This window comes from Marmota monax, unplaced genomic scaffold, assembly GCF_021218885.2.
Source record: "Marmota monax isolate L192 unplaced genomic scaffold, Marmota_monax_Labrador192_F-V1.1 WCK01_AAM20220418_F8-fsc00159, whole genome shotgun sequence".
NCBI classification, from domain to species: domain Eukaryota; kingdom Metazoa; phylum Chordata; class Mammalia; order Rodentia; family Sciuridae; genus Marmota; species Marmota monax.
Window position 1 is genome coordinate 3,468,985 of NW_026694999.1, and position 243,793 is coordinate 3,712,777.

Below are 243,793 nucleotides of genomic sequence, written 5' to 3' on the forward strand. Positions count from 1 at the left end.
GTAAGACACGAATTGGTGTGAATATACTTTGTATAGAACCAGAGATATGAAAAATTGTGTTCTATATGTGTGATAAGAACTGTAAGGCATTCAGCTGTCATATATAAATTAAAAAAGGGAAAAAAAGAAATAATCTAATACAAAAAAAAAACTTTAAGTCCAAACCAAATGCTAAATATTTTTTCTGATATAAGGATGCTGATTCATAATGGGGTTGGTAGGGGTGGGGGAGCATAAGAGGATTAGATGAACACTAGACAGGGCAAAGGACTAGGAGGGGAAGGGAAGAGGCATGAGGGTGGGAAAGATGGTAAATGAGATGGACATCATTACCCTAAGTACATGTATGAAGACACAAATGGTTTGATTCTACTTTGTGTACAACCAGAGATATGAATAATTGTGCTCTATGTGTGTAATAGGAGTTGTGATGCATTCGGCTGTCATATATAACAAATTAGGACTTAAAAACTTTATTTCTAGAAAAAATAGAAATTGATTAACCCTCCATTTCCATCTCTCCCTGCCCCTCACAACCACCATTTCACTCTTTGCTTCAATGAATTTAGACTCAAATCTATGACTATTTTTTTGTTATCTCATGTTAAGTGGAATCATGTAGTATTTGTCTGTGACTTGGCTGAGTGTTCTCAGAATTCATCCATGTTGTCACATATGGAGATTTCTTTCTTAAGGTGGCATGGTATTCTATTATATGTATAAACCACAGTTTCTTTTCCCTTCATCTGTTATTGACATCCAATTCATCTCCAGATCTTGGCTATTGTGAATACTACTGAAATTAATAAAGGGATATTGGTATCTCTTTAAGACTCTCATCTCAATGATATTGGATAAATACCCAGAAGTGAGATTGCTAGTTCATGTGGTAATTGTTTCTACTTTTTTGAGGAATCTCCCACCAATAGTTCACGAGGGTTCCCATTTCTCCACATCTTTGCAAATGCTTCCGTTTTGTTTTCTGTTTGTTGTTTTGGGGTTTTTCCTCTTTTTTCCCTTATTTGTTATTAGTGCATGATGATTGTGCATAATGGTGGGATTTGTTGCACACTACTTAACAATAGAATTTGCCCAATATCATTCCCCAGTATTTCCGCTTTCCCTTTTCTCCTTCCCCCTGGTTTATTTCCTCTACTCTACTGATCTCTTTTCAATATTCATGAGATTGGGCTCTTTTTAAAAAATAATAATAATAAGTTCTTGACAAGTGTGAAGTGATATCTGATTGTGGTTTTGATTCACATTTTCCTGATGATTAATGATGTGGAGCATTTTTTCACATGCCTTTGGATATTTGTATGTCTTCTCTGGGAAAATATCTATTAAAGTCCTTAGTCCATTTTTAATTGAATTAATAGATTTAAGTTTCAAGTTGTTTGAATGCCTTGTATATTTTGAAGGTTAACACCTATTTTAGGCTTAAATAGGTGGTGTCCCCCAAAAGCTTATGTGTGAGATGTGCAAGAAAGTTTAGAGGTGCAATGATTGGGTCATGAGATCTTACCTAATCCGTGCATTAACCACTGCATAGGAATTAACTGGGTGGTAACTGTAGGCAGGTAGGGTGTGACTGGAGGAGGTGAGTCACTGGAAGCACGCTTTTGGGGTTTATATTTTGTCCTTTGTGAGGAGGCTTTCTTTCTCTCTGTGCTTCCTGATTGTCATGTCCTGAACTGCTTTCCTCCCTCACGCCATCTATAGACTAAGACCTCTGAAACCATGATCCCCAAAATAAACTTTTCCTCCTCTAAAATTGTGCTTAGCAAAACACTGACTAAAACACCACCTTTCCAGAATATGGTATGCAGGGAATGATACTGGCTAAATTATATTGTTGTATTGTGTGCATGTATGAATATGTAACAACAAATCCATCAATATGTACAACTATAATGCACAAATTAAAAAACGTGGGGGAAAAAAGCCTGCCACAGATAATGTGTAAGCAAATGGACATTGACTGTGTGCTAATAAAACTTTATTTACAAAAATTATATAAAATGTAAACAGTGTATCACTTCCACAAGTTCTTTTTTTTTTTTTTTCTGTTGATTGTTTCCTTTGCTATGCAGGAGCTTTTTAGTTTGATGTAACACCTCTTGTTTTGTTTTTGGTTTGGTTGTCTGTGCTTTTGGTGTCCTATTGATGAAACTATTGCCAAAACCAATGTCATGAAGCTTTTCTCTTCAGTTTTCTTCTAGAAGATTTACAATTTCAGGTCTTATGTTTAAGGTTTTGTTGTATCGTTTGTTTTTTTCATTTTGAGTTTCTTTTTGGTGTATGATATAGAATAGAGATTCTATTTCATTCTTTTGCATATGGATATAAAATTTTCCAAACACCAATTGTTGAAGGTACTATGCTTTCTCCATTGTGTATTCTTAGTACTTTGATAGCTGATCAATTGACTGAACAGGTATGGCCTTACTTCTTGTTCTCCAGTCTTTTCCATTGGCCTATACATCCATCTTTATGCAAATGCCATGATGTTTTGATTACTGTATCTTTGTCATATAGTTTGAAAGCTAGAAGTGAGATAACTCAGGGTTGGGGATGCAGAGTGTTTGCCTACTATGCAGGAAGCATGGGTTCAAGTACTAGAAAAAAGAAAAAAAGGAACAGAAAAGAAATATGATGCCTTCAGCTCAGCTTTTTATTTTCAGAGTCAAATTGACTATTTGTGGTCTTTTATTATTTATTCCATTTATTATCATTATCATACTGCATTATTGTTATAATATTGCAACAGAAAATTAAACAAATAAATAAAAGAGAAACTATTGATAAATATGTCATGAGCCAAAGATTTTGGTTAACATAATTTGGTGTCCCTGAGATTCAAAAAAATTTTATTTTTATAAAGGATCTTCAGAAGATAAACTCCATAAAGAGTAGCAGAACCCAACCCAGAATCCTTTGAGAGAGATAATTATAAAGTAGAGAAAACAAATGGGCCCGTGATTCAAATAAGCCTGGCCCTGAGTTCTAGCTCTTCGGCTTGCAAACTCAGTGACACAGAGTCACCCATTTAACTTCACTGAGCTCTTATTTTCTCATCTGACAAATGGGAATAATGCTGTTTATCTGGCAGGATATTGTGAGACTTAGATGATAACAAGATTTTAAGAAATAAAGAAGAGATAAATTTAAAATCATAATCAGAGATTTCAACAATCATTTCTCAGTAATTTATGAAATCAGTAAACAGGAAATTAGTGAGGATGTAGAAGAGACTGAATAACGTTATAAACCAATTTGACCTAGTGGATATTTACAAAGAATACCCGTGACAGATACACATTCTTTCCAAAAATACGTGGAGCACTTTTCAAGACAGACCATATTCTGGACCTCAAAACATGTCTCCAAAAATGTAAGAGAATTCAAACCATATAGAGTAAATACTCTGAATATAATGAAATTAGGTTAAAAATCAATAAAAGGAATATATATGGGAAACCCTCAAATATATTGAAATTAAACAATGTACTTTTAAATAATCCACAAATAAAAGGCTAAAGGAAATTGGCGATTACATTGGACTGAAAAAAAAACATAAAACACATTATAAATTCTTTGAGATTCAATGAAAGCAATGTATAGAGGTAGATCCACAACACTAAATACCTGTATCAGGACAAATAAAAGTTCCCAAGTCAGTGACTCCAACTTCTATCTTAAGAAACTAAATATAAAGGAACCAATTGACATCAGGTAAAAGAAAAGTAATGATAAAAATCAGAATAGAGATCAATGAAATAATCTGGAGAAAAAAATTATAAACTCCAAAGCAGCTTCTTTTTTTTTTTTTTTTTGGTACCAGAGATTGAACTCAGGGACACTCAACCACTGAGCCACATCCCCAGCCCTATTTCCTATTTTATTTAGAGACAGGGTCTCCCTGAGTCGCTTAGTAACTTACTTTTGCTGAGTTTGGCTTTGAACTCTCCATCCTCCTGCCTCAGACTCCCGAGTCGCTGGGATTACAGGCCTGCACCACTGTTGCCTGGCTTCAAAGCCGCTTCTTTAAGAAGATGAATAAAGTTATAGATCAGCCATAATAATCAGGGAAGAAAAATGAGAAAACACCCAAATTTCCAATATCGGGAAATGATAGAAGTTGACATCACTACCTACTCTTCAAATATAAAAGGAAAATAATAAATATTATAAAGAACATTATGGCGTTAAGTTTGACAATTTAGATAAAAGACAATTTGTGTGTGTGTGTGGTAGACAGAAGTCATAACAAATTTCTCAAATGACACAAACTATCCGATTCACACAAGTACAATGATTTAATTTATATGGAATCTAATGAAACCCTAAATACTCAAAATGACCTGAAAGGGGGAATATAGTAGAAGGTCTCACATTTCCTGGTTTTAATACTTCCTACAGCTACAGTAATTTAAAACAAAAAAAGTGTGCTATTAGGAAAAAATAGATAGCCTGTTAAATAAATTGAATTTGTAATTGAAAGCTTCCCACAAAAGAAAAAAAAGAAAAGAAAAGATCTCCAGGTACAGTTTGCTTCATGGAGAATTCCACCAAATATTTAAGGAAAACAATTATGGCAAACTCCACCAGAGAATTGAAGAGGAACTCCAATTCATTCCATCAGGCCAGTAAGCATAGGCTTACATTATAAGAAAACAAAAACTATCCTCCACGTTCATTGATACAAAAATTCTGCACAATCTTTTAGCAAATCAAATCCAGAAACATATAAAATGAATATGCAATGTGAACAAACAGAGTCCAATCAAGAAAAACAAAAATGGTTTAACATTCAAAAATTTGTCAATGCAAATCACCCTATTACCAAACTAAAAAGAAAAATCACATGATCATCTCAACGAGCCTAGAAAAAGTACTTGACAAAAATTCAAAAAATATTTCTGCTAAAAACTCTTAGTGAAACAAGAATAGAACTTCCTCAATTTCAGGGAGGATAACAAAAGCTTACCACTAGTATCATACTTAATGGAGAAAGACTGACTGCTTTCCCCCACGACCGGAAAAAAGGCAATGATATCCCCCACTCACTGCATTTATTCCCATTGGAGTGGAAGTTCTAGCCAGCAAGGAAAAGAAATAAAAGCCATCCAAACTTAAAGGGAAAAAAAAAGGCCTCCATTTAGTGACAAAATCATCATCCATGTAGAAAGTCCTTCAGAAATTACACAAACAAATGATGAGAATTAATCAGAGAGTTTAGCAAGATGTCAGGATATAAGATCAATATACAAAAATCAATTTTACTTATATATACTAGTAATAAATAATTAGATATTGGAATACAAATAGCAATACACAAAAAAGAACTTTGACCCATACTAAATGCAAACACAAAAATTAATTCAAAACGAATTATATTTCCATATGTAAAACTTAAAACTATAAAACCCCTTAAAAAATCTTCATGATCTTGTATTAAGAGAATATTTCTTATAAATGGATACCAAAAGCGCAATCCATTAAAAAAAGTTAATTAATTATATTTCATCAAGAATGGATAAAAAAAATATGGCATTTATACACAATGGAGTATTACGCAGAACGAAAAAATGACAAAATCATGGAATTTGCAGGGAAATGGATGGCATTAGAGCAGATTATGCTAAGCGAAGCTAGCCAATCCTTAAAAAACAAATGCCAAATGTCTTCCTTGATATAAAGAGAGCAACTAAGAACAGAACAGGGAGGAAGAGCATGAGGAAAAGATTAACATTAAACAGAGACCAGTGGAGGGAGAGAAAGGGAGAGAGAAGGGAGATCATATGGAAATGGGAGGAGACCCTCAATGTTACACAAAATTACATATAAGAGGTTGTGAGGGGAAAGGGGGGGGGGAACAAGGGAGAGAATTGAACAACAGCAGATGAGGTAGAGAGAGAAGATGGGAGGGGAGGGGATGGGGGATAGTAGGGGATAGGAAAGGTAGCAAAATACAACAGTCACTATTATGCCATTATGGAAAAATGTGAATGTGTAACCAATGTGATTCTGCAATTTGTATTTGGGGTAAAAATGGGAGTTCATAACCCACTTGAGTCAAATGTATGAAAGATGATATGTCATGAGCTTTGTAATGTTTTGAACAACCAATAAAAAAATTATATTTCATCAAAATTAAGAATTTTCATTCTTAAAAAAAGACTATTAAGATAAAAAAAAGCTACGGACCATGAAGAAATGTTTGCAAATTGTACATGGAAAAAAAGATTATTATCTAGAATGTAGAAATAACTCTCAAAATCCAATATTAAGAAACCAAGCAACCCAATGGGAAAAATGAGGGGAGCAAAAGATCCAAACAAAAGCTCTTGTAAAGAAGACATACACCCAGGCTCTATAATCCCAGCAGCTCTGGAGGCTAAGGCAGGACGATCATGAGTTCAAAGCTAGCCCCAGTAAGACTGGGGTGCTAAGCAAGTCAGTGAGACCCTGTCTCTAAATAAAATACAAAATAGGGCCAGGAATGTGACCTCCATGGTCAAGTACCCCTGAGTTCAATGCCTGGTACCCACTCCGCCAAAAAAAGAAGACATACATATGGGAAAAAACACATGAAAAGATGTTCAAATCATTGCCATAATGAACACCACTATATGCACACCTATTAGAATATCTAAAATTAAAACCACTGACCAAGTGGAGCACCAAAGATGTGGAGCATCTGGAACTCTGATACAGTTGTGGTATGTAAAATAGTGCAACCATTTTAGAAGACTGTTTGACAATCTTTTTTAAAGTTGAACATCTAAGGGCTGGGGATGTGGCTCAAGCAGTAGCATGCTTGCCTGACATGTGCGGGGCTCTGGGTTCAATCCTCAGCACCACATAAAAATAAAATAAAGATGTTGCGTCCACCGAAAACTAAAAAATAAATATAAAAAAAAAGTTGAACATCTACCCATTCCACTTGTAAACACTTATTCAAGATAAATAAAGGTATGTGTCTTATAATATGGAAATTCATAGACTTATTTATAATAACCAAAAATTAGAAACAACAAACTTTTTTCCATATTTTTATTGGTGCATTATAGTTGTACATAATGGTGATATTTGCTGTTACATATTGGAAATACCAAATGTATTAATGTTTAATAGTTTCAAGTATGTTTTTTTAAATGGTTATGGATACTGAATGTTTGTATATCCCCAAATTCACATGGTGGCTCCCTAACCCACAGTGAGATGAAGTTCAGAGATGGGGCCTTTGAGAGGTGACTAAGCTCATCAGTAGGGCTCCATGGGATGAGTGGCCTATAAGGGGAGGAAACTCTGGACATGCACAGAGAAAAAGCCATATGAGGTCATGGCTGAAGGAGGCTGCAAGCCAAGAATATAGAGCTCACTAGAGGTCTTTAATCATAATGGCACCCTGATCTTGGACTTCCCAGTCTCCAGAATGGTGAGAAATAAATTTCTGTTGGTTAAGCCACGCAAGCTACTGGAATTTTATTATGGTAGCCCAAGAAGACTAATATATTCATACAATAGAATTTTAGCTAAAAAAAAAAAAAGGAATGAGTTGCTGATAGATGCAACATGAAGAAAAAATCTGAAAAAAAAAATTACATTGAATGAAAGAAGTTGGGAGGGAAAAAAGTACATATGTATGAATCCCTTCCTAAATTTCTAGGAAATGCCAACTAATCTCTTAGGAATAGAGGCAAAAGGAAGGAGCAGGAAGGAGAGACTTCAAAGAGCCACAATGAAACTTTTGGTGATCATAAATATGTTCATTAAATTGACTATGTGTATACCTATGCCAAAATTAATCAAATTGTTCAATTTAAACATCAATAGTCTATCATATGTCAATTACCACAATGAAGGTTCTAAAAATAAAAAGAATAATCAGGAAAAATCTGACAAAGAAGAATGAGCAATTACATCTTGCCAGATATTACACAAAACTAAAAATATTTTTTAAACTGTGGTAAAACATTACATGGATTAATAGATCTATGAAATAGAACAGAAAGTTTATGGGTAGAATTGTTTATAAATGAGAATTTAGTGTATAATAAAGGTGAAATTCATATTAATGGGAAAAAGTTGGATTATAAAATATGGAAGGTTGAAATGTAAAGTCAGTGGTGCCGCAGTCCGGCTGCAGCAAAATAACGGGGGGGTGGGGGGGGGGGGTGACGAGCAACTTGTGTACGTTGATACAGCAGAAGTGGGAGCCGTTTATTGTAGGACAACAGAGGTATTTATACATTCCACACAGCTTATCTTAATTAGCATAAACTCGATATAGCAGTCAACCAATAAGGAATCTCCACACTTAATGGCTCGCTGGCGTTACTTCACAAACCACTCCCTCTGGCATTTTGCCAGGCGCCATCTAGACTTGTTTACAGACTCTAACATTTCTCTGGCAAAATGCCAGGTGCCATCCTGACTTGTTTACAGACTCTAACACAGTGGTATTTTCAAAGAGTAGATTGAGTCCTAATCTTACTCCTTACTGCCAAATAAATCCAAATGGGGAAAAGATTCAAGTGAGGAAAGTGAAGCCATAAAATTAACAAGAAAATTAGAATTTTAAAAATAATCTTGTAAAAAGGAATCTCTAACTCTACCAAAAGCCGGAGCTATAAGATAAAAATACAACATATTTAACCAAATAAAATATAATGTGTGAAAAATGCTATAAATGAAGTCAAAAACCAAATTAAGATAAAGTGTTTTCAACTCCTATCACAAGGGATAATATTTTAACATATTAACAGATCTCCACTGAGAGAAGCTGCAAGACAGGATGACGGCTCTGGATTTTTCCACATGAGAAATGCTTAAAGGCATTCAATTCCTTTGGCCCAATAAAGAAACTAAAATCTAAGGAATTAAATTCTTCACCTTTCTCAAGGGCCACCACAGCAGGGGATGGGAGGGGTGTGGAGGAAAACCATCTCTTTCCTAGAGGAACTAATACTAAAAGGTGATGTTACATGAAAAGATCGAAAGCAGCTCACCTAAAAAAAAAAAATCCTTTATCAGAGACCAGAGATGGCACATCCTGCCACTTAAAGTGAAGTCCAAAGTAGTCTAATTTTGAGAGGAAGTGAGGGGAAAGGGGAAAAAAAGAGAGAGAGAAATGAATTACAGTAGATGGGGTAGGGAGAGAAGATGGGAAGGGAGGGGAGGGGAGGGGAAGGAAGGGGAGGGGAGGGGGGATAGTAGAGGATAGGAAAGGCAGCAGAATACAACATACACTAGTATGGCAGTAGGTAAAAAAGTGGATGTGTAACCGATGTGAATCTGCAATATGTATACAGGGTAAAAATGGGAGTTCATAATCCGCTTGAATCAAATGTATGAAATATGATATGTCAAGAACTTTGTAATGTTTTGAACAACTAATAATAAAAAAAAAAGTAGTCTAAAGCTGCTTCCTAACTTGGGCACTTAGGATCTTTATAATAAATAATATCCTGACAAACAACAGTTCATAAGTTGACTCCGGAGAATAGTTTTAGATTTTTGTTTTTCCTGATGCAATCCAAGAACATGGCAAACTATGCACCTTCTAAAAAACAGTTTCATTAATGCATTCCATAATCAGCCCCTTCCTTAACCCCCAGGAATCAGGGATTCTATGACACTTGATACCTATCAATTAATCCTCCTTTCAAAGCAAGGATACATTTGTCAAGGAGCAACAAATCCATGGGTTTACATTTCAGATGGAATGGAACAGTTTGGTACATCAGCAACAAAAACAAATGAATATTCAGAGCTGTGATAGTAGGAGCAAATGTGACTCCATTTTGTTTTATGACTTCATCCTGTAAAACAACCATGCCAAGTAGAAGAGTCATGACTGGAGCAAGGTGTTCTTTTCCTTTTGCTATAGAAACCTTTAAGAACACTGAACTACCTAATGGGGTATTGTTTCTGTAACTAGGGTAACGGGGCTCTGTTTTTGTAACTGGGGTGACTGGGCTAACTGTGATGGGTTAGGCTTCCCTCCGCTTGACTGCACTGTCCCGCTTCTGTAACCTGGCTTGCTTGCATTGGCCAGACCCCCTGAACATCCCTTTTGCGGTTTTCAGGCTTATAAGGGGAACAGCTTTATGTTCTGGTCAGCCGCCACCGGTGTGCTTCAATAAAGGCTTGATTCGATTATACGTGAGTGGTCTGGAAGTCAGTTAATGAAACCCTGGGACAAAGCTTTAACTATAACAGAGCCACACTTGAAGTGGGACAGTTTCTTTTGACTGAAGTATTGGGAAATTCTGGGAGGTGATTTCTTCAGTGGGTTCCTAAGACTGTGCCCAATCACAGGACTCTTTAACCTGATCATAATCTCCCATACATCTACAATAAACTACCTCATTTTGAACTTTGGGCAAAGGGGATGCAGAAGAGGAGAGGGGGAATGGGGGCAGGAAAGGTGGTGAATAAGATGGACATCATTACTGTATGATTGCACATGTGGTACGAGACTACATTGTGTACAAACAGAAATGAAAAGTTGTGCTGCAATTGTGTACAATGAATCAAAATGCATTTTGCTGTCATAAATACCTAATTTTAATAAATAAATTTTTAAAAAAATTTCTAAAAACTCATTTTAATGGTGCCTTATGGTTCAAGAAACATTCTAACATACATTATTTCACATGACTAAATAATATTTAACAATATTATTTCACAATAATATTGTGTGAAAGACCAGATAAGGGTTATCACCCCTTCCTTATAAGAATCCACTAGCTAACAAGGAGTGATGTCTGACCTCAGGTGTGGCCTCCTGACCCTTGCCTCTAAGCCAAAGCGATGTTTGTGTGGGGGAGGGTATACTGGGGATTGAACCCAAAGACCTTTTACCATCACCACACCCCCAGCCCTTTTTCATTTTATTTTGAGATGCAGTCTCCCTAAATTGCCAAGACTGGTCTTGAACTTGAGATCCTCCTTCCTCAGCCTCCTAACTAGCTGGGGTCACAGGTATATACCACCATGTCTGACCAAATTGATGATTCTTAATATTTTCCTGTTAGATGTCAATCCATGGCAAAATTGTCATATGAACAAGAAATAAATATAATACAATTACTCCTTTACTAGTTAAGTTGCCTTTATTAAAAGCACTGTTCTTCATTCAAAGACTATAATTTTGGTGTTAAAATGCACTAGTTATTAAATAATAAAGGACATTTTTTTGGGGGGAGTACCAGGGATTGAACTCAGGGGCACTCACCCCTGAGCTAAAACCCCTGCCCCATTTTGTATTTTATTTTATTTTTTTTTAATTTATTATTTTTTTTTATTGTTGGTCGTTCAAAACATTACATAGTTCTTGATATATCATCTTTCACACTTTGCTTCAAGTGGGTTATGAACTCCCATTTTTAGCCCATATACAGATTGCAGAATCACATCAATTACACCTTCATTGATTTACATATTGCCATACTAGTGACTGTCATGTTCTGCTACCTTTCCTATCCTCTACTATCCCCCCTCCTCTCCCCTCCCCTCCCCTCTTCTCTCTCTACCCCCTCTACTGACCTTCATTTCTCCCCATTGTATTATTTTTCCCTTTCCCCTCATTTCCTCTTGTATGTTCTTTTGTATAGCCCTGAGGGTCTCCTTCCATTTCCATGCAATTTCCCTTTTCTCTCCCTTTCCCTCCCACCTCTCATCCCTATTTAATGTTAATCTTCTTCTCATGCTCTTCGACCCTACTCTGTTCTTAGTTACTCTCCCTATATCAAAGAAGACATTTGGCATTTGTTTTTTAGAGATTGGCTAGCTTCACTTAGCATAATCTGCTCTAGTGCCATCCATTTCCCTGCAAATTCTATGATTTTGTCATTTTTTAATGCAGAGTAATACTCCATTGTGTATAAATGCCACATTTTTTTAATCCATTCGTCTATTGAAGGGCATCTAGGTTGGTTCCACAGTCTTGCTATTGTGAATTGTGCTGCTATGAACATCGATGTAGCAGTGTCCCTGTAGCATGCTCTTTTTAGGTCTTTAGGGAATAGACCAAGAAGGGGAATAGCTGGGTCAAATGGTGGCTCCATTCCCACCTTTCCAAGAAATCTCCATATTGCTTTCCAAATTGGCTACACCAATTTGCAGTCCCACCAGCAATGTACAAGTGTACCCTTTTCCCCACATCCTCGCCAGCACTTGTTGTTGTTTGACTTCATAATGGCTGCCAATCTTACTGGAGTGAGATGGTATCTTTTTTTTTTTTAATTTTTTATTGTTGGCTGTTCAAAACATTACATAGTTCTTGATATATCATATTTCACAATTTGATTCAAGTGGGTTATGAGCTCCCATTTTTACCCCATATACAGATTGCAGAATCACATCAGTTACACATCCATTGATTTACATATTGCCATACTAGTGTCTGTTGTATTCTGCTGCCTTTCCTATCCTCTACTATCCCTCCTCCCCTCCCCTCCCCTCCCCTCCCCTCCCCTCCCCTCTTCTCTCTCTGCCCCCTCTACTGACATTCGTTTGTCCCCCTTATATTATTTTTCCCCTTCCCCTCACTTCCTCTTGTATGTTCTTTTGTATAACTCTGAGGGTCTCCTTCCATTTCCATGCATTTTCCCTTCTCTCTCCCTTTCCCTCCCACCTCTCATCCCTGTTTAATGTTAATCTTCTTCTCATGCTCTTCGACCCTACTCTGTTCTTAGTTACTCTCCTTATATCAAAGAAGACATTTGGCATTTGTTTTTTAGGGATTGGCTAGCTTCACTTAGCATAATCTGCTCTAATGCCATCCATTTCCCTGTAAATTCTATGATTTTGTCATTTTTTAATGCAGAGTAATACTCCATTGTGTATAAATGCCACATTTTTTTATCCATTCATCCATTGAAGGGCATCTAGGTTGGTTCCACAGTCTAGCTATTGTGAATTGTGCTGCTATGAACATCGATGTAGCAGTGTCCCTGTAGCATGCTCTTTTTAGGTCTTTAGGGAATAGACCGAGAAGGGGAATAGCTGGGTCAAATGGTGGCTCCATTCCCAGCTTTCCAAGAAATCTCCATACTGCTTTCCAAATTGGCTGCACCAATTTGCAGTCCCACCAGCAATGTACAAGTGTACCCTTTTCCCCACATCCTCGCCAGCACTTGTTGTTGTTTGACTTCATAATGGCTGCCAATCTAACTGGAGTGAGATGGTATCTTAGGGTGGTTTTGATTTGCATTTCTCTGACAGCTAGAGATGGTGAGCATTTTTTCATGTACTTGGTGATTGATTGTATGTCCTCCTCTGAGAAGTGTCTGTTCAGGTCCTTGGCCCATTTGTTGATTGGGTTGTTTGTTCTCTTATTGTCTAATTTTTTGAGTTCTTTGTATACTCTGGATATTAGGGCTCTATCTGAAGTGTGAGGAGTAAAGATTTGTTCCCAGGATGTAGGCTCTCTATTTACCTCTCTTATTGTTTCATTAGCTGAGAAAAAACTTTTTAGTTTGAGTAAGTCCCATTTGTTGATTCTAGTTATTAACTTTTGTGCTATGGGTGTCCTATTGAGGAATTTGGAGCCTGACCCCACAGTATGTAGATCGTAGCCAACTTTGTCTTCTATCAGATGGCGTGTCTCTGATTTGATATCAAGCTCCTTGATCCATTTTGAATTAACTTTTGTGCATGGCGAGAGAAAGGGATTCAGTTTCATTTTGTTGCATATGGATTTCCAGTTTTCCCAGCACCATTTGTTGAAGATGCTATCCTTCCTCCATTGCATGCTTTTAGCCCCTTCATCAAATATAAGATAGTTGTAGTTTTGTGGATTGGTTTCTGTGTCCTCTATTCTGTACCATTGGTCCACCCGCCTGTTTTGGTACCAGTACCATGCTGTTTTTGTTACTATTGCTCTGTAGTATAGTTTGAAGTCTGGTATCGCTATACCGCCTGATTCACACTTCCTGCTTAGCATTGTTTTTGCTATTCTGGGTCTTTTATTTTTCCATATGAATTTCATCATTGCTTTCTCTATTTCTACAAGAAATGCCGTTGGGATTTTGATTGGCATTGCATTAAACCTATAGAGAACTTTTGGTAATATCACCATTTTGATGATGTTAGTTCTGCCTATCCATGAACAGGGTATATTTTTCCATCTTCTAAGATCTTCTTCTAGTTCTCTCTTTAGGGTTCTGTAGTTTTCATTGTATAAGTCTTTCACCTCTTTTGTTAGGTTGATTCCCAAGTATTTTATTTTTTTGAAGATATTGTGAATGGAGTGGTTGTCCTCATTTCCATTTCAGAGGATTTGTCGCTGATATACAGGAATGCCTTTGATTTATGCGTGTTGATTTTATATCCTGCCACTTTGCTGAATTCATTTATTAGCTCTAATAGTTTCTTTGTAGACCCTTTTGGGTCTGCTAGGTATAGAATCATATCATCTGCAAATAGTGATAATTTAAGTTCTTCTTTTCCTATTTTTATGCCTTTAATTTCTTTCGTCTGTCTAATTGCTCTGGCCAGTGTTTCGAGAACTATGTTGAACAGAAGTGGAGAGAGAGGGCATCCCTGTCTTGTTCCAGATTTTAGAGGGAATGCCTTCAGTTTTTCTCCATTCAGAATGATGCTAGCCTGAGGCTTAGCATAGATTGCTTTTACAATATTGAGGTATGTTCCTGTTATCCCTAGTTTTTCTAGAGTTTTGAACATAAAGGGATGCTGTACTTTGTCGAATGCTTTTTCCGCATCTATCGAGATGATCATATGGTTCTTATTTTTAAGTCTATTGATGTGGTGAATAACATTTATTGATTTCCGTATATTGAACCAGCCTTGCATCCCAGGGATGAATCCTACTTGATCATGGTGTACAATTTTTTTGATATGTTTTTGTATCCGATTTGCCAGAATTTTGTTGAGGATTTTTGCATCTAGGTTCATTAGAGATATTGGTCTGTAGTTTTCTTTCTTTGAAGTGTCTTTGTCTGGTTTAGGTATCAGGGTGATTTTGGCCTCGTAGAATGAATTTGGAAGTTCTCCCTCTTTTTCTACTTCCTGAAGTAGCTTGAAAAGTATTGGTATTAGTTCTTCTTTAAAGGTTTTGTAAAATTCTGCTGTATACCCATCCGGTCCTGGGCTTTTCTTAGTTGGTAGTCTTTTTATGTTTTCTTCTATTTCCTCAAATGATATTGGTCTGTTTAGGTTGTCTATATCCTCCTGACTCAATCTGGGCAGATCATATGACTTAAGAAATTTATCTATGCCTTCACTATCTTCTAATTTATTGGAGTATAAGGATTCAAAATAGTGTTTGATTATCTTCTGTATTTCTGAAGTGTCTGTTGTTATATTGCCTTTTTCATCCCGTATGCTAGTAATTTGAGTTCTCTCTCTTCTTCTCTTCGCTAGCATCGCTAAGGGTCTGTCGATTTTGTTTATTTTTTCAAAGAACCAACTTTTAGTTTTGTCAATTTTTTCAATTGTTTCTTTTGTTTCGATTTCATTAATTTCAGCTCTGATTTTAATTATTTCTTGCCTTCTACTTCTTTTGCTGTTGTTTTGCTCTTCTTTTTCAAGGATTTTGAGATGAAGTATGAGATCATTTATTTGTTGGTTTTTTCTTTTTTTAAGGAATGAACTCCAAGCAATGAATTTTCCTCTTAGAACTGCTTTCAATGTGTCCCATAGATTCCGATATGTTGTGTCTGTGTTTTCATTAATCTCTAAGAATTTTTTAATTTCCTCCTTGATGTCTTCTATAACCCATTGATCATTCAGTAACCTATTGTTCATTCTCCAAGTGATGTATGCTTTTTCCTTCCTTCTTTTATCGTTGATTTTCAGTTTCATTCCATTATGATCAGATAGGATGCATGGTATTATCTCTACTCCTTTATATTGTCTAAGAGTTGCCCTGTGACATAATATATGATCTATTTTTGAGAAGGATCCATGTGCTGCTGAGAAAAAAGTGTAACTTCTTGATGTTGGGTGGTATATTCTATATATGTCAATTAAGTCTAGGTTATTAATTGTGTTATTGAGTTCTATAGTTTCCTTATTCAACTTTTGTTTGGAAGATCTGTCCAGTGGCGAGAGAGGTGTGTTGAAGTCTCCCATGATTATTGTATGGTGGTCTATTAGACTCTTGAACTTGAGAAGAGTTTGTTTGATGAACATAGCTGCACCATTGTTTGGGGCATATATATTTATGATTGTTATGTCTTGTTGGTGTATGGTTCCCTTAAGCAGTATGTAGTGTCCCTCTTTATCCCTTTTGATTAACTTGGGCTTGAAATCTATTTTATTTGATATGAGTATGGACACTCCTGCTTGTTTCCGAAGTCCATATGAGTGATATGATTTTTCCCAACCTTTCACCTTCAGCCTATGTATGTCTTTTCCTATCAAATGCGTCTCCTGTAGGCAGCATATTGTTGGGTCTTGTTTTGTGATCCATTCTACTAGCCTGTGTCTCTTAATTGGTGAGTTTAAGCCATTAACATTTAGGGTTATTATTGAGATATGGGTTGTTGTTCCAGCCATATTTGTTTATTTATGTTACTAAACATGGTTTGTTTTCCTCTTTGATTATTCCCCCCCCCTTTACTGTCCTACCTCCCACTGTTGGTTTTCATTGTTATTTTCCATTTCCTCTTCCTGTAATGTTTTGCCAAGGATGTTTTGAAGAGATGGTTTTCTAGCTGCATATTCTTTTAACTTTTGTTTGTCGTGGAAGGTTTTAATTTCATCTTCCATCCTGAAGCTTAATTTCGCTGGATACACAATTCTTGGTTGGAACCCATTTTCTTTCAGTGTTTGAAATATGTTATTCCAGGATCTTCTAGCTTTCAGAGTCTGTGTTGAAAGATCAGCTGTTATCCTGATTGGCTTGCCCCTAAATGTAATCTGCTTCCTTTCTCTTGTAGCTTTTAAAATTCTCTCCTTATTCTGTATGTTGGGCATCTTCATTATAATGTGTCTAGGTGTGGATCTCTTATAATTTTGCACATTCAGCATCCTGTAGGCTTCTAGAATTTGGGATTCTGTCTCATTCTTCAAGTCTGGGAAGTTTTCTCATATTATTTCATTGAATAAATTGCTCATTCCTTTGGTATGGAGTTCTATACCTTCCTGTATCCCAATGACTCTTAAGTTTGGTCTCTTAATGTTATCCCATATTTCTTGGATGTTCTGCTCATGGTTTCTTAACAGTCTTGCTGAGCTGTCTATGTTCTTTTCAAGTTGAAATACTTTGTCTTCATTGTCTGATGTTCTATCTTCTAAGTGTTCTACTCTGCTGGTAGTATTCTCCATTGAGTTTTTAAGTTGGTTTATTGCTTCCTGCATTTCTAGGATTTCTGTTTGTTTGTTTTTTATAACCTCTATCTCCCTGTATAGTTGATCCTTTGCTTCCTGGATTTGTTTGTGTAATTCCTTGTCGAAGTGATCTTTCATTGTCTGATTTTGCTGTCTAATGTCTTCCTTGATACTCCAGATCATCTGAAGCATATATATCCTGAATTCTTTATCTGACATTCCATCTGCTGCAGCTGTTACCTCTTCTAAAGTTGAGTTGACCTGCATTGCTTGTAGTCCTTTCTTTCCTTGTCTTTTCATACTGCTTGCGTTTCTTTCTTCTTGGTGAAACTGTTGTGTTTTTTAAATTTCCCCCCCCCCATATATTTATATTGCTCTTGTATAGTTGAAAAGTCTCCCTTGCAGGTGCGGGCGGGGGCTCTGCTCTGCCCCTCCTCCAATTGGTGTGAGGTGTCTACCACACCCGCGGACCCCTGGGCCTGATCCGCCGTTCTGTCGCAGGTCTGCCTACCTTGCAGGTGGGGGCGAAGGCTCTGCCCTGCCCCTCCTACCACGCCCGGGGACCGCTAGGCCTGATCTGTAGGTTGGTCGCCGGTCTGCCCACCTTGCGGGCACGGGTGTCAGTTCCGCTCCGCCCCCACTCCAATTGGGGTCACTTGACCACCACACAGGCGGGCCGCTGGGCCTGATCTGGGCGTGGGCGAAGGCTCTGCTCTGCCCCTACTCCAGTTGGGGTGAAGTGAGTACCACGCTGGCAGGCCGCTGGGCCTGATCCGCCGGTCTGTCGCAGGTCTGCTTACCTTGCCAGCGCGGGCGGTGGCTCTGCCCTGCCCCTCCTACCACGCCTGCAGACCGCTGGGCCTGATCTGCAGGTTGGTCGCAGGTCTGCCTACCTTGCGGGCGCGGGCAGCGGCCCCGCTCCTCCCCTCTGGCTCGACGACAAAGCGAGAGAGACTCGGGTATCTGTGACTCACCCTCCCTACCAGGAGACCAACTGTTTCGGTCGCCGCTGGCACCGATGAAGTTCTCTCCTCGGCCGCTCTCCAATGACATCAGATCTCTGCCATGCTGGCATCCCCTGTTCTATGGCTGAATCCCATTTTCTTCTCTTCCAATAGGCGGAGCTGTGCCCTCTGAGCCGAGCTTCTGCCCTCTATGTGCTGACAGAAATCCCTGTAAGGTGGCTCCTGGGAGTCTCTCAATCCTGTTAGTCCAGAGCCCTTTCACTTATCCGGCCCCTCCCCCTGTTCCTCCTCCCAGCCAGCCAGCCAGGTCCTGTTCACCAGAGGTGGTTCCCCAAGGATCTGATTACACTTGCGGCCCCACCGCGTGTCCTATATCCCAAACGATGAACACCCTCTCTGTCATTCATCTAAGCCCCAGTGCTATGGTGGGGTGATCTGGGAACCAACAGTTTAATTTTTCCGGACCCCTTTGGTGGGCATGCCCCCAGAAACTGGCGGCTAAGATCTTGGGTGTCGCCGCTGGTGTTAAGGGGAGGTGGGGATCTGGAATCCCCTCTGCTTCCCTACAGACATGCCCCCAGAGAGATTCCCGAGGTTTCCTGGCTGCTTGTATCTGGAGGGGGTGGGAGTCACACAACTGCTAACGTGGATTCCGCTGGGAAGGAATCTGTCGGCGGAACTCCGGTGATGTCACCTCTCTGCTATGGCGGGCCCCAGGCTCCTTGCCGGAGTGTCCAAAGGGAGGGGTGGGACTGGTCTGTCTCTGGTTGGTTTCAGCTCCCGGTTCGCTATTTCATGAAGGCTTGGCGAGAGACCTCTTCCTAGAGTCCCTGCACCGCTCCTGCTGCGCTGCGCCTCGGAGGCTATCCGCCCTGACGCGGGGGCCGCGTGCAGGCAGCCGACAGTCGCCGAGTCGCGCGGGCAGCGGCTGGCGGGTCTGGACCTCTGCGCTGCGTGGCGGAGATTCACTCGTCTAGCGCAAACTGTCACCTCCAAAAATCCTACCGATTCCCAGCCGGTCTCTCTTTAGTGGAATTTTGCTAGGAGTTTCTCAGCAGGTCGAATCTAAGCGTATCCATGCGTCTCTCTGACCCCGTTGTTGAGGAGGTACTGAAAGCGCTGCCTCCCCTCTCGCCGCCATGTTGGATCCCTTAATATTTTTTTTTAGTTTTCGGCGGACACAATATCTTTGTTTGTATGTGGTGCTGAGGATCGAACCCGGGCTGCACGCATGCCAAACGAGTGCGCTACAGCTTGAGCCACATCCCCAGCCCCCTGGTCTCCTCTTAACACTGGGTTTTCCTGACCTTGTAGTCCATGCTTAGCTGCCCTGGATGCCCATGCTCAAAGATAGCTCCAGGACTAAGCCCCATTTTGTATTTTATTTCGAAACAGGGTCTCACTGAGTTGCTTTATGCCTCCCTTTTGCTTTGAACTCATGATCCTCCTGCCTCAGCCTCCCAGGCAGCTGGGATTACAAGCATGCACCACCATGCCTGGCAAAATGTAATTATTTTTTCATATCCATAATTAGTAAAATTGAAAAATGACCACCAAGCATGGTGGCACACACCTGTATTCCCAGTGGCTTAGGAGGCTGAGGCAGGAGGATGGGGAGCCAGCCTCAGCAACTTAGTGAGGCACTAAGCAACTGATCAAGACCCTGTCTCAAAATAAAAAGGGCTGAGGATATAGCTCAGTGTTCAATCACCAGTACTGAAAAAAATTATTGAAAACTGACCATCATATAGAGCCCCCAAATGTTTTTCAGGAGACTTTTCATATCTATTCAATACCAAATTCTGGAAACCACCTGAAGGGGATATAGGTTAAAATGGAGTTTATGGGTCTGGCTACAGCAATTAAGGAAAATATTAGTATTCAGTGAATAACACAGTAGATGATTGAACAAGTACAGACTATTCCAGAAGCATCAGACAAAATTGTAAATACCATCCCACATACACATTCCCACCACACCCAGCCATTCAGGGGAGGGAGGTGATTCTCTGAAGCAATGAGGTATCTGAAGTCTGCATCCATTGATACTTCCCATGTGTATTCCCAGAAATAACCGTGATTTAGGGCCCATCTAGAAGTCAAAAAGAAACCTAATTGTGTGAGAACAAACCACAGGGTAGAAATTACCATCAAAAGTTCCTTGCTATTTCTACACAAGGCACAGTTTCTAACTGGATATTCACATACCCTAAATGCATTGAAAGAACTTAGAAAATAACTAAGACAAAGTGAGCCATCCCGCGCTATCACAGCCAAGTGTGGTTTCACTTCTAACTCAGCTTTTACCGAGTTTTAATTTTCCTGAGGTTTGATCTGGCAGTGTGTGAAACCAATTGATTCCTCTCTTTTCTTTCTAACTTCGAGCCACAAATCCCTGGAGACACACCGCATTTATTTCCCCCACTTTCCCTCCAAAACAAACAGACCAGAGCACAACTTATTTTAACAATGTGGATTACGGAATGGTTAAGTCAATCACCACAAGGAGAGGCGAGGGCGAGGACTGCTGAAATGAGTCGATCCGGCTCACCCTCGGCATATGGGCACGGTGAGACTTCAGCAGCAGGCTAAGTTAATGGCAAGGGCTGACCATGCTGAAACCAGAGCCCTGCCTCTGCACTCCATTCACAAAACTGAACTGATGGCAATTAATTCATGATTAGTTCATTTCAGCTAATATAGGAACCTAAACTTTGGCTGAGTGATGTAATATTTCAAAGGTGGGACTGGGCAAGGGAATTTATGGACTTCCTGAAATCACCAATGTAATTGTTTTTGCTGTTCACATATTAGGGACAGTCTCAGGGGGAAAGGCTGATTCTTCTCATATAATACTCTTTCCCCAAAGCTTGAAAGTCTGTCATCTTTCTCAATATACTCACTTCGTTAAATAGTTTATGGCTTGCAAGAGGGTCACAAAGTCTGAGTAACAAAATGACTGTCCTGACAGATTTAGACAATAAAACCACCAGATTGTTACAAATGTTTTTCTCAGAGGCTGTTTCTGAAACACGTACTAAATGCAAATATTGAAACACCTGCATGCCAAGCACAACTCTTTTAACAGATGTTAATCCCTGTGCATTTAACCAATGGATTTAGATCACATGAATGTAACTTGCCCCCTTTCGGCTATCTTGGAAAAGTACCAATTACTTTATTTCAGTTTGACAAAGAAACTGTTACTCCCTGTATTATAGTTTCAGTTGTATACTTGATAATAAGAATATCTAAATAAATAAATAAGAATATCTAAAAAGTAAGCCATATATATATATATATATATATATATATATATATATATATATATATATATATATAAAAAGACAACCAGAAACTCAGGCAAAGACTTTATACTACATCAGAAGTAATCACATAGATTGTCTACTTGAAGCCTGGCAAACTTACAGAGATCAATATAGTTACAAAACTTTTTAAATCTATCTCCATGGCCCTGAAAATTGAGAGCTTTGATTTAATCCATCACTAAAAAGGAGCCCAAGGAAAAGCAGTCACCTGTTTTTCCTTCATTTCGAAGGCTTAGTGGGTGTCTTGGCTCAGAGTTAAAATCTGTCCCAGACCCTTAGGTTATTTCCTGGTTAGGAGGCTTACCATACATCTTTCCAGCCATGAATCATCCTTATGAGTCAATAGTTTAATCATAACAGAAGTTATCATAGTGGTGCCAGACCCTGTGCTGGGTGCTGAACATACATTATTTCACTTAATTCCCAAATAGCCTAAGAACCGGGTTTTATTTTCCAAATTTACTGATAACTCAGCAAGTTTCATCAACCATGAAACTTAACCTAACTCACACAGTGAATAAGTGGTACAGGTGAGATTTTAATATTATGTAGAGGAGTCTTCCATTACCCTTCTAAAACTGACTTTGTTCTTTCTTTTATAGAAACAAAGCGAAAAAATATTTACTTAGGTTGCCAAAATATTTCAAATACATAGGCTGGTCTCAATCTTGGCTTCTGCACCAGGAGCTAGACTGACATGGCTTTCACAAAGCATACTCCTACTTGGTTTTCAGTAATGATGAATTGTTGCTTGATTAATTCAAAGCTACAATTTTGCCTTCCACCTTGCTACCACCTGTCTTTGGCACACTGCAAGGGCCTATTTGTCCAAAAATTTCTGGATAAAAAATATAGCCCACCTTGTCTCCCAAGGGTCCTTCCCATTCCTTTTATTTAATCAGAGATAAATTAACACGTTACTAACACACCAAGATTAAACTTCAGGAAGGTCAAGTCTTGAGTTGGCCGTGGAATCCCAGATGCCACAGGTATGAGGTCATAAAAACTTTCAGATTCTTAGCCTATAATCTCTGTTTCCTTAGCCAGGATATCTTGACAAATTGGAAGTATGGCCAATTTTCATTTTGTTACCATGAACATACTTCAAATTTTGGCCTTTTCTCCTAGTCATCTAGATTCTCTGCATACCATCTATAGTATTAAGTACTACAGTGAATACAAAATGAGTTCTAATGCTGTTTCTGACCTCCTTTAAAATACTGACTTACATGAAACCATTAGAAACATAGAGGTATACATTAGAAAATAAATAATAATAACTTGGTAGAGGCTATAATTACAATGAAAAATCAAAAAGTGAAAAGATTTCACAAAAATGTAGGCACCAAGAAGGCTGAAAGTGGTAGTTTCAGGGATGGATAGTATTTGAATTGATATAAAAGAGTGAGGGTATTGGGAGATTGCTCTTCTTAGGTATCTCACATTCCTGCATTTCTTGCAAAAGAGGCACAGACTAATATTTCAAACTATTTCTCCCAAGATGTTTGTAGATAAAGAAAACTCATTCTTATCCCTACCCCAGGCAGATATGCCTATTGCCCATTATAAAACATTTAGGTTCCTTAAGCTCAGGGTTCCTCTCCTATAATGCAACCTATTGTTTGTACAGGTGTCACCTGGCTCTTTGTGTCACCTGTTGCTGCTGGAGTGTAGGGTGCTGACCCAAATGCTCATACTCTGGCTACTGCTCTGGCTGAGCTGTGAAACTATGGCAGGCTAGCTTGAAGGATAATATATCAGACGCTTAAAATTCTTAACAGGTATATTTGAAACAGAGACCACAGATTGAATAAAGGTATAGAAACAAGAAAAGGCAGGGACAAAACCAGGAAAGATACAATATCTCCATGTAGTTCTAGACAGTATCACTGGAATTGGTTCTTATAACAAATGAAGAATACAACCAATGAGAGCTAATTATAATCCACAGGGATTGATTGATTATAGTCCAAATTTAAATTGATTACATTGTGAGAAAAATTATTTTTTACTTTCCAGGTACTTTTAAGGTAGTGAAATAATACATTTAGTTATGTTATCTCCAGCAAGAAAGAATTAATAACTTCCCTAAAATGACCAACACATCAGTCTGGGACTTAAGTTTTGACTCACCTGAACTTCAGTTCAGGCTGCTATAAAAAATTTCTATAAATTGAACAGCTTATAAATAATATTATTTCTCACAGCTATGGAGATTGGAAGTCTGAGATCCAGGTGCCAACATGGTCAGATGCTTGTGGTGAGAGCCCTCTTTTTGATGGCAAGTGGCTGAATTCTCCTTATATCCCCACTCTGCAGAAAGAAGGTAAGTCCCTTTCATTAAAGCCATTACTCCCATTCATGAGAGCACCATTCTCCTGACATTAACTACCTTCAAAGGCTTTACCTCCTAATCACCTAGGGGATTCAGATTTTAACAATGAATTTAGTAGTGGGGGAACGCAAACATTCAGGCCACAACACCCACCGTGGTTTTGACAGCTCAACATAATGGGGGATAAAAGCACTGAAATATTTGTGGAGTTTCATTTCAGTTAATCAAATTTAGATTTCACCAATTATGTTTCCCCTTCTACCTTAGTCATCAGAAATTCAGAACCAAATAGACCTCAGCTTTACTCACATGGTCTGAGTCATCCTATTGTAATTCTTCCTGGCTTTGACCTTCACATTATATTTCCTCTGGTCTTGACTTTCTATTTATGCATACTCATAATCGTTTTGTAGATAGTAATGTGTATCATCTCAAGTGTTTTCTGGAATGAGTAGTCTACTAATTAGTCAATGGTAGGTCATTGATCATTTAAGTAGTTAAACAAGCTTTGATAACTCTATTAAATACTTGCCCAAACTTACCTCCTTCTCTCAATAGCTTTCTAAAGGTAGAAGAGGAAAATCCAGTGAACTATACATTAAGCAGGCAAGGTAACTATGATTTTCAACTTCAAGATGCTGCATAATAATTTCCTGCTTATTTAACAAACTATCCAGGAGCTGGGAGAAAGAGAAAGTCAAAGCAAAACAATTTAGGTTTTTCCCAGTCATGGGGCTTCATTGAGAAGAAGATTACCATCCAGATTGAGTCTAGATACCATAATGATTGGCTGTACATAAAAGCATACACAGAGTATGCTTACAGATCACCATGCACGAAGATCACCTTCACATACCCAAGCTAGCTGCATCATATCCATAATGTGCATTCCCACTAAATCGTACTTTTTGCCTTCAAGTCTCTTTACCAGATTCTCTCAAATCTGTTGACACAAAGTACCACATGGCTTAATTAAGTTGAAATAAATCAGGGCAGGGAATGGTGCCTGGACAATTGGACAATTGGAAGATGCTTTCCAAATGTTATTCTTCCAATGGAAGGATGTAGAATCCACAAAATAACAATAATTATTTCAGCACCATAAATCAAGCTAACAGTCCAGAACTGTCCAGTAGAATGAACACCTTCCAGAACTAAGTCATCTCAACAAAATACAGCTGTCTGGAACAACACTGGAATTTCTGTGTTTTTCTTTTATTCCCTTTTTTTTAAATAAGAAAGTACATCTTGAATCATGGCTAATCAGTGAGATTGATGACATTTTATTTAAGAATCAAAGGAAAGGACACATAAGAGAAAGGTAACTTAATACTTAGAAAAAAATGGTTCTTATTTTTATTTGTAAAGGATCTTCTATAAAAGGCAATTAAGTATGCAAATATAAAGGATTTGGGGTTGAAACTTGCAAGACATAATAGAAGATAGCAAAGAATGTTGTTTTTAACCAAACTGTGCTAAACATGAAAACAGATGAAAAGATAAGATCCATTTAAGTATCTCCCTCCATTGTGGTCAACTGAAATTACACTTAGAGTGGTGGAATGCTGCAGAGGTTAAGAGCTGGACTTCAGGACTAAACACATTGTCTAGATTGGTCAAAGCCTAGTTCTGTCACTTCCTCTTTCTATGTTCGTATTCAGTTTCCTGGGTTTCCTAATCAGCAAACTGAGGACAGATAGAAAGAAAAGATGTTTGTGAAGAACAAGTGAGACAATGCCCAGGAAGAACACAGAACAGTACCTGGCACAAATAAGGTTCTATATGGGATAGATTTATTGTTATTGTTGTTGTTGTTGTTGTTACATTTTGATGTAACAATAGATTTTATTAAAACAGAGCAGTGCCAAATGCACTGTTATTTGTGATTTAAAGGCTTCATAGATAAGCCTGTTTTGTGTGCAGTCTACTCAGCTATCTAAAGTGCTAAGTAAATCTGACTGTAATGTGCTCACAAAGACATGAACTTCTTCCAACCACTGAATCGCGTGTAACATTAAAAATGTCATATGTCCTTGTATTTTCCAGTAAATATCAGAAAGCTTGACACTTTGTACTATACTAAGGTGAAAAGTATTCTGAATACAGCCCTCTGGAGATTACAAAATGTGAATAACACATTCTGAAAGCTTCTTAAATGTTAAACACAATTCTTAATTTTGGTTACTTATCACACATCTCAAAGGGCATCTCAATATAACCTATATTGATGATCCAGAAATATGACAGGACATTAAATCTATAGGTGCAGGTGTTGTCTGTGTTTTAAGAAAATTCAAAATACAAGTTGATTCTATAAAACCTGATGTGGTGAACAAATTAACTATAGTATTAAAGTTACCCATTTTTATACTGTGAAATAGTTATATTTAAAAAGTTTTAATTAAAACTAATCACTGTAACAGGGCCTATTTGTAACAGGGCCTATTTGCAACAGATTTCAATCATATATAAAAAACACACATATAAAACAGGTAAATAAAAGAATAATTTAAGTTATAAAATCAGTGTTACTTATAACATAGCACTTGATCTAAAAAGCTGTAGAAGAACACCAAATTAGTGGCAGAAATCACTGTTACTTGAAAAGCCAATCTCAAACTAAAATAAAACAGATCTGAATTTCAATACATTGATGAAGGTAAATGGTTTTATTAAGAAAACTTATATTTACAAATAATGTAACAGGTCTGAAAATTGTACAAACAGAAAAAAATGTAATTATTTATTATCTTAGGAAAAAGTATCTGTTCTGTAGATTATCACACACCTTTGTTTTACTCTCTTCCATATGGCTAACTGCAATTTTGTTGGACTCTCCAACTTAAATTGGTTACAATCTAATGTCAGGGTCCATAAATTCTTCTGTACAGAGCCAGATAGTAAATATTAGCTTTGAAAGCCACATTGTCTCTACTGCAATTACTCAACTCTACCATTTAAGCACGAAAGCAGGCATATCAATATCTACAGATAATGTATAATAACCAAATAGACAAGGTTTGGTTCCAATAAAGTTTCATTTAAAACATGTAGCAAGGTAAATTTGTTGAAACACTGTCCATTCTTTCTGCAGACAAAAAAAAATCTTTTCTTACTCCCTTACTTTAAGTCAAATTTTTTTTTAAAAAAAAGGAAATATAAGCAGTCGTTATCCATCTGACCCAAAGTTTTATAAAATATCTGAAAATCAAGATGAAGAACAGAGTTAGAAATGCAGTCACAACACACTTCAATTGTAAAATAGCCAAATACTTGGTATTACTAAAATATTTCTTTTCTCTTTGAATATGTAAAAGACAGACAGACAGACACACACACACACACACACAGTCTATTTAAAAGCTATTTTTGAATATTTCCTCAAAAGAAATATTTCTGGAAAGCCAGCCAATTTTTCAATTTCTAATGGAAGTGACTCTTGCAAATGTGAGAAAAGTCAAATATTACAAAACTTTCAATCCTTTCAGCTAGAAAAGACAAAATTCAAACTGAATGTTATGGCATGTGACAAGTAAAAAACATACGCAATTGTGTGGTTGCTTCTTTTCACTCAGATGAAAACTAAGTGATGTTCTAACTAAATTTTGGAGTGGGACTAGTCTAAGAAAAATAACATAAGATAGGATAAGATCCTTCTTCTTATGCACTTGTGTATTTATATATTGACCATCTACCACATACCAGTAGCATTCAGGCACTAGAAACAAAGTGTGAAAACTAAGAGTTCACAGACTTTAAATTCTAATTGTGGGACAGAGAATAGACAAGGTAAAAGCTTTATATAATATGTCAGGTGACAATAAATAATATACAAAAAAATAAAGTCAGAAAAAAGGAGTAGTAGGAATATTTTTTAATATGAAATTGTGGCCATTACAATTTTAAAGCAGCAAGAGAAATCCTCATTGAGAATGTGACATTTATGTATAGAACTGATCATATGAGGAAATAAGCCAGAAGTAGTGTGAAGAATGGAACAGTCAGAGGTCCAAGTGCAAATGCTCTGAGGTGAGAGCATGGCTGATGTGTTGACAGGCAAGGACAGAAGCAGAGAAACCTGTTAGAAGAATATGCAATCACCAGGTAAGATGCTTCGGTTTGGACTGAGGTAAAAAGCAGTAGAAATTTCACTATTTCTACTTATTCCTCAGAATCAATATATCCTAGAGAAGACCTGTAAAGAAACAGGGAGATGGTTTTAAATACAGTCTTTCAGCAATTCCTCAGCCATTTCTTAATGAGAGATTCCAGAGAGACTGGGCAAGGAGAATGCAATCTGAGAGCCATATCCAATATCTCATAGGGTTTTTCTCTGGAATATCATAAATTCTAGATTGATTCAAGGGTGTCTCGTGGAAAGTGTGGTGCCCTCCACAATGCCTAATATAGGCATCAACAATTATTTGCTGAATCAAATTTGAGTTACAAGACAAGTTCTATTTAAGCCTAGATAGCAGGCAAGTTGATTCTTACAGTTTTGATGCTTTCTTGTTTCTGGTTGCTGGTTCCCAAATTTAACATCCTTCAAAACTATGATATATTAGTTTGATATGATTCTTCTACTGCATTTGTACTTTATTGAAACAGATGAAGCAGCAATACATTGCATATGGCCCTCCAATAGTTGATGTAAACACTAGGGTGAAGTTACAAAGTTTAAGGTAAATATAAACAAAACACTATACAAGCAAAGTTAAATTATTTTCCAATAGATTAATAACATGGCATGGTCAGATAATGTCTTGATCCTTGTAGGCACTCAAATGTTTGATAATTGGTTAACAGGTATTCTCAGAGGTTCCAACATTTAGACCTTTATGGTTGGCTCATCCACATTCAGGGCAACTCAGATATTTCTGGAACTCTGTATTGCAACTCTAGTAATAAAAACAAATCTTGTTTATCTGAGAAGACTCATTCGCCAGGATCTCTGTGGAAAACGTTTAGTGTAGTTGACCTAATGTAGTTCTCTATTTGTATAGGAGAGGAAAGTGTGATGCTGAGAGCCATCTCAGGAAAATAATATGAAAAACACAATAGGACAGATGGACCGAGGTCAAGTGCAAATTATATTATATGCCATGAAGGGTGGACACTAACAGTCCAGTCATAGTATTAGTGGTTCCCTGGAGCCCTGTGCTCTCATGACCCCATGCCTCTGTAAATGCCCTTCCATCTCACAGGATGGCCTTTTCTTGGCCATCACAATCATCTCACAGGTGTCACTCAGCATAAGCATGGCCTCATTGAAAGCTCCCTGCAGTCAGTCAATTTTTCTTTTATACTCCCTTACTAGCCACCTGGGATGTGATATAATGATTGTTGATATACCTGATTCCTCCAATAGACTGAGAGTCCTTCAAAAGCAGAGGCTGGCTCTTGTTATATTTTGGATTATGAGTGTCTAGCATGAAGCCTGATTAATGGTAGAGACTTAAACATCACTTGTCACTATAAATGGGCATGGTGGTGAGTAGGTAGTTTTGCCTTCCCACCTCCTTCCTCTGTATCTCACACACCTGAATATTGCCTTCTCACCCCGTCCTCAGTGGCCTTTAGGACACGCAGAGCTCTTTTTTTTTTTTTAAATAGACAAATACAAATTGTATATATTTGTGGTACACAACATGATGTTTTGAAGTTTGTATGCATTGTGGAATGGCTAAATCAAACTGTGATTGGCACATATTTATTTGTGATGAGAACACTTAAAATCTATTCTCTTAGCAATTTTCCAAGTATAGAATTATTAACTATAGTCACTACATTGTATAACAGATCTCTTGAAATTTGTCCTCCTGTCTTAAAGAAATGTTCTACCTTTTGACCAACATCTCCACAACAACTCTCATTCCCAGCCCCTAGCAACAACATTCTTCTCTCTGCTTTTGTAAGTTGACTTTTTTGGAGTCCACATGCAATCCATTCTTTAAATGGCAGAATTTCATTCTTTTTATGGCTGAATAGTAAGTATTCCATCATGTGTATAGACCACACCTTCTTTCTCCATTCATTCATGGAGGGACACTTATGTTACTGTGGGTCCTCATAACAATGTCACACTGAAGTCTCTCCTCCAAATATCTCCAGGTGCAGAACTGTCCCTTCACTCTGCCCCTTGAGACCTGTTCTTTGCTTTCCAAGTAGTAAAGCTAATCACTAGCTAAACTAATTCATGTTGAATATCAATGACTCAATTTTTCTTTTTGAACATAGTTGCTAAAATCTCAAGAGAAAAAAAAAAAAAAACTAATGGCTAAATTGCAAGCACAGTGGCCGACCAGCAGGGACAAGAAAGAAAGACATTTTTCTGTCATGATGTATAGCCCATGGTTCCTAAAATCACATTCTGACTGCAGTTATCTATACCATCTACAGGTGAACATAGAAAAATGGACAAAAATATTTTATTTAATAAAAGCATGGTTATTTTAGCACTCTGCCAGCATATATATATATATATATATATATATATATATATATATATATATATTTAAATGTACATTTGAGTTTTCCTTTTCAAAATGACTATAACTTATTGGTTTTTTTAATGTGATTGAAATGATATTTTCCACTTATAAAGAAAAAAATCAGATACACATTGATATGAGCAAGTCTCCAAAACATAAGCAAAAAGAAAGTAACAGAAGAACACATCCAATATGAGTGCATTTATTTAAAGTTCAAAAAGGATCAAAATAAAATATGGCTTATGGACACTTTCATAGGTGACTAACCTGCGTAGGAAGGCAAAGAAATAATCAGTACAAGTTTCAGGCAAATAGTTACCCCCTTGATAGAAACAGGAGCAGAAGGCTTGCCTTCTAGAACAACATTTTACTTTTTTAGCTAGGCAGTGGGTATTTGGGATATTTTTATTCCTTAAACTGTACATATGTCTTCTTTCAAATGTATGGCACCTTTCACAATAACAAAAAGAAAATCTAGCACTATAAAAAAACATACAAAGAAAATAATAATTACTCAAAACCTACCATGAGGAGTTAACTATTAACAACCTTCATGACATCTTTCTTTCCACACACATGCCCATGCACACATAAAATTTTATGTGTATGCAGGATCATATTCCATAAATACTGTTTGCAGCCTGCTTTTTATTCAACAATAGGCCAAATGCTTTGTCATTGGATGAACTTCACAACATACAATTGAGGTAAAAACATTGAGAGCTTGTTAAGAACCCCACAATAAAAAGGAATGCTCTCACCCAAAATGAATAAGTATTCCCTCAGAGTCCCAGAATTCGTACAATGAGAATTTTACATGTTGCAAACAAATTTCCAGAGAATACCACACAAAACTGACTTTTCCTAAGAAAGTCAACTTAGCTATACAGCATTTCTTTAATCCACAGTTAAAGCCAGACTTTTTCACTTGTAAGCTAAGTATTCCCTTACTATGGAACAAATGTGCCAGAAACGATATTCATAATTTTCAACATAGAAGAAAATAACTGTATTACATCAGAGCCTATAAAATGTCAAATGTGGAGGAGTGGTTTTCTCACTTCTGATATTCATTTCATGTGTAAGACAGAGAAATATACAGCTTTTTAATTCTGTTCTCTTCATAACCGAGTTGTTCCAGTCCAAGAGCCCAGATTATGTCTTGGTCATGGCAACATTTATGAATCCTAATTGCCCATTACAATTAAGTTAGTAAACTATTGTTTTAAACTGACATGCCTTCTGGACCAAATTGTTCCCTTGGACAAACTGCTTGCTAGCCAGAGCCTCCGTGAGTATTCCCCATGAACTTGAGTTTTTCAATACAGCAAAGCTGCAACTGGTAATCATACACTTCACACTCATGGCTTTCTATAAATGTTTTAGTTTGAAATAATAAATGCTTTTAAAAATACCTCCACTTTGATAGGAAAACCCTCTTCACCTCACAGCTCATTCCCACTTTTTAGTAATTTTTCTCTCATCAAGTTGGCTCAAATTGAAAACATATCACCAAGAACTAAGCCACATAACAGCCTGACATCGGTTCCAGAATTGGGGGCAGGGGGCCAATGAATGGGACCTGAGAACTTGTAGAGAAAGGGATTTTTCTTATCAAAACATGATCGTGGGTTTGGGAATGTGCTCACAAAAATAATTTTGGCTGAAGCAATTCCATGCAGTTCCAACCATCCCCCAAACCATGCTTTTATCGGTCTGAAAGATTGTAAGACTCCACAGCTACAATTCAGGTCTCTCATTTCCTCCTAAATAAACTAAATTGAATTTCTGTAGCTATAGCTGTTTAAAAGGATTTGCCCTTTTTAAGTGAATGCAATGTGCAAGGATACTCCCAATTCATTAAATAGGTTGCTCACAAAGCAGGAGACTTTCAGAACAGCAGTAACACACAGGGCTTTATGAGATTTGAGGCACACACTGTGATGGGAGCAAATAAAAAAATGTCTCTGCAATCAAGAAAGCTCTAATAAGGAATTAGAAATGGAATAAATTCATGTCTAAACCCAGATGAGAATTTTAACATTTAGATGACTTTCTTGGCTGTGTTTTCATTGGCATGAGCCTTTGATATCTGCCCCTAATGAACCAATTTGTCAAATGGTACATCATCTAGGAAAATGCAAGACTGTTTACAGAATCCATGCAAAATAACTGCCCTGCTTGCATACAAAATCTATGCATGAGCCGGATGTAATGGCGCATGCCTGTAATCCCAGCAACTCGGGAGGCTGAGGCAGGAGGATCACAAGTTCAAAGCCAGCCTCAGCAACTTAGCAAGTCTCTAAGCAACTCAGTGAGACTCTGTCTCTAAATAAAATACCCCCCCCAAAAAAAATGCTGAGGATGTGTCTCAGTGGTTGAGCACCGCTGAGTTCAATCCCTGGTACAAAAAAAAAAAAAAAAGAAGAGGAAAAAGAAAAAAGAGAGAAAGATACCCATGAGTGGGTCCAAAGCAGGTGAAGCATTGAACAAAATAGAAAGCCTGTCACCTTCATGCTGTTTTATTAGACTTGCCTCCCTAAATGTCAACTTCCATCTCCATTCATGTGTGTGGCAAAGGCTGGTCACACTGATATTTTGTAGATTCTGCATGTGATGATTAAAGATTAACAAGACATCTATGAACTTGCTGTGCCTTTAATACATCTCTCCACTCCATGATTTCCTAAGAACCACACCACACGAGACAAACATTAATAATGGATCTTCAAACCAAAGGAAAAGATGGCACCCTACTTGGGATATATGCTCAAAGAAAAGAGACAAACTTGAATTATGAAACCCTTGAAGGCATCGACTCACGTATCTGGTGTGGTTATAACAATCCCTTGCTTAGCCAGATATGATGGGGCACACCTGTAATCCTAGAAACACTGGGATTTAGGCTGAGGCAAGAGGGTCACAAGTTTGAGGCTAGCCTGGGCAACTTAGCAAGACCCTGGCTAAAAATAAAAAATAAAACCAGCCCGGGATTGGGCTCAGTGGTGAAATGCCATTAGGTTCAATCTCCATTACTGAGGGGGCACAATAAAATTGCCTTCTTGAGAAGGATGCCAAGGGACCAGGGCGGGTTGTTCTAATTCACTATCCCAGGAAAATGTTACTATGATCATACCAAGATTTCACCTTAAAGTTTTTTTGTCCATTAGATTTTTTGCTTTGCATTTTTTTATTTGTGAACTCCACCACCTTCCAACAAAATGATCGGTTTTCATCTGAAACATTTTTAGAGCACAAACTTAAGAACACTTGGCTCTAGATTTACTCACACTTTGCTCTCACTTTCTCATTTTCTGCTTTCATCCTAACAATGCTGTTAAATAAATATTCCTAAAATTCTTGTTGCTTTACTTGTGTGCTCAAAATCACCAGTGTTTTCCCATTGCCTATGAAATAAGGTCAGTGTTCCTAATCTGCTATTCAAGGATTCAGTAATATGTCCCAATCCTTTTTCTTTATTCTCCTCCTACAAAAATCATTTGCATAGGCTAAATTCACTTTTTTTTTTCTTTTGGCGCCTCCTCAAACATATTACTCTGTCTCATACATTCATTCAACTTGTGTTCTCTCCCTATATTAGCCCATTGCAATAACAAACATTTCCAAAATTTCAGCAGTTTATATTAATTTCTCATTAACATTATGTATAGGCTTTTAGTGCATTGGAACCCTGCTCCAAGTTCCAACTCTATGTGTCACTTCATTTTGGAACTCATATCCAAGAAGTGGCCATTAACTGGGACATACTGTACTCATGGCAGAGGGAAGAAACAAAACATGCAGTCACATTTATTTTTATTTGTTCATGATAGTTGTACATAGTGATGGAATATGTTGATACATATTCAGAATGTATGATATAACAATATAATTTGGCCAATGTCATTCCTCTTCCCTCCTCTGATCCTTTTTCTCCACTCAATTTTCCTGAGATTTCTCTCCCTCCCAACCTTTCTATTTCTTTTTCCCCTTTAGCTTCTACATATGAGAGAAAACACCTGACCCTTGCCCTTCGGACCTTGGTTTATTTTGCTTGATACAATGTTCTCATTTTCCTGCAAATGACATAATTTCAACTTTCTTTATGGTTGAATAAAACTCGATTGTGTATAGATAGCACATTTTCATTAACATTCATCTGTGGATGGACATCCAGGCTGGTTCCATAGTTTGGCTATTGTGAATTGTGCTGTTATAAACATGGATATGCATGTATCACTATAGTAGGATGATCTTAATTCTTTAGAATAAATACTAAGGAGTCATGTGGTGCTTCCATGCCTCGTCTTTTGAGGAACCTTCATACTGATTTCCATGGTGGTTGTACTACCGTCCCATGAAGAGCATTAAAGTGTTCCTTTTTCTGCTCATCTTCTCCAGCATTTATTATTGTTTGTATTCTTGGTGGCTACCATTCTGACTGGAGTGAAATGAAATTTTAGTGTAGTTTTGATTTGCATTTCCCTAATTACAAATGATGTTGAACATTTTTTCATATATTTGTTGGCCATTTTGCATTTCTCCTTTTGAGAAGTTTATTTTTAGTACATTCGTCCATTTACTAATTAAATTTTTTGGTTTTTGGTTCTTTATGTATTCTGAACATTAATCCTATGTCAGAAGAATAGCTAGCAAAGATTTTCTCCCATTCTGTAGATTCTCTCTTCACATTCCTAATTGTTTCTTTTGCTGTGCTGAAGTTTTTAATTTGATGTCATCTCTTTTATTAACTCTTGGTATTATTTCCTGAGTTTTAGGGGTCCTGTTGAGAAAGTTGTTGAGAGTGCCTATATGCTGGAGTGTTGACCCTTTATTTTCTTCTAGGAGTTGCATAGCTTCTGGTCATATTCTTAGGTCTTTGATCCATTTTAAGTTCACTTTTGTGCAGGGTGAGAGGTAAGAGTCTAGTTTCATTCTACATATGAATAACTAGTATTCCCAGCACCATTTGTTAAAGAGGCTATCTTTTCTACAATGTATCTTTTTGGCTCCTTTGTCAAGAATCAGATGACTATATTTGCCTGAGTTTGTCTCTAAGTCTTCTATTCTGTACCATTGGTTTATGTCTGTTTTTATGCTAGTACCATGCAGTTTTTGTTACTATAGCTCTGCAGTATAATTTAAATTCAGGTATTGTGATGCCTCTGACATTGCTTTTCTGGCTTAGAATTCCTGTGGCTATTTCTGGGTCTTTTGTTTTTTCCAAATGAATTTTAGGATTTTTTTTTTAGTTCTGTGAAGAATGTCATTGGTATTTTGACAAAGAATCTGTGTATTGCTTTTGGTAATACAGCCATTTTAACAATATTAAATCTGCCTATCCATGAGCATAAGAGATCTTTATATCTTCTTTTATCTTCTTAAATTTCTTCTTCACTGAAGAAGTTTTCATTGCAGAGGTCTTTCACCTCTTTGGTTACATTTATTTCTAGGGGTTTTTTTTTGTGTGTGTGGGGGGTCTTGTGGGGTACAGTGAATGGGATTGTTTCCCTGATTTCTTACTCAGAAGATTCATTACTGATATTTAGGAAAGCTACTGATTTTTGTTTGTTGATTTTGCAACCTGCAATTTTGCCTGCAGTCACATTGAAAGTTTGTTCTTTGCCATGTCATATGTCAGGATTCACTCATATTTTATTGAGCAGAGAAAGTCACACAGGCAAGCCCAACATTAATGGGCCAAGAACACAAACTTTTCTGCAAGCAGTCATTACAAATCACTTTGTAACTATCAAACCTATTCCATCTTCTTTCAAGAAGGAAATCTCTTCCTCTGTCTAAATCAGTCTGAATTATCTTTCCCACTCTGGTGCTAGTGGGTCTGCCCTCTGTTCAAGCCTTGGTTCAAGTCCCAGTGCTTATCCACCTGTCTGTCTTAAATACCACTGCTTCTCCTGGAGTGGTGCTTTTAGTATTACATGGTTGATGTTTATGTTATGTCACCATCTACAACCAGTCCCCCACCATCTTCATTCCTGAGTGGACCATAACCTTCCTGAAGGTAAGATTCAATCCCATACCTTTTAGTATACACTGACTGTATAAGCTACATTCATGCGTGATTGTTCGTTTCTTGCTGAAGGAGATGTGGATGATCACATTTTTCTGTTATGACAGAAAGTTTCACCTTGAAAGAACAGATTTAATCCAAAGGAGTATTACTGCCAAATTTTAATGTATTCTCTCCATTATTTATGGCACTACCACAACAACTACATGGAGATACAGCATGTTTACACATGCACCTGGGGTCTAGCCACTTATTAAATAAAGCATTGCAGGATGAATTAGAGCCATGACTATGGTGAAACAGAAGAGGTACCCGGTACCTCTCATACTTGATGATAACCCTGCCCCTGGCATGAAAGCAGGAACCTAGACAGGCAAAAATGGAATGACTTATTTTATGGAAAATAGCTGTGCTAAAAATGGGAATTTTTAAAATATACCTTTGCATTCTAAAATAGTTCTCTTTCAATTTTTATAACATTTACAGTCATAGAGTCAACTTTACATGTCACATAATTTAATAAGATTTTCTCAAAAAGAATCCTTGCAACAAATCAACAGGAGGTATATAGTTCCAGTTAGGGTATATTTCTGCAAATATTTTTCAATGTTTTATCACCTTTCTCCCAGTTAATCAGTACTCAGTAACTCATCTCGAATGTTACATATTCATTTTGCTATGTCACACAGTAATGTAATGCCTTCCATATTTCTTTGTCAGCTATACATTTTTTAAATCACCACTCAAACACAACTCTAATATCAGGAGGTGACTTCTGTCACGTAAGATACAGTATCTCCATTCAACGGCTGATCAGAATCTCCCAGCACCTCCTCAGACACACCTTCCTGAGGATCACATCTATTCTCACATTCCTGCCTTATTTGAAGTGATGCTTATGACTCTGAGCAATGCAACCATTACCTCTCCCACCCACAAATAGAATCCATTAAGAGAAAATTCATTCCAGACTCATTTTAGGGTAGTGAGGAAGACTGGGTAAACCCCCAAAGGTCTAGAGGTTGAATTTCATTTGGAAAAGTACCCAGAAGTTCAACGGCTTATCCAGTCCTTATCCAAACTGTAAGAGTGGACTAGAGATGTGCTGACAGGGAGGAATTAAGGTTCCACCAGGCACCAGTGAAAACCAGTTGTGTAGCCCACTGCTTCTGAGAAGGAGCGAGGAGAGCAAGAGGCGGTGACAAGGGAAGAATAGATCAAGACACCTCACTCCTATCTTTTCAGGAGCCTCAGAGAACAATGATTCATGTTGTGTCTCAAACTAGGAAGTTCCAGTATACTTAATAAAATTGCTCCTGACAAATGGAGAGCTCATTCATCTAAAAATATGCCTCATTATTTTCTGACTTGAAGACCAAAAAGCTTTGAAAAGCAGGGAGGCATCATTGTTTCTTTAGACTTAAAATGTGATGTTTAAAAATGAAGAAAATTATATTTGAAAAAAGAAATAAGCTAAGAGGGCTTTATTACAGATTCACAAGGATACTTATCAGGAACTTAGGCCATTAGGGTATGGAGCTGAAATAGTTCATAAATTTAACCACTCAGTGGAAAACAGAGATTTCCCTGATTTTTTTTTTAATTAGTGTGATTGGTATCTTGATCTGAGCCTTAGCAAAAAAATAAAATTACTCAGATCACTGTTTAATTAAACTAAGTCAATACAGGGAGTTAAGGAATTCAACCTAGAAATAACAATTTCTTTTAAGAGATCAGTGTTTTAGTCAGCTTTTTCATTGCTGTGACTAAAAGATCTGACCAGCACAACTGTAGGGGAGGAAAAGTTTATTTGAGGGCTCATGGTTTCAGAGGTCTTAGTCCAGAGAAGGCCGTTTCCATTCCTTGGGACTCAAGATGAGGCAGAACATTATGGCAGAAGGGTGTGGCAGAGGGAAGCAGCTCACATCACCGTGATCATGAAGCAGAGAGTGAGAGTCCACTCTCTAGATACAAAATACATACCACATAGCCACGCCCCCAATTAGCCACTTCCTCCAGCCACACCCCACCTGCCTCTAGTTACCACTCAGTTAATCAAATCAGGGATTAATTCACTGGTTAGGTTAAGACTTTCAGAATCCACTCATTTCTCCTCTGAAACTTCTTGCATTGTCTCACACATAAGATTTGGGGTGACACCTCCTATCAAACCATAACAATCAGCTAACCCACTTTTTCCTCCTCAGAGCTTCATTTAAATTATTTAAGAGAAAAAATAACTTTCATTTTTAAGCACAGCCATAGGGAAAACAAAATGTATCCCATCTCATTACTGATGACACTCATCAAAACTGGTAAACTGTCTCTTACGTATGATCCAAAGGAAAAGAAAAAATCAAAGGTTCTAGTCCATCCCTCACCGAGACTGACAACTTAACTTTGAGGCCTAATCCCATTCATCGACCTTTCCATAAACCCTTTCCAGAATAGGTATACGGTGCACTAAGAAGCTTCCATACAACTTTTCCAGAACAGGCATATGGGGCAAGGTCTTTCAGATATGTTCTTACCCTTCCTGAAAGCCATGCTTTCCTAGAAGAAAAGAAAAATCTGTTTCAACAATGATATATCTTTTTAAATCTCACAAAAATCTGAAAAAAATAAGATTTTCATAAGGTCAACATTAGTCATTTCATTGATAAACTGCATAAGAAAGAATAAAAAGAAAAGAAACTGATTGTCAGAAAAAGAAACTTACATTTTTATATGTGTGCTTTTCTAGGATTTAAGAACACTAAACACATCCATGAAAACCCATATCCCTGGGGGCAAAAAGGAAAACACTCCAAAAGAGGAAAAATTCTGGACTTCTTTTTTGAACGTGAAGTACCAAGTAATATAATGCCTGCTTACATTACATAATTGTCTACAGGAAGTTGCCACATTTAAAAAAAAAAAAAAAGGTTGTTACATCTCCAGGGTTTTATTTTGGTATGGAGAGTAGGTGGGGTCTTAATTTGCCAAAATAATACTTCTGTAGCATTTTATCTCATTTGGATAGAAAACCAAGAATCTCCTAGAGCTTCCAGGAAGCAATTTTGTGTAAGTGATAGGAAACTAGTCTTCTGAAACTAGTCTTCTGAAACAAGACTCTTGTAATTCTTTCTCCTTTAGAATCATAGAAACCCAAGAAGCCATCTGGAAAGTGAGAAGAACCATTTGCAACAGTAAAATATATAATGCTCAACATGGAGGGAAATAGTAATACATGATTCAGAAATAGGGACAGTTTCAATTCAAGAAGCGCCATAGCAACCTCTTCATGGCAGGAACAGCATCCTCTCCCATCAACACAGAAACAGCTGAGCGTCTGCCTCATTTATTCTGTCCAAAGGTTCAAGAACATGAGCTCTGGAGTCAAATGGCCTCTGTTCATATTCCAGCTCCACCATTTATGACCTTCATGACCTTGAACAAATTTCTGGACTTCCCTGCCTCAACTTCCCCATGTGGAAAATGGAAAAAAATTAAATACCAACATTACAAACTCACTCGCATATGTGTGTGTATGCGTGTGTGTATACATAGATACATACACTCATAAAATATATACACAATTCAATGTCTTGAGAGACTTGGGAAGTCCATGAAATCCAGGTGAGGAAAACCCATTCAAAAGTGCCTGGAGGCCATCAAAGATGGTGATGACCTGTAATGCCAGCTATTCAGGAGGCTGAGTAGGAAGGCCAAAAATCCAAGGCCAGCCTGGGCAACTTAGCAAGTCCAGGGCTGAGTGTGTGGCTCAGTAATAGAACCTTGGTTTACCATGTACAAGATCCTGGGTAGAATCACTGGTAGTTTTGTCGGGAAGAAAGAGGAGCAATACCCTGACCCTGTCTCAAAATAAAAAATTAAAAGGGCTGGGGATGTGGCTCAGTAGTATAACACCCCAGTTTCAAACCCCAATACCCCAAAAAAAAGGAGGAAGAGGAGGGGAAGGGGAATAGGAAGGGGAAGAAGAAGAAGAAGAAAAGTGCCTGAATGCAATTCATTTACAAGGATGCTATTTTTCTATCCAGTTATCACCTTCCTGCTTTGTTCTGCTTTGTTTCTTCTATTTTCTCTTCCTCTCTGACTCTCTCTTTTTACCTCTCTTATTCTTCCTCCTCTATTCTCTAGCTCCTCCTGCCTTGGCGATCTTATAAAGCCTCTATCAGAATCCCTTCTCCCTCCTGTTCCCTCCCCTCTGTATCCTTCCTGACCAGCTGATTCCGGAGAGGAATCTGATAACTTATCAATAGGCATTCCCCACAGAATATTGGCCAGCCTAGGAAATAGTCTTTATTTGAAGGATAGCAGATCAGAACTTCTGACTCCATCAGGGACTGATTTCTCCTACTTCTCCTAAATGCACATAAATATGGCCAGATTCGCTGTGTCCTGTTTTCAAGGAAACAGATTCACTAACCAGTTAACAGTGCTGGTATAGATATCTGTGTACTCATTTGTCCTTTTATATCTGTGACTCTTTTTTATGGTGCCCATCAACTTAGTAGTTAAACGCTCAGAAAAAGATATATTGGAAACAGATACAGTCTTCATTTAAGTATTAAATGTGTCTCTCTTGCATTAAAATGTGTCTGTTCAGTTCCTCATGTCCCTTCACTGTGCAAGTGAACTTCATTTGCACAAGTTTTATTTTAGTCTTTTAAAAACTCATAATGTAATCCTTTAAAATTTTTGTCCAACTTTTATTATCACATATATAGGTTTTTATATCCATTCTGTATAAAGTTAAGTAATTATAAAAATGGAAAGCCTCAAATTGAAATGCAATGTAAAATTCTAGACTAAAATATCTAAATAAAATCTCATTCAAAAGCATTTACCTTATCATTTGTCCTTTGATGCATTTTATACCTTTATAATATTGCACCATCAAAAATCTATAAAGTCAATATTCCCACTCCTAAGCAAATAAAAACATTTTATCTATACCCAAGAATTTTCTGTACAGATGAGTTTCAAAAGAATAGTCCTTTGTGTTTTCCATATGGAAGTTTCCACAAAAACCAACCAAGATACAATGACCATGTTTTTAATAAGTCAAATTTACCATCATAAATGTGCCTCAAATTATAAACAGGACAATTTGTGAACTTCTGGGCATGCAAAATTCAAGGAAAGGAACAAATGCTTTATATATGAACATTACACACTTAGAACGAGTTTTCTAAATACTTCATAGCAATTTCATTGGCCTTTCTGACTGCTATAATGATCATTTAAGCTTCTATGACTGTGAAGTCATTCCCTGGATGGAAACACTTTTTTTTTAATTTGGAAAGAAAAAAAACTGAATAAAATGAATAACATTGGCAAATGTTTCTAATCATTTCCTTAAAATACCAAACCACCAAACAATCTTTTTATTTACTACGTTTTGCTTAGGTATATAAATCAAAGGACAATAACAAGCCTAATGTCAAAGAAACTTTTTGACACTTCATACATTTGAGCGAGCTTAGCCGATAAACAGTTTAGATGAAGTTATGGTTTGAAATATGTTTCCCAGGAGTACTGTGGTTCATAAATTGCTATCAGGCTACCTCTGTCATTATTGATTTGAGAGGTGCTCAAAGTACCATAGCTATTACTAAGTCGAGTATTACTTGACCTGCCTTTTCAGAGAATGATACTTGGTTATACAAAGACAACTAACCATCCATCTCATACAATGGGCAACCATGAAGTTTGTTCATCATTGCATATATAGAATATCACATTCTATTTGAAATCTTCACCAACAATTAAAAGAAGAGATAATATAACACTTTCTTACAGATTAAACAGGCTTACAACCATTTACATGATTCTAAAATGGTATTAAATCATCTGTTGTGTAACAACTCTACTAGAATATCACAGAAGAATGAGAAATTTTTAAAACATAAAATACATCAAACAACAGAAATTTGCATCTTGACATTTTGCAATTATATGATTATTTAATACATATGTGCTCTCAAATTTCCTTTGTAGATAAATGTTTTTGATAAGCATATTAAAAATAAACCCACAGACAAATCAAATATTAGTTGCATAAAATGTGTGGGTATTCCTTTCCCCACCTGTGAAACACGACTCACCAGTGATCCTCCGTGAAAGCAAAGAGGTCATAACAGTATTTCTCTAACCCAGCACTGTGCCCTCGGCCTCGTGGATTTGGGAAATGTCAGAAAAGATCAGAGCAAGGATCCTGCTACTTTTTATCCAGATCCTCCAGTCTTAACCTTTAAGGAAACACTTAAAGGTTAGTTATGACTTGATCACCCTGCATTAGGTCTGTCATCAGTGACCTGGTTTTGCAAAAGCGCAGAACCAAAGAGTTTTAGAAACGGACTTGATGAGTGTCATCAACTGCCAGAGATGTGATAAATTTATGAATTTTATCAGGCTTGCTTCTAAAAGTCCTGGTAAATTAAACAGTCAGAGGTGGAGGTTTCCTGTGAGCCCTCTTAATCATCCCAGTGGCTGCATGACTGCACGTTTGAGGAGAGCTATACAAATAAAATCTCAGCCATATCACTTTCACACAAAGAAACCTGCCAAACATAGGAAAATGTTGGTTTTCTTAAAAAAAAAAAAAAAAAAAAAAAAACTCTCTGGAACCTGCTGATTTAAAGACTTTGAATAACTCATTCAAGGAAATACCAGTTGAGCTACTATCTCCTACACCTTCAGAAAACTTTCCTACTTTCCTAATGTTTCTATAGTAAACCTCTGCTAATTTTATACAGTCATCTACTCAACTATCCAAATAAGAAAACAAGTTCTACTTACATGAACTTAAATTTACCTCAGTTCTGACCTTTCAACTGGAGTGCTCAGGAATGAGAAGACTGAGAAAAGATCATTTTTATCATTCATAATTTACAGAGCTAAATGGCACTTGAACTTGTAGAAACAGTACAGATGTGGGTAAACAATTAAAAGGCTCCCCAGATCAGCTACCCACCCTGTGCATTCACCCATCCTGTGCACCCCAGAATAAAAATAAAATGTTTGTTTTGAATAATTTTAAATATGAAACACCAGACCTCTTCCAGTTTGTTGTTATTTCTGTTATAACAGACCCTCTAGATGCAGAATATCTTTTGAGGAGAGGTTATAAACCATAGAACTCTTCTTTTATAAGAACCTTGGGAAAATTCAACTGAAATTGGTTTACTACTCTAAAAAGTATCTAAAAAAGCACAGGCCTTTTACTCTGATAAAGCACTTCTGACACGTAACTATTAACCTCTGAATAAAGGGTCTCCATCTACTTTTTTCTCTTGACCTCCTTGTCCCACAATCCTTTGCTGCAGTTCTGGACTCACTTCAAAGACCTGCAGGCAGGAGGCTGTGCTTATTCTATTTCCTTCCTCCTCCCCCACTTCTTCCCTGTGGTGTGTTTTTTTTCTCTCTCTCTCTCTTTCTCTCTCTCTCTCTCTCTCTCTCTCTCTCTCTCATCTACTCTTACAACCTTCTTGCCCTTGGTGAATATATTTAAAAAGTCTAATTTCTCCCTCTTCCCCAAATGTCACACCTTGACTGGCCATGTTCCTAGCTCTCTTATTTCCTTTCTTCAGGGAAAATTTTCAAATTCACCTGTGAGCATTTAAAATGGAAAAATTAGTCTCAATTTTGGAACTATCTCTATAACTTGGAATCATATTTTAGACACAATAAAGAAAAGTTAACCTCAAATTACTAGACAAATTGGATCATTATTCCCAAAGCACGGCTTCTTTGAATCAAAGATTGTAAGAGCTGGGAAGAACTTTGCAGGTCTTGCCTACCTCCTCTTTCGAAGATAACAGATCCACAGAGACTATGTAATTTGTTCAAAACCTTGGGGCTGCTTATAAGGAGGCAGAAACCACCTCTTCAATCTAGCACTTTCTATTTTGACACTGTGATTTCCATGTGGTATAAAGAGACTTATTCTTTGTCCTGGACAATGTTCACTAGAACAATGCCTCCCACCTGTCATTTTTAGACCGGAAGGATGTGAACTAGTGGATTTCCACATTCCCAAATCCACCCAGAGGCCAGGCACTTTGGATTACACTGCTTGACATCACATTTCTTCCTGTTCCTTTTCTCCTCCGAGCTAAAAGAAGAGACGCATAATCAAACAATTACACAAAAGATTAATCTTATTAAGAGATTATACTTAGGACTATGGAATTTCAGAGCTGATGGAAGTTTGGACTCTTGTAGGGTATGCTTTCACTTTACACTTGAGGAAACTGGCCTCAGGTTAGTCAGTTGGTTAGGAAAGAATCGGGAGCAGAAGGCCAGGTTTACGATTTGACTTTGTATTCACATATGATGGAGAATCTGAGTATTACTCTACATCACTCACTAGTAATGCATTTAATTTACTGTGTTCGTGTGAATCTCACCTAATTACTTTCGTATTTCAAGGACCTATGATATGTAATAATCAGGACGTCTCATAAATTCACTTTCAATCACTTAATTACTCCTAAAATCTTTTATAATTACAACTTCTCATGCAATGCCTACAACGGTTTCACATATCAAATATCAAATTTATCACTCTTCTGGGCAATGGCCTAAACATGCAAAATTTTCTTTTGTGCTGTATTTTAAGGAAAATATCCACTTTGGCTTTTTAACTTGTTTTTTTCCTGTGCTAACCATGAGGCAATATTGGTTTAGTTTTATTTTAAGAAATTTTCTGATAAATGGTTTTGACTAAAGGTTTAAGAATTTTTAAGGAAAACAACTTGTCTCCTACTCATGTTTGTTTTCACCTTTGAGAACAAAGTCCCACGAGTCAAAGTTTATAGTCAATCAAAAAAGGGCACATTACTTTCCCATTTTAATGGTAGAACAGGGACCTTTAACTTTCCTGGAGGTTTTGCTTGGGGGGTTTATACAGAGCAGAACTTCCTTAACACTAGTAATCAGACCCACAGGACACGTGTTAATTGTTCCTGACATGTAAAACTATCTACAGTATCTCAGCTAATAATGCTGTTGCAGACATTTCACTTTTGAAAAGCACAGTATTGAAATCAATTATGTGTCTGTTGATTAACCCTCCCCTACCTCCCCAAGACACTAGAATGGCTCATTCCAATAATGTCAAAGTTCTAATTCCAAAATCACAGAAAAATGCTGAAACTCATAACCCATCTGCAGTGCATGCCAGCCCTGGCTGACTCGAGATGACTATCAAACCAAACTGAATTAAGGTTAAGTCTTACTTTTGAAAACCTACGGAAGTATATAATTGATACAGTTTCATAATAGCTTGAAGCTATTTAAAGGTTAAGTTACCTTGAAACTGGTTGCCATTGCTTGTACTGATAACTCAGTGTAAAATGTAGCATTTCTTATACCCAGACTTTGAGATTTGTTGTATCAACAAATAACATGGACAGACAAAACTTAATTATAAATGTGTTAGTTTGATTTGGTTTTTAAAAGACTTTGGATTTAGAAACTAATTTTCCACTTCTGACAAAGTTCACTTTGAGCTTTAAAGATTTAAGGCCCTGGATGGGACAAAATATTAGTGTCTTTGGTGCAGCAAGTTAGATCATAAAATGCTTCCTGGGTTTTGCCTAACTCCATTCATAGAAAGAGACATGGTTATAACAGAGAGCAAAATAGTCTATCCTGAGGTCTTTGACCCTCATGCCATAAAAAAGATCCAGTGATTTCCCAACTAAAAAGAACATCTTCAAAGTGGACTCCAATTTTGGTGAGCTTAAGTCAGGTCTTTTCCATTTGTTACTTGAGGTGATTCCTATCACTCTATAGTTTCTTTTCTTTGTATAAGGTATGACTCATAAAAGCAGTATGTGCACATAAACATTCCACTAAATAATGGTAAAAGTGCTATTCAACATGGAAGTTTGTTCTTCACGATACTTTTACCATTTGAATAAAATCAAGATCAACCTTTTTTAAAAGGTCAAATAATGCTTCATTGCATATTTGATTACTAAATTCCAGATGCTACTCTATAAATGAAAAAAAAAAAGTGTTCCTACTAAGAATTTCACCATATCTGAGCACAGTTTTCATCAGATGCTAAATCTTCAAAAAGTAACCCTTACTATGGGGACAGAAATAGTAAGAACTTAAAATCAGATTTATTTCCGTGAAGAATTATTTCCCACAAATATAATAACAGTAATACAGAAAGCTGGGCATATTAGAAGATGCTTAATAATAAAATTCTTATTAGATATTCACTAATTTAATGAATAATAATTGAATTCATATAGCACTACCCATGCCAGGCACTGTTTTCATCATTTAATCCTTGCAATAGCATAATGATCTAGGTATCAGTCTTATACCCATTTGACTGATGAGAAAGCTGAGGGGTAGAATAGTTAAATAATTTTACTTGTGAAAGGTTTCACAGTTAATCTAAAAGATCTGGCTCCAGATCTGTTTTTCGAAGTAAGTTATAATTCCTTTCTTACTACAATTTTCAAGAAAGATAATGGAAGATCTCCCACTGATGTGATTTAAAGATAAACTATGTAATCAGTCTGGATCATTGAAATATCCTTCCACCTGTGCCAAAGTTTGGATCAAAAGGTATTACAATTTCATCTCCACATATTATAGCACATAAATCTAGAATAGAGAACCTCTTCCCAAAATGGACATGTTTATGTATAAAGTAATTATACATTCCTTATCCCATAACCAAGTATGTGAGTTTCCTCCTCTATTTTATGCTTATCAAGATATGACCTCTGAGGGTTTTGCTCAGGGAGTGGAGATTGCTCCATGTAACACAGTTCCAACTACTGCTGTCCCTTGGTACTCTTTGGGGCATTGATTCCAGGATCCCTTAAAGGAACCAAAATCTGCAAATCTTCAAGTTTCTTATATAACATAGCATAGTATTTGTATATAGCCTGCAAAAAGGTTCCCATCAACTTTTAATCTCTCTAGATTACTTACCATACATGAAACTGACATGTGAAGAGTTGTTATACTGTATTGCTTAGGGAATAATGACATGATTTTTTATTTAGAATGTTTCAGTCTGTGGATACAAGAATTCACAAACAGATAAGTACAATTTGATGCTTTGGGGTGTCGGGTTTATTTTTTGTGGCCTAAGAATGAAGCCATCTGAAAAGATGTCAAATTTACAACCAGAGAAAAAGCATAATGAGTTAAAGAATGAAATCCTTGATGTGTGCTGAACTGTATATTAATTGTATATCAAATTGTATATTATAGGGGGTCCAAACAGCCAATCTTTTAGGTGACAAATGTGTGTGTTTTGGGAAGTGGCTGAACAGCATTAAAGAGCAACAGCAATTACTAAAAAGGTTCCCAAGCACACTAGAGTTATTGGACCCTGTTATGAACTCTTACTTCCACCATCAGTTACTGTGTTCATTTGTGCCATTGAAGCCTACGCTCAGAGCAACTGGAACAAAAAATGGTGTTTACATTCTACCAGTGTTTCATTTTCAATTAAACATCTTGGCTGCTATTTACATAGTTGAATGGCATGGCATTTATACCATGCAATTTGATGTTATTTCTTTGTAAATATTTCTACAACGAAAGACCTAAGTTCAAATTAGTTGTGAAAATGTCACTAAAAATAAAATAAACTTTAATTTAACCTTGATCACAAATTATTGTTAAACTGACACTAAAAACCTATAAAAATTAAAAATGAAAGGCCCAAGGAATTAACTGAGATGCTAATATCCAAGGAAGTGACTTGCTTTTACTCTGCCTGTGCCTTTGAGGACATAGGCTGACTTAACCAAGGTCAGGTCAAAGACAGTGGACAGAGACACTGCAGAGGCACGTGTGAGAAGATGGCCAGGCTGTAGCTCTGTGCTTTCACCTCTCAGGCTTGCAGTCCCATTCTGAAATAGGTCACAACTGGAATCGGTCATGTTTCTCACTCATAGCTGCTGTTCCCAGATGGAGTTTTTTTGTCTGTGATCACTCATCATGTCTGGAAACCTCCACTATCTATATCGGAAATTTCCAGGGCCAGGTTGGTCAGCATCCAATTCCAAATGAAAATTAAAGTGCAAAAATGTCTGCCTTGCTTTCTTCTTTTCTATCCCAGAACAATCTCTTCCATTTGGCATCTTCCTGTGTGCTTTCATACAGAGAAGCCTAAGTAAATAAACAATATTTCAGAACTATCATTTTTATCACTGAATTTTTAACATCTTCCCATTTTTCTAGATTCTGACATAGAAATCTGAATTTAGGAGAAATAGTGTTGGGGTAAGCTTTGCTTTCTACATACACAGTATAAAAGGCAATAATTGCAATCATTAATGATTTGAGACATTCCACTCATGCCAACAACAACAACAACAACAAAAGGCTACGTACGGTTCCCCCCACCAAATAATCTCCCTGGGTTTAGCAGATACCAGAGAAGCAGGCGCAGTTGCCATCTTCTTTCAAACTTCCAGCTGGCAAAATCAGTTACATTCAATGTTGCTTTCTTTATTAGATTACTTGCCTTTGAGAATGTCAAATATAATAAAAGAATAAGAATTTGATGGAGAAAGGGAAGAGGTATTTTGGGGGCAGGAGTGAGATGATGATGTCAGAGAAATTAACCAATTTTGCCAATTTACCAAATTTCCCTTGGTTTGGGGGAAACAAGGAACTCTTTCCCTTCTCTGTTTAGTTCAATAAACTCAAATGCCTTCAACAGTGAAACAGGTAACATAAACGACACAGAATCAACACTGTAAAGCAAAAGAGCACTGTGGGTCTATGACAAACTAAGGAGATGTTAGTTTTTGACCCCTGAATGTAGTCCAATCTGCATGAGGTTCTAGGCAAGAATGGAGTGAATCAGGAATTAAATGAGAACACAATTCAGTACCTAATTAATGCTTGCTAAACCAAGAGGTCCTAGATAGTATCCTACTGAAAGGCAATCACTAGTTGGATTCTCTCTAGTTTTCATACATTTTTTTCTGATAATGGTGGTGATTCATTGGCTGCTTGAAAAGTCCCTGGTATGAGGAATGATTGGCAGGGTCTGAGGGGATGCAGAGAAAGCCACAGAGGCCAAGTGCCAGCTTAGACATTTGGGAGCTCAGAACCAGAAAGCAAAGTGTTCATCATCAACATTCAAATGAACATAACTTGAAGTTATTTTCTTTTGTTTCCACTTCTTTGAAAAAAATACAGCACTTCCAGTGCCTACCTCAGAGCGGTATTATGAGAATGAATCATGTTAGTGCCTTACAGGTGCTTTGAAGATGAAAAGGACTAATTAGTATCAAACCACGAAGTGGCAGCCAAGACATCCATAACAATTAGAGGAAAACAGGAAGGAGGCACTCCTGAGGACCTTGGAAGCAGTACAGCAATGTGTTCATGTTTGTGCAAACCTTTTAATAATGAAAGCCTGTGAACTCCTCTTCAAATAATAAGAGGCTCAACTGTGGCTTTAATTAGATCATCCTACTGGAGCACAATATAGTGATAAAGAAGATTTAATAAAGCATTTTGTCTTTTTATTACTTTGATTTGATGCAACATATCTGCTCATCCAAGCAAGATGTTTAACTTCAAAAGAGGTTTTGTCCACCCTCCCCTTTGGCCAATAAATAACTCCAAGGAGGGGAGACCCATATATTTGGAGCATCCCTATGCTGCTGAGTGATGAAAGATTCATTTTTTTTCTACTGTGGACACAGGTCTTTGGTTAGTCTTTTACTTTTCTCCTATAACTAGCAGAATTTGTGAGAGTTTAACGGCTGCTGATGATTAGTTAAAACACATGGTAAAGTTTTGAAAAAAAAAATATAGTTACTCAACAACCACAGTAAGTAAGAATTCCCTAGTTGACAAGATCCTGGATATATCCATAGATTACAATGGAAATCTCAGGAATAAACAAAATTAAGTCATAAAACTGTTGGCATACAATTCTCTGTATCATAGTTCCAAATACCTTTTTTATCCATAGATCTGTAATTAGGTTCTGTACTTGACTTTAAGATTATAGCCAGACTATGCCTGGAAACACATAAATAGAATATTTGGGAGGTCAAGGAATTGATTTTTTAGAATTTGTTTGCCTTTTTTTTTAAGTCATCTTAAAGGTAATATGAGCATAGATGATTAGATTGGCCAGACAACCATCCTCAGTCTATACGTGAGAAAACTTGAGACACAATCATCCAAATAAATTGGCAGACACTGAGTGAGTAGCCTGGACAAAGATGAGAAGAAAAAGACAAATAAACAGAGGGAGGAAACCAAAAGAGCATCAGCAAGGATGGAAGAGAGAACAAGCAATCCACTCAATTAATTTTCCAAACTACACCAGATCTAAAAGCCATTTTGACATTTTTTTCTTTAGCAAAAATTTGTCTATATTAAGGAACCCATGGGATCTCTTGAAAGCTGGCTTCGATCCTTAAAGTAAACAGAAAAGAGAAAGAACTATCTCAGATGACCCTATAAGTCACAATCACTAAGTAATATAATGGAATTTCTAAGTGACTTTCTAGAAACTACTTATTGGCATGATATGTATTCAAGATTACATCTGATAAACTGCACATATCAGGTTAAATTATTTCATTATCTATTATAAATTATTTCATTATCTATCATAAATTCTCCCAGTGCACTTGTCCATTTATTTGGGGAACTTTAACTGGATGTTTGAAAGTATGTACACACAGCTTAGAGCTGCAGATATCTAGAGTGTAGTGCATGTCACATTGAAGAATATGACCTGAATCACCCTGTTTTCTTGCAACGAGAAGGGTGAGGACAAGCTCCTAGTCACTAATGTTGGACAGCTCCTAGAAGTCACTCTCCACTGCAGATGATAAAGGAGGTATCCTGCCCGCAGGCAAAGTATGACAGCCACCAGTGGGTTCCATCCACTGTTCAGCCCATCTGTGCATTGGTGTGGGCAAGACCAGAACTCAATGAAGGTCAGGTGTCAAGACTGAGCCAAGTTACCAGAAGAGGGACTTGGAAAATAGGGACTTAGTCAAATTCCTTCCGGTTACACGTAACAGAAACCAAACTCAATCCAGCTTAAGCAAACAGAACTTTTTGGAAGGAACTAAGGTATCTGATGGAAGCCAGAGATCTTTCCAGGTCCTGAAAAACCATCAGGAACCCAGGCAGGGGGCTGGGGATATAGCTCAATGGCAGAGCATGCACATACAAGGCACTGGATTCAATCCCCAGCATTAAAACCAAAAAAGTACCCAGGCAGATCCCTCTCTTCTCCTCTCTTATCCTCCCCTCCCCTCCCCAACTCTCCTCCTCCTCCTCCTCCTCCTTCTTCTTCTTTCTCTCTCTCCCCCCCCCTCTCTCTCTCCTTCCTTTCTGGTGAAAGACAGCTGTCCAACAGCAGCACTCATATTTACAGCATTGAATTACAACCACTCTCATAGACTAATTCTGTACATCAGTCCCAAACTGTCTGGAAGAGATTCTGAAGGCCTCTACTTGGATCAAATGATGCCAGTAGTTTATCAGAGTCCCAAACCTGAATTAAAGGTAAAATCCTCAGGAAAAGACATCATTATGAGGATCATCACCATAAGTATTTCAGCTACAAAAATAGATCACAAACTCTGGAACGAACTAGTAACCAAAACAAACTGGTGCTAAGCTTCAGCACATGGCCTATGTGGCAACAGAGACATTCATAAACCATCTGCCTTAAATAAAGGTGAGCTGGTTAGGACAGAGCCTGAAAGATGCAGACCAAGTAACCACAGCCACTGGGAGGAAAAGATACAGAGTCTTGGAAATCTAAAAGGCAGACTCATCCCTACCATTTGTGGGGCCCAGAGCAAAACTGAAAACAAAATCCCACATACCATATGTCTAAATGTTTAAGGTTATAAATTGAGCTTATAAACTGTTAATAAGGTGTTTTATTCTCTGACCTTGACAAAAGTACTTTCATAACAACTTGGAAGGCCAGGTTTTGATTCAGAATCCTCAGTCTCCTCCAAGTTCCACAGTGGCACACGGTGACAGGAGAGAGCCAGCCCCAGAATCACTTCCCTTTTCTTCCCCACCCCTGGCATTTGAGAGAAGCCTCACACAAGCTTGTGGACACCCCATCTCCCATATCTAGGCTTTACTTCATCCCTCCCAAATAAATAGTCACCACTTCAGACAAGGTTTGAGAAGCACAGCACTGGAAAGCGGTTGTTGGAGAAAAGAATTTCAGAGTCCTGGAGACCCAGGCAGGTCCAGGGAAGGATTTCTCAACCTTTGGACTATTGACCTTTGGCACTGGGTGTCTTTCTTACTGAGGGGAAAGGAAGAGGTTTTCTTGTGCATTCTAGATCATTTAGCAGCATCCCTGGTCTCTATCTACAAGATGCCAGCACTGCCCCCAAGCTCACAAGGTCGTAACAACCAGAACAGTCTCCTGGCATTGCCAGATATCTCCTGGAAGGCCAAATTGCACCCAATTTAGAACCACTCCTAGAAGTGAAAAGTTTGTGCTGTGAAGAGAGTCAGAGCTGGAAAAAATCCAGAGATGGGATATTGAGGGGGCTCTTTAAAATGTGGGACCAATACAAGGATTACAGTGTACCAGGCTTTATGTTGACCACAATTATTTTCTCTGATCCTTCTAACTCAACAAAGTAAGTACAATCAACCCATCTTTTAGATGAGGAAACTGAGACTGTGGGAATTAAACATTTTGCTGCATTTCACACATCCAGAAACTAGCAGCACCAACTGTCCAACTCAGGTTTTTTGAGCACCATCCTAAACTGGGATTAACTTAATACAAAAACAAACTAAAATATTGTTCTTAAGATGGTCCTAATAGTAAAGTGACCTACTCTGTCAGATGTGGAATGAATTTCTTGGTGTTCAAGAAGTGGTATGCAGTGATAAAGAATATAGCAGGAAGTGTTTTCTTCTGTTTAGGAAAATTTCCAAGAGATAAAGAAAAGGTTATTCTTGTCTTTAATGCCAATTCTAATTTTTTAAAAACTCATATCTATGTGGAAAATATTCATATCCCTAATCTCAAATTCATTAGTTAATATAACTAACTGAAATAAGAATCTGCATTTTGAAACCAGTAAAGATTTTGTACATGCAAATAGGCAAAGACTAAAATAAGAGCTTATAAATAAAGGTGCATAATTATGTAAGAAGAACCATAGAGTCACATAGTTGTATTTCATTAAAAGCAAGAGACACATCTCTATTTTGGATCTAGCACAGTATATGATATGTTAGAAGCCCTTAAGAATTCTGTTGAATGAATGAATGACTTTGAATCACTCTATATAACTTTAGTTCATGAAAACATTTTCTCACCCATAGGAAGGTTTTTGGATAACTGACGTAACTTTTTGTCCAGCTTTAGCTAGACAAAAACAATCCAAGAAAGAACCTTGGAATATATTGCATTTAAAAGTTTTAAAACAAATTTTGTGTTCAGTGCACACTTAACATAAAGCAACATATCTATCCAAACTAAATAAGCATGTGGCATCAGAAAGCTGAAATGCATTAATAAGTACATTTGCATGCACTGGACCAAGGGTAATAGTACACAAGGGCAAAGGTTAAACAGTTGGAGGCCCTGGTTTAATAGCAGACCTCAACTGTTATTTAAATGTCACAAATGTCAGTGTTCGTCTTCAAATGGTATTACAGTAGGATTAGTGTCCTAAGCCTTGTTCCAATTTATGGAGAATCAGGGAGAATGATTCTCGTCAACTTGGTCCAAACCAGGGGAAGATTGATTTTCCTTTACCACTCAGTCTGCTTTTATGAGTTTTCCAGACCCTACCTTTCCCAGCCTGCATCATAGATAGAAACTGCCAGATCTGCTTGGAGGCCATATGTGAACAGTGAATCTGAAAGAGTTATGGCTCATTGAGAAACCAATGGAGAAAATCCTACCAGTCTCGGCTGCCTTCCCCCAGCCAGAGCTCCCTGCAATTGTCAGAACCAGCAGTGACTTAAACCACACAACAGGTGTAGGAGCAGCCAGTCCAATCCTTCCACCCAGCATGCGAAAGGCAGAAACAGGGTAGGGGAGCTCATCCTGCATCTCCATTGTCTTTGCTCAATGAGGAAAAAGCTACCTGATCCTGAAGCTCTTCTGGTCCTTATTGAAACTTATTTTTGTTAGCATTATTAGTCACCAAACATATGTATTTGAAAACCTACAAGGTGCCTACAAAGAATCTCCTCTCACTAATGTTCACAAAACTGCATGAGGCAGATATTATCATGCCCATTTTAAATAATGAACATAAGACTAAAGGTCACATGACTTAGCAAGGGTTACCTGATTTCAGGCACCTCCCTCTTAACATTTAGTAAATGAAAAAAAAAAAATGCAGAGAAACAGTTCTCAAAGGCACTGAGTTTCATCCCTTAAAGTATTGCCTATGATGGACATAAATGAGACAATATGGGTCAAGGGATTGAAGCATTTAAGGTCTCAGCCTCTGTCAGGGCACCAAAAGGGAAGGGATATGCCATACAAATATGGAACATCCTCCAAGTGAGAATAGGGTCTGTCCCTTACGAAGCGCTCTCCTTTTGGAGCTGTGGATATATCACAGAAGTGATCTTCAAATAGAAGGTGGAACCTTTCCTTCCACAAAGAGGACACGAGGGATGTCAGAGGAGGTCATGGCAGCCATGTTGTCAGTCTCTTTAACTTCTCCAGGGGGAACGGTGGGGAATAACAAGGAGGTGAAAAGAGGAAATCCACCATTTCTCCATTCTGGCCCTTTCAATCTCCCAGCCCACTGAGATTTACTGTAATTTTAGAAAGGAAATGAACTCTGGTTGTGCTGGGGATTATGGGTGTTGTGCGGGTGGTGTGGGACGATTGCGTGAGTCTCCAGAGAGTCCACAATAAAAATATTTGAGAAAATAGTTACTGTAAGATAAAGAATTAAACACCCATTAAGATCTCCAGAAAGAGAACACTCAAGATAGCCTGCCTCTCTCCACCAAGCTTTAAAAGTACCATCTAATCTGCCTTTCTTCATTTGAGTTTGATCAGATGACACAAACATTAATATAGAACATTAATATAGATACCAGGTGTTGAGCCAAATAGACTATAATGAGACAGTATAAAACTATAATAAAATTGATGCCACACTGCAAGAGTGTTTAATCCATAACTTATCCTTATACTATAGGCATGAAATATGCTTAGTACTTACTACATGCCAGATATCATTAGGCACTTTCACATATCTAATTTTTTTCCTCACATGGCCCTTAAAGGTGGTGATATTATTAACTCCTTTTATAGAACTAATGGTCAGAGAGAAGCTAAATGACTTTTCCAAAGTCCCCCCAATAACTTAAATACTAGTTTACTAAGGTCTTTTGACTCTAATACTCTGGTTTTTTTTTTTATTTCAGCACCCTGATTGTTCAACAAAACAAATCAATAACATGAACAGCTGCAAAGAAGCAGATGAGAAAAAAAAGTCATTATTAGGCATAGATTTTGATCCTGACAAAACTTTGCATGGGCAGGTGTAGGTTGCTAATGTTAGTAGTACCCAATGCCTCTATGCTTTTAGGCTACATAGAAGAATTAAAAATTTATCATCTCTTATTTTTAAATCATGGATGAAGCAATTGGAATTTGGTACAAAGATTAACTGTTAGGTCATTCTTTACTATCCACATAAACGTAATAATTTGGTTTTATTCACTATGATCATTTCTTTCATAAGATTTCTAGTTTCAACAGTTCATGCATACACACCAATCCTACAGACACACACACACACACACACACACACCAACAAAGTGGATTTGAACAGAAGTAAAGAAGAACAGTAGAATTTAGAATTTAAGGCCAACCCTCATTTTGTCTTTTTAAGGTTAGAATTAGTCCAAACTAGTTTTTTTATATTATTTTCCAAGTTGAATCAAACTTTGAACCTCTCCTGCTAAAAATTTTTGCACAAAGATAAATAAAAATAATAACAGCAGCAACCTACAGCACCCAGACGTGGAGAATTAAATAAACAACAAATTTTAAAAGGCTTTGATATGGATTTTACACTAACTATGGACATTGAAAAAGAACCTAATGTATATTACCACCTGAATTGATGTTTCAGAAAAAAATACAAGAGTTCAAATTTATACTGTAAGTGACCATATCTTTATTCTGATATCCATGAAAAAAAAATGAGGGGCTCTCATCAGGCTTTCTCTTTGCTAGCATATTGAACATCTGCATCCCCCCTAAAGTGTTTGGGAAACAACTGGTCCTGAAGAGGGAGAGGGCACTATCTGAGAGAGTAACTGCCATGCTGGATTAGAAATAGAAATGAAGGAATGGTGAAGTCTCATTTGAGGGCAGTGGGCACAGAGGGAGTGGGTGGTCAGAATAGAGTCCAGGGGAAAACATGGTCTTAGTCTACAAAAAGGCTTTTCAGTTGATAACAAAAATCCAATTCAAGCTACAAATTAACCTTTTCTTACTTCACTAATAATCTGAAAATAATGTCTACATTAAGCTAGGAAGTAAAACCATTCAATTAAGAAATTTAAAATATCAATATGAACTAAGAACTTGCTGATGGTAAATGTACAATAGCTCTTTTGTTCAACTGTAAAGTAAGTCCAGGAAATATTTTGATAGATTAATACTCAAATAAGCAGCAAGTTAAATTTTTCCCGCACAGTCATACAATCTGCTTTATTGAGCGCCAAACAGAAAGTTGCAAAAAATATCCACACGACAACAATCTGTACACTGTTAAACTTTAGCAGGTGGAATTTCAGCTTGCCAAAGATTCAAGATTAGGAAACTGCTCTTCCAGCCATAGTCAGACTGCTAATTCTTTATTTGGTGAACCGAAAACTGTAGGAAGATTGTCCTTAAGTATGTGATCAGATCTTGAAACAATCTTTTGTTTTCTACTACATTCCAAAGAAGTCTTTATGCAGAGCAAATAACTCAACAGTGCATTGTAAAATGGATGAAGGAACGATGGAACATCAGTAAACAATGAGCATGAGATTTATGAAGACTGAATCTTGCTGCTTTGTATTCATCCAGTTTATCCAAAAGTCAGTAGTGAGAATCACTAGTTACATCAAAGAGAGGAGGCCCTCTTGTTGGATAAAATTAAGTGAAATAAGCAACATGTGTAGATTTACTTCACTATAATTATTTTTTTCTACTAAGATATCTTAAAATGTTTTTTTTAATTTGATTACTACATGCCATTAAATGCTCTAAAGAATCTTTTATCCTTCTTGGACACAAAAATAGCCATAAGTGTTATATTAACTCAGTGAGCTATGAAGAGATCGGCTGTAAAACCTTTACTATAGGACCACGGTGGTTATTCACAACTGAATAATGAATTGCATGTCACACAATGCATGATAGTTATCTATGTTGCTGAAGTTATAGCTGAGGAATTATTGGTCTCCTTATCTGAAAGACCAAATGTAGTGTGAGATCAAAGGAGGCAATAATTGTGCAGGAAAGAACATCTTTAAAAATTCCTCTGAGAATGAGAAACTGATTTATAAAGTTTGAGATCAGTAAGTACTGAGTATCATTTTAGATATTCTAAGTTGGATCAAATATTTTGGGCAATATCTTAAATAGACGATTCATGGCAGAAACAAACACTAGAAAAACTACCAAATTGACAAGCCAGGAAGCCCTCCTTAGGACTAAACAAAACAGAAGAAAAAGGCACACAAAGTTATTTTCAACCATTTACGTGGCACAGGGAAAGTCCAAAAAATAAAAACAGCATGATTACATAAATTTCTTTCATTGAAAAGAGAAGATGACCCTTGAAATCTACTCCAGAAGCCCCCGCCCCAGAACAAATTAAATCTCCATAAACAAAGCCAACAGGAGAGGGGTGTCTGGTCCTGGCCAACTGGTGATGCACAATGCTTGCTCAATTGGCAGCTCTGACAACTCAAGCACAGGAGGCACTGGAAGCAGACAGGTATAGGGTTCACATCAACAGCTATTCACTGAATCAGGTGCCAAGCTAGATTACTGTACCTCCTTCCCAAAGCACACCAACAAAGCAAACTTTTGGAATTTGTTAACAACGGACTACAAGACATGTTTTGCTCTCATCCTTAAAGATCTACAGAGGCAGAAAATGCCACATAGCTTTGCATCTTGCATAGGTTTCCCTAACAAGTTTTTCCCTCAAAAAATTCTTCATTTAAAACTTAATTAAGGGCTGGGTTATGGCTCAATGATAGAGCGCTTGTCTAGCACATATGAGGCACTGGGTTCAATCCTCAGCACCACATAAAAATAAATAACTAAAAAAAGTTTAAATTTTTTTAAAAATTCAATTAAAAGTAAATGGAAAACTACCATACAAAGCTCTAGCCATTATTATCTAAACATTCAAAACTGGATAGTTGTAAAAAAATGAAAAGAAAGATTAACAATGGTTCTATATGAGATGAAGAGGGATTTTTAGTTGCTTCCTCATCTTTTATTTTCCTAAATGCTTACAATAAAAATGTATCATCGGGGCTGGGGCTGTGGCTTGGTGGTGGAGCGCTCGCTTAGCACATGGGAGGCACTGGGTTCAAACCTCAGCACCACATAAAAATGAAATAAAGCTTAAAAAAAAGAATGTATCATATTTTCTGATTATAAAAGCAAAAGATTACTGGGCACAGTGGTGCACACCTGTAATTCCTACAGCTGGGGAGATTGAGAGGAGGATCGCAAGTTCAAAGCCAGCCTCAACCACAGCGAGGTGCTAAGCAACTTAGTGAGACTGTCTCTAAATAAAATACAAAATAGGGCTAGGGATGTGGCTCAGGATGTGGCTCAGTTGAGTGCCTCTGAGTTCAATCCCTAGTACCCAAAATAAAACAAAAGATTTTTGTAGGGAGGGTTTTTGGCTTGGTGGTAAAGTGCTTGATTGGCATGTGTGAGGCCCTGGGTTCAACCCCCAAACCACAAAAAATAAATAAATAAAAGCAAAATATTTTAAGGAACATCTACAAAGAGAATTTGAAGTATAGATAATAGAGGATTTTTTTGTTCCCCATTTTACTTACATTTATGTCTCCCTTACCAAACACAATCAAATTTCTAATACTTTCCATTTCTCTCTGTTGACTCTGGAATGTTCCATGAGCACTTGTGTCTTATTTGTTTTGCCATTGATGGAGAAAAGTATGTCTGGCAATATTGTCATGCAGTATTAAGTTAAGACTTTAGTAAGCTAAGTGAAAATTTGATCTCCCAGTTATGCCTACAGGATAATAATAGCCAATATGTTTTTTCTGGTTTAAAAACATAGTGCAATATGACCATTTACCTTTATGACCTAATAATACAAACACAAATTTAATGCTGATTAACTCTCTATATATAATTTCTACCCTGAAAACAATCCTTAAACAAACTGGTTTCATATTTTAAAACTTCAGGGACAATAGAACTGATTGTGATGTATAAATAAATGTGTAATTAATACAGGAGGCAAGATCAGAAAATCGACTGTGCGGCAAAGGTTTACTTCATTATATACCACTGCTGAATTTGAATGACATTATGTCATCTTTTACCTCCTATGTTAGACACTTACATATATGTTAAGATTTCATATGACCCAGCTATCCCCTCCTGTGTATTTATTCAAAAGAACCAGAATCAGCATACTTATAGTGAAAAATACACACCAATGTTTACATCAGTACAATCTACAATCACCAAGTTATGGAACCAGCCTAGATAACCCATCAATAGATGAATGGATAAAGAAAATGTGATGTATATACACAGAGGAGTTTTACTTAGTCATAAAGAAGAATGAAATTATGGCATTTGCTGGTAAATGACTGGAACTGGAGAACATCACACTAAATGAAATAAGACAGACCCAGAAAGCCAAGAGTCAAATGTTTTCTCTCATATGCAAAAGCTAGACAGAAAAAAGAAATTAAAAAGGGGATGTTTCATGAAAATAGATGGGAGACCAGAAGAGTAAAAGTGGAGAACTAAGGAAGGAAGGGGAAGAGGCAGAACTAGGGAATGAAGTTGACCAAATTATGCTCTGTGCATGTATGAATACATCACAATTCATTTTAATTTATATATAACTATAATGCACCAAGAAAAACCAGTAGAGTAGAAGAAGAGAATCAAGAGGTGGAGACAGAGAGGAGGGGAGGGAAAGAGGAAGCTCTGGGGAGATATAGATATAGATATAGATATAGATATAGATATAGATATATATCTCCTTATCTTGTCTCTGAAGCTCTCTCTGACCACTTACCCATAGTTATCACCCTAAATTTCTATAACCCTGTCTGGAATTTTTCTCATATGGTCCGTGGACTATCTAGTACCACATGGTGTGTGTGTGTGTGTGTGTGTGTGTGTGGTTGTGTGTGTGAACACAATTACATACACATATGAAATGGAAATATATGAATACATACACGTGTGTACATGTATGTGTGTGAATTCATTGAGAAAAACTATTTAGAGATCTATCTATCTGCATCCTGTTTTCCTCAAAGGACTGTGGTTTCTTTATGTTATTTTGCAGTCCTTTCTATCCAACAACCGCCCTCCTGACCTCAGTGCTTGATATCATGTCCAGCAAATATCCCTTGGTTGGTTGATTTGAAGTACTAAGTTTGGTGTTACTTTCTCAATCTATCAACCAACCATCATTAACTGGGTAAAGCCACAGCCCTACTGGCATAACTAGGGAGAAAAGCATGGTAGGATCCAAAGTCCTCCAAGCTAGGTAAAGTCAGAACATCAAAAGTCCAGGTTTCAATTCTACTGCCCTTGGACAAAGTGTTTCACCTTCTGGGCTTCAGTTTTTCTATTTGTAAAATTATAATACCAAGGGCTGGGGTTGTGGCTCAGTGGCAGAGTGCTTGCCTAGCATGTGTGAGGCACTGGGTTCAGTTCTCAGCATCATATAAAAAATAAATAAAATAAAGATATCATGTCCATCTACAACTAAAAATATTTTTTAAAAAATCACACTACCAGATGAGGTAAACTTTAAGCTCTCTCCCAGCTCTTAAATGTTATGATTCTATACAATCAAAACCTTTGTTCATAGCTATACTGTCCAATATGGTAGCCATTCACTCACATAGAGCCATCTAAATTCAAATTTAAAATAACTAAAATTAAACAAAATTTAAAATTCAGTTCTTTATTTACATTACACCCATTTCAAGGGCTCAATAGCTACATGTGACTGTGTGTTAGACAACAGATATGAAACATTTATATAAATGCCAAAACTGATGTGGAAAATTTATCATTGCCAGGATAGATCTGGTCTAGAGTGCTATCTTAAACATCATAGTTGTCCTTGTGATATGCCAACAGATCCAATCAACTTCAGTTAAGTATATTATTCTTACTGCATTGCCCGATTAAAGTGTCACAATTCATGTATAACAGATACAATATGTCATTTTTAAATGATATTAATTTGCATATGAATTTCTTTCTTAGAAAAAAATATAGCAACAAGAATCCTGATTACAGCAGCAAGCTGAAAAACAGAAACCTAAAATATACCTTTCTCACGAAAAAATGAAAATTTCTTGTGTGCACAGCTTTGCTTGTCATATTTCTTCATTTTAGAGAGATTTCTCTTTCCCCCCTGCATCTTTCTCTAACTCCAAATTCATCAAGATCTTTTCCATAGTTTTACTGTTGCAAAACTGGTAAGAACTACATCCAGAAGCAGCCATGGGAGTCAGAATGAGTTGTTTAAAGAGACTGCATAAGAAAACATGCCCAGGTACCACGCTTGCTTGCACTTTCAAATACACTAAAGCCAGTTAGGGTTTTTTGTTTTTTGGGTTTTTGTTGTTGTTGTTTGTTTGTTTGTTTGTTTGTTTGTTTTTAAGCTAGCACTGCTTTAAAAGGTAGTAGTAAAGCTCACCAAAATATGCACCAAAATGAGAGTATATAATAAATTGTGAAAGAAAGATTCTTTGGGCCATTAACAAACTGAGGCAATCTTTCCCCTCATGTTGAATCTAGAAAAATACTGAAATCCTCTGCTCAATAGCCCATACAGCCCCAGGGACAGCAGGGAAACATATTATGGAAGTGTGTAAATTGTCACTCATAGTCCCAAGGAAAGGTGGGCAGCTGGCAGAGTAGTAGACCTTTCATCAGCTTCTGTCAGACAGTTTCCAGCAGTGAACTACCAGTGTAACCTTTTACTACATCTCTGCATTGGAAATTAAATCTATTCTGTTGGGGGGTTTTGCTTGTTTGTTTTTTGGTTTGGGGGTTTTTTTGGTACCAGGGATTGAACTCAGGGGCACTCGACCACTGAGCCACATCCCCAGCCCTATTTTGTGTTTTATTTAGAGGCAAGGTCTCACTGAGTTGCTTAGCACCTTGCTGTTGCTGAGGTTGGCTTTAAATTCGTGATCCTCATGCCTCAATCTCCCAAGCCACTAGGATTATAGGCTCTATGTATGGCTTATTGTATTGTTTTAATACTCTAATTGCCTTATATTCCAGGACACCATCTTTTTTTTTTTTTTTTTTTTTTTTTTTTGATACAAGAAATTGAACCCAGAGTGCTTAAGCACCAAGCTACACCACCAATTCATTTTACTTTTTATTTTGAAAGAGTGTCTCACTAAGTTGCTTAGGGCCATATTAAGTTGCCAAGGTTGGTTTCAAGCTCAAGATCATCCAGCCTCCGTCTGAGGGTGTGTCATCACATCCAGCACATCATCTTTTCTTGTCTCCTGAAAGTAAGGTCTTCTTCCTTGAAACTAGTGTAGCACTTCATACTATTAATTACCATGCACTCTTATTGTATCTTATCCATTGCTTACTTCCCCTGCAAGACTTTAAGATATGATCTGCACTTGTACTTCTTATATTTTCTAACATCTTAGCATAATAAGTAGCATACTAGCAACCCAATAAATATAAAATCTAATAAGAAACAGAAGAATCAAGGCAGTGAATGAATAGATCTATGAATAAATGCTCTATAGTAAGTCTGACTGCTATAACCCCAAAATAACCCAGGCTTATAGTGTCCTACCTTGATCCTTTCTTTCTTCATGACTTAATTTAATCTCCTTACTTTAAAAGGAAGTGTCATACTGGTCACACATAACAGTGAATGTCCAGGAACAATGTTAGCTATAAGGACGTGTTGTTGATGTATAGAACAGGTTGAGAACCACTAAGGAATATTGATCACATTCTTTCATTTGTCCCTTTTTTTCTACCTGTTGTTTCTTCATCTAAAACAGTTGTTACAGTTCTTCATATTATACTTCATTGACTTCAAATAAAATTATCTATATGTAGTATTTGTATATTATTGATGTCAATATTAAGAATTACTAGTACTTACTTATTTTCTCATAAGATTTCTAATTCAATGAAAGAATCGTTTCCCCCTTTACCCAAAGATAATCATAAATATATCTGAAAATTATCTATAACTGGAAAATCCAAATATTTCACTTAAGCTGGTGTCATGGACTCACACTTCTCGTATGAGTAATTTTCTATCATTGTAAGTAGGCTACACAAATTTTTCTAATTATAAAAGTGTTATATGGCTCTGACATCACCTGAGGACAATTATGACCCCTGGTAACAGGTCACTAAAGTTTCTTTGTTGTATTTCTCTTAACTTCAAAATTTTATTACAGTGGATGGTGGAAGGAGACCCTCATCGTTATACAAAATACATGTATGAAGATGTGAGAGAAAAAAAAGAACAGTGTTACCTTAGATTAGGCAGAAAGAAGTTACTGGAGAGGAAGGGAGAGGATGGGGAGATAGGAAGGATAATAGAATGAAACACACATTATTATTACTGTGTGTATATATGTGAATGCATGACCAGTATGATTTTGCAACCTGTACACTCAGAAAAATGAAAAATTATATCCCATCTGATTCAAATGTATGATATGTCAAGGTCATTGTACTGTCATGTGTAACTAATTAAAACAAATTTAAAAAAAGAAAAAAATTTTATTACAGCTTAAGAATCAATATCTTTCAAGCCCAGTGAGGTGGTACAAGCCTGTAGTTACAGCAATTCAGGACCCTGAGGCAAGACAACCGGAAGTTCAAGGCCAGCCTGGGCAACTTAGCTAGACCCTGTATCAAAATAAAGAAAACAAAAAGGACTGGGGATATGGCTCAGTGGTAGAGTCCCCCTGAGTTCAATCTCCAGTACCACAAAAAGAAATTTTTTAAATATCTTTCAAATGTCTATATTATGATATCAAGTGGAAAAAGCAAAAGAATTTATACTCTACTACCAGAAAAAAAAACAGCTTGAGAGAGCTTGAAAGCGAAGCTATTTGACTGTATAATGTGATATGTGTTTGATGACTTTTACTTCATTAAAATTTCCATTTTTACCTGAAGCTCTGACTTCTAGGAATTAATCCCATATATTTGTTTGCATTTAGGTAATAGAATACACATAAAGGTTATTTATTGTGACATTATCTATAAAAATAAACACTTGGCAACTTAATGTCCATCAGTAGAGAAATAGACATGCAAATTACAATACAGATATCGTATCAATAGGCAAATGTAAAAAAAGAATGAAGATACTTTCTGCATGCTGCCTTCCAAAGTAATTCATTATGTGGAAAAATCTCTGAGATAAATTGGTAAGTAGGAAAATTAAAGTTAAGAACTACATTTATGTTGTTTTTTGTTATTAAAAGAGGGAGAGTTTAAGATATTTTGACACAAAGAAATTCTGGGAAATGCACCAAAAAAACTGATAAAAATGGCTATACAAGGGAGGTCGAATTGGATATTTGGAGGACAGGAGAGGAACCAAAACTTTTCACAATACCATTTTATATTTTCAGTTTTTCCCTTATGAATATGTTGCCTATTTAAAGAATTTTATTTCTATTATCATGGATACAATGTTTAATAAATGAACTTTAAAAGAATTCTCATTAGATAATTTTCTTGCCAAATTTTCCTTCTGTTCTCTGCCCTTCTCTTTCTACATCAAATGACCTGCGGCACTCACAAAGACTCAGCTGAGGACACAGCTAAGGCAGAGCACTCTGGAATGGAATTGTATTTGATCCAATTTGAAATCCAACAAGATCTGATGCTAAATAATGAAGTAGTTTAGGGAACATATTTTCCTAAAAATGAAAGTTGGGATGTGCTGGCAGAGTAATGGCCAAGAAATTGAAGGGTACAAAATTAACTGTACCTAATTCTTGCTCATATTTCATGGTCTACTTATCAGAAAATTTAATTAAAATGTTTTAATTATTGAGCTGAGGATGTAGCTCAGTGGTAGAGCATTTGTCTAGCACGTGTGAGGCCCTGAATTTGATTCCCAGAACCACAAATAAAGGAAAACAAATACAATGTTTTCATTCTTGAATGAAAACAGTCATTATAAACTCTCTGTGAAGAATTAATGTATTTTCATTTCACTATCCTAAACATAGTTTTTAAAAAATGGAAGGTTACCAAATGGCCATACTGAACTTTCTTTTCTTAACGTTAAATCAACTCATTAAATATTTAAGTCATTAGGGGGCTGGGGTTGTGGCTCAGTGGTAAAGCACTTGCCTAGCACGTGTGAGGCACTGAGTTTTGTCCCCAGCACCACAGAAAAATAAATAAAATAAAGGTGCTGTATCCATCTACAACTAAAAATATATTTTAAAATATATATATTTAAGTCATCAATGCATATTTGGGAACCTGTACTCCTCTGAGATCTTGTACAGCTTTCCATTTATTAGCAATGAATCCACACAAAAAAGCATCAATGTTTAAATTTGGTGTTCAAAAGACCCTCTCAGCAAGAGGTAATAAAATGTCAACCTCATTTAAATGAGACATTATTGACCCCCATTAGTAGGACACATGCTTGGCTTGACTTTTTCTAATGGTGGTGATGGATTTGCTCTTGTCCATCCACAGCCTCCTACCCTGTCCTCTTATGACCCGGGGCAGACATATGCTAGACAGCTGGCTGGACCAGGTCTGTGGCCACTGAACAAAGCAAACCTTGCTGGCCCACACAAAGACTGAACCTGTGACCTTGTTCTCATTAGTTCAGTCCCCTGACCACCTGAGCTAAATAGCCACCAAAAAGGAGTAAATTGAATACTGTGTAGATAGATGTCTATGTATAGGTGTCCCAGCCAACCATAACTTATACCTAACAACAGGCATAAAGCTGGTGCTTAAGTATTAAAGTAAGTGTTGTCTAAGAATTCATCTCACAACAGTCAGAATGGCAATTAACAAGAATACAAATACTAATAAATGCTGGTGAGGATGTGGAGAAAAATGTATACTCATATATTGTTGGTGGAACAGCAAATAGTACAATCACTCTGGAAAGCAGTATAAAGATTCCTTGAATAACTAGGAATGGGAACTACCATATCCCAGATATCCCACTCCTCAATATGTATATCCAAAAGATCTAAAATCAGCATGAGATAGCATGTAGCTGCTTTATCAATGTTTAGAGCAGCACAATTCACAATAACCAAATTATGAAACTAGCCAAGCTGTCAATATATAGATTAAGAAAATGTGGTACACAATGGAATTGTACTCAGCCATAAAGAAGAATGAAATTATGGCATTTGCTGGTAAATGGGTAGAAATAGAGTGAAATAAGCCAGACTCAGAAAATCAAGTATCAAATGTTTTCTTTCACATGTGGAAGCTAGACCTAAATAAAGAAAAAGGGGGATGGGGATTGGGGATCAGATATCATAAAGATATAGGGAAGATCAGTGAAGTAGAAGGGAGAGATCAAGAGGAAGGGAGGAGGCACAGGAATGGAGAGGAAATACAAAAAGAATTTAACAAAATCATGCTAAGTGCATGTATAAATGTACAGGAAATTCAACTTTTATATACATTTAAGCACAAATCAAAAATAAATAAATGAGTGAGTGAAAGGAAGAACAGTAGAGGGAGGAGAATAAAGAGAGAGGAGGGTAGGTAAAGGTTGAGGGAATGGGGATACAAATGGGGAAAATCAAATCCCAAGTATGTATGACTTTGTCAAAACCCAACTACTATGTATAACTATAATGCTCTAATTTTTAAAAAGTGCTTTTTAAAGTAGGATGTTTTGTCCTTCTATAAATTATATATGTTGTATCTCATGTTCCAGTGACATTTTCTAAGCTTAAAATCAAAATATGATCACCTCAAGAGGGTTGTTCTGACTTCAGTTCAGAAACACAATTCATATGGTACCAACTCGGAAATAAATATGTTAACCACTGAAATTACTACTTAGTGAGATGTATCACTATTTGGCGTGGGTTCTCCAGAGCCTGGGGTTAAAAAGGGAAGTAGAGAGAAGAGCAGTTGATAGAACCAGAGTAAGAACAAGAGCCAGAGTTTGTGAGTAGAAGATCCAGAAGCTGTTTGTCCAAGTAAAGCTTCATGAGGGAAAAAGAATCTACAGTCAGCCAGCCAATCTAAAATTTTCACTGAGTATCTGGTGTGTTTTGTATGTCTCAGGACCTCTGGTTACAGAGTTCTACCAACAGGGAGGACATTCCAATCAGAACACACATTCATGGATTAAGTCACTGATATCCAGAAACCTAGATCCCTAAGTCTCTTTTCTTTTTAGCCTTGAAATAGACAATTATTATGTTGCCAACTTCTAAGAATGGACAAATTTGTAGACTTGTGCCAACTCATCCTATGTGGAAAAGCCTAGAGTAGATGAGAAATTCAACCACAAGGGCAATATGAGTTGTTTCAAAGTCGATTTTTTATTTCAAGGGATGAGATGAAGTTCTACACATAAGCCCCTTCTTCTCATTCACTTGAATTACCCTCTATCCCATAGTAGTTGGGCCCTTTTTAACTTAGCTTCACTAACTCCCTGTGTTAGATAACCATTAATCATGGCCTGCCTCCACACTGTTATTCCTTTCATATGTTCCCTTTTGACTCTTCATTGATCTGTGAACTAATAGATTCATATATTTTTCCAAAGTCTTGAATTATTAAACTTCTGGGGCATCTCTGCTCCTGAGAAGTCTACCACAGCAATGTTAGTGAGATCATCTTGTTAACATTTCCCTTGTTTCTTCAAATACCTCCGTTTCTAAAGGTTAATTATGTGGTTTAAAAGGGCACTCCAGAATGAAACTTAACCTATGAATTCTCCATTTTGAGATGAATATTCTCGGCAGTATTCTTTTTCAAAAATAGAAAGCCATCTGTTTAACCAATTTAAATACATACTTACAGAAGAATGAAAAATAGGAATATAGAGGTTCATGGATTTTAAGCACTTTTGAGTCTTTGTGAAACACATTATGACTTTGATGCTTGGAAAAAAATATGAAGTGGTGCTTTTGGCTATAAATCAGCACCAGCAACTAAGGCTGGGCTAGAAGTGGGGATACCTTTAGGACAAAATTTTTCTGATCATCCAAAATCTTGGTCATTTGTGGCCCATAGAAAAGAAGGATTTGTTATTTTGAATGGTTCTATTTCTTAAAAAGATAAAGAATACATAATTGTGGAGAACATCAAACAAAACGTGATTCTTATTAATAGCACATAGCCTTTCTCCAGCATAGTTCCCATTAGAATGAAACTAAACATGTTGACAGCTACAAGTTAGGAAGGTGTTAGGCCAGTGGTCTTACCTTTAGAGAAATGAGATGATTAATTCAATATCACTTTACCAGTTTTCTTCCTGAACTAAATAGCTGGGGACAGACTGTATTCTGCAGGGTTTAATCACCCACAAGAGCAAAAACCCACAGAACACAGCTCCTCACACAGGTGGGCCTGCAACATTGGATTTGCTATATGCATATATCACTCCCATTATCCTTAGTATGAGTAACTCTGACATTACACATTCAGACAAGGCTGGATCTCACTGTTCATGATTTGGTATGTTCTCACAAAAATTATGTTGTCTCATTACCAAAAGTGCAAATGTGTTTCTACATATCAGCTTGTTTTAGAATTAAATATTCTCCTCCAGAGCAGAATAAGTCATGAATTATTTTCTTGCACAATCTTTGAATCACTGTTTTTCTTTCCTATCTTGAATACTAACATAAATCTAAAGTTTCCATTTTCCTTTTTAGAATTTTTTTTAAAAGTCAGAGAACTTCAAAATCTCAAGTTTACTTTATTTTTAGGTCTCAAAGAAAAAAAAAATTTATTGAAGAATAAATGAAGGAATTTCCAACCACCCAAAATGCCCAACCCAAAATTATAAAGAGGTTACTCTACAGGAGAGCCCAGACAAAATTCAAGATAATTGTCTTGAAAACTAAGTTCTTATCTTCCGCATGTAGGTAGCCCACTGAATTCTGAGTTTAAATTCCATGAAAAAAATAGCCTTAAGGTTTTCAAAAGATCCAGACAGTTATGGGGATGTAGCTCAGTGACAGAGTGCCGCAGTCTGGCTGGGCACAAATCACGAGCCACTCAAGCAGGAACAAACTTTATTTCTGAACTCCACCAGCACACTCCACACACGCTCCCCCGGAACGCTCCCTAATGCCATGGGGCTCCTCCCAGAACCACACACTGGAAATTCCTCCTCCAGCACTTCCCCAACCAATGGGAACTCTCTGGGAATCGCCGTGAGAACTCCAAAGTAGCAGCAAAAACTCCAAAGTGGCAGGCCCAGGGGGATAGCAGGGGTCTAATATTACAATTGAATACACAGCTTAACATAACCATTATCATCTCAATGGCTTGCTGGCGTCTCCGTTCTGGCAAAAATGTCATCCCAACTCGGCTGTGGCCCTCAACAACAGAGCACTTACCTAGTTTGCAAAAGGCCCTGGGTTCAACTCCCAGCACTACAAAAATATCATCATCACATCGCCACCATCATCATCATCCAGAAAGAAATGGTTAAGAAGAAGTCAAAGATAGTAGATATGACTGTATCTTTTTTTTTTTTTTTAAGAAGTAGCTTAGATCTTCCTATATATAAAAGAAGAAAGCTGTTGGGGCAGTCTTCTCAATTCTCTCCTGAGGCAATCCTTGAATTAGTAAACCCAGAATCATACCAGTGTTGCACAGGTGGGCACCAAAACAAAGCAAAAAGGACTTAACATCAAGAGTACATTTAAGATCACCCACCATCAACTCCCATCCCTACTGTGTATAGGTACATCTATTGCCACTTGCACCATCATACCCAGGTGAGAATCCTGTTCATGTAGCTTGTAACCTGAAACACCAGCAGAAAACAAAGAAGGAACATGACATTGAAGATTCATATTTTTGTAACTATCAAGTTTATTTATGTTTATTGGTTCATAATAATTATACAGAATAGTGGGTTCGTTGTAGCATATTCATATATGCACATAGCATGCTGAAATGAGCCAATCTTCCTACTCTCAACCAAGTCTGTACAGGACGCAGGCTCTCTCTATTTTTACTAAGTAACTTATACCAAAGTGGGCTTACATACAAATATTGATAGATACCTTCTCACACATCAAGTTCCTTTTACATTGAGTCATTAGCCTTTACTAAGCCAAATAAGCTGTAAGTTCAAAGAAGGCAAAGACATCTCTCTGGATTCACTATAGTTTTTTGGCATAAAGTCCAATGACTTTTGCATATTATATGCTTAATAAATATGTGATGAATGAATGAATGAATGAGAACAGAAAAGAGAACACATCAGGGGGCCAGTCGTGTGGCTTTCATTCCTGCCTGCTGCTATGCCACCCTCATCACTTCTTTGTGCCTCAGTTTTTCATCTATTGTGAAAAAATAATGAATTAATATGAGAAATGCATTTAGAACAGAGTCCAGCACATAGAAAGCACTAGTGTCATTACTATTATTATTATTATTATTAACTCTAATGTCTAGTATAGGGTCGAGCAAACTTTGACCAACTTCTGGAAATTCATGCAATCCCATACAGGTGCTCAACAGCCAGCAAGCACATTTGTCTCTAACATAGATCATCCTCCTTTTGTGAATGAAAAGACAGAGCTCACTCAATAAAATGAATTCTCCAAAATGTCTAATGTTTTGCATTGTTCAAAAAGATCTTCTGGAGTGAGAAGTTACTCTTGCTCTTAAGTATTAAAAAAAATAATTGGTGTCTATGTTACTTTTCAAATTCCATTGATGTTAAACATCAAAAAATAACTTTTCAAACCTGGTGTGGTAGCACATACCTGAAATCCCAGTGACTTAGGAAGCTGAAAGAGGAGGATTGCAAGTTCAAGGCCAGCCTCTGAAACTTAGTGAGGCCTTAAGCAACTTAGTAAGACCTTGTCTCAAAATAAAAATAAATAAATAAAAAGGACTGGGGATGTTGCTCAGTGGTCAAGCTCCCCTAGGTTAAATCCCTAGTACCCAACAAATAAATACATAGATTCTCATGTTGTCCCCATAGTGCACACCTATAAACCCAGTGACTCAGAAAACTGAGGCAGGAAGACCAAGAGTTCAAGGCCAGCCTCAGAAAATCACCAAGATGCTGTCTCATTTAAAATTATTTATATATATATATATATATATATATATATATATATATATATATATATATTTTTTTTTTTTTTTTTTTTTTAAGGGCTGGGCATGTAGATCAGTGGCAAAGCACCACTGGGTTCAATCCCCATTACCAAAATTAAATTAAATTTTAAATTTTTTTAAAATGAATTAAATTTTCAAAGGATTGGGGGTGTAGTCCAATAGGAAAGCCCCTCTAGGTTCAGTACCTACTGCTATCAAAAACATTTTAAAAATAACTTCCCTACACATATAATTTGTACAAAATGTCATCAGTACATTTTGACAGATACAAGAGATTCCCAGTATTGCTAATTGTTCACTGGGCCTAACTTCTGACAATGATTCAGCTTGATGCTATATTGGATTTCAACATTTCCACTTCCCTTGCCCTGACCATAACTCTCTGAAGGCTTTATGGCCATCGAGAGTGGCCCGCGTGCCTGGGAGTGTGCACCTGGGTCACCGTGGAGGGCTGTGTGAGTGGAATAGGAACAGGAACATCGTAAAATGAAACAGCTGCATCAGAAGTGGCCAAGGCTGAGGCGCAATCTGATAGCTGCTATTAAACCCCACTTTGAGCTTCTCTTGGCTTTGATGATTTCCTCCTTCCTCTCAAAACTTTATCATTCTTTTCCTGACTTCAACTCAATCTCATAATAAAACTAGTCAAATTTTTGTCTGGTTTCATCTTAAAGTTTGGGCAATATTGTTGTTAATTTCAAGAATTTGATTGGTTTTGTTTTTGTTCTGTGTTTCCTTTTTCTGTTTAGTCTGGGAAAACTATAAAGTGAAGCCATACTACATTCACCCGAATAGACATGGAATTGGGAATTTTTGTCCCCCAGTGTCCACCTGTTTCATAGCCCCTGCTGTACAAGGCACTTCCTCTTGGTGAGCACCTGGAAATGCCCATAAGTGCTGGATACTTTTTTCAGGCTTTGGGATACCAGTTTCCCCTCCCAACACCTCTCATTTCATTGTAAGTTAGTTGAGTGGAAATGCTGCATTCTTACATCCATGAGGCATTCATGAAAAAAGTTCATCAGCCACCATTGTGAAAGAGTTTAAACACCTTGTGGGAATGAAAAAAAAATTATTTTTCTTTTTGGCAGTTCAGAATTAATGGGGGCTGGGGTTGTGGCTCAGTAGTAGAACACTTGCTTGACATGGGTAAGACACTGGGTTCAATTCTCAACACCACATATAAATAAACAAATTAAATGAAAGTCGATCAATGACTAATATATATATATATATATATATATATATATATTTTTTTTTTTTTTAAACAAAAGAATGAGAGCTGGGGATGTGGCTCAAGTGGTAGCGCGCTCACCTGGCATGTGCAGGGCACTGAGTTCAATCCTCAGCACCACATAAAATAAAGATGTTGTGTCCACCAAAAACTAAAAAATAAATATTAAAAAAAATTCTCTCTCTCTCTCTAAAAAAAAAAAAAAAAGAATTAATGCCCTTTAAGTTCCTTGAAGTAGTTCTAGAGCCTTCCAGTGTTCCTGTTAGGGTAATCATTGAAAGCCAATGGTCCCTAAATGAATACACCTTAATTCTACCATTCTTTTGAGCATAATCTTTTCTTAGGGCAACAATTAATATACCATCACTTAAGGATTATTTAATGATGCTGAAATGAAGCTGTGCAGTCAGCCAACTCATTGGGACTTCTTCCAACTCCCAACAACCACCTGGGATTCATCTCAATTCTCTGATTCTGTGTTTCAAATCAGTCATTCAAAGACACTATTTGCTGTCAGCAAGTCCTCTGATTTATTTAATCCTTCCCCCAAATACGTCCTGAAATTCTATCAATTTAACCCCTATTTGTCATGATGGCAGCTCCCCTGCAATGGCTAAATCACTCTCCAGCCCTGTCAGGTGTTTGCACTGGGTTTATAATTGCACCAATGGCCTGGAGAAATGAGACCAACCCTCTTCACTGTGGCTGCTACTTTGTCTTCTCAACAAACCATCAGCAAATTCATTAAATAACTTTTATAATCTCCACTACTCCTCTCTTAAAATAAGAACACCCAAGTATACGGCAAACTATGATAATGTGTGGCATTGCTAATTTAATCAATAAGCATGCTTACTGGTTTTTAGATTAAATGGTAGTGTATGAGGGAATGTGAATTCAAATAGAATAGGGAACAACAGAAGAAATGGAAATAAGACAGGAAGAAACCAAATAATATTTAGTCAGCTTTTTCTATGGTTTGTAACCAAAAGTACCTACAAGAAAAATTTTAGAGGAGGAAAAGTCTATTTGGAACTCACAGTTTCAGAAGTTTCTACCCATAGATGGCCAATTCCATGGCTCTGGGCCTGAGATGAGGCAGAACATCATGATGGGAGAGTACGACAGAGGAAAGGAGCTGGGGACATGCGACCAGGAAGCAGAGAGAGAGACTGCTCTACTCAACAAGGACAAAATATAAGCACCAAATGCAAATCCTCAGTGACCCACCCTACCTACCTACACTTACCCTACCTCAGCCACACCCTACCTGCCTACAGTTACCTCCCAGTTAATGCACTATCTCACACATGAGCTTTTGGAGGAAAACTCATACCTAAACCATAATAAATGAAAATTTATAACTCCTCTCCAATTGACTTTAAAGATAGATTGTGACAGATCTATCTATGTAATCTAGTTTCATTTTCTAATGTGTAAATCAATCGGCTGATGGCTTTTAAAAATCCTATAGAAAGCCAAAGTTCTCTGAAAGGCGGCATTTTTCTTTCTTCTTCCTCAAAATAGCACTAGAATCCACAATAAAAATCAGAGGGAGCCAGGCCCAGTGGCGCACACCTGTAAACCCAGACTTAGGAGGCTAACATAGGAGGACTGCAACTTTGAGGCCAGCTTCAGCAACTTAGTGAAACCCTGTCTCAAAATAAAAAATAAAAAGGGCAGGGGATGTGGCTCAGAGGCTAGTGCCACTGGGCTCAATCCCTGGTATCCTCAAAAAAAAATTAGAGGGGCTGGGGTTGTGGATCAGCGGTAGAACACTCGCCTAGCATGTGCAAGGTCCTGGGTTCGATCTTCAGCAGGACATATAAATAAATAAAATAAAGGTATTGTGTCTAACTACAACTAAAAAATAAATTTAAAAAAAAAATTACGGGGCTGGGGATGTGGCTCAAGTGGTTGCGCGCTCGCCTGGCATGCGTGCGGCCTGGGTTCGATCCTCAGCACCACATACAAAGATGTTGTGTCCGCCGAAAACTAAGAAATAAATATTAAAAAATTCTCTCTTTAAAAAATAAATAAATAAATAAATAATAAAAAAATTACAACCTATAATCCCAGTGGCTCGGGAGTCTGAGGCAGGAGCATCATGGTTTCAAAGCCAGCCTCAGCCAAAGTGAGACACTTGCAACTCAGTGAGACCCTGTCTCTAAATAAAATTCAAAATAGGGCTGGGGATATGGCTCAGTGGTCTAGTACCCCTGAGTTCAATCCCTGGTGTCCCCGCAAAAAAAATTAAAGGGATAAAAATTCAGAAGAGTTTGAGTAGTATGTTGAAAATCATTCTTAAAGTTTACAACACCTATTCTCAATCCTATCCTCCCCTTATTTCCAGGTCAGTTCTAAAAGGTACAGAATTGAACTCCCTGAAGATCTGATAACTTTTTAATTAACTTTTCATTTTAAGATAATTTAAAATTCTCATGAAGTTGTGAGACGTAATAGAAATCCCACATACCCTTTAGCCAATTACTCCCAATGGTAACATATGGGAAGTCTAGTACAGTATCACAAGCAGGATATGGACATTAATACAGTTAAAATCTACTCCTCTTTCATCATCCTGCCCCTTTCATTGCCCTTTATAGCCACACCCACTTTCCTTCCCCCCCCCCAGCCAGTGCTCCTTAATTCTTGTTAGTTGCTAATCCTTTCTCCCTTTCTTTAATTTTGCTATTTCAAGAATATTATATAAATGAAACCATATAGCAATGCAACTTTTGGGGGTTGGCGTTGTTCACTCAGAACAATCCCCTAAGTATTCATTCAAGTTCTTGCACTTATCAGTAATTTGTTTCTTCTTATTGCTGAACCCTATTCCAAGGTATAGATGATGTACCACGGTTGATAGTACATGTTTAAATGTTAGCAGAATAGCTAACAGTTGTTTACCCATTGAAGGACATCTGGACTGTTTCTAGTTGTTGGCTTTTATGAATAAAGCTGCTGTATGCATTCTGAGTGGACTTAAGTCTTCGTTTATCCGGGATAAATGCTCAGAAGTACAAGTGCTGAGTCACATAGTGATTGCATATTTCCCTTTTTAAGAATCTGCCAAACTATCTTCCAGAGGCTATGCCATTTTAAACTCCCACCAGCAGTGTGTAGTGTTCCAGTTTCTTTGCCTCCTTGCCAGCATTTTGTGTTGTCATGGTTGATTTTTAGCCAAAGCTGGGGATCAAATGTGAGACAAAAAAACTTGCAGGAAGATTTTTCAATATAATGTGTTGTGACCACCTCAGAAGCAGTCTCAGAGGCTGAGATGTGTTACAAATTACCTGGCTCACTTAGGTGGAAGCAGATTACATAATCCCACTTTAACTAAACAAACCTGCATCATGGACAAGGGGTTTTAAAACATTCCTACAAAGAGCCGTTGATTACAGATCATTCGAAAAATGCAGGCATAAACCATCAAGAAGAGAATGGCAGAAATGATGCTGCTCCTCCTCACAGTTAAGAGCTTTTAACCAGCAACAAAATGAGACAGAAACTGACAATCTGCTTCCAACAGTGAATCAGTCCAAGTATATTTAAATGGCAAGACCATTTGAAATGTAGATTTACAGCCTCTGCTGATGGTGCTGAATATCACCTTAAATATTTAAATCTACTAATTCTTCTTTAACTTACCCTGTGGGGATTTTTGTTTGTTTGTTTGTTTGTTTTTGAACAGGTTTATGTTCATAACATATTAATGCTGGGGTTTGTTAAAAAAAAAAAAAAAAAAAAACCTGGGGTAATCATTGACCTAGCGTATTTCATTCCTTTAAAATGTTGTTTTCCCCAGAGTAGACCTTTGTGTCAGGTACTAATAGATACCACACATGATGAAGGTGGCATAAAACTAGATTTCCATGGGCAGTCAGTCTGGTGAGTTACTATCACTAAGACCTTCTCCTCATATCTTTCTTGAGTGTATAAAGACAGCAAGTTTTTGTCTTGACCGTGTCAACCTCAGGGCTGGCAACCAATGCAGGCTCCTCATACAACTCTCATGAAGTCCATGAGCTGGCAACATTGTCACACCTAATGGCTTTCAAAAGGTAACTGTGAGTCAGGCACATGCCTGTAATCTCAGTGGCTCAGGAGGCTGAGACAGAAAGATCATGAGTTCAAAGCCAGCCTCAGCAATGGCAAGGTGCTAAGCAACTCAGTCAGACCCTGTCTCTAAATAAAATACAAAATAGGGCTGAGGATGTGGCTCAGTGGTAGAGTGTCCCTGGGTTCAATCCCCAGTACAACCCCCAAAAAGAAAACTACCTGTGGCATGCCACTCTTTATATTGTACAGCTATGCAAAAGAGATTGGCTGACATGTATTAAACATTAACTATATTTCAGATACTAAGAGCTTCACGTGAATCATCTTACTAAATGTTCCATGTGATAATGTGACAGAATCTTCAATATTAATCCACCTTTTGTGGATGTGGTAACCAAAGCAGAAAATGGTTGAATAATTTCCCCAAGATCATAGTTGATAACTTTTGTAGTCAAGATTCAAAACTTTTGCCTCTGACTCCTGGGACACTGCTCTTAATCTCATTGTTAAACTGCTTTACATGTACCACAACAGCTTTATGGGATAGCTTTAAGGTTTCTTTACAGCATAACTAATTTTAAAAATTTGCTGCATTCTAATTGTGATCTTGTTTCCTCTTGGGATTAAAATATTTACCAGAACAAATCACTGATCTTTTTCTAAACATCAAAAGTAAATTACAATTATATTTACAGGAATTATTCTTACGAAGAGATTTTTAAAAATTCATCATACCAATTCTTTTTTAATATTTATTTTTAGTTATAGGTGGATACAATATCTTTATTCCATTTTTATGTGGTACTGAGGTTCGAACCAGTGCCTCACGTGTGATAGGCAAGCACTCTACCACTGAGCCACAACACAGCCCCAATTGTACCAATTTTTTAAAATATATTTTTTAATGTAGATGGACACAATATCTTTATTTTATTCGTTTGTTTCTATGTGGTGCCGAGGATTGAACCCAGTGCCTGACACATACTAGGCAAACGCTCTATCACTGAGCCACAACCTGGCCCCCCAATTGTACCAACTCTTGAAACAACTGTTTTAAATTCTTTCTGACACTAAGCAGAGCATAAATAACAATGTAGTAAAAAGTAATACAGCTTACTATTTACTCAGATGATCCGAGGTTATCTAGCATCCAAGGCAATGAGAAAAAAATGTGTGATCCAGTTATTTTGAAATATTGAGCTACTTAACAACAGGAAAAAAAAATAATACAGAGACATCTGACCAAACTTTTTGATCATAAGGTGGCTATATGAATACAACATTAACATGTTTCAGCAGAGAAAAGTCCAGTGAATTACAGAAGTCACTCCTAATTCTATAACTTTCTAGTTAAAAAAAAAAAAACAGCCAGTAGAAATATTGCAAGGATAAGTAAATGGTAAGAATGCTTCTGAGAGCAATTTCTCTAACCTGAGTGTGTGTTCTTGGCTGTGTAAATTGAGGACTTGAGTTTCTCTTCTCACATGTCCCCATTATAAATTTCTAGGTCATGATTTTAAAAGCAGCATAATTTACAAAGCACACAGTCTATACCACACAGGCACAAATGCTACTTCGTTACTATGACTATGTGATCTTTGATAAACATGATATTTATCTTTATAAGCACTTCATTAAATATCACTCTATCTAAAAAAAGAAAAATTCAGCATTCAAGCAACTAAGTGGTTCAACCACCCAATAGAATACATAAATTTTGTAATAAAGCAAAAATAGTCACTTGATTAGATTCTGCAATTTGATTACTAACATCATCTTTACTTAAATAGCACAAGATGCATAGAACCTAACAATGTTTGGAAAAGCAGAAAGAATTACTAGGAATATAAGGAGGCAGTTTCCTGCTTTGTTTATCCCAAATTGATCACAGCTAAATTGCCTCATTTCTTCCACAAAAAGCTTTTCCATTTTTTTCTCAGCAAGGTGGAGTTTATGGAAATCACCTCATGGATACACTTAATTTTTCCAATTCAACCCCCACTTGGGAAAAAAAAATTTCTTTTAGACACTAATTGCTGCATCAAGCATTCATTTAGGAAAAACAATGGCATTGTAATTAGAGATCTTTATATTTTAACCAAATAGTAAAAATCACAGTAAGCAAGTATTTTCCCATATATAAGAATTGACATATATCCTTAGTTCCTTAGTTGTGTTTCTTCAACCATTGAAAAATAATTTTAGAAGTCACTGAATTGAAGAAAACAAAAACCAAATTATTGGCTACTTGAATCTAATGCCTCACTCTCCTATTTAGAGACAAAGACAGTCAGATCCTGCCTAAGTACACTTTCTTTTTTAAATTTTGTGTTTCTGCAGTCTTCCTGTCTTATTTTTTGTCTGCCTCTCTAAGCCATCATTTCATAACTGCAATTAGAAAAGCATTTGAGCATTTTCTCTAATTTCACATTTTAACCGAGTTTTTTTTTTAATGGATCACAAGCAATCTCATAGAAAAATTTCAAGTTCTGATACATTTTGCAAAGAGTAGGCAGTCTGTCCAGACACTGTCTGTTTGTCACCCCAACACAAACACAGAATCCTGTTACCTACAAAGGTATTAGGAAAGTGCGCCCAGCTGAAAGCATTTATCCAATTCCAATTGTTTGAAAGTCTAAAATACTAAGGAAGATATTGTTCCAGGAGCTACTGTTTAAAACAATGCAATGCCTGTTCGGAGTGCAAACTCAGAATTTGAAAGTCTGAGTCAGTTTAAAAAATAATAGCTGTGCATCCAAAAAAAAAATTTCTAAAGAAGCATTTATATGCCAAGCACATGTTTTTAATTTTAATAACATTGGCTTACCTAAATAAATATGTATAACCTAATAATTGTCCATTATATGTTTATATTTTTAAATATTATTCAGTTTTAGTGAGTTTGCAAAGAAGCTAATGATAATAATGTAAAAAATACATATCTGTCAGTATCAAGTTGCAGTGGTTTATGGGCAATGCAAAATAGTATGTTGAAAAAGTTCTGTTAAAAACTAACTGAAAACTGCTCTAATTTTAAAGGGACTAAATAAAGCCATAACCTTATAGGACAATGTCAGATTTTTAAAAATCTGATTGTGTTCCCTGTACAATTGTATTTGTTGGCATTTATATGAGAATAATAATGCTTTAAGGTTATTTTCATAGTTGTTCACTTAACGTGATATTAACATCAACATCTTCATAATTATCTGAGATCACCCATTTGAAAGTGGTGTGGCAAAACATGTTAATGGTTAAGAGCCTCTGCAGTTTTAATACCAAACAGATTAACACATATGAAAGTAATAGTATAATTTGTGCATTGAATAATATGCCAGGCCAATTCGTTTGGGTAGAAGAGAATTCTTGTGAAATGGTACCCTTTTTAGCTACTGCTTACTATTTCCTGAAATGCTAAAGCAATCGGTTGGCTAGAAAACATGAGAAATATACATCAGTGTAAGTGACTGCATGGACTTTGAATATTACCCTATAGCTTTGTCATTGAAAAATTTATGAAGCCATCATTTCTGAAATTTACTTTGAGTACAAATAAAAATATTAGAATAGAAACGTGATAACATGATAGTGAAGACACAATCCAGGAGAGATTATAAACCAAAAAAAATTTTAAGTGGGAAAGGATTATTTACTGGTCAAATGACTAAAAATTTAGTTTATGGTCACCAACAAACAAATGTGGATCTATACCTTACACATTCTTAAATAATAAACAAGCATACTTTAATATGTGCTGAAGAATCTCATAAAAATATTGCTCTGCCTCAACTTTCCTCATCCTTCAGAAGTTGACATGACAGAAAAAGTAGCATGCATTAAGAAAGTTGTATGAATCATAAAATAATTTTCCATCACACTCATGGTTCTTGAATCAATGTAAAAAAGGAGACTTCACTTCTAAGACCTGATTGTTTAATAATCCTTGTTACATATTACATGGGTCAGGATGAGGTGTAAACCCATGGAACTCAATTGAATGTAACAAACGAAGACATCCCCCCTTCCCCCGCGCCCACACACACATAAATGATGTTAAAACCAGCATTTTGTCTGATGCCATGGTGCACACCTGTAATCCCAGGTACAAGAAAGACTGAGACAGGAGGATGGCAAATTGAGGCCAGCCTGGGCAATTTAGCAAGAGCTTGTCTCAAAATTTAAAAGGGGCGGGGATGTGGCTCAGTAGTAGGGCATCCTTGGGTTCAATCCCCAGTGTTGCAAAAAGAGGAAAAGTGGGGGGCGGGGAGAAGCGAAGGAAGGAAAGGAGGCAGGAAGGAGAGAGTGAAAACACAAAAACCAGTAAAGAAAAGAAAAATCAATATCTTATAATTCAGCTGTGCTTGAAAAGGGGTGTGGGGTTTGGGGGGGATGTAAATCATGTTTTCCACTTACGCAGAGAGAATCCATAAAAAGAGATTTATTATCAATTCTTCTTTTTGAAATGTAGTATTTTTTTATTTTAAAAGTGCTTCTTAGTATAGAACTGAGTAAATATTACAATTTTGTTAAACAGGAGCCAAGATTTAATTGTCTGTGAAATATAAGGCTTAGGCCCTGATTTGAGTTAACTACTGTTCAGCTGATACAAACTAGACTAGCCTGCGTGGTGACCAAAGGCACCCAGAGACTGATTTACACAGAAAAGCTGCCCCGAAAGAATTAAGAGTGGGCTGAAGGCAGCCACATGCCTGCAGGAGCCCATCCAGAGGGCTTGGAACTTGATTCTTGCAGCAGATTTAAAGTGACTTTGCACAAAAAGTCAAACAAGAATAAGCAGCTATGGAAAATATAACAAATCATGCTAGAAGTTTAGAAGCAAGGGAGAAAGGGAAATCCAGTAACCGCTGACTTACACTGAAGAAAACTTAATGAGGATAGAAGACGGGAAAGGGGGGCCTAGGAGAGAAAGGAAGCTGATAAGAACACAACACCGATCTCCATGTGGGAATCATGCTCTTTATTGTTATTGGATATGCCTCAGTGGCTCAGTCAGGAATCTAAAAAGTCTGTCTCCTCTAACACCGCTCTGCGCGCCCTTTGCATGGGGGTCTAGAAAGCCTCCCCGGCCCAGCGCCCGCCTCTCCCCGCGCCACCCCCTCCTCTCCCAGTACAGCCTCCGCGGGTCGCTGCCTCCACCGGCCCAGGGTGCGGAGGAGAAAGCAGACGGCTGCAGATTTGCCCCGGTGGCACCGCAGCCACAAGCCAACCCGTAATTGCAAAGCAAACAAGGCTGAAATATTGGATTGGTCTCAATCGTGACAAGATCTACGCTTTTGCCGCCAATTTGTTTGTGCAGCTCTATTTAAAGGCACTTGATTGAGGAAATGTTGAAAATAGCGGTGAGGGTTTCCCTAATGAGACCTCAAGAGGGAAGCGGTGGCCTTCGCCCAGCACCAGGGGCTCTGAAGTGAGGGTGGGAGAGAGTGAAAGGCGCGGTTAACCCCTTCCTGCCCGCCTGGAACGAAAAGCCCTCGGAGGTGCGCTGGCGGAGCAGAGGGTCTACCCCTCCCCGAGCGGTGACCTCCCCTGGCCTAAGCGGGGAGAATTCGCCTCCTAGGTGTCGGGAACCGAGATCAAAACGAGAACTTAATCAGATGGAAGGGGCTGCCCAGCAGCCACAGTAGTGGCTGGGGAGCAAGAGTCTAAATCCAGGACGGAGGCTCTGGCCGCGCCCCTCGCCACCAGACTTTCCCCAGCGACACCGCAGACCTGCATCTTGCTGCCCTTTGCCCATCGTCCAGGAGGGCTGAAGCCCCGGCGATCCTCAGGAACCGCGGTTTCGTGCGGCTTTAGGACACCGAGCATGGATAGTGTGAATCCGCCAAAAGAGATGCGCTGGCGAGAGGAAGAGGCGCAGCAAGGACACACCTGGCCGACTGGCACCCATCGCTGTCGGGCTGGACCTTCTGGTAGCTGAAGGGTGAGAAAAACGAACAGGCAGGAAGAGAAAATACATGAATGTTTATTGAGCTCAACCTGTATATCAGAGGACTCACACTCTTCAGAGCGCCTTGATCTCATTTAACCTAGCCCACACACTCCTAGGCCTCTGTCATTTTCCCCACTGTGCAGGTGGGGAAACTAAGCTTAGAGACACAGAGCAAGAAGACACAACCAGTCTGGTGCCCAGAATGGAGAGGCCACCCTGACCAGCCCTGACTCTGGAGTTCAGGGAGCTGGAAGTGGGTAGAGAGGCCAGGCCAGACCAGGCATGCTGCAGGCCCAACTGGTCTAGAAAAAGCTTTCTTCAGTTGTCCCAAAGGCTTGATGATGAAGGTCTGTTCTCTAAAAAACCACTAGCACTCCTCTAGCAACTCCAGACATTTCCAAAGGAAACCAATCTGACTGCAAATGGGATACCAGATTTCCCTACACTTCTTTTCCGAGGTGTGGAAGCATCTTTCAGTACAGGGCGGTAACAGGGCTGTCAAAAACCCAGGTCACATGAGGCAACAAATATGTGTACAGAGAACCAACAAAGAGAATATGAATGAGAAAGGAGTTCAAAGGAAAAGCATAAACTTGATTTAGGAAAAGAAGAAGGAAGCAATTATCTAGAAAGGCTTCCTAGAGGAGGTATCACTTAGGTTGGGCCTGGAAGCAACAAAGTATGGATTCTCCAACATGGAAGGGAAATGAGTTGTTTGCAAGAGATGCTGGCAAATCTGGGGGTTCCAGACCCACAGATAGAGAAGATGCAGGAGTCACCACCTATCGCCACCTCCTGGCTGCCCTTCTAACTTGAAGAACCACAGGTTGATAAATCCCTGAACCAAAACTCTTATGCCACATACAATTGAAAACCTAAGCTTGGAGGTAACACTGGTGGGTAGTCTTTGATCCTTCTGGCGCCCTGGGTTAGACCAAAAGGAACTGTCAAGGGCAGGGACTGGAAAATGGCACTAGGGGCGCTCTCACCAGAGAGCTTAACTACCAGAGCCACACACTCCCGTGCTTTTCCCAGGAGTATCTGATCTGAAATGTACCTTGGCCAATCAAGTTTCTTCCTGAAGTCACAGGCAGATGTAGAATAGGAAAGCGAAGACCCCCAGGAGGGTGGGGAGGATTGGTTTCAGTTGTACTTCCCTAAGAATGAACTGCGCCTTCTGTCAGCAAAACAGAAAAAGATCAGTCACACCCATTTAGTGAAGTCTCCAAATGTATTCTGAATGGAATTCTGCTTTTTCTGTATGCAACCAATTTCTGCGTTTGAAGTTGGATGCTCTGCAAGCAGAATGCAATTCCATTTTTTGTTCCTCAAGGTTTTGGCCTGTGTTAACTTAAATGGGCACTCACACAAGTATTAAAAGGAAAACCATTTCTTCTGGAAAATGGAAGAAAGTAGTGCTTCTCCAATCACAGCAGAGATACATAATCTGTAACAACAAATTAGCCTCCTAGTGCTGCGCATTCCCAGCAAGCATCCTGCCTTCTCTGTTTATATTATAACTTTTCTGCCTGCAATTATTTTTATTTTAATTTTCTGTCACTTTAACAGAAACCAGAGCCTTTTCTTTTAATGTTTTGTACACAACATGTTCATTTTGATAAGATGTTCTTTCCTATCCTCTTTTAGTTTGCCTTTCCTTGTTTAGAGTTCTGTATCAGAAGTTTCTAATATTTCTCCCTCTTTTTTTTTTAAGAACTTGTCCCTGTCTTGCTTTATTTGTTTGTGTGAAATTTAGTTTGAAAGGAGATCAGAGAGAGCAGGAGGGGGTTGTAATAAGAGAATGACCGAATGACCCAAAGGCTGATTATCTATCATTAACTGGAGACTCGGTGTACCCAAATTACCAGGGAGACCTCAGTCTGTCGGATCCTTACCCGGCCAGAAAGGCAAGCAAGGAATGCACACACTGAAACAGGCTCATGGCATTGCAAATGAGAACACAGCTCACACACATTTTCTTAAGGAATTTTCCTTCAAACTTCAATTTGAGTTGAATGAATAAATTCATTAGATTCTGAGATATCATACACAGGTAAAAAAATGTCTTTCAAAAGGCTAACACCAACATTTCTGTAACTAACTTTTTGTGTGTGTGTTGTTTCGTTAGGAGCAAAATTGCAGTTAATTGTCTAAGCTCCAGAGAATATTGAGAAATCAAGCCAAGCTGCTTTTGATCTGTGCATACTGCTAAACCCAAGTCTTGTAAAAAATCGAGGTTTGCCATTAATATTGACAATAAAAGTGTTTCTTTTTGTTAACCTGAAACCTAACCATCCTGGCTCAAGGCCCTTGTCTATAAGCAAAGACCCTATAAGAATGTAGAAAAGGTTTGGAAGGAACTATATCAGAGATAAAGAAATCCATTACGTGCATTTGCAAAGGAAGCTACAGAATAGAAATTCCCAGGAATGAGCACAACACCGCTGTTGGAACCCGGAACGCTCAGAGGCCTGAAGTCACAAGCAAATCTTTCCGTCACATAACGGTTTCTCCAAAGCCCCACGTTTTAAGTTACCATTTTCATTCATATTTTATTCTGAACTCCAGACTACAGTGAATGCTGGTTAAAGTCCATGAATTACTACTTCCATACAATGTGTATGCAAAAATCACATTTACTCCCTCATCTGAATGACTTCCTCCCGGCTTAGAAGAAAAGAAATTTTATTACTTTGAATTCTTAATCTTCTTTTTTTCAGTGCTGAAAATGGAACCCAGGGCCAGGCACATGCTAGGTACACACTCTACCACTGAATTATACCATCATCCCTCAAAATATTTCTATGTATATATAATTTGCTTAAAAAAATAATGCGGGAGACTAACAAATCCTGCGGGATATAGTTTCTTAGGCACTTTTTGCTCTAAACTCTATATTTTACTGTATTTTATTACAAAAGTTGCAAGGAGTAGCAAAGATCAGATTAACCATACCTCTTAGGATTAGTAGTCAACATTAATAAAATCTCCCATATGTGTGTGTGTGTGTGTGTGTGTGTATAATGCTGCTCTTGAGAGGCCTTTTATGGCATTATCTTTTGCCTTTAGCCTCAATAAGTATTTTAGCTTTACAGACAGACCTGTCAAAGAATTTAGTCCTTCCTTATCAATGAAAACTCTCCAGAGTAGCAGCACATCTAAGTTAATGTGGGGATCTTGTTGTGAACTATTTGGAGAAAATGGGAATTCTACTGCCCATAATCTGGATATTAAGGTTTTTCTTAAAAGACTTATGGATGAACCAGTATCTCATTCTTTCATACAAATCTCAGGTTCAGTGACAGGAAAAAAATCTTATAAATCTAATATTGCTCACAGGCAAGTTACAAGGGAAGGAAGGAAAGAAGAAGGGAGAAGGGAAGGATGGGGGAGAGTAGAGAAATGTACAGGCATTTAGCAAGTCCTGGTTTTCTCCACTGACTTAACTGTTTCTTAATCAGAGCTGGACTGAAGGATCCAAGCAATCAGCTCCTCCACAACCATCAGTACAGCCCCTCCCCCCCCACTCCCGCCCCTACCACAGAGCTACTCTGGAAGGGGAACTGGAGGGAAGAGAGCCACTCCCCAAATGCCCACCCTCCCCCAAAAATCCAAAAAGAAATTACTTGGAAGAAACAAAACCACATAGAATTCAAGGCAGCTTTCCATGCCCTTTATTTTAAAAATATTCATAAAATTTCAAACAAACTAATGTGTACTTTGAGCCATTGTCACTTGCCAGGTGGATAGAGGAACTGCAAAACCCCAGTTAGAGGGAGTCCTTTGCCACCACTCAGTTGATATATGCCTTGTTGTTCTGGATGTCCTAAAGTGGCTAACATGTAAAATGACTCAATCCCACCATAGTACAGAACAGGAATGCAGAGCCATCAGAGTGTCACCAGAAGCACTGTCCTTACAGCAGGTGGGACTGAGATGAAATCCTTAAGAAAACTGGTTTTCTATCACCATCCAGGTTTGACATCCTTTCTCGGCTTCTTAGCATGTTCTAGAGTCCACTTTATTATAGATATTTAGAGGAAATGCTCAAATTTATTTCTACTACTTCAGTTAGGAAAACAAGGTGAAAAGAGATTTGAAAGATGATGAAGGGAATTGAGCCATAATTCCTGTAAATATAAAATGTATGTTTATGGCCTTCTGGCCTGGTTCTTTTCAGGTCCAGTTTATTTTGAGTTCTCATGAGCAAAACACAAGACACAAAATTGCCCTTGCCTTTGAAATAATAAATACCTTGAAAAGATCTGTATTTTCCCTAAAAACAGACTGAAGTTTAAAAAAATATTTAGTTTAAAACCAGATTGATTTTAAACGTAGTATCTCACAAGACCAAAACGTTTGCTCAAGTCTTTCTCATGCTCTTTGAATATTTTCCAGGGGAAGTAGTGGGAGTAAAGTGACAAGAGTCATGGGCACAAAATAATGCTGCTCTGCTTGTTTGGCTGGAGGCAGATGTAAGGCAGCACAGTGGGTACACCATCAGCCACCAGGAAGCCAGTGGACACAGAATCACACACCCTCCCCTGAACCTGGGATGCCTCACTATGACTCAGTCTCAAACCCTGGGTGCTCCCTCATCTCTGAAGGAGAAATAGAAAAGTGTCACTCCCTAAAATTTCTCCCAAAGCACCCAACCACATCTCCTCAGTTCCTTGGGCCCTTTGAAAACTATGAATATGCATCTTTTGGGGTGCAGCATACCAGAGGTCCTACTAGTACAGCCCAGGAGTGGGGCTCCAGGGCTGACAGCTAAGCTATACTCCTTCCTCTCCCACTTTGCCCTTCGTCACCATCACCAACCTCTCCTCCACCACCACCACTACCATTAACTCCATCACTCCCTTCCTGCATGGGCAGGCCACTAAAATTGAGAGCAAAATTAAGCTGGTATCTTAGCCTATGGTTTTCCAAAGCAGCAGGTTAACCTAGCATCCTGGGATTCCTGGAGCAAAATGTCCCAATTGACATTATAAGGAAAAAGTGAATGTGTACAGGTATGCGTTCGGAGTTGATCAAGTTGATTCTTAGTTGATCAAGACCAGTTTGGTTTCCCTGAGTCAGTTACTACAGTTGGGGACACTACTAGAGTTCATACTTTTGTCCCCTCTTTCTAAGCCACTTAGGGGCCACCTTTTTAAGACTCTAACCTCTTTTGGGTTATTGATATAACATGAAGCTTTAGACCCCTGGATCATGGTAATTAGTTAATGATAATGCTGTCAGTGAGGGGTGATGTTCAGATTGGCATCTTTTATGACAACCACTTTCTGTCCATATTGTCCATTAATTTTATCACTGTGGTGTTATCCGGGGCCACAAATGGATTCACCCATTTTTTTTTGTTTCAATTTAATAAGCCTAAGAAAAGTTAAAAGTAGAAAATTTTGATCCTTCACAACTGAGGCCACTTGCCTCTGATGAACACTTTCTCAATCCCCAATCGCGTTTTCCTCTGGATTATTCCTCTGTCCAATCCCCCAAAATTCCATTTCTGAAAGTAGCCCAAACAACTACTTTCCCTAAACTTTATCTGCTCCGGGTGGAACCGTCTTACTTTGTCTACCTGCTCCCAAGGCCTAAATGTGTTTTTATAAACAGATTTTCTAAATGTATCAAATGTCAGAGGATTGAACTACCAGTATTTACATATTCCGAGTTTGCCTCTTGGTGAAAATGTAAACAAAGTCCACACTACCTGTATTCTTTCATTCAAGAAGCAGTTCTTAAAAAGACTCTCCTTGTACCCCAAACTGCAGACCCACTCAAGTTGGGAGTTAGAGCTGTGTGTAGGTGGCTATTCTGTTCTGATACCAAATGCAAGCCCCTAGTCTTACCAGCCAGCCTGGGTTCAGCTACTCCGGTGCTCTGTTCTGGCCTCAAAAGGCTGTGCTGGGAGCGTCCAGGGTAATTGACCCCTTACGAAAAGAAGAATCAACTCCCAACCGAGGTTTTTACATCCCTCTCTGAGTTTCCTCCCTCCACTGCCCAGCCGGCAAGCCTGAAAACAAACTCTTTCTTGGTGCTGCTTCCTCGGGAGATAGTGGCAGGCCGGGCATGGGCCCCTGAGTACATGGCTGTACCGGAGTTGGACGCCCTCCATTCGTGCTGACCTGGCCTTCCAGCCCAAACCACATAACCGGTGGCGAGGGATCCATGGTCAAGGAAAGAGCTATTCTTAGGAGTCCTTAGAATGAGGCTCCCTTTGAGGCCTGGGACCCGACTGCGCCTGCCCCCAAAAAGCGATGCCCAAGGTGGAGTCATTGATCTCTCTTGGCTACTCTGGCTATGTCCAAGGCCTTTCCGGCCCTCGCCAGCCTCTGAACAGTCTGCCCTCCACTCCTTCTAATTTACAGTCCGAGGGCTCCCGTTGACACCCTTTTCCACACCGAACTCCATCCGGCCGGCAGAATCCTCAGACACACACCAACCTCTCTTGGCTGGGGCCAAGCATCAAGGGTGCTTTCAGCTCCCGCCACTGACCACCCCACCCCTTGCAGTTTGAGAGCTTTCTCAAGACGCTCACGCCACGCGGGCGCCGCGGCCCGGGTGCCCCGCGGCCCGGTGACTTACAAGTGGAGATCCATTTTCTCTTATAATGCGTTCAAGATCACCAAGGCCAGCAGTCTAAACATCCACGAGCCGTCCTCCCGGCCTGCCTCTTAAACTGGCGTTTAATGGTTCCCCTCCGATAACTAAACCTGCTTTCCACAGATGCCCGCTTTTATGGGAGAGGCAGGAATGCAGAGATATATTTATATGTTTGTTCATAAAAACTGGAAAATAAGCTCTGAACACGCTGTAAAAAATATTCAGTTACTCACCAAACAGGCTAGTTAAACCAGGAGAACACCGATACCGTCCACGCCACAGATTCGGGGAATCGAGGTAGCAGCACTTTGAAATCTTCCAAAGTCTCCGATGGGGCTGGTGTCCCTGAAGAATGTGGAAATGAGAGCATTTACAATCAGTATGACCGTTTGCCCGGGGGTCTCAACCGTGATCTACCCAACTTGTCACAATAACCTGAGCCACTCCAAAAACCTCTAAACGAGGTAACTCAATGGCTAAGTAAAGAGCCACTGGTCTGGCGTTTCCGACCTGTGCCAGGTCAAAGGAGCACCCTTCCCCGGCCGCGCGGTGTATCCTCCTCCGCAAAAAGAACTCTTGCGCTCCCAGCCACCCCTTCTTGGGGTCCTCGCGCCTGCTGCTCAGTCCTCGATCCCCCTCACAAAACTGCATTAGGCTTCTGCTCGCTTCTTGCTCGGTTACCTACAAAACACTTCGAAAAGTATTATCTGAGTTCCTTTTTTTTAAAAACGGGGGGGGGGGGGGAAATAGAGTGATACTATACCTGATTCGAGATTCTTCAATATTTGAGACTTGGGGGGAAATATTTTAATAGTGAAGCATCTGTTAAACACTTGCATTAACCTCTGGCTGATTAAAAAAAAAAAGTTTTTTTTAACCTTGCCCCCCCCCCCCGTTTCAATTATCTTATGGTTATGAAGGGACAGCCAATCCTGGAAGAGGACCTCGGCAATTAGCAACGTGAACATCAAAAAGTTTTATTGCGGAGTGCGCGAGGCGCCGCCTCCGCCGCCCCGGGATTGGCGTGAGGAGCCTCTGACGACATATATTAACCCGAGCGGCCCTAAAGATGTAACTGTACATGGAGATCTTGCTGGGAAAATCCGCTTGCTCCCCTCACGGCGTCCAGCCCAGGAGAACAGCCGCCGCCACCCGGGAGCTCTCTCAGCCACCGCGCAGACCCCTACGAGATCCCAAGCCACCGCCTTCGAGCTCCGAGGCGCCTTCCGGGCACCAAATCATTGCCCTGAAAGGAGAGGATCTGAGAAAATGGATTCACTGAGACCTCTCTGAATACCCTCCGGGAGATCCTGAGAGGAGCGTGGACACGTTAGCCGCAGCTAAAAATCACATTCAAGGACCAAAACAACAACCAAAAAATTCATTAAAACAATAAGCGCCCAAGAACCCAGACCGAGCTGGTGGGGGGAGGGGAAGGGGCGGGAAGGGGAGGGTCGCATGGAGGTAGCTTTGCAGTGAGCTGTCGACCCTGCCGCCTCCCCGCAGAGCCGGGCCGGCTCCTCCAGCCGCGGCTCGGACTCGCCCCCGGATTCCAGGTTAGCTTCAGTGCCAAGAGAGCGGCCCGAGCGTGGTGGAGTCCCGCGACTCCGCGAAGCAGCCTCGCCGGAGCGCAGGCACTTTTGCATGAGCACCAGAGGATTCTGCCTCCGCGCAGCAGCCCGGGAAGCAGGAGCCGGCGCGCCGGCTGTAGAGAAAGGCGGGAGCCCGCTGCAGCGGCGGCAGCGTCCAGGGGCGCACGGTGCCGGGACCAGCTCGCCGCGCCCCATGGGGAGCTGGTGGCCGCAGCGCTGCTGAGGCGGGCCCGGCTGGCCAGGCAGGGGGCCGCGGCCCGGGCTGCAGCAGCCCCCACTGCGGCTGCCGGGCCGGCCCGGGCGCCCCGGGGCTGGGGGGTGGGGGGTGGGGGAGGACGCGGGGCGCCGAAGCAGGGGCCCGGGCGGAGGGAGCGGCGGGGCTGCGCGCACGCTGGGGCGCGTGGAGGGGTGCAGAGGGCGAAATGAGTCTGGTAGGGGGTTTTCCTCACCACCCGGTGGTGCACCATGAGGGCTATCCGTTCGCCGCTGCTGCCGCCGCAGCCGCCGCCGCAGCCGCCAGCCGCTGCAGCCACGAGGAGAACCCCTACTTCCATGGCTGGCTTATTGGCCACCCCGAGATGTCGCCCCCTGACTACAGCATGGCCCTGTCCTACAGCCCCGAGTATGCCAGCGGCGCCGCCGGTCTGGACCACTCCCATTACGGGGGAGTGCCGCCCGGTGCGGGGCCTCCTGGCCTGGGGGGGCCGCGCCCGGTGAAGCGCCGGGGCACCGCCAACCGCAAAGAGCGGCGCAGGACTCAAAGTATCAACAGCGCCTTCGCCGAACTGCGCGAATGCATCCCCAATGTGCCCGCCGACACAAAACTCTCCAAGATCAAGACGCTGCGCCTGGCCACCAGCTACATCGCCTACCTCATGGACCTGCTGGCCAAGGACGACCAGAACGGCGAGGCAGAGGCCTTCAAGGCAGAGATCAAGAAGACAGACGTGAAAGAGGAGAAGAGGAAGAAGGAGCTGGTCAGTACCGCGGGGCAGAGGGCGGTAGGGGGTGCGGGGTATAGGGAACAGCTGCGCTCGGCTTCTTTCCAATTGGGCTGAGAAATGGCAGCCCGCATTCTTTGGCTGCATCCAGCGCCAAGGTTGTTTGCACCAGTTTGTGGTAGGGATGGTTTCCTGCATAGGCAGAGGAGATGGGGGAGGATGTCAGCTGGAGGAGGAGAAGGTCTTAAGAGAGACGCTTGGTGCTTCTGATCTTCCCTCCGGGTTATCGCTGCTCCCCCAGGCACTTAGGAAGGGCCTCCCAAACTCTTGGTCCGGATCCATCTCCTGGTCGCACCGTCCGGACCTCTCATTCACTTTCCGTTAGAGCCCTCATTTGGCCTCCAATCCAACCTTGCTTTAAGATATTTCTAAAGTCAGTCTCCCAGAAACTCTCCATTACAATCATTTCACTATTGGTTCCATTTCTTCGTCCAAAAACGAGTTTGCCACTGATTCTGAGCCTTAAGAAAGTTTTATGGTTGCTCCCATTATTATGCCCCAAAGACTTAAAGGTAAACATTAAATAAGTACTTTTAACCTCAAAATACAGCTCCAGTTTCTCTTTGGCTACAATGTAATTTCCCAGATCCGTATACTCTACCACTATTTCTAGTTTTATGAGCCTGTACATTTTAAGACCAAAAAAAAAAAAAAGTAAATATTACTATGGTCATTGTTACTAGCAGTAACTCGAAATTACACTGAACCACTTAAAGTTTTCTCAGATTCCTACCAAGTTCTTATAGCGTAGACAGGGCTATTGCCACGAAGGTCCTGAAAAAATAATTTCCATTTGCGAGATTTTCTCCTTTGAGACTAGCAGCCCTTTGATCGCTGCATAATCGATTGACCTCCCGAATAACCGAATAACCCGAGATTTCAGAGGCCTTGGCGGAGAGGCACTGCAGAGCTGCAGACTGAATGCCGCTGGACCAGAGGCCCAGGCCAGGGCCGAGTAGCCTCCCCAGATTTCCTAGAGCGTGGATCTGGGATTACTATTGAAAACAGAAGATAGACTTAGCGCCAACCACCGCTGCCACCCGCTACACACACACACACACACACACACACACACACACACACACATCTGGAGTCAGAAAAAAAGATCCCCGGTTCCTCCATAAACGACTGGAAAATGGACGGTTGTTTATAAATTTGCCGATCCGGTAGTTGACCGCTGCAAGTTAAAGGCCTTGGCGGTAGACAGGGCATTGCAAACCTTCATAACCTTACTGCAGGGACTGGAACTTGGAACCATCCCCCCAACTCCCACCCCCAGCCTTTCCTCCTCTCTTTCACTGTTTCCTCTGACCCAGGAAGCGCTAGGGTGGTGGGGGATCAGTTATACTCTCTGAATTTCTCTTTTCATTTTTCTCGCCCACCTCCTTTCTGCCCAGAATGAAATCTTGAAAAGCACAGTGAGCAGCAACGACAAGAAAACCAAAGGCCGGACGGGCTGGCCACAGCACGTCTGGGCCCTGGAGCTCAAGCAGTGAAGAAGAGAAGGAGGAGAGAGCGAGTGAGTCGGGTCCAAGGCGCCAGAAGCAGACCCAGCACTCCGGGCAAGCCCTCGGGCTCCGCTCTGAGGACTTCTTGCATTTGGATCATCTGGTTTATTTATGTGCAATTTCCTTCCCCCTCTCTTTGGCCCCCTTTGAGGCATCCGCTCCCCACCTCCCCCTCCAAAAAAAAAAGTGGATATCTGAAGAAAAGCATTCCGTATTTTAATATGAAGAGGACACTCCTGCGTGGTAAGGGATCCCGTCGACTCCTAGATTCTCTGTGTGTGAATGTTCCCTCTTGGCTGTGTAGACACCAGCATTGCCCCCTCCTTGCCCACCCAGCTCCTTCCAGATAAAGACAGCGGACACTAGTGCGTGTGTGAAGTGTATTCTTAATACTTGGCCTTTGGATATAAATATTCCTGGGGATTATAAAGTTTTATTTCAAAGCAGAAAACAGGGCCGCTAACATTTCCGTTGGGGTTGGCATCTAGTGCTGTTGTTTCATATGTGGTGTTCCCTATTCAAAGATGTTTCCAACAGCTACTTGTTTGTGCACTTCCGTCCTCTAAAACTAAGTGGAATTTAATTAATATTGAAGGTGTAAACGTTGTAAGTATTCAATAAACCACTGTGTGTGTTTTTTTTACAAAACCCCTAATCTTTTAATGGTTGATACCTCAAAAGAGTTTTGAAAACAAAGCTGTTATACTTGTTTTCATAATATTTAAAATATTCAGAAGTAAACTAAATTATCATAATTGCCTCTAACTTTATTTGAAAGAGTCAGTGATTCCAATCAATCAAGGTAACTTGTGGTCCTAGAGGCAGAGGAGGTGCTGTTAAAGAGATGCTCCTTGCTGAAATCTGCCCAAGGGCCTGGGCTGTATCCCAGTGACTTACTCTTCCCTCTACCAACCCCCTGCTCCCAGGAGACCACTGAGTGATCTTTAGAAGGAGGCACTGGGCCAGAGAATGGCTACAGTTGGCTGGGAAGGTGGAAAGGTGTCTTGTTTTCCTGAAATCTATTCAGATGCCATTTGTGGGGGCCTGGGTTTGTGTTTGGGGGGCGCATTTTCCGGGGAGGAGGTGTAAGGACAATCCCCGGCGTTATTGCAACGGCAGGAAATAGTCTAAGGCATTTAGTTCAAAATATAGGGCTTTTATCCAAGGGGAGGAAAAGGAAGGGAAAGAAAAAAAAGAAAGGAGGCGGTTTTGCTTTAGTCTGTAGATCAGAGGCTTCTCTTCTAGGCAAGCTAGATTGGGGGCGGTGGGGGGGACTTTTGAAAAAAAATCTATGATTAGGTAACAAGGAATTTTACGTCAAGTAAGAAATCGCGAACAAGACCACAGATTTAAAGGGGGGCCAGGAGTGGGTTAGATTTACAAGGAGCTACAAGGAACTCAATATTAACTGCGGTGTCTGAAGTCTTCCCGGCCGCAGCCCAGCAGAGAGCAAACGGCACCCTCCCCTGGCTACCAGCAGCCCAGGACTTCACCCTGTCGAGGGGTTTGGTCTCCAGGAGTCCTGTGATATCCCGGAACAGTGTCCCTGCGGCCTCCTTTTCCCGTGGGCTTGGCTAGAGCTTGAATCTCAGCTCTAGAAACCAGAGAAACTGTAGTGCCATAAAGCACTGACTCTGCAGCCTGTGGGGAGGAGGTGCAGGAGAAGGGGGGAGGGATTCCGGAGGAGGGAAGAAAGGTGAAACGTATTAAAAAGCGGTTTGTTTCATGAAGCGCCACGTATATAAATCTGGTGTCGGAGAGGCTTGCCAGAGGGTTTCCATCTTGGAACTCATCCTTGGGGTGATGTTCGCACCTCACCAGCAGGCACCGACCCTCCTGCGATATCCCAAGGGTTCCCACGCCTCGCTGGTGCCTACTCTGACCCGGTCGCTTGCAAGCCAGCCACATGAGGCCGGCGTGGGCGAAAAGATGAGCGAGTGGCTCTGCGGACTTCTGCGGGCGGCTGACATCGCGAGGGCCAGGGGTTAGAACAACTCGGCCAAAGCGATCTGAACTTTCTCCCCTCAGGTCAGCCGGCGCTGGGCCGACCCGGTGGGCGAGGGGCTGTGTTTACAGACACTTGCCTTTGTTTATAGCACTGGGGTGGGGTGGGAGGGTTAGGCGCGCCCAGGTTTTCGTTTGCTCTCTCCATTCTAGTCGGTTTGACTGAGTGACTCCCTCCCTCTCACTTCCAGCTGCCTTCTGCATCTTTATTTTTATCCACGTAGGAGAAAATCTCCAGGTCCTAGAGGTGGAAGAAAGGATTCTACCAAAATGATGAAGTGAACGGTGGTGGAGGCCGAGAGGTTTTAAAAAACATGAGCCAGAAAGGAATTAACTTCATCATGCACGTGTGCCTGTCAGTGCTTTGGGTAGCTGATCTTCCCAACTGGGCCTTAACACACTTCTGCTGGTTTAACACACTTTTTCCCCTGATTTATTAAATACCCAATAGAGGGGAACCAAAGACCCTGATGCACAGTCGTTGCTATGTAGCAGCCTGCCAATATACATGCTTTTAAGCCCACCTTCCATACCCAGCCTCTATCTAGCTGGGCCAGGCACTGCCCATCTCCTCCCCCTCCTGCCAACCTCTGTTTTCTCTGGCCTAGAACACCAGTCCTTACACCCTATCCTCTTTGCCATTCCAGCCGGCCAGACACACAGCAGATTCATACCGCAGCAAGCCGAAGACTCCAGCTGTCCTGACATTTCAGGCTTCCCCTAACTGGAGGCACACTCAAACTTGCCTGACTGCTACCAACAGGACACCCCAGATTATCCCTTACCTCAGCCAACAGACATCACAATCGTCCCAATGCTCTCAGCCACCCAAAGTCCTTGTCCCATGTTGTCAACATCCCAGAAAAATGAGTGGTGCGTGGGGCAGGTTTCTTTTACACTTCCATGCTTTTCTCTTCTACACACTTCTTTCTCTTTCAATTCCCTTTCTTCTTTGTTTTAAAAAAAAAAAAGTTTCCAAGCTTCTGCTTGTGGGACTGACTAAAAGGCCTCTGTTTTAATTGCTTGGATAATGTGGTTGCTGCCATTTTGTTAAGAGCAATCACTCCTGCAGCGAAATCACAAGCACTCTAGACAGGCCGGAGCCGACAAAAATGTAGGATTTGACGTTAAAAGCTAAATGGGAAGCTGGAAAGGCGGAAGGTAAATTGATGGTAGATCTGGCTGTCAGGGCTGGGCCCCAGACCGCTGCACAGGCCTAAAGCCTGATAACCCTGAATCACCAGCAGGCAAGTGCTCCCTGTTGTGGTTGTATGGAAGTGGGTGTGTGTGTTTCTGCAGACCCATTCTTAGCTTGAGAATACCGTGTGGGGCCCCAACTATACTCCCTGCACCCAGTCTCAATTTTCCCAGAATTTGCCAGGACACTGACAGCAGTTATCAGGGATTTTTTTAGTCTCATATTCTGAGATGGCAGCCAGATTTCTTAGGGTTCTGCTTGCCTTCTATATCCCAGAGCCACACTCTGGAAGCTGGGGGAGAGGAGCTCCAGGCTTGAGGTGGGTTTGCCAGCAGGCAGCAGCATCTACCGAGGGTAGATCTCCCAGCTTAGGTTGCTCTAATTAAGTGTAGGAGAAACCAGTGACCTGGTTGTTTCAGCAATGAGATGGATGCAGCAGTGAAAAAGCAAGAGTAGCCTCCGGGACCCTTGGTAAACAGTGAGTGCAGAGTGGGAGTAAAGGATGGCTCAATGCCATCCCTTTACCTAGGACACTGCTGGCTGCTTGCTGCCTCCAGCTGACAAGAATGGAGGACCTATCTCTCAAAGGTGTTAAGGCAGCCAGAGAATAAGAGTTGGGCACCCTCAGAATTCTCAGGAAAGAGGTGTGGAAGATGAGTTCAAATGCAAAGACAGGGAACAGAAGGAGGCCTCAGGACACCTTCTAGGACTATTGCTTTTCAGAGAAAACCTTGGCCATTTGGGAGGGCCTGTGTGTGTGTAAGGGACAGTAGGCAGCAAAGGATGCCATGAAAGCCAAAATTACATTTGCAAAGCTGGTCTGCAAAACGAGGGAAACCGCTATTATTCCTGGAGCTTTAACCAATGGCTGTTTCTATCCTTGCCTGCTCAGCTCACAGTTTTCTCTCCCACAGCTGCCTTGCGGTTTCCCTACCTCTCCTTGTGCTTGAGTCCCACCACGCACCAGAGGTTAGAAAAGGGACTGGCTTGTGGATGCCAAGCAGAGGTGGTCTGAAAGGAAGCTTGTGGCGATCCCCACAGAGGACTGAATCTGGACCCTGAGCAATGCCCATCTATTCTGGATCTTAGGAACCTGTTCCCTGAGATTCAGATCTCCTTGCAAGGAGAGGGCGCTAACGAGTCTCCCGGACATTACCAACTCCGGTCCTGTTCAAGCCCTCCCTTCTGTCCAAGGAGAGAAAACCTAGAAGCCTCCCTTAGACCAGGGCACATAAACCGACTGGAGGCCAGCAGCCCTCTCCCCGGAAAGCTCCGCGGTACAGCGAATTGCTGCTGTAGAGATTATGGGTTAACTCTTTCAAAAGCGGGGAGGGAACACTCCGCAGAGGAAACCAACCCCACGTTTCCGGGGCCAAGGAGTTCTAAGCACCCTGCCTTACCATCCAGCTGGTGCCTCAATGCGTACTCCCGCACCCCAACTGTCCAGTTCTAATTAACTTGTAACCGCTAAGCGGTTTCGGCCTGTCGGGCTAAAGGAAGTTAAAGTACACCGAGAATCTGAGTTACAGACGTTTAAATCTGTGCACAGAAGTTTAAATTTATCTCCCCATTCTTGTTACTACACCCTGCCCAAGTCAGTTCCATTTAAGAGCGCGCCCCCTCTTTTCCCCAAAACGCAACCCCCTACACGCACATTTCCTCCATATTCTCCTGGCATTTGGGTCGCTTTGATGATCAGATGGTAGAGCCTTGATTACAAATTTATTCCCGGCTGCTCCGTCGGTCTTTATCTCCGCTATTAGGGCCATCTGGGAGTGATTAGTGCCGCGCCCGCGCCCGGCCGCGCTTGCCTATCTCGCCGCGGCGGGACCCGGAGCCTCGCTGACGTCAGGGCAGACGGCTCGGAGCCATCCCAGCCGAGCTGGGTGTAATCGGCGGCTGCGCGGCCAAGTCCTCCCAGGGCCAGGCCGGCAGCTGAAACGCGCCGCCCGCCCGCGCACCGGGACATTCTAAATATGTATTTTTAGCCCAGAAGGCTTTTTTGTTTTCCTTGTTTGGAGCGAGGAGGAGCCAGTTGACGTTTTAATGCCCCCTCCCCACTTTAAATTTTCCAGCCCTCCAGGTCTCAGGCATTCCTCCTGGAAAAGCCTCCCACGTCCGGCCCCAACCATCGAGCTCTCTTTGCTCTGCCTGAGCCAGGACGCCGCTCTGCTACACCCGCAACTTCGGCCTGGAAGACAGTGACAGTGCAATCCAGGGTCCAGGGCAAGAGAGGGGGTGTCAGACTGCTCTTAGGGCTGCCAGTCTCGCACTTGCACCCGCTTGGCCCCTACAGCCCTCCGGTCAAGACTATGGTAGTTTCTCCCCAGTGGGGCATTCTGGCAGAAACTGGTTATGGGACGCGACGTCTCTTAAGGATTCAGCCTTTGCACCTGCTATTAAAATCTAAAGGATCTCGTGAGCTGCTGCGTTTCTAACACCCTGGCAGGGCGAGGATAGCTGACGGACTTCTGTCCTATACCGTGTCTCAGTGTTTAGAGCAGAGTCTGGATATCAATGTATACATACAGAAGGCCTAGACCTCTGACCCTAGCGCTCTGAGAGCTGGTCTGGCCTCTCGTGGGGTAAGGGTTGCTAGGATGGATTTAACACCTGAATCCTTCATTCTCCAGGGACCTTTCCATCCCCCTGGAGAATTTGATAAAATGAAAAACTCAACTCTTATTTCATACCAGCTTCACCAGAAATTCTGATTCAGCAGCTCAGGGACTGATTCCCGAACCCTGATTTTCAAGAGCGCTGGCTGAGTATTCCGGAACCACTACCTGAGGCCACACCCACTCACCGCAATTGGTCCCCCCTCCTCTACCCACTTTTCTTCGACCTTTGTGGGGGGAAAAAAAGGATAGAGGTGGCTTTGTCAAGGACTAGGGAGGACTGGGGTGAGGCCTGCATTATTGAGAGAAAATGTGCCATATAGTGAATTAATTTTGCCATGCAGATATTCAAAGCAATCTCAGGGAACTGGAGATGTAGCTCAGTGGTAGAACATTAGCCTAGCATGCAATTTATTTCCACAACTATTTAAAAGGGCAAACTAAGTATTCAGTCAGAGGCATCGGTGAATTTATCTAGAGGGAAAAGAAGCCCATGATTTGAGTGGAATTACAAAATCTACTGGGGGGGGGGACCAAGAGTAAGGAAACTAAATTGAGAATTCAGTAGCAAAATAAATAAATAAATAAATAAATAAATAAATAAATAAATAAATAAATAAATAAAATCCCAGAAGATTATTCTGTTAAAATTATTTGAGACAACTCTATACACCAAATACAAAGTGTCTTTGTATCATCTAGAAAGAAAAAGGGGCATTTCCTTCTAAATCAGGGAAAATGTTGAACTGAGAGGTTGGTTCTCCCTTCCCACCCACCCTTACCTTTAGCCAAGGGGGAAGAAAACATTGAGCTTTGTGGTTTGGTGGTAGGGGTAGGGAATAAGAAACATTTAGATAACTATATCCTTAAGACTGGAGGACCCTGGCTTCTCTGTGATTCTAGAGAGAAAAGGGACAGGCAATGGCTGCACAACATGCAGTTTGCTACAGTGATCTGCCTTAATGGTGGAGTCCACTCAGAAAAATAGCTAGTTTTCTGAATTATTTAAATCACTCAAATACAAGAAAATCCACATCACTGTGCCTATAGTACTTTCTTGCTCAGAGTATAGATGGTTTTTCAACTTGCATTCGATGGAATGGATGACATGGGTCACAGGTCCAGAGAGTCTTCTTTATATTCCCAAGCAAAGAAGACAAACTTGCAACAGCTAACCAGTTAATGTAACGGATTACATAGTATCACCAGTGCTCTCCCCCAACCAATAACCCAACTGTTTTCCTAAGTATTTTTTTTTATTTCAAGTAGTGTTTTTAATGCACAACTCTTTACAAGTCATCAGACCCTATCAACTCCGTGTTTCTCTGTGACCAAATGGAGTGCTTCAAAATACCATTCTTGTTGTAGCACCAAATCATCTTTCAATACTTTAAGCAGCTCTGGGACTAGATTCATTTGTGACCTAGAACTAAGGAGTCCAGGAGAGGGCAGATTTTCCTGTAGAGGCAGTTCGTTTGGTTCTCTGTTGTTTGTTGCCCCACCAACTGAAATGACTTAGAACAAACAGTGCTCTCTGTCAGGGGCAGAGAGTTTTCAACCTTCATAAGTACATTGTCTAGAGAAGATGCCAAAAAAGATATTATTCTAAATTAAGAGGGCCGTAAATCCGTCCCTTGTTTAAAAAAAAAAAAAAAAAAAGGGAAGTCAATGGCTACTGGTGCCAATGCACTATCGCCTTCCATTTAAAGTGGGTTGTTATTGTCATTGCCAGGAGCTGATATCTTTATGATAAAGGCAGAAACGCTGGGGGTGGAGTCCGGGGTGGGGTAGGGGTAAGGGTTGTGATTGCTTTTGTTTTGTTTTTCAAAAAGAAAATCTGAAAACGCAACCTAAGTTTGTAACTACTACTTGGGGGAGAAGGAAAGCCCGTGCGGTTTTAATGGGGGAAAGTGGCGGCCAGGCCGTCTGACCATCGCCTTCTCTTTGCAAATCTGGTTTTCATATTCTCTCCGTAATCACCCAAAGCCATAACTGTCTCTGAAATTATTCATTAAAGTCATTTTCAGGGATTCTCACTGGATGACTCTTTACGTTTATGATCTTCTGAGAGCAATGACATCAGCCTCTGTCTCTTTCCGCTTTTAATTAATGTTCTGGGAAGACCATAGGGGCTGTGGCTGTGTGCGTGGGGAGGGGGCGGGCTAGGGGTGGAATCCACCGGCCATTCTGCTCCTGGCGCGGTCAGCTGAGCTCCGGCGCGCAGACATCCTTTGATTAAGGAGGGTATTTCGGGGAGTGCAGGCTGTGCAGAAGATCACGGCTGTGCCCTGTGGTGCTGTCAGCAGTGACAGATCCCAGATGGGGCCGCTACTGTATGGCAGATTGAGTTTCTCAGCAGAAAACTCACCCTTCCTCCTAAACGTCTTCAAAAACCTTCTCCAGATACTCCAGGTCTCTTCGTGTGAAACTGAAACAGTCCAACCCCAAAGTCGGTTTTGAGTGCGTAGACGTTAAGGTTCTCCCTCACCCCCCTCTTTTTCTCTGCACTTCCTCCTTCTTTGAGCATCTTCGACCTGGCTACTAAGATCGTAGATATGGTGGGCCTGGGGGCTCCTGTTCGACCGCCTCAGAGCGCCACGCCGACGACCCAGCATCGAGGGCCCCCCCAAGGCAATCCGGTGGGTAGGGGCGCGGCATTCGGGACGCGGGGCTTGCTCCAGAGCCCCCGGGAAGCTGGGATGGACTGCACCAGCCAAACACTCAGCTCAGAGATCTGGAGAAGCTGGGGGCAGGGAGGGAGGGACAAAGGCGGAAAGAGAGAGTACCCTGGCCTGGCTCTAGCCACGCATTCTCCCGGGAGATGGCCGTCTGGCTGGTCTGGGTAATTCCTAAGGGCAGCACGGAGCCCAGTAGGAGAGGCTTTGGAGTTGGGAAATGATGCGAAGGTGGGTCCCAGGAGCCTGCCGAGGCCCCGCAGAGTTAGGGATGAGTAGAAGGGGAGCTAATGAAGTTCAGGCTAGGATCTAAGAAGGAGAGTGGACTATATGGTCTCCAATGTTAGAAGGGGTGCATGGAGACCCAGGTTTCCACATTGATATTCACCCACTTGAGGTTTGCCCGTCTGGACCCCCAGTTTTACAATCCTGGACACAACTTGGGGTTGGAAACTCTGTTGCAGAAACATTTGCATTTATAAACCTTTACTCAAAAAGTAACTTCATAAAGAAATGCCCCGGGGCCCCTGCTTCCTCAGAGGCAACTAGGTTCCTCCTCTCCCCTTATTTCCCACCGTAAGCTTCCAAGATCCTCTCCCGGGAGCTGCAGCGGCCTGTAGAACGCGGATGAAAGGCAAAGAGGACCCGGCATGCGGCGTGCGTGGCACCTAGATTAGGAGAGCATTTCTAGGCCCCACCCATCCCTGCCCCCAGGTCCTCTTAACTGCGGATCGTAGGGTGTTCTGCAGGCGAAGCACGAAAGTGCAGAAGCAGAGAATTCCAGAGAGTTTTGTTTTGTTTTAATTTAAAAAATTAGCAATGTTTTTCCCCTTCAAAATACCTTGCAGCCTCCGCCATCCTACTCCCACACCCTCTCCGGATGAGGCAGTAGGGAGAGCTTCAGTTGGGTTCACGAAGGAGCTCCTAAGGAACAGAGGGGAGCTAAAAATACCTCAGATGTCAGGCCAAGGTCTTACCCACCTTCCCCCATCTCCCAGGCCTTACCGTAGAGGGGCAGTCGCCTTCCCCACCCGAGGGCCATGCCAGGCTGTTGGGTCTCTTCCTTCCTTTGAGCTCGGGCTAGGCTAAGGCCCCACAGCCATTGGGGAATGTGGCCTTCTCTTTGCGTCCTGACCCAGGTCTTTTGTGGCCAAGACCTTCACTCTTGAAGAAAAACTCCGGTCCAATCTTTAGAAAAAATTAGATGCCACACTTTTGACGCTTTCCCATTTGCCCCTTCCGCATACTCAATTTTTAAAAAGAAAAGAGATGGGACCACTAGACCCTGTTTTATGTCAACAACAATCCGTTCACGCAAGTATTCTCCCCTTTATGTGGTGAGTGGTATGGATGCAAGCAGTTGCTTGCAGTCCTGGGACACGACCTGATTTGGGAAGAACCCGTGAACTTCTTGTTACAGCCCTCTCCCCCCCACTGAAAAATCTGGCAGTGATTTACCTCGTAACTCCCCCCTCAGTTATCAGATTGAACCGCAAAACTCTTTATACAAAAACAAAAACACACAGCGAATTTCAAAACTCCCGCTCGCCTCCTCTAGAAGGCAGCTTTTATTTAAACTGCCCACGCTGGATGAAAGTAGTTTATTTTGATTTTTTTTTCCCCTTGTACCCACATGCCTTGTAAAAGGTTCCTGTGCACGGGGCTGGCCCCCCTCTGATGACCGCAGGGCCTTGCTTCCAGACTGCAGTCCCCGCCACTTGGTTTTAAGTCCTCGCCTGGAGCCGAGGTGTAATTGTGACCCCGCCCGAGCCGCGATCCTCCCGGGGGGACGGTTGGCCCAGCCTGCGTAGGGGCCCGGACCTCCCAAGTGGCAGCCTGGGCTCCGGGAACCGCGTGGTCCTCTCCTTCCGTGCCTCCTCCCCTTTTCCCTCCCCTGCGAACTTTGCACGTTTTCTCCTAGGTTCTTTAGTTTGCTGGAGCCTGGGCGCACAGCGTAACACCTCTTTTCCTCTCCATCTTCATCCCTGAGCCTTTTTCTCTCTAGCACCGTATCACCGCTCTCTCCATCGTCTTCATGTTGAAATTCTGAGTGCAGAGAAGCAAAGTGAGGTTTGTTCAGAATCTGGGGGAAAGAACCGGGAACCTCTGGCCCCCTCGGCGCCTTGGCAGAGTAGGAACCGGCGCGCTTCTGCGTAACGTCAGCGCGCGGGGTAATTTACCTTCCCTGCGGGTCTGTCAATGTGACTAATTTCCACAGGGGTCAAAAAGCCTTTCTCCAGCAGTCCATCTTGGAGCACTCTCTTACGAAGTAGACTGGATTGGTTGTTTTGTTTCCAGTTCTAGAAGTAAATACTCTTGGGGCGTCCCTGCCAGGGCAGCCTGAGATGAGCAGGGGAATATACACCGTGTCAATTAAAGGTAGTTTGCCATGAACTACGAACTGTGGTTGGGTTTAAATGACAGAAACCCGCTTGCCTTTAATACACATCACCTAACTCGTCCTGGATACCAATGCTTTCTCTAGAAAAAAGTTTAGAAGGCGAGTGAGTCATTATTATTCCAATTGTTCTCTGTCGTGTGAAGATCCCTACTGAAACATTTTCCCTGCATTCCAGGTGTGATTTAAACAGAGTATACACGCGTGTGTGCTTATCTGGCCTAGAAAGACAATATTTCATTTGAGTGGTATTTTGCAATAATTTTTAAATCTGCTACCGATTTTTAAGAGTGAATCAGTGCTGTGGAGTTAAATCTTCTCCAGGACTCGACAGAGGCAGCCGATTGTTACTGGTTGCCTAACCCGGACTCACTTTGAGAAAAGTGTTGAAAGACACCAACGTGCCTAGGAGTCGGGATGATTCCCTATCTGCAAAGTCCTCCCCTGTCTGAAGCAGGGAGTGGGGAGATGAAGGCCATTCATTTCTTAGAGTCTCCAGTGGGGGCCTCTTGGGTGTTGGAGGAGGTAAACTTCTCCAATCCAGGAACTAGGATGCAGAGAGAAGTGAAAGTCGTCCAACCACCCATTTTCCTCCCACGCAGGCTCAAGCACTGAGGACCTAACTAATGAACTACCCGAAGTTAAATTTTTTTACAAACACTTGAAGGAAGCACGCTCTTTCCTCCTTCTTGAGACCTTTAGGTAAATAAATGCCTGGATTGGGGGCCATTTGGTTTCCGCAGAACCCACGGAAATCCTAAAAATTAAGCACGCGAGATAGAAGCGCTAGCAAGTCTCACCGAGGTCAGCCTCAATTCGTGGTCCCTGGCCCCTGCCTGCGGGGGTGTCTGGCAGCGCCAGGACAGCCCTAGCCCCACAGTCACATCCGCATACCTGCACCGACAGACTCAGAGCGTATGCGAACACACACACACACACACACACACACACACACACACACACCTCTTTTCCTCTCTCATCTGTTGGTGCATTTATGACCTAATGAAAGCATATCCTTTAGGGAAAAGACTGTCTATAAAACGGGAAACACGAAGAACCCGTTCGGATATTCCCACTCCACCGCAGAGCCGATTTTGAAGCGCTTTGTTATTTGTGTGATTGTTGTTGCTATTGTTTATTTTGTTTTGTTTTTAACACAAACACCTTGACTCCCTCTGTTGCTTCCATAATCACCCCGTTATTTTTATTGAAGGATGAGAATTGGTTCTAAGAGATCTCCGCTCATTCCCTGTGGAAGGGGAAAGGTCTCCAGCCTGAAGACATATCTTTATTTGGGTGAAGGCATTCTTTTGTGTGTGGTGAGGGGATTTTACTGTCTATCCTTTGTCATCTTTGAAAAACCCTGGCACCATATGTTTCAACTTCTACAAACAGCTGGGGAAACTAAGGGCTCTTTCAACTCGCTTTCATTTCCTTCCAGCTCCACTGTTTCCCCCATCACCACCGTTTTGGGTCTCCAAAACACGGACCTATCATTTGGCCTGGTCACTATCTGAAATACCTCCCAGCTTCCAATACAATGGAGTACACTGTGGAAATCACATAAGCTCCCACCTGCTTTTGTGGGGGGGAAATTGATCTGTTGTGTTTGGAGCAGGACCTGTTTATTAACAGATGGATAAAGCAGAGATTATTCCCCACTGTGGTTTTCTACATTCCATACCTTTAAATAAGACAGCTTTTAATAGTCCCTTTCATTTTGCAATTTGACCTTTGCCATGAGAGTGGTTTAAGCTGTTTACTAGTAGGGATTTTGCAACAGGAAATACTGCAGGAGACATAAACATCAGTGTGAGCCACAAAGCTGTGTCCTTTGGCAGAGTGGATTTGTTTATTTGCATATTTCTTGAAGAACACAGTAGTTCTAACTTAACATATTCTCGGCATCCCAAGGCTATTTAATGACCCAGAAATGGAGTGGATCAATTATTCAACTCATGCTTGGTTGATCCCTTGTATTTCTGAATTTTTGTCACTACCCTAAGTAGTGCTATTTTTAATCTCTTTGTTTTAAAATTTAGGTTTAGAACAGGGCATTTCCTGAATAGGATTTGCATAAAAAAGAACTTTTACATCCGATTAGAGCCTTGGGAAAGGGTTAAAGTGTTTGATCCACCTGAGAGATTTGAGAGGATGTGGGTGCAGGGAAAGTGCTCTGAGAAGCACTAGGTGAGGGTCTTGTCCTCTTTGTAAAAGAACTTGTCCATTTTGAAACATCTATTAGAAGTGTCAATTCTTTGCAGTGGTGTTCTAGCTTTGCCTTTCCGTGTGGAAATTAGGGCTCAGCCTTGCAAGTCTGTCTTCCCTGTGACTTAACAGAGGAGCAAATGGCTTTTAAAAAACTGGCCTGTGTCCTTGCTTGGGAAGATTGAAAAAGACAGGAGGAGTGTGCATTTTGACTCACCTAACATTTTATATTTCTGCCTAAAAATATTATTCTCTAGTGCACTTTGCACCTTATGACCCATTGAAGAAAACAAAGTTTATTACATGTTTTCAGTCTCATTTTCTTAGATGACATCTAGATCTTCTACGTTAATATGATACATTGTGTCTAATTGTGTTTAATATCTACTATCTTTCATATATAGCCTGATAAAATTAATTCATAATGAACAGACATGGCATTCTAAGGTTCAAAAATCTATAAAATGTGTGTGAATAGTCTTTCCAGTTACTTCCCCCAATGTTATTCATTTCTTATGCATCCTATGCATATCATGCTTCCTAATACATGGAAAAGCAAATAGGAATAAACATATCTATCATTCCAAAATAATATAGGTTATTCTGGTTATATCTGTTGCTGCTGATGAGGGGGAGCATAATAGAAGAGATCCCCAGAAGTTTTGATGAGGTTTACACCATATAAGATCTGGACAAGGTGTAAGGTGACTCTTGATTATAATTTAAAATACCTGGGGGTACATGCAAAACCAGTGAACCCTAAGGTTCCAAATTGGATTGTCTTTTGGCTGAGGCCAAAAGAAAAAGGGAGGAAAGAAAGAGAAGCAGAAAAATTGGGGTTATTAAATTCTATTTAGAATTGTGGTAAGGTGGCTCATTTTTTGGTGGACGGCCTCCTTGCAACTCAAATTGGTTTTGCTTTTGTTTTTTGTTGATATTTGGTGCTAGAGATTGAACCTAGGGCCTTGCACATGTGCTCTACCATTGAGCTAAAACCCCAACACACAACTCAAGTTGAAAAGCACTAAATTGTTTTATAGGGAATAAATCATGAATAATTTTTCTCTTATTATGAAAGGATTTGCTACATTCTTGTCTGTAGTTAATTTGTATGGGTTAAAAATGGAAGGGAGAATGATTGGGAAATACATATTTATTATAAAATAACTGATATAAATTCTACAGTGTAATAAGTATATTTAGACTTGAAAGACTTCAGGCACTTTGTCCTTCCCAATTCAACAAGAGATGAAAATAAAGCCAGTGTGTGATTGCTTCTTATACAGAACAGGTAATTTACATCAGTGTGGCCCTGGGAAAAGATTAGGGGTCTTGCTCCACAGTCTAATCTAGATAGGGTTTTCTCTTGACTATCCTCCATCTGGGAGTTAGATATGGATAGAGAAGGGGACACATTTTGTAGGAAAAATGCCATGCCCAGAGTCGTTTGCAGGGGGTATAGGCAGTTCTGTTTTCTGGTTTGCTGCCAGAATTATGGTTAAGTTGCCCCAAATCCACCGCCTTACCATGACCCTCTGTGTCCTTGTAAATGATGCTGGATGTGCTTTCAGCTTCTGGATGGACTATAGCCATTACTCCACTTCATGTCAGAAAACAGTGTTGCTAAGTATCCATGCCTTCCATTAATACCTCAAAGTTTTCTTCTTTCATTTTGGGCTTCTCCCGCACCCCTGTTTCATAATACTAGATGTAGTAATAACAGCAAAGCTAAAAGTTTATTCTTGTTTCCTCTCTTGAGTAGATTTCTGCCTGTCTCTTTTAGGGACTCACTGCCAGAGTTCAGCCTTAGTTACTGAGGTTAAGCTACTCTCCAAAGAGGGTTAGCTTTCAGATCACCTACTGTGTTCAACTGATGCCTTTGTGTGACCAAAGGGTATTTGACAGGTGGAAGGGATCCTCTGCCCCCTGCAGCCCTGGATCTGTTGATCAGACTAGAAGCCAACAACTTGTGTCACTCTAATTAATGTGTGCATATGTTGGCCAGCCTCTTGGTTGGTTTTATGGGGTTTCACTGGCAGGGTCAGAGGGTCTGATGCTAGTGCTCTCATGAGGATTAAGGATCCTAATGAATCATGTGACCATGAGTGGACTTGGATGGTGGCTGTGTTCAGAAGTCCTACCCACCCTCTTTGCTTTCCACCCTGGAGGTCTCTTCATTCCAGAAGGGAAGACTGGCTTTCCAGGAATGAACCAAAGAGGGCATTCTGAGAAGTTTAAGTGGAGATGGGGATGCAGTTCAGTAGTAGAAAGTTGTTCTTCTCATCTTCATCTTACACAGAACATTGTGTGTGTGTGTGTGTGTGTGTGCGTGTGTATACACACATATATATTGAGAGAGAGGAAGTGTGTACGCATATGAACACTTTTTGTGTTAAAAGTGTTGAATTTTAGTGGTATAACACTTCTCTGCAGATGAGAAGGCTGAGGTCTATAGATTCTTCTGGTACCTGACCAACATGTGTCACTAATTAGTGAAATTGGGGGTCATGGGCTCCTCTCCCCTTCTTGGGCAGTTTCAGAGATCTCTTATTTAAGAAATATAGAGACATAAAGAGGAAGTTTCAGCAGGAAATGTTGGGTTTTGGGGGGGAGAGGAGGAACTTAGAGAGCCAGGCGGGAAAAGAGATAGCCAGAGAAATGACAATCTGGGGGTCGGTTAATTGAACAGGCCTATCTCCACCATTTCCTGAAAGATTTTCACTGCACTCCAAGACAGCTGTTAAGAGGCCCGGGTTTTCACACCACAGATACTTTGTCTTGGTTATTATTTTTCTAAGCCGGCCCAGGAGGATAGATTCTTCCCTCCAGAGAGGGAAAGGGAATAATGTTTCCAAAAAGGAAGCAGCTCTCATCAAAAGCGCTAGTGGATCTGGTGACAACACGGACACGCGCTTCGAGCTTTGCTTAAAGCCTGCAGATTGTCAAGCTGCACAGGGGGGATGGGAAACAATCAGGACTGCGGGGTGCCAGGGTGAGCTCGGGTACCGGTTTCTGGTGGGTCCTGTTCCTGGCTGGAGGGAGATTGTGACCCGCTAGGGAACTAACGTGGATTCACAGGGAATCGCAGCAGGAGGGAGGCTGGTAGATGGAGAAAGGTGAAATGCTGGAGAGTGCAGGGATTGCTTCGCTGCGAAATGGGGCTTCTGGATCCCTATAAGGCACTGCAGTACCTTGAAGGGCATCCAAAACAGATATGCTGCCCCCGATGAGGAACCACCAAAGTGGCTTAGGGTTTTGCACGAATTCACAAATTTAAAAAAAAAAAAAAATTGAGGGGGTGTCTTAATGGAGTCTGGGTACGGGTGCTCTGGCCAGATACAAAATGGCCTCAAGAGCTATCAGCCGTCTTTCCTTAGGCCTTAGAAACACAACAGGACAAAAATTAAAATCAGCTAAGGAAACCAAAGACTGCCCCCAATAAGCCACCCTTCTACTGTTGGGGAAAAGTGTTCTGTCCTCAGTGCTCAGGTTCGAAATCCGAATAAATGGAGCCAGATCCTGGATTACACCCCGGGGACAGAGTTTTAATGTAAAATATGCTTGTAATAATCACTTGTGGACCCCGAAGCACCACTAGAATTTCTGTTTAATTATAGGGCATGAGAGGCGCATTACCAGCTAATTAAATCCAATCCTATTTGTAATTCTCCCTCTGCTGCTGCCGACTTTAAAATGCGAAATTGCTTTTTAAATGTGCCCGTATATGAATTTTTAAAACACAAGTGAATAAAAGTGAAAAGCAAGGGGAAATGGGGCGGTGGAGAAAGGGGGGAGGAGGAAGGGAAAGAGACCCAGACGCTGGGCCTGAGTCCAGGGGGGCATCTAGAAGAATCTCCTTGGCCTCCCATGCCTTCCAGTCCGCGCTCTTAATTTGGCCACGAAAGAAGCCATTTCCTTTCATTTCAGAGATTTCCACTTTCCCTTTCCTTAGTAAGGACTGCTTTTCAGTTCCCGACCGTCTCTCCAAGAAGCGCTCCAGGCGGGAGAGGAGCACAGAAAAGGCCCCAACGCGCCCCGCCACAGCCGCGGGGCCGGGATTCGGCTCCAGCCGACGGAAGGCAGCTGCGCCGGGAGGAAGTGAGCTCATCGGGGAAGGAAGGGAAGAACGGAGGGTTAGCCCTGCAGCCGCCAGGCCTCAGGCGCTGGCCGCAGAGCGGGGGAGAGACTGGGAGACCGCGTTCCGCTGCTTCCGCCCTCCAAGGAGGCAACAGCCGCCCGCACTGACTCCCTCTTGAGAGTCCTTCGTACTCGCTGAGATGAGGAGCGCCAGGTGCAATTTTGGGGGTTCAGGCCTCGATGACAGACGTTGGAATCTCAGGGCCGACGAGAACTTTATTCTGAAGACTTGGCCTCCGAGTCCTCGCGGTTCCTTCCCATCCACTCCTCCGCGGGAGCGTTTGGTTCTGATCTCCCTACACGCGCGTGCGCGCAACACACACACACACACACACACACACTTCCTTTTTTGTACAGTGCCCCTCGAAAGAAAAAGCAGATCCTGGAACTTTGATTTACGATTAGAACATTGAGTTATTTGCACTAGAAACCCAGTGACTCCGGCCACCAATTCAGTACTCCTCAGCATTCAATCTATACGGTAGAAAAACATGCTGTTTTCAAACCTGGTACCTTCTGCACCTTCTGCAGCCAGCAGCATCGTCACCTGGCTCTTCTGATGTGGTCTGGTTTACGGAAATGTTCTAAATAGATAGGCCTGCTGTTTCGTCTCGGTACCCGGCCCTGTAAACAGAAAATGTGGGAGTTTGGTAACTCACCAAACGAATGCACTGGTGTCTACCCCGTGAAATGGCATTAGCATCCCTGCTGCCCTGGCCTCCAGTACTTATCTGAACGGGAAGGCCCTGAGTGCGTAGCCGTCACTTGGCCTCGCACAGCGCATTCACGTCTGGAATGCGGAGGAGAAATACAAGAGAGCTAAGAATGGAGAGGTGTAATTCCGCTCTGCGCCAGGGTGGGGAGGTGTAATTTCGCCCTGCACCAGGGGAGATCGGCACCCCGCCCCCTGCCGGGCTTCCTTCTGATAGTCCTTGTCCTCACCCAAAGAAGTCGCTTGGGCACCTACCTAGTTCAGAGAATGAGTTGGGGTGAGTGGTCTGGCTCCCCCTGTTGCCTGCGACTAGGGATTGCTGAGGCCGGGGAAGTGGGAAAGTCTGACCCTTCCATAAATGTTGAAACGGATGTGTATTGTTAGACCACGAGGAGGGGACCTTGTCTGCAGGGCGTAGTGTGGGCACGCTTGCCGGGATTGTGCACTCTATCTGGAGTCTAGGATCTTGGCATTCCACCCTGACTTCTTTCTACAGAAGCAACAAGGATTCCTTAAAATAAGTAAAATCTCGTTTTCGACCTTTCCATATGGTTCAGTTTTGCCCTCATATCTTGCTCTGCACATTAAGTGGGAATAGGGGAAGTTCCAGAAGACTTCCTGTGTCAACCTTAGCAGCCAGCAGGAGGAAGCCAACAGGAATGTACTAAGGTTTTTCCCAGACGCTGCCAACTGGGACCCCATCTCTAGCTCTGGTGGACTCTGTGCTACGACCCGCCCCCACTCTCTATCCGCCCCGGTCTCTTTTCTCTTGCTCCAATTTTCCTCTGAGGTTCCTGGCCAGTAGCAGCAACTCCTAGACTCCTAGAGCGACGCAAGGGGCAGCAGGGATTCTGGGCCATCCAGAGGAGGGGCCTCGCTGCCTGCTTTGGAAGCTCTCCATTTTCCCACAGTATTTCACATTCATATTACTTTTCACACCCTGTTAGGCAGTAATGGCAATGAACCTGTTAAACACTTCCATGCACTAAGCCAGCCCTCCCTCCCCACTGCCTTCTAGTGATACCAAAGAGGCTTGTTCTCTCCTCGTGAGCCCTGAGCTGGCGGCTGTTTCTTCCCTTCTCTCCTCCTCAGACTGGCCCCCAGAGCCTAGTAAGGTGCTGGTGGTGGCAACTGGGTGTGGGAGTTCAAGTGTGGAGGAAGTCTCAGGATTTCTTTGCATGCGAGTAGAGGCAGCCATTGTGGGAAGACAGGACTTGGGAATAAGGTAGTAGCTTTTAATAGTAGTATGAGATGAGATTGGTGATTTGGCGTGGTGGGGGAGGAGAGATCAGGAATTGAACTCAGTGCGCTGGAATACTGAACCACATCCCAGCCCTATTTTGTATTTTTATTTAGAGATAGAGTCTCATTGAGTTGTTTAGCTGAGGCTGACTTTGAACTCTCAATCCTCCTGTCTCAGCCTCCCTAGCTGCTGGGATTACAGGTGTGCCCTTCAGACATGGGTGATTTTTAAAGGAACAGGGCCAAGTTGGAGATGTAGCTCAGTGATAGACCTCTTGCCTAGCACCAAAGGCCCTGGGTTTGATCCTCAGCACCACAAAAGGGTAAATAAATAAAAGAACAGAGCCATGTCTGGGTCTTGTGGAAGAAGTGGGACTTGGGCACCACCTCACAGCCTTCTTTTCAAGACTGGTTAGTAGCATTTGGACACTAGGAGGCTCTGAAGCTGCGGATGGTAATGCTTCCTACGCCCTCCTCTGCCCTTCCCCAGTTACAGATCTGAGAGCCTCAGCACTGCTGTGTAAACCTGAGTGAGGGGTGGGGTAGTTAGAACTTTGCTTCGGCAGGCATGATGAAGGCCCTGGCACTCAGGGGAAAGCAGTGAGTAGGACCTGGGAGAAGCCAGGGTTCCCAGCACCGAGAGTGGCTTTCTCATTGGCTACCTAATGGACTTGAGCCACTTGTTCCCAGATCTATGGCAGTGGGATTCTCAGAGAGCCCAGTTAGCCCCACTACAGTAGATTGGGCTCTGAATAGAACACTAAACACCTCTGTCCTAGCCCTTACCTTAGAAGGGTCCTGGAAGGACTTAACAGTACTGAATCTGGTGACCTTTGGGCTTCAGTGGGGGAAAGTCTAGGGAAGTCAAGCATGGTCCTCTGTGACTTCTCCACAATCCCACCTTACTTTTCCATCAATAGGAATATTAAAATCTGCCCACCCCATACCTCCAGGACACAGGGGGAAAAAACTAACTTTTAATAAGCACCTATTAAATATTAAGAATTTTGCAGACTGCATATTTTTTATTCTTCACAAACTGCAGGGAGAGCATTTCCAAACCCCTGTGTACCTGCAGAGAAACTGAGGTACAAAGAGGACAGACTTGCCCAGAGCCATAAATCTGTGTATCCAAATAAACTCTTCTGGGACTTGATGGCTCCCAGGGAGGTCCTCAACCTGGATCAGATTTCCTGGTAACCTGGGAGAAGGAGTTGAACTGCTTTCCAAGAGCCTTTACCATATACTCTTAGAGGGTGATTTAAGTGATGGGAAATCCTGTTCTAAGAATATGAAGCTTTGGGGACTATTTTAAGCAGTAGTTCCCAAGTAACTATTCCTCCAAAATACTCACAGGGAAGTAAGATCTCTTACTAAAGCCGGAGTTCAATTCAGCATCCACTACACATATGTCCCTCAGGGGTCACTTTTCTTGCCCCACCTCGCCAGGTCCTGAGAAGATTTAAACTCAAATTCTTGGACTTGAGTCTGTTCATATCACTGAGCACAAAGTTCTGTTCATGAACTGAGCACAAAGCTCCCCCTTCAGCTTGGAAGAGGGACAACTCAAGCCTAGAAGCCTTGGGAGGTTAAGGAGGGGATTAACTTTATTCTTATCTTGCTGATGCCCACCATTGCAAGGGCCAGAAGATTGTTCAGTAAGCAGAAGGGATCACCTGCCGCAGTCCGGCTGCAGCAAAATAACCTGGGGGGGTGACGAATAACTTGTGTACTTGATACAGCAGGAGTAGGAGCCGTTTATTACAGGACAGGAGCAGTATTTATACATTCCACACAGCTTATCTAATTAGCATAAACTAGATACAGCAGTCAACCAATCAGGAATCTCCACACTTAATGGCTTGCTTTTGTTACTTCTCAAACCACTCCCTCTGGCATTTTGCCAGGCACCATCCAGACTTGTTTACGAACTCTAACATTCCCCTGGCAAAATGCCAGGTGTTATTTTGACTTGTTTACAGACTCTAACAATCACCTAACCCTAAGCTGGGAGAGGACTGAGTGTGTGTCAGCCTTTGGAAGCAAAGCCCCAGAAGCTCTACCTCCCATTCTTTGCCCTTCTACCTACCTGCCACCCCTTATTCGGTAGTTGCTTTACAGTGTCATGGATTTCTCTCTCATCTATATAGGCTGGTGACTGTTTACACTCTGGAGAAAATGCCTTAGCTTTTGGAGTTGAGAAATCTCCAGAAGGCAGGAGGGATGAAACAGAACAGGCAAAGCCAGGAAGCTTCCCTGTAGGCAGCCAGTATGCAGGCCTACTGGGAGAGGCATCTGTAGTATAGGGATTGCTTGGGGAGAAACCCACATCCCATTATACACACTTCCTCTTCTACAAAGACAATCCCAGTATAGATATTCTCCATTATCTAGCTACTTTCTCCCCACACCCCCCACCTTCCTTTTACTTTCTTGATATGCTGGGGCTGAGCAAGATCCCCAGTCACCAAAAACGTAAACAAACAAACAAACAAATCTGGGGAGAGGGACCTTGCCTTCTTCTCTTTGAGGCAGCCACTAACCCCAGGTGGGCATTAAGGATAAATTGTTCTTGAAGCTACACATATCCCTGTTGAACCATTTCTCCCTCCCTTTGTGCATGGAAGTGATATTATGTGGGTATATCAGGTACAGTTCCTATCTTGTTTTGTTTTGTTTTTTGGCTACTCTAAAGATTCTGGACTCTAATTTCTCCTGGAAAACTTTTTTTTATTTTTTATTTTTTTGATACCAGGGATTGAACCCAGGACTGCTTAACCGCTGAGCCACATCCCCAGCCATATATATATAATTTAGAGACAGGGTCTTGCTGAGTTGCTAAGTGCCTTGCTAATCTGCTGGGGTAGGCTTTGATTCATGATCCTCCTGCCTCAGCCTCCCGAGTTGCTGGGATTACAGGCATGCCAACCTGGAAAACTATTTCAAACCTAGAGGTAGCTAAATGAGTGGTCATTTGATGCTACTTTTTAACCCTACAAGTGTGCATTAAGTTATTTTATAGTCCTTGAGATGGGAGAATGAGGCTCTACAGTGATTTATTTTCCTCAGTTACAGTTATTGATTAACTCAGTGAAGACAATTAAGACTGACAGACAAGTGAAACGAAGTTCAAGAAGCAGCACTGCATTGCTGTCTTTCTGTCCTTACCATCCTCTGCACATAGTTTCTGCTGTTGTATGTGGCTGGTGGCTCCACTTTAGGAACACAGGGCGGAAGAAGCTGACCACGAGAACGTGAGACTGGGATTAAGTTGCCAATTACAATTGAACTTGGTCTTCCCTTCTCTGAGGACAGCAGTGATCCCAAAGTGACATTTTCTCTTCTCACAGGGACTCCAGCGGCTTGGGAACTCTAAAACTCAAGAAAGTCAAGAGGAAAATTTAAAGAACATGAAAGCATGTGAAGAGAGAGGGAAAGGAATAAAACAAGGAAAAGAATCGGGCACAAATTTCAAAAGGCTCTCAGAATTTCGCCTGTTTCCAACAACCCTAGCTGAAGCGCTTCTCTGATTTTCTCCACGTTCTTTCTAGAGCCCACATTCCTTGTTCAGTATCTCTGGAGTTCTTGGCCTGGAAACCGCACATTAGCAGACAAGTGGGTCTAGTGTCCTGGAGGCCTTACCCACTGGCGCAGCCAGGGAAAGCCAGGGGCGGCTAGGAGATGGAGTGAGAAAAGCCCTGGGTGGCACAGGCAGGTCCAGTGTAGGCTTTCCCCCACCGGAGGAACGGACTGAGCCCGCCGACGGCAGCGGAACCTCTGGGCTCCTCGCCATCCCGAGTGACTAGGGCCACGGTGATCTTATTGCAGTTATTAATGACCAGAGTGATTTCCTAAGCCAAGACCAAAAAGAAAGGGTTCCAAATGAGAAAAACAGTGCAGCTCCGGTAGTGAGCAAAGTCTACGAGAGCCAGTGATAGCAACAGGAGACAGTGTCAATAGTCGCTTCTTGGGTATCCACTGGATTCGGTAGGAGGTGGTGATAGCCGGTTGGGCTCTGCGGTCTGGTGTTTGCAGTTATGCGGGGCTGGAAAATAATTGTTTGAAACAATTAGTCGTTGGGAATTAGAAGACATTTCTGGCTTACCTAAGAAAACTTACTACCCTGGTTTCTTCCTTCACAGCGGATTTAGTGTAAATCTCTTTTACTAAATATGACACAGTTCTAAAAGCCGTCTGGAGTTTGGACAGACTCACCACTTTTATACAATTAGGAATGTTCTTAAGAGTCGCTTATTAGAGTGAGTGGCAAGTGCTGTATGCGATTCGGAGTCAGGTACAAGTGGATAGGGTCTTGGCTTCTGGACTAGCTTTGTTATCTCTAGTCGACATCATCTGGACCTTTTTGTCTTTGTCTTTGCAAAACGGGATATTTGCTAAACATTGGGGAAGTACCCTTTCTAGACTTGGTCATCCTCATCACTCTGTATTTCTTCGAGTTTTCGGGAAAACCTCGCATTTCGCTGTACAAACTCGGAAAAATGTGATCTGACAACCATCTTTCCTTACCACTGTGAGGGGTAGCCTCTCAGATCCGGAGTCCCACACAGAGACCTGTGATTCTGCCAAATTCACTCCTTCCCTGAGGTCTTACAAGCTCCTTCTCAGTCTTGCCTCCACGTGCATTCTCTGATCTTGTCGAGCAAGGTCCCCCGTGCATTCTCTGATCTTGTGGAGCAAGGTCCCCCGTTGTATACTTGCAATAGTTATTCAGACAGTTGTTTATTCCCCGCACCCAACCGCTGCAGCACCTCAGCGAAGCCAATGTTCGACTGCCGCGGGGGACCGTCTCTCCAAACTGGCCGGAACCCATGCTAAAGCTCTTGAGTTACAGAAGGAGCACCGATTTCCCTTCCTCTCCTGCAGCGTGGATCAGCTCCCACGTGTATGACTTGGAGAGCGACTCGAGGTCCACTGGCCATAGGGACAAGAGGAGAGACCTGTACTGGCCGCGGGGGAACCCCAAGACGCAACCCCGGCTTGAATGGTGGGGGAACTGCCAGGATCTGAGCTCCACCCGCCAGCCCTCTCCCAGCAGGAGTCGGTTCAAGGTCGGCAGGTGGTAGGCCCTCTAGGTGAGCGCTGCTTCGCAGGGAGCCCCGCAGAGTGCGCCATATCTCTTTAAAAAAAATTTTTTTTCCAGTAAAGAAAGAAAACATCTTGTATATATTTCCATAGTGGTCAGGCCCTAATTATGCATGATCACATTCCAGAAACAGGGCTGCCGAAGCCGGAAGGCGCCGAGGCCTCGGAAGACGCTTGGAATTTTACACACACACACAGAGAGAGAGAGAGAGAGAGAGAGAGAGAGAGAGAGAGAGAGAGAGAGAGAGAGAGAGAGAGAGAGAGAGAAAGTTTGGACCATTTGGGGAAGGTCAGAAAAAGGTTGACAGCTAGAGGAGGACAGCTGGATTCTCCATTTGGAAACCAGAAGCTTCGGAGTCACCTTGCAGGTGAGAGCTGAGGAGTCAACAGCTCTGTGAGCCAGTCACTATCTGGGTCCCACCCATGCAGTACCAGATCGCCAGGACTACACTGGGCCGGTACCATTTTCAATTGAGACTCAGTAAAATCTCGTGAACTTCCAGACTTGGAGAGAAAGAAGCCAGGCAACAGACAGCGGAAACATCCTCTCAGTAACGTGAACTTTACTGCAGATCAGGAAGTTATCTAAAAGCTGCCAAAACTTCTGACTCCAGTGCTCTAAATGTTGACTGTTTCTCACACCTCACCACCCGGTATGGAGTCTGCTGTCTTCGGGATAATTCAGATTTACCATTCTTTTTCGGCTTCCATCTACCCCCACCTGCCTGACTGCATTTGGAGATGATTTTCCTTTTTTCAATTCGCTAGACCATGTGGCTCCCATACTTACCTGGACCATTTCCCCGCCCACTCCCCATAAGGAGAATTCCAAATCTGATGAGGGAATGCCGGGTTGAGGAAGGGTCAGAAAAAGGAAGCTAAGCCCGAGGTCCAGGCATGCGATATCATATTCTTCTCCGATATCTTATTCTTCTCCGATATCATATTCTTCTCCTGGTGCTTTTGATTCATTGCAGAAAAAAGTAACAGAGAAGAAGTAATATTAATGAATTCCTTTCCTTCCTTTCACTAGCACTAATTCCCAGTCCCAAGACAGGTTTAGTACAGGAACCTGGTCTTAGGTGGCCTACGCACAGGAGTCGCTTAGACTATTAATCCCGGTTGGCAGAAGGATGCTCCGATGGAGAAGTGGTAATTATTCGGAAGCAACTGGAAGTAAAGGGATAAGTGTGTGTCCTGTGGCTGAACGGTTCATTTCAAGCTCACATACGAGATTATTTTCAGATTCTTTCCCACCTTCAACCCAATGCCCAAACACAGTCCGATTCTTCCTGGATAATTTGTGCCTCCTCATCCGAGAAGCCGGCTCCAGCAGACTAATTTCACACAAGTAGGGCACTGCTGTGACCTTTGTCTGAATTTTTTTCCTTTCTGTCCCGCGAGGATCAGAGAACAGGGCCCATCAGACCAAGTCTAGATAACTAGGAACAGAGACCTTCCCAGAAGCCTGGGTGCAGAAAAGCCCATTTGTCTTAGGCCCATTGAATCACTCGGGGCAAAAGGGAGCCCAGGCGGTGCACTAGTGCAGGAGAATGCGGGAGGCTGCGGCTGCGCCCTGGTGCTCAGCTTTGAGGCTCCCCAGAACATTCCCGAACGCAGCAGGGGCTTAAGTGCTTGAGCACTGGGATTGACCTGGGCTAGAGGGGGCCCTGGTGTCACCCACCCCGCTATTGTCGGCCACGGTGTTACTGATTCCTTCAGGCCGGAGCCGCGACCAGGAGGCCGAGCACTCCTTAAGATTCTCTGTCAGCGCCGAGCCCCCAGCAGCTTGGCGGGCACCCCGGAAGTGCTTGCCGAGACCCGGAAGCGGCGGGAGCTCGGCCGCCCTACTCTCGCGGGTGAGCCCTCCCCACCCCGCCCACTCTGGCGGGCCTCAGTTTGCTGATCCTCGCTGGGTCTGTCCTGTCCAGAGCTGGCGACCTCCTCCCGCCGCTCTTTGCATTCCCGGCTTGCGGCTCGCCCCGGCCTTTCTGTGCCGTGGAAGGAAAGGGCAGTTTCCCGAGGAGACCTCGAGTGGATTCAGACCCTGGTTTACAGGCCGCCCTTGTGCCCGGCGGTGGTAAGAGGAAGCGGAGGGAAGGAGGAATTTACAATAGGCGCCTCAGTGACTCTTTAATAAACTCCCCAAAGACTACGGTGTAAATTTACTAGGGATCTTCGGTTGTGATTCATAATTCCGCACGTAATAAAATGTCCACCACCACCTCGCCCTTTATTTCCCGCTCTCCGGGCCTCCCGGGCGAGCCGGGTGGGCGCGAACCCCGGGAGCGCAGGAGGCCCCCGGGCGCACCCCGCAGCTCGCGGGGGAGCCGGGCTCGCGGCGCCTGGCGGGTCACGGGACCCCGCCGTCGTAAGAATGCTTCAGATCCAACCTGGGCTTGTTTCCGTGACACAGGAAACATCTGGGGAGTTTTCGCCCGGCTTTTGGGAAAGCCCTCACTTCCGACCTTGGCGCTAAGGTGTTCCAGGGTCCAGACAAACCCGGGTCGGAAAGGGGGATGGGACCCGGGGGATGGCAGCCCTGCCAGCTTGCCTGGGTGCGAAGTGAGGAGCTAACTGGTGGCAGGCACTTGGGTGAAGGGCGAATTAAGCACTTGGACCCGCGTCCGCGCGTCCTGGCCTCATTGTTTTAATGTCTGTACTACTTAGCCGCAGTTTGAGAAAGAATAATGCCTTTACATTCAGAAAAACATCAAAGACCAGGGGTTGCTCAATATGGAGCACATATGGTAGTCTCCGAAGGCCTTGCCTGCCAAACATGTTTCTCAGTATTTTTCTCTTTTCTTTCGATCCCCCGCTCCCCACTTTTTTTTCTCCCCAATTGGGAGGGAGCTGCAGGCTCAGGTTACCCAGGGAGTTTTTGCGTTTGCGGGAAGCAGTATCCCAGGCACTATATTTAATGGGTCCTGCCGGGAATAGAATCTACACCAAGAAGGGACTCTTGAGTATAGGCCTGCTGTAGGGACCAGGTCTGAGAGGCTGTAACACCCACAGTCAGCTGTGGCAGAGTTGAAGCCTTGTCTACTCATAGATGCTAAGTGTCTTTGGGCACGGTACAATGCCATTTTCTGTAAATGCACATTTTCCTGTGGGAAACTGCTTCCTTAATATGGTCAATATACATATACACTAACTGACTCCCTACGCCTTAAGACATTGCTTGGAATATAGGGGGCACTTATTAAATACTTAATGTATACTTAAAAAACTAAGTGAAGACAATAACCTGTTAATCCACTTTTTAATACTGGTCTAAGCAAGATTTGGTTGCAAAACTTCTCTTATTGCTATTATCTAGACCAGTATCCCAGTTTTAAAAAATCACCCAGAAGAGAGAGGCAGAGGATAAATAGTTGGCTCAAGGTTAGGTAGTTTGCTTCAGGAATCTCTCCAGAGGAAATCTCAGGATGTTGGGAGTCCTTAGAGTGATGTAGTTCAACTTCTGAATTTTCTGGAACATTAGCTGAGACCCCAAAAGGTAGCTGAGACCCCCCAAAGGTAGCTGAGACCTCCCAAAGGTAGTTATTTTCCCAGGGCACACAGCTAAGATGGGCCTTAGGAAGTACCCACTTCCTTTGCCCAGTGAAGGCTGGGCTCAGTATCCCAACTCACCCTCAGTGGGAGAACAAGCCAAATAATTTCTCTTTTAGTCTCTTCTATTAAATGGACTCCTTTCATCACTTCTGAAAAATGATCCCAGGATATTATCCTTCAGCAAATTGACATGCAGACTTAGAATTAAAGGAAGGGGTGAGTTCTTAGGACTCCCATTTAAAAGAAGATCCATGCTGTCGCCAGAACATGCAGGTTTTTCTAACACAATATTCATGACGGTGGGGGAAGGAAGCACAGCACACATGGAGTTGGTTAAACATGAATCTTATCAAATCTTCCAGCTCTTTGGTGACATGTATGATATACACAGAGAACAGTGGGCAAATTACCCAATAGTTAGAAAACTATATATAAGATCTGGCTTTGCCATCAACCTGCTGTGTGTCTTGACCAGACAGTTTCTCTAGATCTATCTTCCCCTGGTTGTTTCTGTCTCTCTGTATACGTATAATGTGTGTTTATGTAGGCATGCAAATATATACACATCCAAATAAATATTAAATTTTAATAAGTGATCTTTTTGTTCCAAAATCCAACTTCTGCTCTCATGTTCTCTGATATAGTATGAACATTCAATGAGCCCTTTACCCATATCAGATGGAATCTTTACAGCCAACATGAGAACCTTGCTCATTCTTTTATGAAGTACTGAGAATATTAATCTTGGAAAGGGCTTTAGAGGTGCTTTAGCACCTTTATCTTATAGATGATTACAGTAAGGGCCAGAGAGCTGACTCCCTCAGGTCACACAGCTGGAGAGCCCAGGCTGGCCTCCTACCCAGCACCATCCTCCTCCAAGAAAATTATTGCAGATATGGGGCCTGCCAGTCCAGATCTATGGCCGGTTTATATAAGCATGGATCAAATCTTTAGGCTATTGCCTCCTACCAACTCAGTCATCTGCAGTCCTCACTCAACTTGCTTTCTCATGCAGACCAAGAATAATTGGAAGCACACATTTAAAGCAAAACTGAAAGTCAGTACTATTTCACATGAATGGTGCTTATCTAAACTTACTAGCTCTGTTGTGTGAAACTTGAGCCCTCAAAGACTACTGGGACAAGGTTATGGGCCTTCTAATGAGAAGTGCAACAGCAAGTCTTGTTTCTGAAGTCTTGAGTCCAGTGTAAGAGAGGAAAACCCCTAGTCAAACCTAACAAAGAGGCAAAATAAATATTAAGTAGAGATAATGTTCACAATAGTATTCAACTGATCCTTTCCCCTCACACAATAAACTTCCAAATAATCAATACTAAGGGCAAGTAGAGGAGCTAATAAGAATTATCAACTATTGGGACTGCAAACTGGTGCAACCACTCTGGAAAGCAGTCTGGAGATTCCTTGGAATGGAATCATCATTTGACCCAATTACCCCACTCCTCTGCATATCCCCAGAGGACTTAAAATCAGAGACACAGCCACATCAATGTCCATAGCAGCTCAATTCACAATAACTAAGCAATGGGACCAACCTAGGTGCCCTTCAACAGAAGAATGGATAAAGAAAATGTGGTACATATACACAATGGAATATTACTCAGCAATAAAGAAGAATGAAATTATGGCATTTGCCAGTAAAGAGATGGAACTGGAGACTATCATATTAAGTGAAATAAGCTAATCCCCAAAAACCAAAGGCCGAATGTTCTCTCTGATATTCGAACTTTGACTCATAATAGTGGTGCGGGGGAGGGGGGTAGAGGTTCACCAGATAAGACAGGGGAGAATGGGGGTGGGGGGAATGACAGTAGAAGGAATCAGACATAGCTTTCCTATGTTCGTATATGAATACACAACCAGTGTAACTCCACATCATGTACAACCACAAGAATGGGAAGTTATATTCCATGTATGTATGATATGTCAAAATAAATTCTATGTCATGTATACTAAAAAGAACAAATAAAAAATAGTATGTAGGAGCTGGGGTTGGGGCTCAGCGGCATAGCGCTCACCTAGCATTTGCCAGGCACTGAGTTCAATCCTCAGCACCAAATAAATAAATAAATAAATATATTGTGTCCAACCAGAACTAAATAATAAAAAATAAAATAAATAATATGTTAAAATAAAAGAATTATCCACCATTAACAGTGAGGTAGTAAACCTGCCCTTGCTGTGAGATTATATAAGATTATGTCTCAGGGGACAGATGCTATGTTGAAAATGAGGCCTGGGACTACCCCTCCCTCCTGCCCTCCCCACCCTGGTCAATCTTAACCAGCTGGGTTGATGGACTGGCTTGAATCCAAAGTATTTCAGAGGAACCGTCAAGATATGTTTCCCTGGATGTGTAGTGGACCAGGCAGCTTCACCAAACTGAAGTCATCTTTTCCTTTAGGTCCTTAAAACTGAAGAACATTGATGACCTGGGGACTGAAAGAACTTTGAGTAACACCAGGTCTAAGGGAGTTTCCCTCAGCAGAGTCTATAGACAGTGTAAGAATGCTCAGCCCCAACATCCACTCCAGGATACTGTCCCAGGTGAGGGTAGAACTGAGAATTCAGCCAATTGGAGATAGACATGCAGCCTTCTGCTCTTAAGTCTGAGTGGTTATGTTAAAAAAAAAAAAATCCCATATCTGTGCAATATAGGGAGAAAAGTGCTTTTAGATGTAATTCGAAGTGTGTTGTTTCAGAGTTCTGTTCTTATATAAAACCCTCTCCCCAGGCAATAATCATGTATGTTTATGAGGTGGTTGTGAGGATTAAATGAGATAATCTACTAAAAATGTTTTGCACGTTGCCAGATATATAGATAGTACTCAATGCATGTTACAAACATTACTAGTTACTCTATGGTTTCAGTTATGTTGATGACATATCTCTCTACATTTCAGACCTCTTTCTGGAGCAAGAGACCTGAACATCCAATTCCTTGTTGGAGGATATTTCCATATAGATGGATGTAGATTTTAAAAACTCGATGCTCAAAACAGGATTTATTCCTGGTCTCGGTTTAACAACCATAGTCCATTCTCCTAGTTTCCATGAATGACACCATGACCCATCTGGTGCTAAGACTAGTCACCTGGCAGCTGTTACCAGGTCCTCCTAAATATCTTTCAAATCCACCACCCCTCCTTTTTTTCTTTCCAAATCATTCCCTGACTCAGCACTGACAGAAATTGAATTTTGCTTGCATCATTTCATCATTTCTCCTACTACCGTATGACTGCCAATCTGCCTTTGTGGCTGCTGGACTGATCTTCAAATAATTCAAATGCATATGGCATTTTATCAAGTCATTTCCCTACTTTAAGTCTCTTATTCTCCCCCCCCCCATAGACTTAAAGGAAAACTGAAATGCTGAGCATATAATAATCCATAGTATTCTCTCACCACTTTCCCGAAATGCACACTAAGCTGTAGCTCTGCTGAACTGTATTCAACACTTTAGAGTCTTCTATCTTCATGTTGGTGCACATGTTGCCTTTCTGAGTCACACATCCTTCCTTTGTCATTACACTGTATTCTACTTGTCCTTCAAGTTTTAGCCTGAGTGTCTCCTTTATTTGGAAGTCTTCACTAAACCCCAGAGGAATGTAACTTCTTTTTTTCTTTTCTCTTTTTCTTTCTTTCTTTCCCTCCCCTCCTCCCTTCCTCCCTTCTTACTTTCTAGCTTTCTAAGTTGCCCAGGCAGACCTCAAACTTGTGATCCTCCCAAGAAGCTGGGAATCACAGGCAAGTGCCTCTGTGCCCTGCTGGAATGTAATTTCTCTCTTCTCCACTAACTGAGTTCCTTGAGGGCGATTGCTTATGTCTTTGCTCTTTGTGGCCATTATGCTTTAGTGCCTGGTATACAATAGGGGTCCATCACATGTTTGCTAAGTATGATAACCAGAATTAGAATAGATAATAACTTATCATTAAGATTTGGGAATGTTATTTCTGAGTCTCCATTTTCTCAACAGTAAAATGGAGATTAATGATGCCTAGCCTGGCATGGGGGGTTCACACCTATAAAATGAGCTACTCAGGAGACTGAGGCAAGAAGATTTCAAGTTTAAGGCCAGCCTGGGCAATTTAGTGAGATCCTATCTCAAAATTTATATATTTATTTATTTATTTATTTTGGTGTCAAGAATTGAACCCAGGGTGCTTAACCACTAAGCCACATCCCCAGCCCTTTTTATGTTTTATTTCGAGGTAGGGTCTCATTAAGTTGCTTAGGGCCTTGCTAAGTTGCTGAGATCCTCCTGCTTCAGACTCCCAAGTCACTGGGATTACTGGGGGGTGCTGTCATGCCCAGCTCAAAATAAAAAATTTAAAAGGGTCAGGATGTAGTTCAGTAGTAGATCACTTGCCCACCAAGCATGAGACTCTGCATTCAATTTCCAAAACAATGACCCCTAATGTTGTAAGGAATAAATGAAAAAAAAATGAATGCAAAAGCCTTTTGTAAACCTATACCAATGTACATGCATCATTGTTATAATAAATGCAATTCCGTATTTCTCATGCATTTCCATACCTGCATTTTGTGTGTATTTATTATTTCCATCTATGTGTCTATATTTGTGTTCCTGCATGGCTACATGGAATGGAAAGGCAATTTTCACATAACTTTCTTTAGATTCTACCCTTTAAAAGGCATGCTAAAATAGATCCATAAATAATTACTTTTTGTTAACTAGTTCAGGTTCTAAATAGTCTGCCATCCTACTAACATCCTGTGAATCCATTACATCCATAAACACGAATACAAACTCAGTGCAAATTACCCATTGAACGGGTAATAATAGTCAACTACCACTTTCACTATGACTATTGCAAATCATCACCAAATCTGAAGATGAATTCAATGAAAGTCGTTTTGTTTGTTTGTTTTTATTCATTGAAAAACTATGGGAAGAGAGTGTTTTGGCCTATAGGAATTTTAGGTTCCTGCTAAAATAGTATAATTGAAAGCACTTGAACTCCGTTTTTTCACTTGACTTCCTCATCGTTTACTTGGAGTAGTTACCGAAGGCATTGCTGACCCCATTTTGGACGTGAACAAACCGAGACACAGAGGATTTATTTAACTCGACTCCCTTCCCAAGTTGCAACAGTGTGGATTAGAACCCCCGTAGGCCCTTTCTCCTTTTTTTCTTTCACCGCAGATGGGAGACAGAAGTTTGCAGAGAATGGGTGATTGATGGAAACGAACCAGTGCTGGTTACAGCATAAATTGATCGGTGCACGCTCTAGGTGTCACGGTATTTCTGCACTTTGGACCGGTCTTAGACGAGGAGTCTGCAATTCTAACATCACTAGTCAAGACAGTTCTCGGGGTTTTTGATTCCCAGAAGGATAATTGCTTCTCCTTGCGCAGCGCGGATCTGCTAGCAACTCAGTTGTCCTGGGCTTTGCTGCGGAAAAGCGCACCAATCTTCCTTCCCCCGAACCCCGGGTGCCAGCAGAGGAAAGGAGGCCGGCCCCCTCTTCAACCTCTTCTACCTCCCGCCTCTTATTCTTCTTTAAAAAGCCAGGTGGCGCCAACTCTCAACCCCTGTTAGAGCTAGAGGATCCCCTCTCGTCGCTCAGAGCGGAATGAGTAGGTGGATGCAAGAGAACAGCTCCGGGTTGGCGCTTGCTCTGCGCGCCTCCCGCACTTGGGAACAGATTGGCTTTTTTCTTCTTGAGCACCCCTCGCAGGCTGACGGCAAACCTAAAGGAAAGTGGAGTGTCCTGTGTGCCACATGGAGCTTGGGGAAAGGAAATGATTAAAGCCGTGAGGTTTCCTGGCTCTTCGCGGTGTTTACGGTGGGTTTTGATTTGGGAACAGAGCGAGGAGAGGTTAAGGCCGTTTCCAATCTGCCAGCATCCTGAGTCTGTCTGCGTCGCAGATGACTCGTGGGGCCGGGTGGGTACGCGCGCCTGGATGTATGCATTCCAATGGGTGCAGAATCCTGTGTTGTGTGTGGTGGCGCGTTCCCAAGAGACAGAGTATATATAGAGTATTTCTTACTAAACAGAAATCCACCCAGCTGTAAAAGAAGGTCTGAGTTTTTTTCAGATGACAGCTGAGGGTCTGAATCTATGGTAGAGGGCACACATTTCTGTTTTCAACCCTTAAAATAAAATCCTTGCAATGTTTTCAGTCTTCGAACTATTGTAATTTAGAAGGAAGAAGGGAGAAACCCTATCATTATACAATTATATTAACTATTTAAACCAAACTTCATCAAAATAAAATGTTTGTTGAAACTTGGAAAATAACTACTAATCTGTAATGAAAATTTGGCCATCCACATGTGCTGCGGTTGCAAATCATCACTAAATCTGCAGTTAAGATGAATTCAATGAAAGCATTTTAAAAAACATTCATTGGAACTCTATGGTCTATAGCAATTTTAACATTTTAATTGAAATGACAGTAACACACACTCAAACACACAGAGCACTCAGCAACGTTAGTAATGATGACAATGTGTTATTAATGCTGTTTTTTTATACTGGTGGTAGTGTGTTTTTACAGAATGCACTTTAGAGCAGTTTCCCGAACTGTAGGTTTGCCAACCATTAGTAACTTATGAAATCAACAATGTGGGATTTGATTAGCAATTTGAAAATGAGATAGAATAGAAAATATCAGAAGGATAAGTACCCTTTCACAAACATTTCTCCCCATATATATGTGGGTACTGGGTTACAGTGAAAATATATTTCTTGTGTATTACATTGGAAAGAAGTTTGAAAGCTATGGTTTTAGAAAAATCCTTATTTCTTTAACAAGGTGCCCATCAGGTTTATGCTCTTCAGGTTTGGGGTGCAAGGTGAGACTCCTGTTACCCTCTAGTCCTCTACACTGAGGTACAGTGGGTATGTACCCATAAATGGAGTTGACACTGAGTGTGACCCTGTGACCCTCAATAAAACTGAGATTGTCAGATGGGTTTTTTTTTTTTTTGGTACTGGAGATTGAACCCAGGGGTGTTATATCACTCACTGAGCTACTTCCCAAGTCCTTTATTTTTTATTTTGAGCCAAGTTCTCACTAAATGCTTAGGGCCTCACTAAGTTGTTGAGACTGTCCTCTAACTTTGTTCCTCCTGCCTCAACCTCCAGGGTCACTGGGATTACAGACAGGTGCCAGTGGGTCTGGCTGGGCACTCTATTTTTAAAGTGTTGATGCACTTGGTATCTTCTGATTATGAAAATAATGAGAAGAGATCACATGAGGCTTGAAGCTCAAGATGAGGACCAGTAAGAAAGAATGGCATGGAACCCCAAGTCTAGGACTGGACTACACTGGCAATAGGAATTAGACTAGGAATTGTGGTCAGAGACAACTGGCTTATTCAATCTAAGAATGGACACATGGCTGGAGTCAGAAATTTTGGAAAGGGGACCCATTATCTTAATGGGGTAGGTAGAATGGTCTCAAACAGGGGGAGAAAGTATCAGTGATTGATATAGGGGTGAGGAATGCTCCTGTCCTTCCTTGCCCAGTGTCTGACAGGAGCAGATGCTCTTTTTATTGTTCAAGTTTCAGGACACTAATTAAACTCTGTTTATTTAGAGGGCAGGACATTCTCCTATTTCCTGGTAAGTAAATCTATTTAAGCTTCTCCTCTTTTTCCCATTCTAGATTCTAGAAGTAGATAGCAGAGCCAGGACTCATCTTGGGTGTGACCTTCCTTCTTTCTCTTTATGCACAAGTGTTATGGTTTATATACAAGGTATCCCTTGAAAGCTGACTTGTGAGACAATGCTAAGAAGTTCAGAGGTGAAATGCTTGGGTTATGCAATCCTTAAGCTAATCAGTGCATTAACCTACTGATATGTAATAACTGGGCAGTAACTCTAGGAAGGTAGAGTGTGACTGAAGGAGGCAGTCACTGGGGACATCTTGGGGTTTATCTTTTGTTCTCAGTTTATATTTTGTTTCAGGTGAATAGAGCTCTCCCTGCTTCATGTTGCCATGTCCTGAGCTACTTTCCTTCTCCATTTCTTCTGCCTTCATGTTCTGCCTCACCGTGGGCCCAGAGCAATGGACTTGGCTCTTTATGAAATAAAACCTCTGAAACCATAAGCACCAAATAAAATTTTCCTCCTTTAAAATTGTCCTTGTCAGGTCTTTTGGTCACAGTGGCTAAAAAGCTGACTAAAACACTGGCCATGACTTTGGGTTTCTGCAGAGGTGGTCAGTCAGAGGAAAAGGAGATTTAGATATGGATTTGGGAGGAGAGGAACAAGCTTCATGCTTTATTTAAGCATTACTAGACTTTTGCACTGAGGTATATGTTGATTTTGCCCCACTAATGATCAAGTAGACATTGTTTATCATATTCTGTTGTTCCAGAATTGTATTATTTCCTGTAACATGTGTTCTCAGACTGAAGGGCCTGTTAAAACAGACTGCTAGGCTCCACGCATATTTTATGATTCAGCAGGTCTGGGGTGGGGAACCTGAAGATTTACATTTCTAACAGTTTCCTGAGTGGTGCCAAAAACTTGTCCAAGGAATAGACTTTGAAAACCATTACTCTATGTCCTCTATTTTATTTTGTTTTTAATTTTTTGGTATCAGGGATTTAATCCAGGGGTGCTTAACCACTGAGCCATGTCCCCAGCCCTCTTTATATTTTATTTAGAGACAGGTTCTCATTGAGTTGCTTAGGGCCTTACTAAGTTGCTTCAAACTTGAGATCCCCCTGCCTCAACCTCCAGAGCTGGAATTACAGGTGTGTGCCATCTCTCCCAGCTGCTCTGTGACCTCTTGAGAAGAGTGTGCAATGGGAAAGGAACTGTCAGGGCAAGGTGAAAGTAATCCTAAATTCTTCACAGCCCCCACCCTGAGCCAGTCTGCTTCTGCTCAAGCTACCAATAGGTCTTGTCTGCAGAAAACTTTCTCGTCAAGAGGAATAGAGGTTCCCAGACAGATTTAGTTACAGTAGAACAGTATCATTCTATGTATCTAAAAGAACTTGTCAAATATAGAAATGTTAACATGTCATAAACAGGTTAGTTTTGTTCTTACATATTTTAAATAAAGGGTAACCGGGAGAATCATTTAAGTGACAGATCAAGGCACTGAAATAAAAGTTTAAACAATGGTAATTCTAGTCTTTATTATTAAATAAAGGTAACATTTAGCACTGTGCTAAAGTGTGGTAGCTACTCCATATAAAATGCAAATTCATGGCCTGAACATTAATGTAACTGACTTTCTGCCAAGACATCCCTGGCTCCCAGGGCCTGGCTCTTTGTGAATTGATGGCCTGTGGCTTCCCAGCACTGGGCTCTGCTTTGGCTGCTGGACCTTAGAGGAAACTGGAGTTGTTTTGAAATCTAGTGTTCTTAATGAAGCCATTCCTGAACCTGAAATGTGCAACAAAATAACCCAAAAGTGAGACGAGAAATTGGTCTATTGAAAAGTTGATGACCTTTCCAGGGTTACTTTTAAAAGAATAGATTTGTTTAATTTGACGATTTGGGAATGATTTAATAAAACACAACAACGTCAAAGAAATTATCCAGTTTGTTTTCATATCCTGCAGCCTGGAATATCTAAACTAAATCCTCCTAAATGAGTATCATTATTAGTGAAATTTTGTTACAAAATTTGGCATGGACTGTTTTGGAGTGTCAGACTTTTAGGCGCTGTTAAAGATTTGGCAAGATTCAAGAGATTTTTACTGATTTAATGACATTTTTCCTTATTGTCCCCATAATCACCTGCTTTATGAACTGTGGGTAGAGCTGATGTTGCAACTGGTAATTTTCTTAGAATCCAATTCATTTATATTTTTCTTTTGATTTACATAATTTCTGGGATTGTTAGTGGATGGAATAAAAAGAGAATACATTATGAACAATTCAAAACACCAAAAACAAAATTCTTTGGACCTTTTACAGATACCACACATGCAAATAAATGTGGCTTTGCATTCCAATGGCTTTGGAGTGGGGGTTGCATTTTCCTCATTAGCCTCTTTCTTAACCAAACTAAATTATTTTCAAGCATGTTTTATGTAAATCAAGTTTGACATTTTAAATTAACCCACATTGACTCAGTTCCAATGAACAGGTAGAATGAGTTTTTGGTGTGCTGGGGATTGAACCCAGGGCCTTGCACATGCTAGGCAAACACTCTACCACTGAACTCTACCCCAAGCTCCAGAATGTCTTCTTTTGATTCCAGCATTTGTGTGATCATGGTTGAATTGTACCAAAATTGGAATGACTACTATTTTAGAATGAAATCAGGAAATTGATTGTATTGCTTGCACAATCAAAACCAGAAACAACCATTAGACGTGCAAATATGTTCTACCTTGGACTACTGAGGATAGAAGTGAAAACAGCAATCCATGATGTATACTTAGGGTAAGAACATGATCACTCTCCTTATTGAAAATCATTTTAATGATTTTTATTGCAAAACCATTTAAGAATGGGTACTTATTTTTAACTGAAGAACACCCAATTTGTTTTCAAACAGTCAAAACCAATAATTCCCCTACTAATGTGTGGGCCTCAATTTCAAAGCAATGGGAATCTTCTCATTTCTCCAGGGAGTCAACAAGTTTGCTTAGAAAGATGGTGAAATTTTAGAGTGTGTAACTAATTGGTGAAGTGTATGTTTGCATGCACAAATCCCTGTATTTGATCCAGAAAGACAGACTACAGTTTTGGTAAAAGCAAAAACATAACCTGATTCTTTTTTTTTAAACTTCTATAAGGACTTAGGCATAAATCTGATTTTTGTCCTAAAATAGAGGACAATGTATAAAATGTATACATAACAATCATTCTTCCTCTGAGTTAAACCCACCAGTTTCAGAAAACCCCATATCAATTGTCTTTACTCTGATGTTAGTTCTCTTGTTTTGTCAAGAATTCTTTTTCATTCCACCATCTTCTCATGTATTGTTTTTGAACTCATAATCCTAACTCAAGATGGCATGAGTTAGAGTTGGAGAGAGAACCAACACTAGTTTTCTTAGTATACATACATAGTTCAAAACCTTTAATGTTATTTGACACCACTTTCCTACATGTGCTTTCTACTGAGTTTGTTAGATGAAACCATATTGCAAAACATTTGCAAAACTAAATTATTGACAAAATGCTTGTGATTCCAAAAGGGCCTACTTGATTGAAAGCAGTCTCAGTGTTCAACGTGAGAATGTTGCTTCTCCTTTCTGTTGGTGTATTTGTAGAATCCTGCAGGCCATAGCTCTGGACCTTACTATCCTAGATAGCAGTTTTTCTACAGCTAACACTGAGCAGATTGGAGCTAGAGTTTTAGAACACTCTGCTTTTAGCTTTTATTACCTCAGTAAGCATTCAAGGAAATGAATGTTCATTTCTTGTGTTCATTCTTTCATGGTCATCTCTAATTCATAGGAAGCTGATTTCTACCTACATGCTTATCATATCCAATTCTACCTACCAAATGACATAATCCTGCTTGGCCAATCCCAAAATGGCTGTTGCCAAGATACAGCTACGCCCTCTTTAAGCTCCCTTGAAGAAATGCTCATTTCTAGTCATGTGACTTCAGGTTTAATTTGCCGTTTGCTCCTCAATGTCCCAACTGAGAACAGTAACAAAATCAGCTCTGCCACTAAAGTGAAACAAGGCCGTTTCTATTGAGAAAGGAGAAAAATAGCCTTATGGAAAATTAAATCTGCATGCTTGATGATTGCCCTGGTCTTTTGGTGTTGCTATAACAGAATACCATAGATTGGGTAATTTATAATGAGAAGAAATTTATTTGGTTCATGATCCTGGAAGCTGGAAAGTCCAAGAGCATGATTCTGGCATCTGACCATGGCCCTTACGCTGACATCCTGTGGGTAAAAGGCAGAAGAACAAGAGGAGGCCAAACTCACACTCTTGATAACCAACACAATCCACAGAAAATAGCATTAATCCATTCAGGAGGGCAGAGACCTCATGACCTAACCAACTCTTATAGACCCTATCTCCCAACACTGTTGCCTTCAGGATCAGGTTTCCAACACATGACTGTCAGGAGACACATTCAAGCCATAGCAGTGATAATATTTAGCAATTAGAATTTAAAATTTTTGAAACCTCAAATGTGCAGTAGGTGTGATATGTCGTGAGAAAGAACTTCTCAAAAACCGAATGCATCTCAATTGCCTTTTGACAAAGAAAGAACAACCTAAAAGCTGACCAAAGAAGGAGAAAAAAAAATATTTTGTTTATTGTTCTTGTTTTAAATTTATTTCCTTTGTCAAGTTACTGTCTTGTGCTGATAAGAAATGCCATCATGAACAACATGGTTCATCTTTATTTGGGATTTCAGAAAAGCTAATTGTCCCAAATCATGTTTTCTGAACTTTCCTGAGAATTTCTGCTGCCTAGCTTCATCTTGTTTAAAGATGTTAGAGATATGTTGTGATTAATATCAACAATCAGAAGGTAATATCATGGTTCTGGTTGTCATTATCCTGTTTAGACATGCTAGAATTAGACTGCCTGTGTTAAAACTTAATCGACTAGAGAAGAAAAACATTCAAAAATCTTAATGATGGGTGCTTCAACTATCCAGGCATCTGCCAGATGTCTCGTTTTCTAAATTCAGAACATCTGATAAATCCGTGATTTCCTCAATTAGTGTTCTCAGCTCTGACTGCATGTTAGAATAGCCCCAGAATTTAAAATGAAAAAATTGATAGGCAGCCTCCATCCTATACTAATTAAAGCAGAATCTCTCAGGATGGGACCCCAGACATTATTGATTTTTTTTGTTTGTTTAGGTGTCCCAAATGATTTAAATGTGCAGCCAGATTGAGAATCACTAACCCACACGATAATTTCATCTTTGAGAAGGGACAGGAAGTGATGAGGAGGATTAACACCCTGCTTCTAATTCTGGCCAACCAGGAGGCCTTGAATGGAAAATCAGAAGTGACAGGAACCCTGGAAGAGGGCCACCTGGCCATCAGAAAATTCCAGAGGGATGTGGTCATTGCCAGACATACACTGTTAGTCTGAGCTTAAAAATATTTCAGGAAATTATAAAAGCCTGATTTTGACACCCTGCTCTGAGATTCCAAAATGAAGCAGGAGGTAGTCCTCAAAATAGAATTCCGATACTACTATTGGAAATGGCCAGAAGCAGGGGGAGGTGTGTGGAGGGAAGAAAGAAGTAAAAGAAAAGAAAAAGTAAGGCTTTAAAGATTTAGTGTCTTAGGGAAGAAACTGCTAAATCAGATATGTTTTTTTTTTAATGGTGTGTGGAAAATGTGAAAGCTGATTTAGAAAAGGAAGCATGGATACAAAAAGAAATCTGCAAGAATATGTGAGAAAAATCAGAAAGATTAAATTCAGAAGGTGGCTAACATTTTAGATGATGAAGGAGACGGGAAACACTCAAACTTATTTCACCATTAGACTAGAAAAGGGTGGGACAAACTTTGGTCAGAAGCAACTGAAGGGAAAGATCACTTAGGAGCAAAAGCTAGCTGTCCTAAATAAGTTCAAAATTAGCTTGGAAACAACAAATCAGATTGTTAATAGAATTTTCAGATGCGATTGCTTTAATCTTTAAAAAATATGGAGACTGAAAGAAGTTTCCTGGCACTGGCCTACATTTTTGTTTTTCAAGAGGAAACTAAGAAAAGCCTTTGAACTACAAGACTCAAGGGCCTGCTGATTCTTTGGTTAAAAAGTTGTATGATTTCCTTTAAAATGCAGTGTGGATGCAAAATTTGCTGAATTAAATTATGCCTATGACATAATTTATGAAGAGAATATAGACAAGGAATCATAAAATTTTAAATAATCTAATTCAAATTCAGTGGTTCATAACCTTTGAGAATCAGATAAAAGCTAAGTTCCCTTTTGAAGTAGTCAGATACTATAGTATAACAAGCCATCTCAAAACTTAGTGGCTTAAAACAACAGGTTGAGACTTCCTAATCCAAACTAAGAAATGCTTCAAAATTCAAAACTTTTTGAACACTGACATGATTTCCCAAGTAGAAAATTCAATGTTTGTTGTCATGTCACAGGTCACAGTCAAAATATGGACAAAATATCATATAAAATTGCTTCTAAAAAATCTTTACCACATATGCCTCAGATAGAACATTAATCTCCAGGATATATAAAGAACTCAAAAAACTTAACACCAAAAACAAAAACAAAAACCCAACCAATAAATGGGCTAAGGAACTAAACAGACACTTCACAGAAGAAGAAATATAATCCATCAACAAACATATGAAAAAATTTTCATCATCTCTAGCAATTTGAAAAATGCAAATCAAAACTACTTTAAGATTTCATTTCACTCCAGTCAATATGACAATTATCAAGAATATAAGCAATAATAAGAGTTGGCAAGGATGTGATGAAAAAAGTACACTCATAAATTGCTGGTGGGGCTGCAAATTGGTGCAATCACTATGGAAAGCCGTATGGAGATTCCTTAGAAAACTTGGAATGGAACCACCATTTGATCCAGCTTTTCCATTCCCTGGTTTATACCCAAAGGACTTAAAATCAGCATATTACAGTAACACAGCCACATCAATGTTTACAGCAGTTTAATTTGTAATAGCTAACCTACGGACCAACCTAGATGCCCTACAACAGATGAATGAATAAAGAAAATGTGGTACATATACACAATGAAATATTACTTAGCTTTAAAGAAGAACGGAATTGTGGCATTTTCACGTAAATGAATAGAACTAGAGAATATCACTATGCTAAGTGAAATAAGCTAATCCCCCGAAATCAAAAGACAAATGTTTTCTCTGATAATCGGATGCTGATCCATAGTGGGGCAGGGGGCTAGGGAAGAATGAAAGAACTTTGGTTTGTGTAGAGGGGAGTGAAGTGAGGGGTGGGGCTATGGAGATGGGAAGGACAGTAGAATTAGATATTATTACTGTACACACATGTATGATTACACAACTGGAGTGACTGCACCATGTACAGCCAGAGGAATAAGAAGTTATGCTCCATCTGTGTACAATACATCAAAATGCATTCTGTTGTAAAATAAACAAATAAATAAAATTTTAAAAATTGCCTCTAGGCTGCTGTATGTAAGATGTATATGAAGCATAAGTGAATTTTGTATTTAAATTAGATGTCTATCCCTAGGATATCTCATTATGAATACTTTACATATTTCAAAATAAGAAAAATCTGAAATTTAAAACACTTCTGATTCCAAGTATTTTAGATAAGGGTCACTCAATCTGTACTGTTAATTTGTTCATGATTCTGTAATTTGTACTGGGCCCAGCTGGGTGGTTCTTCTGCTGGCTTTCTCTGGCATTACTTAGCTGGATTAACAGGCTGAGTGGCCCAGAAGGCCTCAGTCACATATTTGATGTTTGTTGCTGGCTGGCAGTGGGCCATGGGTCTCCAACAGGAGAGCTGGAGCTAATTTATTTGGTGGTGGCAACACCAAATTTCTCTCATTCCAAGAGAATGAGAGGAAAAGCTACAAGTCTTTTTAAGGCCAAAGCTTGGAAGTCACATAATATCATCCCAGCCTTATTCTTTTAGTTAGAGGAAGTTACAAGGTCAGTTCAGATGAATAGAGGGTAAGAGACAATACATTCAGATGGGAATTGCTGCAAAGATGTGTGATCACATTCAGTTCAGTATACCTCTTCTCAGAAAAATGCTTGTACACTGATATACATGAAATAGTTTAATTTCAGGGATTTTGTGGATACGTCTAATCCAAATGAACAGACTTTAATATCTTCTAACCATGAATATATTAAAATAAGGATACTAAAACTCAGGGACACTAAAGTCCTGCCAAAGCCAAATAGATATTTAGTACACAAGTACATAAATATTGGCTATCACCCAGATTTCATAACTCTCAGTTCCACGACATTTCCATTGTGTCCAATGGATAATCACTTTATTATTTCAGGAAATGAATTTCAGCAATTTTATAAATCATCACTCCACCACCAGATCTGGACAATTTAAGTCAAATACATATAATAAAATACGAATATTTTATTTGTTTAGCATATTCTACACATACATCCAAATAGGAAAGTAGTCTGGTTAAAACAGATGTGAGGGCTGGGAGCACCCGTGCACACCTGTAATCCCAGCACCTGGGCGGGGGGCTGAGGCAGAAGGATTGAAAGTTGGAGGCAGCCTAGGAAGCTTAGCAAGACCCTGTCTCAAAAAGAGTTGAGAATGTAACTCAGAGGTAAAATGTCCCTGAATTCGATCTCCAATACCAAAAAAAAAAAAGGAGTAAGTTATTTTACATTTTACTAATTTGCAAACTTCACACTGCAGGCAGGTGCTGAAGACTCTCTCTCTTTGTTTTTGTTTGTTTGTTTTTTCAGTTGTAGATGGACACAATACCATTATTTTATTTGTTTATTTTTATGTGGTGACAGGAATAAAACCCAGTACTTCACACATGCTGAGCAAGCATTCTACCACTGAGCCACAACCCTGGCCCGGCTAGCTCTCTTTTTATATTTTATTTTATTTTATTTAGTTGTAGATGGACACAATATCTTTGTTTTTATTTATTTATTTACTTACTTACTTACTTACTTATTTTGGTGCTGAGGATCGAACCCAGTGCCTCATGCATGCAAGGCAAGTGCTCAACCACTGAGCTTCAACCTCTGCCCCCGTTCGTTCTCTTTTTATTGACAAGTACTCTATGCTTCAACTAATTCACACAGAAAAGTGGGTTACAAAAAAATAATTTGTGATAGCAGGATTGGTTAAACTTTTAATCTATTTAAACAAATCATACATTGATAAGAACAGCAGGAAATCAATGTATATTGATCTTTAACATATAAAAACCAGGCACTGGCTGGGCACAGTGGTGCACATCTGTAATCCCAGCAGCTCAGGAGCCTGAGGCAGGAGGATTTCAAGTTCAAAGCCAGCCAAAACAATTTAGCAAAGCCGTGGGCAACTTAGTGAGACCCTGTCTCAAAAATAAAACATAAAGAAAGGGCTGGGGATGTGGCTCCATCTAGATTGAATCTCTGCTACCCCACTGCTAGGCAAGTGTTCTAAAGGTAAGGCTTTTGAAAAGCCTCTTATCATAAAAATGTTTAAATATTCAGAGGAAAAAAATGCAGAGAGGTATTTAAAAAATTGTTAAATAATGACCTGTAACCTAAAACCTTTAATCAGTAACTATTATTCTGAAATCTTTGCTTCATCTATATGTATTTTTTCTTGCTGAACTGTTTTAATCTCCCCTAAGCACTCTGCATACATCTCCCCCAAAATGAGGACACCCTCTTATCATATCCAAATTCACATATATTCCACCTAATAAGTTAATTCCCTAGTACCATGTAATACTTAGTCCATATTCAAACCATTACCATTGTTGTATAGATTTTATTTTATTTATTTATTTATTTATTTATTTATTTATTTTTGAGAGAGAGAGGGGATTTTAATATTTATTTTTTCAGTTTTTGGCGGACACAACATCGTTGTTTGTATGTGGTGCTGAGGATCGAACCCGGGCCGCACGCATGCCAGGCGAGGTGCGCTACCACTTGAGCCACATCCCCAGCCCCTAGATTTTATTTTAGAATCCAATCAAGGAGCACATATTTGAACTGCTATGTCTTTAGTCTCTTTCAAACTAAAACAGCGTGTGCGCGGGGCGCGCGCGCACACACACACACACACACACACACACACACACTTTTCCCCCTGCATTGACTTTTTAAAGTGGCCAGGCCAGTTGTTTTATAGAATGCTCCAATTATGGATTTTTGATTCTTTTTAGCAAAAAAGAATCAAACTTGTTCCTCCATCTTTACTATAGCCTATGGATCTAAAGTGTTGATTGGATTCAGATTATATTTTGAAGAATCCTCTATAGGTGAGGCTGCCTACTTCACAGTACATGATGCCCGGAGCAAATGAGTCTGCTTGCCCCACTATTAGTGATCCTTAAGTTAAGGTGATGGCAACCATAGCCGTCTTCGTTACCAATAGACATTTTTCTACTGGATGCAGTAGTGCATGCCTGAAATCTCAGCGGCTAGGGATGCTAAGGTAGGAGGATTGCAAGCTGAAGGACAGTCTTGGCAAATTAGGGAGACTCCGTATAAAAATTAAAAATTATAAGAAAAGGCCATGGGTGTAGCTCAATGTTCAATCCCCCAGTATCCCCCTCCACACACACAAAGATATATTTCCCTTTGTGCATTAGCTAGTTTATCAATGTGGTGATAAGTTGGTGCCATGAAAATATCCAGTTTTTAAAGTGAGGTTTTGGGTTTGTTTTTTTTTTTTAACAATACTGCTAAATTATATGGTTATATCATGTGCATGTATGAATATGTAATTATACATAATCCCACCATTATGTATAATTATAATGCACTAATAAGAAGGAGAAAAATCAACAAAAAGAACTTAAAATTGTGTTCATTTTAAAAATCTAAAAAAATATTTAAAAAAATAAGCCTAACTGGTTGATTTTTTTCTTTTTCTCATTTTGGCAGTGCTGGGGACGGAACCCAGGGCTTTACACATGCTAGAGGAGTGCTCTACCACTGAGTACACTTCTAACCCATGATTTTTTTTTGGTACCAGGGAGTGAACCCAGGGGTGTTTAACCACCAAACCACATCCATAGCCCTTTAAAAAAATATTTTATTAGAGACAGGGAGGGTTTTGCTGATTTGCTCAGCTCCCCTTGCTAAGTTGATGAAGCTGAGTTTGAATTTGCAATCCTCCTGCCTCAGCCTCCGGAGTCACTGGGATTAAAGGCGTGCACCACCATGCCCAGCAGCCCCATGATTTTGATAAAAAATTGTACTTACTTTTTCTAAGATTCTTCAAGTTAGAGTATATTTAACTTCAACTTATGAAAACAAACCAGAATTTTTTTTTTCATTTTTCTGCTTTTATCTTTGTCGTTTTGGGTACCATTCTGGGGTACAGTGGGTCACGTACACCTGAATTGGGCACTGATGGGTTATCAGAGCTAAGTGCTGTAGCTCCCTTGCCCACTCATTTTATTTTATGACTATTACATGTTAATTTGAGGCATGAAACAATGTAGAATGCTGTGGATGTGAATGTCACAGTGACATGAGTAATGACATGAGATCAAGGAAACACCCAGGGTACCAAGAAGCCAGGCCTTACTGTAGGTGGGATGGCCGGTAGACTTACTGAGGGAGTTGTACCTCACACCAAAATTGCAATGTGGCTCTCTTGAAGAGAGTTCTTTGTTTCCTTTTTTTTTTTAAGCAGGTCAGAAGACGTGAGTGAAAACATACCAGTGACCAAACATGGTGGTATCAAGCCTAATTAGGAATAGAAAATGATTTCTAAAGTCTGTGTCTGTTCATTTTCTTTATTTCATTTGTTTTGGTTTTTGCTCTCATCTGTGATTCATTTGCCTTTCGTCATCTTACACAACGGCTTCTGCAAGAATATCAGCCCTGAAACATACAACATGGCTCGCACCCACTTCAAACATTGTTTAAGATCTCATTTATTATTTTGTACTGTGGTCTCACTTAAAAGCCAGTGTTACTGAGACTACAGAGCACATACCTTTAATTCCCAGGGTGAGCAGGGTGGGGGACAAAGAATGGAAAAGAGCAAGAGAGACAGAGCTAAACCCCTGAGCTGGTCCACGATGGGAATTCAAGGAAAACAAGAACACTCAGAAGGTCTTATAGGCTGATGAAGTCTCTAGACACTAGAAGACTGGAAACTACCCAAACATGGGCTTAGTAGAGTACGGAAAAGTGATGAAGACCAGGACTGTTCTTTTTCTTTTTTTTTTTTCCCAACAAGAGGTTAGTTACTGAAGGACCACATTCCCAGGATTACAAGGATTTGTCTAAATAGCCTAGGAAACATTTATCTACAGCAGAATGAATAAAATGAAGGGATGGGATTCTATGTGAGTGGGCTATTACATGAGGCTATATTGAGAATTTGAAATTAACCCTGGGAGTAGTCACATTAAATTGATATCAGCAGGGAAAACTTACATGAAGTAGGAATTATGTTTTTCCAATTAGCTTATGCGTTCAGGTACTAAAATCCAGGTGCTTGGGGGAACCAAACCTAGTTAAAACACAATTGGGTTTAACACGATTCCTTAAAAAAAAAAAAGACCATGTGCTGAAATATCTCATGCCACTAGCTTAATCATATTTATTCAAGTTATTTTCCTTCCTCCGTTCCCAGTGTGAGTCAGCTTTTTATTGTTGTGACCAAAATACCTGAAAAGAACAACTTAAAGGATGAAAAATTTATTTGGGGATCATAATTTCAGAAGATTCAGTCCAGGGTCTCCAAGACACAAACATCATGGCAGAAGGAAGGGCATGGCTGGGGAAAGCTGTGCAATTCACTGTAGCTGGGAAGGGGGGGCGGAGAGAGAGAGAGAGAGAAGGGAAATGTCAGAGACACATATAGTCCCCAATGCCACATCTCTAGTGAACTAGATAGTGGGCAGTTCAGTTACCACCCAGTAGTCCATTCAAATTATTAACCCATCAAACGGCATAATCCACCTACAAAGTGACAGCTCTCATGATCCAGTCTTTGCACCTCTGAACCTTGCTGCATTGCCTGACATGTGAGCTTTTGGGAGACATATCAGATCTAAACCATGACACTCTGAAGTAGAAAATAATCATCTACAATTAAAAACTGCTTTGGGTATGAGCTGTGCAGCTTTGAAAGAGGAGAGGGTCCCAGCTCTCCGTAGGATGTGTGCTGTATTGCTGCACCCCTACCCTGAAGCATTTTGTGAATGACAGAAGAAAAAACCATTTATCTAACAGGAAACAGAGATGATGGGAAGGATGTTTTCCTGTTCCTGGTTCAGTGGATATTTTTTCCCTTTTTCCTAAAAAAGTTCTAAGTCACACCCTTTATAAGAAGCTCAAATTTCAGACCACACATGTGTTTCAGGCAATTAACTACTCAATGGCTCATTGCAGAAGGACTTCTTCATTTGGAAGCTGCAATGAGATATGGAATATGGGATAAGAGAGCAACAGACATTAAACTACAGTTTCATTCCTCTTGTTAAAGGAGGCTTGGCTGGAAGAGCCAAAGGAGGAAGTTTCCCAAGATTTCATTTTTTTTAATCCACTATTCCATTAGGCAGTGTGTGTATATATACATGCATACATACATACATACACACACACCACATTTATATATAGATAGATAGATAGATAGATAGATAGATGTACATACATACATACACACTACTTCAGCTTCAATTTTTCAAAGACTGGGCAGTCAATTTCTTCCTTCTGTTCCAGGTAAAGAACACACAGATAGGTGTAGTAGAGTGGTACACCCCTATAACTCCAGTGGCTCAGGAGGCTGAGGCAGGAGGATTGCAAGTTCAAAGCCAGCCTTAGCAACTTAGCAAGGCCCTAAGCAACTTAGTGAGACCCTGTCTCAAAATAAGGAGTAAAAAGAGCTGGGGATATGACTCAGTGGTCAAGTGCCCCTGTGTTCAATCCCTGGTACCAAAACAAACAAACAGATAAACCACAGATGAGCATTACCCAGTGATGCTCATTGAAATCTAGTCTCTGTCTCTATGAATTTGACCATTCTCTGTACTTCACATAGGTGGAATTGTATAATATTAGCATACATTTTGTTCCTGGCCTATTTCACGTAACACAATGTCTTCAAGAGTCACCCATGTTGAAGCATATGTCAGTTTTCTTACTTTTTAAGGCTGAATAATATTCCATTACATAAACATACCATGTTTTGTCTGTCCATTCATCCCTCAATGAACATTTGTGTAGTTCCATACCTTTTGGCGATTGTGATTGATGCTATTATGGACATGAGTTCTGTCAAGTCCCTGCTTGTAGTTCTTTTGGGTATATACCCAAGAGTGGAATTCCTGGATCCTAGGGTAATTCTATTTTTAATTGCTACTCTGTTTTTCATAGCACTTCACCGTTTTCTGTTTCCACCATCAAAAGCACAAGGATTCTATTTCCTCAACATTTTCGCTTGCCAGTGAGTTTTAACAATTTTATCAGGGGTGCCTTTGTTGTTAGCAGGACAGCCTCAGTCTTTGCAGAATGTTTAGCATCCCTAACCCCACAGCTATTGTAGGTAAGGGGGTAACATTTCCCAGCTGTGACGAACACCTCCCCCTAACACACACATTTTCAAAGGTTCCCTAAAGGATAGAGACATGTTGCTCAGCTAGAACCCCAATCTATTCCTGTATCTTTTTGGATGCCTTAAAGACTTGTCTCTCTTAACTGAAAACCTAGGTGAGGCTCTTCTCTCTCCTGTTGTCACATCCCTTCCTTGATTCAATAAGCAGGGAGTGGCCTAGTTTAATCGGCTGGAGAGGATAGGAGGAGAAGAGAGGGCAGAGAAGACACAAAGGGGTGACGGGGGGAGAAATGTTCAAAACTATGAATTCACCACATAAGGATTTCTCTTATTTACTTTCTTCTCTGAAGTAACTAAGCATTTTTTGTGATCTTTGTTTTCTTTTCAGACAAATTTAGATTTTCTAAAAATGCCTTAGGCCCACAAACGCATCCTTCAAAAAACATAAGAAATATATTCACAAGATGAATAAAAATCCTGCCTGGAATATTATCCTGATCTAGTGATTGGTCTTTCACTGACTCACATCTCTTAACTTCTCATGAACCTCGGATGGTAAATCAGTGGGAAATCAAGGAGGGTCAGTTAAACGATTGTTAAGTGTCATCTAAACAGAGCAAGTGATCACTAAACAAGAATTCACATGTAGTTTGGAAGACCCAGATTTTCCACAAGTATAAATTTCTCATTCTTTTCCCATTTCAGTTAAATTTTATGTACCTTTTCAATTTTTATAACCCTCTAATGTTCAAGTCATCTACTTCCCTAAATGGTTAGGAGCTTTGAGGGGAGAGACCTGGCTACTTTCTAAGCAAATGATGTAATTGCTATGAATCTGCCTCCTCATCCACAAATCTCTGGACTTCCACTGTTTCCTGAGAAGCAACGACTAATTAAATAATACTTAAAATAATTTTCTCATAAGAGAAAAACAAAAGATGCACTCCAATTGGTTAGAAAATGACTGTGATGCTCCTCCCTTATTTCTGTGTTGCATGAACATGAATAGTTAGTTCATCAACAGTCTAAGAGAAAATAGATTATTATTGAGTTTATTTTATTTTATTTTATTTTTGCTGGGTGTGCTGGTGCACCCCTGTAATCCCAGCTACTTGGGAAGCTGAGGCAGGAGTATTACAAGTTCGAGGTCAGTCTGGGCAACTTAGCAAGACCCTGCCTCCAAATAAAAAATAGAAAATAGCTGAGGATATAAATGCCCCTGGGTGGTAAATGTCCCTGGGATGAATCCCCAGTGTGGCCAAAAACAATTTTTTTTTAATTCTACAAAATAAAATTTTTACAAGTCATATCTGTGGAGTCACAAATGATATTAGCCTAACTCTACTCTTCTAAAACTTTTGCACAAAAGTCCTTATATACAAAGCTTGAACATCACTCTTTGATGTTCTGGACCAAGTTGTTCTTTATTTTGAGGGGCTTTGTGCTGGTCTACGCATCCATTGAGAGGGTAAATGTTTATTGGGCATCTTTTTCAAGTGAACCTCTATTTGGACTCATTAGGATAAGTTTTCACTGCATCTTTATCTATGGATCCTGAATTATAAATAGCATTTCCTAGTCATGGTTTCTTCTAAAATTAAAATATAAATAATCCCTGATGAAACATATGAATTCACATAATTTCAGAATAATGTAATAACCTGGCATGACAAGTGACAGCTGTCTGATAAAGACCTTACTTGAAGCTCAAAGAAATGAATGAATAGTGAGAAATGGCAGGAGTTATTAAAAGTGCTAAAATAAAGTTACTGCTCATATATTTTTAAAGGATAGACATTTCTTCATTCTTTTCTCCCTCCACAAAATTCACTTGGTCTGGAGAGTTTGACCTCATACTTTCCTCCAGACACTGTTAGGATTAATCAAGGCAATGTATACAACCTGCTTAGCCCAATGCCTAGAACGTAATGATCATTGAGCAAAAGATTACAAAATTGTAATGGTGAATATGACTTTTTAAAAAGTTGGTTCAAATTGGTAAATGCTCAGGAAGTCAGGTTTTTTGTTTGCGGGTTTTTTTTTCTTCTTCTCTTTTTCTTTTTTGGTGCTGGGGATTGAACCCAGGTGTCACAGACACCAGGCAAACATCCTATCACTGAGCCACATCATCAGCCCCATGGAACTCATGTTTAAACAGACATGTTTATTTTTCCACATCACCGATCTAACCTAATCTATTGTCTGCCATGACCCTGCTGTGTGTCATCATCTCAACAGGATGTGTTCAAATTCCTTATCAAAGTAGAGTGAAGCCTTCAGGAATGGGTGGCTGCAAACCTCTGTGGTCTTCCTGCCTCCCACAACCCTTTGCACCTGCTGCCTCAGGTATGTCAACATATTTAGTTGTTCTGTACCCACTACTGAGGCCTGCCTCTTTGCCCTTGTTCATAAGGCTTCCTCTGTCTTCCAGGTACTGACATGAGCTTTAGGTTTAACAGAGGACGAATTGGGACAGGGGACAAGAGCATAATTAAGCAGTCTTGATCAACTTGTGGGCTGGTGGGTCATTATCTCAGTTCTGGTTCTACATGTTGGCTCTAGGGAAGGCCTCATCACCCGAGGAAGCAATTTCTACTTGCTTCACAGGATGCAGGCTGTTTACCTATCAGACCTGTGATCCTGGAAGGGGCAATTCAGTTCCCATGAGGTATTGCTCCTCCTTTGTGGGGGCAGTGTCATTATGGGGTGATCTGCCTGCAAGGCTTCACCATTTCTGGAAGGAGTAGTGCAATGATTGGAGACTTTCAGGCACCATTCCAGGGGTCTGGTACAGGATGTTTTAAAAGGTGACAGTTGAATGTACTGGCAAATCTTGGAAATACCTCAGTTTATCTTATCTGGGTGTCTGCAGTCTTGAAGGTGGAAAATAAGTTTGGTAAATTTAGGAATAATAAAATTTGTACTGCCATGTATACACGCAGAGCTAAATAACCCAAAAGTTAAGATTATAAAGGAAATAGATACAAAATGAAGGCAGAGATGCAAAGCTTTTTATCCTGCTTTTATTCACCCATTGGACATCTATAGGCCCCAAAGGAAAGTCAGTGTTTTTAGCAAAAGCAGCTTCTAACTCTATTATATTATGATAGAAGCATAATGCTTTGTGCGTAAATTTATCAGCAATCATTTAATCATGTAATTGAATCTCAACTATTCTGGTGATTAATTTTAATGTGTCAAGTTGATAGGGCCACAGGGTGCCCCTAACATTTGGTCAAGCATTCTGGGTGTGCCTGTGAGGGTGTCTCTGAATGAGATAACATTTAGTGGTAGATTGAGCAGAGAATATTGCCCTCTCCAATGTAGGTTGGGCTCATCCAATAAACTGAAGGCCTGACTAGAACAAAAAGACTGGCCCTCCTTTGAATAAAAGGAAATTCCTCCCGTCTGTCTGCCTTAAACCAGAATATCATATTTCTTTCAGACTCAGACCAAAACTTCAGCTCTTCTCAGGTCTTGAGCCAACCAAATTTTGAACTGGAAGGGTACCATTAGTTCTCTTGGTTTTCAGGCTTGGATTGGAACTACAAAATCACTGTCCTGGCTCTCCAGTTTGTCTACCAAAGGATCTTGGGATTTCTCAGCCTCCATAATCAAGTGGGCCAATTCCTTATAATAAATATCTTTCTATATTGGTTGTGTTTCTCTGGAGAACACACCCTAATACACCTGGAGAAAGGAAATATAATTTTATAAAGTTCATCCATGAAGTATCACACAATTTCATGTAAAAGTAACACTTTTTTTGTTGTTGTTGTTTGATTTTTAGTGCTGGGGATTGAACCTTGGGCCTCACATGCCGGGCAAGTGCTCTACCTCTAAGTCACAACCCCAGCCCAGAAGTAATACTTCTAGTCTATATACTGCAGATACAGCTGAATAAAGGAAAATATTTAAAGGTAAAATATAGGTAAACATACCTTGCACATGATAGTTTACTCCAAGGTATATGTTAGATATTGAGTTTTATTTTTCTTTGTTTTCCTTTTTAAAAGAAAGACTCTTCATGGTATATTCACAGAACAACAGCTAAATGGTTTGGGCCTTGTTTATGGGAGGAAAAGGATAAGAAAGGAGCCTAGGGGGAAAGAGGTCAGTATGGTTCTTGCTTTTAAAACTAGTTTCCCAATCCTCACTGTTCATGGGGTTTAGTCCCCTTTCATGGGCTGTGTCTGCTTTGGGGTCACCAGAGTGACCATTTCAGTAAATTGACCAGACAATTCACTCCCCAAACTGGCTCGCCTGACTTTTTTTTTACTTTGAAATTTTAAAAATTGAATTAAAACTCATTCAAATATGAAATTAAAGGGGGTGAGAGAGACTGAGAAGCTTAAGAGGAGACTGATCCAACTTCCATTTTCTGAGCTGCCTCAGAGATGAGGTGGTTCTTACCTCAAATCCAGGTCAAGTGTGAGTCCATGTGGAGGCTTAGACATAACGGAAAGGTTTAAGAAAAGACCACTAGCTCTTTTTTTTTCCCCTTCTTCTTCTAATCTGAAAATGCATTGTTTTATCTTAATTACATTCAGTATTTATTAACCACCTACTATGTGCTTGCCATTATATAAGATGATTTGGATTCTTCAAATGACTTGGAAATCACTTTCATAAAACAATCAGATTATTTCTTTTTTTTCTAATTTAGTCTATTCTGTACTCTGATCTCAGAATAGAGAATAATAGATTTTTAAAATTCTCTGTGCATACTCAGTATTATTTCATTATAGGAGCAGAACTTCCGTGTTAATCTTCTAATTTTCAAAAAAAAAGTATATGACATTTTCAACTTTTATTTCTTCTTAAATACTTTTTTCTTTCTTTCTTTTTTTTTTTTTGGTTTATACTGGTGATTCCCCCCAGGGCCTGGCACCTGGTTGACAAGCACTTTAACACTGAGCCAACACCCCCAGTTTATTTAATTTTATTTATTATTTATAGGGTCTCACTATGTTGCCTGGGCTGGCCTCCAACGTGTGATCCTTCCGCCTCAGCCTCTCCAGTAGCTGGGGTTACAGGAGTGTGCCACTATGCCCAGCTAATAATTTTAAAGGTTAAAAATTAACAGACCATTCCTATTTCATCTTAATTCATTCCCTTTGATAATTGGGGGGAAATGTATTTCAATTTTATTGCTAAGAGAGGGTTTTTAAAAATGTTTCCTAGAGTCCACTAATAATTCATGAGATTTATTAATTTTAGTTACCTTTTGATACTCAGCTATGAACATAGCTTTTAAAATGTATCAAACAAATTTATATTCAATTGCTAATAGTTGAGAATATTTCTAAAAGTTCCTACAGTGCTAAAAGATAACAAATCAAGGTCCTTAACCCAGATAATTTCATTGAACTATAACTATATTAAAAAGAAATAAGGAAAGGAATCATTTGGCTTTTTTAATGTTGTATAAAACAAAAACTCATTTTAGTAAACAAATGTCCCTAGGGAGTACATATAAAACAGAAAATGGTAAATCCAATTTGAATCTTTATTATTTAATTTGCTTTAGGTGGGAGAGTGCTTTGTTTTTTTCACAATCATTATGATCAACAACCAAAGACCAAGTAACAAATCAATATGACTGACATACAAAGTTACCTTTGAATCCGTCTGAGTTATTTAGACTGTGAACCCTAAGAGTGGGAGATTTTGCCTCCTTGCTCTTGCATCTTCCCATCGGAAATGCGTGGTGAGTTACATACAATAGATGCCCAGTATAGGTTTTTGTACCAATTGAAAGTTTTGCTGCCTTCTTTCTGTTCTTGCAACAGCTTATGCTACTTGGTAAACACATTGAAATACTTACCAATGAAATCAGGGGAGGAGGGAGGGACCTCAGAGTGGGGGGAAAAAGAAATAGGAGGGAAGCAGATCAATAGCATGAGCTGTACCTTTGGACCCATCCACCCTCTGCCTGGGGTTTTTACCTGTGTTAGGGGTGCTCTGCCTGTGAGTGGAAGGCTAGGGCTGGAAAGGTTACCTTTATTTACCCACACTTGGAGTCTGGGTCCCTACAAAGCCATGATGTATGGCAGCTCTAATAGGGGAACCAATGGTCTTGTCTTGACAGTTAAACCAAATACCAGGCCTCCGCTGATGTAGTCACAAACCTTGAAGGAGCTGGAGAACGATTCTTCACTTTAGTTCATCTAAGTCTTCTTTCATGGGTCCTTCATGAAGTGGGATGGTTTCTTCTCTCTTCCTGTTTTGTTGGTGTTTTTGCTCTGGGAAGAACGCAACCAATACAAATTTAGTATCTATTGCTCTCTAGACAACATATCCCTCACATTCACAAATTACTTTATTCCCACAACACCCACTTCCAATAGGCAGATTATAGAATTTGCTTCCTGCCAAAGGAAAATTCAGAATACAGGAAATCTGATATCTTGCCAACTTAATGGATTCCTAACAATTTTTAAATTGCATATGTCATTTTAATACTTTACACAGTTGGAAGGTTGTTGAGGGATAAATTGGCAGCGTCCCTATTTTCTTTAAAAAACCAAATTCATAACAATGAAGTATTCTACATTTATTTTACTATTTTGGCAGTTTTATTTTTGTGACAAAAATATGAGTCCATTATATTGTCTGAATTCCTAAAGTATCCAATTCATTACAGAAAAATGTGTTAGAAAAATTTGCTTTGCCCTTTTTCTTCTGCACAATTTCTGAGTTTTTAAAATACTTACTATTAAAGAACCTAATTTATTTTTCATGGCCCATCACCAATATCCAAGATAGTATCCAATTTCTTAATTCTTAAGCCTGCCTTGAGTGATTTCCAAACCAAATGAAATGAAAATAGCTTAGGCAGCCTGTGTTTATACACGGTGGCAAAATTAACTTTAAGTTACACGGATCACTGCACTAGGGACCCTTCTGGACCTCTACTTATGCTCTAAGTACATTTCATATGTCCCCACCCAGAAGGCTTCTACTCACTCTGGTGGAAACAAGATTCATGTGGTACCTACGTGGAGCCAAACAAGTGACTGCAAATACAAAAGTAGATATGACTCAGTCCCTGATTCCATAGTCTTTGTTGGAATAGGTCACTGTGTTTGTAGAGGCAGAGAGTTTGCTTTTAACAGTGGTCTTCAAAATAAGAATGACTTGTTATAAGCCACACTCTGTGTCATTAGTGTGTTTGACTTTCTGTTATGCAAAATTGCTTTCTAATGCTGGTTGACTGCATATAGGATAGAGTAATGAGATGCTTAAAAACATTCTGAATCATAGTCCACTCCTTGTGAGAAAGCTTGGTAGAGAGAGATTAGCATGGTGCAATCAGTTGTCCCTGTTGGCTTGGCTAGTTGTTCATGTTGGCAGGGCCAGAGAACATGCTTTCTTAATTTCATTTATGCATCAGTGCTGCCCAGTCTTCTGTTATATGCTTAGTACACAGTAACCATTCAGCAAACACTTCCACTAATGAATGGATAAATAGATAGACTTGGTGGGCTTAATTAGGGTGACATATGTAGGGAAACAGTGTTTGACTAAAGATCTAGATGTTATTCTATCAATATTTTTCAATAATTCCATTTTTGGAAACCGTATTTCCATTTGAGTCCAATTACTTGTAGAAAATCACTTCTTTCTCCCACCCTATTAAATTTAAGAAGTATGTTCTTGATGCGCGCCCGGTCCCCCAAACATGGAGTCCTGTAGCCCAGGTCTTACCTGAGTCAGGATGAGGGAGTGGTGGGTCCAGGTGGGGCTACTGGCCGTGCCCCTGCTGGCCGCATACCTGCACATCCCACCCCCTCAGCTGTCTCCTGCGCTGCACTCATGGAAGACTTCTGGCAAGTTTTTCACCTACAAGGGACTGCGCATCTTCTACCAAGACTCTGTGGGTGTGGTTGGCAGTCCTGAGATAGTTGTGCTTTTACATGGCTTTCCAACTTCCAGCTATGACTGGTACAAGATTTGGGAAGGTCTGACCCTGAGGTTTCATCGAGTGATTGCCCTTGACTTCTTAGGCTTTGGCTTCAGTGACAAACCGAGACCACACCACTATTCCATATTTGAGCAGGCCAGCATCGTGGAGGCGCTTTTGCGCCATCTAGGACTCCAGAACCGTAGGATCAACCTGTTGTCTCACGACTATGGAGACATTGTTGCTCAGGAGCTGCTGTATAGGTACAAGCAAAATCGATCTGGCCGGCTTACTATAAAGAGTCTCTGTCTGTCAAATGGAGGTATCTTTCCTGAGACTCATCGGCCTCTCCTTCTCCAAAAGCTACTTAAAGATGGAGGTGTGCTGTCACCCATCCTCACGAGGTTGATGAATTTCTTTGTATTTTCTCGAGGTCTTACTCCAGTCTTTGGACCATACACTCGACCCTCCGAGAGTGAGCTGTGGGATATGTGGGCAGGGATCGGAAACAATGACGGGAACTTGGTGATTGACAGTCTCTTACAGTACATTAATCAGAGGAAGAAGTTTAGAAGACGCTGGGTGGGAGCTCTTGCCTCTGTAACTATTCCCATTCATTTTATCTATGGGCCATTGGATCCTATAAATCCCTATCCAGAGTTTTTGGAGCTGTACAGGAAAACGCTGCCGCGGTCCACAGTGTCGATTCTGGATGACCACATTAGCCACTACCCACAGCTAGAGGATCCCATGGGCTTCTTGAATGCATATATGGGCTTCATCAACTCCTTCTGAGCTGGAAAGAGTAGCTTCCCTGTATTATCTCCCCCACTCCCATATCTGTTGTGTATTCCACTTAGGAAGAAATGCCCAAAAGAGGTCCTGGCAATCAAACACTGTTTTCTCACAAAAGTCCACTTTACTCACATTGATGGATCAGAATATAGAAAAAAGGCAGCAGAAACTCTGACAAAATAGCCCACCTCATTCCTTTGACGTCTGATGAAGTATATAGACTTGTCTTTGTGTTATTAGGAAATTCTGATGAGCATGACTTCTCATGGATGCATAGAGACAGGCATTAGACATTCTTTTGCTTAGAAGACTTTTTAACACTTCTGTGGAACTTTCCTGAAGTATCTGAAAGTGCTAATTTCTGGCCCAACCCGAATTGGAATTCCACAGTAGAGAATGAGGAGTGGGGCCTGTTATCTCTCCTTAAATGGCTTGAAGGGTACATGGTTTTTAAAGTTCTCTAGGCAACATAGTTTAAGTGAGAGTGAATATCCCTTGTCATACTTGGATTAGTTTCATCAGCTGCTTCAAATTATAGACATTTTGTTAAAATATTTGTTTAAGTAATGCAGTATTTTAAAGTATGGTATAAGAGTATGATATGCCTACACATTGTATATAGTTTATAAGGACACTAAAATGGCAGACCTTTACTCTGCTAAAGTAGTGAACCTTATTAAACGTGTAATTTCTGAGTAAACTAAATCCAAATTATTTACAGAATTTCCTAAAATCACAGACACTAAGAACCAATTGCATCTGTGCCAGAGATTTACTGTTATTAGCTGGAAAGATCAATTCTAACAGCAAATAATAGTCTAACTACTCATACCTCAGTGCTTAGAAGCATGTCCCTCCTGGGCTGAAGTGTAGGGAGGGGACTGTTGTATACTCGGAGTTAGCCTTGCTGAAGTACACTGACTCCTCTGGTGATGGTGGCTTAGCTTCCCATTGGCTGTCCCAGAGAGGCTTTCTCATGCAGCTCAGCAGTTCCTGTACTTAGCCGACAGGATAGTTCCCAGACACTTTAAGAACAAATTCTCAAAGACCTATAAGCAAATGGTGCTGAATAGTTTTTTTTAAGCCACAGTTTCATTGTCTTAGTCAAAGTAGGATTATTAAGTGATTAATTTTAAATTCGTTTTTTAAAAATTAGGAACTTCAAGTATAACAACTTTGAAACTGGAATAAGTGTGTATTTTCTATTAATAAAAATGAATTGTGACTAAAAAAAAAAAAAGAAGTATGTTCTTTTTGGATTCTTTCAAAATGTTCTTCTTCACTAAATCCCAAAGGTTGCTATCATCTTGCATGACTCAGTTTGATTCAACATCAATGGAATATTAGAACACGTGTAGCTTTTAGAATTTAGGTGAAATAAGGTTGAGGCAGATTCAACTTCTAGAGGTCCAAAATCTCAAAGAACCATGTTAATCCTAGTGTTCTTAATCTTAGTGTTCTAAGACTAATATTTAGCTCCATCTGGGAGGGGTTATGAGAGTTATACACAAATGTACAAGTTATCATCTTTCCTAAATTGTTTGTAAGTCTCCCAAAATAATCCAAGACAAAAACCTGGTCTTGGGTGCCTAGCAATGTTTATCAATAAGGTCTGTTTTTTCTACCCTTTCCATGCTCCCAAGAACCCAAAAGGCATTAGTTAATATACCAAGAATCAATGTTTTCTCCCCATGTTTGCTCATCTTCTGGGTAAATTTATTCACTGTAATAAAAAAAATTGATTTGTAGTTGTAGGTGGACACAATATTTTATATTTATGTACTGCTGTGGATCAAACCCAGTGCCTCACGCATGCTAGGCGAGTGCTCGACCTCTGAGCCACAACCCCAGCCCTTCATTCACTTTTAAGCTAGTGCATTGAGTAGAAAATTAGGTTAAATTTCATTAATTCTATTTATATATCATAAAAGATGTCTAGATTCTAGAGCAAGACCAAAAAAAGTCTAGATGATGTGATTTTTTTCTCTGATAGGAAAATATATTTTATCAATAGACTTTTTACTCACATTCAAACAAGGTAAAAATATAAGAAATTAAGATGAATAAATTTTATTTAAAAATATTGCTTCAGTTGGTTATGTTTCCATAAGGAGTTTTTTTTTTAAAATTTTTAATGATCTGGAAAATTCCCAGCTTCCTACATTTTTGTTCCCTGTCTCAAATTTGGAAGAGAGGAATAAGAGCTCATTGTTGATGACATTAAGAAAATAGAAAAATTAGTTTATAGCCCAATTCATTTTTTCATGGGTAAGATGGCTATATCAAGTTTGTTGAGTCAAATAGAATATTTGGTATTAACATAATATTGCAGAAATTACAAAAGTGTACAATTTTAAAATGGTTTTCTGTTCATACTGATTTTACAACTATACTTTTTCAGCTTTGAATATTAAATGCATTACTTTGTCAAATATTACATGGCTGAATGTTAAAATTTCATCATCAGACAATCTGCTTGTTTCAGATGCAGTGCTAGGAAAAGAGAACAACTAAGCATTTGGACTTTATCTTAAGTTTGTGTCAAATATTTATCAGGCCTGACATTGTTTTTCCATTTTCCCTAAGTGACTCTCTTGCACCAAACCCAATGTTTCCTTGTGATTAGAATCTCCGTCTCCCCTAACGCTAGTGCTGTTTTGGTTTCAAACTCTGTTTAAGGTTTCAATCCTCATTCTTCTATCCAACTACGTCTCCCTAACTGAAAAATCATGGGAAATCAAGTGAATGGAAATGAAAGGACTTGGAGGTTTTTTACTCTTCTGTAGACTGAACAATTGTTTGTTGGGAATTGTTGGCTTGGATTCTCTTCCTAGGATGGAATGTAATATATTCCAGCTGACGCATTCAAGGCAAGAAAATATATCTTGATTAATTTGACAAATGACCCTAAACCCAGCACTGCTGCTTGGGAATTTTCTCTCTGAGTGCTTTGCTTACGACAAGTTTATGTACCAAATTAAAAAGAAACTTGTTCCATTTGACCACAAGTCTAAGCACTGTGAAGTTTCACAGGGTTTTGCTTTTCTTTTTTAAACCTGTCTTCCCCCTATGCACCACTTTCTTTTTTAAACTTCAACTTCACCATCTCACCCATAAACATTCCTTAAACCTGAACAAAGTGGGCCTGAATTTAAGCTAGTGCCAAATCTTCCCTTTCATTGGTCATCGTCCTCTCTATTAAAAGGGAGGCTTGGAGGAAAATTAAATGACACTACTTTCACATCTTGGAAGACAGAGCTATTATTCATGCATAAAAATGTAAGACCAGGACACCACGTGTGCTCATGTGCATGCATGCATGTGCACACACACACACACACACATTGTGTATGTTTATAACATTTACAATTTCACCATTTTTGACTATGAAGTTTAGTGCATTAAGTACATTTATATCATCCTAAAACCATCACCGTTAGTCATTTCCTCATCCTTTTCACCTTCTTGAACAGGAATTCTATACTCATTAAACTTCTGATTCCCTTCTCCTTCCAGTCCCTGGTAACCACCATACAACTTTCTGTCTCCATGAATTTGACTATTCTAGGTGAATTGTACAGTATTTGCCCTTTGGTTAAGATTTATTTCACTTAACATAATGTTTTAAGATCCACCCATGTCACAGCATTTCTGTTTAGGACTGAATGATGTTCTGTTGTGTGTGTGCACCTCATGTCCTTCACCCTTCACCTGCCAATGAACATTTGGATCCTTTCCCTCTTTTGTCTGTTATAAATGATGCTGCTATGAGCATTGGTGTGCAAATATCTTTTCAAGACCCTGCTTTCAATTCTTTTGGCTATTCCAATTCTTTTGGCTATTTCTATAGGAATAGAATTGATAGATCCTATTGTAATTCTAGGTTTAACCTTTTTTTGTATGGTGCTGGGGATTGAACCCAGAGTCTTGTGCATGCAAAGCAAGCATTCTACCAACTGAGCTCTATCCCCAGCCCTAAATTTAACTTTTTTTAAAAATATTTTTTAGTTGTAGTTGGACTCAATACATTTATTTATTTATTTTTATGTGGTGCTGAGGATTGAACCCAGGGCCCCACACTTGCTGGGCGAGCGCTCCACCACTGAGCCACAACCCCAGCCCACTAGGTTTAACTTTTTGAGGAACAGCTGAACTATTTTCCACAGCAGCTGCATCATTGTTCATTACTATCAGCAATGCCTGAGGTTTCTAATTTCTCCACATATTCAACAACATTTATTATTTTCTAGGCAGCTCATCCCATTCATCTCCTTTGCCTCCACCTTCCAGAATTCTCAGTTTTCATTATCGCTGGTATTTCAGAGATTCTACAAGCTACAGAAGTTCCATTTGTATAAAATAGAATCACAAAATGTTAAAACTAGGGATCACAGAGGAAAGTTAAGGGGCTTTAACCAAAATAGGTTAAAGGGCTTTTTGGAGTTAATGAGCAGCAAATCGAGAATTCATGCCTAATGATTATTAGGCTGGGGGCCTTTCCTACGTGGAGTCTATTTTCATTGACAAGAGCCACTCTCAGACAAAACCATTAACAGATTATATTCTAGGGATGCAAATATGTGATAAATCTCAGTACCAAGGAAGGGACCCAACCCTAACTCTCTGCCCCAGGGCTAAGACATGTGCCTTTTTCCAGATACGGTATACGACATGTTGAGGGCAAATCTAGTCCTGCAGAGAACTCAAATAGCCTTAAAAAAATTTTATATTGTGTCTTATTTTATTTTCTTTATGTCACTTCTTACTAGCAAGAATTATTTCATATACTCATCTGTTTATGGATTTATCACCTGTGTCAGACAATAGAACATAAACTCTTGGAAGTAGAGACCTTGTCTGTGAAGGTCAGAGGTGCTGTATTCCAGGTATCTAAAACAATGTTGGGTGAATGACAGATCACGAATAGAATCAGTATTGACTCCAAAGCAACATATTAATACCTTAATAGTAACAACTTTATTGAGGCAATATAGGCCAAAAGTCAACAAATTTGGTCTTTGACTAAATTTTCACTAATAAGTAGCCATTAGCCTTAAGTGGTTATTATATACTTGAACTGTGACTGGTTTTTACAAAAGTGAACTGTAAGTGTAAAATACATACCAGATTTTGAAGACCTAGTATAAGAAAAATGTGAAATAGTCAGTGGATAATTTTATATCAATTATGTGAGGAAATGTTATAATTTCAAATATGTTGTGTTAGATAAAATATATTAAAATGTACTTCTTTTTACTATTTTTCTTTAAGTTTCATTTTGAGACAAGGTCTAGCTAAATTGTCCATGCTGGTGTCAAACTTGCTATCCTCCTGCCTCAGCCTCCCCAGACTCAGACTCCAGAGTAGCTGGGATTACAGGTATGTGCCACTGCACCTGTCAAGTAATAGCTAGGGACTGAACAAGTAATAGGGGCTCTCTGCTACCATAGTACATCCCCAGCTCTTTTTTTATTTTATTTTGAGGCAGGGTGTCATTAAATTTCCAAGACTCACCATGAACTTGCAATTCTTCTGTCTCAGCCTCCTATCTTTACTATTTTTGATGTGGCTACTAAAACATTTTAAAATTACATACATATATTACTTGCATTATATTTCTAAGGGCATATGAAGGACTAAACAATTAGTCCTTTTTTATACTTAATTTTTAGTTATAGGTGGACAAAATATCTTTATTTTATTTTTTAATGTGATGCTGAGGATTGAACCGAGTGCCTCATGCATGCTAGGAGAGCGCTCTTTGAGCCACAACCCCAACCGCAACAATTAATCCTTTTTAATTCTTTTTTGTTTGTTTTTTTAGAAATGTTGGGAATCAAACCTAGGCCCTTGTGCATGCTAGGCAAGCACTCTACTACTAAGCTACATTTCCAGCTCTAATCTGACTGAATTCATGCTTTAAGTTCTTAAATTTTCCTCTGATGCCATCAAGGTGATCGGACTATGATTTGCCCTAGGCTCCTCATTCCCTATTGGGTGCACATTCAACCCATGAGTTTAGTTCTCTTCCATCAGTCCTGGGCATTCTGGGAGCAGTTAGGGATCTAAGATTCCCATCTACATTCTGGACATTCTATTTGGAGCCAAGCAATGGCCTATCCCCAGGTGTGTCCACCTGCCTGCCATGTTTCTCTGGAATTAGAACAACCCACAGTTCACCATGGATTTCGAGACCTTACACTATATAATGCTGTTACTCAGGGAACTAGGAAACACTACAATGTTTTCTGGAAGACAAGGAGAGGATGCTGGGGGTGGGGTGGGGAGGGTGGAGGAAGAGGAACAACCAGACACAAATACAGCATGAGCAGAATCTACAAATCAAGCTTTCCCGGTAGTGTAAGCATAGTTTTCAAACATTCCATTGCGAGTTATAAGATTATGATTGCTTTTCTTAGCATGCAGATATAACTAAAAGACAACAAATGATCAGGTCTTTCAGATAAAATCTGAGTTAAAAGTGGAATAAGGAAAGAATGCCTACATCAGTTTTCAAGGTAGTTCAGGTTTCAAGGTAAGTTTACCATCGCCAAGTGCAAGCCCTGCTTGCCCACATCTAGGACAGATACCTCACTGTGAAGTGGGTAGGGAGACATCTACAAAATAGCCAACTGTCAGGATCAAGTATGCTTTTATGAGGTAAGGATGGTTACCCAGTGTTTTGACTCTATGTGGAAAACAGAGACAAACTCAAGACAAAAGAAAAAAAAAATTATTTTCATAACAACACGGAAGCGCAAGGAACTGGCTCCAGGGTCTGAGTCTGAAGTGGCAGGAAACCCTCTTTTTCATTGCTACAAAATGTCATCATCAACATCATGAGACTCCTTACAGGACACCATTTATGGTCACTGCACTTTATCACTGATTTCTGCCTTCCTGCTCCTGAGAAATCTCCCTCTTGACATTTTTTGAAGTATGTGAGGACAGGCTTCATGCCCTTTCCACATGGATCTTGTTTCTTCAATTCTTCCCAATGTGGCATGGTGTTGTGTCCCCTTACAGCCTGGCCTAAATATATTCCTCCTCTGAATATATACATTTTTTTGTGGTTTATACTTGCTTTCAAGTTGGTGTCCACGAACAATGCATTGAGTGTGGTAATTTTCACACTTTGCTTTTTTCACTGATGATGGATTTCTTTTCTCAACATGAACCCTTGACATGTACTCCAATTTTTCCTGGAGACTTACCCTGGTCACTATGAAAACTCCCAGGCTTTCAGCAAACAATGTAAATGTTTTATTCAGCTTTTTCACTGCTGTGACTAAAGGATCTGACCAGCACAACTGTAGGGGGGGAAAAGTTTATTTGAGGGATCATGGTTTCAGGTCTTAGTCCAGAGAAGGCCGGCTCCATTCCCCTGGGCTCAAGATGAGGCAGAACATCATGACGGAATGTGTGGCAGAGGGAAGAAGCTCACATCATGGTGGGCAAGAGGCAGAGAGAGAGAAAGAGACTCCACTCTCCAATATAAATATACACCAAAGCTACACCCTAATTCCCACCTCCTCCAGCCACACCCCACCACTTCAGTTACCACTCAGTTAATCCCAATCAGGGGATTAATTCACTGATTGGGTTAAGACTCTTATAACCCAATCATTTCTTCTCTGAGCCTTCTTACAATGTCTCACAAGAGAGCTTTTGGGGGACACCTCACATCCAAATCATAACAGTAATAATTGGTCTAATTAAGACCATGGGGGTCATTGCTCCTTCACCAAGTGCAGTGGTTCCCAGCCCATGGCCCACATACCCTAGGAGGTCAGTGTCAGGGAACTTTTCCATTAAAAGAGATTACCAACTGTGACTCTATCTCATGCTGGAACCTTGGTGTATTTGACACCCATGGAACACTGGCCTCCTCATTAGGTGAGTGTTATTTATTCTCCTCTGGGAAGTCTGTTACAGGTTCTGTGACAAGTGGAATGTGTTTATGAACATATGCATAATAAATTATTGGAAATAGCTGTGTTTTAAATACTCCCTTAGTGTACAAAGTTTGACTACTATCAGCCTTGGGCTCTGTTAAAAAATATTTAGGAGTTTGCTTCTAAGATAGTGGTCTGCCGAAGCCTTCCATAATGTTCTAGACTCGCTATAGAAGTGCCGAGGACCCAGGATTGTGGGAGGTCCCCTTAGGGTGATGCAAGCCTGGGAAATAGTTAGGGCATCACTTTATTCATTTGTGGAGAGGCAGGTGTGAGGCTTGCCCACTTTTCCTACAACAAGGTCAAAGAGCCAAGACTATGAGGTAAGAATAATAAGGAACCACCACAAGATACAGAATATCAATCTCCAACCTTAGGGTTAAAGACAGAGCTATTTATTTATCAAGGGCTCCCCTGTCCAAGCCATTTGCCTAGTTCCCCTGTGTTTACTTGGGGTCATGCCCTTTACACAAGTTTTTTTCACTTTGAGAACTGGTCTCCCATGCACAGCAGATGTCACTTCCTTCAATCTGACCAATTATCAAAACCCTCTCTTATCCTGTCCAGGAAAGAAGCCCTGAGGGCCTCTAGATCTGACCCCCAATACTTTTAGGGAAGGTTCTGATCCCAAAATGCAGGAAAGAATCCACACAGAACACACTGAGGTGATACCTCTTTAATGGACAGTGAAACGTAAGGCAAAAGATGTACTAATGATGCTGTAAACTGATGTTCAAACATATGAAATACCTAGAAAGTTTGCCTTGGTGTTCTATAGGTGAAAATTGAGTTAAGTACAGCAATGTTTTCTTGCCATGTGGAAAGAATTCAAGTATTCCATACTCAATACCCAGAATATCCCAATAACCTCTTGGTCTCTGTGCCCTCCCTCTAATCTCCACTGGTCCATTCTGTGCCATGTTGCCAGTGAGCATTGCTACCGTCCCTCCTCATAATTGTAGGAAAATTTCTCAGGCATTTTAGGCTCTCTAGAAACCAGTCCCAACCTCCTACAGCTTCCCTAAATAAGATTTCCTTTCAACCACATTGGTCTCTTGTAGATTTTCAAATGTGGCCTCATGTTTCTGTCCATGCCTGTAGGCATAACTCCTCTTCTTTAATTCATGTTCTCCTTTCCCTTCAAAATCAGCTGCTTTTCCAGACTTCTCAGTCTCCAGTGCTCAGTCCTTACTTATGAAGGGGAGGCCTGTACCCTCGTTTCTCATACTTGTATAATACTTGGTGCATGCCACCTCATATCTGTTGGAGACGATTCTCTATGAGACTATTGTTTTTGTCAGCTTTTTCTCTGCGGTGAGAACCTGACAAGAACAATTTTAAAGAGGAAAAGTTTATTTGGGGATCACAGTTTCAGAGGCCTCAGTCCATAGATGGTCAATTCTATCCCTCAGGGCCCCAGGTGAGGCAGAACATCGTGGCAGAAGGGTGTGGCAGAGGAAAACAGCTGTGTACATGGTTCCAGGAAGGGAGGGGGGAGCACTCCACTCTTAGGGACAAAATATATACCACAAAGGCATGCCTCCAATGACGCACCTCCTCCAGCCACATCCTTCTTGCTTTCAGTTACCACCCAGTTAATCTCTTATCAGTGGATTAATGTACTGATTAGGTTAACATTATCATAACTCAATCATTGCATCTCTAAATTCTCTTGCATTGTCTCACAAATGAGCTTTGGGAGATACCTCATATCTAAACCATAATAACTACCATCCATGTTTGCTGCACATCTTACAAGCAGAAACACCGACTTCCTTTGTTCTAGATTACCTTCATAAGGATCTCTACATATGCTGGGCACCTGTAATCCCAGCAGCTTGGGAGGCTGAGGCAGGAGGATCAAGACTTCAAAGTCAGCCTTAAAACTTGGCAAGGCCCTAACAAGATCCGTCTCTAAATAGAATATAAAAAGGGCTTGGGATGTGGGTCAGGGGTTACACGTTCCTGGGTTTAATCCCTGGTACTCCCACCCATCAAAAAAGGCATGTCTAAAATGTCTATATAGAGAATACTTTAAAATATAGATGGTCTCTCCCTCTGGAGAAAAGGGCAGGCAGGCCTGCTTCCCATCAAGACTTGGGCTTCTTAAGTTTAGGGTTTCTCCCCTACAGTGCAACCCACTGCATCCTGGGGGAAATAGGGTCTGGGGAACTGATACAAGAAAAGGGTGGTTCTCTGGCTATTGCTGTAGCCATACAGCAAGGAGTCTAGTGTCTTTTGTCTGACCTGAGTCTCGTGGTTTTTGCTGGCATCCATGACACTGTGGCAGGCTAGCGTGTTACCCTGAAGATAGTGTAAAATCCCTGACCTTTCGCCATTCTTGATGGTATATTTCTATGGGAATCTCATCATCTCCTCTAAGTGATAAAGTCAGGGATTAGAGGCAGGGACCCATATTAACTTCCTTAACATCCTTGATATTTTTCTTTGGTGATACAAATGATTTGGTTAAAAGGGCAAAATTATCATAACTACAAACTTATTGGTTAGATTCATATTTTTTTTTCTTGATCTTCATGGCTCTGGCTTTCATCCAGTAGGGTCTTTTTAAAAAAAATGTGTGTGAGGGAATAGGGAAGGAGAAAATGTGGGGAACATAGGAAATAAGATGAAGGAAATACTTTTAAGCTATGGCAGAGATGCTTACTTGCCTCTAAATAGTAATTCTGCATTTTTTCCTTTGTAAAAATAAACCTTTAAAGCTTGGAATATTATGGCTAGCTAAAGTAATACATTTCTCAATTTACCTTGGACTGTATCACTGAGTTCTAGATAATGAGTTATAAATACAAGTATAAATAGAAGAGAGAGCATGCCCTTCTTCTTGTTCCATTTTTCTGCTTACTTCCTGGGTTGCAAGTATAAACGCTGAACCTCAAGCAACCATGTTGGACCATGAAGTGAATTTGGAAATAGAATCCATGCATAGTGGAATAACAATATAAGAGACTAAGCCTCTGACATCTATAAAGCCAGTATACCAGTCTTGAACAGACAATCTTCTGACCTCTTTTACATGAAAGAAAAATAAACTTCTATTTTCTTTAGACCACAGTTACACATTGAGAGGTTTGTTTTGTTTTTTGTTTGTTTGTTTTTTGTTACTGGGAATTTAACCCAGTGACATTCTACCACTGAGCTATATCCTTAGTCCTTATTATTATTATTTTTTTAATTTTAAGATAGGACCCTGAGAATTTGCCCAGGCTTGCTTCAAACCTGCACTCTTTCTGCCTCAGACTCCCGAGGCACAGGGATTACAAGTGTGTTCCACTGCACCTGGCACACTGAGGTTCTTTTAATCTAACTGATACATAAACTCAATTTCCATTGAATGTGGAATATACTATAAATTGCATTTCCTAAGAGAGATATCATTCTATGTCTTTTTAACATTTAAAAACATTGAAAATTGACCATTTTTATGATCACATAGTCCAAAAGATACCCCATTTTAAACAATCAAATTCAATTCTATTTTATGAAGAATTGAGTCAAGCTTATACATGTGTGTGGTATGTCTTAGGAATATTTGACTCAACACAATAAAGAATTGGGATTTTAAAAATATTTTCTCATAATTTGAATATAGATTTTATCAGCTCAAAAATATTTCATAGGTACTTTGAAAATGCTTCATAGCATTTAGTGCTACTATGTCTTAGTCCGTCTGTGCTGTTATAAGAAAATATCACAGGCTGGGTAATTTATGAATTATATAAATTTGTTTTTCACAGTTCATGTGGCTGGGAAATCCATGGTTAAGGTGCCAGCAGATTTTGTATCTGATAAGGATCACTCCCTGAATCCAAGATGGTGCCTTCTGGCTGCATCTTCTGAAGGAGATGAACACTGTATACTCACATGATGAGAAAAATGGAAAGGTAAAAGCATCAGACAACTCTCTGAAGTCTCTTCTATAAGGAAATTAATCCCATTCATAAAGGCAAAATGTTCTTGACTCAACCAATTCCTCCAAAGCCTCACCTCAACACTATCACATTGAGGGTTAGGCTCCACGTTTTCGAGGGACATGTACATTTAAATCATAGCAAACCAGCACTGCTAAAAGTCAAGCTGATGGGCTGGGGATGTGGCTCAAGTGGTAGTGCGCTCCCCTGGCATGCGTGCGGCCCGGGTTTGATCCTCAGCACCACACACATACAAAACAAAGATGTTGTGTCTGCCGAAAACTAAAAAATAAAAATATTAAAATTCTCTCTCTCTCTCTCTCTCTCAAAAAAAAAAAAAAAAAAAAAGTCAAGCTGAGCCTTGCTCCATCTTTGGCATCCTTCCTCTTGAGCCCCACTCCCATGTTCAGCAATGATTTAAATCCTGAGGATCAATCCCAAGCTAAGGCAAGAGATGCCAACACCCCACTAGTTCCCCCATCTGAGACCTCAGTTTCAAATGACTATTGCTGCTCATCAGGCTGCTGGGTATGAAAGTGTGATTCTTAATAAATGCTTTTGTGAAATGGGGAGAAGGGAGAAGGTGGAACAATGCTAAGAGCACTATGTTCTGGGTTTTAGTTCTGGCACCTTCAAGAAAGCACATGCTTTTTCTGCTTCAATTTATATATCTAACAGAAAAGGAAGAACTCAGGCTTTGACCTTTCATTGGGTTTCCATGAAATTTCATAAAACAATTTTTGAGGAAGGGATCTGTAAATTAAAAGGGCCCCCATCATATCACAGGTCATGAAGATACTAGAAAGCCAATAGAAAAGGAAGAAACTTGGGCTGGGGATGTGGCTCAAGCGGTAGCGCGCTCGCCTGGCATGCGTGCGGCCGGGTTCGATCCTCAGCACCACATACAAACAAAAAATAAATATTAAAAAAAAGAAAAGGAAGGAACCTACATGGGCTAAACCTCCTGGTCATACATTAGTTTTATAAGGTTCTTATAATTAGTGATCTTTTGGATGCCTAGCAATTCAAATTTAAGTTCTTCTCACAAGTGTTATCCAGAATAACTATTTCTTTCTGATAGGAGGTTAAGGGCATTATTGTGACTCAATAAACAAAATAAGATTAATTTAAATGATTCAGATATTCATCTTAGAATGGTTGATTTTCCATGATACTGGTACTGTCAAAATGACCAAGGGACAGAGGTGGCATTTTAAATATTCACCATTGTAGCAATATTACTATTTTCTACTTAATAGGTTGTCAGGAATACAGTTGAGACTCATTTTTTAAGCAGTGGTCTCTCATACTTTATGAGGAAAGCATGCAGTCTTCTTGGTGAAGTTCTTGGTTAGAACTTTGGAGAAGAACCTGATAGTTTTGAGACAGAACTGAAAAAATAAAATTCAGGGAGCTTTCTGAATTGAGCTAACTTGTGGATTTGCTCATCCCTTCAGATGAATCTCAGCTTCAATTTCAGTTTTGCTACTTAGCTTTTACATGAAGCTGGTTCAATAACTGAACTTCAGTTTCCTCTTCCATATAACAGGAATGGGAATAACAAAGCATTACTCATTCTAGATGTTTGCTTATTCTCAATAACTTTCATCTTAGTTCCTCTTAGAGAAAGAGAATAACTAGAAGATCAGAAACAGCTGGTGTACACACTGGAGTTTTGAGGAATCTATGTTCCACTTCCTGGGTACTTGGAAGACAAAGGACAATTTAAAGCTGATTGACTTTGACACATCCTTTGGAGAAACAATTTCAAAACTCTTGTCAGGTACAACCAGAGAAATGAAAAGTTGTGCTTCATTTGTATAAAAAATTAAATTAAATTAAATTAAGAGGCTGGGGTTGTGGCTCAATGGTAGAGCACTTGCCTAGCATGTGTGAAGCACTGGGTTCGATCCTCAGCACCACATAAAAAACTAAATAAACAAAATAAAGATATTGTGTCCATCTACAACTAAAAATATTTTTCAAAAATTAGTTAAATTAAAAAAAAAACTCCTGTCAGATGGGATAATGCTGGATGGCCTCAAATTAAAATTTTGAAGTAGATAAAGTATATTTTCATTTCCTCCATGCTCCTAATTTTTATCCTTTCTGTGTTCTGAGAGGATGTCCTTTCTTGGATGCACAGTATCCCTCTGCTGCTCATAGATGCTCTGGGTCAGGTATTGACAACTAGCTGGGCTGGCGACCAGGTCGGCCCTCTACCTTAAGGGTTCATTGGAAAGAGAGAGCGAGCCACCAGAAAATACTCTATTTATTGGAGAGAAAGATATTCAAGAAAGTTCAACCCAAATAAGGCAAGGGATTAGGGTTCCAGGGTTGCTTGGCAATGTCCTGTGGTCAGCAAATTTGACTGACATCTTGGAAAGCCATGCCCATCTCAGGTGCTGTGTGGGATCAAAGGCAGAACAATCGAAAAGGACACATATGTTGGTCAGTCCAGTCAGAGAAGCAACGTCAGGCTGGTGTGGACACATTTTTAAAGGCAAAAAACTGTGTAATGTTCTCCTTGTCTATTACAGGAGAGGCATGATTCTGCCAAAAGCATTTCCTCTGCTTTTTCCTCTTCTAAGACAAGCAAAACTGAGAAGGGGGAAGAAATTCTTTCAGCATCCTTGACTACAAAAGACAACAGTGATAAATCTCGGGGCCCTTTGAATTTGAAGATAGCATTGTTAACTACTGTGAATGCCAAATTTTTTATTGTCAACAGAGCTTCTCAAGTTATTTATGCCTGCAATGAATTGTTTTAGATCACCCCCCTCTTTTAGCTGCTTTTCTGAGACATGTCATAATGAAATTGAGACTATTGTTCAGTAACAAGTCCTACATTGCCTAAACGACCACTGAAATTGGAGTTCCCCAACCCCAAACTCTGAACCTCTCTCTCTTTTCACCTTGCTCCACTTTAGCCTGTCTCTATAATTCCCTTGGGAACTTATCAGTGGCACAAACTGCTATCTCATTCTTCATTCTGGAAACTCTGAAAATCTTCCAAAAGAATAAATCACTCTCCGAGACTCCTTAAATGCCTGGTTCCAAACCATTTCTGCAAGGATTTTTGAAGAACCTGCACAAGGAGGCTATTGTATGCATATACAAATAAATGACACAATTCAATGGTTTAATACTATCTGCCAAGTTAAACTACTGCCGAGCAGCTGTGCACATTTAAAATGATGCCTGGCACAACTGGAGATCCATAAATCATTAGCTGCATACTTTCATCCAATTAAGAGAGTAAAATAAGAAAAAAAAAATCCACCAATTGAGATGTGTCTAAGGACATGGATGAAATCGTCATTCTTCCCTGAATGAGAAAATAAATAAAAAATAAAAATAAATCTTCATTTTGCTAATGTTAAAACTAGAATTTCATTTCTAAGGACACAAATTTTCTGGCATATTAAATCCTGGCATAAGATCTTGTTAGGAGGGTTATTTTGGTCTCATTGCTTTGTCTTTCTGTAAGTAAGAGGGCAAACTAAAAGGGATGATTCACTCTGAAGAGCAATCATTCCTAAAAAGGAGTGTGTGCGTAAGCCAAGATTCCAAGGCTTTCCTGAAATTACAGCCATGTTATAGTTTGGGGGGATCATCTCTGTGTAGTAAATTCCTTTTTTTTTTTTTTTTTGGATTTTTCATCTTCAGCAGTCAGATAGTAGAGGCAATGGAGGCCTCCATCCTGCCTTGGTCAGCCTGGGCATGTAGGCTTGACTAGAGAAGATGGGTCAAACTAAAATGAGGAGAAATCACATTGTTATAATTGGGTCACTGTAAGAGGGGGTGACCAAGCATTCTGTTTTATTTCTGGGATGCAGAGTTTACATGTTAAAATGAAAAAAAAAAAATTCCCAGGAAATCAGGATGAATGGGTCAAATCTAGTAGGAGATCAAGTTTTAGGTGATTTGGAAAACCTGAATTATCCTAAACTAGCTGATAATTCTCCCTTTCTCTTTAGCTGAATGATTAGTCTCAGCAATCCAGGACCCAAACACCATTATGTCTCAATTAATTCTATTAATGGAGTCTTTACTTTGTGCTCTCTCCAGACAAGAGGACTTACATTTAAAAAGATTTGGAGAATCCTTGCATTAACTCTAAAGGAACCTGTGACAACATCTTGTTATCCTCAAAATTACCATTTTTAGGTACTTTCTTAATGTGAAACTTCAAATGTATACTATTATGACTCTCAGACCATCCTACAGAAGCTCTGAGAGGCACATCTGAGCCACGATTGCTCCTAGGAAGTTGCACATCATCACACTAAGCCTAAAATATAGATGAGAATCACAGCAGAAATAAGGCCAGATGGTAGTGAACCCAACAAGGTGAAATGCTGAATTTCAAAGCTAACTATGAATCAAAGGCTTGAGGAATTAAATACATGTTAAAGATCCTGGCAGGCAAGAGCTCTCAGGAGGATCAGAAATAATTCCTTCTGCCCAATAATGTTTCAAGCTTTTTACTCAACTTGGTAACTATTTCTTAATTATTGTGTGCCAGAAATTGAACTGGGGGTGGGGGGGCAGATAGGGCCATAAACAAGGTCAACATGATCTCTTTTACCGTGGATTTTATGGTCTGTAGTGTATATTATTTGTGTCTTCTTTCTCCCGTTAGACTGTAGACTTTTCGAGGACAGGACTAATATTGTATTTACTTTCTTAATCTCCTCAAACCTAGCCCAGTGGTTTACACATAATTAATAACAAAAGTTTGTGGAATGAATGAAGGACTACACTGACTGACTGAATGAAGTCAGCTCTGAGCTGAATGCATGATCTTTTATGAGCGAGAACAGCCCTACACCCCAAATCAGAAAAAAAAATGAGAGGTCTACAGGTGTTCCATGTTCACTATTGGAACCAGGCCAGAGAGGCTGAGATTACAGAGATTCTTGCACCAGGAAGTGTTAATGTGATATATATTTAGCGCATGGGCTCTAAATATTTCACAGCTGAGAATAAAGTAGAATTGCCTGGATCAGAACATTGAAAGAGACCTTGTTATAGGAAAAAGACAAAGTAAATGTTTGAGGCTGAACTTCATTCTAAGGTAATACAATAAGAATCTCTGTGTAGAGAGTACAGGGTGTTTTTTTTTTGTTTGTTTTTTGTTTTTTGTTTTTTTTTTTGGTGGTGGTGATTGAACACAGGGCCTTATGTATACAAGGCAAGCACTCTACTAATTGAGCCATATCCCCAGCCCCTAGAAGGCATTTCTAACCCTGTTTTGCACTTATCACACATGTTGCGGTGATGAATAATCTTATTTCTCTTTTGCTCCCATCCAAATTTCAAGATGCAGCTCAGCTGTCATCTTCTCTAGGAAACATCCTTTGGTGATCTTTCTGACTTGCCCTGATCTGGGTAGAGTTGAATAGTAGCCAGAATTCTTCTCCACCTGGATCCTGTGAAGTTGACCTTATTTGGAAATGAGCTCTTCCAGACCTAATCAAGTTAAAATGAGGTCATACTGAGTTAGGATGGGCACTAAATTCAGCGACTGGTGTCCTATAAGGAGAAGAAAAATTGAACACCCACACAGAAGAAAAGGCCGTGTGGAGAGGCAGAGATTGGAGTGATGAGTCTATAGCCAGGCAATGCCAGGAATTATTAGCAGCTATTAGAGGCCAGAAGATGCTGGCCTAAGGAAGGATGCTTCTCCTACACTTTAGAGGGAACACTACACTGCCAACACATTGATTTTAATTTCTAGGGTCCAGAACTGTGAAAGAATAAATTTCTGTTGTTTTAAGCTACTTGGTTTGTGACCATTTGTTATAGCAGTCCTAGGCAACAAACATAAAGCCCTTTTCTTCTACATCCACCTACAGACAACACTGCCACACCATATTGGATGTTCTTTTCATGTACATATCTCCCCACCCAGATTATGGGATAGGAAGTATGTTTCACTTGTTCTAGTATCCTCACCACCTAAAACAAAATCTGGCAAAATAAATCTTATTAATGTAAATTGATTGGGGCATGACTGGTAATTCTAAATGCTGACAAAATTCAGATTTGCCATGTTTGCCAAAATTTCAGACTTACTAATCCATGTCAAAGCCAGGCCGTTCCTCTAGAAATAGCTCCACCCCCCGACTGCTACTTATTCTAGCCTGAGGAGTAGAAGTAACAAATATGGAAATATGGAAAAGTAAATTTACTACAAATTAGTAAGAGTAGTATTTAAAAAATATCTCAATCTTGATATTGTCTATGGAGGGCAAATGTTAGAAATCGAGTTCTTCATGATAAACATGCTCAAAAACACTGTCTTAACCCATGTTTTATTAAGAAAAGAGCCCCAAGCCCCCAAATTAAGGGATTGACTATTTGCCAGGCAATAAAAAGAGAAACTGAGAAGTTTGTTTAAACATACCATAAAACCAGAACCTCCTAATTTTGCCAGAAATATTATAATACTTTTGCAGAAATGCAACTAAAATCTTAGAGTACTTCTGTGAAACTTCATCAATGTTTATAAATTGATTATTTGGATTAAGAGCCACAAAAGAAGTGTCCATAAAGAATGTAAGAGGATAATAATTTCTGTGAAGACAGTGTCATTTGTCCTTGTTAAAAATGAAGAAACAAGAATAATTAATCATGTCATTTCCTCAAGGGCCAAAGGAACTGGCAGGAACATCTTTCACATGGTGTTTAATTTTGGGGGTCTAAGTTCTTCCCATCTTGTAGTTCTGTTATTTGCAATACATGGATTCCAAAGACCCTGAACTTATTTCCATTAATCTGGAAAACGGGAACGAAAAAACATGGAGAACCACTCTTGGGAAGCTCTTAGGGGACAGAAGTGTCTCTGTCACTTCTGTACAATTTCCATTGACTGAGACTTAGTCTTGTGACCACTTATAATTGCATCAGTGCCTTGGAAACCATGTGCACCCAGGAAGAAGAGGAGTCTGGTTCAGTGAACAGCCAGCAGTCCCTGTCTTATTGAATTACTGAATACAAATATTTTATAGCATCTCAAAAGTTTTAAGAAAACTTAAATAAAATATCATGAGCAAGTCTTGAAAGAATTAGGTAAATCTATTCAATCCCAATAACAATATTTGAAATGAAATAAGACAATTAGAAGTATGAATGAACTCTGATAAAAACAGGGTCTGAGGCTGGGGATATAGCTCAGTTGGTAGAGTACTTGCCTCTCATGCACAAAGGCCATGGGTTCAATCCCCAACACCATCAAAAAAAAAAAAAAAGGGTCTACAGATACTTAGAATCCCATCAATTAAACATTTATATTGTCTTTTTCTAACGTTCCCTCTGAATATTTTGTTAAGCTTGTGATTAACATCTAAGTCACTAATTAAATTAAAATTTCCTTATCTCCAAAGTTTATAATTTAAACTAGTAGAAAAAATGACAGCAATTTTAATGTGACACTTAGTTGTAAACTTACAAAAAGCTTAGTTGTCAACGTTGGGTTACCTCTCTTTGCATTGAGAATGGCTACTTCTATACAACCACAGTTTTGGTCGAATCAGTTTATCTTCCTGATAGCATCCTTAGCAAAATTCCACACATTTGGTGTTTCTTGGAATGATGTGGTATAGCAGGCCTTATGGATCAACTGAAAGCAAGTTAAATTCAGCCTGATGTTTGGAATGGTTATTTTCTGATGCAGGTTGTTTTAAAATCTGGGTTTCTTCATTGTCTTTCCCTGCAGTTAACATTAATACAATGAGGCAGAGACTATGTTTAAGTTATCTTTACTGTGTAAAGGGGCAGATTGTCATCAGCTTCCTTGAGAGGTATCATATACTGACTGACTCAAGCAAGGTCAGCCTTTGGTAATTTCTAGTTTCTGCTGAAGGTTTTCTTTTCCCTTTTTTCTTTTCAGCTAATATATGACCCTAATAAATTATCACTCTAATTGGGTGTTTGCTCAGTCAACTCAAAAATAGAATTACTAAGAAGGGTAAATGAGTTAATAAGTCCTTTTGTTTTTCTTAACGAGGCATCTCTTAAATTCTAAATGTTAAATTATATGGAATTATTACAAACCTTCCCTCATTTGATGACATCTGTGGCTAAATGTTGGGGCCTTCCTTTGTACATAAGTTATTGCATTAAATGCTGCCAGGGAAAATAAGTACTGTGTGCTTTATGAAATATGTTATTGAGTAAGTGAGGTTTTAAAATAAGGAAAGGATACCCAAACTGTTTTGTCCTGACCTACGAGTGTGTGTGTGTGTGTGTGTGTGTGTTGGTGCCTTATGTAGTGAATCATTCCAAGATTGCTCAATAACACCATTTCATGCTTTGAGAAGCTGGGGTAATGTTTGCTTCTTTTCTAAAGTAAAACTCATCCGAAAGCATATCATAGAATGCAGACGATGAAAGAATAAGTTGATGTTAACATAAAGTCGGGCTGCCTTTTATGTCTTCCTGGACTCTGAAGAGAGGAATCCCAACCTCATTACTGAGCAATGAATGTTTCCGGTTAATATGAGTGCAGGTGGGGGAGCAGGGGAAAGCCAGAAGCAGGCTGTTAACTAATCTCTCTGGACTGTTAACTAATCTCTTACAGTCTTGGGAGATGCTAAAATGAGTGAAGCAGTTAAAGTCAATACACCTGGGAGACCAGGAGGAAAACTGGTACAGAGAGTTAATGAAAATCCAAACCTACAAGCAGTTGGTATCTACAGACTCTGAAGTTGGTGGTTCAGCCAGGCATCAAGGTATCTCACACCCTAACATATGAGCAGATGCTCAGGTTTCCTGAAAAACAAACACACACACTATTTGTGTATGCATGTTACACAGCTCCAAGTTTACCCATCACACAAACACAAGTGGTTTATACACTATGGGCAGTATATAAATTTATACCAAAAAAAAAAAAAAAAGAAGAAGATGAAGAATGCACAGAGAACGATTGTTTTGCTCAGTGTGTAGGTGAACTTTGATGGAACTTAGTAAGGAACACAGAACATTTATTACCATGATCAATGGCTCTCTGGGGAGTCATTTCCTTGCCTTCCCCGCTGGAGGTACAGGACTGCAGTGACAGCGTTGGGTAAGAAAGGAAGAGAACAATAGGTTCTGTGAGTTCAAGAAGCTGAGGTTGCCCTCACTGAGTGGGTGGTACAACCATCAGTCCTGAGCAGCACATAATTCAGAGGAGTGACGGATTCCTGTGCAATGTGGAAATAACAAAGGGGGTAAATTGAGAGCAAATTATGAAAGTGCACTTGAATCACCCAAAGTGCTGAGGATTTTTCGTGTCAACAGATTCCGCTATTGAAAAGCCACACGCCTGGTGAATTTCCTGATCAAATCCAGGACACTAACACGAAGCAACCCAACAATATTACCCAAACCAGACTCTGCCGGGTGTTGAGCCAACTGGATCAATTAGAAAACAAGTAGCTTTTTCACCCTTAAAAAAATAATGAATGAACGAATTTTATTTGTTTGAATTTTAAAAAAATAAATATAGTTAAATCAGTAACTCTGGTTCATTTTAGCTTTCCCTACCACTGGGTGCAGGGCTGGCTTCAGTTTCTCTGCCTTCTCTTTGTCTGTGATGACAGGTATGAAAGTATTTGCTACATCAAAGTTTTAACTTCATATTATCCTTATTTCTATTGAACTTGACAGATTTGGCATCTTTTCGCCTGGCTGTGAGCACAAAGTCCTTGGTTTCCTCATTTTGAAAGGAATGGTGACCAGAGAGGACTCTGACAGGCATAGCCCTAGAAAACCCTTGTCACCCTCTTCACAAGAGTGCTTAAAAACTACTGAGGCTCTCCTTTGCTTTGTTTTTCATTTCAAAGTCACAAAACAAAACAAAACTGACCCTGGAAAACTTTTTAAAAAACATTAAAAAAACTTTTAATTAGGACATATTCATTAAATGAGACACTTTCCTTCTGTTTGCCTTAGCTATGTTCTCTCCTTTATTTCATTTTCCATTTACTAGATAAACTCCTGGCAGTATCCAGGGACATACTTGGGTGTTTTAAGAAGTCAGATGCCTGTTCACTACATTTTAGAATCACACAAAGGTAACAACTGGAAAAAAAGCTTTGCAATGAATAAAAGCCCCCCTTGGGAGTATATCCCAGTGCCCTGGGCACCCCCTGGAGCCCTGGCACCCAGAGATGTGCAGTGGTGTTGAAAGAGAATTGCCAGGACTGACTTGGCGCTAAGGATCCATGATTGGCTTTGACGTTGGGTGGAGGATGATCAAAAGCCCTTCAAAAATCAGCCTCCAAGGGAAGCTCCATTGTCTTTTGTCTTTTCCAGCCCAAAGCTTTCCCCACTGCCCCCTGCCAAGATAGAGATTGTCAACACGTGATGCTCCTGACTCAAACTTTCAATGAGGGGGTAGAAAAGGCTGAATTATGAATCTAAGTTTTATAGAATGAAACAGTTTTATTCTATGTAACAATGGATCTTAAACGTGTTGATTATCAGAGTCCCTTGATCACATGAGGAGTTTAAAAAAAAAAAAAAACAAAACAGCTCTAGGATGCCTAGCTCACAGTCTGAATCCCTGGGCACCAGGTCAAACTCAGCAATCTGTAATTTGAATGCTCCCAGATGACTCCAATGATCAGCCATATTCAAGAACCAGAGACAGAAGTTAGTTATTTTTTAAACCAAGTATTTTTAAATGTACCTTTGGAGATTCCATTAAAACATATTTCTTGCACTTTACTCCCAATTCTAACACTTTACCAAGTCACATATCTCCTTCCACTTTCTTTGAATAACTATGGTTTATAGTCGTAGCAAACTCGGCCCTGCAGAAGGATACATTAAGCTCTATTTTTACTAAATTTACCATGTAACTTAAATCAATAGCATTCATAATTTCATAAAACCAGAAAAGACTTCTTAATCCAATTTTTATAACACTCAGAATTGTCATCTATTATCTCTTGGGATGTTGTAAAAAATTTTAAATTAAACTCCTCTGGGTTCACTTAAATTGCTTAAGTTGGAAAAACATTGCTTTAGATTGCAGCAAAGACTCCAAGGTGCATCTGATCTCCTCCATGCTCTCCCACCCTCCCTGCGCCTACGCCCCACACCTGTGCTTCAGAAGCTCTGACCTAAGTTCTTTTCCATTAAGGTCCAGGCAGGAAAACATACACCATGTTAGGTATTTGAACAGGGAATTTGCTAGGGGAAATTTATTATAGACGTTAAAGGGTGAGAAAGCAAAAAGGGCCATTATGAGCACAGACAAAGGCAGGAGGCAGCTACCACTCTTAGGGATGAGATTGGAGTTACCAAAACTGGAAGTTGGACAAGGGTCATAGACAGCTGGCACTCAGGTGTCAGGGTAGGGGGACTGCCAAGCCACTGCTGGTGCCCTGGAGCTTGGAGGATGGCATCCTGGGTCTGGGTCTCTGACCTCTGATGGGGGCACTACCTGGATGCTGCTCCTACCACAGGCCTCAGTCCAAGTATAATGAGTTCAAGAGTAAGGAAAGAAGCTGAAGCCAGGAACCGACTACTGCGGCCAATGACAGGCTATCCTTAGGGTGGCACATGAACCAGCAAAAGAGGAAGAAGGAAAGTCCCTCCCCACTCTTCTTGCTGCCCAATCTCCTTCTAGGATCTCCTAACAAGAAGCGAGCTGACCAGTGCAAAATGTGATCTCCAGAGTCTTCGTCTCTGCAACACAAGAGAGCATCCTAATCAAGACGGGGTCCCCTTGGGTCAGGAGAGCACTGGAAGTTGCACTGGTAGGAACAACAAGGTTAAAGCTTTTGTTTTCATGTCTATGTTTTTTTCTGATGGTCAAATAAATTTGGGGAAATCAGATTTTAACCCACTCTGGAAGTGTCACAGTGTCTGTTAGCCTGCATTATTATTTATTTATCAGAGGTAGTGGGGATTGAACACAGGGCCTCCCTCATGTTAAGCAAGTTCTCTAACATTGAGCTATACCTTCAACCTCTAGGAGCATATTAAAGGACCTGAGAAGTCCTACACCAAAGGAAAATGCTCTACTTTGCTTAAATTATTTCTAAAATTTATTCAGTGTAGACTTTCTTTTTTTTTTTTTAATTTTTATTGTTGGCTGTTCAAAACATTACATAGTTCTTGATATATCATATTTCACAATTTGATTCAAGTGGGTTATGAGCTCCCATTTTTACCCCATATACAGATTGCAGAATCACATCAGTTACACATCCATTGATTTACATATTGCCATACTCGTGTCTGTTGTGTTCTGCTGCCTTTCCTATCCTCTACTATCCCCCCTCAGTGTAGACTTTCTTCCTCAGAAAATATAATATTCCTCAGAACTTGCAAACTTTGTCAATGCTATTCTAAAGAAACTACTACATAAGTCCACCTTTTAAATCTATTAGCTTCTAAAGTTGGGAAAAAGAAAAACAATATATCTAAGTGAAATCAAATAATTAGTAAGAAGACTGCAATTCTATCTGCTAAGTATTCTACCTATTTCTCTTTTATGCTTCCTGGTATCTGTGAAATGGAGATCCTTGTCTGCCCTTTACCATACTCTTTGGGAAAAAAAAGTCCTCACTGACCCTCCAGAAGGATCACTCCTTGTAAGCTACAACAAAGACCATCAAGCTCAACAAAATCACATAGAAATGGTGGTGTTATGTGGAACTGTACAGATCATTGCAGGGTGCCCTGGGTGCCCAAGCTGCTTGAAAAACACAGAGCTTGGAAAGGGAGCTTGGAAAGTACAGAAGTCTCAGGGTTACAGGAAAGTACAGAAGTCTCTCCATACTGCCTCAAACTGGAAAAACCCCTGATCATAACATCTGACACTGACAGAATTGAGCCACAGAGAGCAGCACAGTCATGTTTGAGGAGCTGAACCGGAAGGCTGTGTAGATACAGGCTCAGAGGCCACCATTTGGCAGATGCAGGTTAGTGAACATAAAAGGTTCTCTACAAAGACCCATGCTATGAGAAAAAGAATGGTCAAAATGGATGTGGAGAGGAAGGAACGAATAACCACTGGATGATTTTTCAGCTCTTATGAGGACTGGCACAAAATTCTTCATATTTAACTAGACAGTTTTGTTTTTATAACACTGCAGTGTCCAGCTAATATAAGTGGCCCCATCAAGTTATGCTAATCCCGTTTTTACCTCTGAGTTCAACTTTGTTCATGAAGACAACTGATTCCTGTCTAGAAATCTAGAATTATTTTCTTAGGCAAAAACAGTTTGAATTAATTTTATGAATTTGACTATTTCATTTCCTACCCTAAAAATAGGTGTCAAAAAGTTCCAAACACTTGAATGTAGGTGCAAGTAACCAACACAAGATTTCAGCTTATTTTTTGCATCTTGATGTGCTACCTATAAACCTGACATGATGCTAAATTTACACTAAGATAAAACATCAAGGCCTAATTCTAGTGTGGAGAACCTTTCTGTCTCACTCATTTGGAAGGTAATGAGTTGAGGCAGAAGCCTGGAAAATTTGTCTCCAACACTCACACAACAAAGATCAGATGTTCTTGGGTATAGAGACAGGAGAAACCATACCCATTTAAATATCTATGGTTCCAGGAATTAAAATCTCCTGTTTACATCTCAGCCTAATTCAGAATTTTATTTCTGAGATTAAACTCTTCTATTGGATCTGGTTTCATTTCACAGGCAAAGCAATGTTCCCAAATATTGCCCAAGTCAGCCTCCAACCACAGACTTCTCTAAGGAAGAAGATCTATAATGGGTTACTTGTGTTTGTTCTTTTTCCTTAGAGAATACCACATCTTCCACCTTTGAAATGCTCTAGCTTTGTCTTGTTTCTCCTTTATTTGATTCTGTACTTTCTTGAAATTAGTCAGTCTGCTTTCCAACTTCAATGGTAACACAGCTTTCCCTTTGCTCAGTGGCCCACAATTGAAGCAAACCTCCCTCCCCAATCCCACATTTAGTTCTGTTACTTGAACCCCAGCATGTATAGGAAAGATTGATCTAAAAATAACAGAGTACCCTCTCACCCCTAAGTGGAATTCTGGCTCTGATTAACTTCATGACTAAGGTGCAGACAACACACAAATTAACCCTTTGTAGGCCTGAAAAATTACTCCTAATAAATATTTCACTACGAATATTTATTTTACTCCTAGTAAATATTTCAGCAGTATCTGCTTTTTCTCTTTAACAAATTTAAACATTAATTTTATAGGTTATTTCTGAACTAGGATCTAATTATGTTGGCTGTTATTTCTGATGATTCTGGATTGTTTGTGTATTTTCCAATTTTAAATCGTGAGCTCATGTTTAGTGAGACTTTATCTGTAGAAATCCTATGCAGCCTGGGTTGAAAATATATCTTTCTAGAGAAGGCTTTGAATTACTTCTATTAAGTGCACTGTATTATTACCAGGCCCATAATGTTTTTTTTCCCCTCACTTAAAGAATCTAGGTCTTCTAGACAGTATAAATTCAAAACCTAAACTGGAATGAGGGTAGCCTAAGGTTCTCAGGTTCTTGTTCTCAGGGTTTTCCTTTCTTCCCCTTTCCTTAGTAGATCAGGCTAAGCTTGAAAGTCTCTTTTAAATCTCACTTTGAGAGGAAATGAATGATTTAAGTTCTCCTCTTTCACAGTTTCACAATCATTCAAGGGGTCTTTATTTGAGAGTCTTTTTTTTTAAATTTATTTTTTAGTTGTAGTTGTACACAGTAAGTTTTATTTATTTATTTTTATGTGGTGCTGAGGATCGAACCCAGGGCCTTGCACATGCGAGGCAAGCGCTCTACTGCTGAGCCACAACCCCAGCCCTATTTTGAGAGTCTTAAATACAATTTTCTGCCCCTCGTGGGCCCAAAGATTTGTCAACTGTTCTTTTATGGTCATTGAAACCCATACCTAATGTTAACCAGACTGGCAGAAAAGTTAATCCAGAGGAGTCAAAAGATCAATTAAAAAAAAATAATAAATGAGTTTCCAGGGGACCCTCCTGCCTTTCATAATAGCATTTAAAAGCATGCATGTTATATTTCATCTAGCATATCCAAGTGATTTGTAGTAAAAGTATTTTCAGATTATCCAGTCAAAAATATTGCGAGAACTCAAAGTCTTAAGTTGTTATTTTTTGTGTATTTCACTTTAAACATTTCCATTTTTCTTATCTGTAATTCCTTTGGATCTGAAAATGAACTTGTTTGAGCGAGACATGGTGGTACACACTGGTAGTCCCAGCTAATGGGGAGGATGAGACAACAGAATTGCTTGGGCCTAGGAGTTCAGGGCTTGACTGGGGAACACAGAGAGACCCTGTCTTTTTAAAATAAAAAAGAACTTGTTTAATAACCATTTTTATCTTTTACAGACTTACATGGAAAATATATCCTTAGGTAAAGTGAAAAGAATAATTGAGCATTTATCTGCCAACAGAAACTATCAGTGTGGAGAGTACAGTTCCTCCTTCTGCTGTTCAGTCTCCATTAACATGGTTCCAAAGTATTCTCCGACTCCCCCAAATGAAACATAGGATGTGAATGCTTCCTTATTAGAAATAAGCTTTGGGGAAAACAAGCAAACAAAAAAGGAACAATCTTATTCTCAAAGAAATGTAGGTTCTCCTTGGGAAAATCAAGATTCAGATCTTAAATCTAATATTTGAAGTTTTTCATTTTCTATATCCTTTAATAGAAATTGTTGTGTGGGGAAGATTGTGTCTTCACAAAAACAAAATTAACTTTCTATTTGATAAATTTAATTAAACCCAACAATCTATTTTTTTTAAAAAAAAACATGTTATTGGATTAAGTAATAGTAATAAGAGGAATAATTTAGAAAAGTTTAAGAGTGATATTGGAAAAGTGAGTAGAGTGATGCAAATTTTAAGTGCTAGATAGAATATTCAAAAGGCCTTATGATTTTTGGAAACTGTTAGCAACACAATGTCTATCACAATTTTACAGATCTAAGGAAGGATATTGCTTAGTCTCTCTTGGATATCTATTGTACTGATTACCAACATTGTCAGAGAGTGGATTGAGCTTAAATTCTTCCTTCTGCAATTCAAACATATTTCCTCTTGTTCTATTCTTAATGGAGACCAGATTCTTGTGAATAACCCTTCATCTTCTGGAAGACTCACCCTCTTGCCGCGCATTCCACTGTATTGTCTTAGTTACCCAGCCGCCATGGAGGATATCCTGAAGCAAAAAGTTCAAGATCAAACCATACGTCTTTCTTCATGAACTAACAAATATAATTTTCTCCTTTCAGTTTCATTAACAGTAAGAATTTATCTTCAAATAACACATTGAAGCCGAAGGTGCCACAGGGGGAAAAAAAAGTAGCACTTTTAAATTCCACAGAGGCTTGAAAATATTACCTTGGTAAACATTTTTTAAGTAATGCTGTTTGTTGAATAATTATAGTTTGAACTTCTCTGTCATCAGTATCAAATGGCTAAGTCGTCAATGCCCTTTTGCTCTAAAACAAGTTCTGTTTCTGACCAAAAATTATATTATTCCAGGGTAAAGTTTGATTTGTCTCTGTCTCCAGAGTGTTCATTCAAAATCAATCAATTTGGATAATTAAATACTGTCACCTCTGTTTGCCCCCTATCCCATACCCCAAATGCATTTATAAACATAAGGTCTTTTATTTTCAATAATGGGTATTCATGTTTGACTTTCCTGACATTTGCACTTTTTCCACTTCATTTTTTTCCACATCGACTCTCTTTACATATTTAATCCCAGGAAGAAACTGTTATTTATAAGGACCTGAATAACCATGTATTCTAGTAACCATGTATTGAAAAGGATCAGAATTGCTAAGTAAGAATTGCTGTAAGAATTGCTAAGTACTTCTTATTTCCTGGGGTTTCTGTTAGGTGCTTTATTTATTTAGTGGTACTAGAGATTGATCCCAAGACCTTGTATATGCTAGGCAAGTGCTGTACCACTAAGTTACATCCCCACTCTTTAGTTGGGTGCTTTGTATAAGTTATTTATTCTCTTAACAACATGTTATGAGTTGAACTCTATATTCTCTAAAAAGAAATGATGCAGTCCTAGCTCCTAGTACCTCAGAGTGTGACCTTATTTGGAAGTAAGGTCTTTATAGAAGTAATTATGTTAAAGTGAGGTCATAGGGTTAACCCCAATCCAGTGTGACTGGTATCCCTTATAAAAAGAGGAAATTTGGAATCAGTGACATACACATTGATAAAGTGCATGAGAACCTAAAGACTACCATCAAAGCCAAAGAGAGAAGCCTGGAACAAATCCTTCCCTAGAGGCCTCAGAAGAAATCAAGCCTGCTGAAACTTTCAGCTTTTTTAGCTTCCAGAACTGTGAGACAATACATTTCTATTGCTTAAGCCACTCAGTCAGGGATACTTTGTTATGGAAATTCTAGAAAACTAATATATAACCGTACAATTTAAGTCTTATTCCCTTTTTATAAGGAAAGAGAGGAAGAACCTTGCTCCAAATCATGTGGGTAACAAGCAGAAGAGATGCAGTTTAACCCAAATTTGTTTTGTTCTAAAACCTGTGATATTTGACTTATATTATGCTGTCTCTAAACTCACTTTATACCACATTAAGTTAATACTTTTTAAAAATCTATATAATAAAACACAAACACATACTGCATATGGGCTTGTATAGTCGAGATATTATTTATTCTGAGGAGAACTTTAGAAGATAATTCCACATCTTGAGGGGTGAGTTATATAGGAAACTCAAGAGGTAGGTAAAGTTGTTGACTTGATCAGGAAAGGCAAGAGCTTTACTAGTACCTAGATTATCAGCTAATTCACCCTGAAAATCAGTTGGAATTGGAAAGGTAAAACTAGACCCAAGTGGGAAGGTCTTAGAAAGTAGAGAGAGTTTGTGTTTGCCTACTTCACTGAGGTTGGACATGGGAATGAAATGGCATAATTTTTCTAGAAGAGGATCCAATGGATGATAAAACAGATCCAGTTGGGAGAAAGGCAGTAAGATACCTGGAGAACAGGTAGTTAAAACCAGACAAGGACCTGAGAGAAAAGAAAGAATTCTCAGTTTTTAAACAGGTGCTATGGACAAAACTCTAGTCCAGGACCAGATAGGCTCAGGAAGGGACCATTAAGTATAGATGTATGGACTGCTCAATCCATGAAGGTACCTGGCTAGGTGGTGAGTGGGAGCTGAAATTCAACCTGCATTCCTCCTACCAGGTATGTGCCATAGAGCTGTGCTGTTCTCTTTTTCTAATTCACACAAAGGTGTCCCATTGGTTACCATGGGACATGATATCTCTATGCAAAAAACCATTATCCTAAGATCAGGGCATTTGTGCTGGACTCTCAGAAAGGGTGTGGAAAGAGTAGGGCCTGATGGTCACTATAGTGTGTGAGCTTTCTGTTACTATTACGAATACGTGAGATAATGAACTTAAAAAGAGAAAAGCTTTATTTTGGCTCATAGGTGCAATAGTTTCAGCCCCATTGCTTTTTGGGACAATGGCAAGGCAGTACATCATGGTGGGAGCATGGGGCCAAGGAAGCTGCATACCTCATGACAGCTGAGAAGCAAAGAGAAAGGAAAGATAGACAAATTTTGTGCTTCATTTCCACAAACGTAGCACAGACAGACACCCAGACAGGGTTGCCAGACAAACTACACAAAGTCCAATTAAATTGAGTTTCAGATAAATAACAAATGCTTTTTAATAAAAGTACTTCCCATGCAATATTTAGGACATACACTAAATTTTTTTCATTGTTTATCTGAAATTCAATTTTCACCAGGCTTCCTGTATTTTTATTTGCAAAATCTGGTGATCTTACACTAGGAGAACCTATAGCTCAGCCCCTCATGGAATGAGAGTGATGGCACAGAATTGGTAGTGGGAGTGTTGATAGCTAGGCCTAAGGAAGTTTGCTTCACATTTAAAGTTCCTGGACTGTCTGGCCCACAGTAAGTGCTCAGTAAATATTACACATTATTACCACTATAGCAGTTAGTGACATACCCTCTTAGGCCCCTGGAGAAGATATAGAGGGCAAAGGGAAAATGCAAATGCAAGAATAGAAAAAATTGGGCTAATATGATTATTTTAAGAGTAGACTTGGAACTGGCAAGGTTTATTTATATATATTTTTGCAGTTCTGGGGATTGAACTCATGGTTTCATGCTTGCTAGGCAAGCAATCGACCACTGAGTTACAATTCCAGTGCACTGGAAAGGTTTATGTTAGATAGATGGTGAGGCATCTGGTTTCAGGACCCAGCTCTCTTGATGATAGGAGTCTCATTGGTTCCTGAGCCAAGGAAATGAAAGAGGACAGAGCTTCACCACTCTAAGGGACTATAGGTCTAGAAATACAGTAGCCCATATTTTCTCTTTAAAGGAAACAGGAAGAGATTCAGTATATATATGAGAGACACAGAAGTGGATGTTTTTTAAATGAAGTGGAATGACATAGTATTATTATATTGGAAAACTGAGGAAAAGCCAGCTATCAATTAAAACAACCAAAAAATTCCTTGCTGATGAATCAAACTCAAGAAAAGCATACAGTGCTCTTTTTGATTAGCTTACCTTTTGAGTTTATGGCTAAATCCTCCTAGCTAGTAATAAAAAATCTTTTGGAAAATGAAAAGAATGTCCTAAGAACAAATTAAAAGGTCAAAATAGTGATCACACAATTGACAACTTACTGGTAACTCTGTTTTTTTTTTTCCTTTGAAAATATGTTTTTACTCCTGAGTAGCTGCACCTTAAAATTTTCAAGTGATGTTACAGAACCACACAAAATACTTCTATAGCATAAAATTCTTGACAGCTAAGAAATTCTAAAGTATATATATATAAATTTCCTGATTATTGGAATAGGAACTTTCAACTTAGGGTCACTGTTTATTTTTACTTAGCCCTATGATGATTTTCCTTTCTTTTGACTTTTCCTTTCTAAAAATGTGTCCACCAATGGTGATAGTGAAAGTAGGTGAAATTAAAATTAATGCTTTTACCAATTCTGGCAAAAGTCCAGAAGGGAAAAGGTGTGAAGTGATTGGCTACAATTAGCACCAAGTATATGACCCTGAATATAGCAGTCACTCAATAATTAGTTAATTAGGTTCTCTGTCTATTTTTGTCTTCTGACCATCATCAATGTATTCAAAGTTAATTATAGTTAATTTTAATGCTATGTGATGTTACCAATTATCATGTTACATCCAAATACATAAAGGGTAGAATCAATGCCCACTTGAAACACACATGATTTTATTATTCCAGTCTCACAAAAGCATTTGAAAGCCACAGCTGTTGATAATGCTTTTGATTTGCCAGATCCTCTAACAGTCTACTTACTTTGCCTTGAACATGGCATTTGTACCACATTAAAGTTTGGCAAGCTTAATCTTTGCTAACCACTGGCAAATGTGAACATGCTATAAAATATAAAATATATATTTCAGCCAAAGCCATTATCAGGTATACATTTGTTTGGATTTGACTAAGAGCCTCTAATTTGTTCATGTGCACTTGGCATCTTTCTGCATGGTGATTATGCTTGCAATTTATATATTATATGTCTGACAGCCAACTAAAGCTCTAAGTACTGGTACAGGAAGAAAAGAAAGAGGAAAGAAAGAAAGAAATCCAATTTTACTTCTGTTAGTGGGAGAACTTCCCTAATCTCATGGAGGGAACTAAGAAGATCAGTGGTAATCTCCCCCAATCTCACCGTACCTGCTACACATTAAGAATGTTTTTGAGTAGTTTGCATATTCTCTTTCACATCATCCCCCAGGAGAAGTTACCCTCGCAGTCTACCCAGCTAAGAACCTCAGAATAGAGTAAAGACTACATGATCTGGCTTTCTCTGAACACAAAGCTCAAGCAAATACTAGCACAAGACCGTTCTTCAGTGTGGAAGTCTGCACCATCCCCAGGTGTAGGTAGTATATGATATTGAGAATACTGATCTGTTTCATTTTTCCATTCATCTACATAAGGACAGCCACAGTGATGCATGATACTGGGTGGAGCTGGTGACAGACTCCTTCCCCAGTGGACATTATAGGAAAGTTTTCATTAAACTATTCATTGACAATTTTCTCATTTCACAACTTAAAAATCTTTTCAATATGACATCTTATCATTACCTCATGACATGTTTTGAAGTAGAAAAACTAGGAATTATGTAATTATAATTCCCATTGTACAGAACCAAAGGGAAAGATCTCTTGACCCTGCAGGGCTGGAATTACCATCCCCTTGTCTTAGCTTTTCATTCATGCCCAACTTTATGGGTTTCCTGATAAGGACCATCTTCTACTTTTACTTTTCAGGACCCAAGAAACGGACACCTCACTGGGCACAGTGATGCACACTTCTAATCCCAGCAACTTGGGAGGCTGAGGCAGGAGGATCACAAGTTCAAAGCCAGCTCCAGCAACTTAGCTTGGCCCTAAGCAATTTAGCAAGACCCTATCTCAAAAAAAAAAAAAAAAAAAAATTTGGTTAAGTGCCCCTGGCTGGATTCAATCAATCCCTGGTGAAAGAATGGAAGGAAGGAAGGAAGGAAGGAAGGAAGACCAATAAAAGGATAAAGAGTACATTCTGTACCCACATTCTGAGATTGTTTGATTTAGTTCTGTCAAGGAAATACAACAGATCAACTCCCCTCAAACCAAAACAAAGATTCAAATTCTTCATGCTAACTGTCCTTTACCTAGATACTCACTCATTCAACAATTATTGAGCTTCTACTAAGTTCTAGATGCTATGTTGACTTTGGTCACATTAGGGAGCAAGATAACAGGTAAAATTACTTATCATGGTGCCCCACATATGGGAAGTAATCTGAAAGCAAATTTTCTTTTCTCAAATGTTTGTCCTTAAACTAATCAATCAGGGCTGGGATGTGGCTCAGTGATAAAGCACTTGCCTATCATACACAAGGTGAGTTCAGTCCCTAGCACCACACACACAAAAATCGTATTAAGTTAATCAATCAAATTTAATATACAATCAAAAGATAACAGTTCACTTCTGAAGTGATATCACTGTTTCTCTATATGTAGTAACATATTGTGACATTTAAGCATAAGCCATTAAGCCAAGAAAAATAAACCATACTCAGGCAGAATCATAGCTTGGAACTGCTGGTTTGTCATTTTTTTGTGGTGTTCTTCTTGTAAAAGGGAAGAGGAAAATTTTGTTTAAGTGTCCTTGTATTAATAAGCTTTATCTGTACACACACACACACACACACACACACACACACACACTTGGCGGGGGGAAGGTGTTGTTTATCTAGGCAAACAGCTTTGCAATGGAAAAGAAACACTTATTATTCTCTGTAATCATTTGATTGATTTTAACTTTCATTTACAAGCAATTTATACAAATACAGCTTTAAAGCCAAAACTTTTTGCTCTTACAGAAAGAAAATTTCTATTTTCTATATTTCCCCCCTGCTTTGCTCTCAGGACCAGGTCATACATGAAGGGGAAGCCAATCTGAGGCATCATCGATGTGTATCTTTCAGCAGTTTCCATAATCCATGGAACTCTCCCACCACACTGTTAATGTGGCAATCCACACTGATCAAGATCCTCCTATAAACAAGATACAAAAGAAACTGCAAGTCCCTGATACTTACAGAGCTCATCTATGACCTCTACTGGTCATGTTACTAAAATACAACCGCTCGCATTCAGAACTGTTCTTGAGTTTCATTCGTTCATTTAATAATCTTAGCGTCTACTGTGTGCCAGATGCTGTTTAAGTGATGACAGTAAACACAACAGACAAAACCCCTTCCCTCTTAAAATTCATCAGTGGAGACATTTTAACTGTAAACATTATAAACAAATTCATTGCATAGAATTTTAGAAGGTAATAAAAATGTTTAGAAAGAGAAAAAGTAGCCTGGCAAGATGGTATACACCTGGAAGACCAGCAATTTGGGAGACTACAGTGGGAGGATCATAAGTTCAAGGCCAGCTTCAGCATTTTAGTGAGACCCTGTATCTAAATAAAAAATAAAAAGAACTGGTGATGTGGTTTAACAGTAAAGTGCAGCTGGATTTTAACTCCCAGTACGAGAGAGAGAGAGAGAGAGGGGGAATGGGGGGCTCAAGGTAAAAGGGAATCAAAAGTACAGTGGAAATATAGTCAGAAAAACAGGTTGCATAATTAAATGGGTGCTTAGGATAAGGGGCAGTGATAGCAGAATTAAGTATACCTTGAAGGAGGTAAAAACATCAACAACTTAAGATCTAACACTTAATTGGTTCTCAAATCAGTTAAATTGGACATCATTCTGGAAGTACTTTCCTCTTTCACAGAGAGTTTCTAAAACTTCTTAGAGTTCATCAGACTTTTGTTCAAACCCTACTTGTCAGTTTTTGCTGAAGGAACAAACAAACCCAAATTCTCAGTGGCTTAAAAAAAAAGCCAAATGTTTAGTCAAAACCACAAGGAGATACCACCTCACACCCATTAGGATGATTTCTACCAAAAACAAAACAAAACAAACCAAACCAGAAAGCAATGAGTATTGGCAAGGATATAGCAAAACGGGAACCCACGTGCACTGCCAGTGGGAATGTAAAGAGGCACAGCTGTTAAGGACAACAGTGTGGCACTTCTCCAAAAAATTTAAAAGAGGATTAATGTTTGATTCAGCACTTCCACCTCTGAGCACATAATCAAAAGAATTAAAAGCAAGGACTTAAGGACATTTTTGCACACCTGCATCCAGAGCAGCATTATTCATAATAGTCAATAGGTGGAAGCAATCTTCATCTCCATCAATGGATGAATGCACAAACAAAATGTAGTATATACATACAATGGGATATGGGATATTATTCTATCCCAAAAGGAAGTAAATTCTGATGCATAATACAATGGTGATGAACTTTGTGGACATACTAAGGCAGTCACAGGAACAATTGCTGCATGATACCCAGAAGAGTCAGATTCATAGAGATAGGAAGTAAAATGATGTTTGCCAGGGGCTAGAAACAGAGGGAATAGGGAGCTATTGTTTAATGTGTACAGAGTTTCAGTTTCACAAGATGAGATGCTATTGAGATGGTTGGTGGTGATGATCCCACAACAATATGAGCTATACAATGCCACTCAACTGTACACTGAAGAATGGTTAAACTGGTAGATTTTTTGGTATGTGTATTTTGTCACGATTTTTAAAAATTTTTTAAAATATTTAAAAATCAAAAGGAACTGTGAAACTTTAAAGTTAAAACAAATATTTCTGGCTTACATTTCAGGAAGGTGCACATTAACTGTAGGTCAGCAGTGACTCTGATGGGCTCAGCTTAGAGCCAGGGCTAAAGGAACAGTCTCTCTGGAATGCATGCTGTTCACATGCAGAAGGTCATAGCTGAAGCAGGCCTAATCAAATCACACAATTTAAAGCTCCTGCTCACAGGTGGTACCCATCCAGTCTGGCCACATTCTACTGACCAAAGAGTGGATGGAATTGGCCAACCCCGAAGTCAACTGGGGTCGGGAGGAGTATATTTTGCCTAAACAGAAAAACACACCAAGGGCAAGGATTGAATAAATAATTGTGAATAAATAATACAATATAATCTTAATGAGTTACTCATTACCTTTCCGCTTCACAATCTATGCCAATTGCCACCACCAAATTGTCTCCACTCTGATCAAGAAACAGATCAGATTTTATACAAGATGTATAAACATAGACATGAAAGTTGTTTCAGGTACAAAATAAGTTGTGGGTCTCCAAATTTGTTTTGTCCAGCTGTTGAACAGGAGTAAGAGCAAAGATCCTCTTCCAAAAGTGACATCACTCTGGCCCAATTCCTTTTGGAGGCTTAAGAGACAATGGAGACAGGTTGGAAAATTGAGGAGCCTGGTATTGAGTTATGGCTTTAAATTCCAAGTAAGCTACTAATCTATAAAATGAAACAGCTGTCTAAATGATCTCAAGTTTCCTTCCAGTACTGAAAATCTTCAATTTGAGTTAAAATATTTTTTTCTCTAGAGCTGCTGTTCACTTTTAACACCAGGTGGCGCTAGATGACAACTTAACAGAAAAGGATTAAGACTTTTTGGTGGTGAAATCTGGAGTTCTAGGCTATTTTTACCCTCTTCCTATATATTGTTTTGAAGCAGAACTCTTGCATCTGATAGTTCCTCAGAAACCACCACTCTTAGGAAATGGCATCCACAAATATAAAATGAGAACACTAGTCCCAGGACTAGTGTGTACTTTAGGAGAGAGTCCCTAGATAATTTCTAGGGTTTGACTTTGAATTTGGAAGTTTCTTTTCTTTTGAACAGAAGCTTGAGGTAATCAGAGCTGTACTTTTTGACAATATATCTAGCAGTCATGTATCTGTAGCTAATAGTGGCTGGCAAGGGGGAAAATTGTTTAGGAAGTGCTTACAATGGACCAGAATCAGTACACACTGGTCTGCAGATGGGGTAGCAGGAGTAAAGGCAGAAGTGGTTAGTTGTTGCGCCAACACAGTCTCCAGAACTTGGCAACATTTTAAATGAACAGGTTTTGAGCTGGGCATGGTGGGGCCCGCCTGAAACCCCAACTATTCAAGAGGCTGAGGCAGGAGGTTCAAAATTCAAGGCCAGCCTCAACAATTCAGCAAGACTCTGTCTCAAAAAAAAAAAAAAAAAAAAAAAGCAAAAAACCAGAAAGGGTTAGGGGTGTAGCTCAGTGGTAGAACACCTCTGGATTCAATCCCCAGTACCATAATTAATAACTAGATAGATACATAGATAGACAGACAGACTTTGAGTAGGATTATTCATCACAAAAGATGACTTCTGATAAATAGGTCCCCGATGGAAAACAAAAGAGGACTCAGGTGGCAGTACAGTCTCCCTGTCATTCCTGCACAGCTCACTCACACTGAGAAGAGACTGGCATGTTTCTACCCTCTTCCATACTGAGACCGCCCCCTGGTGTGTGACCCTTGGTCATAAAAGGACTTCCTGGAGACTTGCCTGCTCCGGAGTGTGGAGATATTCCATATGACAATCAGCCTTGTCTCAGAGGTTTAAAAAATAAATACTGATTTTTTTGCTTACATTTCATGAGGGTGCAGGTTGACTTTAAGTCAGCTGTGACTCTGAAGGACTGAGTTGATCTAAATTTTCTCAGAAAATGTTTTCTCATACATTATTTTTTATTCGTGGCACTTTAAAATCCTGTGACACTTCTCTAGCCTTCCGTGTGTTCGAGTGGCAATCTGGTCCAATGCAAGGAGCAATGGATTTGGGATCAGATAGACTTTTGATTAAATCCTAAAACCCAGCTCTACAGTATTATCACCTTGCTTCTACTATATAAAACTGACCAGAAGAGAACCTGTCTGTTTGAGGCTTCTAAGGTTCTCTGTTACCTTTAAAAAGTTACTTAATTTTCCTGAGCTTCTATCCTATCTATAATATAGGGGAAATAACAGTATCTCACAAATTTGCCATGAGAGTTAAGGTAGTGTGGCTACATAGTAAGTAACCAGTAAACATCTTTGCCTTTAAAGAAAAGGATGTAAAGATGTTCTTGTGTGACTCTGTCAGATAAATTCAACATCAGCACAGCAGGGAAGGTGGTAATTTCCATGGTTATCTGCAGGCACTTTTTGCAAATGCTGAGCTGTCCTGATATAAGACACTCAAAATTCAATCTATTAAGCTGGTGTACAGTTTGAGACTTAGGATACTCACTGGTCCACAAGAAATAAAGAGGAAGAAGGAGTTACACAATGCTTCTCTGTTGGAATTACTCAATCTCTACCCAACTGAAACCTTGCTTCACAAGAGATTAGCCACAGCCCAAGAGCCATAAACATCCTGAATTGCTAACCCCTTTGCCACCTCACAAAAGCTTTGTAAATCTCAGTTGCAGCCAATGTATCCATTTGTTTTATGAAGTGACTGTTTTGAAAGCATCTTTATAATAGTCACCATTATTTATCCTTCTGCCAACTCTCCAAATTGGGGGAAAGAGAAATTAATAAGCAATATCAATGTTTCCATTTTGCATATGAAGGGATGATAATTTGCTCTTTTTAAGAGCTACAGGTCAATTTCTGGGATGTCACAACTTTTTATGTGGTTGGTAGATTATTTCCAAAGTTGGATCACTGCTAGTTCCATCTCCTTCTGCAGTCAGACAAAAACTACTGTTAACAAAATACCAAAGGACAAATGCCCTACAGCAAACAAGGAATGTACAGTATCCATCAAAGGGTGCGTGGTGATAGACTTTTATTCCCAAGGAAGGTGACAACTAAGTGAGAAAATTTGAAGTTCTGATGTCCCATCTGTACAAGAACCAGGGATGAGAATGGCAGAGCAAGTCATAGAAGCACATGTTCTGACAGTGAGGAAATAGGCAAATCTGTGTACTCACCCACAGCTGCTATGTACATAGTTCTGCTCTTGTGGATAAGAACACCCTACCCTTTCTTCGTTTCACCCAAACCATTCCCTTTTCAAGTTACATGATCAAGGAGCACAAGGGGCTCGGTAGGAACTGTTCTCAGTGGAATAATCGTCCTTTCTCATTCCTTGCCTAAGGGAGCTCTGTGCATCATTACGTGGCCTCTCCTCAGCTCACCCTCTTAAGATGAAGAGGGCAGTAAAGCCCGTGGCAGGAAGCTGCAAGTTTGCTTCTTCATGAAACTACATGGTCACAGCATGTGAAATATATTAACTTGTTTCCTAAGGCTCGGGGCTATAAGACACCAGAATGCATTACAGAGAGCATTTAGAATTATCTTCTGCTGATTTTAAAGAAGTCAGTAGGGAGTTGACTTTCTAGTTGGATTTAAAGAGAGGCACATGAGCCAGGGAAGGAAGCCTGAGGCTGCATAGGTGGAGCTTCACAGGATGGCAATATGGGGGAGTGCTCAGGCTGTTCTGGGGCTGACAGTCAGCTTTACAGGTCCAGAGAGTGGATTCTGTCTATGCTGCTGGGTGAATAGGTTGGGGGACTAACCCATGCTAATCAAGCCCTCAAGAGACTGACATATCAAACAGAATGCACATTAATTTGTTTTTGTTTTGGCACCCAAGATTGTACTCAGGGGTGGTTAACCACCAAGCCAGATCCCAGCCCCCCCCCCCTTTTTTTAAATGTTTTGTTTTGAGACAGTGTCTCACTATGTTGTTTAGGGCCTTTCTAAAGTACTGAGGCTGGCTTTGAACTTGGGATCCTCCAGCCTCAGCACTGGGAGCTGCTGCAATTACAGGTGTGCGCCACCACACTTGGCTTCTAAAAGTCTTCTGAGTGAAATGTGCTCTGTAGATGATCTGAACACAACCCAGGAAAACTCTCTCTCTAATCTGGAAAGTGTTAGATAATCAGTGGGAAATTTTCATCTTCCCTTTTATAAATAAATGTAGATCACCCAGTTCCTAAATGTCCACCTATGCTAATCCCACATTTCTTTAGATGAAGCACAGTTCTCACTGCTTTGTTACATATTCAGTCACTTTCCTTAATCTATACTGGCTCATCTTAACTATCCCCAATCTTTTCAGCTCTTTATTAACAACTTTCAGAGAAGGTTATTGATGGTTGGTCTCTTCAACAACGTGTTGGCTTTTATTAGTTCTTCTGATGGACTGATTTTCTGTTCTGGGAGCACTTTAATACATGTGTGACAGGTTCCTCCCACCTGCCTGGAGGCAGAAAGAAGCCTCCTGTAGACTTGTTCAGCAACAATTATTCTGTTCATCTATGGAATGCATTTGTAATGTGTTTTATTTATTTTGTCTCCACACATTCCCACCTTCCTAGGGAAGAGGTGAATAAACCACCTGCCACAAGAAACTAATTTTTTTCACCTTAGGTGGGCCATCTGCTTCTCCTAAGAACTCTGCTTTGACTTGAATTGAATACATCTTGTCCCAGGCATTTTGCCAGCTGTAGGCTCCAGGAAATAGAGCAACTAAAAGTGGTTTCCTTATGATGTCAGGCCCTTTTTTTTTTTTCCAAATGCAACTTATAGAATTAACCTCAAGGAAATTGTTCATCTGCGTCCATAGGAGTAGTCACAGAGTGGCAGGAGTCCCAGATAAAAAAACAAACAAACAAGAAAACTAAGCTGTATATGAATTTCCTGAGCTAAACTCATTGAGTATGTATGAAGTCTAGTAGGGGACCTGAAAGATAGAAGAGAAGATTGAATACTTAGGACCCAAAAGAGACCCCCAAAGCTAAAGATTGTCAACACTGGGTGCAAATCCAATTCACATATGGGAATTTTAGTTTTCATGCCTTGGTCCCATTCGACTGACTGCTTCAGAACAATTCTCTCAAACTATTAGGGATCAAAAACTTCTTCTTAAGCTCCCAAGCTATTGGGGAAAAGAAATTACTGAGGGCAGAAATTGTCAAAACGTTCAATTTTAATCTAGAAGATGATGAACCATGGGAGATAGCAGTAAACTGAGATTGTTTTCTAACAGAGTCATCCAGACACTCAGGGTTGTAGTAAGGAACAAGTCACAAAGAGAATAAGGCAGTCTTGACCTGGTGACCATTGGCTGCTCATGCCAATGGAGGGGGATTTTCTCCTTCAGCTCAGAGACAGAATGTCAGTAAGGGCAATACCACTTGAGTAACTTCAACAGGTAAAGCAAAAATAGTAGCTGCTTCTAAAAATCAATACATAAGCACAGGAGCAACTTCATGGAAGTGAGAGATAGCAGAAGAAGCTGTAGAAAATATGGGAAAGAAGAAAACAGCACTCATGGTCTTCTTGTTCTGACACATGTGGGAGAAGACATAGAAACTTTCTGAACTACTTGGAGGAGATGGGCCACAACTGATACTCAGGCAATATACACTGGTGCAGAGTTATTACAGGCAGCAACATAGAAACACTGCACTGATGGTTGGTAAATAGCTTAAACCAAACCATGTCACCAAACAAAATTGTACAGTGGCCATTGCGTAGGCAGTGATGGGACTTGGTAATGGTGGACCTGGGCCTTAGAGCATGAGAGGAATAGACCAAGGTGGTATCTGAGGCCAGTGCAGTGTCTACCAGTTGCTCAGGAGAGGCCCAGGGCTGCAGGAGTAGTGGGACAGGCTGAGCTGATGGCAGTATTGTCAATAAGAATGGAAGCCCCTTAGGGAGAGGGTAGGTAAGAAGCACTAGCATCCAGGACAGAAGGAGCAGCCCACCCAGTCACCCTCTTGCTGAGGCAAGTGCCTCGTCCCAGATCCAATCTAACAGAAGTCATTGGAAGAGTTTGGTGAATTTTCCCCTATAAAATTGTAGCTTAGAGATGAGCAGTATTTAGTTTAAAGGAAACTTATCAAACTTAAGACCAACCAGGAATTTCTAAAAATTAACAATGACTTAGAAATTATCAGAATGATTTCATGAATATTGTGCCTTATAAGTTATATTACAAAGCAATGTCATCATAAAGCCTAGTTAGAAGATAGAAAGGAAGTCTTTAAATTTTAATTTTTATACTGATTGCTAAAAATATATTCCATTTATTTATAAAGTGTCTGCAGCTATACAGGTTGCTAAATAAACTTCTCATCATCTTCAAACTGGGGAATGTGGAGCCGAGGGGGAATGGGATTCAGCTGGTATGATTAGAGATGGCCCCCTACCATCACACCCCGTTCCAGGTTGGTGGAGTTGGTAAAATATGGGTTTCCTTTGATTTACAAATGAAATGAGGTTTACCGTTTGTTCCTGAGGATGGACCTACTAAAACTAGTCAAGAATTCTTAGCCATTACTGCTCTCAAACTTCCTGAACCTTCCAGGAGACATCTGCTCTGAAGCTGTAAGATGCAAATTGTGCAAAAGAAATGGCTGTTAGGTTTTTAGTAACATTGCCAAAATGGTGATAACCAGAAATCCAGTCACTCAATAAATGGTTATGAAGCACCTAAAATTCTGTCATTTGAGAAGCATTTTCCAAGTTTTCTTTGGAATCCAATCACTTTAGATACTTAGTTTTTAAAAAAATAGTTCTGGGTCTGGGGCTGGGGTTGTGGCTCTGTGGTAGAGCGCTCGCCTAGCCTGTGTGAGGCCCTGTGTTCGATTCTCAGCACCACATAAAAATAAAGGTATTGTATCCAGCTACAACTAAAAAACAAAATTAAAAAAAATAGTTTTAGCTCTAGGGGTGCAGCTCAGTTGTAGAATACATGCCTAGCATGCAAAAGACCCTGGATTCAATGCCCAGCTACACACACACCACACACACGCACCACACACACACAAGTTCAGTGGTCAAATAAGTTTGGCAAACACTTCAGCTTTTAAAGATTTATAATGTACTTGCACTTTTAAATGTAATTGTCTAGATTCAAAACTTGGGCTTCTCTTCACTTTTGCAATTATTTGACCAAGCCTTCATTCCTCTATTACTGTAGGTAATTCAATAACTTTTTCTTAAGGACACCTCATCTCTCAAGTTGATCAGGAACTCTGGGAAATTTACTAAAGGGGGAGTCTTGTTTCAATGTTCCATGTAGAAAGAACAGATCAGTCATTAACAGGTTCTGGTTTGGTTGCTGTTTTTGTGGTGCTGGGGATTGAATCCAGGGTCTTGTGCTAAGCAGGCACTCTACCACTGAACTACATCTCCAGCCCACAGGTTCTGGTTTTAATCATCACCTCTACAGGAGATCACTGTTGTAAACTGGTTCTGACAGGCTCCAGTGAGTCCTTGTCCTACTTTAAGGACATCCTTGCTCCTGCAGAACCCTGTGCAGGCAGCAGGGTAGCACTGTGCTCATGGACATCCAAGATGACAGCTTACTGGACTCACACAATCAGCTACTATTGCCCAAACATAACTGCTTGCCAAGGTGGCCAGGTATAATTGGGTTTCAAACCACAGCCACACATAGTACCTAGGACAAGCTGTTCCCTACAAACCTCTAGGCCTGGCATTGAGCCTGTCACTGAGCCAGGCTTCCTCTTTCTTCTTGGGGGCGCTGGGTCAGGACTACCTTAGCCCTTCAGAAAATTCCAATTAGGTTGAATTTCAAATAGAAATAGGATATGGTCTTGATCCCTTTCCTCCTGAAAGATCCTTGGCCTAGGTAAGGTTAATCTGGCATATCAGGGAATACGGGAAAGAACAACCTTAATAAAGCTACAAAATGTTCTTTACCTAGAGACAAAAATCTCCACTCACCTTATATTGGTATGAATAAGAGTATTTAGGAAATACACAAAGAAAATACACAGTCAAAGAAAATACACAGTCAACTGCAACAAAAAGACAATACAAAGGCCCAATATCTTCATCTATTTTTGTGCTTCTCCAGCTTAAGAAAAAAAGAGTGTCAAATCACTACAAGTGTTATTACAAGTGTTTCTGGGAAGTTAGGACACTTTAAATTCATTGTTTTAGTTTTGCCCAGATTGTTTGATTTGTTCTTATTTTGAAAGATAAATAAACTCTGGAAGGATAATGAGCATAGTGCTAATAAATTGTTATGGGAATGAGAGAGAGAGAGAGAGAGAGAGAGAGAAGGCTTGGGGAAGGGAGAGAACATGCAAATACAGAGAGGTTCTATGATATTGAGGGCAAATAAGCATCTGAAGTTCCCCCTGTCACATGGGGCAATAAAAGATGAGGCAGAAGGGAGAATTCTCATTATAATTTTGTATAATAAGAGAGACATAGTGTATCTAAGAAGCTCCCATTTAATGAATCATAAGGTCTAATCTACTTCAGAGAGAATTAGACCCTCAGGAATTCTCTCCTGAATTTCTTCTTCTTTTTTTAAACTATCAAAGAAAATACACAGTAGTAATAACAACAACAAAAATTTGTTATACATGACAGCAAAATGCATTTCAATTCATAGTACACACATAGAGCACAATTTTTCATGTCTCTGGTTGTACACAAAGTAGAGTCACACCATTCATGTCTTCATACCTGTACTTAGGGTAATGATGTCCATCTCATTCCACCATCTTTCCTACCCCCCATGTCCCCTCCCTTCCCCTTCCTCCCTTTTGCCCTATCTAAAGTTCCTCCATTACTCCCATTATGAATCAGCATTCATATATCAGAGAAAACACTGGGCCTTTGGTTTTCTGGGATTGGCTTACTTCACTTAACATGATATTCTCCCACTCCATCCCATTACCTGCAAATGCCACTCTTTTAATGCTGAGTAATATTCCATTGTGTATATGTACCACAGTTTCTTTATCCATTCATCTGTTGAAGGGCATCTAGGTTGCTGAACTTCATTTTCAGTGATACTATAATATCATTCATGGTACATAATAGACACTCAATAAATAATTACTGAATGAATAATTTTCAAGAACCTATCCTCTACCCAAGAATTTCATCCATTTACTCATGTATTCATTGACTTGTTGTCATTTATTATATTGAGTGCTTGGCACTATAATTTTATTCCTAGATTTATAACCACTTAGGAACTCTGGCTAAAGTACAGACATTCTGGCAATTTCACATATCTGACTTTATAGATAACTCTGTTCAACTTCTTTAAGTTTATGTGTCTAGGTAAGAATCACATCAAGCCAAGATTAGCAGAAAATAGATTGCGGAGACATAATAAGAGGGGGATGGCTATATGGTTTGAAGAGAGCATGTGCAGTTAATTCACACTCAAATTATGGACCACAACTTTTAAAAATAGTATTATCTTATACTTTTCAATCTCTTCTTCTACTTCTTTTACTATTTACTACTTATAGGCAGATAAACAAAGATAGTTTTGTCTTAGGCTTCACTATTTACCCACTGTGTGATCCTAGCCAAGGTACCTAATTCTTTTGAACCTCAGTTTCCCATCTGAAAACTACCTCAGAAAATAAGTCCCTCAGATTAAATAAGACAACATTTATAAAATGTTTAGTATGCTTGGCAATGTCAGCAAATGTTATTCCCACTAGTTTCATTACTATTATTTACTACTATTATTAACCAATCTGATGCTTGTCTATAAAACAACTTTGGGAAGATTAGGGCAATAACTCAGGACCTACAATAGAACATCCTTTGGCATACTCAGTCATTCTTTCCATTTTTCAAGGTTTATTAAGTAAGTAGTATTGTTTCCAACAAAACACAAACTTATTTTGGGGGTCTGGGCTCTGATTCTATGCACTGCTAGTCTGACACTCTTACAGCCTCTCAGAACACAAATAGGTTCTTTTCAAATTTCTCCCTCCCCCCCCCACATTTTTTTTTTGCCTCTTTTCCCACAAAAGTTTACTTCCATGCTAATATTCTCATTCATTCTAAATATAGAAGGGGCTCCTAAAACTTAACAATTTTCCTTGACACACTTCTTTCTTGATGTTCATTTTTCTGACTTTATTTTCACTATATTTAAAGATCATGTTACTCACAGTGTTCATGACCTTTATATATAAATGGAAAAAATCCATTGCTCCCAGTGGGAGCCTTATTCTCTCTCCCTGGTAAAAGAGAGCTTGTCCTCATTTTTCTGTCTAAAGGCATCAAGAAGACAGTCCCTGTTATCCCCATGATAGCCAGGGCTGCCCACCTGGGAGCCCTGGTAGTTCTAAAGTACATCAGACCATTGAAATTGCATTCTAATACAAATGCTTCTGGAAAAAATTTCTCTTCCTGCAGTTGTAGCATTAGCTCAACATCTTACCTTTCCTATTTAGTAATTCTGCTTTCCCCTCCAGGGCCTCACTGGAGACTCCTCAGTGCACTCTGTTTTCATAAGCTTCACTTCTGTGGCATAAAACTAAGTTTGGGTAATAGAGGTTATATTGTTCAACCCAGTTGCAAAAACCATTCTAAGCACAAATGTTCCAGGTTCAGTTGAAATCTTAAGGGAACCTTTTAAATAGTTTCAATCAAAAAGAAATCTCTTTTACAGAGTTCAAAAATAATTAAGTTAATAAAACAGCTTATTTATTTTTAACTGATGAAAGATTATAGGGTAGTTTTAAAAGATGATTTTGTCTGTAATTTGTAATATTTCAACAAACATATTGAGAATTAGTTTCCAATTGGTGTAATTACTTTAAAACTCCTTTTATGGAGGATACGTGCATAAAATAAGTTCTACCTCTCTCCTGGGAGGATCTGAACTGTGAAGGCTGAACCCAGCAGCTGCTTCCCCCCTGCACCTCCAGTTTCAGTGATTCCAGAAGGATGTAAGCCTGAGGGAAATAAGAGAAAGGGGTCAATTATAGAACAGAGAAGCAGCAGATTCTAAATCAGGGCAAACGCATGAGCTCCCAGGTGAAAATCAGAGGGAGAGCTTATGTGTGCTTCCATTTTTTTTTTCACAAGTTTAAAATTTCTGATGTCTGAAATTATTTATATCTAAGATGTCTCCTGAGACTTCATCTGGTTAGAAGGATTTTGATGATTTTTTCTTTTTTTGGAAACACTAATTAGATCACTTTTAAAATTTAATAACAGTGCTTCAAACACAATTGTTTAAGTTCATATAAAATGTTTACTCATGAATTGGTCTGTCATTAATTTGTAAGGATTTACTATTTTTAACAAAACTAGATTGGATCTAAAAGTGATAACAGGTATCTATATAAATAAAACATCCAGATAGGACACACACACATATATATTTTCTAGAAATCTGGACAGGATATTTAGATGGCCTTACTTAAAACATGCTAGATGTCACTTAAGATGTTCACTTTGGGGAGTTTCTAAGGCTTTCTTCATGAGACAGGTGGTCTCTAGAGCAGGGTTCAACAAGAAGTTTGAGTAATAGCCTATTAGGAGAGAAAGCAAAAAAAAAAAAAAAAAGAATCCTTAATTCTCTGTAAACAAGACAACAAATAGTGATTTCAGATTTGAGCCCCAAATTAGAAGTTACAAGGACAGATATTCCAGTTGTAGTTCTTGGTTTGCAATTCACTTGCTTCTCAAAATGGACAACTCTGTAATGGACATCAGGATGAATAACATCAAGCCTTTTAAATTTAACAATGTTTAATAGTTCTCCCCAGATATAATGGAAAGTCAAGCTAAGAATAAATGTTTGACAGCACAACAAGGGACTAGGCAGTCAGGATTTAAATGTGTTTCTTGGGGGATCACTTTTCTAAGTGACTAAGAATCTATTCCAGACTATTAGCCCATAGGCAGAGCATCTGTGTACCACTTGAAGCCAGCATGCAGGACGCACAAAGCCAAGCACATGTATGTATGTATGTATGGATTTGAACATTTTTGCTGAATATAAAAATGTGAATTCAGATACAAGGAGACAAAGTGAGCACAACAGGGAAATTAAAAAAAGAGACACACAGGAATTTCAGAGTAAAACAAAGACGAAAGAGAGGATCCACCCACAAGGAATATCAATTTGCCTTGGCATCATACTTAATGTCTAGATCTACTTAAGATAAATAAAATAGATAGCTCTTAAGATGGAATGAAGGCCAGTTTCCATTTCCTTTCTCATACCCACATATTTCTACACACTTAAGTCATAAAAGCAAGTTAATACCCTCTATGACATAATATTGACTTAGTAGGATCACAGGATATTTGTTTATTAAAATGCGAATGAAATGTACAGTCAATTGCACGCATGCTTCTCATTTTCTTTCTTGAAGTCCATGCCACTTGCCTTAGCTTCAATTAAATGGAGATGGGGCAAAGATCTGATCTCTCTCAGGGCTCACAGTAAGAGCATGGTAAATTTCAAGGGTCACAGCTATCATTTAGTTGAATAACTCCACTAGTTACTTAAGTGGAATTACTTGGTATTTAGTTGATTAGTTAATGAACCTCAATTCTCTAGAAAAGATTTTGTTTTCCTGATCTCTAGGTCCATTTAGCCAGCTGCCCAGTAAACACTCCCAATTGCATCAAGGGCTCCTTAAACTCAACATTCACCATTCACCAACCAATTCATTTATATCTTCCCACTCCTGCTAAGGAAAAACTTTTAGATTATTTTTCCTGTTTGAATAACAGATCTTCCTTTTATATTCTTTATTAATTTTTTTAAAATTTTAATTTTTTTTGTTATATATGACAGCAGAATATATTACAATTCATATCACACATATAGAGCACAATTTTTCACATCTCTGGTTAGGAAAAAAAATTCCAAATGATTAGCACAGCAAATGAGACACATCATTTACTTGCTTCTTTCTCTAACTTCATCTCCTACATTTCTAATTCCAACAACATGAATCTACCTGTAATGCCCAAGTTGTCACCTTCTTCTTCACCTTCAATGCTTTGGTTAATTTAACCTGGGATGCCCTTTCCTTCATTCTCTGTCTAGATAATTCCTATTCTGTCACAATATTTTCTAGTTCCCAGAAGACTATTCCTAATTGAATTTTTAAAAACTGATGCTAAAAAATAGTTAAACAGATGCTAGAGTTCCAGGATTGTTTGCTCAAAACAGAATGAAATTCCTTTTGTGTCTTAATTCCTGAGACACAGAATAGATTTCATTTTTAGTTTCTTAGTTTTGCTTTCCATTGACTGCTAATAAGACTTGAGTGAGAGGTTGAAGGGATGAAATAGGGTGGAATATAAATTGGAATATATCTTTTGCAAAAATGTTATATCTAGATGGTATGAGAAACTTGATCAAATAAACAAACAACAACAACACACACACACACACACACACATATACACACAGAAACTGTGAAAGGAGAAGAGATGCTTAGCCATCTTCCTAAGTAATGCTAACCATTCCCCTCCTGTTCTTCTCTCTTCCTTTCTACCCTCCCTCCCCCCACATACACATGTAACCTTTTCTTAAGGTAAAAATCTGTGTGTTCTTTTAAATCCCTCGGGTTTCATATTTTATTGCTCAAAAAGTCTGCCTCCCTGAGGTTCTTGTATGGACTAGTTATTTCCTTCTGTGAAGAAGCTGTTTAGTTCGTTCTTGCCTGGTTTGGAAGAACCCAAGGGAGGCAGTTCTTGCAGTCCTGTCTCCTTCCATTCCCCTCCTCCCCTCAGTCCTGGCTGGAGCAGTGAGTCTGTCAGTTCCAGGCAGGAGACAAGGCAGACAAAGGTTCATTTGTAAAGAACCTCTTTCCAGCACCTCCTCTCTTCTCCGTTTGCCCAAACTCACCCAGTCAGTTTGAGCATTTAAGAAGATTCTTCTGCCAACGAAACCAAAAGGAAAGAAGAAAAAGGTATGTAATTTTTTATCCTCTGTAGAAAGCATTTTATATCATTTATTTTGCTCCAAATTGTTGTTATAGATTAGAACAGAAATGTATGCATGTGTTGAGTCAGGAAGGAAAGACAGTGAGACAGAGATGCTCTAAGGAGATGGTGTCTGCACTTTGAAAAAAATGATGCTTCCTGGGATAAAAGTAAAGAACCAGATCAAAAGATGATAGAAAACATATATTCCTTAACTGGGAAAGCCATTTAATCATGGTTTAAGAAGAGGCAGGCTTCATTCTTATTCATTTAATGCACAAATCCTCTCTGAATCTTATCCCATACAACAGAACTTATGCTACTCCTCAGAATTATGAGGGCATGGTTAAATATATGATTGTTTTAATGCAATAGTTACATTGCTCCAATACCTACTCTACATGAAGCTAACTTCCATGTCTAATAAAGCATGTTTTTTTCTTTTAAAAACCCTTATTCCTGAAAAGAAACTGGTGTTAACATTTGATACAAAGAGGGAATTCATTGAATTCATCCTTGGTGTTCCCACCATGGAACACAACACAGTGTCTGTACTGCTAAGATAAAGGGAACACTTTTTCCTTTGGGGACTTAGAAAAATTCCTTAGCTTAGTTACCTGGGCTGTGAAAAGCTCTCCCCAGTTTTGGTCCTTTCCTTCTATGATGATGACTTATTGTGGCCAGGAAAACAATTAGAATGGTGCAAGACTAGATATTAATATCATCTTCTTGCTTGCTCTGAGAGGCCTGAAGGCATATCTCCATCAGGGAGGATGCAGACTTCATTTTTCCACAGATGAAGGAATCTTAGGTAATCAGGCCACTGCCTGTTATAGGAATCTTTGAAAGATTTATCCACTTTCTAATGGCACTTCTGTTCCTTGACGTACACTTTGAGAAATTTCACTTCAGGACTTGGTCACCCTAGTACAAACTTCTTCCAAGACAGTTAATAAGAAAAAGAGAGAACTTTAAAAATAACAGTGATTTTCATTATCCAAAAGAAATGAATGAGAAATATCAGAGCCTGAGCAATTTTAATCTCTTCCATCTATAATTTTGATATTTCAAATGTCAATTTCTAGGCTGAAGTTTTCATTTATTTTTGTGGTTTTGTTTCACTCTTGCTGCTTTTTGAGAGAAATCTGAAAATGGACTGCTCTTTCTGTGTAATTCATCAACTTTGTTTCATTCCACTGCTCTTAATACCAGTTCCCAGAACTGACATCAGCTGCCTGTATGAGCATTGCACCATAAATGTCTGAATACATAAACTGCATAGCCCTGTTGGTTTTGGCCATTTAATGAGACAATTTTTCTTTTTAAGTCTCCATTTAACTCCAGCCATTCAAAAGCTTGCTGGTGCCAAATACGCTTCCAGAATAAAAATTTGCAATTCCCTCCCAAATGATGGTGGCAAAGATTTATTGCTTAATTGGAAATGTCTTACTCATAACTCTGTATCCTCTGCATTGACTTTTTTTAAATCATATCAATACTGGGATATGAATGGTATCATACAATATTGGGAACAATGTTAATTACACAAAATTGAATTTTAAAAAAGTGAAGTATAATCAATTAAGGCTCTCTTTCTATTCCTTCAGAGTTTCTGTTTTTTTTTTTTAATATTTATCTTTTTTTAGTTTTCAGCGGACACAACATCTTTGTTTGTATGTGGTGCTGAGGATCGAACCCAGGCCGCACGCATGCCAGGCGAGCGCGCTACCACTTGAGCCACATCCCCAGCCCCAGAGTTTCTGTTTTTAACTTTGTTTTCTTTTGTAATTTGGAGGCACTCCAGGAGAAATTTTAAATGCATGTACTTCAATTGGAAGAGAAAAAATTAGAGTAAATTTACTTCAAATCGGCCAAAATCATTTTACTCTGGTTAGCACTTGAAAATATATGGTTTTGATGGATTAACAAGGATTGAGGTTGGTGTCTTTTAATGAAGAAAACAACCAATGCATCCCAGGAACCCACTGGCTCAGTCATTTTTCCATTTGCTAAATACAAGTTAAAGCTATTTATCTGTACTTAGGTAAAGGAAGAAAAGAAGGCTTCAGTTAAAAGGTGTAATTTATAAAGTGTTAAAAAAAAAAACTACCATAAATGCTTGCCAGGTGTGGAACTTTCCATCGTTGTATGTGACTGAGACTGGCAGAAATACTAACTACTTTGTGCTCTGGCATGGACATGAGCTAAATGGTATGGTTACATCCTGTTTTCCCAGAAATTTATTTATTCATTCCTTCAGTGAATGTTCTCAAATACTTACACTGAAACAGGTGCTCTGAGAGATTGAAAAAAAAAAAAGTTACAGTCTCACCTTCATGATGCTGGCATCTCCTCTTCTAATCCTCTGAACATTGAACCACCCCAGGCCTCCATGTTCTGCCTTCACTCCTCTAGGTCTCTATTTACTACTTTCCCAGACCCATAGCTACAAATACAATTAATAAATATCTTGATTACTCTCAAATTTGTATTTCCAGCCCTGACCTTCAGACTCATATTCGGATGCCAAGTTACTCAACGTCTTTACTTGGGTGTGTAACCGGCACCTCAAACTTAACTATCCTAAATACTTACTATTTATTTCCCAAAAACTGGCTGCTTCCAATTCTTTCTTGGGTCAGAAAATGGTAATACCATTCAGGCAAAAAAAAAAAAAAAAAAAGAGTCATCCTTGATTCTTGCTTTCGTTGTCTCATATCTTCCATCAGTTCTCACCCCAAATCTCTTGTCTTCTGCTTCCAATCTTGCACCAATACAACATGAATCTGATTTTTAAGACACAAATCAGCTCTTGTCACTATCCAGTCTAAATCTTCCAGTGGTTTTCCAGTAGGATCAATAAAGTCTAAATTCCTTAGCATGTCCTATAAGGCCTTTTATGATCATTCCAGGTCTTCCTTACTGTCTATAATCAAATTCATAAAATGACCAATTAACTAAATGGTTTTTTTTTTTTTGGCTCTCAGTGAATTTCCTACTCCTACATATCCAGTTATAGCCATATTCTCCATATGGTTAACTGACTTATGTAACATGCTGACAATCACAAGGTATTATTTAGTCAAATTCACAGGTCTTATAGTACAGATTATACACACATGCTATAAAACAGCAAGGAAACTCTGAGAGTGGTATTAAGTGGATTAAGAAAGACTTCTCAGAAGATATGAGTTTGTGGTTTGTCTCTTCTGGATGTTTTGGTGAGAAATCAACATTAAGGGAGGGAAATGAACGTAAAGGGAAGAGATTAGAAGTATCAACAAGTCAAAGACACATGTATAGACAAAAGAGACAACTGGGCTGACTGGCTAGCTCAACAGGAATGAATGACAGGTGGGGGAAGTAGAAGGAAGGCCTTAGGATTAGCCCTAAGAAGCTCACACAGTCTTTTAGATACCATGAAACCTATATAGGACTCTGCCCTGTTTTTTTTTTTTAAGTGTTTTTTGAGAATCATTTACTCATTTCAACAAATATGAACAAAACACTGTATTAGCCACTGAGTGTGTGGTGAACAAGACAGATTGCTTTTATGGAGCTTTCAGTCTAATGGGAATGATAGACATAAAATGAATAATTTCTCAAATAATTTAAATTGTCATAAGTGTCATTAAAGAAGGAATACTGTGAGTCAGGTTGAAACTACTTTAGATTGGAAAGCCTTTGAAGGAATGACATTTAAATTGAGACCTAAATGTTGAGAAGCCAGTTAAGTAGGAAGAATTCCTGGTAGAAGAGGAAATACATAGAAAGATGACAATAGAAGAAATATTTACTTATTAAGTATAATGAAATACTCTATACATATTTATCACAATTTTTTTCTTTAAAATGGGTGAAATGGTTTATTTTCTAATAAAATAAATTATTAAAATTAACTCAGGTAGAAAACTATATAACAATTGGTATATGCTTACACTAAAAACCACCCATTGTTAATCCAAAATTAAACATAGATATCATGTATTTTACCTGGCATCCTTACATTTTAACAATGCTAAATATTGTCATCTGAGTGGAAATCTTGTGCATAAGGAGAGACAGAGACTATAAAATAGGTCAGGGAGCGATGATATACAGATTTTTAAATTTATCTGCTTTTATGTAGCAGAGTGTAATGGAGACACCCTGAGGAATAAACCTCAGTTAATTCCAAATTCCACATGCGTTTTCTGAGCTTTCCACTCATATATCCTTTCCACCTTGTCTCATTACCTTTTAACCAATATTTCCTCTCAAAACCTTTGACTGGTTTATAACCTGTTTCTCTTACTTATCTCCCATACAGTTCATAAACGTTTGAGTTTCCCTGTATTCTGTCCCCGGCCATCTCATTTTCTCCTCATCAATATAGAACAAAACAAAGAAATCAACAACCTGCACACCCAAATGTTAGCAACAGTTCTCCCTATATTGAAACTCTAGTTGAATTTTATACTATCTATGCTTTTCTGTATTTTTCATGTATCTATAATATGCACTTTTTTATTTTATTAAGAAAATATATAAACAATCAGACATACTAAAAGCACACCCAAAAGGACGCATGTTCAGACATTATGTATAAGTCTTTCATGATATTTTTATAATGTTCTTATACACTATTTTGCTTTCTAAAATGGCCCATGCCTTAATTTCAGTTAAGTGCTTAAAGTTTTAATTAATGAAATTATTAATGCACTTTCACCTTTTAATAAACACAAATATTTCAAGTTACCACAGTCTAGAACTCATATTAATAGTGTGATTCACATAGATAAGTCCAGATGGTGACTTTGAATAGTTAAAAAGTGTTTAACTGAATAGTTTCATTACTACTAAATGGTTGTACAAAATGAAAAATTTTCTTCTATCTTTTCAATTTTCTTTTTCATCTCCTTTGCCTGACAGTTTTGCAAGAGTCTCAGAATCTGACCTTGTATAACCTTTAAAATATATATATATATGTGAGTTACTGTTTTATTTTTATTTATTTATTTACATGATAGTAGAATGCATTTTGACTCATTGTACAAAATGAAACACAACTTCTCCTTCTTCTGACTGTACATGGTGCATAGTTATACTGGTAGTGTAATCATACATGTACATAGGGTAATAATGTCCATTTCATTCCATTGTTTTTCCCATCCTTTTTGCACAATCCAAAGTTCTTTCATTCTTCCCTACCCCACCCCCATTTTGGATCAGCATCCGCTTATCAGAGAAAACATTAGGCCTTTGATTTTTTGAGTTTGGCTTATTTCACTTAGCATGATATTCTCCAGCTCTATCATTTTTTTTTTTAATTTTTTATTGTGGGTTGTTCAAAAAATTACAAATTTCTTGACATATCGTATTCCACACTTTGATTCAAGTGGGTTATGAACTCCCACCTTCACCCCATACACAGATTGCAGATTCACATCAGTTACACATCCATTGATTTACAAATTGCCATACTAGTGTCTGTTGTGCTCCGCTGCCTTTCCCATCATCCACCCTCCCCCCTCCCCACCTCTCCCCTCCCCTCCCCTCCTCTCTCTCTACCCCCTCCACTGTATAACCCTGAGGGTCTCCTTCCATTACCGTGCAATTTCCATTCTCTCTTCCTTTCCCTCCCACCTCTCATCCCTGTTAAATGTTAATCTTCTTCTCCTGTTCTTCGTCCCTACTCTGTTCTTAGTTACTTTCCTTATATGAAAGAAGACATTTGGCATTTGTTTTTTAGGGATTGGCTAGCTTCACTTAGCATAATCTGCTCTAATGCCATCCATTTCCCTATAAATTCTATGATTCCGTCATTTTTTAATGCAGAGTAATACTCCATTGTGTATAAATGCCACATTTTTTTTATCCATTCGTCTATTGAAGGGCATCTAGGTTGGTTCCACAGTCTTGCTATTGTGAACTGTGCTGCTATGAACATCGATGTAGCAGTGTCCCTGTAGCATGCTCTTTTAAGGTCTTTAGGGAATAGACCAAGAAGGGGAATAGCTGGGTCAAATGGTGGCTCCATTCCCAGCTTTCCAAGAAATCTCCATACTGCTTTCCAAATTGGCTGCACCAATCTGCAGTCCCACCAGCAATGTACAAGTGTACCCTTTTCCCCACATCCTCGCCAGCACTTGTTGTTTGACTTCCTAATGGCTGCCAATCTTACTGGAGTGAGATGGTATCTTAGGGTGGTTTTGATTTGCATTTCTCTGACTGCTAGAGATGGTGAGCATTTTTTCATGTACTTGTTGATTGACTGTATGTCCTCCTCTGAGAAGTGTCTGTTCAGGTCCTTGGCCCATTTGTTGATTGGGTTGTTTGTTCTCTTATTGTCTAATTTTTTGAGTTCTTTGTATACTCTGGATATTAGGGCTCTATCTGAAGTGTGAGGAGTAAAGATTTGTTCCCAGGATGTAGGCTCCCTATTTACCTCTCTTATTGTTTCTTTTGCTGAGAAAAAACTTTTTAGTTTGAGTAAGTCCCATTTGTTGATTCTAGTTATTAACTTTTGTGCTATGGGTGTCCTATTGAGGAATTTGGAGCCCGACCCCACCGACTGTAGATCGTAGCCAACTTTTTCTTCTATCAGACGGCGCGTCTCTGATTTGATATCAAGCTCCTTGATCCATTTTGAATTCACTTTTGTGCATGGCGAGAGAAAGGGATTCAGTTTCATTTTGTTGCATATGGATTTCCAGTTTTCCCAGCACCATTTGTTGAAGATGCTATCCTTCCTCCATTGCATGCTTTTAGCCCCTTTATCAAATATAAGATAGTTGTAGTTTTGTGGATTGGTTTCTGTGTCCTCTATTCTGTACCATTGGTCCACCCGCCTGTTTTGGTACCAGTACCATGCTGTTTTTGTTACTATTGCTCTGTAGTATAGTTTGAAGTCTGGTATCGCTATACCGCCTGATTCACACTTCTTGCTTAGCATTGTTTTTGCTATTCTGGGTCTTTTATTTTTCCATATGAATTTCATGATTGCTTTCTCTATTTCTACAAGAAATGTCGTTGGGATTTTGATTGGCATTGCATTAAACCTATAGAGAACTTTTGGTAATATCACCATTTTGATGATGTTAGTTCTGCCTATCCATGAACAGGGTATATTTTTCCATCTTCTAAGATCTTCTTCTAGTTCTCTCTTTAGGGTTCTGTAGTTTTCATTGTATAAGTCTTTTACCTCTTTTGTTAGGTTGATTCCCAAGTATTTTATTTTTTTTGAAGATATTTTGAATGGAGTGGTTGTCCTCATTTCCATTTCAGAGGATTTGTCGCTGATATACAGGAATGCCTTTGATTTATGCGTGTTGATTTTAAATCCTGCCACTTTGCTGAATTCATTTATTAGCTCTAATAGTTTCTTTGTAGAGCCTTTTGGGTCTGCTAGATATAGAATCATATCATCTGCAAATAGTGATAATTTAATTTCTTCTTTTCCTATTTTTATGCCTTTAATTTCTTTCATCTGTCTAATTGCTCTGGCCAGTGTTTCGAGAACTATGTTGAAGAGAAGTGGAGAGAGAGGGCATCCCTGTCTTGTTCCAGATTTTAGAGGGAATGCCTTCAGTTTTTCTCCATTCAGAATGATGCTAGCCTGAGGCTTAGCATAGATTGCTTTTACAATATTGAGGTATGTTCCTGTTATCCCTAGTTTTTCTAGAGTTTTGAACATAAAGGGATGCTGTACTTTGTTGAATGCTTTTTCCGCATCTGTCGAGATGATCATATGATTCTTATTTTTAAGTCTATTGATGTGGTGAATAACATTTATTGATTTCCGTATATTGAACCAGCCTTGCATCCCAGGGATGAATCCTACTTGATCATGGTGTACAATTTTTTTGATATGTTTTTGTATCCGATTCGCCAGAATTTTATTAAGGATTTTTGCATCTAGGTTCATTAGAGATATTGGTCTGTAGTTTTCTTTCTTTGAAGTGTCTTTGTCTGGTTTAGGTATCAGGGTGATGTTGGCCTCATAGAATGAATTTGGAAGTTCTCCCTCCTTTTCTATTTCCTGAAGTAGCTTGAAAAGTATTGGTATTAGTTCTTCTTTAAAGGTTTTGTAAAATTCTGCTGTATACCCATCCGGACCTGGGCTTTTCTTAGTTGGTAGTCTTTTTATGGTTTCTTCTATTTCCTCAATTGATATTGGTCTGTTTAGGTTTTCTATATCCTCCTGACTCAATCTGGGCAGATCATATGACTTAAGAAATTTATCTATGCCTTCACTATCTTCTAATTTATTGGAGTATAAGGATTCAAAATAGTTTTTGATTATCTTCTGTATTTCTGAAGTGTCTGTTGTGATATTGCCTTTTTCATCCCGTATGCTAGTAATTTGAGTTCTCTCTCTTCTTCTCTTCGCTAGCATGGCTAAGGGTCTGTCGATTTTGTTTATTTTTTCAAAGAACCAACTTTTAGTTTTGTCAATTTTTTCAATTGTTTCTTTTGTTTCGATTTCATTAATTTCAGCTCTGATTTTAATTATTTCTTGCCTTCTACTTCTTTTGCTGTTGTTTTGCTCTTCTTTTTCAAGGATTTTGAGATGAAGTATGAGATCATTTATTTGTTGGTTTTTTCTTTTTTTAAGGAATGAACTCCAAGCAATGAATTTTCCTCTTAGAACTGCTTTCAATGTGTCCCATAGATTCCAATATGTTGTGTCTGTGTTTTCATTTATCTCTAAGAATTTTTTAATTTCCTCCTTGATGTCTTCTATAACCCATTGATCATTCAGTAACCTATTGTTCATTCTCCAATTGATGTATGCTTTTTCCTTCCTTCTTTTATCGTTGATTTTCAGTTTCATTCCATTATGATCAGATAAGATGCATGGTATTATCTCTACTCCTTTATATTGTCTAAGAGTTGCCCTGTGACATAATATATGATCTATTTTTGAGAAGGATCCATGTACTGCTGAGAAAAAAGTGTAACTGCTTGATGTTGGGTGGTATACTCTACATATGTCAATTAGGTCTAGGTTATTAATAGTGTTATTGAGTTCTATAGTTTCCTTTTCAACTTTTGTTTGGAAGATCTGTCCAGTGGCGAGAGAGGTGTGTTGAAGTCTCCCATGATTATGGTGTGGTGGTCTATTAGACTCTTGAACTTGAGAAGAGTTTGTTTGACGAACATAGCTGCACCATTGTTTGGGGCATAAATATTTATGATTGTTATGTCTTGTTGGTGTATGGTTCCCTTAAGCAGTATGTAGTGTCCCTCTTTATCTCTTTTGATTAACTTTGGCTTGAAATCTATTTTATTTGATATGAGTATGGACACGCCTGCTTGTTTCCGAAGTCCATATGAGTGATATGATTTTTCCCAACCTTTCACCTTCAGCCTATGTATGTCTTTTCCTATCAAATGCGTCTCCTGTAGGCAGCATATTGTTGGGTCTTGTTTTGTGATCCATTCTACTAGCCTGTGTCTCTTAATTGGTGAGTTTAAGCCATTAACATTTAGGGTTATTATTGAGATATGGGTTGTTCTTCCAGCCATATTTGTTTATTTCTGTTACTAAACATTGTTTGTTTTCCTCTTTGATTATTTCCCCACCCCCCCTTTACTGTCCTACCTCCCACTGTTGGTTTACATTGTTATTTTCCATTTCCTCTTCCTGTAATGCTTTGGCGAGGATGTTTTGAAGAGATGGTTTTCTAGCTGCGAATTCTTTAAACTTTTGTTTATCGTGGAAGGTTTTAATTTCATTCTCCATCCTGAAGCTTAATTTCGCTGGATACACAATTCTTGGTTGGAACCCATTTTCTTTCAGTGTTTGAAATATGTTATTCCAGGATCTTCTAGCTTTCAGAGTCTGTGTTGAAAGATCAGCTGTTATCCTGATTGGCTTACCCCTAAATGTAATCTGCTTCCTTTCTCTTGTAGCTTTTAAAATTCTCTCCTTATTCTGTATGTTGGGCATCTTCATTATAATGTGTCTAGGTGTGGATCTCTTATGATTTTGCACATTCGGCGTCCTGTAGGCTTCTAGGATTTGGGATTCTGTCTCATTCTTCAAGTCTGGGAAGTTTTCTTGTATTATTTCATTGAATAGACTGCTCATTCCTTTGGTTTGGAGCTCTGTACCTTCCTGTATCCCAATGACTCTTAAGTTTGGTCTCTTAATGTTATCCCATATTTCTTGGATGTTCTGCTCATGGTTTCTTAACAGTCTTGCTGAGCTGTCTATGTTCTTTTCCAGTTGAAATACTTTGTCTTCATTGTCTGATGTTCTATCTTCTAAGTGTTCTACTCTGCTGGTAGTATTCTCCATTGAGTTTTTAAGTTGGTTTATTGCTTCCTGCATTTCTAGGATTTCTGATTGCTTGTTTTTTATAACCTCTATCTCCCTGTATAGTTGATCCTTTGCTTCCTGGATTTGTTTGCGTAATTCGTTGTCGAAGTGATCTTTCATTGTCTGATTTTGCTGTTTAATGTCTTCCTTGATACTCCAGATCATCTGAAGCATGTATATCCTGAATTCTTTATCTGACATTCCATCTGCTGCAGCTGTTACCTCTTCTAAAGTTGCGTTGACCTGCATTGCTTGTGGTCCTTTCTTTCCTTGTCTTTTCATACTGCTTGCGTATCTTTCCTGCAGGTGCGGGCGGCGGCTCTGCTCTCTCCTTATTCCAATTGGGGTGTCGTGGCTACCACGCCAGCAGGTCACTGGGCCTGTTCTGGGAGCTGGTGGCGGCTCTGTTCTGCCCCTACTCCAATTGGGGTGACGAGTGTACCACGCCGGCAGGCCACCGGGCCTGATCCGCCGGTCTGTTGTAGGTCTGCCTACCTTGAAGGCGCGGGCGGCGGATCTGCCCTGCCCCTCCTACCATGCCTGCGGACCCCTGGGCCTGATCTGCAGGTTGATCACTGGTCTGCTCACCCTGCGGGCACAGGTGGCGGTTCCGCTCCGCCCCCACTCCAATTGGGGTCACGTGACCACCACACCGGCAGGGCCTGATCCGGGCGTGGGAGAAGGATCTGCTCTGCCCCTACTCGTGTTGGGGTGACGTGTGTACCACACTGACAGGCCACTGGGCCTGACCCGCCAGGCTGTCACAGGTCTGTTTACCTTGCAAGCCCGAAGGGCGGCTCTGCCCTGCCCCTCCTACCACGCCCATGTACTACTGGGTAGTGGGTCTGCCCACCTGGCGGGTGTGGGTGGCGGCTCCGCTCCGCCCCCTCTCCAATTGGGGTCACGTGGTCACCACGCTGGCGAGCCGCTGGGCCTGCTCCGGGGGCTGGCGGCGGCCCGGCTCCTTCCCTCTGGCTCGAGGACAAATTGAGGAGACTCGGGTGACTGAGCCTCACCCTCCTTACCAGGAGACCAACTGCTTATGTCACCGCTGGTATTGATGAAGATCTCTCCTCCACCGCTTTCTGCTGACATCAGATCTCTGCCATGTTGGTATCCTATGCGAATGGCAGCATTTCGTTCCCCTTGCCGGGCTACCCAAGCAACGGGTGAGTCCTGACCGGCCCTCAGCAGGACCCGGACCGAGACGCAGTTTCCGCGGGCTCCTAGCCCCGGTCCAGGGAAGTTCCGGGAGCCGGAACTCGGCCGCTCCGTGCTCGGTGTAAGCTCCTATAAGTGTAAGCTCCAAGAAGCAGTCCCCGCGGGCTCAGTTCCAGGAGCCGGAATTCGGCTTCTTAGTGCGTGGTGTTTGCTCTGATAGTAGCAGGGTCCAAGAAGCAGCCTCCGCAGGCTCCGCACCCCTGAGCCAGGGCGGTTCCGGGACGGTTCCGGGAGCCGGAACTCGGCCGCCCCGCGCTCGGTGTTCACTCCGATAAGATCAGATTTTAAGAAGCACCCAGGCGCTGAACCCTAGCAATCTGTCTCCAGCTCTATCATTTACCTGCAAATGCCATAATTTCATTTTTCTTTGAGGCTGAGTAATATTCTATTGTGTATATGTACCACATTTTCTTTATACATTCATCAACAAATGGGTGTCTAGGTTGTTTCTGTTTAGCTATTGTGAACTAAAATTCCGAAGCCAAAACAAGAAGGAAAAAAAATAAAATAAAATATATTTTTGGTTAAAAACAAAAAAAGTCATCGAGGTATATGGTTCTAATAAGGACCATTAGGGGGGAAAAACAGCTGTCATGAAGAGAACTCTGGAACAAATTGTACTTATATGTAGGTAAGATAAGAAGGGTAGCACCAATTCAAGTTGGCTAACTGCATGACCTTGTCCAAAAGCCACACAAGTGAGACAGAATTAAGCTAGGAAAAAAAAAAAAAAGACTACATAGTAAAAAACTAGGAAGATCAAAGCTATAAAAGATATGAATAATGGTGTGGGAGCACAGTTCACTGATAGAACTCTTGCTTGGCATGCTTGAGGTCTTGGGGTCAATCCTTACCACACATATCACCACCCCTGCACACACACACACACACAAAAAAAAAAAAAAAACCCCACAAAACTGCCAAAGATCTAAAACAATGGAAAAATTCTTCAAATACATTAGGCAAAAAGATTAAAAAGGAGTTTGTAATATTTTTCCCCCTTTCACTTAACCTTTTGATAGAGAAGAACCTTGTAAGAAAGATTAAAGGCAGGTGGTAGCTGTTAAATTTTCTGATAAATGTATACATTTACATACTTACATATGTTTTTTAAGTCAGATATAAGCAAAGTAAATGAAGTTTTTATTTAAAAAAAAAAGGAAAATAACAGAAGTTGGGAAACACATTTTAAAGTCAGACTACAGAAAAACTGATTATTAAAACAATAGTAGCTGATGGCAAGCAAATTTAAGAATTTAACAGCTTGATAACCTCTCCAAGTAACAACTAGATACTGAGTTTAGCAATCTGAGAAACTCTGCCTTCCCTGACTTTTTAAGCATTTAGAAATTAAGATATATTATTTGAATTCACTCACCAGAATGCCAGGAACCATTTCAGGTGGTTGGTTCATATATGTTAGATGAAATCCTTGCTCTCTGGGAGCTTCCATTCAAACAGGGGGAGGCATAATAAGAGTATTTTATAATAATTTAGAAGAATAATTTTATATTTTGTAATAATTTAGAAAAATAAAGCAAGCAAGGCAGCTTGACAGTACATGAGAGGAGATATGATTTTACATAAGGTAGTGGGGTGGGGCTTAGAGAAGAGATGACATGTGAGCTAAAAACAATGAAGGGAAAGCGGGGGAGATGGGAATAGGAAAGGCAGTAGAATGAATTGGACATAATTTTCCTATGTTCATATATGAATACACAACTAATGGAACTCCACATCATGCACCATCATAAGAATGGGATCCTAATTAGAATAAGTTATACTCCATGTATGTATAATATGTCAAAATACACTCTATTGTCATGTATATCTAAAAATAATAAATTTAAAAAAACTGAATGGGAACTCAGAAATGCTGATATCTGATCAAAGAGCATTCTAAGAAGTAGAAGCAACCAGTGAAAAGTTTCTATGGCAAAAAGTATCTGGGCTAGGGTTGTGGCTCAGAGATAGAGCGCTTGCCTAGCATGTGTGAGGCACTGGGTTCTATCCTCAGCACCACATAAAATAAAGATACTGTGTCCACCTATAACTAAAAAATTTTTTTAAAAAGTATCTGTCATTCTTGAGTAATACTGGAGTAGAATTAACACAAAGAAAAGTAGATTATTTTAGAGATAATAGGGAACCAGATTGCATTATAAGGCCATTGTAACGATGTTAACTTTTACTCCAAGAATTTGGAGTTGTTGGAAGAAGCTATGTTTATTTATTGATTTTTAGTTTCCTGAATTCATTTAGTATTCCTAGTACTTAGAACACTATCTCGCATAAAGAAAACACTAACAAATATTTGTTAAGTTGAATCAGATAAACTAGCTTGTTCCTATTTTCATTTTTCTGACACAATTACTTAATTACTTTGTCAGTGAGACAGGCCCACACCAGTGCCAGTCCCCGCCTTGCCCCATGTTTCCAATATTGGCTGCAGTTCCTGTAAATATCCTTAACAGCTTGGTCTTCGTATGGGCAGAGGAAGTCTAATAAATCACCTGAACAAGGGTATGAAGATTTGGGCCTAAAGATAGGAGAATGATTCCAGACTGTATTTCAACAGCCCATTTTTTCTAGAACAAAACAGACAAGGTTTATATTAGAAGTATGAAGGGCAAGCCTGTGGTTCCTTGTGCAAATAATAAAGGGTCCTATTTGTTGTATTTGGGACCCACCAGCAACTAACCCTATCCAAGAGATGGGAACCAGAGGAACCACTGTTCAACCTGGGAAAGAGAGTAGGAGAAAGAAACATAATTTTGATAATTGAGTTTGAGTAATGTAATTACCAGAATAGAACACAGCTGATTTTTAGGATCTATAGGATTTGGGTATCCTTCTTTCGTATTCCTCTAAAACTAGTTACAATTTAGAAAGGATGATATAGGAAGCTTTGTTCTGTCTAATATGGAGTAATAGAAATCAGATTTACCTGCTCACTTGAAACAACAAAATATATGAACATTTGGTTTTCAAGCAGCAAAGGATACATGTCTCTAAGAGATGAGTAACAAGAGAAGCTCTAAAGATTTCCCAATCTACTACCTTGAGAAAAGTTTCCAGGCTGCAACACAGACAAAGGCAGCCCTGACAGAGTCCAGCTGACTCCCTGATTTAAGAAATGGAGATGAGAGATAGGGAGACCAAGCCAACTAGAGTTCACAGAACAGAGTACCAGTGAAAAGAAAGAAGACATGCACAGAGAAAGAACTCTGGAGGTCTACTGAGGGCCCCACTCAAATATTCAGCAGAAAACTAACCAGTATATCCACATGAGAAAGCTGTCCAAGGTCAGGGAGGAAATCCAAAAGGATTAGAATGCAGAATGCCTGCCTACTCATAAAGGTTAGGAATGAGCAGATTGGAAAAAAAAAAACCCTCATATTTCAGAGGGCATTGGGTAGAATGCTCAGGAAGGTTTGGTCTCAGCAATAAGTAATGATTAGCCCTAGACTAAACACTGCTCTGGAACTACCTAATGAATCATAAAAGCAAGACATGAAAGGGTAAAATTGTTTCCAAGCAAAAATTTAGTCACTTCCAATAACAAAGCATAAGTATACAAGAATATAAAACTATATAGCATTTTATCTAATAAAATAAAGTTTTCAATGTTTGACGACTGATCAAAGATTACCAGGCATTCAAAGAAGCAGGAAACCATAAATCACAGGAGAATAATCAATAAATTAAAACAACCTCAGAACTGATACAAATATTAGAATTAGTATCTAAGACATTAAAACAGATACTTATTGAAAGAAGGGAAAAAAACACCAACAAACAAACAAAAAACAAAAATGCCAGGCATGGTGGCTCATGCCTATAATCCCAGCAACTAGATTTCAAATTCAAGGCAGCCTCAGCTACTTAGCGAGGACCTCAAAAACAAAACAAAGCAAAAAAGCTGAAATAAATACATTTTCAGACATACAAAAGCTGAAAGAATTGGTCACCAACAAATATTCACTACAAGAATGCTAAAGGGTGACTTTCAGGCACAGGGAAAATGATACTAGATGGAACTATGGATCTACACAAAAGAATGGAAAGCACTAGAAATGGAAACTAGGGGCTGGGATCGTAGCTCAGTGGTAGAGTGCTTGCCTGGCATGTGTGAGGCCCTGGGTTCGAATCTCAGCACCGCGTATAAATAAAATAAAGCCCCCCCCCAAAAAAATAGAAATGGAAACTAGTACATGAATAAACAAATGTATAAGATATTTTCTCACATTAGTCAAATCCCTAAAATATAATTGACAGGTTAAACAAAAATAATAACAAGAAGTATGGGATTTATAATATGTGAGTGTATAAAATGTTATAAGAAAAACAGCATAAAGGTCAGAAAGAGAGAAACGCAAGTATACTAACGTAAAGTTCATAAACTATATGTAAAGTGGCATAATATCTCTTGAGAGAGACACTGATAAGCTAAAAGTATACTATAAGCCCTCAAGCAGCCACTAAAATAGCAAAATGAAGAATTCCAGCTTAAAAGGCATTAAGGAAGGTAAAAGGAAATCGTAAAAATTTTCTATTAAGCCAAAAGAACACAGAAAAAGAGGGAAAAGCACACATGGATTGAATAGAAAACAAATTCAAAGAGAATGGATTTAAACATAACCATGTCAATAATCACATTAAAAGTAAGTAGTTCAAAAGTTAAGCCCAAACTATAGACCACTTAAAAGAAATATATCTGAGATTGACGTCAGCAAGATGGTAGAATAGGAAGACGTAGACTCTCCTTCCTTTCATGGACACACCAATTCAACAGCAACACCTGGATAATTCCCTTAGTGAGAAATGAAGAAACTAAAAGACTCCTGTACCCTGGGTGAGTGCAAAACCAGACACAACAGAAAATGTAGGAGAGATGGGTTTGTGGTTTAGTGATAAAGTGCTTGCCTCACATGCATGAGGCCCTGAGTTTAATCCCCAGCATTTCAGAAAAACAACAACAACAAAGCTAAAATTATATAATGGGGGAAAGGACAGTCTCATCATCAAATGGTGCTGGGAATGGGACTGCACCATTTTGTATGTGGGACATCTACATGCAAAATAATGAAATAGAACCACTACACTCAATGCAAAAATCAACTTACAGTGGATCACAGACTTAAACATAGACCTGAAAATAAAACTTCTGGTAGAAAATATAGGGGAAAATCTTCTTGACTTTGGTCTTAATAATTTTATGGATATGATGCCCAAAATAGGAAACAAAAGCAAAAATAGACAAGTGGGACTATTTCAAATTAAAAATTGTTGCCCTGCAAAGGAAATAATCTCTAGAGTAAAAAGGAAGCTTATGGAATAAGAAAAAATATTTATAAGCCATATATCTGATAAGGGGTTCTATTTATTAATTTATTTATTTATTTAGCACCAGAGATTGAACCCCAGGCACTTAACCAATGAGCCACAAAATTCATCCCTTTTTATTTTTTGAGACAGCATCTCAATAAGTTGTTTGGGGCCTTGCCAAATTGCTGGTGTTGACTTTAAATTTGCAATCCTCCTGCCTCAGTCTTCCAAGCCCCTGGGATTACAGGCATGTGCCACTGTGCCTGACTAAGGGTTAATTTTTACATGTGTAAGAAACTGTTACAACTCAATATAAAAATAAATAAATAAATAGATAAAATAACCCAATTTAAAAATCGGCTAACAACTCGAATAGACATTTTTCCATTGAAGATATACAAATTGCCAAGATATATAAAAAGATGCTCAAGGTTATCAATCATCAGGGAAATGCAAAACAAAACCACAAAATAAAAGGCAATACATTTTGGCAAGGATGTGGAAAAACTGGGACCACTGTACACTGAGGGTAGGAACGCAAAATATGTAGCCACCGTGGAAGATAGGATGGAGTTTACTCAAAATATTTAAAATAGAACAACCAATAATCCAGCAATTCTTCTTCTGGCTACTTATTCAAAAGTAGAGAGATGGACTTTTAAAATGCTAGATGAATGAATTTTTAAAATTTAGTTTATACATACAATAGAATATTATTCACCGTAATAAAGAAGAATTTTCTGCAATATTCAGCTACATGACTAAACACAGGGGATGGTATGCTAGGTAAAATGAGCCAATCACTGAAGGGCAAATACTATATAATTTCACTAAAATTAACTATCTAAAATAGTCCAAACCATTACAGAATCTAACATTGATTTCTAGGGATTGTGGGAGGGCACATTGGGGAGTTTCTAATCAATAGATATAATGCTTCAGTTAGGCAGGATGAACAAGTGGTAGAGATCTGATGTACAAAACCATGCCTACAGATAGCAATACTGTATTTATTGTACACTTAAAATCTGTTAAGAGAGCAAATCTCTTGTTAAGTATCCTTACCACAATACAATAAAAAAAATAAAGAAACACCCTTGAAATATAAATAAGTAAACATGAAAGTTTGGAAAACATGTTAATAGATAAGAAGAGCAAATATAAGAATCAATTCAATCTCATTCAAAATTCCAGCAGACTTTTTCTATGGAAACTGATAAGATGATACTAAACTTCATGCAGAAATACAAGAGCCTAGCATTGCCAAAACAACTTGTAAAAAAAGAATAAAGTTGTAGAGCCAACTCTACCTGATTCTAAGAACTATTATAAAGTGGCAGTAATCAAGCTGGGCATGGTGGCGCGTGCCTGTAATCCCAGAGGCTCAGGATGCCAAGACAGGAGGATCAAAAGTTCAAAGCCAGCAAGGTACTTAGCAACTCAGTGAGACCCTGTCTCTAAATAAAATACAAAATAGGATAGGGATATGGCTCAGTTGTTGATTGCCCCTGAGTTCTATCTCTAGTACCCGTCCCTCCCACCAAAAAAGTGGCAGTAATCAAACTGTAGTTTTAGCATAAAGATAAATAAATAGATCAAGAGAAAAAAACGAAGAGTATAGAAATGGGCCCACACTTATACTGAAAAATGATATTTGACAAAGTTAAAAGCACTTCAAGGGAGAAACAACATATGGTGCTGAAATTATTTGACAACTATATGAAAACATAAGAACTTCAATTCATATCATGCACTATGTACAAAAATTAACTAAAATGGACCATAACTAAGTACAAAACCTAAAACTTAAATAAAACTTATAGAAGAAAACACACCAGAGAACACCTTTGTGACCTTGAGTAAGGCAATGATTCTTAGATGTAGCATCAAAAGCATGATCCATAAAAGAACAAATTGAGATCTTCTGATCTTTGAAAACACCATTAAGAAAATGAAATTGAAAGCCTGTGACAGAGAAGAGTAAATATTTAGAAAGCATATACCTAATAAATAATTTGGATTCAAGGAATATCAAAAACTCTAAAAACTCAAGAAAATCAGCAACCCAAAATATTTCAATTCACAAAAGATTTGAAATAAACTTCAACAAAGAAAATATACAAGTGAAAAATAAGCACATAAAAAAAGGCTCAACATCATTAATCAGTAAGGAAAGTCTACATAAAACCACAATGAGATACAATTGCACAGCTTTATAACAGCTAAAATTTTAAATTTTAAAATAGTGACAATACTGAGTGTTGGAGAATATGGAGAAACTAGAACTTTCCTACACTGTTGGTGGGAATGTATAATCATTTTTAAAAAGCAGTTTGGGAGTTTCTAAAAAAGGTAAAATACACTTGCCATGTAACTGAGCTATTCCACACCTAGGTATTTGCTCAAAAGTAACAAACAAATGCATGATCTTATAAAGACTTGTATACAAATGTTCATAACGGTTGTATTTATAATCGCCCAAGCTGAAAACAACCTGTGTATTTATCAACAGGTGAATGAATAGAAAATCTATAGTATATACAATGAACACATCGAGCAATAAAAAGAAATCAACTATTGATACATACAGCATACACAAATCTCAAGATTAATACGTTGAGTGAAATAAGCTACATAAAAGAGTACATAGTTTATGATTCAATTTACATGATATTCTAGAATAATAAAATTAATCTGTAACTTCATAAAGCAGATCATGGATTGTCTGCATAGAGGTGAGAGATAAGGAGGGATGTATTACAAAAGGGTCTGAGAAGATTTAGGGGAGAGAAATATGTTTATTATCTTGATTGTGGTGACAGTTTCATGAGAATCTATACATGCCAAAACTTCTCAAATTAAGTATTTGCAATTTATCATATGTTAGTTTTACCTCAATTAAACTGTTTATAATACTTTGCTTATATAGTGGGATTCAGTTCTATACCTCAATATTTTAAAAAACATAATGGTTTTGGTGATTTGTGTAATATAATAAATGCCCAACAAATGATAACTTTACTCTTATTGAAGATTAAACTGAAAGAATGTCAGGAAATGTGGTTGTTTGTTTTCAATACTGGATATTGAACACAGAAGGCCTCTAGCATTGAGTTACATCCCCAGTTCTTTAAATTTTGTATTTTGGGATAGGATCTCACTAAGTTGTTGATGGTCTCCCACCTCCCACCTGGAATCTCCCCACCTCAGTCTCCCAAGTTTCTGGGTTACAGGTATACACCTACCATGCAGCAGAAATGTGTCTCACATATCTTACTAGTATCGAAGGAGGTTCTAATCTGAGATAATTGAGAACTGGAGCATCTTATAATAAGATATTCCCCATTCCCATTGCCTACCCTGGAACTGGGGATTGAACCCAATAGCAGCTGGGCAAATGCTCTACCACTGAGCTTCATCCTTGGCCAAGAATATGTTTTAAGCTATTAAACTTTAACTAAGATCAGCAAAAGGCCCTCAAAAGGCATTGTGTGTGTGTGTGTGTGTGTTTGTGTGTGTGTATATGCTGAATTATGAAGCACTATAACATCAATGTTTTACTCCGGTAAATCAGAAAAAAATTGTCTGATGAAATAGATCTCATTTTTATTTTTTCTTTTACTAATGGTTGGAGGTAGGAATTAAACTGGATATTTATAATTCTAAGAAAATATATAAGCAAAGCCAAAAATTATTAGCTCAAATTAGAAAGTAAAATAAAGAAAATTTGAAACTCATAGGATTATGATGGAGTATTTTTACTCTCTGAACATTAAAAAAAGAAAAATTTGATGGTAGGCCTGTGCTGTGGTGCATGCTTATAGTCCCAACTATTAGAGATACTGAGGCAGGAGAATCAGTGGACATCAGGAGTTCAAGACCAGACTGTACAACATGGAGGGACCCCATCTTTAAAAAAAAATTTTCATACCTTACCTGAAATAATTCATTCTTAAGCTGCATCTAATCACTGAAAATTCCATATAGAAATTTCAACAGTAGAGCTTTCTTTCAAAGTACAAGATGCAAAGAGAAGTAACCATTTCTCCTTCCTCTTTATATGGTGGGAAAGATAAATTGGCACCTGTCAAAAAGATGAAATATGAATGACTATGGATTCTAATTCTGATTCCTCCACTCTTTTGCTGCTCTTCCTTTACTATAATAGCTTGAATTTTCTTCATGTCTAATAGAGAAGCCTGAATATGCCATAGTTGAATATAAATACTGTACTTAAAGAATTATTTCCTAGAAGAAGAATTAAACTTGTTTGGTATGACACTCAGGATTCAAATTAGGATTGATGGTGGAAGCTATAGAAAAATATTTTACAATAAGGAAAACGTCACTGGAATGTATTGATTTGGTCAGTAATGGGTTTCCCATCATTGTAGGCCCTCAAGGACAGGCTAGATTATAAATGGAAAGTCAAGCTTACATTCTCAACTGGGACTAAGATGTAGTGCTGTATGTAGATGAAAATTCAAAACATTAATAAGAATTTGTAACAATAAGAGGACCTAAAAATAATTCTGGAGGCTTTAAAAACTTAACCAAACTATAAATGTATCTATAGAATATCATCTGTCAATATCAGCGTAAATGAGTGTCTGTCAGCACAGGACCTGGGTACTTTGGCAATGTTTAGTTAGGATACATGACATGATATGCATGAGGTGCAGTGGCACACACCTGTGATCTCATAATTTGGGAGGCTGAGGCAGGATTGCAAGTTTGAAGCTAGCCTCAGCAATTCAGCAAGACCTTGTTTCAGAATAGTTTTAAAATGGACTGGGGATGAAGATAAAGTGCCCCTGGGTTCAATTCCCAGTACCACATAAAAAATGTAAAATATACAAGGTCAAGATTAATTTTTTTTCTTTCTTTTTTCTTTTTGGTGGCACTGGGGATGGAACCCCGGAACTTGTGCATGATAGGCAAACACTACCATTGAGCTACACCCCCAGCTCCAAGATTCTTTGTATAAGATGATGCTATTTGTTCTACCAATTTACCTGAGTTTATACTATCTTAAAAGCAGTTGATAGATAAATGGTAGATAAATCAATAAATATTTTAAGCTATTGATTTTAAAATGCTTAAAAATATAACTTTGGCTACCTTGCTAAATACAGATTTTATCCCTTACCACCACATTCCATCCCCTGGCATTTTTCATTATATATATGCAATATGTATTTATTACATATATTATATTATGCATAAATATTAACATATATATTTATGTGTGTGTGTGTGTGTGTGTAGTTCAAGCATTTGGTTTTTATCAGTACAAGTGATTTTTATTGTAGACAGTTAGAAAACCATACTTCAAGAAACACAAAGAGAAGCATGGATAGGCCAACTTCCATTCTTTCTAGTCACGAGTTTATGAGAATGCTACAGAACTTTATCTTCGGAAGAATTTCTTCTTAAAAACTAAAACAAAACAAAAAACAAAACACTGACACATCCTGTTTTCTCTTTTATCTCAGGGCCAAAACCCAAGATGAAATTTATGGTACTTGTCACTGTTGGGATAACTTTGCTGCTAGGAGTCCAAGCCATGCCTTCAAATCGCTTGTCTTGCTACAGAAAGATACTAAAAGATCGCAACTGTCACAACCTTCCAGAAGGAGTGGCTGACCTGACACAGATGGATGTAAATGTCCACGACCATTTCTGGGATAGGAATGGATGTGAGATGATCTGTTACTGCAATTTCAGTGAATTGCTCTGTTGCCCAAGGTAAGGAATGAAATTATAAAATGTATTGCTGTGAAATGTATGCAGAACAAATCTTTTAAAAAGACATTTCCTTTAAAATAGTTTTGCTGAAAGTAATTACCCATTTAAGTAAAATCCTTTTAAAATCCCAGCTGTCTTCTATAATCATCACCATTATGTAAAGAACTGAATATTTTTGTTTAAGAAACAGAATTTGACAGAATTTAATAAAACTAAGCAAAAACCAGAAAATTAATAACACTTTAATCGATTAAATTCTGAATTCCCTATTTAGTTTCTACTATAAAAAAATCTACTGGTAGCAGAAATGAACATCAAGGCTGTCATCTTAAACCAATTTGAAAGCCAGTAAAAGGTTTTAGATAAAAGATGCTAGTATACAGTACCAATTACTCAACTGGATAGAAAAGATGAGTAATGGTCAAAGGAAACCATTTCCATGTATGAATTAACCAGGAATGAACTAAATATAAGTTCAAAAATTCTACTTTTTTGGAAAAAAGGTGTATTTTAAGTATAAACTAGTGGTAGATAAATCAATAAATATTTTAAGCTCTTGATTTTAAAATCATCTTCCTCTAATTATTAAGTCTTTCAAATATTATGATCTTTAGTATACTGAAATTAACTTTTTTTCAAATTACTTTCAACATGTGCTGTTTATATTTCCATTCTTTTAACAAAGCCTAAGGTACAAAGGGCAGACATTACTATTTTACCAAAGAAAGATACAGAGACATGAAAGGACAAGCACTATCTCACATAATTAACTAATATCAGACCTGAGACTATAACTTAGGTATTCAGATTTGTACCAGATTTTTTTTCCCCCCTCTCCCCATCAAGCCAGTTGGTTTTCAGGTAAGGCTCCCCAAACAAGCTTCCTCATCCCCTGTGTTCCAGGGTTTAAAATGCACATATAGCCAGTGTGGTAATTTATGCTTGCAATCCCATTGATTTGGGAGGCTTGATGCAGGAGGGTTGTGAGTTTGAGGCCAGTCTCAGTAATTTAACAAGACCTATCTCAAAATAAAAAGGACTGGGATGTAACTTAGTGGCAAAACATTTTTTTGTTCAATCTCCAGTACTGCCTCCCCTCATATTATGCATACTCATTCCTGAATCCCAATCTACTGACTCCAAAACTCTGGAGGTGCTCAGCAATTAGGTTTTAACAAATCATCCTCATGATTCTGATGTTTGATCAAGTTTGGGAATTAGTGTACTGAATGATTCCCAAAAACTGACTTAATTTTTCTTGTACTGTGTAAATGAAATGCCATCTAATATTAAAATAGAGTGCTCGCTGGAGTTGTGGCTCAGTGGTAGAGCCCTTGCCTCACATGTATTGAGGCACTGGGTTTGATTCTAAGTACCACATATAAATAAATTAATAATAAAGGTCCATCAACAACTAAAAAAATATTTTAAAAAATACAGTGCTTGCTTTTTGTTACTGTATTACTTGAAAAAAATTACTGGAATGAACTTGTATTTATTTATCATATAATTTTGTGATTATTTGTGCTAATGGATATAGAGAGGAATGTGAACATACATAAGTAATTTCTCTTTGATTTTGGGATACTCCTTTCTCAGTAGCAAGATTTACCTTGCTAAGTACATTTCTAATAAGCTATAATAACACATATATACAATTGTACCTTATTCTATACATATTTATACATTGCTTTATGAGATCTTTCCAATAAAAAGTGTAGATTTTTGACATTTCTCTTTTCCCTATGAAACCTAGAAATTTATTTAATGACTAAGAAAGTTTTAACATTGTTTCTTATCAGCAGATTCAAACTTCACATCCCATCCCCTTATCAGACAAATAAAACTTTATGTATGATTATAAGGTTTTGAAATTATCTATTTGTTCCTTACTTTATAGATAAATGATAGCATGCCATCAGTGGCAAATAGGAGGAAAATAGAAGAATTAATTACCTTTTTTGGTCCTTGTTAGTTCTGTGACATATCCTTCCATTCATCCCTTTGTACTTTATTCACCTGAAAACAATAGTCATATCTGAAATCCCGGGAATCACTATCAATGTTTAATTCATAAGACTAATAGAAATCTTCATTTTCAGCTAAATTTAATTTATATTCTATTTTCTTTCAGAGATATCTTCTTTGGACCAAAGATCTCTTTTGTAATCCCTTGCAACAATCACTGAAAATCTTCATGTATTCTGGAGAACACCATCCCTAATTTCCTATCAGTGTGCTGAATTTCTAGTTTCTATCCAGTGAAATAAAGCATAGAGTCTATAAAGTCTTATTTGCCTAGGTCAAGTGAACCTGTGTTAAGCAAGTAGTAATAAAAGTTAATTCAATTTAATTTTTCTCTGTAGACCTTGTTAATAATGTAGACCTTGTCTCTAGATTTTCCATTTATGAGATGTTCACTATACTCTGTAAAGAATTTTGTCCCCCAGATGGATGTCAGAATCCCTACTCAAACATTGAGGATACTTTTAGTTGTTGACAGTTTTTTGACCATGTTTGTTTGTTTATTTAGGTACCAGGCATTGAACCCAGGGACGCTTAACCATTGAGACACATCCCCAGTCCCTGTTATTTTATTATTTTGATGCAGGGTCTCATTTGCTTAGGGCTTCGCTAAATTGCGGAGGTTGGTTTGAACTTGAGATCTCCTGCTTCAGCCTTCCAAGTTACGAGGATTACAGGCATGCACCACTGTGTCTATGTGTCTAGTTTCATAACTATGAATATTTAATGGAAAAAAAATGTTACAAATTGAACTTATTGGAAGGGAAACTAGTATTCTAGAAAGAAGGAAAATAGGAACTAATAATTAAATGTATATTATATATGCCACTCACTTTAAATACATTTTAATTTTACTATTTAAAAAAAACACTGTGAGATATTTTTCTTAGCTCCATTTTTCAGATACTATCTCAAATTTAAGGGATTAAATCTTAAAATCAAGATATTAACCTTAAAATCAAGGCAAAATATGAAGAATTCCAATTCTGAAGCTCATATACTACACCCTCACGCAGTTGGATCAAAACATAATACATATCCCTGAAGTATGGATTTTTCTTAGAATAACAAAACATACATAAAGAAAGACACAGGTTGAAAATTTCAGAATCATATAAAGTTTAAAAGTTAAAACATGTGACTTTAAATATATTTCCTAATTGTTAGAGGATATGGCTTTGAACTATGCCCCCATATTTTGAGAGGTATTTGTTGACTTATAATGATCATCTGGGGTAACATCAGAAAGCCTTTCATGTTGTAAAATTCTATTACATGCTATGTGCCAGCCACTATTAATATTTTGGGATATCATAATGAATAAGATGGTCTTGTCCTCTTGGAACTTGTGTTCTAACAAAGCTATAAAATCATTATAAACAAGTAATTATTTATAAATGTGAAACCTTTTCTAGAGAAGTATAGGATACTGTACAAAGTATTGTAGGTAGGGGGAACAAAATATTGTGGGGAAAAGTTTAAGAAACACCATGCAGGCAATCGAGGAGATATTTTGTGACTAAAATTACATTATTTCATTGAATTACATTCTTGGAGGTCCTTGATCTGTTTCTGAATATTCCATTCAAAATAGTATCTAGTATCAATTCAGTTTAATAATCATTACTGGGCTGGGCTAAACAATTTTGAGGTATAATTCAGTGTCTCTTAAAATAAATACAGGCCAGAACATATTTTCAATATTATGACCTTCTATGAAATTCATGAAGAGAAACAGAATTGTACAAAGCAATCAAATTACTTGTTTTATCAAGATAGTATATGATTTAATTGGCCTTTCTTCACTGAATTGACTGGCAATAAAAATCAAGATTGACTCAAGAAAAGGTGTCTTAAATCCATTTTCTGGAATAGTGCATAGAACAGGTAAACAAACCCATCAGTAAACTTGTTTCATTTTCTGTTCTTTCTAAGGGGGGAAAAAGTGCTAACAATCCATTATCTCTTATAAATGACATCAGCATGAGGGTACAAGTGAGGCAACAGTAGCTTTTTACTGTGCTCTTTTGCAATCAAAACCTGATGAGAAAAAACTTTAAAAAAAAAATCTTTATTTTTATTTATTTGTTTTATGTGGTGCTGAGGATGGAACTCAGAGCCTCATATGTGCAAGGCAAGCACTCTGCCACTGAGCTACAACCCCAGCCCAAGAAAAAACTTTTTTTTAAGAACTAAATTTTATAGATTACCGATGATTCTTCTTCACTGTATTCTTTCATTTCTGGAAATAACTGGAACATGAAATTCAATAATATTCTTTTAGAAATGAGTACATTATAGAACTATATATACTTCTCTATATTAACAAGTAAGTGTAAAACATAAATGTTCACAGAGTTTACCTCATGTAATTTTTCCGGACTTGGTCAATATGTTTTTAAAGGCAAATATTTCCTCATCAAACTAATGAACAGATATTTTTTCCAATAGATTTTAGTTATAAAATACAATTAAGCTTTTATTAAAAATTTACTATTATGCTAAATACTGTCTTAAAACAACTGAACTAATTAAATACTGTCTTTATCCCTCTTCTATGGACAAAAAATGCCAAGGTTTAAGCTGGGTGTTGTGGTGCACACCTGTAACCCCAGAGGCTCAGACAGCTGAGGCAGGAGGATTATGAGTTCAAATCTAGCCTCAGCAAAGGCAGGGTGCTAAGCAACTCAGTGAGATTCTGTCTCTGATAAATATAAAATAGGGCTGAGGATGTGGCTAAGTGGTTGAGTGCCCCGGAGTTCAATCCCTGGTACCAAAAAAAAAAAAAAAAAAAAAAAAGCCCAAGGTTTAGAGTAATTACATAGCTTAGCTAATGTTACATTATCAATAAGCAGTAAACCAGATTGTAAATATGGCCAATCTTATTCTAGTATCTTACCACATTGTTTAATAGCATCATCTAATTTATTTCCTTTTTAGAAAAGCAAGACTTTTCTGGATAGGAAATACAATTGTACATTTCAAATAGTTCACATGGGCTAAATGCTTTCTGAATAACAATGTCTTTATTTTAGCTTTATATCTGACTTTCTATATCCTTGTTTTTACTATAAGTCCCATGTTGCAAGCACCAGATTGACAGTAATACCAAAGCTCATCTTTTCTTGATAGTATTAATTCCTCTTTTCTCATTATAATCTCTCATAGGGACTCCCTGAAAAAAAATATGTATTACATATGGGATTAGGTACTGATTGTATAGGATTATTAGAGAACTGGAAGCAACATAGAAAAACCAAAACAATGAGCAACAACTGTTGGAGAACAGTAGGAATATTCAAAGATCATTTTGCAACTTTTAACTTCCTTGTAATTATCAATAGACACACATATGTTCTTTCCATAATAAATCACTTTTGAAAAAAAGGAATAAGAATGTTTGCTTTTACCATTGTTCTTCAACATTGTACTGGTAGTCCTAGCTAGAGCAATTTGTCAAGAAAAAGAAATAAAAGGCATTCAAATTGAAAAGGAAGAAGTAAAACTACCTTTATTTGCATATTAACATGATTCTCTCTGTAGAAAATCCCATGGAATTCACAAAAACCAAACCAAAACAAAAAACTCCTAGAACTAATAAATTCAGCATAGTTCAATGGTCAACACACACAAAATCAGTTGTGTTTCTCTATACCATTAAAAAATAATCCAGAAAAGAAATTAAGAAAACAATTCTATGTAAAATAGCATTAACAAGAACAAAATATCCAGGAATAAATTTAACCAAGGAAATGAAAGACTTGTATACTGAAACTATAAAACACTTAAGAAATTAATTAAAGCAGGACTAACTAAATGGAAAACCATCCCATAGATTAGAGTGCTTAAGATTGTTAAGATGGCAATATTAAAGCAGTATACAGATTCAATGCAATCCCATCAAAATTCTAATAACGTTTTCGGTAAAAAATGGGAAAATCCATCTTGAAATCCATATGGAACTGCAAGGGGCCCTGAACAGCTAAAACAACATTGGAAAGAAAAACAAAGAAAGTAGGAATTTCACTTCCTGATTTCAAAACAAGGCTAATAGACATGTAGATCAATGAAATAGTATTGAGAATACAAAAATAAACCCCAACATCTCTAGCCAATGATTTTCAACAAGGGTGCCAACATCATTCAGTCTCTTAAAAAAAAAAAAAAAAGTGTTGGGATAAACTGGCTAACCACATGCAAAAGAATGAAGTTGGACTCCCTCTACCTCATTACCTATATGAAAATTGACAGTACACTGATTCAACAATCTAAAGTTAGCAGCTAAAACTATAGAACTCCTAGAAGAAAACATGGGCATTAATCTTCGTGATGTTGGATTTGGCAGTGGATTCTCAGATTTTATAGCAGAAGTACAGCAACAGAAGAAGTGCTACTTAAATTGGACTACATAAACATTTAATAAAACTTCTGTGCATCAAAGAAAATTATCAAATGTGAAAAAGGAATTTACTGAGTGGAAGAAAATATTTACAAATCATGTATCTGATAAGGGTTTAATAAAGAAGTCCTTTAGAATAAAGAACTCATACAATACATGAAAGAGGCAACCGAATTAAAAAGTGAATAAAGGACTTGAATAAACATTTTTTTCTAGGAAGATATACAAGTGGCAGCAAGTGCATGAAAAGATGTTCATTACTGTTGATCATTAAGGATATATAAAACAAAATTACAATAAGGTCATTCACACCCAGCAGGATAGCTTTAATTAAAAAAAGAAAGAGTAGCTCTCATGGTTTGTGGGAATGTAAAATGGTTTAGCCTCTTGGAAAATTTGGAAGTTCCTTAAAAAGTTCAATATAGAATTATCATGACTCGGTGATTCTACTGAAGGGTACTCAAAAGCAATGAAACCTATATCCACAGAAAAATATGTACAAGAATGATTATAGCAGCATTATTCCTAACAGCCAGGCAGAAACTGAATGTTCATCAATGGATGCATTGGTAAACAAATTACTGATAGATACAATGGCATGTTTTTCATCTATGGTTGAAAGGGACAAGGTACTAATACTTGCTGCAAGTTGGATGAACCCCTGAAAACAGTGCAAAACAAAATAAACTAGACATATTGTAGCTCAGTGGTAGAGTGCTTTCCTAGCATGTGTGAGGCACTGGATTCGATCCTCAGCACCTCATAAAAATAAAGGTATTATGTCCGTCTACAACTAAAAATGTTTAAAATAAAAGAACATATACTGTATGATTCCCTTTATATGATATATCCATAATAGCAAATTTATGGGAACAAAAAGTAGATGGGATGAAGAGAAGAAGAAATGGGGAATGATTATATATGACTATTTTTGGGGGGTGATGAAAAAAGTTTTGAAATTAGAACTAGTGGTTGTACAACATTCTCAATTTACTAAATACCACATCAAACTGAACATTTTTATTAAATGATTGTAAGTTATGAAAATTTCCCTTCAACTTCAAAAATCAATTCATGTGGAAATAATATATAGCTTATTTCTAAAAATAAATGTATTTTAGGCATTACTCTTTAGCCTTCCCTAAAATTATTCTTTTAGTATCAAATAACTGACTTATTTTTTGAGCCCCTCTATAGGGTATGCTTTCTTCTTTTCTCTAGTCCAAGGCAGTAAAATTTAAATCCTTTCCTTGATGCTCTAATAATAAAATCAGTGCGCACCCTTGTAGATAGGAGTACTTATTTATTTACTTCTGATATAGATTAAAAGGTTTAATTAATTTAAAAGTTTTACAACCCAATAGCAAGGAATTAAAATCATTATATAAAACTTAACTCAATCTTGATGAGTTTCTTACAAGTCTCAGTTCATAAGATCCCCCTTTTTTTGTTTTAAATTTCTCTAACAAGGATTTAATTTCCTTGAATAATTACATTCTTATGCAAAGTTTCTGAAAATTAACATTACCAAAGGTTATGTTCATAGAGCTAGTTAAATGTAAACAAATAATTTCAAGTTTTCACACTTTTTTTTTAAATAAGAAAAAGGAAGCCTACTATCAATTTGTTTTAAACTTTTTTTTTTTTGTAGTTATAGATAGACACAACACCTTTATCTTATTTATTCACCTAATAGACCAGTTCTTTAGATATAGTTAGTACTTTAGCTACACCAGTGGTCCTTACCCAGTGGTTAATTTTGTTTCCGTGGGGATGTTTGGTAATGTTTGGTTGTCACACCTTAACAATGCTACTGGTACCTACTGTGTGGACTTCATAGATGCTGCTAATCTTCCTACAATCCACCACTGTCTCCACAACAAACAATTATCAGGTTCAAATGACAACCTTGAAAAACTTGAGCTACATTAGTGATCTTTTCCATTTTCAGCATAAAATTTGCAGCCAATCATAGAACATTTCACTGGAGCTGTTGTTTTTGTTTTTTTCACATCACAAGCTATAAATCTGATTTGCAATTATTAACTAAGAATTTAGCTAAGCAATACAATCCCGGGAAAAGCAGAAGTTAAGATGGCAGAATCTGACAGAATCAAAAGGAAATGCAATACAAATCAAGTTAGAACTACATACAACAAAACTTTAAAGGATTAGTTTGTTAGATATTTAGACCTTTCCACACTTCGGTCATAATTTGCAACACAAATGTCACAGAACATGACTGAAAATTAAGTGGCACTGCAGAAGTATTATCTATTTTCATGCTATATAAATAATTTTCCTTAAGACAAAATTTATTTCTATATTCTTATTTCAACTATCAGCACTGTGTTTGTCTTTATTGGCACATTATGTCTTCTTTGGAAAGAGGTGGGCACATAAATGAAACTATTTTTTTAATACTACCTCAAGTAATAACAACAAAGAAAGAAAATAAAAAGATGTTGCATCCTACTGAAAGTCTATTTTCAACTCTGACAGCACTATAAAATACTTTAAAAAATAATGCTATTTAGGATATCCTTAATTTCAAATCAAACTTCCCCAGTGAAAGCCAATGTAAATTACATTTGCTACTTAAGCTGTTAATTTCATGGAATTTAAAAAAAAGGGTTACATCAATGTAGGCTCTTTACATTAGAATTTCAATTAATATTGATTCCTTAAGTCAGTTTAAAAATCATGTTTCACAAAATAAATACACCGAAGCAACTATAATAGTAATAACCTTTATTTAAAATATTTTTAATCTAGGAAGCTCATTTTACATGAGTTTCCAGCTAATTATTAGAATCAGAAACAAAGGAAATAAAACCAGAGAAAATTCTCTGTAGAAAAAATACACAAAGAACATTTCTACATGTGAAAAAACAGTAAACAGTCTTAACATCTGAACATCCACATATTAGACTTAACGCCATCTCTCCTAGTGAACACCACTATCAACCTTGAGATCTGATTTGTTCTTGTCATTCTTCACTGAGTAGATGAAATATGTTAAGGTGTCTTTTTCATTCACTGGAATAGACCTAAAGTGGCAACCAACTATCTATAAAGAAAAAAAAAATCGAGGAAATTAAATTTTAGATATAACAGGCTTCATAAAATAGGTAAAAGGTACTGTTTCATCAAATGTTCAAAAGTGGTATGTGATGATAAGAGTTATTTCTTTTAAAAATCAAACTATATTTAACAAAACAGCAACAGGACAAAAAAACACACAAAAATAAGATGTTATGAACAAAAGACAGTCTGATTTTAAAGGACCCTTTGACCCTATTTAATTAAATATACATTGATTAGCAGTATATTTCCTTATATTTTAAATTTTACAACTGGGTCTAGATCAGGAAGTAAATATTTCTACTTTTAAACTTTAAATATGCATCAGATAAAAACTGAAGAGTCCACATGTATCACACTAGGAATGGTTTACAACTTAGAAAAAGAATAAAATGAAGTTCTCGAATTTTTTATATTAGCGAAACCATGAAATAGTTTACAAATATCTTTGCTGCTACTTATATTTATTAATTCATTTATTAGAATTATTCTTTATAAAGATTCCTTGAAGTTTTTTTTTTTTAGTATTTATTTTTTAGTTGTAGTGGACCCAATACCTTTATTTTATTAATTATTTTTATGTGGTACTGAGGATGGAACCCAGGGCCTCACATGTGCTAGGTGAGTGCTCTACCGCCGAGCCACAACCCCAGCCTGGTTCCTTGAAGTTTTTTCTGAACACAACTTATGAACAGAAAATGAAAGGAGAAAGGAGAATGTTCATTGAAGACTGTATATTTGCTTCCTTGTCTTTTTGTGGTGCTAATCTAATGTGTGGACTACAATTAGCAATAGTAGAATAGAGCAAATGGGAGGAGGAGGAGGAGGATGATAAGCATACCTGGAATCTAGATTTCTTATTTATTAAAAAAAAAATAGCTCTAGAATAATATAACTGTTTTTATAAGTTTGGATTATCAAAATTTTCAGTTTTAAATTTTGCATTAAAATATGTATGCATTTAAATACACATTGCAGGGCTGGGGATGTGGCTCAAGCGGTAGCGCGCTCGCCTGGCATGCGTGCGGCCTGGGTTCGATCCTCAGCACCACATACAAATAAAGATGTTATGTCCGCCGAAAACTAAAAAATAAATTTTAAAAAAATTCTCTCTCTTAAAAAATAAATAAACAAATAAATAAATACACATTGCATATACATGTTGCAGAACAAAGGTGACTTTACTCAATTTATATCTGATCCACTTCATGGTAGGCAATATCTATGTTATTGCACAATCAAAAATGGACTAGATCTTTAAAATCAAATATAAAGAAAAGAGTTTTATTTTTGTTATGTAGGCAAGAAATAGAAAAGAAATTGTGGCTAAATAGCATCTTGGATTTTAACAGCATTCAAAAAAATTTTGTCAAAGAACTGAAAAAGTTCTATTTATTTTTATCTTAATTAATATGAATATTTTATTTTATTTATTTTTCTGGTACTGGAGATTGAACTCAGGGATGCTGCCATTAAGCCACATCCCCAGCCCTTTTTTATTGTGAGACAAGGTCCACTTCATTAAGTTGTCCAGGCTGGCCTGGAATTTACAATCCTCTTGCCTCAATCTCCCAAGTAGCGGGGATTACAGGAGTGAGCCATCACACCCAGCTAATATGCACATTTTAGAAAATTTTGAAATAACTACTAAATTCAAGCTACAGAACATGAGAAAACTGATTCATGTATTTATGTCTATTCTGTCTAGTAAGTGAAAAAAACTATTTTAAATGTTTAAAGTGTAAATATATAAGTCTACATGTATCTTAAAAATATTCAGATTTTTTGGTTCTGGTTCATATGATCAGTGAACTTTTCAAAACTAATGAGAGTACCAGAAATCCTATATAAAAGCAAACTATAAGTAAAAGCTTGGATAAGTTTTTGCCTCTCTTTATGTGAAGAAAACATAGATGTTAATAGTCAAACAAACAAGGACAAATTCTGAATAGTGAAATCAGCAAGTTATGGAAACATCTCTTAAAGACTCATTTGTAGACTCTTCCATCAGAAACTTCAAAAAATAAATTCTAAAAAAAAATAATGGCATATTTGTTTATTATGCCTCAATTAGGTGTTCAATAAACATTAACTGATTAAATGGAATTTTAAAACTAATATTTCTAGAATGAGGAAAAAAATTTTTCATTCGATATTGTGAGAGCCTTTATATGAAGACGCTGTACACAATCTGTATATAATCCACTAAGTAGTCATTACATATAGAAATTTCCTAAGTAGCAAATGTTTCTAGGCATCTAGATTTTTCTACAATAGATTTCTTAATAACTTTGATCTTTCTAACCAAAATGTACAGTTACATATACTACATTAATAATTTTGTTAGCAGTATTTGTTTCATCACCTCTTGTTTATGTATACAGGCTCATTTGAAGTTTATATAGTTCAAAACTCATATATACCTCAACAAGTTGAGCTTTATTAAGTCCTGGTCTGGTTGGTAGCTTGAAGTGTCTTTTGTATCGCCTAAGTGTATTTACTTGTAATTGGTATAAGTCAACCTAGAAAAAAGTAACATACATTAATTAGTTCAGAAATTTTTTTGAAAATTTATCATTGATATGCATAATAACAATAAAAATTCAATTTGATTGTTACAGAGCTATAAAAACTGTCAATTCAGATGTAAACATTCAAATTGTGTACATGGAGAGTGTTAACTGGCTATATTAAACTTTGCTTTAAACATTAAAAAATTGTTTATCTCTTTCTAGAAAAGCTTTGGAATAGAATACTTATGGTTTATATTTAACATACGAAAGTTTTCTTCTACCTCTGGAGTATCAATGTCTTGAACAGGTGAATCACCTCCATCATCATCACTCCCTTTTCTCTTTCTTCTGTTTCGGACACTCTGAATTAAGTTTTTATGATAATCACAAATGTAAAGATGCCTTGCCTGAAATAGAAAAGTTTCACAGACTGCTTATGATTAGAGTAAAAATGCATCTATATTTTAGTAAAATGCATAGGCCACAATGAATTATTACAAATAAAAAAGTCAAAAACAAGCCATTGTTAATACAATGGCATGTTTCTTTCTACTCTTTTCAATTTTTTTAAAATTTTTTAGTTGTAGTTGGACACAATAGCTTTATTTTATTTATTTACTTTTATGTGGTGCTGAGGATCGAACCCAGGACCTCCCACGTGCTAGGTGAATGCTCTGCCACTGAGCCACAACCCCAGCACTCTTCCTACTCTTAAATTCTTTATCTTGTTAAAACACAAGATGCCTGGCAATACTGTTAAGAGGAAAGGGTATTGGTTGGACAGGTGGGGTGCCAGTTGGAGGCAGGGGGTGGTACCAATTGAGGAAGGTAGGGAGGCAGAGATAGAGAATAATAAATTCCTATCCTCTGGGTTTTGAGGAGAAACAGTGAGAATGACCTGAATTAGTTCATGCTAGATTCTTCCTCACAATAGGAAAGATGATATTGCTCACAATTTGGCTACAGTATTTTCTGTAGTTAAAGAAAAGCATATTTTAGTAATGTATGATTTACAATCTATATTTAAACTTCAGTTTCTAATTTTTCTTTCTATTAAATGTATATATTTATCTGAATACATTTTTCCGATTAAAGCAATTATTTTAAATTCAGGTTCATTTGAAATGTTTCTCATGAACACCACTGAAGAACTGTTACAATAGATAGAAGGTGTGACACACTTTTCTAAAACTTTACACTCTGGAGAGTTGTATAGTGACAATGAAATATTGGGTTCCAACTACTGAAAGTTAACTCCTTTAAAAAAAATACAGTTAAGGGCTGATTTAACAGGCATTTATATTTACTTCTAAGCTAAGTTCAAGTTAAAAACATACAGGACATGTGCTATGTTCTGTATCTTGTTATTTATTTACACAAGTCAGAGCTCTGAAAGGTAGCAATGGTTCTTTCTAAAAAAAGAAATTTAAAAAAATTCATAGATGGTCAAAAGAACTGACGTGCAAAAGGACGAAAAAAGAAATCCCGATGGCTGCCAAACCGACTGCAAAACCGCAGAGGCTTACGTGCTCTCCACGTTGGGCGCAGCTGCCCTAAGAGCTGACATCGCAAACATCGTTTACAAGCTGGCTCCTCTCTCACTCTGCGTTCGGAAAAGACCCAACATCGAAAAGAACAGATCTTCCTCGACTGCGGTGTAGGGTCCTGCAGGACTCCACTTTCCTCAGACGAGGGGAGCTACAACTCCCTGGGGCCAATCGCCAGCTCGGGCAGCAAAACAAAGGCGCCTCCATTCCAGAAGACTGCCGGGCTACAGGAAAACTACTCTGGGCCCTCGGTGCGGCGGTCCCCTTTGTTTCGTTTCCAGATCACAGCAAAAGGAGGAAGAGGGAAGGCTGTGCGCGGGAGAGGCGGGCAGCGGGAGTCGGGGTGGGGGACTAGCAGGACAGGAACCACTGCATGCGTGTGCATACGTTGTGGTTGGCGGTCCGAGTTGCAGCGACTTTGTTGTTTACTCCCTAACGGAGAACGCACGAGTCCGCACTGCAGCCAGTCTGCAGGAGCTGTGAACCCCGCCAACAACCCACGTCTCTGCACAGCTGCCGGGACTCCGCGGGGCGGGCCGAGGTCACTTACACTCTTATCCAGCTCGATCTTCACCTTCTTCTGGGAGATGCTCTTCTGAATCCTCTTGCTGAAGCTGGCATTGCCAGCCGCTCGGCCGCACCGCTCACCGTCCTCCCGTAAACAGCATAGCTGCCCGGGGCCCGGCCCGGCCGCCCCCGGGGGCCCAGCCGCTGAGACCGCCCCGGCGCCGGGTACCTCAGCCCCGGCGCCTGCAGCGTTCCCGTTCCCGGCGGAGGCGGCGGCCGCTGCAGCCGCAACCACCGCAGCCACGGCGGCAGCCGCGTCCCCGCCGCGGCTCATCTCCTCAGGCGTGAAGCCGTTCATGTCTAGGTGCTCAAGGGCGCTGGCGCTGACAGAAATCCCCGCTCCGCCTCTCCCGGCCAGGTCCCTCAGGCGCCCTACCCGGCGGCGGCAATGCACTCTGCACCCCAAGTTCGGCGGTCGTCGGCCAAACACCAAGTATCCCCGGCCTGCTTGTCTCCGTCGGCGATGAACAGTGGACAGCGCTTGTGGCTGGGACCGAGAGTCGTGTGGCGCCTGGAGAGGGAACCCCGCTCACTGTCACATGGAGACTTCAGCAGTTGGACCGCGGCGCCCCCGCCTCCCTCCAGCCCCTGAACTTGCGCAAGCACGACGCATCTCCTCCCACCCCGCCTCCTCCACTCTGCCGCGAGGCCCCACGGGAACGGTAGTCCTCCGTGGGGAGAGTCCACCTGACCTGTGTTCTGAACCCGGCGCCTGGCTGCTTGGAGAAACTACTCATCCCGGCATGCAGCGTGCGGCGACTGGCCGGCCTTTTTTTGTTTTTAAGCACCCGGCAAAGGGGAGTGCGGTGTTAGGGTGTCTTGCCTCCTGTTTCTCCCGGGAAGGTGGGATGTGTTCAGCTATTGTTCTTTTGCAGAGTTGGTGTTCAGTCAGTCGGCCGATTCCTGAGAAGCACAAATTGTGTGTGTATGTGTGTGTGTGTGTGTGTGTGTGTGAGAGAGAGAGACAAGTGAGCGTGTGGAAAAGTTTCGGGGTGTTTCGTACAACCACGCTTTTGTGGAAACCTGAGTCAGGAACTCGGGGGACCAGGCGCTCTGCCTCAACTTGACCAAACACTGAAGCACCAAATAAATACAGCGCGGCGGGGAGTGTGTGGGGGGAAACGCCCTCCCGTCTTGTCGACCATGCCAGGTCCTCACAAACATCTACTGACGAGTTCGCAATTGCAGGGCTATTTTTCGTCTCCACTTCCGACCTTTTCAATCTCTCCTCAAAAGGATCTGGAGAAGGACGCAGTTAACATCGCTTAAAGGGGAACGTAGACTCCCCCCCCCCCCCAACCAATACCAAGTCAGCCCGACAGCTCCTCGGAAACTTCCCAGCGTCAGTTCCACCGAGCGTAACGGGAGAGAAATCCGATTTCCTGAGTCGTCCACACGCCCGTACGTGCGTGCGTGCGGGTGTATGCCTGCGTGCAAGTGTGCTTGTGCTTGTGGAGGGAGGGGCAGGATGGGAGTGGCTAATATGAAAGCCTGCACCTTTGCTAGTTATTGTGCGTCATTATCAGCAGATACTGTTAACCAGTATCACTGTTTAAACAAAAATACGTACATTTCAGGCAGTAGATTTTTGAGTTTTTTTTAATACTTAAATTTATTGAAAATGCTATCTACACTGAAAGCCAAAGCTTTCCATTTCGTATGTGCATTTCAGTTCAATGATAAAAATGCATTTAAAAAAATCTTGCTTGTACTTTACTGAGCTTCTTAAATTATAATTAATATTTTAAATCAATTTTCAGAAATTCTAGGCCATTATGTTTTCACATATCATTTCTGCCTTTATCTAAACTGTTCCATTTCTGGGGCTCCAATTCAATACACATCAGGTCTCCCCCTGTATCCTTGTATCTTCTGCCCTATCTTCAGTAATTTTAATTTTTAAATGTGTATCTCCTCTTATTTTGGATTCTTCTAACCTGCACGCATTCTTTCTTTAGATATGCTTTTATAATTCTTACGTTGTTCTTTTTCAAACCTTAAGTCACCTTTTATAGTTCCCAGTTCTCTGGTAAAATTTTTGATTTTCTTCCACGAACATAGCAAAATAGTGGTTTTTAAAATTATGTTTATTCTTTCTTTTGTCTGTCATTTCTGCTGGTCTGACTCATGCTTGACTCTTTTTGCATCCTTTATCTTTGATTTTTGGTATGCACTTTATCTGAGAAATTATAGAAATAATTTGAAGAATTGGGTGCTACGTTCCTATAGAGAGAGGCTTCATTTCCTTTTTTAAAGTGCTAACGGGTACCAATAGTTCTTGTGGATTTTTCAGCCAACCATTTTGGGCTGTGCTTCTTGGAGTCTTACCCCAGAGTGATAACTAGGGTTATCACCCTTCATGTATATTGGATTCCAACCCTAGATCCAAGTGACTTGACAGATGTTGCTTGATTCAACTAGTACTACATACATTTTAAAAGATAAGCATTCTGAAGCTATCCATTATCTGACATTTTGTATAGGATATGATTTCTACCATGATTTAATTATCATCAAAGTGTGAAGTGTACAGAAAAGTAGATGTAGTTCCCAGGTAATGCTGGAGCTTGCACTGGGTGCAAAATTACTTCTGGCTATCTATTGAGATAGAATGTTATTATCTTCAAAAAGAGATTGAACATAGCTCCCCAGGATCAGAGGTGTGGGCCATCATGCCCAGCTAGAGTATTTTTTTTTTAAGGAAGAAGAGAATGGTTATTGGATAGATAATTAAGAGTTTTCTACAATGATGTAGATTTTAAGAATGTTTGACAAACGAATAGACAGGTCCATGTTACTTTAAATTGCTCAAAGATATGAAAAATTATTTTAGAAATTAGGAAATGAGTTATTATTTTTAACTACAGGCTAAAATATTTTACCTGTTAACCTACAAAATATGTTCAGGTATTAAAAATTCATCCAGTAAATATTTAAATATTTGTGACTTTGACACATGCATAGCACTGCACTAGACCCTATGAAATATATAATGATGATATACATTCCTGCCTTTCAAGAAACTTCTGAACAATAATTTTTGATATTATACTTTCTGCTTTATAAAGCTCCTTCACAGGTATTATTTCTCTTGAAATTCTTAACAACTTTGTTCATTAGGTACAGGAAATATTTACCCAATGGAAAAACTCAAGAGTGGCAGACAGACTGATCTCTGCCCCTGCCTCTCTGACCTTTATTATTTCAATGTTCATTTCTTTGCTTGAGGGCTTTCTCCTAAATTGTGGAAGGCAGCTGTGTCCATGTGGTCAACGCAAGTTGAAAATGCCTTAGAATTAACTTCCCACCCTAGCAGCTTTCACCCACTAAAGAATTTGTTCTAACACACACCCATACACATCCTAGCTAAGTCTGAGTTTTACACTATTTCCCAGAGTTTTCCCCTGAGATTATGCTCCAGGCTTTAGCAATTGTAGCTGCTTGATACCTCACCCTTCAATGACTGCATTCCCTTCTTTTTCTTTCTTCTTCACCTTCCACTGATGTTTCCTGCATCCCTTAGATAAACTATCTGCACTAAAATCCTTGTCTCAGATTTCTAGTGGTCCTTTCCACTTGGTTATTTCCCCCACTACTTGCCCCTTAGCTAAAGTGCTAGTTCAACAGGTGGTCACATGATTCAAAGCAGGCTACCTAGAATCCTTCCCAGGGAATTTTGTTCAATCTAGAATAAGAAAAAAGGAGCACTTTAACTTTTGTTTCTTTTTGTTTGTGCATCATCCTATATCCATTGTAACAATGTCTGGCACAAAGTAGACACTTAACATTTGTAGAATGAACTCAATCCTTAGAATTTCTTTGTTGCCAACCTGCCTTAGTCAACAGCTATAAATTTAAAAATGTATGAAATCCTGTTGTTATAGCATGTCATAGTGTCATAACATACTATTGTAGTTAAGAGCATGGACTCAGGAGCCAACTGCTTGAAATTTAAACTCTGTCACTTGACAGTTATTTGTGTTAGTTGTTTCTCAGTTCCATTTTCATTCTTTTACTCTCTCTTGTGTACCACAGGGTACTGGCATCCTAAAAAGCATTTGCCAGACTCACTTGCCTACTGATTTCAGTTCTGCTAATGGAAGATTAAAAGGCAAGAGGAAGACAGAAAACATTTTTTCCCTTCTGACTTCAGCAGCCTTAGGAGTGTTGTTCTCTTCTATCCTGGATCCAGGAATGGTAGGGGCAATGTAAAGGCTGGTTGCTGACTTCCTGAAATACACCTAGCAGA

The 243,793-nt window shown here is 39.2% G+C and overlaps 4 protein-coding genes across 8 annotated transcripts; 3 read left to right on the forward strand and 1 right to left on the reverse strand.

The window, feature by feature from the left end:
• The first annotated feature begins 91,856 nt into the window (after positions 1-91,856).
• On the forward strand, positions 91,857-94,661 carry Hand2 (heart and neural crest derivatives expressed 2). Its single transcript, XM_046427550.2, has 2 exons — positions 91,857-92,481; positions 93,903-94,661. Exons 1-2 carry the CDS (start codon positions 91,927-91,929, stop codon positions 93,999-94,001), a joined length of 654 nt encoding a protein of 217 aa, XP_046283506.1. The 5' UTR covers positions 91,857-91,926; the 3' UTR covers positions 94,002-94,661.
• A 7,441-nt stretch (positions 94,662-102,102) lies between these two features.
• Positions 102,103-232,071, forward strand: Scrg1 (stimulator of chondrogenesis 1). Of its 3 annotated transcripts, none has more exons than XM_058573675.1 (3): positions 102,103-102,472; positions 225,157-225,409; positions 227,544-232,071. In XM_058573675.1, the coding sequence occupies exons 2-3, from the start codon at positions 225,171-225,173 to the stop codon at positions 227,596-227,598; spliced, it is 294 nt and encodes a 97-aa protein (XP_058429658.1). In that variant the 5' UTR covers positions 102,103-102,472; positions 225,157-225,170; the 3' UTR covers positions 227,599-232,071. The 3 variants fall into 3 exon arrangements, with proteins under 3 accessions (XP_058429658.1, XP_046283490.1, XP_058429657.1); XM_046427534.2 differs by lacking the exon at positions 102,103-102,472 and adding an exon at positions 176,213-176,383; XM_058573674.1 differs by lacking the exon at positions 102,103-102,472 and adding an exon at positions 202,612-202,793.
• Positions 151,731-153,289, forward strand: LOC124081334 (mesoderm-specific transcript homolog protein-like). Its single transcript, XM_046427555.2, has one exon. The coding sequence runs from the start codon at positions 151,757-151,759 to the stop codon at positions 152,735-152,737; it is 981 nt and encodes a 326-aa protein (XP_046283511.1). The 5' UTR covers positions 151,731-151,756; the 3' UTR covers positions 152,738-153,289.
• Positions 180,401-240,910, reverse strand: Sap30 (Sin3A associated protein 30). Of its 3 annotated transcripts, XR_006848016.2 has the most exons (9): positions 240,237-240,910; positions 239,528-240,055; positions 237,712-237,837; positions 237,341-237,439; positions 227,366-227,428; positions 223,598-223,745; positions 200,279-200,390; positions 199,715-199,808; positions 180,401-180,808 (listed from the first exon to the last, which is right to left on the reverse strand). XR_006848016.2 is itself a non-coding variant. In XM_046427528.2 (5 exons), exons 1-5 carry the CDS (start codon positions 240,279-240,281, stop codon positions 234,781-234,783), a joined length of 921 nt encoding a protein of 306 aa, XP_046283484.1. In that variant the 5' UTR covers positions 240,282-240,895; the 3' UTR covers positions 234,570-234,780. The 3 variants fall into 3 exon arrangements, 1 of the variants encoding a protein (XP_046283484.1); XR_009225236.1 differs by lacking the exon at positions 180,401-180,808 and having other exon boundaries at positions 199,536-199,808; XM_046427528.2 differs by lacking the exons at positions 180,401-180,808; positions 199,715-199,808; positions 200,279-200,390; positions 223,598-223,745; positions 227,366-227,428 and adding an exon at positions 234,570-234,903 and having other exon boundaries at positions 240,237-240,895.
• Between the last annotated feature and the right edge of the window lie 2,883 nt (positions 240,911-243,793).

Coding starts and splice junctions, on each gene's coding strand:
- LOC124081334 (XM_046427555.2), top strand. CDS start 151,757: ATGAGGGAGTGGTGGGTCCAGGTGGGGCTACTGGCCGTGCCCCTGCTG.
- Scrg1 (XM_058573675.1), top strand. CDS start 225,171: ATGAAATTTATGGTACTTGTCACTGTTGGGATAACTTTGCTGCTAGGA. Junction 225,410..227,543: donor GAATTGCTCTGTTGCCCAAG/GTAAGGAATGAA, acceptor ATTTTCTTTCAG/AGATATCTTCTTTGGACCAA.
- Hand2 (XM_046427550.2), top strand. CDS start 91,927: ATGAGTCTGGTAGGGGGTTTTCCTCACCACCCGGTGGTGCACCATGAG. Junction 92,482..93,902: donor AGAAGAGGAAGAAGGAGCTG/GTCAGTACCGCG, acceptor CTTTCTGCCCAG/AATGAAATCTTGAAAAGCAC.
- Sap30 (XM_046427528.2), bottom strand. CDS start 240,281: ATGAGTAGTTTCTCCAAGCAGCCAGGCGCCGGGTTCAGAACACAG. Junction 240,056..240,236: donor GCGCCGGGTTCAGAACACAG/GTCAGGTGGACT, acceptor TTCCCTCTCCAG/GCGCCACACGACTCTCGGTC. Junction 237,838..239,527: donor AGATCGAGCTGGATAAGAGT/GTAAGTGACCTC, acceptor TTTCTATTTCAG/GCAAGGCATCTTTACATTTG.